At 42.4% G+C, this 288,358-nt stretch overlaps 2 protein-coding genes and 2 pseudogenes across 11 annotated transcripts in view; all 4 read left to right on the forward strand.

The window, feature by feature from the left end:
- The first annotated feature begins 13,903 nt into the window (after positions 1–13,903).
- LOC145530196 (small ribosomal subunit protein uS12 pseudogene) lies at positions 13,904–14,385 on the forward strand (annotated as a pseudogene). Its single transcript, XR_014071537.1, has one exon. The product of XR_014071537.1 is annotated as a small ribosomal subunit protein uS12 pseudogene (transcript).
- Positions 14,386–34,279: 19,894 nt separating this feature from the next.
- Positions 34,280–188,939, forward strand: LOC145530191 (ATP-binding cassette sub-family C member 4-like). 5 transcript variants are annotated; one of them, XM_081551109.1, is made up of 32 exons: positions 34,280–34,421; positions 40,470–40,580; positions 41,130–41,250; positions 57,121–57,345; positions 61,539–61,628; positions 62,675–62,838; positions 65,292–65,417; positions 66,958–67,207; positions 74,091–74,192; positions 76,454–76,543; positions 78,344–78,535; positions 88,651–88,745; positions 88,968–89,054; positions 99,654–99,750; positions 103,381–103,578; positions 104,575–104,661; positions 105,097–105,165; positions 105,728–105,765; positions 106,462–106,556; positions 112,222–112,368; positions 116,257–116,336; positions 125,975–126,125; positions 132,780–132,899; positions 133,985–134,095; positions 139,856–139,956; positions 141,015–141,206; positions 151,838–151,993; positions 160,364–160,453; positions 174,134–174,306; positions 174,803–174,908; positions 180,544–180,679; positions 188,575–188,939. In XM_081551109.1, the coding sequence occupies exons 1-31, from the start codon at positions 34,351–34,353 to the stop codon at positions 180,655–180,657; spliced, it is 3,849 nt and encodes a 1,282-aa protein (XP_081407235.1). In that variant the 5' UTR covers positions 34,280–34,350; the 3' UTR covers positions 180,658–180,679; positions 188,575–188,939. The 5 variants fall into 5 exon arrangements, with proteins under 5 accessions (XP_081407235.1, XP_081407236.1, XP_081407237.1 ...); XM_081551110.1 differs by lacking the exons at positions 104,575–104,661; positions 105,097–105,165; XM_081551111.1 differs by lacking the exons at positions 104,575–104,661; positions 105,097–105,165; positions 132,780–132,899; positions 133,985–134,095.
- Positions 188,940–195,486: 6,547 nt separating this feature from the next.
- On the forward strand, positions 195,487–195,971 carry LOC145530194 (small ribosomal subunit protein uS12 pseudogene; annotated as a pseudogene).
- A 7,948-nt stretch (positions 195,972–203,919) lies between these two features.
- The window catches only part of LOC145530190 (ATP-binding cassette sub-family C member 4-like), a 159,188-nt gene continuing 74,749 nt past the window's right edge, over positions 203,920–288,358 (forward strand). For 3 of the 5 annotated variants that reach the window (XM_081551105.1, XM_081551108.1, XM_081551104.1), the window contains exons 1-20: positions 203,920–204,143; positions 213,852–213,962; positions 214,509–214,629; positions 224,698–224,922; positions 229,846–229,935; positions 231,228–231,391; positions 236,130–236,255; positions 237,447–237,696; positions 239,716–239,817; positions 246,381–246,470; positions 247,607–247,798; positions 252,745–252,839; positions 253,064–253,150; positions 269,369–269,465; positions 272,748–272,945; positions 274,315–274,455; positions 275,248–275,285; positions 275,675–275,769; positions 281,445–281,591; positions 286,891–286,970. In XM_081551105.1, the coding sequence (XP_081407231.1) occupies positions 204,070–204,143; positions 213,852–213,962; positions 214,509–214,629; positions 224,698–224,922; positions 229,846–229,935; positions 231,228–231,391; positions 236,130–236,255; positions 237,447–237,696; positions 239,716–239,817; positions 246,381–246,470; positions 247,607–247,798; positions 252,745–252,839; positions 253,064–253,150; positions 269,369–269,465; positions 272,748–272,945; positions 274,315–274,455; positions 275,248–275,285; positions 275,675–275,769; positions 281,445–281,591; positions 286,891–286,970 (2,523 nt within the window). In that variant the 5' untranslated portion in view covers positions 203,920–204,069. Of the gene's footprint in view, positions 204,144–213,851; positions 213,963–214,508; positions 214,630–224,697; positions 224,923–229,845; positions 229,936–231,227; positions 231,392–236,129; positions 236,256–237,446; positions 237,697–239,715; positions 239,818–246,380; positions 246,471–247,606; positions 247,799–252,744; positions 252,840–253,063; positions 253,151–269,368; positions 269,466–272,747; positions 272,946–274,314; positions 274,460–275,247; positions 275,286–275,674; positions 275,770–281,444; positions 281,592–286,890; positions 286,971–288,358 lie in introns of all 5 variants that reach the window. The other 2 variants (XM_081551106.1, XM_081551107.1) reach the window with 2 other exon arrangements.

Genomic DNA, 288,358 nt, shown 5'->3' on the forward strand with positions numbered 1-288,358 from the left:
CAATTTCTTACTTGCTTCTTTAGTCTTATCCAAAGAGAAAACTGGATTTCTAGAGATTTCTTCTGTGCAGAGCAGTTTTGCAAAAGCTGCTTATGTACCAGCTCCTTTTGCCAGCCTTTCACTCTCAGAAGTATAAACTACAACCACATCCAGCTTAAAGAAGCATCTCAACCCCTTGGACAAGGATTCTGTTCCTCTTAGCAGCTGACATAATCCAGGACCCTTAAGAAATCCTGGAAGCATTTGCTTTTTTCCCCAAATACTGCTCAGATTCTCAAATCGACCATTAATTTGTTGTCAGGGCACTGCCCTCTGGTTTGTATGACATCAACCTACTTTTTAGGTAAATGGAGTTCGATTTTCTTGAATGAAGATGTTTGCCAACTGTGCGTATCTCTATAAATTGCCTCAGAGCTCAGAGTCTGAGAGCTAAAAGTGGTAACTAATAATAACAACCCCAAATGCCCTGAACATAAGATAAGACGCTATAGAGTACCAGCTGCTGCTGCTGCTAAGTCGCTTCAGTCGTGTCCGACGCTGCGCAACCCCATAGACGGCAGCCCAACAGGCTCCCCTGTCCCTGGGATTCTCCAGGCAAGAACACTGGAGTGGGTTGCCATTGCCTTCTCCAATGCATGAAAGTGAAAAGGGAAAGTGAAGTTGCTCAGTCGTCTCCGACTCCTAGCGACCCCATGGACTGCAGCCCACCAGGCTCCTCCATCCATGGGGTTTTCCAGGCAAGAGTACTGGAGTGGGGTGCCATTGCCTTCTTCGTAGAGTACCAGCAGTCGTAGTCTAAAGCTTATATTTTCTTTCCTATAACATTATAATATTAAAAGGTCAGGTTAGGCCTTTGTCTGCTTAGTAAAACAAATTAATTAAACTATTAAAACATCAGCCAGTCCTACCACCCAAATAGATTTTCTCTGTTTCCTTATCCTGCCACTTTTTGAAATATTGTCTGAGTTATAATGTTACTGGGAGACATTATGTATTAATGGGTTTCTTTTTGCTGTTTACAGGTTTTGGATTCAGGGAGACGGAAAGAAACTGGTCAGCCAAATGATTTGCTGCAGAATAGAAACAGTCTATTTTACAAAATGGTGCAACAACTGGGCAAGGAGGAAGTAGCTGTCCTCACTGAAAGGGCAAAATAGGACAGGGAGTTGTCATTAAATTTTGTCTCCAGGTTCACTCTTCACAAGATCTTACCAGGGGTCTGATAACAAGCACTCCATGCCCTTATAAACCTCCAGAGACTAAGCTTCATGAGTGGGTCTTAACAACACATGGCGGGTTAAGAGCAGGTCTGCTGAGAATCTGCAGCAGTGGTGGGAGTGGGGTCAGGATGTGTGCACCCTTCTGTGTGACCGCACCTGTGCCTGAGACAGAGATGTCAGATTGGACTTCCTTACTTCTGGGCTCGGGGTTCAGATTCTCATAGAGCACAGAACACTCTCATTTTGCAGAACCTTTACATTCATTCTGATTGGTGCTCAGCATATTTGTGATACAAGTCCTGTCAAGGAATATCCAAGAAATTTGAGAGTTTAGGGGATAATTTTTTGAAATATTTTGATTCTAGGAATATCTTCCAGGGAAAGGTGTAGATCTCTTCTGTTTTCTAATCTGTAAAGAAAACTTCTCCATGATACTGTCGGTTTGTCCCTAATTCTTTGTTGTTTAGACTTAGGTGTATTTGCCACTCACCACCCCCAGGCTTCCTTGACCTTCTAGAAAATGAAATTGTCATCAGGACAAATCAAGAACTCACACTACCTTCACACTGTAGACTGAATGGAGCTTGAAGGTTTACAGAGCATTTTCACAGAGATGAGGTGTGTGAAGCACTAAGCACTGTACGTGGTGTGAGGAAGGGGCTCGATGGGTGACATTCAGGTCACGTGACATCTTCCAAACAAAGGAGAGATAGTAACTGAGGTCTAGTTCAGGAGACTTAGCCATTGTCATACAGCCATCTGTAAGTCCTTCTGGAAGAAGGTGGGAGTGGGAATAGGGTTGATGGGACGATGGAGGGAAGGAAGGTCTGGTGTTCTTGACCCTTGACATGCAGGGTTTGGGGTGGGGTGAGGCTTCCAGCTGCCTGTGGTGAGACTTCCCCATAGAAAATTTATCTCTGAGTATTAATTTATGGGTATATTTTCTATTCTTCATACTTCTGTGCATTTCTCAAATTTTCACTTGTAAGCAGAATAAGATTACTAGTGTAATATTTTAAATGTCTTAAAGAAAACATGTCCCAGTATCTTAAGTACTTCTATATGAAACATTTATCTAAAATGTGGCCTTAGTTCATCACTGTCTCATCTCAACCCTCCTTAGAAATGAGGAAATGCAGAGCAGTACCTTCCACTGCTCATAGGGTAGGAGACTCCCTGGGTTGCAGAGCTGGCTGAAGAGGTGGCAGAGTTAGAGTTCATACTTAGCTTTAGGGACAAGGACGTCTGTGTTCTGAACTTTTCCAAAGTACTTCTATTGTATGCGACTATAGTGTGTGTGTTAGTCGTCAAGTCATGTTTGACTCTGCAACACCATTGTCTGTAGCTTGCCAGTCTCCTCTGTCCATGGAATTTTTCAGGCAAGAATACTGGAGTGGGTTGCCATTCTCTTCTTCAGGGGATCTTCCCAACTCAGGGATCGAACTCCAGTCTCCCACATTGAGGACAAATTCTTTACCATTTGAGCCATATATCACCCTGTATTTTTTTTAATGCCTGAAATTCACAGAGCACTTCCATTAATTTGAGAGTCTGCCAGTCATTGAAGACTTGATAAGCATTTGAAATTTTCTGTGTGACAAAATCACAAAACAGCTAGGAATCAAACTCTTTTGGTTTTTCCACCTTAGGCATTTCACATCAGAAAGAGGTGTACCCACCTGTGTTGAAGTCTTCATTTAAACACTATGTTATCATTATGTATTATCAAGACATTGAGTAATGAGAAGTAGATCACAGAACTTCTGATAGGTCCAGATAACATAAGATAATAGGTTTCAACAACCTCATTTTACAGATGATGAAACTAAGGCCCCTTAGAAGGAAGGTGGCCCTATATAATTGGTGTTAAGTTAGTTTGCAGAGATACACAATTAGAAATCTTTTCTTTCAGTAAATGTTTTAAATCAAGTGTAACATATAAAAACAGACATGGGTCATAGAATTAGAAATCCTGTGCTTCCTGGTCTAGTAATCCTGCACCTACTCTAACAATATTCAGGGTAAGTTAAATTTGTGTAGTTTTTCATAATTTATTGTACATTGTTCTCACATGTATGATTTCACGTAATCTCATGATGGTCCATTTTTATCTACATCATGGATGAGGAGAGTGGGTTTAGGGCTCACCTAAGGTCACAATGCTGGTCCAGGGAGCACAGAGGGCCAATTGCCGGGGGGAGGCTGAGGGCCACCCTAGGTACTGTGATCTGCGTCAAGTCTGAGAACACTGCTTCTTTCACATGGTAGCCAAGATGGGGCCATCATCCAAGTTTGCAGAGTGGCAGAACCTCACTTTTGAGTTGCAGTCCTGCCACTGGGTCAGGTCACCTCTACAGAAAAAAAGAAAAATGCGTTTCTTGATCCTCATCCCAGTTGAACATCTTCTTGACATTATTTCTGCATACTCTTCATCCTCTTAGGTAAGCTGTCAGATTATCATTTTTTTGGATGTGCAAGCATCAGATACCAATGCATTGTTCAAAGCTATAACACCAGGAACATTAGCCTAAGTCAACAAAATTTTCACTCTAATAGAACAGAATTCATTCATCTGAAAAGAAAACTCAAGCTGAGAAAAGGTACTTTCAAGTCACATTTTTTAAATACATAGTTCAGGTGAGCTGAATCACTGTCTGATTGACCCTTTTGGATGATCCATGAAATAGCAGAGAAATTACCTTTCAGATACACAAAGCTGAAGGGGCATTAGTTTGCTAGGACTGCCATACAAAGTGCCACAGAGTAGACAACTCAAAAAACAGAAATTTATTTCCTCACAGCCCTGGAGGATGGACGTCTGAGATCAAGGTGTCAGTAGGGTTGATTTCCTCTGAGGTCTCTCTCCTTGGCTTGGAGATGCCATTTTCCCTCTGTGTCTTCACATGGTCTTCCCTCTGTACCTGTGTCCTGATCTTCTCTTCTTGTAAAAACTCCAGTCTATTAGATTAGGACCCACCTGTTTGACTTCATTTTAACTTTTTTGCCTCTTTAAATTCTGTCTCCGAATGCAGTCACATTCTGAGGTACTGGCAGGTTTAGGACTTCAACATGTAAAATTGGAGGGGACACAATTCAACTCAAACAAAGAATAAATGCCTGTCATTCATTCTGTTCTGTGATGAAGCAGACCTGGTTGAAGTTTTTTGAAGTTTCTTTGCTCCCGGTGTGTAACAAAGGTATTGTTTTGTCTATTCATGAAATCACTTAATACAGCCCAGAAGTTACAAAATCCTAATATTCTAGTTCTAGGTGCCTGGACCAGTTTGAATCGATGGAGGAGGCATTTAGCATCCATGTGGCCTTGTGTCCCCCAAGGCCTCTGAGCCTCAGGTCCTCACCTGTGTGTAGAGCAGGGATTCCAGCCCTGGCAGCTTCTTCACATTATTACAGGGATCAGATGAGAGAGCAGATGCTTAAATGCTTTGAGACTATAGAGTGTTTTACGGTATAAAAGTGGGATCATTTTTCCAGCCTGCAGAATGGGAGAAAATAATAGCAAATGAAACAACTGACAAAGGATTAATTTCCAAAATATACAAGCTGCTCATGCAAGGCTTCCCTAGTGACTCAGACAGTGAAGAATCTGCCTGCAGTGAGGGAGAACCCTGCAATGTGCAAGACCCAGGTTCAATCCTTGTGTCAGGAAGATCTCCTGGAGTAGGAAATGGCAACTCACATCAGTATTCTTGCCTGGAGATTCCCATGGACAGAGGAGCCTGGTGGGATACAGTCCATAGGGTCGCAAAGAGTCGGACACGACTGAGAGACTAACACTCCCACACTTCCATGCAAGTCAGTTCCAGAAAAACAACCCAATCAAAAAGTGGGGAAAAGACATAAGCATAAATTTATCCAAAGAAGACATACAGATGGCTAACAAACACATGAAAAGATGCTCAACATCGCTCATTGTTAGAGAAATGCAAATCAAAACCACAGTGAGATATCACCTCACACCTATCAGAATGGCCATCATCAAAAAGCCTACAAACACTAAATGCTGGAGAGGGTGTTGGGAAAAGGGAACCCTCTTTCACTATTGGTGGGAATGTAAGTTGATGCAGCCACTATGGAAGACAATATGGAGATTCATTAAAAAAACTATGAATGAAACAACCATATGACCTAGCAATTCCACTGCTAGGTATGTATTCTGAGGAAACCAAAACTGAAAAAGACATGTGTACCCCAATGTTGTAGCAGCACTATTTACAATAGCTAGAACATGGAAGCAACATAAATGTCCATCAACAGATGAATGGATAAAGAAGCCTTGGTACATATACACAGTGGAATATTACTCAGCCATAAAAAGGAACACATTTGAGTCAGTTCTAATGAGGTGTATGAACCTAGAGCCTATTATACAGAGAAGTAAGTCAGAGAAAAACAAGTATCATATACCAACGTGTATATATGGAATCTAGAAAAATGGTACTGATGAAATTATTTGCAGGGCAGCAATGGAGACATAGACATAGATAACAGACTTATGGACCTGGTGGGACTGGGGGAGGAAGGAGAGGGTGGGATGTGTGGAGAGAGTAACATGGAAACGTACATTACTGAATGTAAGATAGACAGTGGGAATTTGCTGTATGACTCTGGGAACTCAAACCTGGGCTCTGTAACAATCTAGAGGGGTGTGATGAGAAGGGAGGTGGGAGGGAGGTTCAAGAAGGAGGGGACATATGTATACCTAAGGCTCATTCATGTTGATGTTTGGCAGAAAGCAACACTATTCAGTAAAGCAATTATTCATCAATTAAAAAAAAAATTAAAAGGGATCATTTTTTAAAGGCTGTAGTCAGAAGCCTTGCCTCCCAATAATAAATATACCCACAGTCCTTCTAAGTAGCCTCAGAGACTCTAACTCAGGGATCCCCAACCACTGGGCCCCAGTCGCTCCATGGGCTGTTAGGAACTGGGCCACACAACAGGAAGTGAGTGGTGGGCTGGTGAACAAAGCTTCATCTGCTGCTCCCCATCGCTCACATTACACCTGAACCTCCTCCCCTCCCACCCCTGTCCTGTCTGTGGACAACTTGTCTTCCATGAAACTGGGTCCCTGGTGCCAAAAAGGTTGGGGACTGCTGCTGTAAATAATTAAAAGGTATTTTTAATAATAAGTTTTGAAACAAATGATATATATACTGCTACAAAATTTAAAATCTTTTAAAAATACTTTTTAAGAATTTATGAACAGAAAGTAAATCACCCTCCACTCCTGTCATCACACAGCTCCTACCCAGGTGGAGCCCCAGCACCACTGTTGACTGTCCTGTTGACTGTTCTGTGCATCAGAAAGAACTTGTAAACATGTGGTCTTCCTGTTTTTAACCACAGAACTGAACTGAACTGAATTGATATCTGTTCTTTCCTTTTTTCAGCTAATATTATGTCTCAGATTATATCAATGCATATAGTTGTCTCATTCATTTTAATGGCTACAAAGTGTTACACTTTCTCCATTTCCTACTCCTTATTTTCAATACTTGTCAAGCAGAGTTTTTAAAACATAGGGATTACAACCTGATATTAGCATCCAAATTTGTTGTGCTCATATAATGTGTGAAAATGAGAAACCCTTGGGCAGACAGTATTAATAGATTTCCCAGCCTCCCTGTCACCCTGTGTTTATCTCCAGGCTTTGAATTAGTAAAATGATTTTACTTATCAATTTGCTCTAGTGATAAAACTTATTTGTTAATCAGAATGATCAGAACTCTAGTGGATCTACAGGTTGTTTGGCATTAAGTTCAGTCCCACTGAGGGTTCTAATGGGGCTACTTCCTCCGTAGACTAAACACACCCGTTTTTTTAAATTGTGTCTCCAGTAGTGGTATGATTTGCTTCAAATGAAGAAGTGGATCTAGAAATGTGTTGCCTTAGGAGAAGGACTTTAAAACTCTTAAACATTTTGTCTTTCCCCACCCCAGGTGCATTTTGAGGGAAATAGCCAGATATCACTCACAGTAACTGTGTGGTTTTATGAATGTTATGAATGTCCAGTGGACAGCCCTGAGCCTTAATTTTTGAGTCAACTCTGTGATTCTACCATGAGTTCATGTCTATTCCAAAGGCATTTTCCCAATAGGTTTTTGCATAAATTATATTGTACTTTTTTTGCATTAGCAAAAAATATTTACGTATCACAAGATGTTTATTTTTTCTAAAATTTTTTTCCTCCACCTTCACTCAGTGATTTCAAGCTCTTGCAAAAGGATTTATTATCTTTATTTATATGTTACAGTATTTTCTTTCTTACCCAAATCAGAGTGCAGGCCACCAATAAATCTGTCTCCCAGGTTTTGTGTCTTGAGCGACTCCAGAGCCAAACTCATTTTCTAAGATTTGAGACAAAGTTGTCACGGATGTTTTTTTACTGTTTCCAGAATTACTTACTTTCCAACTATGTCAGGGGTTCTGTTTACTTGAAGACAGTGTGAAGTTGCTGTTTTGAGTCACTACTTCCTTTAACACTACGATCCATTTTCCCACTCGAAGACCTCTTGTTAAAATACTAGAGATAACTAATAGGACAAACATACAATACATGTAGTTTAAGTGACATTATAGGAAAGAGAGGTGTTGCCCTCCAAAAAAATATGGTTAAAATATAGGACAATATTTTATATTCATCTCCTGTGTCCCCTGCATTGCAGGCAAATTCTTTACCGCTGAGCCATTGGGGAAGCCCTCTATAAGAGAAGAAAGAGAAAATATGCTTTCTCAAAGTAGGAACCCTTCCTGGGATTTGCTCATGAAGGACAAATGTGTGCTAGACTGTCTTCTAGATACAGGATTTAATTTTTTTTACATTAAAAAAATGTGGTAAAACATATATAACATAAAATTTGCCATATAACCATTTTTAATCATGCAATTCAGTGGCATTAATCACGTTTACAATGTTGTGCAACCATCACTGTCTAGGTAACTTGGTAAAGTTTGTTATTTCTGCAGAGTCATTCTGGTACGTTTCATTTTTCTAGAAGTGGATCTGTTTCCTGTGAGTTTTGAGCTTCATTGACATACATTTATTCACAGTATCTTATATGCTTAATCTCTGCAGCATTTCTCTGTTCTTTTGGCTTTTAATTTTCTTTAAGCTTTCTCTTTTTTATTAATAATCTTGCATAACTTTTTCATATTTTCAAAGAACCAACTTTTTATTTTATTGAGGTTCTCTTTTTTTTTCTAATTCTTCACATCATTTTTTCTTTCCTTCAACTTTTCCTTTGAGATTTTTTTCTCTAAATTCTTAAACTGGAAACATTAATAATGTCATTATTTTTCTAATATAAGTATATGAAGCTCACATTTTTTCTGAGATCCACTTTAGCTGCAACCTACAAGTTTTGATACTTACTACCAATCAATAGTCAATGTATTATGTATTTTCTAATTACTAATTTAATTCATTAACTATATCTTTTATCTATGGGTTATTCATAAGTATAATGTTATCTAAATTTCAAATGCTAATGGATTTTTTCTGTTAGATTGAACCATGTGGAACTGCTAACATTCAGTCTTTTTATAAGCTATAAAATGGTACTTTCATATGGTTAAACATAATAAGCTTTCTTTGATTATTAATATATAACTTCATTTCATTTTGGTCAGACAACATTAGATTGTGGATTTTAAACCAAAGGTAACCACATTCACACAAAAAGTCCTTGTTTCTACCATTTTGTATTTTATTTGGGTGTTTTATAGTGTTATAAATATGTATGTAACCAGTAATTTTCAAATAAATATCCTCCCTGAGTACAGGAATGTTTTCTGATATGTGTTGCAGGCTGGTTCTCTGGGATGCAGACTTGGATGGAGTTTAGTGTTGGGATGTGTATCAGGGGTACCCTTGGGGTCAACACTGTGGAATCGGGAGGAACGAAATGGGATAGGGCAGAGGAACACTGGCCAGATGACGTTACCTGACCACATGGGGGTCTGGAGTGTTGATGGCCGTTCAGGGTTGTCCTGACACGTCCACTGGCCAGGCTGTCATACCTTCCCCTGGATGGGTAGTTCATATAGGCTGCTTCCGGAGGGGCTGGTGGTTTAAACTTGCCCACTGGCAGCACTTCCAGCAGCTGGACAGCGAGTCCTTAAAGGGAGGTCAGGACAGCACGTCTCCATGTCCCCCCACAGCGTGTGTCACAGCTCCACAGGTAGGTGATGAGGGTGTACTGTGGGGGAAGCTCTTGATGACTGATATGTAAGTCAAAATGATGATTTAGTGATTCTCCTCAATACGCTCTGGTCTAAAAAATAGAGGAGAAAGCCCATGTAGGGGAGATATCCTCATTCTCCAGGGTCAGCCCAGTTGTGACCTTGAAAGGTTGTTGCTGGACCATGAAAAGACGGCCAGGATTCTTGGACTCTCGAGAAGAATTCAATCTAGGGCCAGAGACGAGGCTTGGTCACTCAGAGCTTTTGTGTGATGAAGTTTTATTAAAGTATAAAGGAGATAGAGAAAGCTTTTGGCATAGGCATCAGAAGGGGGCAGGAAGAGTGCCCCACTGCTAGTCTTCAGCTGGATGTTATATAGTCACTAGCAGTTTGTTAATGAAAGAAAGGAATGTCTTAAAACTCAGAATGGCACCAGGCCCCTCTTCCACAAGATGTATTTTGGGATAATCTTAGCACCAGAGGAGTCATCCTGGGTCATAAACCTTGACTCGAATCTTGTAGAAAGGCAGATTACCATACAAATAGTTTCGTTCACATAGATTAGGGGAACAACATCTGAGTATAACATACTGGTTTGTCAAGTCAGTTCTGAGCTATTAGGCAGAACCGACTTGAGGATCGAGTTTGGGGTAAAGGCATAGTGCATTAACATAGCTTAAGACAAACATTTCCATAAGAAGAATGCATTGGTTAACTCAAGGTTTGAGAATAGTTAACCTCAGGTGAAACCAGGTGTCTTTATGGCAACACAGTATTTTAAGAGAAACCTCATTTAAATTTGTATAGAGAAGGGAAACGATACCGCTAGTTTGTTTCCTCCTGCCGCTTAAGAGAGATAAAAATGTCTGACACTTTCAGCCTATTTCCTCCGTTTGGAGGCCCCTGGCCTTCCTGCCTGGTACCCTCTCAACCTCTTCTAAGAAGTCACCTTAATATCGGTCATCATCCTAGGTATCTCAGATTTCTGTAGGACCCTGAGCACTTCTCGTTTGTTAAACTGAACCATACTTGGTTAGTGTCCTGTTGTCACCGTGCTGAGATACTTCATTTGTAAACAAGGGCCCTGTTCTTTCCATTGTGCACTGGGTCCTGTAAAGGACAGAGCCTGCCCTGACTGTGAGTGTTCACACTTGGTCTGTTTTCTCATTAAATCAAGTGAGAAAAAAGCTTGGAATTATGCCCTACCCACTTTTTAATTACATCTTCCAGCACAGTGTCCATCATGTAGGGGGTGCTCAGTAAATGTTTGTTGAATGAATAAATGATGACTAAGAACAAACTTTCCTTTTCAACTTTATAATTCTGAAATTCTAAGAGGTAGCCTGGGATGACAGAAAGGTTTGGGGTCAGTCTCACTGGTCTGCCTGTCGGGTCTGTCTCTGCTCTCACCAGCGGTGTGGGTGCCCAAAGAATGTACTGTCTAGAGTGGGACACTTGAGAGTGAAAGGAAAGCAGTAACCAGCCAGAGTGCCAGGGAAATAAACTGGCACCATCCTTGACAGAATGGACTATGGACACCCTTCAACCATGTAGCCTTAGTCTAAAAACAATTCTGTGCATGTGTTTATATAGATTCTATTCTTGAATCAGCAGCATGGTCCTAGTGTTGAAGAAGTTACCTAGAAACACAACAGGTTTTTTTAAATCAAGGTTTCATGTATACATTATTAATTTTCATTTTAAAACAGAATATGGATTAACTGAGTTTTTGTTTTTTAAACCTAATGTTCTAAGGAAATTTTTTTTTTCAAAGACTAAACCAGCAGTGTGTGTTGAAAACTGGGAGAAATACATATTTATTTGAATTTAGACCTAAAAAATAACATTACTAGAAGGAATAACATGCCCCAGCCCTATGAGACCTTTGTCTATACACCAGAACCATGTGACCTGCCACAATCAAATTGAGATTGTGTGATATTATTAAGAACAAGGTTAAGACTTAGACATGCTAAGAATGTTCTACACGAAGTTTACATTGGAGGGTTCTGACTAACTTCACTCTTTCACTCAGCAACGATGCTCACAATTATCCACCTAATAGGTGGAGGCTTTGGGTATTCCAAACCAGTGTTTGATCCAATAGTTAATCACACTTAATTCTGGAGGACATTATGTGAAAAACATTTTTTAAATTACATTTTGCAGACTACCTAGACAAATGAGTCTCTGAGATGGAGTTTATATCACATTAGAACTTTTGTAAGTAAATAATAATAAACAGTAGATTGAGGATTTTTAAACCCTACATTTTGCAACAATACAAATTTTTAAAAATCCATGAGTTTATACTTATTCCAATAAGACATAAAATAGATAGGAAGGGAAAGATCTTTTTTACAGTAGAAAGGCAACTCACAAATGTAGACAGATTGACAGAAAAGTACCATATGGGAGCCATTGTCATAAATAATTCAGACAAAATTCATCATTGACTGAACATACGTTGAATGTTTGGGGGTTGAAAGAGACACAGCATTTTCATGGACTCAAAATGTCTTCTCAGATTAATTCTTTAGGGAAGAATTATATTTTTAAAGTGGAAAAGTCTGACAAACACCAGGCTAAGCAAGTAACTAGAGTAAATATTAATAGTGAACCTACTGACACCCTTTGGCTTTTTTTTCTTGTTTCTTTAAAAATGTATACAAGTATGGTTGACTTACACTGTTGTGTTAATTTCTGCTGTACAGCAGTGATTCAGTTATACATATACATACATTCTTTTTCATGTAGGTTTAATAAGCAGGGTGACAATATATAGCCTTGTCATACTCCTTTACCAATTTTGACCCAGGCAGTTGTTCCATGTCCAGTTCAAACTGTTGCTTCTTGACCTGCATACAGGTTTCTCAGGAGACAGGTAAGGTGGTCTGATACTCCCATCTTTTTAAGTTTTCCAGTTTGTTGTGATCTACACAGTCAAAGGCGTTAGCGTAGTCAACGAAGCAGAAGTAGATGTTTTCCTGAGCAGAAACCATAAGGCCCACAAATCCTGGAAATGGACTTCCTGGTCCTTGACAGGAAAGCTCTGCCCACCCTGCCCCAGGGCTCTGCTGTTGTGTGGCCTGTGGACCAGCAGCATTGGCTTGCCCTGTGAGGCTGTTAGAACACCAATCTTGTCTCTATCCCAGACCTACTGACTCAGACTCTCTAGAACCCAGGTGAGTCCTGCTCACAGTACAGTTAGAGAAGCATTGGTTTAGAGGCCCTGCTCAGGGCATCCTGTGGTTGCACCCTCCCCCAGGGGCAGGCAGAGAGGACCAGGGGGTGTGGCCACCTGGAGCCCCGCCTCCTCCAGGCCGTGCCCTGAGCACCTGGACCCCAGAACCCCTGCTCCCAGCGCCAGCGCAGGCCTCCCTCCTGGTGCCCATCTCCAAGCCCAACAGGTGGTCAAGATTCAGCTGTTTATGGGGCAGAAGAGGGTGGTCTGAGCTTGGACTTGAAGGCTGGGGGTGCTCTTGCTTGAGCAGCAGATTCCTCAGGTCACAGAGAGGGTCAGAGCCAGAGGTGGGAAGAGCAGGGGGAGGGCTGGGGGCTGGGGCGACCCCCACCTCTGCTGTCCTGCCTTCTGGTTCCAAACTCCAGGGCCCAGGAATCCCAGCCTGCCAGGTGGTTATGAGGGTGTACTTGACAGTGTGTTAGTTTGATTTATACCTTTTAAATATTTAAACATAAAGGATGGGCTTCATTATACTCTTGACCCAGGGCCCACAGATGTGAGTGGCAGGTCTGTTAAATGCTTCTCAGAATGTTTTCAGAGGACCCCCTGCCTCCCAATCCACTGGGATGTTGGATCAGATCTTTGGGGCTGGATCCTAGGACTCTGCATTCTGAGCCCTCCCCTGGGGACTCTGATCCGCAGCAGAGCTACAGGAACACTTGTAATGGAGCGGGGTGGGGTGTGGAGAAGAGCTGCCCTGAGTGGCAGGAAGTGGCAGGAGAAGAGGGGGAGGTCCCAGGTCAGAGGAAGGTGCTGACCACAAGCTCACACCCTTCCTGCTTCTCTCCTGATTCTTCTCACAACCTGGCCTGACCCCACCCCCGGGAGTTGGCTGCAGGGGGAAGCTGCTAGAACGGGGCAAGGGTGTCCTTCTGCGGACCGTGGGGCTCTCAGGGGCTGCCCTGCAGAAGGAAGGACCGGAGTCAGGGGCAATAGGAGCAAAGGGGCTGCAGGCGCCTGGAGGGACCACACGGACCCACCCAGGGAGTCAGGCTGAAGCCGCTGAGCAGATCTTTGGGCAGAGAGACCTCCTGGTCCCGCGGGACACAGGTGGAGCCGGGACAAGCTGGGTGGTTCAACTGGAGCTCAGAGGCTGCATCTGTCAGTTAGGAGTCTTATGACCTCTAGCAAGGTCCTTAAGCTCTGTAAGATGGGGGTCCTAACATCCTAATACCCTCTGAGCTTGTGTTAAAATTAAACATGATAGTCTTTTGTTCAGGCCCTCAATGCTGATAGGATGAGCAAGTGTTGTGGTTTTGCCAGAAAGTTCTGTAGCCACCGAGGAGTCCAGAAGCGGCATGATAAACAGTACAAGAAAGCCCATTTGGGCACAGCCCTCAAGGCCAACACTTTTGGATGCACTTCTCATGCCAAGAGAATTGTGCTCAAAAAAATAGGGGTTGAAGCCAAACAGCCAAATTCTGCCATCAGGAAATGTGTTAGGGTTCAGTTCACCAAGAATGGAAAAAAATCACAGCCTTTTGTACCCAGTGATGGTTGCTTGAATTTTATTGAGGAAAATGATGAAGTTCTGGTTGTTGGATTTGGTTGCAAAGGTCATGCTATTGGTGATATTCCTGGAGTCTGCTTTAAGGCTGTCAAAGTAGTCAGTGTCTCTTCTTTGGCCTTATACAAAGGCAAGAAGGAAAGACCAAGATCATAAATTTTGATGATGAAAGCATGATAGTAATAAATTTTCATATACCAAAAACATAAAAATTAAATGTGATATGATACTTAAGCAAAAGCACATCCTTGTCATACAGAACAGAATAAGGGGCAGCTGCTGTTTATTGGGACGCTCATTACATTACACCTCTGCACTTCTTGATGCTCGATATCAGAAGCACTTGTCACTGCCTGTGCTCAATAATGTCCAACTCTTTGTGACACTATGACTGTAGCCCACCAGGCTCCTCTGTTCATGAGATTTTCCATGCAAGAATACAATACTGGAGAGGGTTGTGGTTTCCTCCCCCAGGGCTTCTTCCCGACCCAGGGATCAAACTTGCAGCTCTTGCGTCTCCTGCATTGGCAGGCAGATTCTTTATCACTGAGCCTGGGAATTACCTGTCACTGACTTTAAGATCAGTTCCCTCAAGCCCCCAGGGGACGCAAGTGGTAAGGAATCCACCTGCCAGTGCAGGAGATCCAAGAGACACAGGTGCGATCCCTGGGTTGGGAAGATCCCCTTGAGGAGGAAATGGCAACCCACACCAGTATTCCTGCCTGGGAAATCCCATCCTCTGTCCATGGGGTCCCAAAGAGTCATCATGACTGAGAGCACACACACACACATCTCAGACCCCAGGCACAGGAAGGTTCTAGGCACAGCCGTGCGCCACACCCGTGCTTGGCCAGTCGCCTAGAGCTCCCTGAACTTCCCCGCACAGGAGTGACTCCTGAAGTTACTGCTGAGCTGCTCATCCTGTATAGTTTCCAGGATTTCTCTCCCAGCAAGCCACACCTTGGGAATCCTGCTCATAGTTTTGTGATGAACTAAGGCGGGGCTTGTATGAAATCTCCTGGAACAACTGTACCATACAGAAAATCACCACCAAGGCGCAGAAGAATCCAGGCATTCAGGTGAGAAGTGTGGAAAGGCCGTGCAATGAGGGGCCAGGAAGGCCTCAGAGTAGGCAAAAGGGGTCACAGGCCCCCACCTCAACTACACACTGTAGACAGAAACCACACTCCTGCTCTTGCAGAATCACTCTGTTTACTGTTTCCTCATCCAGGTACAATTCTTTATAGCCTCAGTATGGCAAAGGCCAGTGGTTTGTAAACTTGACTACAAATTTAATCACCAGGGGAGCTCTGTAAATCCAAGTGCTGAAGCCTCAGCTCAGTTAAATCAGAATCTTGGGGGAGGGGCCGCAGGAATCAATACTTGTTAAAACCCTACAGGTGATTCCACCCTGCAGCCAAGTGAGAACCACTATTGGAGGCAGAAGATCTCATTGCTTCCCAAATGGCAGCTGCTTTCTTTGCTAGAAAGTGTGAAAAATTGTAAGTCGCACAGTTGTGTCTGACTCTTTGGGACTCCACGAACTATATAGCCCACCAGAATTCCATGGAATTCTCCAGGCAAGAATACTGGAGTGGGGAGCCATTCTCTTCTCCAGAGAATCAACCCAACCCAGGGATCAAACCCGGGTCTCCTGCATTGCAGGCAAGATTCTTTACCCTCTGAGCTACCAGGAAAAACAAAGACGGTTTGATTGCTTTCTATTTTGTTACCGATTCTCCCAGGTGAGACCCTCCCCCGGACAGGAGGTGGGGGTCCTTCAGCTAGGGGTGTGTGAGTGTGTGTGTGTGTATGTGTGTGTGTGTGCGCGCGCGCTCAGTCACTCAGTCATGTCCGACTCTTTGTGGCCCCATGGACTGTAGCCTGCCAGGATCCTCTGTCACTGGGATTTCCCAGGCAGGAATACTGGAGTGAGTTGCCATGTCCTGTTCCAGGGGATCTTCCTGACCCAGGGATCAACGCGGGTCTCCTGCATTGGCAGGCGGGATATTACTGCTGAGCCACCTGGGAAGTCCCTCTGCCAGGTGTGGCTCCTGTCAGTAGAATGTGCTCTGGAGTACACTGTTTCCTCTGAAAACCCTCTACGGGGCTGCTGAATGTGATTCCTGTCAACTGGGGGCCGGGGCTGTTCTCATAGGACCGGCTCAGCTGTGCTGCCCGCGGCTGCAGATTGAAGTGCCGGGCTCAGCCTCTCTGCACTCGACCCCTCAACGCCATCTTGAATCGCAGTGCTTGGCGCCGTGACTCTGCTCTCGGCCCTCCGAGGTGAGCTGTCAACTCAGCCGTTTCACACCAGGGAGTCTTGTCTGATGGGCCGGGTGTGAGGCCTCTTCAGGAAGCACTCTGTGAGGAAGTGAAACTCCACTCAGCACAAAAGGAGTAACTAAAGGTTAGACTTTATTTTATTACCAAGGTTCTACTTTTACGCCCAGGGAATTGTTGATGGGCTTTGTTGGTAACTGTTTCATCACAGCCCAGCCTCATGCAATATTAAGGGCCCCGACTTACCTTTAATGACTGTTTGCTTTGTTACCTGTGGAGATAATCCTGATGAAGAAAAAGAGACCAATTTCTCTTCTATTCCTGAAGGTCCGAAAGGGAAGGTATTGATATAATCAGAGTTGTTTGTTGTTGTTATTTTTTTTACCCATAAGGTAACTCCCTCTTGGCTGGGGCTTGATGTTGCTCCTGAAATAAATGGAAGCCCCTGGAGCCCTTCATTTGAGGAAGACAACTGGGTATTATTTAAATAGGAAAGGAAAGGACCTAGGCATCAGGGTGCACAGAGACTCAAGTCTGGGCTCTCAAGTGACAGGCCAAGATGGCCTTGTCACTATGGAAACAGTGTGTCTATGCTTGTGAGAGAGGAAGGAAGTGGGTGGGACAGATATTGAGAAAAACAGGATCCCACAAAAACTGGTGTGAACCAGCTAAAATCAAGATGGTTTTGAGTCTGGTCTGGTCTCTGACTTCTAACTCATTACACCTTCATTGTAACACTAAAATTCACTCTCCCCTCCCCATGACAGGTGCTGTGATAGTTCCAAGGCTGACAACAGAAGGCCAAAAAGTGAAGGGGGGGGTTCCGTCTGCTCACTGTTCAAAAGCCAATAAAGAGGCCAGGTTGGTGGAAAGGAACATTTGGTTTATTTTGGATGCTGGTGTGTGTGTGTGTTGGGGGGAGGGTGGACGCCTGTCCAAAGGCTGACTCCCCCTCCCTTGACAATCAGTAGAGAAGAGCCTTTATAGATGGAGAAGGCTACGTGTAGAAACAGTACAGTCAGCGCTGACAGTCATCTTGAAATTGGTCGTTGGTGGTCTGACCAGTGTCACCTTGCTTGTTTTAGGTAGAATTAATCTTCATTTCCAGGGTTGGTTTGTTCTCATTTCTCGAGATCAGTTCTCAGAATTGTGGCAGCTGATGTCATGGCTACCATCTGGTCATCATGTAGTTCTTTTACCTGGTAGGGGTTTCAGTACCTATGTGATAGCTCACAGGATATGGCTCAGAATATCATCTATAGCCCTTGAGAAGGAATTAAAAGGTCCTTGACTATACTTAATGACTACGTTTTTATTATTTGTCTCCTTTGACTGTTTGTCTTTGTTTCTGCATGTTCTCACTTCTCTGATTAAACTTATTCTTTGGCTAAAGTTTTTCCTCAGACAAAAGGCAGGCAGAGGACATGAGGGGCAAGGACCATAGGGTCCTGCTCCATTTCAAAAGTGTACAGTGGTTCAGTTCTTGAAAATCCCTATCCCTTCCCTGGAATAACAATAATATTTCTCCCACTTGCTGTTGAATGAAATTACCCAGCCCATGACAACTAACAACTCCATGCCCTGGGTCCTCTCGCCTTCTGAGAAGGCCCACATTCTGACTGTGGAGTGTGTGTCTCCCTGAATAAGTCCATTTTCACTCTACTTCAGCTTGCTCCTCAGTTCTTCCCTGCAGGAAGCCAAGCACCTTCACTTGGAAGCTGCTCCCGGGTACTTCCACGTCTCCCAAAAAGAGATATCTCCTTCTCCCGCACACTTGCTACGTGCAGGATGAAGAATAGGGACTATAGATCTCACCTGATTATAAAGCAGATGATCTAGCTTTAGGAAGAGTTCTTATTTATCTTCCTACTGTTGTTTCTTAAACTTGAGCAAAGTCTGGTTTCCACTTTCCTGGGCAAATGTATTTTGTTTTTAAAATTAAGTCTACTGTGGGATTTTGAAGGAAAACATAACTGGTTCTTATCTGCTCCCCAGCTGACGCCACACGCTGCATCTCCCTCTGTGGCATTCTCTCATCCTGGCTCATAGACTCCTTAAACCTGCTGCCTCCCCCTTTCTGAATTTTCTAGACCCCAGGTGAGTCAGGGTTTTCTCTTTAACTCATAACACAAGCTGATGGCAAGGGATCTCCTCTGCAAAGCTGGTAACTCACCTGGCTTCTAACAGGAGGTAAGGCACCAGCCATACTTGGAGGGGTTCTATCATATCCTGTGTCCCCCTCGCTTTGTCCTTGCCCAAGCGGTTGAGGATGGTGACCACTGGGGATAGGGATTGCTAATTCTCTGCCTCTTGTTCCCAGACCTTTGCTCTCCTCTGACTTGCATTTTAATCTCTCTTCTGTGGAGGAAATCTTGGTTGGCTAAGTTTTCTTGCAAACTGTGCTCTTTATGCTGGCACCAGTTGCCTTTAAGCTATAACCTCAAGATTTTCGTTTTCACTCCTTTATCATAAAGATTCATACCATAGCAAGGGCAATTAGTTCAGTTCAGTCGCTCAGTCATGTCTGACTCTTTGCAAACCCATGAACTGCAGCACGCCAGGCCTCTCTGTCCATCACCAACTCCCGGAGTCTACCCAAACCCATGTCCATCGAGTTGGTGATGCCATCCAACCATCTCATCCTCTCTCGTCCCCTTCTCCTCCCGCCCCCAATCCTAGCCAGCATTAGGGTCTTTTCCAGCGAGTCAACTCTTCGCATGAGGTGGCAAAAGTATTGGAATTTCAGCTTCAACATCAGTCCTTCCAATGAACACCCAGGATTGATCTATTCTAGGATGGATTGATTGGATCTCCTTGCAGTCCAAGGGACTCTCAAGAGTCTTCTCCAACACCACAGTTCAAAAGCATCAATTCTGTGGCGCTCAGCTTTCTTCACCGTCCAACTCTCACATCCATACATGACCACTGGAAAAACCATAGCCTTTACTAGACGGACTTTTGTTGGCAAAGTAATGTCTCTGCTTTTAAATATGCTATCTAGGTTGGCCATAACCTTCCTTCCAAGGAGTAAGCGTCTTTTAAGTTCATGGCTGCAATCACCATCTGCAGTGATTCTGGAGTGCAAAAAAATAAAGTCTGACACTGTTTGCACTGTTTCCCCATCTATTTCCCATGAAGTGATGGGACCAGATGCCATGATCTTAGTTTTCCGAACGTTGAGCTTTAAGCCAACTTTTTCACTTAACATTCTGATAAAATATCTTGCCATAATAGCTTCCACTTATTGAACATTTTCTCTGTGCCAGAAATTGCAACAAGCACTTTCACATAAACAATAACTCCATGAAACAGATATTCCTTTTTTTCCTTTTTTTATTTTGGCTTTGCTGGGTCTTATTTGTGGCAGTTGGGATCTACGTTGTGTCAACGGAGTTCTCTCATTGGGGTCACAGCCTCACATTCTTCAAGATTTATCCATGCTACAGCACATGTCAGAATTTCCTGCAGTTTTAAGGCTGAGTGGTATTTCATTGTAGGTTTATATCATATTTCATTGTATGTTTATATCACACTTTGTTTCAGGAGGGCTTCCCTGATAGCACAGTTGGTAAAGAATCCACCTGCAATCTAGGAGACCTGGGTTCAATCCCTGGGTTGGGAAAGATCCCCTGGAGAAGTGAAAGGCTTCTTTCAGAAACAGTTTCAAAAACAACACCTTTGAATACATCTATTTTCTTTATTCAGGTGGTTTACATATATGGGAAAAATTCTAAAGTTACTTATTTTCCTCTTATGCTGATGTGCACTTATTAGTTCACTTAAATTTATTTACTTATTTGCGAGATAATGACACCAGAATTTTATTTCTTGCTCACGTACTTTTCTCTATGCATCAGTTGCTGGGTAACTGCCTTCATGCCCGAGAAGAATGTGCTTTGGTCTTTCCTCTTTCCCTCTCTTATCAAAACAGGATTCCTCCAGGACCAACTAGCAGTAGAACAGACACTGGGGAGTTTGGGGCTGTCATCTAAGTAGTCTGGCTGACTTTGTCCCTGTCATTTATGCTCACCTCCGCTGACCAGTATTGGCCACTAGCCCGGTGGATCTCAGGCAGTGGGGGGAACATAGTTCTCCCTTCGGTCCTGAGAGACAGAGAAACTTTTTGAGTCACAGGAAATGTTTTTAGAGGTTGCAGTGCCCTCCTCTTTCTTGTGGGGTGTGGGTATCCTCATCATTCACCAGGCATGTGTGTTCTAAGACTTCTTGTGGGCAGGGCATTGAGTGGGCCCTCAAGTCCAAGGGAGCGGACCTTCTCCACCTGCTTTAAGAAATCTATGGTCCAGGCATTGTGAACCAGTGCGGATCCAGCAATTATAACTCTTAGCTCATTTTTAATAAGCTAAAGCTAGAAATAACAGGCTTCCTTCTCCTTTATCTCTTCAAGATTAATCTGCATTTTACCTTGTAAATAAAGTAGTGAGTGACTGGCATCTAGTAGCTAGTCAAGCAAATACAGCTGAAAGATACAGAAAAGCTGTTCTTGTGTAAAGTGTGACCAAAGAACCTAATTCTGACCAAAAATTTATTCTACAGCAAGTAATTATGTAATCTGTGCCATTTTTAGTCCTTTAAGCTCAGATACACTTTAGGATTGTGCTTTCTTGGCCTCGTAGTTCAAAATAACCATCTCTCTGTGGTACAGTTTGATTTTTTTGACCATTGTGATGTACTGTCCCTGCCTCCGGAGTTTGACAGCACAGCATTCTAATTGTTCTATCCAATATGATTCTGGTGACTACATGCTTCAGCATGCTCTGAAGAAGCCATTTGCCCCAGCAGAGTGTCTTTATACACATCTATCCTCCTAGTTTTAAATTGTATCGAGCACGTCAGAAATGTGGATGCAGTGATCACTCTTTGACTTTCTGTTGGTGACTCTAAAATAATATCTGAAGGTACAGAGAGAGGCAGCCCAAAGTGGCAGAAAGTTCATGGACTTGGGGACCAATATCTGCGTTCAAATCTTCGCCCATTTTGGAGAATTCACTTCACTGTTGTCTGAACTATATTATATGTAAAAAGATAAGAATATTACATACCTTACAGTAGTATTGCAAGGATTTGTGAGATGATAAAAGGGTATTGTCACACACTGGATAAATGGTAACTATAACAATAGCCATTGGTGTGTTTTTCATATGAATATTGGTACTTCATTTGCTATGTGCTGCTGAGAAAGTTAGCAGCAGCCATATTTTCTTTAGTAATACTTTTTGTTCTTTTCGGGCTTCCCTGGTGGCTCAGATGGTAAAGCATCTGCCTGCAATGCAGGAGACCTGGGTTTGATCCCTGGAGAAGGAAATGGCAACCCACTGCAGTATTCTTGCCTGGGAAATCCCATGGACAGAGGAGCCTGGTGGGCTACAGTCCATGGGGTTGCAAAGAGTAGGACGCTGAGTGATTTCCCTTTATTTCTTTCCCTTTCTTTGTTCTTTTAAGACCGCCTTCTGAAATTCACAAAATCTCTATTAATCTGTATGTTGTAATTACAGTACTTTAGAAAAAAAAAACAACACTTTCTTTTCTTGAGGAAAAACATGTTTTTTTGTTTTTTTTTTCTAAATCACCCATAATCCCACAATAGAGAAATGATCATTGTTATCATTTTGTAACATTTTCTATTAAGCTACATGTTAGCTTGTTGTTAGCTTCTTGTTTCATCCATTCTTGTGCAAAATTTGTATAATGGTTTCATGTCATTACATGAATATTTTCTGTTGTCTTAGTTTGGGTTTGTGAAACTAAAGTCTAGGACAAGAATTTGAATGCAATAGGTTATTTGGGAGGGAGTCCAAGGAAACACTGGTAATGCAGTGGGGAAGTGAGACAAGAAAGGGAGAGAGGGCCACACAGGATGTGTTATCAAGTATGTTCCAGGCTGGGTTACTGGAACATATTCCTGCTGGGAAACTGTAGGAGAGAGTGTGGGGCACAAACCTCAAGGTTAACTTCCCTGAGTGAGTGAGTTGGGGTATTGATACACCAGCTCCTGTCTGTCTGTTGACTGAAGGCTGTTGGGGGAGGAGAGCAGAGGAAGACCTTAACTTCCCCAGCACTCCTGGCTGCCTTGTACTTGAGCAGAGCTGACTCTGGTGGCAGACAAAGCCCTCAGGCAGAGTTCCAGGAAGTCAGGCTAGGGTGACATGGAAGGCACCAGGGCAGATACCGACAACATGGACTCACCCATGTTACTCAGAGTCTATTTTTAGACTGGCTGTTGAACGGTTCAGTGTGGATGAGTGCCTCCTCAAGGGTTATGGCCCTGCAGTTACTTCTTTTTCTATTTTCTGTTCCTCCTCACAGCAAAATTTCTCACAGGAGTTGTGGTCAACCACTTTACTACACCTTCAGACACAGTTCTGTGCTCAACACATCTTTAAAAGATTTCAGTCTATTTCTCTTTAAAATAATGCTTTTCCTAAGTCACCAAAACCCCTGTTTTGCCAAATCCAGTTGATACTCTTCTGTCTTCAATTTACCAGCCTCTCAGAGGCATGGGCTGCAGCTTCTCCTGCATTTCGGTGACTGCACATTCTCTCCCTCCTCAGTCTCCTTGGGTGAGTCTCTACCTGTGAATGCTGGACGGTCTCAGGGCTCGGTTTTGGGATTCTCTCTCCCTCTTTCTCTTTGATTTGTTTCTATATATCTTATTCTTTAATGAAAATCCTTAAATAACTATAGAAAATTGTGAATACTTTGTATATAATCCATTTGGGAATTATTTACATTTAAAAAATAAAATTGGGGAATATTTTTAGCATTCTTAAACTATGTCATGTCCAAAGAAGAGAGGATATTTACTAATCATTTAGGAACACTTATAAAGCCATGGGCTTCCCTGGTGGCTCATCTGGTAAAGAATCTTCCTGCAATGCGGGAGACCTGGGTTCAATCCCTGGGTTCGGAAGATTTCCTGGAGAAGAGAAAGGCCACCCACTCCAGTATTCTGGCCTGGAGAATTCCATGAACTGTATAGTCCACGGGGTTGCAAGGAGTCAGACCCGACTGAGCGACTTTCACTTTCACCTTCACTTTCATAAAGCCATTAGTAAACCAAAGCACCTTCTAATAACATTCACTTTTCCAGCTATCATCCTTGGGTAATTTCAGTCTCCCAGAAGACAACTGACACCAAGAGGCATCTAAGTTGCCAAGATTAGATCTACAAACTCATAATTATTCCTAACAGAGATCCTCAGGTCCTTACTTTAAAGCCTATTAAATCTTACTTTACAAACTGGTTTAAAAGTAGTCAAAAGTAAAGTATTATTCGAAAAGATAAGAGAAGAGATAAAAATACAGAAAAAATAGATGTGAAATTTTTAAAAGTTAAGTTGTTGTTAGTAAGTGTACATAAATAAATCTGTAAACCCCTATACCTATATTTCATTAGCCCCTAAGAGTATTGCACTAAATGGCATATTACTGCTGGTAATGATATCAAATAGTTAATAATGTTTGCCATTATGTTCTGCAAACTCTGCGAGGGAGGGACATCAGCAATACATTTTAGAGAAAATGTCCATAAAAAAATCACTACTTTTGTTTTAATATTGACACATGAAGGACTTCATTTCTGTTGTCCACATATAATGAAAGCCTTCACGCACAGGTGTGACTTTACGAATGGGAATTGCACATACAGTACAAGTTGTATGCTTGATGAGAGTAGGAAATACATTTCATTCAGATGCAATTTGCTACTTTTATACCCACAGTTTCCCTGAGAGTGCAATTGAAAGTAGACTGTATGAAAGAAATTAAGGGAAGTCTGTTCTCAGAGAACAAAGAATTCTAAAGTTCTTTATGTTTAGAAAGAATACTTCAGCTTTTTAACCTCTGAATGTTATATAAGTATCCAAAATATAAAATTAAATATTAATAATCTGCAATACAAATTAATTTTATAGATGTATTTCTTACTTCAAATTCTATTTCTCTTAATTTAACTGAAGTTATATTTAATAAACAGAAAATTTAATAAAGCAAAATGGACTTGATTTGCAAGGAATGGGAAGGAGATTATAACTCTGGTAGTGGTATATAAGTTGTTTTAAAAAAATTGACAAGAGAAAAGGTAAATTGTTCTTATTTTCTTGATTAAATTGAAGAAAGTTATGATGTGATTTATAAGTCTAAGAAATAGTATAAGGGATCAATGGGACGTTTGATTAATATGAATCTCAATCTATAACTTTAAAAATCTCATTTCCTCTATTGTAACACTTCATTTTTAAACACTGTTATTTATTTGCTTATTTTAATGTTTGCCGTGCTGGGTCTTTGTTGCTATGCATGGGCTTCTCTACTTGCGGTGGGCAGGGGCTACTCTTCCTTGTGGTGTGTGGGCTTCTCATCGCAGTGGCTTCTCTTGATGTGGAGCACAGGCCTTAGGGCGCACAGACTTCAGGAGTCATGGTTTGTGAACTCGGTAGTTGCAGAGCACAGGCTCTAGAGTGTGGGTTACACAGCCTGTGGGATCTTCTGAGGGCGGGGATAGAACCCATGTCTCCTGCACTGGCAGGCAGATTCTCAACCACTGGACCATCAGGGAAGTTCCAGCACTTCATCTTTTGAATGTATAATCATCATCAGTGTCTCACAAGCATTTCATAGATTTTTCTTTCTGGGGGAGGTGGGGTGGGGCAGGCACAGAGATTTCCATCTCTCCCCTTCCCTCCCCCACACCCCATAGCCTCCCCACTATCAACATAGAGTGAAAGATTTGCTACATATGATGAATCTATCGGGACATAGCAGTCACCCCAAATCCATAGTTTACATCAGGGTTCACTCTTGGTGTCGTGCATTCCATGGGTTTAGACGAATGTATGATAACATTTCCATCGTTATGGTATATTACAGAGTATTTTCATTGCCCTAAAAATCCCCTGTGCTCCATCTACTCATCTCTCATCCCACCTCCACCCTCTGGCAACACTGATCCTTTACTGTCTCCATAGTTTTGCCTTTTTGTCATATCGTTAGAATCATATAGCATGTACCTTTTCAGACTGACTACTGTCACTTAGTAATGAGCATTTACGTTTCCTCCATGTTGGTTCATGGGTTGATAGCTCATTTGTTTTTAGTGCTGAATAATACTCCATTGCCTGGATGAACCAGTTTGCCCATTCACCTATCCTAATCAAGGATATCTTGATTGCTTCCAAATTTTGGCAGTTATGAATAAAGCTGCCCTAGATATTCCATGGATTTAAAAAATGGTTTCTCCTCCTTAAAAATTAAATACATAATGAACCAGCTTACTTCAAATATGCATCCAAAGCAGACTGAAGAGGCACCTCCTGTCTTTCATTTCATGCCCTCCATATTTAAATTAATTGCATTGTTAATATTAGCATATTGATTCTTTCCATCTTCTATTTTTTTAAACAGTGGAGGAAAATGTAATAAAAACCTAAATGGATCTACAAAGAAGGGCCATTACAATACAGAGATGATTGTTTTATGGAAACTGAACAAGTTGACTGATAGAGATGGATGGCAATGCTTGATAGTCAGTTTCTGGGTGAAATTCTAAATCTGAAATAAGAAACGTGGTTTGAGGTTAGCAGAGTAAAGGTTACGACCCAATAGGACATCCAGATGTGTGCCAGAAATAGCCTCCCTGGCTGTTTCGATTAATGAGTAGAAACTTAAGTCTCTTGGCTGTTGCAGAATGATAAATGACATTCACATAAAGGTATCAAAACTTTTATTCAGAATTAGGTCTCAGTTTAGACAGAGTGGCATCTCTCATGGGATACAAGCAAGCTATACTACATAATTTGATTCTGAACTTTGTGTGGCTACATGACGTGGAGTTAAATGTATCCTTACAGATCAGCTCATTTGAAGAGGTGGCACCTCAGGCTCTCTAACCGAAACTACCAGCTTTGAACGAAAGGCCAGTTGCTCTTTTCCGGTTGCTTCTTTTCTAAAGCTATCGACTTATCGTGAATCTTCTATCTGGTAGATTGTTGTCAATAGTAAAATATTGTCACCACACAGAATCCAGAGAAACCCACTGCAGGGAGTAAAACAAACAACCCACCCCCCCCAAAAAAAAAACAAACAAAAAACTATCAGTTTGATCTCGATTCCTCTGTGTGGTAGACTCTGGTCAAAAGTAGAATACCATCACCAGGCAGAATCCAGCAAAACCTACTACAAAGTAAGAATCCAGAAAGAACCTACGGTTGAGTCAGAAAAAGGTATTAGCTGTCAGTGCAGTCAAGATAAGCCAATATACAGTGGGCTGATTCTGAGTTGACAGGTGATACACAACACGTTCTGCCCTGAAAGAGAAATGAAGGCATGGGAATGGCAGGCAGGCCTAATAGCTTCTTTGCCAGAATACCTCACAACTTCTTTGTTGTTCATCAGTACACTCTCAGCATCCAGCTTTTTTAAGATCTTCTCCCATTTTGGTCATTGTTCAAAGCTTTCAATACCATTTTTGCTGTTGTTGTTCTAGGTCTTTGTTGCTGCCTGGGTTTTCTCTAGTTGTGGAGAGTGGGGGTTACTGTTTGTTGTGAAACATGGGCTATTCATACTGTTCATGGGGTTCCCAAGGCAAGAATACTGAAGTGGTTTGCCCTTCCCTTCTCCAGTGGACCATGTTTTTTCAGAACTCTCCAACATGACCCGTCCGTCTTGGGTGGCCCTACATGGCATGGCTCATAGTTTCATTGAGTTAGACAAGGCTGTGATCCATGTGATCAGTTTGGTTAGTTTTCTGTGATTGTGGTTTTCCATCGGTCTGGCCTCTGATGGATAAGGATAAGAGGCTTATGGAAGCTTCCTGATGAGAGAGATTCACTGTGAGGGAAACTGGGTCTTGTTGTGATGGGTGGGGCAATGCTCAGTAAATCTTTAATACAATTTTCTGTTGATGGGCGGGGCTGTGTTCTCTCTCTGTTGTTTGGCCTAAGGCCGAACTATGGTGGAGGTCATGAAGATAATGGTGACCTCCTTCAAAAGGACTTGTGCACACCCTGTTGCATTCAGTGTCCCTGACCCAGCAGCAGTTCAGTTCAGTTCAGTCGCTCAGTCGTGTCCGACTCTTTGCCACCCCATGAATCGCAGCACGCCAGGCCTCCCTGTCCATCACCAACTCCCAGAGTTTACCCAAACTCATGTCCATCGAGTCGGTGATGCCATCCAACCATCTCATCCTCTGTCATCCCCTTCTCCTTCTGTCCCCAATCCTTCCCAGCATCAGGGTCATTTCCAATGAGTCAACTCTTTGCATGAGGTGGCCAAAGTATTGGAGTTTCAGCTTCAACATCAGTTCTTCCAATGAACACCCAGGACTGATCTCCTATAGGATGGACTGGTTGGATCTCCTTGCAGTCCAAGGGACTCTCAAGAGTCTTCTCCAACACCACAGTTTAAAAGCATCAATTATTCAGCGCTCAGCTTTCTTCACCATTCAACTCTCACATCCATACATGACCACTGGAAAAACCATATCCTTGACTAGACAGACCTTTGTTGGCAAAGTAATGGCTCTGCTTTTAAATATGCTATCTAGGTTGGTCATAACCTTCCTTGCAAGGAGTAAGCGTCTGTTAATTTCCGGGCTGCAATCACCATCAGCAGTGATTTTGTACCCCCCCCAAATAAAGTCTGACACTGTTTCCACTGTTTCCCCATCTATTTGCCATGAAGTGATGGGACCAGATGCCATGATCTTAATTTTCTGAATGTTGAGCTTTAAGCCAACTTTTTCACTCTCCTCTTTGACTTTCATCAAGAGGCTCTTTAGTTCTTCTTCACTTTCTACCATAAGGGTGGTGTCATCTGCACATCTGAGGTTATTGATATTTCTCCCAGCAATCTTGATTCCAGCTTGTGTTTCTTCCAGCCAGTGTTTCTCATGATGTACTCTGCATATAAGCTAAAAAAGCAGGGTGACAATATACAGCCTTGACATACTCCTTTTCCTATCTGGAACCAGTCTGTTGTTCCATGTCCAGCTGTAACTGTTGCTTCCTGACCTGCATACAGGTTTCTCAAGAGATAGGTCAGGTGGTCTGGTATTCCCATCTCTTTCAGAATTTTCCACAGTTTATTGTGATCCACACAGTCAAAGACTTTGGCATAGTCAATAAAGCAGAAATAGATGTTTTTCTGGAACTGTCTTGCTTTTTCAATGATCCAGCGGATGTTGGCAATTTGATGTCTGGTTCCTCTGCCTTTTCTAAAAGCAGCTTGAATATCTGGAAGTTCACAGTTCACGTATTGCTGAAGCCTGGCTTGGAGAATTTTGAACATTCCTTTCTAGTGTGTGAGATGAGTGCAATTATGCAGTGGTTTGAGCATTGTTTGGCATTGCCTTTCTTTGGGACTGCAATGAAAACTCACCTTTTCCAGTCCTGTGGCCACTGCTGAGTTTTCCAGATTTCCTGGCATATTGAGTGCAGTACTTTCACAGCATCATCTTTCAGGATTTGATATAGCTCAACTGGCATTCCATCACCTCCACTAGCTTTGTTCATAGTGATGCTTTTTAAGGCCCACTTGACTTCACATTCCTGGAAGTCAAGTCTGGCTCTAGGTGAGTGATCACACCATCATGATTATCTGGGTCGTGAAGATCTTTTTTGTACAGTTCTTCTGTGTATTCTTGCCACCTCTTCTTAATGTCTTCTGCTTCTGTTAGGTCCATACTATTTCTGTCCTTGATCGAGCCCACCTTTGCATGAAAAGTTCCCTTGGTATCTCTAATTTTCTTGAAGAGACCTCTAGTCTTTCCCATTCTTTTGTTTTCCTCTATTTCTTTGCATTGATTGCTGAGGAAGGCTTTCTTATCTCTTCTTGCTATTCTTTGGAACTCTGCATTCAGATGGGAATATCTTTCCTTTTCTCCTTTGCTTTTCACTTCTCTTCTTTTCTCAGCTATTTGTAAGGCCTCCTCAGACAGCCATTTTGCTTTTTTGCATTTCTTTTCCATGGGGATGGTCTTGATTCCTGTCTCCCGTACAATGTCACAAACCTCTGTCCGTAGTTCATCAGGCACTCTGTCTGTCAGATCTAGTCCCTCAAATCTATTTCTCACGTCCACTGTATAATCATGAGGGATTTGATTTAGGTCATACCTGAATGGTCTATTGGTTTTCCCTACCTTCTTCAATTTAAGTCTGAATTTGGCAATTAGCAGTTCATGATCTGAGCCTCAGTCCGCTCCCGGTCTCGTTTTTGCTGACTGTATAGAGCTTCTCCATCTTTGGCTGCAAAGAATATAATCAACCTGATTTCAGTGTTGACCATCTGGTGATGTCCATGTGTAGAGTCTTCTCTTGTGTTGCTGGAAGAGGTTGTTTGCTATGACCAGTGTGTTCTCTTGGCAAAACTCTATTAGCCTTTGATGGCTATTAGGCCTCTTTATTTGGATGCAGAACATTTGAAGTGTGAAAGTGTGTGACACAATCAGCGCCAGCACCATCACGAAACATCCTTAATTTAACAGGGTAAGAATGAATGTGTTTGTGTTATTTTATTATTTTTTACTCTTTTGCTGAAATTTCCTTTTTACCTATTCTTTTTCTAGATTGTGAGCTTAATGAAAGTAGGAATTTAAATTTTTTAGCTATTTTCTTTTCTGAGGACATCTTTATCAACTCTTAACAGTTTCTGGACAACTCATCTCAGTCATGGACTAGTGTTCCAAATGAACTGAGAACCAAATAACTCAAGATTCCATTATTATTATAACGTCTTAAAGGAAGATCAAATAGAATATATTGACCCAAAATAGGGAATTTGGTTTAAGTTTTTATGCCAGGACTCTCTGTAAAAGTGTAATAATGCAAGTATGTCTGAGAGCCAGTGGGAAGTGACACAAGTAATTCATTACTAGTTACAAAGTTCTGAAATGTGAGGATGATTTCTTTTCATGAATTAGATCACATTCAAGGTTATTTGTATAATAACATGCACGTTATTAATTTGCTTTCTTGACTGGGAGAGATTTGTGGTGCCAGAGCCTGTCCATTGGTTGCAGCAGTCCTGTCCATAGCAATAAAAAGTGAACCCCATCTGTACTGTTAAATTTGTAGTAGCCATTTTAAAAGGAACAAGTAAAGATAATATCAGTAAGACATTTTTACACCAGTGTGTCCAAAATACTATATTAACATATAATCAATATAAAAATCATTAGTGAGACAAAAAATGTTTTTTGCTGTCTTTGAAATCTATTGTGTATCTTATCTTACAGTTATGGCACATCTCAAATTTGGACCAGATGCATTTCAAGTCTTCCAAATTATCATGTAGATAGTGCTACTGTATGGGGTAATCCAGGGTTTATAGTATTATCTAGGACTTTTATGGGTTCATGCATACTAAGTCGCTTCAGCTGTGTCCGACTTTTTTGGGACACCATGGACTGTAGCTCGCCAGCCTCCTCTGTCAATGGGGATTCTTCAGGCAAGAATCCTGGAGTGGGTTGCCATTTCCAGGGAGTGAATATATTTTTCAGTAATTAGAAGGATGTTTCTGGTAAGTGTCGTAGTTTAGATTCCCTGGTAGCAGACTATGAGAAGGATTTGAGTGGAAATAGTTTATTTTATATGTGATCCCAGGAAAACATTTTTAGGGAGTGAAGAAGTGAGACAGAGAAGGGAAGGAAGCCAATGAAAACTGTTAACAAGTCACTGCTTAGGCAGCTGGGCTCTTTCCTGCTGCTTAGAGAGCTGGGAGACAGAATCGTTCCAACTCACAGACAAGGGCACTGGGGCATTTATCTCCCAGCTCCCCATCCATCACTGGTTGAGGGTTGAATCCAGGGGTTTGGACTTGCTTGCCTATGGTCCCAATGTGTTCCCACAGCCGGAAAAAGGCCCTTTAGCAGAGAGTTGCAGATAAGCAGTGAACTCCTTAATCCTGGAGAAGAGTCAGAGGACATGAGCTGGAAAGCGACAGCTCCTGCTCCAGAAGGTCCCATAATCTAAGGAGGGAACCTACTAGCCTCAGGAATCCCAGTGATTTGATGCCACCTAGATTCTCCTTTATACCACCGTGCTGTTCACCTATGTGTCCCTAACTCCTAGAATAGTTCATGGCACACAGTAGGTGTTTAATAAATAGTTGTTGAGTGTATGACTTCCCTTTGGATTCCTGCTTTGCTCTTTCTGGCCTTTTCATGTGAATGGGTGGCATGGCTACCAGCAGTAATGGATCATATCCTTATACGTCCCTAATCAGAAAGGAAAGAGGTTTTCTCTTTCTAGCGCCAGCAAAAAGAAAATAAAACCAAAAAAACAACCCCACCATTTGTAAACCTGAAAACAGTTAGGTCAGAAAGGTTAGGTAAAAAGGAAAGTATCTAAATCTCTAGTCCCCTGGCTCCAGATTCAGTCTTCTCTGTACAAGTCAGCACTGGTTTTCAGTGTCTCTTATAAATACCATGTTAGTTTATGTCCAGAAGAGGATGCTAAGAAGTTTCAAAAGATCTTAGTTAAAAAGAAAAGAAAAAAAAAAAGACAGCAGAAGCTGAAGGGATTGAATGTATCTGGCTGTTTGGAGATGGCTGATTATTTATGGTCCTGAGATAGTTGTGGGGACCGGACAGAACAGTTTGGGGCAATCTGACAAGGAAGTCACTAGACCTCCAACTTTAGCAACCAATTCCTTCATTTTTGAAGTAGAACTAGTAGCTGAGTGGTTACAGCACTGGAAAATGTAGGGAATGTAAAAGAGAACTGTAAATCAGGAGAAGTCTGGTACCATACATTGTGGATTGCTTTATCTGAGACAGACCTAACACCAGAAAGGTAGGTTATTGAAAAATTACAATTTTCAGCTCTAATCACTTTTCTTTTTGCAACAGAAAATTTCAAACATGCATGAAAAGCAAGAAAATAGTATAATAAATTCTCATCATGCCCATCTATACAAAATTATCAACACCTTGCATTCTTATATGTTTGACTCATAAAAAATATTTGAATATATTAAGGGTTTCTTTAAAATCAATTTCTCCTCTGGCATTAAAGTATAATTGACAAATATATATTTAGATGTTCAACCTGATGAGTTGATTTACATATACATTGTGAAATATTCATCACAGCTGAGAGTCAATGCCTAGGCAGGCTGAAAAGAAGTCCAGGGTCCCTGAGGAGGAGAAAGGGGTCCGGAGCCCTCAAGAAGAAGAAAAGGGTCTAGGGCTCTCAAGGAGAATAAGACAAACTTTTTTTCTACATTGCTTTGTGGTAGTCAATATAACAATCTAGCTTGCTCCAGGACGTTTGTCCTTCTTGAGAACCTTCTGACTAATCCTGTCATCTTCAAATGTATGTTGTGGGAGTGGGTCTGGTAAAAGTATGTGAGGCCTTGATGAGACTGCCTAGTTGGGGCACTCTCCATCCCCCGCCCCCGCCCCCTTCTGAGGTCTATGTCAGAAGATTTCTCTGTCCCTTTTCATAGTTTAATAAAACTCTGCTACACAAAAGCTCTTGAGTGATCAAGCCTGGTCCCTAGTCCCAAAGCTAAATCTTCTACTTGGAGATCACAGAGTCAACAACATTCACCGTAAGCTATCACAACCAAGCCAATCAACATGTCCATCACTTCACACTTTTGCCATTTTCCTGTTTTTTTTTTTCTTTTTTATGTTGAGAACTACTACTCTTTAAGCAAATTAGAAGAACACAGAAATATTATCACATTGCTGTACACCAGTTTTCTAGAACTTACCTTTTCATCTTGCATAACTGAACTAAAAGCCGTCATTAATATCACCAATTTTAGCCAAGGTATATGGGAAATTATCAAAGAATAATATGGTGATCTTGTCGTAGGTACATAAATTTTGATCTTTTTTCATTTAGAGTAGAAGGGAAGAGAAACTGTTGAGCTGGTAATTAAACACTTATGAGGTGGAGCCCAAGATTTTGTTCATTCAGTCCTGCAGTCATTCATTCATTCATTGGCAAAGCATATTCTAGGCACTTTTCACACACACTGTCCATCTACCAGTGAGACAACCATGGTGAACCCCAAACTTGGGTCCAAGACCTTGGACAAGTACTGTTCTTGAGCCTCATCTTTCTCATCTGTACAACAGGGATAATACCTTCTTGAACAGGGCACTGTTAGAGTTGAAAGTGAGGGAAGGTCCCCAGAAATATGCATATGTATTTTGTGACATATGTCACTGTTCCTTATCTAGGTTCTGAACACATGAAAGAAATTAGGAGGCAGTTTCTCTCCCCCCAGAGTCCCCTTTTCCCATCTAAGGGGGCAGCAAGAAGCTCACGGAGGTTCCCTCACAATGCAACGTGTGAGATGCCACAAGACATCACACGTGGGCTGTTCATGCCTTCTGCCAGCTTTCTCCAGGCCGTCCCTGCAGCCCATGGGGAGCTTCAGAGCAGCAGAGGAGGGCAGAGCCTGAGCCTCCCCTCTTGGCCTTCTGAGTGAGCGCCTGGGCTCAGAACAGGAGTTTCAGTGGAGTTTGCAGCCAGGTGGCATCCTTGGAGCTGGTTGGTTCCTGCTGTCCGCTCCCCCTACCCTCCTCCATCAAAGAGCCGGTGGCCTTGCCTCCCACTCGCACGCAGCTCCTGGAAGGTTTGGCCTGACTGCCTCTTCGTCCTGCAGCCCCACACAGGGCCCTACTTCTCCCAGAGCCGTGACAGCAGCGCAGAGCCGGTGACCGGGGCGACCCGGGAGGTTGTGCAGTCCCAGGAGGCGGAGACCGGGCGGCGGTGGGTGTTCCACCTCCCGGAACCTGTGGTTCTCAGGGCCCGCCCCGCAGACCGCGTAGGCGGCCTGGTCGCCAGCATTACTGCGGAAGCCTCCGGGAGCCTCGCTGCAGCCAGAGCAGCGCAGCGCTGCTCCACGCCCGCCCTGCCTGCACCATGCCGCTGTACTGGAAGGTGACGCCCAACCCGCTGCAGAAAGCGAACCTCTGCTCGCGCCTGTTCTTCTGGTGAGCGCCCCCCATCCCGGGGCTGTGATAAGCGGCAAACACGGGGCCCTCCGCTGCCCGCGTTTTTCGGAAAGAAGTGTGGACCCTCCTAACGCTGTCCTCTTCCCCTCAGCACCCTGGGAAGGCGGGGTACGACTAGGCAAGGAAGTGGGGAGCAGGGGTGGCGAGGGGACCCGGTGACCTGGAGGCGGAGGTACAGGGTCTCTTTGCCTTGTTGCCAGCAGCCCCTCTAGAGCAGGAGAGCAGGAAGCTGGAAGGCTGCCCAGGGGGAATCACAGCCCAGAGGGAAAATGCACTGAACACCCCGCCTCTACTCTTTCCGGTTTCCCCTGTACTGCTCAGGAATTCCCAGTTCTGAACTGAAGCGTCATACCCCCTAACCTGTCCCCAGCCCCAAGCAAGGGGCTTACGAACAGCTTCCTTTATCTAATTAGTGTCTTGGATCCTTGATCAGTCCTTCTGTCGTCTCCAACTCTTTGCAACCCCGTGGATGACAGCACTGCCGGTCTCTGTCCCTCACTGTCTCTGGAGTTTGCCCAAGTTCATGTCCATTGCATCCGTGATGTTGTCCATGTAACTCATCCTCTGACACCCTCTTCTCTTGCCCTTAATCTTGCCTAGCATCAGACCCTTTTCCAGTGAGTCCTCTGTTTGCATCAGTTCAGTTCAGTTCAGACGCTCAGTCGTGTCCTACTCTTTGCGACCCCATGAACCACAGCATGCCAGGCCTCCCTGTCCATCACCAACTCTCAGAGTCTACCCAAACCCATGTCCATCGAGTCGGTGATGCCATCCGGCCATCCCATCCTCTGTCGTCCCCTTCTCCTCCTGCCCCCAATCCTAAATACTGGAGTTTCAGCTTCAGCATCAGTCCTTCCAAAGAATATTCAGGGTCGATTTCCTGTAAGATTGGTTTGATCTCCTTGCTGTCCAAGGGACTCTCAGAAATCTTCTCCAGCACCGCAGTTCGAAGGCATGGGTTCCTCAGGGCTCCACCCTCTTTGCCATCTTTCAGTAATGTCCCCGCCCTTTCCCATCTGCCCTATGTGACAGTGGGTGCCAGCTCCCCTGGATTCCCTCCGTCCCCATGTCTGTGACCATGTATTTCTTTCCCTCTCCCTTTCTCTCTGGGTGGCTCTCACTGTATGACCTGGTTCCTAGTTGTGGCAAATTTCACGTGGGTGAAAAATGAAATGGTTTTTATTTAATGATTGGGAACACTATTCTTGAACACGTTTTGCTTTTGCCTGGGACACACAGCCAGGATTGGAGGATGTATTTGACCAGTCCCTTTCCTTACTGTGAATATCTCCACTTCCACCTTTGAGGATCACTTTGGGGATCGAGTCCCTGAAGCCTGTGAGGTCTTTCGCAATCTCTAGCCTTCAGAGAAGCAGTGCATGGTCTTGATGCGGGTGGTCCTGCCCAGGAGTCATTTGGTCCTGAAACCACTGAAGGGTCCCTGAGCCCAGAGGAAACACACAGATGAAAAACAGCTCAGAGAGTTGAAGCTCTTAACTGAAGTGTTCCACGTGGTAGCTGGGACCACTAACTGTGTGGTCCTGAACCTTTGGGCTTTAATCACACTTGGATGATTACTAGTTGTTTTATTTCTGGACCCTAACCCACTTATCTTTCCCCCCAGTTCTAGTATTTCCCTCTTTTATGGGGTAGCCCCGGGGACCTCCAGGGTTGGGAGCTCCTATGCTTGTTTTGATGGTGGTGTATTCAGTGTGTGTAGCTTTATCTCTTGGCCATTTGGTGGCCCTTAAGGAAAGAGGGGCCCAGAAGAAGGAATATGGGTGTGGTTACTGTAAATAATAATAAAGTAGGAAAAATTCTCCTTAACCTCACACAGGGCAAGGAATTTTCCAAACACCTTCTGTTTGTGAATTTTCAAAATGTGTGTGCCTGGAAATGGGAAGGTGAGGACTTTTCATTGATTTGGGTAGGCACCCATTTCCAGTTTTCCTGCTGGAGGGAAAGGCACTATTACCGCTTATTTTATACTTGAAGGCACTGAAGCAGAGAGGTTGAGTAAGTTGCTTACCGCCACACAGCCAGTAAGTAATGAGGCAGGATCCCAAGTCAAGCAGTCTGGCTCTGAAGACTGTGTTTCTTGTATATGCAACTGATGTCACCAAATTGGTCTCCTCTTTTGCTGGGCTCCTAGCCCAGGCTAAGACCCCTTTTCTTGGCTGAAGAGGTTGTTTTTCCACTCAGATTCCCATAGCCAATAACTAAAGTGATGGTGAGACTGAAACAGCACAAGTTTTATTCAATGACCAAAGAATGGAGAAGCGAGAGCTTAGTTCACAAATCAACTTCTCAACTCAATTTGGGTCAAGGTAAAAGCAAGGAAATTGAATCAAGAGAGGGAGGAATATTCATGACTTATCTGAGAACAAGGATGTGGTTTGGACCTGAAACTGAGGCAGCATTCATGTTTAGTCCTTGTGTGGGATGTTGTCATTACCATTGTCAACTGCCACAGCATGGGTGAGTATGCCATTTTGCATACTAATATATTACAGCAAATACATAAATGAGACTCAGTGTCTAGGGGAGGTTAGGTTTTTCACCATTTTGGGCCTGAAAGTGAAAGTTAGTTGTACATTCGTGTCCAACTCTTTGTGATCCCATGGAATGTAGCCCACCAGGTCCTCTGTCTGTGGAAATCCCGAGGCAAGAGTATTGGAGTGGGTTGCCATTTCCTTCTCCAATTTTCGGCCTAGCTAGTTCTAACCAGTTTTTATTTTTCTCTGTAACCTTCTCCTTTGAGCCTGAGATTCAGACAAAAGCAGGAAGTGAAAGTGAAAGAATTAGTCACTCAGTCATGTCCAACTCTTTGTGACTCCCCGGACTGTAGCCTGCCAGGCTCTTCTCTCCATGGGATTCTCCAGGCAAGAATACTGGAGTGGATAGCTAAAATAAATATGATTGTCACCTGGCTGAAGTTCCAATTTCTCACACCAGGGTAAAGACCAGATAAAACTAATGAGGCAGTTGGGGGAACACAGACCAAAGAGCAGGAGAAGGAGAATAATTGTAAGGGGTCCTAAGAATGGCAGAAGCCCAGGAAGCTGAGATGGCCCTTTTCATACTGTCCCAAATTTGTTCAGTCAGGGCCCTTCTTGTTCTGAGTATTTGATCAAGTGACTTTCTCTTCGTTGAATTTTTATTGGAGCACAGTGATTTACAATGTTGTGTTAGTTTCTTCTGTACAGCAAAGTGAATCTGTTATACGTATACATATATACACTCTTTTTTAGGTTCTTTTCCTCTGTAGACCATTAAAAGTATAGAATAGAGTTCTCTGTGCTATATAGTAGGTCCTTCTTAGTTATCTATTTTATATATTATAGTGTGTATATATCAAACCCAGTGTCCCAATTTGCCCTCCTCTCACCGCCTGGTAGCCATAGTTTTTTTTTTTTCCTACATCTGTGACTCCAAGTCTATTTTGTAAAGAGTTCATTTATAGCCTTTACTTACATTCTGCATATAAAGGACATCATATGATATTCATCCTTTTCTGTCTGCAAGCAGCCTTCTTTAACAGTCAGGTTGCACTGTCTTCTATTTGACCCCTCGTGTTAACATAGAAACAACAGGAAACAGCTACAAGGGCACAAACTCCTCCTTGATCAGCCAGCAGGTAATCAGGAGCTATGCAGTGGTCAAGTGTCATGTGGCCCAGAGGCCCAGTGAAGATGTCATCTTTCTAAAGTTAGAGCCAGGTGCTTTAGTTGCCCAGGCCAATGTTCGAGTGCCTCCCCCCCTTTTTTTAATAGTTTTGGCTCTATAAATTGTTTCTCGTGCTATGCTCACCAAGGATGCTACAGGGGCGACAACTCCTTCCATTACCAGTCCAGTCCAGCTGCCTCGTGACTAGATGAATGGCTCCATTTAGATGGGAGGTGGGGTGAGTGTAATTAAAATCTGAGTGTGACCTGGATCAGGATGTGTGCCTTGTATAGCCCGGTATCCACTAGTAGAATTTTCTTGGAGACAGCTGATGGCCCAGCGTGGGTGGTCCTTGCCCCAGGGGCCTCGAGGACCCTCAGGGGCGCACTGTGTTTGGGTTTTCTTGAGTCATGTTAGACTAATGGTGGCACCCTTCCATCCAGGATACTGCCTCCATAGACCAGACCCCCCCAGGTTAGGTATGATCCTGTTCCCAGAGCCCGTGGGCATGGTCAGTATCTAGAGTCTGTCATGTCTGGAGGTGGAGGGCTCCTCAGAAAGATTGGTTGGGTCCCAAGAAAATAGGGATTTGACTAACACATATGCCTTTGCTGGGGTGGTGTGGCAATGGGGGTAATCTTGATGTCCCTGGGCAGAAGCCTGGGCATGAAGGGATTGAACTGTAGTTTGTTCTCAGCTGTTAGTGGAATTTCCTGAAAGTATAAGGGGCTATATTTATTCCCTGATTGAGGCTGAAGGTGCAGACCCCATAGTCAGTAAAATCTCAGCCCTTATGAAAGTCTTGTGTTACATTTGAAAAGAAATTAATTGGCCAGGAAGTGATAATGAAACGTGAAACCTGAGTTCTGTTCCCGAAGCCTAAGAATGAATTCCCGGGAACTCGCAAACACAGAGGCAGAGTTTATTTTAGATACAACGTCCTGAGCATAGACTCTGAGAGGGGGTGAAGAGCCCCCAAAAGGTGAGGATTATAGCAGTTTTATATCTTTTCTAGTATTGATCTGTATTTTTGGTTGATTCACGACTTTAATATACATCATTTTTGACCAATTAATGTAAACGTCACAATGTCCAGTTTGTCGATTGTATGGCTTTCTTGGATCCCCCAGTTTCTCAGTTTCTCTAGACATTGTAACACCGTCCCTCTACCCTTTCTCAAGAACCCAGACCATTATTTAGGGACCAAATGTATGTTTTAAGCGCTAATGGTCTTCTTGGAGGTTTCGCTTGATAAACTGGACAGCAGTTAATAATTGTCTTGTCCTGGGTCTGAATGTTTTATGACCTTCCAGACCAGGAAGGGATTCCTCTGAATGCCTGGAAATTGGAGAAAAGAGTGAGATGCTTACTTGAGAAGAGAAAAATTGAAATTAAAAAAGGAATTAAAAATTGAAATTAAAAAAAGTCTTACACTGTCTAGCAATTTCTGCTATAGGGAGGACTGTAAGAAAAATCAACATATGCATTTTAGTTGGAAAGATATTACTTATCTTTAGGACATCTTCAGATGGTTGGGGTCAGAAAGAGGCTCATGTGAGGGAAGTCTGACAGGGCTGTAAGAAGGTCAGGGTCCAGAGCCCGATGGACTCAGGGTGGTGTATTGTAATGTGATTCCCTGTAAAATGCCTTTGTGTTATTAGCTGAACTAAGGAGGTCTTGAGACCGCAAGGTTGCATCTTATGTGAATATGACTGGAGGAATTCTTGAGTCTGATGGGCTTCCCTGGTGGCTCAGTGGTAGAGAATCCATCTGCCAGTGCAGGAGACACGGGTTCAATCCCTGAGCCAAGAAGATCCCCTGGAGAAGGAAATGGCAGCCCACTCCAGTATCCTTGGCTGGGAAATCCCAAGGGCAGAGGAGCCTGGAGGGCTGCGGTTCATGGGGTCACAAAACCAGTCAGACACGACGTAGCCACTAAACAACAACAGCAAAATCCTTAAGTCTGATACAGTTGAGAAAATTTAAGTGCTTGGTAATACAGGAACGTACCTACAGCCTTATCCACAATAGCCACTCAGCTCTATTCTATGCTCCTGAACCAAGGTAACTTTGTTTTGATTTCTAAATGTATTTTTCGTAATAATTAAAGTAGATGTACAGTGTGTGTTCAGTAGACCACAAACAGGGTATTTTAGGTAAGTTATATTCTGTGTAAGCCAGAGTGACTTACCGACACCCTGATATATGTGTTTATGTGTTTGTAAGCATATGTCTAATTTTCTCCCTACATCTTTGTATAGTTAAAATGTAGACTTTTTGTAAACAATGTCCATTAATGTAGGATTCTAATTAAAGATTTGTAGTTTGAATATATGTCACTCTCCTTTTAATTTTTAACAGGTGGCTAAACCCCCTGTTTAAAATTGGTCATAAACGGAAATTAGAAGCAGATGACATGTACTCGGTGCTTCCACAAGATCGCTCCCAGCACCTTGGGGAAGAGCTGCAAGGGTGAGCACAGGCAGCGGGGAGAAGGGGAGGGAGAGGGTGAGTTTCCTCTGTGGGGCTAAAGGCTTGTGGGGAGGGGCCTTTGCCTTCCTCTGGGGTCTTCTGAGCCTCCTTCTCTGACTCTGAACCCTCACCACTTCATGCTGACCCTGGGCTTAGCCCACTTTGGAGGCTGGGGAGCCTGTGTTCCCTGTGTGTGTGGATGTGGAGGGAGCCCGCAGCCACGGCCCTAGAGCACTAGCTCTGTCCCCAGAGGTTGGGCCCCTAGAGGACAGTGTCTGCCCTTCTGAGCTGCTCATGCCCTGTGAGTTCAGCAAAGCTTAGCAGGAACTTGTTTCTAGAATCTGGGACTTTTCTCTGAAGACCTGGTCTGGTGCTTTTCCTGGTGCTTCAGAGTCTGCACCACTCAGCTTTCGGGAGCCCTGCGAGCAGTTAGCATCATCTGTGGGGCAGCCACAGAGCGCTCCGTAGCCAAGACTTACCTTCTGCTCCGTCCCTCCGTGTTCTCCTGTGGCCGGGCTATTCTTCACTGTGGTTTGTTTCTCTTCGCAGGTACTGGGATCAAGAAGTGTTGAGAGCCCAGGAAGATGCCCGGGAGCCTTCTTTAATGAAAGCAATCATAAAGTGTTACGGGAAATCCTACTTAGTTTTGGGAATGTTAGCATTTCTTGAGGTAAAAGCTTTTCCATACAGTGCTTTGCTTTTCAGTGTGCGTGGGTCAGTCCTGAGATGGATGGACTGAGGCGGGGAGAGGACAGTGGGTTAAGGTCTGAGGGTAAATCTCATCTAGGAATCATGATGTAGATCAGCGGTTGCATTTCTCTTTAGAACGGACTGGTGCTTAAAGGACTTGACCTCTGGGGATTACTGTTTTTCTTTTAATTGATTAAAGCGTAGTGTAATGGAAAGATAGCACCGGAAAAGAAAGATATTTTATACCATGTTAGGATGTTCTTGGTGCTCAGTATAAATCCTGAGTGATCTTTGACCAAAAGAATACCTTACAACCTCAGGGACTATGTGTCCTGTGGTTTGGAGAAAGTAAACTTCAGAGGACAGAGATCAGAAGATGGTAACAAATGTAACAGATTCCAAAACAAAGGCCAGAAGTGGAGTTTCAATAAAGCATTCGGACAGTAATTTGAAGTTAAGGATTTTTGTGGCAACAACAGGACTATGTTCAGCAACATGGAACTGAACATTATTTTTCATACAAAGTTAAACGCACATTATATTTCTTTTCTGACCACTTGCCTAGTCCCCATCTCTTTGAGAGAGACAAGCTTCATCATAATTATTTCATCTGATTGACGACTGTCATTTATAACTTTATTGCTGCTTCTGTCTCGGGTATTCCTTTGGAAAAGGTGTATGGATTCATTACATATTCTAATGTATTGCCTATAGATTGTAAGATAAAGTCAAACATGTATCTGCTGATACTTTTTTAAGTTGACCTGTCCTTATACTTAGAAATGCTCTTAGTAGTAGGCTTCCCTGGTGCTCAGAAGAATCTGCCCGCAGTGTAGGAGACCCATGTTCAATCCCTGGGTGAGGAAGATCCCCTGGAGAAGGAAATGGCAACCCACTCCAGTATTCTTTCCTGGAGAATTCCATGAACAGAGGAGCCTGGCAGGCTCCAGTCCAGGGGGTCGCAAAGAGCTGGACACGACTGAGCAACTCTTACTCAAACTTGGAGTCGAGTCCAGAATAATGTAAGACATTTTACAGCTACTCAGCAAGCAATTGTTGACTTTCTCAGGTCACATCTGATAAATGCTTTCTAAGAAAGGATCATCCCCTTCCTGTGGAACAGAACCTGGGGCCCTGCATCTGGGCGGGAGCTGCCAGAGCTCCCAAGAGCACACCCTTCCCTGGGCTGCCCCGTCCTCATGGGCAATGTCACCCAGGCCAGAGTCCACCGTGGGGAGGAGCTCCAGCTTCACCATGAATTCAGTGCACCCTCCATGCTGGTTTCTGTCCTGGCTGTGGGGATGGTTTGCTGGATGAAGGGAGATCCTGGTAGCCTGGCATTGGCAGAGGGTGGAGGAGGGGATGTGCAGGGCAAACCTAACGCAGAAAGCCGTGAGGTCAGTGACCTCCATGAACCTAAGATCCTGGGTCAAGACCCCCCAGTGAGACAGTCCACCTGGGGACACAGTGCCGTCAACCCCCTGTTCTGGCTGAGCCTGCTGGGGGTCTGCTGCAGAGACCCCCCTGGGTGGCTCGTGCTCTCCGTGGTCCCTTAGTGCTGCCTTAGGGACATGGGCAGGCTGTGAGTGTGTGAGAGCAGGAGGGATGGAAGATGCAGTTGTGAAAGGGGTGTTTTAGGTGGAGAAGGTGTGAGTTGTCCAGAGTCTATCGTGTTGCGGGTGAGGTGGGTGGGCCAGGTAGTTTACAGGTGGGAGGCATGACTCTTGTTTAAAGGCTGTGTTGTACTGAAGGGCACTGCGAGCAGTGGACAGCTGGGTAGGTGAAGTCCACCCCACACAACTGGAGAGACAGTGAATCTGTCAGCTCCCAGGTGACTGAGTGGTCCTGGGAGATGGAGTTCTCATTGATGACAAAGGCGTGTTGACCATTGTGCCAGAGGGTGGGATAGCTGTGTGGGGCAGAGTGCTACCTTTGAGAGGGCCCTGACCACCTAGCTACTGCAGTGCCTTGTGAAGGGCGGGGGTGGGAGAGGGAGCAGGGACCCTTCAGGCTGTCCCAGCCCTTCTTTGTCCTGTGTGTAGCTGTCCCAGACATTGTACTTCCACATAGTCACAGTAAGTCTCTGTTTGAAATACACAGGTGGCAAGCAGGTGTGGACTGTTGATGCAGGATTTCCTGACCTCACAAAGCAGACCTCTCATGAATTCTGCTTGTCTGGAAACCCTGGGGCCTCGGTGTGTGCCTGTGGCTCATGCCAGTTGCCTGGTTGGATGAGTGGCTTCAGGGTTTAATGTTGGATCATATCGGGAGCAGGTCTTTCTCTGCTGTCCCTGGTTCTCTAGTTTCTCTTTGGTACTGGATGCTAAAGAAGCTTAAAGTCAAGTGGGTCTCAAAGCAGAGCCCATGTGGCTGGGTTTGAACCGAGCTACTGGTTTTTCTTGCTGTCCTGGGCTATTGGCTCCTTGGGTGGGGTCGCTAAGCCTTGGATGGATCCCATCCTAATATGGGCTTTGGATCATGGCTGTGGCAGCTCATGGGAGAAGCAGACATAGACAGAGAGGCTGCAGGATCTGGGATTCTTCCTGAGATGGAATCTGCCCACTGTGGTGCTGGGAGTGTTGATTTCAAAATTGTCCAGCCCCTGGACTCCATCCTGCCAAAAGTGAAAGTGTTAGTCGCTCAGTTGTATCTGACTCTTTATTACCCCAAGGACTGTAGCCCACAAGGTTCCTCTGCCCATGGAATTCTCCAGGCAAGAATATTGGAGTGGATTGCTGTTTCCTTCTCCAGGGGATCTTCCTGACCCAGGGATCAAACCTAGGTCTCCTGCATTAGAGGCAGACTGTTTACCATCTGAACCACCTGAAAGGGTCCAGAAAGATCCCTGGGGGCAGCATAAGGTGCAACTGGGAGAGCTCCAACTTCTCTTTTAGGATCTTGGTTGTTGGGTGGTCGTGGTGGAGAAGTAGGGAGTAGAGGACCGTAAATGTAAGTGCTCATCTGTGTAGTAGTACTGCTAGTACTAGCTGCAGTACTACTTAGTTAAATAATTGATTTTATAAAACAGCTTTCCTTGTTGTGATCTATCTGTACTGCTTGTTGGTCTTTGTATGTTAGACAGTGGAAGATGTAAACTCAACCCAGAATTCTCTAAAACACAAAAGTGTTTCCTTGGTGACCTCCAGCCCTCTTTTAACTCTTTGGGTGCAGAGAATGTCCCATGGATCATCCATGATCCTGAGCAGTGTGCTCTTTCTACCCACAGCACAAGCAGGACCTCCCAGGTACTCCTGGCAGCACCAGTGAGAAAAAGCAGGGTGATGCCAGTCCAGGGTGAAGCTTTTAGGGTTTAGGATGTTGAGATATGAAAACCTCTGTCCTATGAGAACTGAGGAGTATCTCTATCTCTCAGAGAAACAAGCAGCAGGCTGTGGAGCCCTTGCCGGTCACCCCTAGTTAGAACAGAACAGCCGGAGAGTTCCCAGGGCCCTGGCCCCTGTGGGCACCTCCGCGGGGACTGTGGGTGGGAGGATAGGTCTCCGCCTGCCCTGGGCCCTCAGGGGGAGAGGAGGCGCCCGAAGCCTCTGCCTGGGCCTGAGTCACAGAGAGCACCTCCCAGGGCATCAGGGCTTGTCTCTGAGAGGTGAGATCTCTACCTGCTGGTGTGTAAGTGGGGTGACCTCAGAGAGCCAGAGTGGGTTCACCCAGTCCCTTCCCCTGAGAGGGGAGCAGTGGCTGCGAGTTATGTCCTCTTCCCAGGACCCTAAGAAGTGGCTTGGTCTTGTCTTGTCCAGTCACTTGGCCTTTGTCTGAAGCCACTTTTGCTGATGGTCTCTGGTCCAGGTAGAGGCTGTGGGAAGCACATGTTTGTATAAATCTTCACTTTGGAGCTCAGCTGATGGGCAGGAAGTAAACAGAATCCTCTGAGTCTCACAACGGGCTTTGTGCCTTGACGTACGGCTGGTTCCCTGAGAGCTGTAGCGGGCTTTTGCCTTTATTTCGCAACCCTTTCTTCCATGTGTCTCTCACTTCTTCTCAACCCAGGGGACTGAGAAGTGGCTGCTAGTGGCCAAGATACTGTGGGCTGAGAGCAACCACTGAGGACCACACAGTAAAGGACAGGAGGAGGGGGCCCTGAGCCGAGCAGAAGGGGACCTGCAGAGCAGACCTGCTGTGTGCGCCCTGCTGATTCCTGAGAGCATAGCGTTGGCCATCAGATGTTAGTAATACCCACAGAGATGACCTTGAGTTATAAATGAGGGTGATGCTTTACAATCCGTTTTCTTTTCTTTTTCTAAGTATATGTAAGTTTTTATTGCAAAATCGAAAGAATTTTTTAAATTATATGATTGGCTTATAATGTTTTATTAGTTTCTGGTATACATCATTAGTGATTTAATATTTGATACAGTACATAGTAATTTTAGTCACCAACTGTCACCATAAAAAGTGATTCTAGTATTATTGAGTATATTTCCTATGTTATATATTACAATCTTGTGATTTAGTTTTAAAGATTTTATTTATCTTTTCTCCTAATCCCCTTTTATTTATTTGATAAATTGGTGTTTGTGCCTCTTCAGTTCCCTCACCTGTTTCACTTGTTCACTTCACTCCCCTCAATCCATTATCTTTAAGTAGTCAGGGTGGTAGGTGACCCTTTTTTAAAAGACTACATTCATAATGGTTAAAAACTTTAGCAGTCTGCTTAGAAGTGAGACTTTAATTACAGGCTAGAGAATTTGGCTTTAACACATGATTTTTCTCAAGAGTTTCTGTTCTACTATGATCACCTGTAAGCAGCAATGAGTTTTCCAAGGCCTTTGTGAAACCAGCCTCTGCCATTATGAAAAGAATAAGTTTCTGCCCTGGACTTCTGTTAATAAAAATGGTGAAATGATTTCAGAGCACTTTGAGCTGTTATACCTCCTTTAGCTGTCCCAGGATTCTTCTGAGGGAAGCAAGGTGGGTATTTCCATAGATAAGGACCTGGAGATGCAGGAAGGCACAAGAGGGGCCTGGGGTCATGTGACTTGCAGGTGGCCAACCTGGTTTCTGAAGCACAGAGTTCTGATTCCTAGACCAGTGTTCTCTGCATCATGTCCTGAGTCTTCCTGTCCTCCCACAGCCTCCACTGAGGCTCAGAGTCAGAAGGAGGTGTTTTCCTAACAACAGCTCTCAGCTCCTCTGTCAACTGCCTCCTATAGAAAAAATTTTTTTTCCCGTGGATTTTTAAGAACATTTCAAAAATGCAAAAATAGAATAGAATGGAAGGGTAATACAATGTGTCACTGCAGAATAGGGCTCTCTGGCCGAAAGACTGTTGTGAGTTGATTCTTTTTTTGAGAAATAGACACAGGAGAAGCTCTGAGGACAGAGTGGAAGTTACTCTTCTGTGAGGGACATTTACACTGATAAAGGAAATCTCTATTTGTAAAGGTGTCTCCCTTTCTATTGGGAAGATCCTCTGGAGATGGGAAAGGCAACCCACTCCAGTATTCTGGCCTGGAGAATTCCATGGACCATATAGTCTACAGGGTCGCAAAGAATGGGACATGACTGAGTGACTTTCACTTCACTTTTCACTCCCTCTCTATACCAGCAATAGAAGGATGGCTCTAAATTACAGCAAAATCCTGCTGAAGGAGAGTCTTCAAGAAGAATGAAATCTGCATAACAAACCCAACCCTACTGTAGTTAAAGCTTCTTTTCCTATTAATCTCTCATTGGTGCTCCTTCACCTTTTCTTTTGTCTTTAGCTGGAGATGGTATTTAACGTGGTGGCTTAGGCCATCACAGGGAGTTACTCAGTTCTTGATATTTCACATGTGTTTCAGAAATATACATGTTAATAAACTTCTGCTTGATTTTCTCCTATTATTCTATCATTTATTATAGAGATCCTCAGCTAAGAACTCAGAAGGGTAAAGGGAAATAAGCCCCTATGTCACTCTAAGTCAGTTTCAATAATTGCCATAATGAGCAGTCTTGATTCATCTGAAACTCATTCTCACTTCCCAAGATTATTTTAAAGCAGTTCCAAGACATCATATCATTTTTATGCGTAAATATTTTAGCCTGTATCTTTAAAAGATGTGGAATCTCCCACCAGTAAACATATTTAGCATAAACATTATTATTATACATAAATATTAACTTTAATATCAAAATATCTAGCCAGCGCTCACAGTTGTCTTTTTCCTCTCTTCTGTTGGAAGCAGTATTGAATAAGGTACATTTGGCTGACACAGGTTATACAGATTGCTTTTCTGTCCCCTCCTCCCCCTGCCTCTAGGTTGTTTGTCCTGTAGAGAGTCCCACAGCCTGGATTTGGCTGATCGCTTCTCCTCCTGTGTCAATTAACATGTTCCTCTGGCACCTTAGGTTGGTGTGTAGGTATTGAAGTTTGACGTAACTCCTTTGGATTTTCTTCACCCTTTTTGTCTGTGTGGAAGGTAGGGTCATATATCTCCCTTATGAGGTACGTAACATCTGTTGTGTATGGGGGGACGGGGGTGGGTATGGGTGTGTGTGTAATGTTAGGAGCTATTCATGATCCTTCCGCAAAGTCCATTAATTCATTAAGGGTTGCAAAATGGGGATGTTCTAAGCTGTTTGATTAACCCTGAAATATAATATTTATAGGGAGATCAGGAGAAAATAATTTTTCACTTTTTAAAACCTGTTTTCCAAATGATAAGTTGGTTCTCCTCTGGGGCTAGTGAGTTTTCATTGTTTGTTTGGTTTGGTTTTGTGAATGTCAGTTTGAGTTCATGGATTTCAGCATTTCTGACCTGATTCGGCCCATTTCATTTGTTATGCTTGTGCCAACATTTGCTGCCGGAGTCCAACTCCAGCAGGTCCAGGGGTTCCCTCAGGATGGAGGGCATCGGCGATACGAATGAGAAGACACAGCGAGTCTCGGTGTTTCCAAGTGTCTTCCAACTTTATTATTTTTAAGACAGCTTTTATATTTTTTGTGGTACATAGAAACAAATGTAAAGTATAGAGTCATACCAATTCAGCTCAGTGGGCATACCAATTTAGCTTAATGGGCATATGAATTCAGCTTAATGGGCCTATCAATTCAGCTTAATAGGCCAGCAGTTTTGACCTTCATTGAAACCGTTTGCATGTTTTTAGTTACAAAAAGCCTCATTTTGTTTACATCATCTTCCGGCCTGGGGGCCTGCTAACATCTTGTGACTCTCCATTGATAAGGGTTGATCAGTCAGAACATTTTTGTATCAGGCACAGCAGGAAAGAATTCATCAATAGAAAGTTTCAAGGTAAAACCTGTTTTTGGTAATTTACTCTATACCTTGAGCTTAACAGAAAAGAATGTAAAGAACATAAAGTCAAAGAACAGCAAGCTGAAGGTCAGCTCCAAGTAAGAATCATCAGTTAAATCTACAATTGTCTTATTATTTGTATTAAAGCTAAACTTCTACTTATATAAATCTCTAACTATTATGCTTTTATTATATAGGCTAAATACGTTAAGAGTAAAAACATAGTGAGTAAATATAGATTAAGTAACAGTTTCATAAAGCAGTATTTCTTATATTTCCTAACAAGCCTTTTTTCCTGTGAAGGGTTTTGTGCCCATAGGGGCTTTCTGTGTGGAGGCTCTCAATGCTGTTTTATTATTAAGGAGCAGTCATGTATATTAGCTCTAAAGGCACAGGCTTATTTATTAAACAAACTATTATGTTAGCAAAAGGAATTTAGATCAGCATACTCTATATCCCAGATAATTTTATTTAGGGTGCTACCATTCAGGGGCCTTGTTGATTTGAGGTTTCAGAATGATCTATTTTAGAAGGGAATCAGGAAAGGCCTTTTGCCTAAATTATAGAAAATAAGAAGAGGTTTTTTATAGTAAACATCAGAAAGACAGATATCTTTAAGGTGAGCGCTGAGGCAGCCTTCTGAGAATCCCTGAGGCCTGAGAAGCCGTGCTCAATCATTCCTCTTTCCCATGACTGTGTCATGGGTGGGATCTCGTGGGCTGGCTCCCGGCAACTTGCCCATCTTTGGGCAGTGGGAGTCTATTCAGGTTGGGTCCTAAGTATTTTGCATGTACTCTAGAAGTCTTTGCTAGGTTTTTTTTTAATGTCTTTTTTTGTTTGTTTTGTGGTTTCTGGTGTGACAGTAAGTTTCTAGCTCATTTTGTACAGCATTTGCTCAGCCCTGGAATCATCCATTTCTCTAAGCAGCCCTGTCTTCTTTTAGTGTGAAATGGTCTTTATAGACTATAGTCTGGTTGCTAGAGGAGCTTACTGCTCTTGATTGTTGTGTCTTGGCTTTTTCATTAGATAAAGTTAGAATAAATTTTTTAAGGTAGACAAATATGTTTATATGGGTGTTTCCAATCCAATTCAGATGGAGGACACTGGTGTTTTTACTTCATCTTATTGTGCTTACATGTCTCTTTTCTCCCATCATTTATTCTTTTTGTCCGATGTCTAAGCCCACTTCTCAATGATATCAACATAATGATTCATTTGTTTTACCTTACAAAGTGACTTCTGAAAGCAATTTAATATTTTTATTTTCTTTTGGAGTTCATACTGTGTTCACGTGAGTGTATGATGCAGAGAATGTTTTTTCAAATTATTTTGTTTAAAATCACTTTTGATAGTTCTTTTTTGTATGGCTCTGCAAACCAACAGAATGGGTTTATATATTTAGGTACTCTTATGTAATTTTAGTGTAAAATTTTAGGAATTGCTTTTTAAAAATTTAGTTATATTTTAGAAGTATAATTCTGTATAATGTTTTCATGACTCCAAAATCAAGAAAAGGCTACTTTTAAAGAAGGCTGATGTCATTGTTAACTCTATTCTAATTCTCCTTCTCCTTTTAGAGATAACCTTCCAGGCTAATTTTGACTCATCTTTTTATTAATGTTTCTTAATATAGTTTTTTTCTGAACATTTTATTTTTCCTACTGTGTAGAATGAAAAATTTCAATTTCAATACTGTAATCTCTGGACTTTTCTGGAAGCATGAAATGTGCAATGGAACTCTGGTTAAAACTCTTTATGATCATTGTAATTCCTGCAGTTCAGGTCTGCAGCCATTCCAGGCTCAGATGCCATGACAGTGCAAGAGTGGAGGTTAGTAGATGCTTACATGGGGTTAGTTTCCACATCCAGAATCTACAGGGAGAGGAATCTTCTCCACCCTAATCAGTTGAACCTCAAGCAGTTTCTGGAGGCTGGGCCTCGGGTGTCAGAGTGCACTTATCCCCTCCCAGGTGATGCTAAGGTGCAGTCAGCACCCCATGGAATATAATCTGCCAGACTTGTCTGGCCATGAGGATTCTCTAGGCAAGAATACTGGAGTGGGTTGCCATTTCTTGTAACAAGTTCATTTTGTTGCACTGGTGAATATATTTTCACAAAGACAGAGGGTATGGTTTTGTTTTGTTGTTGTTCAATTGCTCGGTCATGTCCAACTCCTGGAGACCCCATGTACTGCAGCACACTAGGCTTCCCTGTCCTTCATCATCTCCTAGAATTTGCTCAAACTCATGTCCATTGAGTCAGTGATGCCATCCAACCATCTCGTCCTGTGTCATCCCCTGCTCCTCCATCCCTCAATCTTTCCCAGCATCAAAGTCGTTTCTAATGAGTTGGCTCTTCACATCAGGTGGCCAAAGTTTTGGAACTTCAGCTTCAGCATCAGTCCTTCCAATGAATATTCAGGGTTGATTTCCTTTAGAATTGACTGGTTTGACCTCCTTGGAGCCCAAGGGACTTTTAAGAGTCTTCTCTAACCCTGCATTTCCAAAGCATCAGTTCTTCAGCACTCAACTTTCCTTGTAGTGCAACTCTCACATCCATTCATGACTACTGGACAAACCATACCTTGGACTATACAGATCTGTGTCAGCAAGGTAATGTCCTTGCTTTTTAATACTCTAGGTTTGTCACAGCTTTTCTTCCAAAGAATAAGTGTTTTTTAATTTTAAGGCTGCAGTCAACCTCTGCAGTCATTTTGGAGCCCCCCAAAATAAAATCTGCCACTGTTTCCATTGTTCCCCATCTATTTGCCATGAAGTGATGGGACTGGATACCATGATCTTAGTTTTTGAATGTTGAGTTTTAAGCCAGCTATTTCACTCTCCTCTTTTGCCTTCATCAAGAGGCTCTTTAGTTCCTCATTGCTTTCTGCCATAAGGGTGGTGTTATCTGAATATCTGAAGTTTTTGGTATTTCTCCCAGCAATCTTGATTCCAGCTTGTGCTTCATCCAGCCTGGCATTTCACATGATGAACTTGGCATAGAAGTTAAATAAGCAAGGTGACAATATACAGCCTTGACATACACCTTTCCCAATTTTGAACCAGTCTGTTATTTCATATCCAGTTCTAACTATTGCTTCTTGTCCTGCATACAGATTTCTCAGGAGGCAGGTAAGTTGGTCTGGTATTTCCATCTGTTGAAGAATTTTCCAGTTTGTTGTGATCCATATGGTCAAAGGCTTTAGGATAGTCAGTGAAAGCAGAAAGGGATATTTTTCTGAAATTCTCTTGCTTTTTCTATGATCCAACGGAAGTTGGCAACTTGATCTCTGGTTCCTCTGCTTTTTCTAAATCCAGCTTGTAAATCGGGAAGTTCTTGGTTCACATCCTATTGAAGGCTAGCTTGAAGGATTTTGAGTATTACTTTGCTAGCCTGTGAAATGTGTGCATTGTGTGGTAGTTTGAACATTCTTTGTTCAGTTGAACCTAAACCAGTTTCTGGAGTCTGGGCCTTGGGTGTCAGAGTGCTCTTATCCTCTCCCAGGTGATGCTAAGGTGCAGTCAGGATGAAGACCACTGTGTGAGAGACAAGTCAAGGCTAGTATGCCTAGAATTCTGATGGTTATGATTTCCGCAGGTTCACTGCTTTTCCTCCTTATCTTTGGATTTTTCTCAAGTCTACATTTTGTCATCCTTCGCCCAGTTCTAAAGATTCTGTCTATTCATTTTTTCCTACAAGCTCACTCTTTTCTGCTTATATGTCTCACTCAAACGTTTCGTAAAACTTTGATAGCTTGTTTCTATTTTTGTGGGTTTTTTCTCCCCCATGAATGAGATATGGGGAAGTTGCGTGAGAAATGTTTCAAGTACATTAACATGGAGGAGGAATTCTACCCACTCAGCAGTTCTAGCATCTAAGCTAACCATGCAAGAAGTTACCCTAAGAAGCAAAAGGTGGGACCCAATGTCAGGTGCTTTCAATGAAGCTGAATACCAAGGACTCTATCAATAAATGTCTACCTCGAGCTTCCCTGGCAGTCTCCTGGTTAAGACTCCATGTCCCCAGTGCAGATGCCAGGTTTTTTTTTTTTTTAACTAATTTATTTATTTTAATTGGAGGCTAATTACTTAAAATATTGTGGTGGTTTTGCCAAACATCGACATGAATCAGCCATGGGTGTACATGTGTCCCCCATCCTGAACCCCCCCTCCTACCTTCCTCCCTACCCCATCACTCTGGCTTGTCCCAGAGCACCAACTTTGAGTGCCCTGCTTCATGCATCAAACTTGCACTGGTCGTCTGTTTTACATATGGTAATACACATGTTTCAATGCTATTCTCTCATACCGTCCCACCCTCACCTTCTCCCACATAGTCCAAAAGTCTCTTCTTTACATCTGTGTATCTTTTGCTGTCTTGCATGTAGGGTCGCCTTTACTGTCTTTCTATATTCCGTATATATGTGTTAATATACTGTACTGTTGTTTCTCTTTCTGACTTACTTCACTCTGTACAATAGGCTTCAGTTTCATCCACCTCATTAGAACTGACACAAACACATTCTTTTTTATAGCTGATTAATATTCTGTTGTGTATATGTACCACAACTTCCTTATCCATTCATCTGCCAGTGGACATCTCGGTTGCTCCCATGTCTAGCTATTGTAAACAGTGCTGTAATGAACGTTGGGGTACGTGCGTCTCTTTTAATTCTGGCTTCATCAGTGTATATGTGCAGCAGTGGGATTGCTGGTTGTATGGCACTTCTGTTTCCATTTTTTTTAAGGAATCTCCACACTGTTCTGCATAGTAGATGCCTAGGTTTTTGATCCCTGGTCAGGGAACTAAGATTCTGCATCCCACATTTTATGGCCAAAATAAAAAGTCTGCCTCAGAGACTCAGACACTCAGATAATCCTGAATAATGGATGTGGTGGTATTAAATTCGGCTCTTTTGAAGATCCTTTATGATTTCAGATTTGTGAAGAATTATTGTGAAAGAATAAGAAATATATGCTCAATTGGTTTGTGGAAAGAATATACATGTGGTCATAGGTTGATGTCAAAGAAGAAGGGTTTAAGGAGGCAGTGTTTGACCTTGTTCCTGCTTATCAACAAAGTTTTAATTTGGTTAGTTTCATGGTTGATAATGAATATTTTCCCAGTTGTTTTATGTCTTTTCAGTTGAAGGTGAGAGTCAGGGATGTACAGATGAGAGAATTCCCTGGTGGTGTGTGCTCACACCAGTGTACACGTGGTGGGGTTAGGTCCTGGGAATGCTGCTACCAGTGTCTATGTCCCCAGCCACAGCCACTCCTTGCGTCTCTGAGTGACTCTCCAAGACAGAGTCTTCTGAAATTGGACCTTTCCTTGGGATCCACACCACTGTTTGATTTGGAGTTAATACTTAGAACAGAGCATTGAGCAAATGTCGGAGCTAATCTTCTGGTGTCAGAAAATCTTTTTCCTGGTTTGCCTCAGCCAGTTTTACCAAATGCCAGAAATGGAAACACTCACAGGTTACAAACGCTGCTGCCAGCTGTCCTGTTAAATGACTCTCCATCTCTAACCTTTGCTTGTGTGTGGAGGGGATGGATTTACTCAGTCTACCTTTGAGGGCCTCAGTCACTTCTGCCCTATGTGTACTGGAAGCTTGCAAGAATCATATTTAATATGTGTCTTCTTATTCTCTATATGTACTTTGGGGTTTGTTTTCACAATTTTGTGCTATTCACTATTTTGCTTTCTATTTCATTGAGAGAAATTACTGGAAAATTATTCTTTGCTTGCTGTTATTTTTCATATGGAGTATATCAATTTTCAGTAGTTGCAACTTATGCCAGGATGGAAATTCCTTGTATGTTGTACTTTCCTTCCCTTCTCTGAATTGCCGTGATGGCCCCTTGCTGCAGGCAAAGCTGTGCACGTGTGCTCACTCAGTTGTGTCTGACTCTTTGCGACCCCAAGGACTGTAGCCCGCCAGGCTCCTCTGTCCATGGGGTTCTCCAGGCAAGAATACTGGGGTGGGTTGCCATTTCCTCCTCCAGAGGATCTTCCCAACTTAGGGATCAAACCTGCATCTCCTGTGTCTCTTGCATTGAGATGGATTCCTTACCATTGAGCCATTGGAGGAAGTCCCAAAATAGTGCTTAAGAATAACAAATGGCTTTCCTCCCAAATTGCATCCGATCAAAGTAACAGGTCATGACTGAAAACCTTTATTATCTTTTTGAAATTTTCTATTCCAAAGAAAGAAAAATCATTATCAAGCAAAAAAAAAAAAAAAAATAGAATTGACAGATGAGTGGAAGGTATGGGCCCTGAACTGGCATTATACCTTAATGAGCCTTTTTACTAAACTGTTTTTTTTTTTTTAATATTTATTTATTTGTCTGTCCCGGGTCTTAGTTGCCACATGTGGGATCTAGTTCCCTGACCAGGGATCTAACCCAGGTCCACTGCATTGGGAGTGTGGAATCTTAGCCACCAGACCACCAGGGAAGTCCCACAACTGGGTTATTAAATATTGTTTCTCAGTGAAAAAAAACAGGTATATTTAGGTGGTAGTGACCTGCCTTTATTTACTCTTTTTTGCTGGATTTGTTGTCCTTATCCAAATTCTCTTTGGTGAGTGATGTTACTCTTATTTCTCCTGTAATTACAAGGATTTTAGGCTTAAATGGAGAGCTGAGTAAAAGGTGACAGTGATTCCCAAAGAGAGTCACAAATTTCAGGAAAGTTTGGAAATGGCAGATATTACTACTGGGCTTCTGGTGGTTTGTGGCTGCAGCACTGGACTGCTCTTGGTAGCACCTGTGCTAGGACTACCTGTGTGTACAGTTTAAAATTCTTGCTTCTCTGTAGAGCCTCCACATTTCCATCTCAGTAAACTCTATAAACTGTGTTTGACAATCTGCTGTATGAGGGACTCGTCCAAGAGCTCTCTATGCCTCTTGGGATGGATGACAAGACATGGTGAAAATGTATCAGAACTGATCATTTTGCTGTGGTCTGATCATCTTACTTATACTTCTTCAGCTAAATAGTGTTCTCTTTATTCTCTATAGTAGATGAAAATTTCCATGACTTCATGGAAGGAGCGGAGAAGGCAATGGCACCCCACTCCAGTACTCTTGCCTGGAAAATCCCATGGATAGAGGAGCCTGGTGGGCTGCCGTCTATGGGGTCGCACAGAGTCGGACAGACTGAAGTGCCTTAGCAGCAGCAGCATGGAAGGAGAGGCAGTTGGTGCAGCCTGTGAACCTGTGTGTGTGTACATACATGTGTGCATGTGTGTAGAACAAGACAAGAATGCTGAGGTTTAATGAGACCCCCATATGAGGGATGGGGACATCTTTTGATAAATATCCCGATCAGGCACTAGTTGGCTAAGAAAATGCTTAGTTTTTTTAGTTGTTTGGTGTTATGGATTCTCCCTCCCTTCCCCTTGTGTGTGGGTTCCTCATCTTCAGACAGATAGAAGAGAGCTAGCAAAGCAAACCTGTCAGTTGCTTATCCTGTCTGTGTTAGTAAGGCAGAACTGCCAAAAGGAAAAGCCCTGTTCCTGAAAGACTTCCAAACTTTTGGCATTTTGTCTTTTATGAAGTCTGTGGAGGAAATGATGTTGAGGGTGGAGATGTTTACTGTAGGTAACTTGAATTCATTGAGTGGTTTTCCTTGATGGTGAAGGAAGGGAACCTGGGGAAAAGGGGACCTTCAAGGGGTGACGAGAGAGAGGAAGTAGGTTGTGGGATGGAGTGGCTGTTCGGCAGGGTGGGTAGGTATTGCTGTTTCTTTGCCTTTTTCTTTGGGAAAGAAACTTGCTTCCCCTAAGTCTTACTCAGGGTGGAAGCCTCAGTGTACCCTGAGTCAATTGGTTTAGACTTGGGGAGGAGATGATTTAGAACGTTTCTTCCAAACCACCAAGTGCGGTGGATGGTGGATGGAGAACCACGGAAGACATAATTTTTTAGATTGGCCTCCACTGTGTTTAGCTTTTTACTCCAAGGAACATTCCAACTTCTAGGGAGTAGAGGCCTATTGAGGTAGTGCTCTTGGGAGCTGAGAGCCTGCAGAGCTGCCAAGCCTGATTTCTTTGTGGTACTCCAACCGAAGCTGGTTCCATTCCCTTGATCTGCAGACATGCGGAGTTTGGGGTAGAAAAGAGTATTTATGTTTGTGCCAGTGTCTCAGTACATAAAGACTCAGGAAGAAGGTGATAGAGGCATGTCTCCCATATGTGAACCAGGTTGACTTTCTATTGGGCTGGGGCATTGAGAGTACAGGGGACAGGGGCAGGCTGCCAGCAGACTTGTTCCTGTGGAAGCAGATTTCTTACTCTTCTGCCACCTTTTTCCTTATTCATCTTAAGGCTCAGTTGGTATTGAGCCTGGTTGTGACATTTACTGAGCATCCACGGTGCACTAAGCATGATGCACTAAGGCTTTGCTATCTTTGAATGTAAAATTTTGTGGTAAGGTTAAAACTGTTGCCTGCTTGTCTTATAGGAGATAGTTGATCTACATATTTTTCTTTTAAGTAAGCCACAAATGTAGCATTTTCCAATGCTAAAAGTAAATCTTGTGTTAAGAAAAATTGAAATTTCTAATTAAGGTTTTTTTTTTCTTTTCTTTTAGGAAGGCACCAGAGTAGTTCAACCCATGTTTTTGGGGAAAATGGTTAATTATGTTGAAAACTACGATCCCAATGATTCTGCCGCTTTGCACGAAGCCTACGGCTACGCGGCGGGGCTGAGCGCCTGCGTGCTCGTGTGGGCCGTTCTGCACCACTGGTACTTCTATCACGTTCAGCGTGTGGGGATGAGGCTGAGAGTAGCCATGTGCCACGTGATCTACCGCAAGGTGAGTGTCGCTTGATACCAAGGTGTGTACTTCCCCTGAAGGATCAGACACATTTAGGGAAAGTTCCCTGTAAACTAAAAATTTCATAACTGGGATCGTTTACACCTTCTTAGAGAAGCTTGCTATTTGCATCATGCCAAGTTTGTTGTTGTTGAAGCAAACTTTACCAATAAATAATGAAAATTTTTCTTTTGAGATCAAGTGAGGGCTGCCCTTGATAACTTTTAGCCATAGGCTATTGCATAATACTCACTAAATTTGTAGTATTAAATTAATATTAAATTATAATTTACAGTGCAACAATTGAGAAACAGACATAGAGAATAGACTTATGGACATGGGGAGTGGGGAGGAGAGGGTGAGATGTATGGAAAGAGTAACGTGGAAACTTACATTACCATATGTAAAATAGATAGCCAATGGGAATTTTCTTATGGCTCAGGAAACTCAAACAGGGTTTCTGTTTCAACCTAGAGGGCTGGGATGGGGAGGGAGATGGGAGGGAGTTTCAAAAGGGAGGGGATACATGTCTCCTTATGGCTGATTCATGTTGAGGTTTGACAGAAAACAGCAAAATTCTGTAAAGCAATTATCCTTCAATAAAAAAATAAATTGAAAAATTAATATTAAATTACATTTAAAAAATATTAAAGTAATATTCAAAAATAAGTACCAAAGATATCAAGTTGATTTTCAGTGTCTTCATGCCTAAATCCCATAGTGCTACTTATAGAAAAATTTTGTTGTTCATTAAAACCTTAATTTACATCAAATATTTATTTAAAAGTGAACTTAAGAGATTGGATCTATAAAACTATATCTACTAGCAGAGAATGTATTTGAGAAAAGGAATGATTATAATTTTAAAAGACACATCTAATTATATTCAATATAATTATATTAATTAGAGAAAAATATAAAGAAAATTCATGCCAAATATAGACTCACTCACTATATTCTATAGATGTGATCGTTGTTAATGATACTAAAGAAAATAGTAGGGTATTTGAGATAAAACTTGAAATTTTACACTGTTTCATTCATTCTAGAGAGAATTTGTTGCTCTTCATTGAAGCTACTTTAATACAATATTTCCTTTTATCTTTAGTATGCAACATAGCACTTTTAATAAGAAATGATTTAATGTGTTCAGCGATTTTATATTGAGGAATGCCATGAAATTATTTCACAGTTTACCCTGGTCTAAACTAGTATAAAAGGAATAAAGATTTCAGGTATCTTTACAAAGGTATTGCCACAGATATATAAGTGTCAAGAGCTGAAGCGTCCCGTTTAAACTTGATCCTGCATACCTCTTTGCCTCAGACTGTTTGCTTTAAAAAACATCCTTATTTGACTGTATTGTAGCCTTGAAATTTTCCAAGAGAGTAGATCTTAAGTGTTCTCACCACACATGTAAAATAGGATAACTATATTAGGTAGTGGATAGTTTAAGTGGTTTTACTATAGTAATCATTTCCCAATGTGTATTTATATAAAAGCATCATGTGGTAACCTTAAACAGATAAAATTTTTATTAATAAATATAGTTTTCATTGAAAGATAAAACCAAACAGCTTAAATTGAAAATATTGCTTTTTTTACCTGGTTGCAACTTATCTAGAGCTTCCATTTCTTCGGAATACTTCTATCAGGAGAAAGTGAGATGTTATCTTCCTTGAGCAGAGTATTGTACATCTCGGGACTGTGTGAACCTGGAAACCTGGGATCTCACTGTCTTCTTTGGCAGCAGCATCTGAGTTGGTTTCCTTCTGGGTGATGTGGAAATCTCAGCGGTGCCTGCACACTCCAGTCAGGGTCTTCATTGTCATTTATCATCGTCTTTGTTATTCTGTTGCATCTTCAACTATTTAGGAGATGGATATTCAGATTTCCCCACCAATTGGCTAAATATTTGTCTTTTCAGATCATGCTTAACTCTCATGTGAGTGATAGTCACTCAGTTGTGTCCGACACTTTGTGACCCCACGGACCATAGCCTACCAGGCTCCTCTGTCCATGGGATTCTCCAGGCAAGATACTGGAGTGGGTTGCCATTTCCTTCTCCGTAACTCTCATAATAATTACAAAGTTTTACCAGAACTGCTTTGTGAAAACTTTAAGTGAGGTGTGAGGTGATAATTTACTCAAAGCTCACTCTTTGCTGCACAGGTGAGCCATTGTCCACCTGTTTTTCTTCTTCCTTCTAACACTTTGAAATCTAGCCTTTTGTTAAGATGATCTGACCTGGCACGTTGGCTTATGTGAATGTAAACATCTCCCAAGATGTTCATTTGCTGGCTTAATTATACCTGAAAGATGGTTCCTATATGAAGTCAGAAATTGTGGGGATTACACCATAGATGTAACCTGAAATTCCAGAAACATGGGAAAGACAAATTTCCTTGTGCACAGCCTTGCATCTAGACTCCTGCGGTTGCAGAAACAAGACACTTCTTTTCAGGTTACAGGTGGGCTGATTCCTTAAGGCCCAGAAACTGGTGCGACAGAGCAGCTCTGAAAGGCCCCTCTGAACATCTGTGGTTTGTCTTGGGCCCCACCTCCTGATCCCTGGTCCTGGGAAGGAATCAGGTCAAGTGTTAGAAATGGAGTGGCTGCTAAGCTCATAGCCGTAGTTCGTCTACACCGTGGATTCCAGGCTGGGGCAGGTCTCCAGGGGATCACTAAGGCTGCACATCTGCCATTCCTAACATGGCCCATTCAGCATTTTCATGCTCTTTTCAGAGGAATTTTGAATGATCCTGTGGAAGGTATATATAAAAATGACTTATCATTTATTAATTAATACATTGCCATAGATTTGGTAAAGTTACTTTTTGCTTTTAATTATTGATCTTTTCTTATTGTGGTGAAATATACACCACATAAAGTTTACCCTTTTCACTACTTTTCAGTGCAGCATTTAGTGACGTTAGGTACATTCTCATTGTTTGGCCATCACCATTATTCATCTTTGGAGCTTGTTGTTTTTCCCAAACTGAACCTCTGCTCCCACTAAACACTAACTCCCAGCCCCTCTCCCTGCACCCAGCACCGTTCTGCTTCTCTCTGTGAATTTGACGGCTTTAGTACCTCGTGTAAGTGGAATCATACAGCGTCTGTCATTTTGTGTGAGGCTTATGTTCTGTAGTACAATGTCTTCAAGGTTCATCCATGTTATGGCAGGTGTCAGAATTTAATTCCTTTTTAAGGCTGAATAATATTCCATTATAGGTCTATACAATTTTCTGTGTATTTACTCATCTGTCAATGGGCAGTTGTTTCCACCTTTTAGCTATTGTGAACATAGCTGCTGTGAATATGAGTGTACAAATTGTCTGTTCAAGTTTGTGTTTTTAGTTTTTTTTGAGTATATCCTTAGTAGTATAATTGGTGTATTGTACGACAATTTCATGTTTAATTTTTGAGAAACTTTCATATTCTCTTCCATTGTGGTTATATCGTTTTACATTCTCACTTGATCATTGGTTTTCTTCTTTAACTTGAGAAGTAAATGAAACATTTTTATAAAGTATGACATTGTGTTTGGGTCAGTGGCTCCAGTTGGTGGTCTGTTGAAGCAGCTCCTGGTGTCTCTTCAGTTTCCTCAGATTTCTAGGACCATTTTTCTTACTAAATAAAGGGATTGTGCAACATGGGTTGTGTTTTGTAAAGTTAGCAGACTGGCATTAAGACCACAGTTTCCTCACAGGAACAGTGTTTTGAACATTATACTCCCTCATTTCAGAATGAAAACACAAAGCCCAAAGTGTTTAAATATTGTCACCCAGAGAATTAATGATTGAGTCCAGATTTATAATCCAAGTCTCCAAATTTCCTTCCTTAAGGCAGCCTCTCTGTGCTCATCTAATTTGGCTCAGAATTACTTAGTTGTCTCATAAGTGTAAGCCTGTTTACCCTTTACCCTTTTGACAGGTCCAAGTTCAATGAAACAGGGGGTGGATTTTGCTTCTACCTCCTGCTCCTCTCTTTTCCTTCCTTGCAGGCGGGGCTGCCGCCACACTGAGGAGTTAAAGGCTGAATGAGTGTCCCTAGAGCCCTGCTGTCAGAGGTCATCCTGCTCATGCTGACACCACTCAAGACCCCAGAACACATGCTCCATTGTGTTATGTTCTACGATGACTTGGTATCACCTTAGGAATCTAGTTCTCTGTCTCCCTCTCTCATTTCAGGCCCTTCGCCTAAGTAGCTCAGCCATGGGAAAGACCACCACAGGCCAGATAGTCAACCTGCTGTCCAACGACGTGAACAGGTTTGACCAGGTAAGCTGCCCCCGAGGGATCCTCTTCCATTTCGCGTCCTTCTCACTGGGTTCAGCTTATTGGGATGCCAGGTGCCAGGGTTTGGTGTCGGCCAGGATTCCGTTGAGGATGTAAGACAAAGGTTCTATTTATCCAACTTTCATTTCTCTGTGTGCAGCTTAGATGTAATTATATGTATTGTTCCGTTAATGAGAGTTTTGTTTTTCTAATAACAGACAGGCAGCAGTGTTCTTGCCCGGCTTGGTTAGTGACCCGAGGGGTCCTCCTGTCATGGCCCTCCTTGGCACATGGTGTGGGTGTTGCTGGACTGTCTTCCTCCTCCTCTGGATGATGAAGGCCTGGTGGGAGGGATTGTTCTTTCCCCTGCACCGTGTTCAGTGCCTGCCGCATAGGGAGGCTGCAAGGAATATGCCAAGTGGGTGGTCCCCAGCCAGACACAACCTACCCTCTTCTGTCACCTCCACAGTCTTTCTTCCATTGACCTTATGCATAGATCACATGACCCAGGGCATTGTAGCTGTTGGTCAGATCTGTGTTGCACTAGACACTTCCCTTTTAAGTATTCATTCATCAAACATGAAGTAAGGCCCCTGTTCACTTTCAGGGATCAACAAAGCTTAGTTTCTTCCCTGTAGAAGCCACAGCCTATCAGGGAGGTAAATATACCAGTAATTACTGGAGAGAGTGGTAGGTACCATAATATAGGCTTTCCTGGGATGCCAGAGTTCCCCAGAGGAGTTGGGGGCTAAATTCTAGGACAGAGAGCTTTTGGGGAAGCCCTGAGCTCATCTGTGTTGTGGAGAAAATCCACATCTTCCTTGACTGCTGCTGGTCTGATTCTCCAGGGACATCCCTGAAGCCAGTCCTGTGCTGCCCCTGAAAGGCATCATCTGGGGTGGATGCTTGGATTTCTGCTTTAACAGGTTTAAACCCACTGAGATCATTTCTGTTTAGGTTCCTGTCATTCCTTCAGAGCATATTGTTTCCACACTATATCCTTATTGGTTTTTATACCATCGTAAGAAGGCTTTGTCTTTTTTCTTAAGGTAACGATGTTCTTGCACTATCTGTGGATGGGACCACTGCAGGCTATCACAGTGACCGCCCTGCTCTGGATGGAAATAGGAATATCGTGTCTTGCGGGGATGGCGGTTCTCATTCTTCTTCTGGTTTTGCAAAGCTGCTTTGGGACGTTGTTTTCATCACTCCGGTAAGAGAAACACTGATTTTAAAAATTGATAATATGTAGGTTTTATTCCTATTTTTTTAAGGAATCTCCATACCATCTTCCATGGTGGCTCTATCAATTTACATTCCCCCCAACAGTGCAAGAGCATTCCCTTTTCCCCACACCCTCTCCAGCATTTATTGTTGGTAGACGTTTTGATGATGGCCATTCTGACTGGTGTGAGGTGATATCTCATTGTAGTTTTGATTTGCATTTCTCTAATAATAAGCCCTGTTGAGCATCTTTTCATGTGTTTGTTAGCCATCTGTATGTCTTCTTTGGAGAAATGTCTGTTTAGGTCTTTTTCCCACTTTTTTACTGGGTGGTTTGTTTTTCTGGTATTGAGTTGTATGAACTGCTTGTATATTTTGGAAATTAATCCTTTGTCAGTTGTTTCATTTGCTATTACTTTCTCCCATTTTGAGGGTTGTCTTTTCTCCTTGCTTATAGTTTCCTTTGCTGTGCAAAAGCTTTTAAGTTTAATCAGGTCTCTCTTATTTACTTTTGTTTTTATTTCCATTACTCTAGAAGGTGGGTCAGAGAAGATCTTGCTTAGATTTATGTCATTGAGTGTTGAGCCTATGTTTTCCTCTCAGAGTTTTATAGTTTCTGATCTTACATTTAGGTGTTTAATACATTTTGAGTTTATCTTTGTGTATGGTGTTATGACTCAGCAATCCCACTCCTAAGCATATACCCCAAGGAAACCAAAATTGAAAAAGACACATGCATCCCATTGTTCATTGCAGCACTATTTACAATAGCTAGAACATGGAAGCGACCTAGATGTCCATCAACAGATGAATGGATAATGAAATAGTGGTACGTATACACAATGGAGTATTACTCAGCCATAAAAAGGAGTGCCTTTGAGTCAGTTCCAATAAGGTGGATGAACCTAGATACTATTATACAGAGTGAAGTAAGTCAGAAAGAGAAAGATAAATATCATATTCTAACACATATATACAGAATCTAGAAAAACAGTACTGAAAAAATTACCTACAGGGCTGCAGTGGAGAAACAGACATAGAGAATAGAGTTGTGGGCATGGGGAGAGGGGAGGAGAGGGTGAGATGTATGAAAAGAGTAACATGGAAACTTACTTTACCATATATAAAATAGATAGCTAACAGGAATTTGCTGTATGGCTAAGAAACTGAAACAGGGGCTCTGGATCATCCTAGAGGGGTGGGATGGAGAGGGAGATGGGAGGGATGTTCAAGAGGGAGGGGATATATGTATACCTGTGGCTGATGAGGTTTGACAGAAAACAACAAAATTCTGTAAAGCAATTATCATTCAATAAAAAGATTAAAAAAATTTGATAATATGTAATTGGTAACATCCACAGTTGCTTGATGCTTTTGTTCAAAAACAAGACTAATGCCTTCTCTAGTCTCTTCTCTGTGTGGGTTGTAGACCCTTCAGACTTAGGCAGTGGAGGCTCCAACCTTATGCTGAAGGCTGATCCTGAAACAGGAACAGGGAAGGCATTCACTGGCTCCTCTTGGCACCGTATCTGAATAAGTAGTGTCCTTCAGCAGAATTTGCCCATGTCCAAGTTGTTTAAATATTGTTAAATGGTGATAATCTTGTAGGCTCTTTTCTCCCTGCACATATATTTTTGTTTTGCTCGTGTTGGAGCCTTTTCAGGTATTATGTTCATGTTGCTATTAAGTTATAAGCAGCCCAAGGGCCAGGCTGATCTTCATTGTGTCTTTATGAAGCCCTGCATTCACAGCAGCACATGCAATAGATAAGTGGCTGGTGATGAAGAGCCTTCTGCTGCTGAGTTAGACCTGAAGCGGGTCCCAGAGTGTTGGAGGTGGGTGGTTGTCAGGTGATGGAGATGTTATGCTATTTGAAGCTCATTGAGTTCTTGTGTGTGTTGTGTGTGTGCAGGTCTGTGCTTGGCATCTTTCTTTATTTGAAATTTCCTTTCTTGTCTTTGCTGTGGAGAGATGTTCCTTAGCCTTCAAGGCCCTGTTCCAGTGCTACCAGGTCTCTGAAGCTCTTCTTATTCTCCTTTTGTGGTGGAATTAAGAGTCCCATCTTTTCTGCTCCCCAGAACTTCTCTCCTTTTTTATTACAACACAGACGTTGTCTTCCTGGGTGTCTTTCTGCCTTCTGTACCTGACTGTGACCTCCTTGAGCAGATTGTTTGTATCTGACTCATTTCAGATCTTCCCTAGCCAAAGCTGCACATTCTCCAAGTTACTTCTTAAAATGGGCTGAATGGTTGACTTCCTAATTGAAGCCTTCTTCTCCGTTTGTACTTTGAGTAGGATCTGCCTGTGTTCTAAGTGCAAAAAGGTTGTAGAGAACCATTTGCCTCCTGGCCACCACCCCCCACCCCCATGCCCACTACTGCTGCTGCTAAGGAAAGTTGAGCTCTGGTCACTAAGCCTCATCTCTCACGTCTGTCCCCTCAGGAGTAAGACCGCAGCTCTCACAGATGACAGAATCAGGACCATGAGCGAAGTCATAACTGGCATCAGAACAATAAAAGTGAATGCTTGGGAAAAGTCATTTATAAAACGTATTACCAGATTGAGAAGGTAAGTTTATATATATAGATTTCACTCCATATTTTCATGTTTTGTTTCCTATTCTACTGGATGCTTTAGATGTCTTACCAAAGAAGTATATAAGTTTATCAATACTTACTATTCACAGCATCACACATGTTGCAGGAAGGTTAAGGAGAATGGTGGAGACATCATTTAACCTGCTCTTTCATTTACCATATTCTCAAAGGAAAAAATATATATGCTTCTTAGTTGTATAGAAATGAAATTCTAAGTAGTTCTCAATACCTCAAATCTCAATAAGCAATGTCTTTAAGATAGTATTTGGGACAATGACATTCAAATTAAAATTGTAATTTATGTTGATGGCCCATAAATGGGGAGATTATAGAGACTGGTGTACCTATATCGAGGCAAACTATATGAATCACTATTCTTTTTTTTTAAATTTATTTATTTTTTATTGAAGGATAATTGCCTTATAGAATTTTGCTATTTTCTGTCAAACTTCAACATGAGTCAGCCATAGGCATACAAATATCCCCTCCCTTGTGAACCTCCCTCCCACCTCTCTTTATTCTTCGTTGTTGTGCTTAGTCACTCAGTCGTGTCTGACTCTTTGTGACCCCATGGACTGTAGCTCCCTAGGCTCTGCTGTACATGGGGTTTCCCAGGCAGGAATACTGCAGGGGTTGCCATTTCCTTCTCCAGAGGATCTTCCTGACCCAGGGATTGAACCCGTGTTCCTGCATTTCGGGTGGATTCTTTACCACTAACAAAGTTCATGAATCACTGTTATTCATTTCAAATGGAGCTATGAAAATACTGTTCCTTTTGTTTTGCTTCCTGTTTGTAGACTGTTTTTCCATCTTTTATTTAAATATCTTATGAGCATTTTTCTGATCCCACTTTGTCACCTCTGACTTTGCACCGTTCTGGGGACCGCTCCCCCGCCCCGCTGCTGGGAATAACTCCCATGTTCCTTCTTCTCTGGCCTCCTTCGAGCCTGACTGACTCCAGCTCATCTTCTCAGTGTTCATGTGTGTGTGACTTGCCCTGACTCCACTGCTCTGGGTTACATGTCTCTGCTCTGGGCTCCCATGGGAGCTGTGCTGACTGTCTCTGTCTGTGGTCTCCCAATTTTGTGGTTGCTAATTCTCTTCCCCCACATGTTCATGAGCCCCTGGAGGGGACAGGCTGTGTCTTTCTGTGAGGAGCCCAGCACACAACATGTGATTATGAATGTTTGTTGAATGAATGTTCCAACCCAGTCTGATTGACTCAGAATGTTTGAAAGCATGACTTTAAGCCTCCCCTTACTTGAAAGAGTGAAGTGATGTTGAAGCCTGTGGTCCTGGTGTTGGGGCAGACCCCTGGGTGTGCACTATGCTAATGTTTCCATGATGTGAGGTATGGTTTATCTTAATCTGTGTCTACTCCTTAGAAAGGGGCCACTCACACAGGGCACTGAATTCACGTCTTTAGAAAGGGGCCACTCACACAGGGCACTGAATTCACATCTTGTATGTTGATGTTTCTTTTAAATCCTATGTCCTACTTTCTTTTCTAGGAAGGAAATTTCCAAGATTCTGAGAAGTTCCTACCTTAGGGGCATGAATTTGGCATCGTTTTTCGCTGTCAGCAAAATCATGATTTTTGTCACCTTCGTCAGCAATGAGCTCCTTGACAACCTGATCACAGCCAGCCAAGTGTTCGTGGTGGTGACGCTGTTCGAGGCTCTGCGGTTCTCGAGCACCCTCTACTTCCCCATGGCCATCGAGAAGGTGTCAGAGGCCGTCGTCAGCATCCAAAGAATCGAGGTTTGGGAACAAATAACTTCTTAAAGTTATAGGTGGATTTTACCTAACATACCTCCTTAATGTCGTGTCACTGTGTGCCAGTTAGGTGAGATTTAACTCTTTTAGTGCCAAGCTGGCAGTCTTTCCAAAGTGTATGTATTCCCTCTTTTCTTAGGTAAACTGTGTTAAAAGTATCATAAGATGCATAAATGGGAAAGACTAGAGATCTCTTGAAGAAAACTAGAGATACCAAGGGAACATTTCATGCAAAGATGGGCTCAATAAAGGACAGAAATGGTATGGACCTAACAGAAGGAGAAAATGTTAAGAAGAGGTGGCGAGAATACACAGAAGAACTGTACAAAAAAGATCTTCACAACCCAGATAATCACGTTGGGGTGATCACTCACCTAGAGCCAGACATCCTGGAATGCAAAGTCAAGTGGGCCTTAGGAAGCATCAATACCAAGAAAGCTAGTGGAGAGGATGGAATTCCAGTTGAGCTATTTCAAATCCTAAAAGATGATACTGTGCAAGTGCTGCACGCAATATGCCAGCAAATTTGGAAAACTCAGCAGTGTCCACAGGACTGGAAAAGGTCAGGTTTCATTCCAGTCCCAAAGAGAGGCAATTACAAAGATTGCTCAAACTACCATACAATTGTACTCCTCTGACACGCTAGCAAAGTAAATGCTCAAAATTCTCCAAGCCAGACTTCAACAGTATAAGAACCATGAACGACCAGATGTTCATGCTGGTTTTAGAAAAGGCAAAGGAACCAGAAATTAAATTGCAAACATCCTGTGGATCATTGAAAAAGCAAGAAAGTTCCAGAAAAACATCTATTTCTGCTTTATTGACTATGCCAAAGCCTTTGACTGTGTGGATCACAATAAACTGTGGCAAATTCTTAAAGAGATGGGAATACCAGACCATCTGACCTGCCTCTTGAGAAATTTGTATGCTGATCAGGAAGCAACCGTTAGAACTGGACATGGAAGAACAGACTGGTTCCAAATAGGAAAAGGACTACGTCAAGGCTGTATATTGTCACCCTGCTTATTTTACTTGTATGCAAAGTACATCATGAGAAACGCTGGGCTGGAAGAAGCACAAGCTGGAATCAAGATTGCCGGAAGAAATATCAATAACCTCAGATATGCAGATGACACCACCCTTATGGCAGAAAGTGAAGAAGAACTAAAGAGCCTCTTGATGAAAGTGAAAGAGGAGAGTGAAAAAGTTGGCTTAACACTCAATATTCAGAAAACTAAGATCATGGCATCAGGTCCCATCACTTCATGATAAATAGATGGGAAAACAGTGGAAACAGTGTCAGACTTTATTTTGGGGGGGCTCTAAATTCACTGCAGGTGGTGACTGCAGCCATGAAATTAAAAGATACTTACTTCTTGAAAGGAAAGTTATGACCAACCTAGACAACATATTAAAAAGCAGAGACATTACTTTGCCAACAGAGATCCATCTAGTGAAGGCTATTGTTTTTCCAGTAGTCATGTATGGATGTGCGAGTTGGACTATAAAGAAAGTTGCTGCTGCTGCTGCTAAGTCGCGTCAGTCGTGTCCGACTCTGTGCGACCCCATAGACGGCAGCCCGCCAGTCTCTGCTGTCCCTGGGATTCTCCAGGCAAGAATACTGGAGTTGGTTGCCATTTCCTTCTCCAGTGCATGAAAGGGAAAAGTGAAAGCGAAGTCGCTCAGTCGTGTCTGACTCTTAGCAACCCCATGGACTGTAGCCTACCAGGCTCCTCTGTCCATGGGATTTTCCAGGCAAGAGTACTGGAGTGGGGTGCCATTGCCTTCTCCAAAGAAAGTTGAACACTGAATAATAGATGGTTTTGAACTGTGGTGTTGGAGAAGACTCTTGAGAGTCCCTTGGACAGCAAAGAGATCCAACCAGTCCATCCCAAAGGAGATAAGTTCTGAGTGTTCATTGGAAGGACTGATGTTGAAGCTGAAAATCCAATACTTTGGCCACCTGATGCGAAGAACTGACTCACTTGAAAAGACCCTGATGGTGGTAAAGATTGAAGGCGGAAGAAGAAGGGGATTAGAGAAGACGACATGGTTGGATGGCATCACCAACTCAATGGACATGAGTTTGGGTAAACTCCAGGGGTTGTTGATGGACAGGGAGGCCTGGTGTCGCAAAGAGTTGGACACGACTGATTGCCTGAACTGAACTGAAGATCTGTGCTCGTTTAGCAGCAGTAGTGTTAATAGCAGCAACACAAGCCCTTGCCGTGCAGTGATATCTGCTGGACGATTCAAGTGTCTAAAAGCAGGAGATGCAAACAAATAGCATCTCCTGTGCTGACTGGAATGTCTAGGCAGTGTCTGTGCACCGTCCTGGGGTGACTTGGATTCCTCTGTGGTCTGAGAGGGGAGGAACTTGCTGAAAAGTCCCTGTTCCCTGGGCAGGAAGCGTGGCCAAAAATTCACTTAGTTTCTGTGTTTAAAGCTGGATTCTTTCCACCAGAGATGTTTTATTGTTGATTTCTGATCTCAGTATTTTGTTCTTCTTTTACTTGGTGTCTAAGCCTCTCTCTAGCTGCCCTCATCCTTTCAAATGTATGATCCCCACCATGCCTGTTGTCTCCTTTTTTAAACTAACTGTCCCTAAATAGTCAGGGGCAAATAATTTTTATCATGAAGACGAGGGCCTGGCACACAGGAGGTGCTCAAGTATTTCTGTTTAACATGAAGATTAAATTGTCTCTGTGAAAATGAATGATTTGCTACGACCTCATCAGCCCAAGAAGTTTCTCTATTTTTCTCTAAGTGATGAAGGGGGACCCGTGGTCTTGGCACTGAATGACTCCCATAGGATTGTGAAAGATTTTAACTTCAGCGTGCTAAAACTTTTCAGTGAGTTTTACATCCAGTCAAATGTGTCTCTGAGGTAATATTATTCACAGACCAGCTTTAGGTTTTCCGTTACCACCACTGGGAAGTCAGTCTTTTTGGCTGCAGTTCTGATGTTGATAGTTTCCTGCATAACCTGTTCTGGGTCTGTACTTCATGGCTCTAATGGCCATTTAATTTCAGCTTTTTCATCAGAGTGAGTCCTGGAGAAAAATCCAGCCAGCACTTCAGGTGCTTTTTTGTTTGAAAGTGGGAATTTCTGTTCTAATGTACACACATTGAGTGTTGATGTCTTGGTTACACACTTATGCTGAAATTGTATTTGATTCTGTGTAGACCAGATATATAACATACACATTACTCTCCATGGCCTTTGGTCTTTTTAATCAGTAGAAATTGATATATGCCAGGTGAGAAATTCAAGCAAGGCTTTTTGAGGCTTATGCTGCATCACAAAGTATGAAAACAAAAAACTGATGCCCTGTTGACTCTTTGAGAAGGACGGGCTGGTTCCTTAAGTGGGGTGAGGGTAGAGGAGGTTTGGTGTTTTGAGCCAGAGGGGTGACTTATGTGGGCTGCCCACCATCTTGTAGGTGCCGTGTGCCAAGATCATACACAGTTCCCTGCTTTTGCTCCCAGCAGCTCAGAAATGGCAGTTAGCTTGTGGTGTTTTTGCATCTTACTGTTTGTAATTGACTTTCCATGTGTGCAGATATGTTTAGTCTCTTACGATTTCTTTGTATTTTGTTGCTCAAGGAGATGTTTGTCCAGGTGCGAGCATTCCCATAAAGGGCCCTGGGTCCCAGCCTGTCTCATAACGTTTTTCTTCTTGCTGTGTTAGCTTAGACTATGTAAGCCTGAAGTCATGCAGTCAATGGTTGGACTGATTTGAACAACCGTGTAGTCTGATTGTGTAAGACTCAGTCTTAGCTGGAGTTGGGACTGTGTAAGTGTCTCTCCTCTATGTGACTTAATATTCCTCTGGGGATTCAGAGGTAGGGAGGGCAGTGCCAGCTGGGGATGTGCTGAGATGGTTCCCAGTAAGGTTAGCATTTGAGATGGGCCAGAAGGAAGGATGGGGTCAGAACTCAGGGTGTCCGAGTAGAGGTCACCTGGGGAGTGTGGACTCAGGTGCTGGTCGATCACTGGGGGTTGTTAAGTATGGTGGACACTCTTGGAGGTGCTGTAGAGAGATCAGGAGGGAGTGGTATGTTTGGGGTCAGTTTGGTGGTGTTGGGGAGAGCTTGGAAAGGAATCAGAAAAAGAAAAGTATCAGTATTTGAAATGATTAATTAGTGAGTGAGATTCTGAAATTATGTTGTTTCAAGAGGCAAGCAGAATTGGGAAAGAGATGAGCTGTGGCAGAACAGATGAGAGCTGCTACGTGGCTGATGATGGCAGAGGTGGTGTGGAGAGAGGACTCAGGCTGCAGTGGTTGAGAGCCTGCAGAGAAGTCCTCAGACCACTGTCTGTTCATCTTGCCTCCTGCTGGACACGGGTTTGGTGAGGACAGAAGTAGCTTTGCCCAGCGTTAGGTTCTCCATGAGCCTGGATGAGAGGAGGAGGGAATGAGAGAATCAAATCTCCCGCCAGCTGGTCTTTGAGAGAATGCAAGGATCTTGTCTTTCTTTTCCTGCACAAGGGTTTTCACATTCAGTTTTTACCAGTTGTTCTTTTGAAGTCGAAGTTTTGCAATCACATTTATGGCTCTGAGGCATGATAGACGGGATGTCAAGGACTTGAAGAATGTTTATGATGTTTAAGGTAGTAGATTACTATTTATGTGTTGTTTTCTTTCTCAGACATCCTCACATGCTTGTTTCAGTTGACCCTTTGTTGGTAAGATTTCAGTTTGCCTGTGGGTGCCAGAGTTACCCATGTTAAAACTGATTACACAGGTCATTTGTTTTCTCTCATGCAAGAACCCTTGTAAAGTTCTGTATGAGTTTCCTTCCTGCTGCTACCATTACAAAGTACCACAAACCAGGTGGCTTGAAGCCACAGGAATGTATTGTTTAACAGTCCTGGAGGCTAGAAGTCTGAAATCAAGGTGTCAGGAGGGTAAGGATCCCTCTAAATCAGATAAGGGAGCATCCTTTCTTGCCTCTGTTAGCTTTGAGTGGTTACAGACAAACCTTCCATTCCTTCACTTGTAAATGCCATCACTCCAGCCTCTGCCTCCATCATCAGGTAGCAGTTTTGTGTGGGTGTGGGTGTGGGTGTGGGTGTGGGTGTATATCTGTCCCTGCATCTCTTTTAAGGGCACTGATCATATTAGATTCAGGGCCCACCCTACTCCACTGTGATCTTACCTTAATTGATTACATCTACAACAACTAAATTTCCAAATAAAGTCACATTTTCAGGTGGTTGGGATTAGGACTTCAGCATCTCTTTTTTGTGGGGATGCAGTTTACCCCATAACAAGTCCCAAGGCTAGTGTGATCCTCCGTGGTGTTAGGGACCCAGACCCTTTCTTTCTTGTTACTCCACTGCATGTGACCTTGATCCAGCTGGCGGCCTCCGAGGCCTGGGTTGTGGGGTAGAGGTAGGTCCTGGTTGTTGTTAGTTTCCACTGACCTGGCTTTAGTCATGTGAATGCATCTATCTGCTCCCGAGGCTGGAGACTGAGGGCCTCTTTCAGGCTGCCATGTGTCAGCTAAAATCCAGGGTTTGTTAACCATTGAAGAACGAGAGCAGATTTTGAGCACAGCCAGTAGTCTCTGCAACATGTTCACAGTTTGGGGGACCTTGGAGAGTGGGAGTGGTATAAATTGTTTGTTCAGCATCTCTATCACTCTAGCTTTTCTCATTGAATTATGCCCAGCATTTGCAAGGCAAGAGGGAGTTTTCTTGTGTGTGTTTGTCCTATGTGAGACTTCCCTTGTGGCTCAGACGTAAAGCATCTGCCTACAATGTGGGAGACCTGGGTTCAATTCCTAGGTCAGGAAGATCCCCTGGAGAAGGAAATGGCAACGCACTCCAGTATTCTTGCCTGGAAAATCCCATGGACAGAGGAGCCTGGTAGGCTACAGTCCATGGAGTCGCAAAGAGTTGGATAGGACTGAACAACTTCACTCACTTTCACTTGTCCTATGTAGCAGTTCATAGAACTTTGTTTTATTCAGCTACCTTGCATCAATTAGCTGCTAAGTAGTCTAGAAGATAAGACGTGGTAGGTGCGGCCATTCCTACTGTGGAGGAGAGAGGCCATTGACTAAGGAGAAGAGTCAGTGAGTGTGAAAAGATGCTGGTAAAATATTTTTTAAGGTGTAGAAACTTAAGAGCATTTTCTTTTTAGAATGATGGCTTAAGTGATAGTTAATGACAAGCAGTGATATGGATTTGACACACGTGAAGGGGAGAGCAGAGTGTACAGGGTTTGCACTCAGAGTCTCTGTCATTGGTCTTGTGTTCCCAGCCTGTCCTGTGCCACTGATTCCTGATGTCCTGGGAAGGGCCTTCCTCTCTGTGTTCCTAGCAGTGTCTCATGGAGCTTGGCACCTGGTGGGATTCAGTTAATATTTATGAAATAATTTCCTACCAGCTCACCTATTTATTGTTGGTAACACAGAAGTAAAACAATAGAAATGTCCAGGTTCTAAATGTATTGGCGTTGGAAGCCATATTTCCTTCTTAGAAAGAAACCAGCACACTTGTTAAGAAAGTAGCAAACATAGCCTCATGACCAGGAACTCTTTATTGTCTGTTTTATACATTCACATTCACACACACACACACACACATACACATATACTATATATATGTATGTATATGCTATATTATATATATGCTATACTGTATCATATACTTAGATGTACATAGGCTATAATAATAGTATATTACATACTATATACTATTTACTATTTCTCAAGTGAATCAAGACCTAATAAAATACAGCTATAAAATGCTAGGTAGGCTGTATAAAACTTTTTATAGCAAATTTCACAGAAGCAGTTGTTTTGTTTGTGCTTTGTTCTTGCAGTAGAAACAATCTATGTTTTTCCTTTTTCTGCAGAACTTTCTGTTACTTGATGAAATGTCACAGTGCTACCCTCAGCTGCCATCGGATGGTGAAATGATAGTGGATGTGCAGGCATTTACAGCTTCTTGGGAAAAGGTAAGAAACCTTCCATTCCCAAATTGTGACTGCTAAAAGACAACTGTGACATAGATTTATTGAAGAGTTTTGAGATTTTACACATACTGTAAAATGTGACTTGCTCATTTACTGAGAATATGTTATAAAAACTCTCGGAATCAGGAATAAGATTTACAATGAATGGAGATTAAGTGTAAAATCAGCCTGAGGCATTTGACATGTTACTCTTTTTCTCATTTTCAAGAGAGCTTTCAATGTATTAGCTTGTGTTGAGCTTAAAGTGTGTAAATTCTTCTTTTAATTTTTAGTTTATTTCTCATTATGTTTTATTACAGAGTATTAAATATAATTCCCTGTGCTATACAATAGGATCACCTTAAACAAAAGATATAGAACATAAATACATTTTTTCTTGAAAAAGTGAAAGTCGCTCAGTCGTGTCCGACTCTCTGCTACCCCATGGACTATACAGTTCATAAAAATCTCTAGGGCAGAGTACTGGCGTGGGTAGCCTTTCCCTTCTCCAGGGGATCTTCCCAACCCAGGGATCGAACCTAGGTCTCCCACATTGCAGGCAGATTCTTTACCAGCTGAGCCAGAAAACCCAGATCTCATATTCTGGGCTGAAGTGTGAAGTGTCAGTTTCTTCAGCTGTGTCCGAGTCTTTGTGACCCCATGGACTATAGTGGGGTCTATAGGCACCCACCAGGTGCCTCTGTCCATGGGAATGGACACCCACCCCAGTGTTTCTGTTGTTGTTGTTGTTCAGTAGCTCAGTCATGTCCAGGTCTTTGCAACTCCAAGGACTGCAGCATGCCAGACTCCCCTGTCCTTCACCATCTCCCGGAGCTTGTTCAAACTCATGTCCATCGAGTTGGTGATGCCATCCAACCATCTCGTTCTCCTCCTACTTTCAATCTTTCTCAGCATCAGGGTCTTTTCTGATGAGTCAGCTCTTTGCATCAGGTGGCCAGAGTATTGAAGCTTCAGCTTCAGCACCAGTCCTTCCAATGAATATTCAATATTGATTTCCTTTAGGATTGACTGGTTTGATCTCCTTGCTGTCCAAGGGACTCTCAAGAGTCTTCTCCAACACCACAGTTCAAAAGCATCAATTCTTCGGCATTCAGCCTTCTTTATGGTCCAACTCTCACATCCATACATGACTACTGGAAAAACCATAGCTTTGACTATACGGACCTTTGTTGGCAAAGTAATGTCTCTGCTTTTTAATACACAGTTTAAGTTTGTCATAGCGATTCTTCCAAGGAGCAAGCTTTTTTAATTTCATGGCTGCAGTTACTGTCTGAAGTGATTTTGTAGCCAAAGAAAGTAAAATCTGCTACTGTTTCCATTTCCTCCCTTTCTATTTGCCATGAAGCGATGAAACCAGATGCCATGATCTTTGATTTTGGGATGTTGAGTTTTAAGCCAGCTTTTTCATTCTCCTCTTTCACCTCCATCAAGAGGCTCTTTAGTTCCTCTTTACTTTATGACATTAGAGTGGTATCATCTGCATGTTTGAGACTGTTGATATTCTGTCAGAATTCTAGATTCCATTTTGTAATTCATCTAGCCTGGCATTTTACATCATGTAGTCTGCACAAAAGTTAAGTAAGCCAGGTGACAATATACAGCCCTGACATACTCCTTTCCCAATTTGAAACCAGTTGTTGTTCCATGTCTGCTCCTGTTTCCTCTTGACCCGCATACAGGTTTCTCAGGGGACAGGTAACATGATCTGGTATTCCCATCTCCTTAAAAAATGTCCACAGTTTGTTGTGATCCACACAGTCAAAGGCTTCAGTGTAGTTAATGAAGCAGAAGTAGATGTTTCTCTTGAATTCTCTTTCTTTTCCTGTGATCCAACAAATGTCAGCAATTTGATCTCTGGTTCCTCTGTCTTTTCTAAACCCAGCTTATACATCTAAAAGTTCTCTGTTCACATACTGATGCCGCCTAGCTTGAAGGATTTTGAGCATTAGTTTGCTAGCACGTGAAATGAGCACAATTGTATGGTAGTTGGAATGTTCCTCTGTCCGTATGGGAATCTAGTCAAAGAAGGAACATTCCTAAAGTCAGCTAAAGCTGCCTCAAATCCCCAAAGAGGTAAGTGATGAAGAGGCATCTAGGATACAGTATCTTAAAACAGGAAAAAGAAAAATGTGTATTATATTTTGCATATCAGTTATGTTGACTATTGTTATCTTTTCCCCTTTGTAAAACAATTTGTGTTACTTTATTAAAATGGGTACATTTTTATAAACTTTAATTTGTAGGCATCAGGAACCCCAACCCTACAAGGCCTTTCATTTACTGTCAGACCCGGTGAACTGTTAGCTGTGGTTGGACCTGTGGGCGCAGGAAAGGTAAGTTGTGATGCCTTTTGTCAGCTTGATGCCACAGCCCCTGTTCAGTCCTCAGAGTGGAGCCCAGAGCCGAGTGTGACTCAGTTTGAATTGAATGTGTCTAGAACAGTGTTTCTCTAGGTGTGTTCCTTGGAACACTCATTTTACAAGAAGGTTTTGTGGCAAATAAATCCGGATAAACTCACACTGTCTTTCCTTCTTGGTGCTCTGCATGGAACAGTTGGGAATTGCTTGTGGGGAATTTGGACGTCTCAGTGAAGGAAGTTATCTATGTGACAGCTGTTCAGGATGGACAGAGACAATGAAGGCTCCTTTTCATCTTGTGGCCCCTCCAGGAAGTCTGGAGGTCATCGAGCTCTTCCTGGAACTTTGAGCATTTCCTCCTGTGACTTGATGTGGTCCTGTCAGTGCACGTGCAGTGAGTGTGCAGCCACGTGCCGGAGATAAAGACACAGACATGAGCAAGAGCCCGCCTCTCTGCCTTTCAGAGGCAACCAGGTTCTGGGGCAAGACAGACATGCAGACTATTATTTCAGCCCAGTGTCGTGAGCACTCTGATGGTGTGGATACACACACACCACGTCTGTGTGATGTTGAAGATCTGGAGGAAATGTGCACATGCACAACAAACAACAAAACCACAACAAACGACAAACAAACAACAGAACACGGAAATCTAAACGTGGGACGGGGGCTTCCCTGGTGGCTCAGCGGTAAAAGAGTCCACCTGCCAATGCAGGAGGCACAGGTTCGGTCCCCGGTCTGGAAAGTTCCCACTTCCCAGTTGTGGAGCAACTAATCCCGTGCACCACAGCTGTTGGGCCTCTGCTCTAGAGCCTGGGAGCTGCAACTGCTGAGCCCACGGGCTGCAGCTGCTAAAGCCTGCCCCCTAGAGCCTGTGCTCCTTAACAAAAAAACCTGTGCACTGCCATGAAGGCCCAGTGCAAACAAAAATAAATAAAATTAGAATTGTGGTACAGCAGAAACCAACACAACATTGTAAAAAATAAATGAAAAATAAATAAATAAAAGAACTAAAGAACTAATTATTTTTAAAAAAGTGAGTGTGTGTACACAAAAGGGTGCTGATTTCCTCTATGATGGACTTTTGCTCTGCAGACACAGGTCACTTCAGAGTTCTTTCAGTTAATCATCTTTTGATATATTCTTCATACATAGCTTTTTAAGAACAAGTGTTTGTCAAGTAAAAGATACCCAGATGCAGGAGCAACTAAATTAAACATTGGATACAAAAAATACACATCCTGCTGGGCTGCTCTGCTAGGGAAGGATGTTAACATTCTTAATTACTCTTTCCTGAGTAGAACTTCATTTGAAGGATTCTTGGGCACAGTAGATTATTTATAGTGTTCTTATACTATATTCCTAGGTGGCTCAGATGGTAAAGTCTGCCTGCAGTGTGGGAGACCTGGGTTCCATCCCTGGGTCAGGAAGATCCCCTGGAGAAGGAAATGGCAGCCCACTCCAGTATTCTCGCCTGGTAAATGCCAGGGACAGAGTAGTCTGGTGGGCTACAGTCCATGGGGTTGCAAAGAGTTGGACATGACTAAGCGACTTCACTATACGATTAATATATTCCTTATCAGTCATTGTTTTCCTTGACCATTTGTGTTATTTGCATTTTTTTTTTTTTGGAATCAACTGCGAGGGCTGTACTTTATCCTGTTGAAGGAAAGGGTTCTATTGTGTATCAAGCACCAGGGTGGGGTCGGCTGTGCTGCGGGGCGTGTTCCGACGGGAGGCTCCCTGTTCACGTGTGTGTGTTCCCATCTGTTGCAGTCGTCACTGTTAAGCGCTGTGCTGGGGGAGCTGCCCCCGAGCCAGGGGAAGGTCAGCGTGCACGGGAGGATCGTGTATGTTTCTCAGCAGCCCTGGGTGTTTCCAGGGACTGTGAGGAGTAACATTTTATTTGGGAAGAAATATGAAAAAGAGCGATATAAAAAAGTAATAAAGGCTTGTGCTTTGGAAGAGGTGAGTAATGACTTTTGAGTTGCATTTACTTGAATTTCAAATAATGGTAGTGTTGATTTTAAACTATAAGGTTTGTCAAAAGTTCTTTTTAAGAAAATGGAAAGATTTTTGAATGTTGCTTAATTTTTAAAGTTGGTCTTCTGGGTTTTTATGCAGGCATATTTACATATGCTGTCCTTTTAATGCTATAGGATAATGACACTCACAGAATACCTTTTTGGAGGGGAGGTTGTTTCATTCTGTGAAGTTTCATTAGCTTTTAACTTTTTTAATGGAAAACTATAAAAATTTACAAAAACAGAGAACACAGTGTAATGAACCCTTCATGTACCCACCCCTAGTTTCAGCTAGGAGCAGCTAGTGGCCAGTCTCACTGCACCTCTACCCCTGCCCTCTGCCAGCCCCACCCCCACCCCAGAGTATTGTGGAGCAGAATCTAGACGTCAGATTAGTTCATCTGTAAACACATCATTAGTTTCTCTAAAAGATAGTAAAGCCTTTGGGGAAAATAAATCACTATATTTCACCTGAAAAATACCTCAAGTTCCTGAATATCATCACCTGCTAGTCTGTGTTTACTTGTCTTTGATCATCTCACTGAGAAATCTCCTTCACCACTGTTTGAACCCACATAAGATCTGCCCCCCGTACTTAGCTGATACTTCCTTGTTCCCTTTCAGTCTGTGAGTTTCTCTCTCTACTTCATTTTTGATTTGTAATTTATTATTTAAGGAAATTGGAATGCTTTAAAATTTCTTTTTAATACTGCGCCATTTCACTGAGGGAGATTATTTTCCGAAATGGCATTGTGTTTCACAGAAATGGTGAGATGAAAGGTTTAACTGTATGTTGGGGTTTAAATAAGATTAGTGAATAAATGATGAGAACTAAGTGTAACTGATAGGAGAATACAATTTGGCAAAACGAAAGGGAAAAAAGTAAATAACGTTAAATACTATGTTACCCTCTTGGGTTATAAAAATCAGTGAATAATAGTGTTAAAGGGCCCCCCCCCACCTCCACCCCTGGGTTCTGTTCAGTGCAGTCTGGACATCCCTCTATTTTCTTGTACTGTGAGGAAAAGACAGGGACAGATCTTGAAGGGTGTGGTGCTGAAGACTCCAAACCTGCTTTGTGAGGAAATGGTGATTCTCCTCAAACAATGACTTGAACATCATAGGTTATATCAGGTGAGTGTGTGCGTGCTAAGTCACTTCAGTTGTGTCCGACTCTGCGGCCCTATGGACTGTAGCTTGGCGGGCTTATCTATCCATGGGATTCTCCAGGCAAGAATACTGGATTGGATTGCCATGCCCTCCTGCAGCGGATCCTCCTGACCTAGGGGTCAAACCCTCGTCTCTTATGTCTCCTGCATTGCCAGGTGGATTCTTTACCACTAGTGCCAGCTAGGAAGCCCTGTATCAGGTGAGTAGCATTTTACAATGATGTGAACAAACAGAATTGCTTGTTTAATGGGCTTGTTTCTTTATTCTGGGTTCTTTCTCATGGTTGATTGTACATTTGCGGAAATGATGTCAAATTAGCAGGAATGAGCTAGATTTTTAGTAAACGGTGTAGATACCATGTAAGAAAAGGAGGGATAGCAGATGTAGAACAATGAGAACAGTAGCTCCCATTTATTCAGCCATGTGCAAAGCCTTTTTCGGTCTTTCACACGTGCACATGCACCCACATAATTTAGATTGATGAGTTTTTCATTCTTGACGAGAGTCTTCGACGTTCCCATCCTCAATTTATAGTTACTATAACTGAGGCCTGGAGCAATGAGACACCTCATCTCTACATTTGCAGCTCAAGTTCAGATCCCAGGAAGCTGATGCTTTGCCACAGCCTCGTGGGGTGACTGGACCAGTAACATGGGCAGTGTTCCGGGGCTTCACCCACCCTGGGGCATCCGTGCAGCACAGACTCTGGTGGGAAGGGGACCTGTAGGACTGGGCTGCACAGTGATTCTTCTGTATGTGATGTGACATTTCTATAAACCTGAGCTGCTCTCCTGTTCTTGTGCATAGTTGGGACATGGAGTTTGGGCCTCTCATGCCCATCCCCTCCTTGGCAGGAAGGGAGGCCCCGTGTGGAGAAGTAGCAGAGAGGAGAGCTCTGGCCCCAGCTTCATCACTTGCCTGCTGTCACTCTGGACATGTCCTGTTACCTGCCTGGATCTCTGACATTTCTGCAGCAAAATGAGAACATTGGGTCAGAGGGTTTCCAGGAGGTTTTGTTGCTACTCTGAAATGTCATGTTTGACTCCGATTAATAAGAGGTCAGCAAAGTCTTTATGACACCTGAGAACTAGTTAGTAAGTTAAGAGAGCCTCTGCTTGTCTCCTTTTGGATTCCAGGTATCAGAGGATGGTCATAAGGCAATCACAGGAAATAGTAGCATCCTGGAGTTAGTCTGGCCGTAGACACAGAGAAGGCATGTGTGGTAGAAAAGGCTTGGCCAGGCTTCCCTCATAGCTCAGTTGGTAAAGAATCCACCTGCAATGCCGGAGACCCCAGTTCGATTCCTGAGTCGGGAAGATCTGCTGGAGAAGGGATAGGCTACCCATTCCAGTATTCTTGGGCTTCCCTTGTGGCTCAGCTGGTAAAGAATCCACCTGCAATGTGGGAGACCCGGGTTCAATCCCTGGTTTGGGAAGATGCCCTGGAGAAGGGAAAGGCTACCCACTCCAGTATTCTGGCTTGGAGAATTCCGTGGACTATAGTCTATGCGGTCGAAAAGAGTCAGACAAGACTGAGTGACTTTCACTTTCACTTTGGAGAGAAACAGTCCTGGGTAGTAACTCCAGATATTTGTCTCAGTTTCCATTCTTATTAAATGGGGGAGGGTTGGGGTACTGTAAAGGCTAGAGAAAATGTCTGTGAAATGTAAACAAACCAGAGTTTCAGTTAATGGTGGCTATTGTTACTATTCTAACCTTTTCCTCTCCATCCATTTATCCATCCATATAAATATAATAAAGATTTCTCCTTATCCCTACATCCCCCAAATCCTGGAGAAAAAGCCATAAAAAAGCAACATTTATTTTTTTAATATTTATTTAAGTTGGAGGATAATTGCAATATTGTGACAATTTTTGCCATAGATCAACATGAATCTGCCATGGGTATACATGTGTCCCCCTATCCTGACCTCCCTCCCACCTCCCTACCCACCCTATCCCACTGGATTGCCCCAGATTACTGGCTTTGGATGCCCTGCTTCATGCATCAAACTTGCACTGGTCATCTATTTTACTTATGGTACTGTACATGTTTCAATGCTATTCTCTCAAATTATCTCACCTTTGCCTTCTCCCCTGAGTCCAAAAGTCTGTTTTTTACATCTGTGTCTCCTTTGCTGCCATGCATGTAGGATCTTCATTACTGTCTTTCTAAAAGCAGCATTTTTATATAACATATGTTAGTAGCAACTAGATGTATTATACTAGATCTTATTGAAGTAACTATTTAAGTTCATTGAGCTGAAAATTTTTCCGTAACAAAACAGGGAGACATGTAAGTAATCAGAGTGCAATGTTGATTCAGGCTGATGACATCAACTCCAAGGTCTAGGAGTCAGAAGGTTCAGGGATTGAGTCCCAGTCACTCTATTGACCAGATGTTTGGTTTTGGTTTTTTTGATCCTTACAAGCCTGTTTCTTCATCTGTAAAATGGAGATAGTAAAACAATCAGCCTCATGCGGTTTTTTTTAGGATGAAATGTGGTCGTGATTTTAAAGCACCTTATTGCTTTAAAATAAGCGACATAACAAGTACTCTGTAAATGAGTTTTAAAATAAATCAATTCTTAATTATAAGCTCAGCCAGATTCTGGAAAATTATATCCTTAAAATGTGACATGTAAGAAACAAGTATTTAACTTCTTATGGAAGAGTATTTAACTTCCATTATTCAAGTTGATATTTCTATAGGTGCTCTACACATGGTACATTATGTAAATCAACAATAACAATATTCTGTTACCCAATATAGTATGTAACATTTCTTACATGTTATCTTTAAGGCATATGAAAATGTTTAGTGAAGATGTATTTAAAGGTATCAAACTGATAAATTCTAGTTTAAAATTTTTCCACATAGACCACTTACTTGGACATTTCTTTTCATACTACTTTGACAGTCATCAGATAATAAGTTCATTGATACTTATATGTCTAGGTATAGAGTTGCCAAATTTAGACTTAAATTGAAGAAAGTAGGGAAAACTACTAGACCATGACCTAAATCATGGTATGACCTAAATCAAATCCCTTATGATTATACAGCAGTAGTGAGAAATAGATTTAAGGGACTAGATCTGATAGACAGAGTGCCTGATGAACTATGGAAGGAGGTTCGTGACATTGTACAGGAGATAGGAATCAAGACCATCCCCATGGAAAAGAAATGAAAAAGCAAAATGGCTGTCTGAGGAGGCCTTACAAATAGCTGTGAAAAGAAGAGAAGCAAAAAGCAAAGGAGAAAAGGAAAGATATTCCCATTTGAATGCAGAGTTCCAAAGAACAGCAAGGAGAGATAAGAAAGCTTTCCTCAGCGATCAATGCAAAGAAATAGAGGAAAACAACAGAATGGGAAAGACTAGAGATCTCTTCAAGAAAATTAGAGATATCAAGGGAACATTTCATGCAAAGATGGGCTTGATAAAGGACCGAAATGGTATGGACCTAACAAAAGCAGAAGATATTAAGAAGAGGTGGCAAGAATACACAGAAGAACTGCACAAAAGGGTTCTTCACAATCCAGATAATCAGGATGGTGTGATCACTCACCTAGAGCCAGACGTCCTGGAATGTGAAGTCAAGTGGGCCTTAGAAAGCATTACTACGAGCAAAGCTAGTGGAGGTGATGGAAGGATTGAGGACAGGAGGAGAAGGGGACGACAGAGGATGAGATGGTTGGATGGCATCACCGAGTCAATGGACGTGAGTTTGGGTCAACTCCGGGAGTTGGTGATAGACAGGGAGGCCTGGCGTGCTGCAGTTCATGGGGTTGCAAATAGTCAGACATGACTGAGTGACTGAGCTGAGCTGGGAGGCCTTTAAGTCTTGAGTTACTTTATTGAGTTGTCTTCATTTCAAATATTCCTTCAGTCACCATCTGGGTGGCATGATGTGAAAGAGCAGAAGGCTCTGAACTGACATGAACTGGTTCAGATTCCGGCACTTCTGTTTAACAGCTGACCAGTGATGTGGTCCTCACTCAGTCTCGGTTTCCTCATCTGTGAAATGGGGCCAGTTCTTACTGTGCATCTTGCTGTGAGGATTAGAGATAATGAGCATCAGGGTCCAGCACAGAGCTTGGTGCACAGATCTTCCCCCCCCAGGAGCTGAGAGAAGCCATGTGTGTGTGTACAAATGATGGAGCAGAATGAGACCGTCCTTCATGAGAGATGAGAGATGTAAACAGAGCCTTGGGAAACCACCAGGAAGAGAGATGAGTGCAGGATGGTTTCGTGGGAGAGTGTGTTTGGGGCGAGGCTAGAAAATGGGCAGGATATTGACAGGCTGGGAGAGAAAGAGCAATTCCAAATGGAAGAAAAGCTGTGAAGGAAAGCAGGGCCTCCTGCTGTTTGACTCTGGAACCCAGCCCTCCTCTGCCAGGGCCTCACATCTGGCCACGTTAACCGTTTCAACAGTCTGCTCCGTGGTGCTTCTACTGTAAGTCTCCACCATTGCTGAAGGGCCCTTGATGTGCTTCTGGATGGACGGCACCAAACCAGTAGCGCCATTTCCTAGTTTGCCTCTCCTGTGTGTGTCTGCTGTTCAGTGAGAATTGGTTACATTTTTGGGCTTCCCTGGTCGCTCAGACAGTAAAGAATCTGTCTGAAATGCAGGAAGACCTGGGTTCACTCCCTGGGTTGGAAAGATCCATTGGAGAAGAAAATGACACCCCACTCCATTATTCTTGCCTGGAGGATCCCATGGACAGAGGAGCCTGGTAGGGTATAGTCCATGGGATCACAGAATTGGGCATGATTGAGTGACTAACACTTACTTACTTAACTTTGAGGTAACAAATATGAATAAGAACACTTTCCTGTCAGTGGAAGGAACTGTAATATATGCTCAACTCAGGCTTTTCCCCTTTAATCAGAACACATTGGCTGAGAAATCAACTTGACTTGGTTTTACTTGAAATCCTCCAAAACGTTTTTCCCCTTGGTGACTTGTTCATATATAATGTGCTGAGTCAACAACACACTCAAAGTATTACTACCAGACTCAGAGATAATTTCTTAGGTCCTGGAAAGAGAGGCTGTGAGTGCTTTTTCTAGAATGTGGTTAAGATTGCTGTATTACAATGTGGTGCTTTTTAAGAAGAAAACCATTTGAACAACATAAAATCAAAGCATATAAATTAAGCGGAACTGTTTGCAAGGACTGTCAACAGTGAAAGAGAGGCCAAGTAATTCTGTGTGTGGGCATGAGGCTGAGAACATAACACAGCTCAGTTTTTCAGTGAAAACCAAAAGCAAGAGATGGTATTAATTTCTGAGCCCAAGAAAGAAAGACTGTGAGGTAATTATAAATTATCACAACAGAGCATTTGCTGCCTTTCATCAGATGCACCTGCATTAGGATTTGAGTGAGTGGAGGCCTGTGTGTGCCGGTGTCTCTGTGGTTGTCAGCGAGGGTTACGATGGAGTCTCTTTCTTCCATGGTGGTCATGTGCTTTGTGTGTTATGATTCACACTGTCAACAGGCTCCTACTGTTGGCTTCATGAGAAAATAGGGATCGGTCACCAACAGCAAGTTATAATCAACTCATGTCCTTTTTTCATTTGTGGAGGTGTTCACGCACTTCTTTAGATTCTCACAGCATCCTTGAGTTCAGTGACTCTGGTTTCTGCAGCACATTCTATAGAAAAGGAAAATGAGACTTAGGGAGATCGAAGGACTTGTTTGTCATGGTGGCACCAGTGAGCTACTTGCTTTCTCCCCAGATTTGCTGCAGTAGAGACAGAGAAGTGAGGACTTCATCTGCAGAAAGGTACTGCTGTGCATCCTAGGTTGATGCATGAGGGGTTTAGTGATAAAAACTCCAAACTCTGTCTATGACAGAATGTGCCAATTGATAATTATAGGCAACCTAAGATTCTAATATAATACCATGTAACTTAAGTCTAAGGCAGAGGAACCAGAGATCAAATTCCCAACATCTATTGGATCATAGAAAAAGCAAGAGAATTCCAGAAAAGCATCTACTTCTGCTTCATTGATATGATAAAGCCTTTCACTGTGTGGATCACAACAAAGGGTGGAAAATTCCTAAAAGAGATGGGAATACGAGACCACCTTACTGGCCACTTACGAAACCTGCATGGAGGTCAAGAAGCAACAGTTAGAACTGGACATGGAACAACGGACTGATTCCAAATTGAGAAAGAAGTACATCAAAGCTATATATTGTCATGCTGCTTGTTTAACGTACATACAGAGTACACCATGTGAAATGCCTGACTGGATGAAGCACAAGCTGGAATAAAGATTGCTGGGAGAAATATCAATAATCTCAGATATGCAGATGACACCACCCTTATAGCAGAAAGTGAAGGGAAACTAAAGAGCCTCTTGACGAATGTGAAAGAGGAGCATGAAAAATTTGGCTTAAAACTCTGCATTCAAAAAACTAAGATCATGGCATCCGGTTCTATCACTTCATGGCAGTAGATGGGGAAACAATGGAAACAGTGACAGACTTTATTTTCTTGGGCTCCAAAACCACTGCAGATGGTGACTGTAGTCATGAAATTAAAAAAGTTTGCTCCTTGGGAGAAAAGCTATGACAAACCTAGATAGCATATTAAAAGGCAGAGGCATTACTTTGCCAGCAAAGTTGCACATAGTCAGGGCTATTGTTTTTCCAGTAGTCATATATGGATGTGAGAGTTGGATCATAAAGAAAGCTGAGTGCCGAAGAATAGATGCTTTTGAACTGTGGTGTTGGAGAAGACTCTTGAGAGTTCCTTGGACTGCAAGGAGATCAAACATGTCAATTGTAAAGGAAATCAACCCTGAATATTGATTGGGAGTACTGATGCTGAAGCTGCAATACTTTGACCACCTGATTGGAAGAACCAACTCTTTAGAAAAGATCCTGATGCTGAAAAAGATTGAAGCCAGGAGGAGAAGGGGATGACAGAGGATGAGATGGTTGGATGGCATCCCTGACTCAGTGGATATGAGTTTGAACAAGTTCCATGAGATGGTAAAGGACAAGGAAGGCTGAAGTGTTGCATTCCATGGGTTCACAAAGAGTCAAACACAACTGAGTGACTGAACAACCTCTTAAGCCTGATTTCTATTGTGTCATTTTGGGAATGTACTTGTCATCTATCCTTTCTTCCCCCATGGTACTCTGGGGAAAATAGGCTGATTTGTCTATTTACTTCTTAAATAATATTCAAATATAACTTTTGATTGATTCCCAGATCCTCAAGTTACAACTTTATTTCCTCCTTAGTTTTGAATTTTTCCTGCTTTCACAGACAAGCATCTGCTTCCTCCAGCTGATCTGCTGGGTGTCCTTTGAGCAAACCATTTCTTTCCTTTTGGTTTTCCTGCCCAGCTTACTCTTTCTGCTCCCATTTCTTGTACAGACCTTGTCTGTCACTCACTTTAAGTATCACTATGAAGACTTGGGTCAGGTGTTATCCCTTCTCTGAAAGTGGGAAGCTGAGGCAGAGATCAGCAAAATGTCTTTTTAAGAGACACTCATTCCTTGATGAAAACAAGTCCTGTGCCTTCGCCAGCCTGGGCCACCAGCTCTCACACCTGTGTCTCTAGCACAGACCTTCACATCTGCCTGTCTAGCTGCACCGTGATATCACTGAGAGGTCATCTCAGCTTCTCCACAAGCAAAGTCTCCTAAGCCTGCATCCACCATCTCCCCCAACTCAGGAAATGGAGACCCTGTCCCTCCTCTTCCTCATGCCCCAAACACCACAGTCTCCTCTTCTCTTAACAGCCACACCCATCCCATCAGCAGGTCTTTCGGACGTCGCCTTCAACATATGCCTGGCGTGTGACCCCATCTCTCCATTCCTACTGCTCTCACTCTGGTCCTGACCACCGTCGTCTCTCACCTCGATTATTCTGGCAGCCTCCTCACTTGTATTCACCCTCACCCTTCCCCACTTACTGTCTGTTTTCCATAAAGCACAGGAGTGATTCCTTAAAACCTCAAACAGGTCTGTCCCCCTGCCCCTCTTACTGGAGTGACCCCAGGCTCCTCCTGCTCTGTCTCCGCCCTCACCCCCTCATTCTCACTCTGCTCTCCTCCTTCTTGTCCTGAACCCCTTGGGCATCTCCCCGTGGCCCCTGCACCCACCCCTCCCTCTGTGTGGAGCGTCCCCTCCAGGTCTGCCTGAGCCCTCCCCCCCAGATCTGCTCACACCCCCTCTGAGCAGAGCCCTCACACCCCAGTGTGGACTCACTTCCCTCCTTCACTCTCCACCCCCCTGAGCAGCTTCCTCTTCCTTCCTGTCCTCAGTCCTTGCACTCAGGTTAATTTTCCATATCATCCATCTTCCATCATGGAAAGAAACTCTAGGAGCTTTGTTTCTTCACAACTGAGTTCACTGTGCCCAGAGCAATGCCTGTCATACAGTAGGTCCTCAGTAAATGTATGTTAAAATGGTCAAATGCATACATGCTTTCCAAAACTACAGAATGAAAACAAATAAAAAACACTGAGAGGTTTTCTTTTCTTCTTTTTTTTAATGTTCAAGGTTACAGTTTAGTTACTCTTTCTTACACCCACTGCTGTACCTTCCCAGGTGGCTCGGTGGTAAAGAATCCACCTGCCAGTGCAGGAGACACAGGAGACACTGATTTGATTCCTGGGTCAGAAAGATCTCCTGGAGGAGAAAAGAGCAAACCACTCCAGTGCTGTTGCCTGGAGAATCCCATGGACAGGGGAGCCTGACAAGCCCTAGTCCATGGGGTTACAAAGAGCTGAATACGACTTAGCAGCGAGCATGTATGCACGTTAATCAAATACTTGTATGAGGAACTGATGATAAAAGTGTAAGATGGTAGTAGAACACAGTTCCTATCTTTTTCTTTTTCCCCTTTTCTATCTGCATAGGATTTGAAGAATTTGAAGGAAAGAGATCTAACTATGACAGGAGATGGAGGAACCCCACTGAGTGAAGGACAGAAAGCCCGGGTCAGCCTCGCCAGGTAAATGGGTTTCCATTGCCATCCTGCCCCTCCTCCTCCACGGCTCCCAGTGGACATGAGCACAGAAACCCTGCTCACCAGGTGGCCTTGTGTGAAGCAGGGTCTTGGCCCTTTCCCTGGGCTTGTAGAAGGAACATGAAGTTGTTGGACACCATCATGATTCAGGGATGAGACCCAGGGAGTGTGAAGTGTCCTCTCCTGACGTCTCTCTACATTTTCTAGAGCCGTGTATCAGGACGCAGACATCTACCTCCTGGACGATCCGCTCAGCGCAGTGGATGCTGGAGTCAGCAGGCACTTGTTCGAACAGTGAGTTTGCTCCTGTTTTCTATCGTGTCTTCTTTCCAAGAGCCCTGTAGAGACCAGGGAAGAGAGCTCAGGAAGGTCTCTGTGGTCCAGGAGACTCAGCTCCCTCTGCCCTGGTGTCCCTCCCTCCCCTCCCTTCCCTCCACAGAAGATCCATCGTAGAGAAATCTTGCCTCATGATGAGGTCAGGACAGGAACATACAGCAGGTGCTTCCAGTGTGTGGGGGCCAGTGGGGTCCATGCTTTAGGGAGTGACAAATAGATGGCAGGTTCCCTTCTGCTACTTGCAGTTGATAACCAGACACTCCGGGTGGATCCAGACCCCAGGAATAAGAAAGATGATGTAGGGTTTTTAAATCAGAGAGTGAGACTCTATAACCTGGTACTTGGCTGCCAGTTTTTTTTCTTCCATCATTTGCTTAAGGCACACTAGAGGCGAAGTTTTCGATACTGACCTAGGGCTTCCATGGAAAGACCCTGTTGGTTTACGCTTGTTATTCTATCACTTTGAAAATAAAGTCTTTATTAAGTCTAGACTTAATTAAGTCTAGAATTTGACAAGCATTTGTTCCACATCTGAGTATGATTTCAATCATTTCATATTATTTCATGGATGCTTACTAGAATTAATACTTAGACCTACAATGTAGAGTCACCCATAATCTGGCTTGAGTCTTGACTCTCATTTCTGTTTCTGGAATTTAGAACTTGTTAGTTGCTCCTGGTTGGCTACATAATGACTAAAGTAGAACAACTCTGATGCTTTTTTGTGTATAATGTGTCCTAACACACACTGAGGCCTCTTATGGAGTCTAGGATGGCCTTTTTGAAAGCCCTGCAAACTTGTTTTCTTCCTAAAATAGGCTCCACATCTCCCCCATCCTCAGTTCGCCTGCTGTTGTTCACCTTGTTAAAGCCAAGGAGCCTTCCAGCTGCACTTATAATTGCTCTGCTATGCGCACTGAGATCAATGCCTTTACAGATGTTACTGCGCAAAGCCTCTTAGTTTACAAGGAGGACGGTGAGCCAGGAGAGGGGAAGGACCCACACTGAGCAGAATAAGGGAGACTGGGACGCCCAGCTCTCATTCCTGCCTCTGAGGGACGTGTCTCTACATGGAGCTTGTTAAGACAGATGTCTGGGAAAAGCTCAGCCCAGTCAGCGTTTAGAGTGTTTTAATACAGGATAGTAAGAGCTGAATAGAAAGTGGAAGTGTCAGCTGGAGGAAGTGTCAACTTCAGTGAAGTTGGAAATGTCCCCATGCCCGGGGCTGGGTGGGAAGTGCCCTGGGGGACTGTAGGCTGGGCTGGTGTGTGAAGGCTGAAAAGAGGACCCAGTCCTTTGCTGAAACAAGAGTAGAAGCTCAGGTGTGGATGGAGGAGGAAGCAAGGCTGTGAGAACAGCAGGCATGTCCTCGCCTGGAGGAGGCGGGGTGTTCGGCAGAGAGAAGCTGTTTGGAAATTCTCTGTCAGGTCCTGTGTTAGTTTCTAGGACTGTGTCCATCCAGGCTGCTCTCACAGGACACCAGTGCTGAGTGGCTTAGAAATAACAGAAGTTTATTTCTCATGGTTTCGGAGGCTGGGAAAGTCCAAGTTAGGGTGCTGACAGATTCAGTCTGGTGAGGGTCTGATTCCTGTGTCCTCACGTGGTGGCAACGGTGAGGGAGCCGTGTGGGTCCCTTTTATAAGGACACTAATCCCATTCATGCAGTCTCCATCCTCAGGACCTGGTCCCTCCCGATGGCCCCACCTCCTAATACCAACACATTAGGGATTAGGTCTCAATGTATGACTTTTCAGGAGAAAAACATTCAGTCTATAGCAAGTTGTCACAGATGGAGGTGCTCAAAGAATAGAAATTAATTTTTTCACAGTTCTTGAGGCTACAGGTTCAAGGTGTGGGTGGTTTGATTTCTCCTGAGGCCTCTCTCCTTGGCTTCTGACCACATCCACCTTTCAGTATCCTCACAGGGTCTTCCCTCTGTTTACATGCAACCTCTGTCTCTGTCCTTTTTTTAAAAAAAGTTTTTATTGAAATATAGTTGATTTACTGTATTGTGTCAGTTTCTTTGTACAGCAAATTGACTCGGTTATACACAAATATACATTCTTTTCCATAATGGTTTATCTCAGAAAATTGAATATAGCTCCCTGTGCTATACCATAGGACCTTGTTGTTTATTATTCTACATGTAATAGTTTCCATCTGCTAACCTCAAATTCCCAGCCCATCCCTCCCCACCACCTCCTTCCACCCATGCAACCACGTCTGTTCACTATATCTGTGAGTCTGGTTCTGTTTTGTAAATAGGTTCGTTTTTGCCGTAGTTTAGATTCCACACATAAGTGATATGATATTTGGCTTTCTCTTTCTGAACTTACTTCACTTAGAATGATAAACTTCAGGTCCATCCATGTTTCTGCAAATGGCATTCTTTCTTTCTGTTTTATGGCTGAGGAGTATTGCCTTGTCTCGTGTACCACATCTTTATCCATTCTTTTGCCTCGGGACCTTTAGGTTGTTTCCATGTTTTGCTATTGTGAATGGTGCCTCTATGAACATAGGAATGCACGTCTTTTTGATTTATAGTTTCATCCAGATATGTGCCCAGGAGTAGGATTACTAGATTATAAAGTAATTCTACTTTTAGTTTTCTGAGGAACCTCTATACTGTTTGCCATAGTGCCTGCAACAACTGATATTCCCACCATCGGTGTAGGAGGGCTCCCTTTACTGCACTGCCTCTGAGCCATTGTTATTGTAATGATGGCCATTCTGACAGGTGTGAGGTGATAGCTCACTGTACTTTTCCTTTGCATTTCTCTAGTAATTCACAATGGTGAACTTCTTTTCATGTGCTTTTTGGCCTTCAGCATGTGTCCTTTGGAGAAATGTCTATTTAGTTCTCCTGCCCATTTTTTGGTTAGATTTTCTTGTTGTTGAGTTGTATGAGCTGTTTGTACATTTTGGAAAATAAGCTCTTGTTGGTCACATCAGTTGCAAATATTTTCGCCCATTCTGTAGGTTGTCTCTTCATTGTGTTTATAGTTTATTTTGTTGTGCAAAAGCTTGTAAGTTTGATTAGGTCCTATTTGTTTATTTATTTAATTAAAATTTATTATTTGTTTATGGCTGTGCTGGATTTGCGTTACTGTGAGGGTTTTTTTTTACTGGCCCCGACCAGTAACACCGGAGAAGCTGAAGTTGAACGGTTCTATGAAGACCTACAAGACCTTCTAGAACTAACACCCAAAAAAGATGTCCTTTTCATTATAGGGGACTGGAATGCAAAAGTAGGAAGTCAAGAAACACCTGGCGTAACAGGCAAGTTTGGCCTTGGAGTACAGAATGAAGCAGGGCAAAGGCTAATAGAGTTTTGCCACGAGAACGCACTGGTAATAGCAAACACCCTATTCCAACAACACAAGAGAAGACTCTACACGTGGACATCACCAGATGGTCAACACCGAAATCAGATTGATTATATTCTTTGCAGCCAAAGATGGAGAAGCTCTATACAGTCAGCAAAAACAAGACCAGGAGCAGACTGTGGCTCAGATCATGAACTGCTTATTGCCAAATTCAGACTTAAATTAAAGAAAGTAGGGAAAACCACTAGACCATTCAGGTATGACCTAGATCAAATCCCTTATGAGTATACAGTGGAAGTGACAAATAGATTTAAAGGACTAGATCTGATAGACAGAGTGCCTGATGAACTATGGACAGAGGTTCATGACACTGTACAGGAGACAGGGATCAAGAAAATCCCCATGGAAAAGAAATGCAAAAAAGCAAAATGGCTGTCTGAGGAGGCCTTACAGATAGCTGGGAATAGAAGAGAAGCAAAAAGCAAAGGAGAAAAGGAAAGATATTCCCATCTCAATGCAGAGTTCCAAAGAATAGCAAGGAGAGATAAGAAAGCCTTCCTCAGTGATCACTGCAAAGAAATAGAGGAAAACAACAGATTGGGAAAGACTAGAGATCTCTTCAAGAAAATTAGAGATACCAAAGGAACATTTCATGCAAAGATAGGCTCGATAAAGGACAGAAATGGTATGGAGCTAACAGAAGCAGAAGATATTAAGAAGAGTGGCAAGAATACACAGAAGAACTGTACATAAAAGATCTTCATGACCCAGATAATCACAATGGTGTGATCACTCACCTAGAGCCAGACATCCTGGAATGTGAAGTCAAGCGGGCCTTAGAAAGCATCACTATGAACAAAGCTAGTGGAGGTGATGGAATTCCAGTTGAGCTATTTCAAATCCTCAAAGGTGATGCTGTTAAAGTGCTGCACTCGATATGCCAGCAAATTTGGAAAATTCAGCAGTGGCCACAGGACTGGAAAAGGTCAGTTTTCGTCCCAATCCCAAACAAAGGCAATGCCAAAGAATGCTCAAACTACCGCACAGTTGCACTCATCTCACATGCTAGTAAAGTAATGCTCAAAATTCTCCAAGCCAGGCTTCAGCAACATGTGAACCGTGAACTTCCAGATGTTCAAGCTGGTTTTAGAAAAGGCAGAGGAACCAGACATCAAATTGCCAATATCTGCTGGATCATCGAAAAAGCAAGAGAGTTCCATAAAAACATCTATTTCTGCTTTATTGACTATGCCAAAGCCTTTGACTGTGTGGATCACAATAAACTGTGGAAAATTCTGAAGGAGATGGGAATACCAGACCATCTGACCTGTCTCTTGAGAAACCTGTATGCAGGTCAGAAAGCAACAGTTAGAGCTGGACATGGAACAACAGACTGGTTCCAAATAGGAAAAGGAGTACATCAAGGCTGTATATTGTCACCCTGCTTATTTAACTTATATGCAGAGTATATCATGAGAAATGCTGGGCTGGAAGAAACACAAGCTGGAATCAAGATTGCCAGGAGAAATATCAATAACCTCAGATATGCGGATGACACCACCCTTATGGCAGAGAGTGAAGAAGAACTAAAGAGCCTCTGATGAAGGTGAAGGAGGAGAGTGAAAAATTTGGCTTAAAGCTCAACATTCAGAAAACTAAGATCATGGCATCTGGTCCCATCACTCCATGGGAAATAGATGGGGAAACAGTGGAAACAGTGTCAGACTTTATTTTTTTGGGCTCCAAAATCACTGCTGATGGTGATTGCAGCCATGAACTTAAAAGACGCTTACTCCTTGGAAGGAAGGTTATGGCCAACCTAGATAGCATATTTAAAAGCAGAGACATTACTTTGCCAACAAAAGTCCGTCTAGTCAAGGCTGTGGTTTTTCCAGTGGTCATGTATGGATGTGAGAGTTGGACAGTGAGGAAAGCCGAGCACCGCAGAAGTGATGCTTTTGAACTGTGGTGTTGGAGAAGACTCTTGAGAGTCCCTTGGACTGCAAGGAGATCCAATCAATCCATCCTAAAAGAGATCAATCCTGGGTGTACATTGGAAGGTCTGATGTTTAAGCTGAAACTCCAATACTTTGGCCACCTCATGCGAAGAGTTGACTCACTGGAAAAGACCCTAATGCTGGGTAGGATTGGGGGCGGGAGGAGAAGGGGACGAGAGAGGATGAGATGGTTGGATGGCATCACCGACTCGATGAACATGGGTTTGGGTAGACTCCGGGAGTTGGTGATGGACAGAGAGGCGTGGCGTGCTGCAATTTATGGGGTCGCAAAGAGTCAGACATGACTGAGCGACTGAACTGACCTGAACTGAGGGGTTTTCTCTAGTTGCAGTGAGCAGGGGCTACTCTCTAGTTGTGTGTGGACTTCTCATGGCGATGGCTTCTCTCGTTGCAAAGCACGGGCTCTATGGTATGTGGGCTTAGTCGTTGCAGTTCCTGGGCTCCAGAGCACAGGCTCAGTAGTTGTGGTGAATGGGCTGAGTTGCATTTCACATGTGGGATCTTCCTGAGCCAGGGAGGAATTCCGTGTCTCCTGCACTGGAAGGTGGATTCTTTGCCATTGAGCCACCAGGAAAGTCCCCATGTGTATATTTTTGCTTATATGTCTATTGCCTTAGGAGACTGACCTAAGAAAACATTGGTATAATTTATGTCAGAGAATGTTTTGCCTATAACCTCTACTGAGAGTTTTATTGTGTCACATCTTATGATTAAGTGTTTAAGCCATTTTGATTTTATTTTTGTGCATGATGAGGGGATGTGTTCTAACTTCATTGATTAATATGCTTGTGTCTCTGTCCTTGTGTCTTAATCTCCTCTTCATCTAAGCAGACAGGTAAAATTAGATTAGGTCCAGTATAATTAAGGGTAATGATTACCTCTTTAAAGTCCATGACACCAAATTCTAAGGTACTGACTACTAAGGTTACCACACGTGAATCTGAGGGGACATGATTGATTTACAACAGGTCCAGAATAGCAAAGTAGAGACTTCAGCAGAGTCAGCAAATGTGAGAGGGAGGCCTGTGAGGAGCTCTGGGCTTTGGACACTAGGAGCTGACTAGGAGCTGGGATTCCACGTCCACTAACTGGGGGTTTTTAGACTTTGGTGGAATCTGCCCTTGTATAAGGAGAAGGCAGTGGCACCCCACTCCAGTACTCTTGCCTGGAAAATCCCATGGACGGAGGAGCCTGGTAGGCTACAGTCCATGGGGTCGCTGAGAGTCTGACACGACTGAGCGATTTCAGTGTTCTTGCCTGGAGAATCCCAGGGACCGGGGAGCCTGGTGGGCTGCCGTCTATGGGGTTGCACAGAGTCGGACACGACTGAAGCGACTTAGCAGCAGCAGCAGCCCTTGTATAAAATGTGCTTAGTGTTGGGGTGATAAAAGAGTTGTGAAGATGGATGGTCTTGATGGCTGCACAATAATGTGAATATACTTGATGCCACTATATGGCTACATAGTTAAAATGGTGAAGCTCATGTTAGGTATATTGTAACACAGATACACACAAACCTGCATAGTAGCACTGAGTCTTTGAGAACATGAGAGAACGGGGCGGATGACACATGGCATGGTCTCCAGCGCACTGATCTGACCCCCCTTTCCCAGCCTGTGCTATTCATGATGATGAATTTTCTCTTAGAGAAGTGCCTGTGTCTTGTCATGAGTTCAGTGACAGGAACTCCTGCTGTGACAGGGATTCCCCACCCCCACCCTCCTGGCATCCTGAGTATCTCAGCCTCCTTGTTCCTGGCACCCCACCCTGAGTTCACAAATGTGTGTTACCCTGTCTTGTGAGCATCTGCACAAGTTCTCCATCAGGGTAGGAATAGAATAGGGCTGTTCATTGCATCCATATCACAGGGAGGGGAGAGCAAGGCATTTTGGTGCCAAGTACAGTGTGCTGATCACAGACGTTCTCCTGAGTTCTTTTTCAAACACTGGAGATATTTATAAAATCCTCTCAAATATTTTGAGTATACCACTTTAGATATATACTTGATAGAAGCAAGCTTAAGACTGTTGTTTGTAATCAGAACCACATTCTCTAGGGAAACTTAAAGCAGAGGGCGTGAAGGCAATTTAGGAAACCACTCAGCAGCAACCAAAGAGTGCTTTCAAATTAAGAGAATTGGATGTAACAATATGCTGTGAGATACGGTGGTCCTGTGGAAGCTTAGTCATGGGGAGGGTTTTGTATTACAAATGAAAGACTCACACTTCTACTTGCCGTTAAGAGTTTCCTTCAGTCATGAATTTATATCCACGGTCATTGAGGTTCATGACTTTTACAGCTTTATGCTGTGATCATAGTGGATTCTATCACCTACGGAAGGTGAGGGCTTTACATGAACTGATGCAGTCTCACCTGTGTCCAGCCATGGATCCCATCCTGGTGCAGCCCCACATCACTAGATCCCTGCCTCCTGTGTCATCAGGTCTTGGGGTCTGTCCTGATCAGAGTCCCACGCTGCTGCCTACACAGCTCACCCTCCTGCTCCAGCCCTGCACGGACATCCCCCCCACCGCCCCGCAACCGCACCCTGCCACCCCATCACATTCAGGAAGCAGCTCCAGGTCCTCAAAGAAACGGGCTTCTTTGCTGTCTGCCCCCATCAGCCTTTCCAGCTCGTCCCCACACCCACTCGGTGTCCAGTTGTGTTGGCTCTGTGGGGGTCCTTTCTCACCCCCGTCTGTACATATTGGTCCCTCTGTCCAGAGCCAGGGAGCAGTGCAAGGACACAGAAGGAAGGTGGAGGATGGGCCCTGCCTTTCCCTCCTGCTCCTCCAGGGGGCGCCCGTGCCCTCTGTCTTCCCACAGCCCTCAGCGGGCACGCTTGACCGTTTATGAGTCCCCCTACCCATAAACTGGGAATACAGGAAGGTGCCTCAGCCCAGCATGTTCTGTCCCAGGACCCCTGCACCTGCTGTGCCTTCTTCCAGGATGTTTCCCCAGAGAGTCTCCGGGATCCCGTGTCTCCACATCTAAGACAGCAGCTGCCCTTGTTTTTCCTTCAGAGCACAGGGCACAGCCGAATAGTGCATTTTCTGTTCTTGATCACTGTGTCCGCTACACGGTGCAGAGTATTCTCTTCTGTCTTGACCCGTGGGTGGATCCTCAGCACTTAGGACAGTGCCTGGCTCCTGAACAAACCTCTGCTGATTGAATGAATGGAGGTGGGGACTCTGTCTGTCTTACTTGTATCGCCTCCACCATGGGATGTGTTCCCTCTTAATACAACCCTTATATATGATTATATATGGGATTATAGAATTAACATAGCCTTTATATAGGAATAACTGTTATACAACTGGTTGCTGACTCAATAATTTCTATGGCAAGACTTGAAATCTTTAAAAACTTGGAAAATAGTGTATTTTTCTAGTGGTTTGGATAAAAGCATCATTTAGGAAAAAACCAAAGCCATCTACTGATCACTTCATTGTAGTTATTTGTATTACCTCATCTGTGAAGGGATGTTAGGAAGAAAACATCTTAAAAATTTTGGGTTGGTTCATCTTGGATGTAGCACCCCATCAGATTTGATTAACATCTACCTTTAGGGACAGAGGATGAGATGGTTGGATGGCATCACCGACTCAATGGACATGGGCTTGGGTAGACTCCAGCAGTTGGTGATGGACAGGGAGGCCTGGCGTGCTGCAGTTCATTGGGTTGGAAAGAGTCGGACACGACTGAGCGACTGAACTGAACTGAACTTAGGGACTATTGGCAGGTAATTATGAATTAAGGAGAAAAAATTCTGTTTAAAAGCTTTAGTACTAAGTTTGAAAAGGTATTGATCAAGAAACTTAGTTATGAACGCTGAGCTAACACATGTCAGAAGGTAAAAATGAATCCTTTTAGACTTAGCAAGCGATGGTGTATGTGTTACATCCCAGGGTCTTGTTTCTAATCACGGACCCAGTGTCCAGAGTGTCCCGTTAAGAGTTTCTGTCCTGAGTTCAAAGCACGTGACCATTTGTGGCTAGGGAGGAGTGGAGAAAGGGGCCGACGTTTACTGAGCGTATTGCTGGTTTGATTTCTTAGAAGGTATGGATGAGCTGTCATTGACGTTGTTCTGCGATGAAGAAACTGAGGTTTAGTCTCTTGTCTGATGTCGTCAGGCTCCTGAGAGGGACTGAGCTTCAGTCTGCTGCCTCCAGGCTCTCCATCTGACTCACTTACAGACTGAGCTCTGGCCCAGGTTCCTGAGATTTTCTCTGTGAAGGGCTGGGCACCCAGAGTACCTGCCTGGAGCCCTGCCTGTGGTCACTGGGGCCCCAGACTCACCCACTTGCTTCCCTGGAGGGGTTGTGGACCGTGTGGGATGAGACTGGGCCTGAGTCCCTAGAGGTCTACGTTTGAAATGTAGGAGTAGTTTTTTTTACTGTGAAAAAAAGTTAAGGTTGAATACTGAGGGTGTCTTGACTAAGAGAACTGGTGGGTGCTCTGAGCCATTGGGTGATTGCCACAGTGATTTGGGCCATTTGGAGTCTGTTCTTTTACTTTCATGTTTGGAAGCTGTTCAGTCCTAATGAAAGAAGACTTGCTTCCTGGATGGAACTGGGGGTGTTGTAGAGACTGATGGAGGCCCCTCTGGCATTCATTTTCATCTAATATTCTTTGGGAACAAGTGTCTCTCAAATACACTCTGGCAAAGGTTCCCAAGAATCTATTAATTTTTTGTTGTGAATATTTACATCATTAATTATAAATTATAATTCATAGGTATTGCATAAATTATAAATTAATTATAAATAATCTCCTTAAAAGCTGTCTAAGAAGGTACACATTTTTAAATGACATGGATCCCTCTTCTCCCATTCCCAAACAGCGATAAAATAGTGTTTTAATTTAGTCAGGTTTTGAAATCTCAGTGTTACGCAGTTGTTTTCCTTTATGAAATATGTAAATAATTGTTAAGCTGAGTTTTAGAGGAAAAGACTTAGCTGTTAGTGCCTCCTTCACTGAACTGGTTTTAAAATTTTTTTGTAGCACTCAATTCAAATTTGCTTCTGATAAACTTAAGAACCTAGTTGGATTAATTGATTTATGTTTATCTAATTGTTATTACTGATTTGGCATTTAAACTAAAGATCTTTGACTGCTGTGTGGTCTTTGTCTCACTATTTTCAAAATATAAGTTTTCAGTTGGAGACACTCCATTAATGTGCTTTTGCTTTCCGTACCTTTTACATTTGCAGGTGTATTCGTCAGGCCTTGAAGGAAAAGATCACAATCTTGGTCACTCATCAGTTGCAGTACCTAAAAGATGCAAGTCAGATTCTGATATTGAAAGATGTAAGTAATTTCTGGAAGTCTGTGGAATTGCTGGCACTCAGATGTGTTGAAGGACAGACCTCCTTTCTGGTAACTTTCCTTAGGTTAGTGGTAAACACCTTCTTCTCCCTCAGTTTTTCACCCACTTCTTATCAGAGCTGGTGTTCACGCCTTGGAGGATGAATCTAAAGCCCTGTAGAAATGTCACTACTACACTCTAAGCCATATAAACCCTTAAGTGTATAAAAGTGAAACCACAGGGTTATTGAATCATCCCTGCTTTAGTAAAATTTCTTAAGGATAATGATGTAATTTTATTTAGAACTTTTTATTTTCCTCTTCCATGACTTAAGTCAAAGTGTATTACTTAGAAATTAGAGATTCTGTGATCTGTTGGTATCCAGGTGATTGTCATAGCTAGGTTGCCTAAAAAGCGTATTCCATTAACACCAGAAGTGAGGTTGGGTAGCCGAGCACCCGGGTCAGAGATGCCCACTCTGCTGGTGTCTCCAATTGCTGGTCTCACTGCCCAGGTCTCTTGTGTGTGCAGCAGGAGGACAAGGCTCTGCCTTCACGGGGCTCCTGTTCTTATGGGGACAGATGTGACAAAGAGGGAGTGAGGGTGACATCCTGGCTGCCTGCCTGAGGAGCTGGTGCCTCATGGGGTCTGAGTGACATGAAGGTGGGGGCCATGCAGTCACCTAGAGGAGGGGTCTGAGGCAGGGGGTCCTCAGGAAGGAGCTGACTTGGCAGGTTGGAGAAAGGGCAGGAAGACCAGTGTGTCTGAGGGGAGTGAGCAGGGGGACGGGAGGGAGCTGGTCCCCGAGCAGTGGGCAGGGGACCGGAGGTGGGGTGGAAGTTTTGGATGGTCCGGAGCAGAGCAGGGATGTGGTCTGATATCAAATTTGAGAGATTTCTCTGATGGTCACTTGAGGGGTGACAGCAGAAGCAATTCCAAGTCTTAGTAAAGCTGAGAAGGCAGAAGTGTGAGCTCAGGCTAGAGTATCAGCTTCTAGAGCTGCCATGATGAAGCACCGTGAACTGGGTGACTTCAACAGAAGTTTATCGTCTCCCTGTTCTGGAGGCTACAAGTCCCAAATCCAGGTGCGGGCAGGGCCGTGCTCTCCTTGAAGGCTCCAGGGGTCAATCCTTCCTTCCAGCCTCTGGTGCTCACCGCCCTTCCTTGTGTTCCTTGGCTTCTAACTGCAGCACTGTGGTCTCTGCCTCGGATGCCACATGGTCATTGTCCCCGTGTCTGAGTCCCTTCTCAAAAGGACATCAGTCATATTGGGTTTAGGGTCACCCTGCACCAGTGTGACCTCATCTTAACTTGATTGCATCTGCAAAGACCCTGTTTCCAAATAAGGTCATGTTCACAGGTGTCACGTTTGAACTTACTTTGAGGAGGGGGCACCATCCAGTCCACAGCTCCATGGTGGGGGTGGGGCGGAGAGTAGTGAGACGTTTTCAGACTTGGTGGTAGTTTGATGCTTCACTCCTTGGCTCATTTACCTCTGGGCCTCGGTGCCTTTGTCGTTAACCCCTGACTGCTCCACAGGCCCTTGGTCAGATCCCTGACTTATGAAATGAATCTCTGCTCCAAGATTATTAAAATACAGAACCTCTGTCTCTCTAGAAGCAGTTCCATGTGTGGATTCCTCTCCGCTCCTCTAGGAATGGGGGGAGGAGCTAAGGTTTTTCAAGCTTGAGAGCAGTTGATTTCATGCACAGAGGGGACGATTCTAGTGTGTAAAACCCAATGTTGACAGGGTTATGAGCAGAGGCTCAGTGGGCAGGAGAATAACCTATTTAGCCAGTCCCTAGATGTTTTAGGGTGACCTTATTGCTTCCTTTGAGGACACTACCCCCAGTTTTACTACTAATAAAACAACTGTCTGTCCACTGGTGAGTGCCCCTGGATGAATTGGGGTCCATCCTCACTGTCTGGTCCCTCTCTCACAGCAGAGGGGAGATGGCTGCCCCTTTGTCCCCTCAGAATTGTCAGCAATTGGCTGCTGAGTGAAATTGCTGTCTTTGTACTTCTAGTCATTTTATTGTTCATATTACAGATATGAAGTGGTGAGTGGAGATTTCCTTAAAGTGGTGTGTGAATTTTGCCTCCCAAGTGGAACAAGACACAATATATCCTGCATATTTTTTCTAGTTCTGCAGTATTAGATGGTGCCCACATGCTTCACTGGGTTTCTCCCAGTGGCTCACCTCAGGACACAGGGTGAGAGGGGTCCTAACTAGGGTCCTGGGCCATCTTCTTCCACCTGAGCTGCCTTAACCAGAGTTGCTTTTATTCGATGAGTTTTGCATCGTGAGATTTTTTTTCCCCTAATGTTTTGTTTGCCACTGAATGATCAGCTGCATCTTGTTTCAGGGACAGAAAATAGTGATACATCTGCACATTATTCTATATGACTTCATAAGGGAGGGAAACTGTGCAAGGATGTGTCAGTTCACTTTAGTTCAGTCGTTCAGTCATGTTCTACTCTTTGCGATCCCATGGATTGCAGCACTCCAGGCCTCCCTGTCCGTCACCAACTTCCCACACATGTTCAAAGAACATGATTAGACTGGCTATAGTTTAAGCAGCTGCCTGATTGGGGAAGTCTGGTTGGCTGCTTGTGGTTGGTTGGTGCTAAATATTTTCTTGAATCTGTGTACACTGATTGTGGCTTAGGTTTTGATTTGCGGGCACAGACTGCCAAGGCATTAGAGACACCCCGGCCTCATGGCCTCCTTGTTTAATTACTTTAATAGATGGAACATTGAATCTTCATTTGGGAACTTCCTTGATCCTTGTGACCCTATAATGCATTCTAATTCCTCCAGACAGTAGTAAAGACCATGAAGATGCAGGTTATGGGTTCTCTGTTCAGGGCTGGTTCCTACATGTCCTGTCCCAGCCGGGGCACATGATACTGTGACACTGACGGTGCTCAGTGGCATTTGATGAGCGACTCTTACCCATGCAGATGTGCCTGTGCCCACCTCTGTGTCAATAATTTTCTTTTCTGTAATACCCTCCCCAATGTTTTTTTAAAATTCTGCTTTTCACGTGAGGTTTCTTTCAGTTCTCATGTTATCTGTAGAGACTGTGCTTATCCTCCCAGCAACTTCTGTACTTCTTGCTTCCCTAAGTGCCCACGGTAGTTATGTGAACGACCTCCATTTTTAACCCACGAGCACACGTTTCTTTCAAATCCCCCAGCACCTAACACAGGGTTTGACAGAGAACAGAATGCTCAGTTCTGTGTTGAGTTGACTACATTTCTCAACAAGAATTCTAGACCCAGAGATCTTTTTTTCTTCAAACATTATAATTTAAAACCAAATAAGTTTTCGTGATTAGTATTTCAGTTGGTTTAATATTATCGAGGGCTTCCCTGGTGGCTCAGAGGGTAAAGAATCTGCCTGCAATGTGGGAAACCTGGGTTCAATCCCTGGGTCGGAAGGATCCCCGGAGAAGAAAATGGCAAATCACTCAAATATTATTGCCTGGAGAATCCCATGGACAGAGGAGCCAGGCAGGCTACAGTCCATGGGGTCAAAAATAGACACAACTGAGCAACTAACATAATATTATCAAATGTAAATTAATTCCTCTCAAAAGTTATTATTATTATTATTTTTTTATTTTAGGGCAAAATGGTGGAAAAGGGGACTTCCTCTGAGCTCCTGAAACCTGGGATAGATATTGTTTCCCTTTTTGAGAAGGGAAATAAGCAGTCTGAACCATCTCCAGTTCTAAGAACTCCCACTCTGATCTCTGAGTCTTTGCGTCCATCTCTACAGTCTCCCAGACCCTCATTGAAAGGTGCGGCTCCAGAGGACCAAGATGTGAGTTTCTCAGCCTGCAACACACCTGGGTCTATCTGCTCTTGGTGGCTTCATGGACCTTCAGTCTGCTCTGCTCATGACATCTTTATTTGTCCCAAAGTAGACCCTAAGGTTCCCAAAGTCTTATTCCATGGAATTGATAGAAGAGCATGAAAGGAACAAGCTTGCGTGGGATTCCCCTTTGGGTGTAGGATGGAGACTCTTATGGAGACCAGGAGTGGGTGCACTGCTGTGAATTTCTGGATGCATGTGGCTCACACTGATATGAGAACTCTTCAATTTACCGTAGTTACATCCTACTTGCTCTGGTGGCCCCCGGGTTCCTTTATTCATCCAGAGGCTTAATGTGAAGACATCCTTAGACTGAGTCCTGCTGTGATCACATTAAATCAGCTACTTTTCCTATATGTTGGAATATTCTGGCACTGCAGGTGACTGACAGTAGTATTTTGCCCCATGATCAGAGGTAACATGTGCAAAGGACCTGAGACACAGTAGACAATTTGGAGTTAGTTTCCATCTTCACCTTTTGAGCCCTGACTGCATTTTATGTCTCCATCATTGAGTGACACAAGTCATCTAGAGAGGTACATTGACAAGTCATCTAGAGAGATACATTAACTACACAATTTTATATATTATTTTAGAACAAGCTTCTGTCTTTATACTTGAATCAGGTGTATTATAGTTGTGCTGAGAGTCATGATTGACTTTAAGCAAAGTCGCCCAGCAGTGCATAACCTCGTGCAGACAGTGTTCCCTTATTTCTAATAGATTCCTAGAAGTGGGATGGCTGGGTCCAAGGCTAAATGCACACATGGTTTGGCCAGATATTCCCACACCCTTCTCCGGAGGAGAAGGACCATCTTGTACTCCTTCCAGTGTGTGAGATGTGTCCGTTTCCCACAGCTTTGCAGTGGAGGGCATGGTTGAACTCTTGAAACTTGGAGTTCATTATTTAAAATTTCATATCTCACTGCCTTTTTTCCCTTCCAGACTAAGAATGTACAGGTTGCACTACCTCTAGAGGACCATCTGGAAGGAAAAGTTGGTTTTAAGACCTATAAGAATTACTTTACACATGTCTCAATGCCATTCTCCCAGAACGTCCCACCCTCACCTTCTCCCTCAGAGTCCATAAAATTGTTCCATGCATCTGTGTCTCTTATTCTGTCTCGCATATAGGGTTGTGAGACATGTGTATTGTCATATGTGAAACAGAGCACCATTCCATGTTCGATGCATGTGACAAGGGCTCAGGGCCGGGGCAATGGGATGATCCAGAAGGATGAGAGGGGGAGGGAGGTGGGTGGGGGGTTCGGGAAGGGGAACACATGTAAACCCATGGCTGATTCTTGTCAATGTATGGCAAAAACTATTACAATATTGTAAAGTAATTAGTCCCCAACTAAAATAAATAAATTTATAAAAAAAAAAAAAAAAAAAGTTAAATAAACAGGGTGACAATATGTCCATATGCTAAAAAAAAAAAAAAAAAAAAAAAAAAAAAAAAAAAAGAATTACTTTACAGCCGGTGCTGGCTGGTCTGTCATCCTCTTCCTTATTCTCTTAAACATTGCAGCTCAGGTATGTAAGGGCATTTATTTTGGTTTATGCCCTCAGCTTGTTGTTTATGTACTATTTATACTATATTTACTTTATAATTATTCTTAGATATGTGTTTTAAGAGATTTATTTTTAAAAACTGGCTGACGTTGTGGGATCTTGCTGGGTGAATGTGAAATCAGGCAGGCAGGCCTGCAGGTTGGAATCTCAGGCAGGAGTTGACCCTGCTGTCTTGAGGCAGAATTTCTTCCTCCCCCAGGAAGCCTCAGGATTTGCTCTCAGGCCTTCATCTGACTGGACGAGGCCACCACAGTGCTATTACTGCAATTTAAGTCCACTTGGGTTTGCATTGACATATGCCATATGTGTTGAGCAGTCTTCTGGGAAGAAGGGGATATCTTTTAAAGATTTTAAAATGTATCGTGCCCTCCCCTGACTTGTGGTCATATGGGGTGAGGGACTTGGTGCAGACCTGAGCTGGAAGGAGCCTCTGTGTTCTGGAGCCTTTCTGTCTCCCATCCTAGTGAGCGGGTGTGAGGCTCAGTGATGTCAGTGTGTGAGTGACCGTTGTCTCCTGCTCCAGGTTGCCTACGTCCTGCAGGACTGGTGGCTTTTAGACTGGTGAGTGATTCCTGGTCTGACCAAAGTGCTGTGAAATCTACACGAAGCTTGACTTTCCCACAGAGTCGGGTGGAGGTGGGGCTTGTTTCGTCTCCTCTTATGACCTTACATAGTTTCCCTGAAGAAAAAGTAAACTTCTTGTGGGTGAGTATGATCACCCCATGGTCTCTCTCCATGTCCCTCTCTTTAGCAGCTTCTTTACAGACATTTTTTTTTTCTTTTTCTGAACTTTTTCTTTTGTATTGAAATATAGCTGGTTAACAATGTTGTGATAGTTTCAGGTGAACAGTGAAAGGAGTCAGCCAGACATATACATGTATGCGTCCAACCCCACGTCCCCTCCTATCCAGGCTGCCATACAGCAGTGAGCAGAGTTACTGTTCCGTGTGCTATACAATAAATCCTTGCCGGTTATCTATGTTAAATACAGTGCATGCATGACCATCACAATCTCCCTAACTATCCCTTCCCCTCCAGCAACCATAAGTCCATTTTCTAAGTCTGTCTTCACAGACAGTTTTGAGAACTGAAAGTCGTGATTCAGATTTTTAAAAGGGAGACACACAGAGGGTCTTGTGAGTTCGGAAACACTTTCCAGCATGAAACACGTTTCTCAAATTGAGGTATTTTTTTTTTTATATTTTTTTAAGTCCTATGTATATTTGTAGTGTAATATTTTTTCTTTCCTGTTCTTAGGGCGAATGTACAAAGTGTCCTGTATTTTGGGGGATTTGTAAAAGAAGATGAAGAAGCAGTGGTCATTCTGAACTGGTACTTAGGAGTTTATTCAGGTGAAGTTGAGTCATCTCCATTATACCAGGGTCTAAGGTGTTTACAATGAGTCTGTATGAGCAACTGGGGCTTCCGGAGTAATTCAGTAATGTCTTAACAGATTAAGTGTCTGAGTTGCATGTGAATTAACTAGAATAATTATTTTAAAGATCTACTAGAAGAAAAGAGGTTGAAAGAAGACTCTTACTTTGCCCTGTACTGGATTTTGGTAGTTAAACCAGAGTTGCCTATTCAGAAAATCAGCCACTGGAAATATGTGGCTATTGTCTATTCTATAGGTTGTTTTACCTAAATCTTATATCATTATCACTTCATGGTCCCATCACTTCATGGGAAATAGGTGGGGAACAGTAGAATCAGTGTCAGACTTTATGTTTTTCGGCTCCAAAATCACTGCAGATGGTGATTGCAGCAATGAAATTAAAAGACGCTTACTCCTTGGAAGGAAAGTTATGACCAACCTAGATAGTACATTAAAAAGGAGAGACATTACTTTGCCAACAAAGGTCCATCTAGTCAAGGCTATGGTTTTTCCAGTAGTCATGTGTGGATGTGAGAGTTAGACTGTGAAGAAAGCTGAGTGCCGAAGAATTGATGCTTTTGAACTGTGGTGTTGAAGAAGACTCTTGAGAGTCCCTTGGACTGCAACAAGATCCAACCAGTCCATCCTAAAGGAGATCAGTCCTGGGTGTTCATTGGAAGGACTGATGTTGAAGCTGAAACTCCAATACTTTGGCCACCTCATGCGAAGAGTTGACTCATTGGAAAATACCCTGATGCTGGGAAGGATTGGGTGCAGGAGGAGAAGGAGACGACAGAGGATGAGATGGTTGGATGGCATCACTGACTCGATGCACATGAGTTTGGGTAGACTCCAGGAGTTGGTGATGGACAGGGAGGCCTGGCGTGCTGCGATTCATGGGGTCACAAAGGGTCGGACACGACTGAGCGACTGATCTGAGCTGAGCTATATCATTATATGGGTGGGCAAGGAGATTGAAAATGGATCCCCACCCTGTGGTTCAAATTTTCCAATTCTGTCTGAATAAACCTTGACTTTTATTGATCTTGGATGAAATCCTCTGGCAGCATGGACCCCAAATAAAAGCATTATTTCCTCCCAGGTATGCGTACTCCCCTTTACCACACTGCTCATCTTGGGCTTCGCTAGTTATTTGAGAAGCTAAGCAGGGGAAATCTAAAGTCTGGGATTAGATTCCGTCTCTTTCTTCCTTTGAGATCACAGTGTTATCTCCTCCCCAGCTGTGTGATTAATTTAACATTTGGTTTACCAGACTAGTATTAACATGATTGTCTCTATTCACAAAAATGTTTAGAATATATATAGCATTACATACTATTTAAAGCATATCTTCACCTAAAATTTTAAATATATTCTTTATCCATTCATCTGCTTATAGACATTTAGGTTGCTTCATGTCCTGGCTATTGTAAATAGTACTGCTATGATCATTGGGGTTCCTGTGTCTTTTTGAATTATGGTTTTCTCAGGGTACCCCAGTAGTAGGATTGCTGGGTCATATGGTAGTTCTATGTTTAGTTTTTTAAGGAACCTCCTTACTGGAATAGCAGATCACCTGACCTGCCTCCTGAGAAACCTGTATGCACATCAAGAAGTAACAGAACTGAGCATGGAGCAATGGATTGATTCCAAGTAGGACAAGAAGTATGTCAAGGCTGTATATTGTCATCCTGTTTATGTAACTTCTATGAAGACTGCATCACGCGAAATGCTAGGCTGGATGACTACCAAGCTGGAATCAAGATTGCCGGGAAGAATGTCAGCATCTTCAGATATGCAGATGACAGAACCCTTATGGCAGAAAGCAAAAAGGAACTGAAGAGTCTCTTGATGAAGGTGAAAAAGGAGAGTGAAAAAGCTTGCTTGAGGGACTTCCCTGGTGGTCCAGTGGCTAAGACTCTCAGCTCCCAATGCAGAGGGGCCTGGGGTCATCCCTGGTCAGGAAACTAGATCCCACATGTTGCAACTAAGACCTGGCACAGTCAAATAAATAATTTTTTTTTTTAATGGCTTAAAGCTCAACATTCATAATACTAACATCATGGCATCTAGTCCCATCACTTCATGGCAAAAAGATGGGGAAACGATGGAAACAGTGGCTTTATTTTCTTGGGCTCCAAAATCACTGTGGACAATGACTACACCCATGAAATTAAAAGATGCTTGCTGCTTGGAAGAAAAGCTGAGACAAATCTAGCCAGTGTATTAAAAGGCAGAGATATCACTTTGCTGACAAAGGTCTATATAGTCAAAACTATGGTTTTTCCAGTAATCATGTACAGATGTGAGAGTTGGCCCATAAAGAATGCTGTACACCAAAGAATGGATTCTTTTGAAGTGCGGTGCTGAAGAAGACTCTTGAGAGTTCCTTGGATAGAAAGGAGATTAAAGCAGTCAGTCCTAAAGGAGATCAACCCTGAATATTCATTGAAGGACTGATGATGAAGCTGAAGCTCCAATAATTTGACGACCTAATGCAAAGAGTCGACTCACTGGAAGAGACCCTGATGCTAGGAAAGTTTGAGGGCAGGAAAGGAAGAGGGTGACAGAGGATGAGATGGTTGGATGGCATCACTGATTCAGTGGACATGATCCTGAGCAAGCTCCGGGAGATAGTGAAGGGCAGGGAAGCCTGGCATGCCGCTGTTCACGGGGTTGCAAAGAGTCGGCCACTACTGAGTGACTGACCAGCAACGACAGTACTCCCTAGTGGCTGTATCAGTTTCATTCCCACCAACAGTGCAAGAGAGTTCCCTCTTCTCCACGCCCTCTCTAGCATTTATTGTATTTATACTTTTTGATGAGGGCCATCCTGACTGGTGTGAGGTGATAGCTTATTGTAGTTTTGATCTCACTTCTCTAAAAGTGATGTTGAGCATCTTTTTATGTGCCTCTTGGCCATCTGTGTGTCTTCTTTGGAGAAATGTCTCTTTAGGTCTCCTGCCCACATTTTGATTGGGTTGATTGTTTATTTGATATTGAGCTCCATGAGCTGCTTGTGTATTATGGAGTTTAATCCCTGGTCAGTTGCTTCAGTTCAGTCGCTCAGTCGTGTCCGACTCTTTGTGACCCCATGGACCGCAGCACACCAGGCCTCCCTGTCCGTCACCAACTCCTGGAGTCCACCCAAACCCATGTCCATTGAGTTGGTGATGCCATCCAACCATCTCATCCTCTGTTGTCCCCTTCTCCTCCTGCCCCCAATCCTTCCCAGCATCAGGATCTTTTCCAATGAGTCAGTTCTTCGCATCAGTTGGCCAAAGAATTGGAATTTCAACTTCAACATCAGTCTTTCCAATGAATACCCAGGACTGATCTCCTTTAGGATTGACTGTTTAGATCTCCTTGCAGTCCAAGGGACTCTCAAGAGTCTTCTCCAACACCACAGTTCAAAAGCATCAATTCTTCAGCGCTCAACTTTCTTTATACTCCAACTGTCACATCCATACATGACCACTGGAAAAACCATAGCCTCATAGCCATAGTTGCTTAGTTTGCAGTTATTTTCTCCCATTCTCAGAGTTGTCTTTTCATCTCATTTATGATATATATATATACACATTGGAATATTACTCATCCATAGAATTGAATGAAATTGGGTCATTTGTAGAGATGTGGACGGACTTAGAGTCTGTCATACAGAGTAAAGTAAAAGTAAAGTAATTGATTTTTTTAATATAAGTAAAAAAATGCTTATGTTAATGCATATGTATGGAATCTAAAAAATGACACAGATGAACCTATTTGCAGGGCCAGGAATAGAGTCAAAGATGTAGAGAATGGACGTGTGGACACGGGATGTGGAGTGGGGAGGTGGGAAGGATGAATTGGGAGATTAGGATTGACATATGTACACTACCATGTGTGAAACAGCCAGCCAGTGGGGAGCTGCCGTACAGCACAGGGAGCTCAATTCAGTGCTCTGTGGTGACCAGAGGGGAGGTCCGAGAGGGAGAGGACATATGTATACATATAGCTGATTTACTTCATTGTGCAGCAGAAGCTAATACAACATTGTAAAGCAACTATACCCCAGTAAGTTTTTTTTAAAATAAAAAGTTAAATATCCTCACAGGAAATGCTTGTATAAGCTTTTTACAAAGAGTGATTTATGTAAAAATCTACTCATTGAAATTAGGTATTTATTTTGTTGATCTCTTGTGTAAGAAGCTTGAATCCATTAGCTATTTTCTTTCTCCGTTGGTGCACTACGGGGGCTGAAGGCAGAGGGAGGGATTCTGTTACACGTTCATATTGGATGGTGGGTTAAGCAAATAAATGCCTATTGATGGACTTCAGTAATGTGAGCAGCTTTCAGAATTTAAACAACACTGATGTGTCAGTTCAATGGAAAAAAAGTACTTGAGGGGATAATTATTATAGAAGTTATCCCCACTGTGTTGAGCATTGTGAGTTGAAGAGAAGTTCAGAGGGCTATTTTAATTTTTATATGCATGGTAATGCTCATTTATGTCATTGATAAAGCATATGTAAATGATTATATTTATTTACAAGTGTTTTTAAAGTGAAAGTGTTAGTTGCTCAGTCATGTCCTATCTTTGTAACCCCATGGGCCCCCTGTGAGGCTCCTTTGTCCTTGGTATTTTCCAGGCAAGAATACTAGACCAGCTAGCCATTCCCTTCTCCAGGGGATCTTCCAAACACAGGGACTGAACCTGGGTCTCCTATATTGCAGGCAGATTCTTCATTCTCATCTGAACCACCAAACACTTAGTGAGAGATTAATTGCTTGTTTAGGTTAATTATCTCATGTCAAAATATAATTTGTAGTTTCTTGCAATTCAATTATGTAAGAGATTGCCCACTTGCAACTTAACATGGTCTTTTTATACTCTTTAAAGCTACTTGGGCATAGAAGTAGCTCCTTTATCTTTAATATTTTAAATTTTTATAAATTTTTATTACAGTATAGTTGCTTTCCAATGTTGTGTTCGTTTCTGCTGTACAGCAAAGTGAACCAACTGTATGTATATACACACACATATATCTCCTGTCTCTTTTGGATTTCTTTCCCATTCAGGTCACCACAGAGCACTGAGTAGAGGTCCTTGTGCTATAGAGAAGGTTCTTAAGAAACTGCTTTACATGGAAGTAAATTTCCTTGTAAATTACAAGGAAATGGTAAATCATTTCTCCCATTACCTGTTAATTCACATGCTGGTGTCAAAGTATACTTCAGTTTTAGATTATGGGATATGTTGTAAATAGTGAGATTTGAAATGCAGAGAGATGAAGATCAGCTACTTTTTATAATTATCTTGCTTATGAGTTTTTATTAGAACTTGTAATTAAATTAGGAGAACATAGAATGAAATTGTAGTTTGCACTTGATTTTTTCCCCCTGTGTTGTTTCTATTTAATGAGAAGAAAACAGTAATTTTTATATTTTTCTTTACAAATGTATTTTAAGAAAGCATTAAGCTCTTACTCCACTTTATATACATATATGTTTTTTATTCTATATTTTATATATGTAAATCTCTATACAAACTTTATTTGTAGAATAAAATACACAGTATCTTTATAAACTGTCTGGCATACTTTAGCAGTGTTGAGAATAAGGCAGAGATCTTGTGCTGAGTGATGTTTCTTTATTTCAGGGTTAACTGTATCTACCATCCTTTTTGGTATCACAAGGTCTCTGTTGATGTTCTACGTCCTTGTTAATTCTTCACAAACTTTTCATAGCAAAATGTTGGAGACCATTTTAAAAGCTCCAGTATTGTTCTTCAATAGAAATCCAATAGGTAAGTCAGACATCAAGTTTCTCAGTTAATATATCTTGTTAACAGATTCAGTGCCTGATTACATTTCATACTTGAAAATGGAAGAGATGCTTAGAAGAAAATCACTGTGTGTATTTATTCATTTTCTACAAAAAGTTTCATTGATAATTTTTCCTACCAGAGAAAATCTGAATATAGGAGCATATAAGCTTTTATTCCAATTTATGTGTGTCTGTAAAAATAAATGAATGTTACTTTGCAGGATGATTTAGGAGTCCATTTGTTATGTGGCATATGAAACACTCAAAATATGATGCAAATGTGTTGAAATGTTTTTGACTAGGTTTTGAAATGTTAGCTGTGTTACATAGTGTTAGGCTAACTAGGAAGGACATTTGGCCAGGAACATCTCTACAGAAGACAGGCTCTGAGTTTCTTTCTTTCTTTGCCCATCCATTTCTGGGACCACAGAGCTCTGACATGTGCTCATATTTTGAATTTTACCTAAATATGGAAAATTAATTAAAATACAAAGTCACTGAAATGTAAACATCCTCTTGAATAAAAACAACTTTCTAGTTTTACAATAGACGTTTGGTTACATTTAAGAATCTTGTGGTAGGTGGCAGGTGGATCTTCAGTATTAAGGAAGAGTGTCTCTGAAGGTTTCCCAGTGGTTGCTTCCTCTACCCTGAGGCCTTTGACCTGTCTTGCTTCGGAAGGTAGCCTCCTGACCTGGGTTCCTATGAAGAGTTAGTTCATCAGTGTACATGCCCACTCTGTTCAGTTGGTTAGACTCGTGCTGAGGCCCAGGTTGGCTTTATTTTTTGCAGGTGATAATTGACACGACCTGTCAAGGCATGGATGAGGGCTGGAGGAGGATAGGAATAGCCTCAGCCTGGTCATCAACTAGCTGTGGGACCAAGGATAAAGCAGGTAGATACTACTGGGCAGGCAAATCTCAAAGCAGGATGTTGTCATGGTTAGAAGTATGAACTCTGGAGCCAACTACCTGGGTTCAGTCCTGGTGCTAGTTACTAAAGTAATAGCCAGTTACAGTTATGTTAATATTTACGTGCTAGTTACTTAATTTCTCTCTCTTGATTTTCTTACCTATAAAATAAGAACAGGATTCATGCACTTACCAATATCTTGATTTCCGTGGGTATTAGGCAGGTTAATACAGTCACAGCACTTAGCACACGGGCAGTGCCTAATGAACCTTAGTGAGGATGACGACACGGTGTCTGGGAACTTCTATGAAATAGGAATAACCACTGTCCTTCCTGTTTCATAAGACTGTTGTGAGGATTAAGTAAGACTGTTGAGGGCAGCATCTTGTGTAGATTTATTTGGCACATGTTGTTTGTTTCAGGCACTGTGTGGGGCACAGGATGGTAAACTGCAGAGACCCACACAGATCTCATTATGAAGCTGGAGTGAGGAAGTGATTGGAGGAGTCCATGCTATTATGGCTGTGAAGTTGCTCTACTTTGCCTGTAAATGTGAAAGCAACAGTTGTAAATTTGGGAGCATCAAGTGGGACTGAATTTCTGTTATCATGGCCACTGCGTGCTCGTGACCATGATTAACCAGGCTCTTGATGACCTGTAGGCTTCTCCAGATGCTGATGTATTTATTATTCAAGGATTTGGAACCAAGTTTAAATCTTTAAGGTCACTAATCCTAGAGTAGCAGGCATACCAGTGTGTATCTTGTCTCTCCCTACTGTGTCTATTATCAGAACTTCATTCCTTCAAGAAAATAGAAGCCCAAATAAGTACTGAAAAGATAGGCCCAAAGTTTAGGGCCATCAATTATTTACTCTTTTAGCAGTATATTAAATCAAACTCTTCCCTGTGTTTATTTTCAAAAGTAGAATTTATAATAGATTATTTATGGTGGACTTTGTTTCTGGTATGTGATGGCATGAAGAGAAAACCACGTCTAGCGATGTGATTTGTTACCAAGTTCAAGCTCGCTCTGCTTACCTCACAACGCCAATAAGTTGTACAGATGACATGTTGAGGCAAAGAATAACAACTTCATTGGGAAACTTGGCAGACTGAGAAGATGGCAGACTGATTTCTCAAAATAACCGTCTTATTGGGGTCTGGATGCCAAGTTCTTTTGTAGAACATAGAGTAGAGGAGGTGAAAAAGTAATATCAAAAGGACATTTATCTTGCAAAATAGGAGGGGATTTATTTATGTGGAAATTTTTCTTTTATGCAGCCATTCACAGGTGATGAGGGTCAGATTGTCTCCCTGGTAGCTGCAAAAAGGTACTTTAACATTCAAGCAGAAGGGTAGAGTTCCCTGACAAAAGCTATGAATAGCAACATTAACGTCAAAGGAACAGATCCAACAGGGAGTCAAAATTGGCTCTTCCCTGTTATAGTTCCTTTGATGGGCACCTCCACTATCAGGGGCCAGTATCCTGTGCTTTCTCATCCTGAGTCTTCTCAGGGAGCACCGCCCTTGAAGGCGAGGCTGCCAAGTCCTGATGCCTGCAGCATCCTTTGTTTCCAGATGTGGCAGGTGGCATTTTTAGTTCACACCAGATATTTACTAGAAATTATCATACTCTAATCCTGCAGTCTATAGGAAATACTCTTGTTGTGGATTCTGAGAGGGGACATAAAATCAATGATAACTGATTCTTAGTCACTTAGTAATGTTCCTGTTTTCCTGCCCACATCCTTCTGGTCTTCTTAGATGCTTATTCAGAAGTCTACGCTTATCACACCTTGTACACCTCTGAAAATAATGATTTATTACCCCAGTAGTAAACTCACAACTTGGAAACAGCCCGACTCCTCAATTTCCCAAAATGTGAGGTGCTGTGAACCATCTGGAGGGAAAAAAGCTACAGAGAGTTTATAAATATGTTTATTTAGAGAGTATCACTTGGCAAAATTAATCTTGATAGCTAAATCAAAATTGGTATAACAATTAGGATTAATTGCTGCATTAATTGTTGCGTTAACTGTTGCATACTTAGGTATTTGCAACTGTTTATTTACCAATTTAGCATTGGAATGAGTCTCAGATGGAATGGATCTAAAGTAGGGGTAGGGAACATTGTAAAATCCACCAACCCTTTTAGATACTGCCACAAGATTCCCGCATTCTTTTAAAAATCAGGGCTCAATTTCAACTCCCCTCCCACTGCCATTTGGTGGTATTTTTGTTTCTCTTTTCTCATGATCCTATTTTCTCTTTCTTTTTACCACTGACATTGGCTTATTTCATTTGAATTTCTAATACATTAAATTTATTGCTGTTTAATCACTGAATAGTGTCTGTCTGACTCTTTTGCAGTCCCATAGACTGTAGCCTGCAAAGCTCCTCTGTCCATGGGTTTCCCAGGCAAGAACACTGGAGTGAGTTGCCATTTCCTTCTCCAGGGGATCTTCCCAACCCAGGGATTGAATCCACGTCTCTTCTGTCTCCTGCCTTGGCAGGTGGATTCTTTACCACTGAGCAACTAGGGAAGTCCGAATATTTAATACATGTACTTTATTTTTTAAAAATATTTATTTTTTTATTTTTGGTTGCACTGGGTCTTTGTTGCTGTGCGTGACCTTTATCTAGTTACAGTAAGCAAGGGCTACTCTTTACTGCAGTGTGTGGGCTTCTCATTGAAGTGGCTTCTCTTGTTAGTGGAGCTCAGGCTCTAAACGTATGGGCTTCAGTAGTTGTGGCACACAGGCTTAGTAGCTCTGTGGCATGTAGCATCTTTCCAGACCAGGAATCGAACCCATGTCCCCTGCACTCGGGACACTGTACCAGCAGGAGAGTCCCTAATTACATGTACTTCAAAAAATATTGTTTTCATTTGTTCAGGAATTCTTTCTCTTAAAGCTCCCTGAGGAAGTGAGTAATTTCTCATATCCTGTTCTTGCAGGAAGAATTTTAAATCGTTTCTCCAAAGACATTGGGCATATGGATGACTTGCTGCCTGTGATATTTCAAGATTTCATCCAGGTAATGTACCAGTCCTGTCAGAGTTCTCACAGGGAGTAGCAGAGAGCCTGTTTCTCAAGGATTTTTCATAGGATTAGAGAGCGGGCTTTTCAGCCTGGCAGTGTGTCCTGTTATTGTCCATAAAGGCCGAGTTTGTGAGAAAAAGGTGCAGTTGTGATTCAGAGGCTGAGTCAATGTGAGGCGCACCTGGGGTAGGAGTGGCTACATAGTCACATCAAGGTTGGTCCGAAGCAGCGACTGCTGGGTAAGTGGTTCTCCCTCTGTCTTCCGGTGATCTCGATTCCTTTTGTTGTGAGCACATTTCATAATATAGAAATAATCACGTCTCATGGACAGATAGCTTAGGTTAACTAAATTATGCATTGTATCAGGCTTCCCAGGTGGCTCAGTGGTAAAGAATTCACCTGCCAATGCAGGAGACGTAAAAGATGTGGATTCGATTCCTGGGTTGGGAAGATGCCTTGGAGAAGGGATTGGCAACCTACTTGAGTTTTCATGCCTAGAAAATTCCATGGAAAGAGGAGCCTGGTGAGCTACAGTCCATGGGGCTGAAAAGAGTCAGACACAACTGAGCATGAGCTGATGCATTGTGTCCCCACAGAGGACAAATATTTACTGCCCCATTTTATCTGGATAAAGCCTGGTGTGGTTACTTATAAAGAAAAGATGGGTAAAAATAAGGTGAAAATAATATTTTAACAAGGACAACGTTGTTTGGTCAATAAATTGTGTCCAACTCTTTCATGACCCCATAGACTGCAGTCCACCAGGCTCCTCTACCCATGGGATTTCTCAGGCAAGAACACTGGAGTGGGTTGCCATTTCCTTCTCCAGGGGATCTTCCCAACCTGGGGATTGAATCCACATCTCTTGAGTCTCCTGCATTGGCAGGTGGATTCTTTACCACTGAGCAACTATGGAAGTCAGACAAGGACAATTCAGTTCAGTTCAATTTAGTCGCTCAGTCACGTACCACTGTCTGTGACCCCATGGACTGCAACACGCCAGGCTTCGCTGTTCATCACCAACTCCCAGAGCTTGCTCAAACTTATGTCCATTGAGTCAGTGATGCCATTCAACCATCTCATCCTCTGCTGTCCCCATCTCCTCCTGCCTTCAATCTTTCACAGCATCAGGGTCTTTTCCAGTGAGTCAGTTCTTCACATCAGGTGGCCAAAGTATTGGAGTTTCAGCTTCAGCATCAGTCCTTCCAATGAATATTTAGGACTGATTTCCTTTAGGAATCACTGGTTTCATATTCTTGCTGTTCAAGGGACTCTCAAGTCTTCTCCAACACCACAGTTCAAAAGCATCAATTCTTTGGCACTCAGCTTTCTTTATGGTCCAATTCTCACAACTATACATGACTGCTGGAAAAACCATAGCTTTGACTAGACAGACTTAGGTCAGCAAAGTAATGTCTCTGCTTTTTAATATGCTGTCTCGGTTGGTCATAGCTTTTCTTCCAAGGAGCAAGCATCTTTTAATTTTAGGGCTGCAATCACCATCTGCAGTGATTTTGGAGCCCTCCAAATTAAGTCTGTCACTGTTTTCATTGTTTCCCCATCTATTTGTCGTGAAGTGATGGGACCAGATGCCATGATCTTAGTTTTCTGAATGCTGAGTTTTAAGCTAACTTTTTCACTCTCCTCTTTCACTTTTGTCAAGAGGCTCTTTAGTTCTTCTTCACATTCTGCCATAATGATGATGTCGTCTGTGTATCTGAGGTTAGTGATGTTTCTTCCGGCAATCTTGATTCCAGGTCATGCTTCATCCAGCCCAGCATTTCCCATGATGTACTCTGCATATAAGTTAAATAATCAAGGTAACAATATACATCCTTGACATACTCTTTTCCCACTTTGGAACCAGTCTGTTGTTCTATGCCCAGTTCTAAGTACTGCTTCTTGACCTGGATCCAGATTTCTCAGGAGTCAGGTAAGGTGGTCTGGTTTTCCCATCACTCTAAGAATTTTCCACAGTTTGTCATGATCCACATAGTGTAAGGCTTTGGGTAGACAATAAAGCAGAAGTAGATGTTTTTCTGGAATTCTTTTGCTTTTTCAGTGAGCCAACGGATGTTGGCAATTTGATCTCTGGTTCCTCTGCCTTTTTGAAATCCAGCTTGTACATCTGATGGTTCATGTACTGTTGAAGCCTGGCTTGGAGAATTTTGAGCATTACTTTGCTGGTGTGTGAGATGAGTACAATTGTATTGTAGTTTGAATATTCTTTGGCATTGCCCTTCTTTGGGATTGGAATGAAACCTGAACTTTTCCAGTCCTGTGGCCACTGCTGAGTTTTCCAAATTTGCTGGCATATTGAGTGCAGGACTTTCACAGCATCATCTTTTAGGATTTGAAACAGCTCAGCTGGAATTCCATCACCTCCACTAGCTTTGCTCACAGTGATGCTTTCTGAGGCCCCCTTGACTTCACATTCCAGGATATCTGGCTCTACGTGAGTGATCACACCATTGCTGTTATCTGGGTCATGAATATCTTTTTTGTATAGTTCTTCTGTGTATTCTTGCCCCCTCTTCTTAACATCTTCTGCTTCTGATAGGTCCCTACCATTTCTGTCCTTTATTGAGCCCATCTTTGCATGAAATGTTCCCTTAGTATCTCTTTTTCTTGAAGAGATCTCTAGATCAAAGTCATCTCAGAAAATGTCTTTTGTTTTTGTAGGCAGATTTTGTTTTCACAAGTTGATTGCTCTGTCTTAAGTTGTCTTAAAGAAAGAGAGAGACCTATAGGAATACCTTTTGTTCAGCCTCTGTGAACTTGAGTTTCTAAGGAAAGATGTTGGGTCGTCTCAGCTCTGATCCCCGCATTCAATATTTTTGCTCACTTGGAGTGTTTTTTTCTGTTATTTAATTCTGTATACTTTTTAGTGATTAAGCTTTGGGGAATTTACTTTTTCTTTCCAAGTGTTAATTTTGGAAATGAAATGGATGTATCAAAAGCTGCACATAGAAATGCAGCAATGAACATTTGCCTGCAGACAACACAGCCTGTGGGCAAGGATTCCACTATTACCAGTGAGAACTAAGCTGAAACTCAGAGGCAGAGAACTTATTGCAAAGATGTTTATTTTTCTTTCTCTTCTGCAAACATATTTTATAAATGTGCCCTGATGGATTTAGCTACATAATTTATGCCCGGAGACAAATTTTCCCTAAAAACAGTGTCACGTTTTGACAGTGATTGTGAATTACTTTGAAATGGTCTTGTGAAAGGTTCTGTTTTGCTACAGCAAGCTAGGCCAAGGTTGTTTTTCTGCCGTGTGCTTAGCATATGGTTAGTTAGTCATCGTGATCAGAATTTGTCACGTAGTTTTGGATGGCCTATAGAGTAACAGGGATAGATGCTACCTGATTTCAGCAGGAAATATTCTCATTAAAGAGGAGAGAAAATTTTAGTCTAGCTGATTTCCAGTCCCTCCTCTACCACTTGAAATTCAATTATCTTGAAGTTTGGTGGAGGTGTCCTGTAGTTTATTGGAAGTAAGAGCCTGTTCTTTGAGAGAGAGACCTGGGATGAACATGGAGCCTGAGTATTTTTCACTGAGCGAGTAGCTAAATCTCTGAAGATGGGTAAGATTGCCCAGAGAGAGGGAAGTATTTTAGGAGCCAAGATCAGAAGCTTAGGGAAGCCCTGATATTCAGAGAGAAAGCAGAGAGAGAAGGGAAGTACAGAAGACACATAATGAACAGCAAGAAAGAGAGGAGGAGATATGTTGGAGACCTGAGGAAGGACAGGTGAGTCCACGGAAACTTGTTGGTTGATTTGGAATGATGAGGCATCTGGTGACCTGCGGAGCAGGTTTCAGATGGGAGGAGTTAGAGAGCAAAGGGCTGCAAATCCAGCAGGTGTGGAGGGAGTTGAGGTGAAGACAGACCAGAAGGAGTTTGAATGAATCAGGAGAGAGGCCCATCTGTAATGTAGGGTCTGAGGAGGTGTTGCTGGTTGTTTGAGATTTTAGTTTCTGGGAGGGGAGTATGTTGGTGGTTTTTCCCTCTCTTCCGTCCTTCCCTTCAGCAAGAGAGGATTGAAGCCGAGAGGGACAGGGGTGAGTCAGGCACGAAGCCCTCCCCTCATGGGCCTCCTCTAGTCCCCCAGGGAAGGAAGACATCGAGAGATTCACCCCTTGATGGCTTTGGAATCCTAATTGTGGGAGCTCTGTGGAGGAAGTTCTGGAAGGCAAACTGGATGTGGGGGCCGGAGGCAGTTAGGGAGCCTGCTCCAGGGGATGGGTGGAGCTTCTAGGAGGTGACCTTTGATCCCGGGTGAGAAGGAAAGGCTACTGTGGATGGTGGGGATGGAGGTGCTGCTGGTTCCTGTGTGGGAACCAGTCTTTCTATCACCAACTGAGAAGGGGGAAGGGAAGGGGCTGGAAGGGGGTTGTTCAGTTTTGTTTTAAAGGATACAGTTCATGCCAAGAATTTCCAAACTCATTTTTGATGATTCTGCTTATCCTTGGTGTATTTGACAAACCTTGGAAGATTCTTGATCATTTTTATTTTTATTACTTCTAAAGAGTCCATTTTGATAAGCCTCTCTGAGCATCAGTTTCCTGCTTTGTAAATGGAGAGCATAATCCCTCCTCTTATTGATGTAAGAATGAGATTACATAAAGCCTGTGAAATACTTGAGATTGGGACTCATGTCAAGTCTTATAAAATGTCTTTTGTAATTGATATTTGAGAGCATGGGGTAACCATCACTTCTTTGCTTGTTGGCTAGTTTTAGAGAATTGTGGAACTTCTGTGTTATGAGAAAACTTGTCATGGCCTCTAGCAATAAAGCAATGTCTTATTTTTCAGTTTTTTTGTTTGGACAGGCTTTTAAACAGACATTTAACATTTTCACAAGCATTATTTTCTTTGCTGCTTTTTTGTATATTTCATTTATAATTCATTTAGATGCCAGTGTGGTTTGTCATAAACAGCTGCTCACAGCACAGCATCCTTTCGGAGGGTGAAAGGTGCTCATGGGACTTCCTTCCATTGGTGGTGGTGACATGTCCTCTGCCTTAGTCATCCTGACGTCCTAACCAGGCTGCTTGCTTCCACCAAGAATGCCAACCTGGAGTGGACACAGTAGAATTTCCTGAGATTCACAAGTTTACAAAATCTAGATTTTGTCCTTCCATTGGTATCAATATACCAGTTCATGGTGCATGAAATAGAAAATGTCAAATTGTTCTCTTTGGACTATATTGAATAATCTGGTTTGGTTTTGTTGATTCAGAGGTCCATCATTTTTCCCTTAGTCTCCCATAAATACTTAGAAGTGGCAAAACAGTAAGTCTTCACTAAGACAAAGGATAACTTGAAAGATAAAGAAGATATGGAATAAAAAAAGAAACATCTCTTTAAAAAAATTTAAAAAAGGAAAGAAACATCTCAAAAAATGTTACTTACTGCCATGTCCCTAAGTTTATCAATCTTTGGAAGGCCTAGAGTGGGGAGGATAATACAGAGAGGACAAAAATTGTAGTAGGCATGAAGTTTATTGGTCATATTATTTTAAAAGTGCATCTTCAAGCAAAATAGACCTCTGATATGATTTTCACTGTGACCAAAGAAAAGCCACAGTCACTTTAGTACATGTTACATCATCACCACATCTAGGAAAAGTAGCACCTGCTCTGATATGTCTCTAGATAATACTAAGCTGTTCTAGTGGTTAGAATGAGTGGTCTGTTAGGGCTCAACTTCATGAGATTCTTAATGTTTTTTGGGCTCATAAATCTATGAACACCTCCTCCCCTGGCTGCTGGCAGGCAGAGCACACTGGAGGGTGGTGATGATGGAGTCAGAGGTTTTGTTTGTTATGCTTGAACTGGTTAGCACTTTAGGTACATTACATAAAGTGTAATGTACATCATTTAATTCCTACCACCATTCTTTTATGTTTTTGGTATATTCCAGTTTTTAGTAAGATTGAGAGTGGGTGTAGAGTCTTACTCTCCCTGTTAATAATATTCAGGAAGTTTAGCCCTAAACTCTGTCTCAACACAATACTGGGCTAGTGGAATTTCGCCTCCAGGTATAGACTGTCATTCTCTGCAAACTAAAGAATTTTTCTGAATTGTGAACAATCACCATTTTCTCTCAAGTGAAAGATTTTATCTAAGAATTTTTTTTAATATATTTTCAAGTGGATTCACAGACTTCGGTTAGAATTTCCCAAATGGTGTGCCCCAAATGAGAAATATATAAAATAATGATTCTCCTTATTTGGGGAGCATCAGAACTTGAGTCACTTGCTTCTGGGTCAATATGCTTCTTTCTATATACCCATCATTGTCTCTGTGCCTGTGAGACAGAGGTACAGAAGCACTGGCTATGGTGATGCAGTCCATCAGATGGGCCTGAAGTCCAACCAGATCAGGAAGTTATGTGTGTAGCTTGAACTGGGCTTTTTGGAATTCTTGTGAATGTAGGAGAAAGAAATGAGGTTGGCTTCAAGGAAGGAATGTGTATTGCACACCAGAATTGTTTGTTTCCTTCTTCAAATGACTTTTTGCTTAGATACTATTTTCATCTTCTGCCAGCTTCTACAAAGGGTTTGCAATAGCTGGCAATAAAAGATTCACATGTGTATACATATAACTGTAAACTCATATTCAAATATATGTATGTGTATATGTATATATATATATATATATATATAATATTCAGTCCACAATGTGGAGAAGGCAATGGCAACCCAATCCAGTACTCTTGCCTGGAAAATCCCATGGACGGAAGAGCCAGGTAGGCTGCAGTCCATGGGGTCACGAAGAGTCAGACATGAATGAGCGACTTCACTTTCACTTTTCACTTTCATGCATTGGAGAAGGAAATGGCAACCCACTCCAGTGTTCTTGCCTGGAGAATCCCAGGGACGGCGGAGCCTGGTGGGCTGCCATCTGTGGGATCGCACAGAGTCGGACACGACCGACGTGACTTAGCAGCAGCAGCAGCATAGTATTACCTATAAGTAGATGTTAGAGACATCCTCTTTGAATTGCTTCAGAATTTGGGGGCATGGACTCTGAAGGATGTAACCTAACCTTGGAGCTTCTGAGAGCATTAGTAATGGGTCTTCAATGCATACCTAAGGCAAATGCATTGGCTCAGCTTCTGTGGAGCCCTTCATTTTGGTTTTCCTCTGCTTCCAGGTTATCTGACAGGCTGGGTTAGTCTTAAAAGGCCCTCACCTGGGGAGAGCCAGATTATTGGAACTGATAAATGTTACCCATCAAATGGTGTGAGTCTGCTAAAAAAGCTGTAATTTGGATTTTTTATTGAAATTTTAGTAGATTTTTTTGACAACCAACAATGGCAAGCCAGGTGACTTAAGACCAGACACAGAAGGAGCTGGTAGGACCCTTCTCCATGAGCATGAAAGTTGTAGCAGGTGGAATGCATACTTAATGCAGTGGCTGTAAGCAGATGTTCATCTGTAGGTCTAATAGGAGAGCTGTCAGTCAGGCCTATTTTTCTCCACTTATGACTGTAATGTATTTCTTCAGAATCCCATCCTCTTCACTCTGAGTTTTATTTTGATACCATGGCAGATATGGGGGAAACAGGAAAAACACATGGGTCTCCATCCAGATAATACAGTTTGGTTCCCAAGGGCTCCTGGACACCGAGTCACAGTTCTGGATGTTTCCTCCTTCAAGACTCCTCCTGCCTGCGGCTGTGGCTCTGAGATTCCCTGAGTGCAAACTGCTTCTTTCTCCTTGACCTGCAGTCCTTCCTGGGAAAACGTAGGCCAGCCACTTGCTCTCCCATCTTTATGTCGTATCTATAAATGAAAATGAAGTTCTTACTTTTCTCATTCACAAGATGGTTGTGAATATCCTCTGAAAAAACTGATCAGGAAGAGCAGTGAAATGATAACCCGAGTCTCTGTGATACAGACATTACCCTCCTAACCCATCCCTCAGAGACACACCTGGGCCAGCAGCCTGGGTGACAAGGTGGGGAGACCCTGAGGTGGCAAGCATGGGCTGCAGGTTCTGGTGCTGAGAGGACCCAGAACAACCAGTGTTAATACAGACAGGCATCTTAACTTCTCCTCTCAGCTCCTTTTTGGTCAAAATTTCCATCAGAATTTCTAGTTACTGCCCTCAAGTTATTCTTGCCACTCTTTCTATTTGTTAAACCAGCCTGTAAACTTCAGACATGTTTCTTCTTAGAATTTTCTAAAAATGTTCCTGAATTCTTCCCTTTGTTTTCCTAGCACTCTGTGCCTTGTGCAGGTCACTATGGATTTGTATCCACCTGAGATTACAAACTTTGGAAGCCTTGGCCCAGACTGAATCTGCACATCCCACCACCCCACCCCACTGTCACAGCAAGCAGATAACTAAGTGTTGATTGCATTCTTAAAAAGTAAGGGTATCATAATTTTCCTGATAAAGATGGATGCTTAAATCAGCATCAACCAATGATTTTGTTTTCTATTCTACCTTCTGTCTTTTTTTGACCGAGATCATTCAAGATAAAATCATCTCATGGGACAATGTGATGATTAAGAGAATGTTCATGGAACTGAGCACAGTGTCTTACATACAGTAGACACCTGATAAATGGGATCTGCTGTTGTTATAATCATTAGCCTTTGGAACAGGCATTTTAAATACTTACTATAATGATAGAAAGATGGCTGTATACTGGGGGCATGCTTAAATATGTCATAAAGGCTTATGACATGGGCTTCCCAACTTCATGACTGAGGCTTTGCGGTCTCCATCAGGTTGATTTCGTCTCCCTGAGCCTCACTCTCTCCATCTGTAAAATGAGACAATGCTGTTACTAGATAGAGCTATTATGAAGATTAATGAGTTAATACACGTGAAAGTTTGAAGGTATAGCTCTCTACACAGTCAACATTTAGTACATGTTAACTATGGATAGAAAATTCTAGAAAGTGGAATTTCTACTTCCAAAGGTCAGCATTTAAATTTTGTCCTACTTTTCTGGGCACTGAATTTGTAATTAACCACTTCTTTATCCCTCCATGCATTGCTGAGGCTTCTGCATTCCTCACCTGTGATACCTGCTCACTCATCTCTCTGGTACCACCTGCTGACTCTTGACAGTTTGGGATTGAGATCCTACTCTCTGAGCCTCAAATATTCTCTCTGTTAAAACTAGTAATGCCTGCCTCATAGGGCTACTGAGTGTATCACAAGAGCTGATACCTAGAAAGTTCTTATCATCATGTTTGACTCATGCACTAAATATCGTGCCAGTGAGTGAAGTTGCTCAGTCGTGTCCAACTCTTTGCGATTCCATGGACTATAGACTACCAGGCTCCTCCATCCATGGAATTTTCCAGGTAAGAGTACTGGAGTGGGTTGCCATTTCCTTCTCCAGGGGATCTTCCCAACCCGGGGATCGAACCCAGGTCTCCCGCATTGCAGGCAGACGCTTTACCGTCTGAGCTACCAGGGAAGCCCTAAATATCATGAGGACCACCTATAATTTTATTTCTTTGGAAGGGAAAGCATTTCCTGCTGTCCCAAGAAGTCTTTTTGAGGAAAGGAGTTTAATCCCAACAGAACAAACCCATTACAGTTTATCTTTGAAAGTACCCTTCATAAGAAGGCCTCTGTATCTATTTTTGCTATTTCAGACATTTCTTCTTATGATTGGTGTGGTGGGTGTGATGGTGGCTGCGATTCCTTGGACTGCTATACCTGTGATTCCGCTTGGCATCATTTTCTTTGTTCTCCGGTGGTATTTCTTAAGGACGTCACGAGATGTGAAACGCCTGGAATGTACAAGTGAGTACCAGGGCTCTCAGGTTGGGATGGCAGTGCAGGCTGGCTTCCATTTATACCATAATTAACAAGACCCCTGAAATTCTACAGACTCTGTCTTCTGGAATTTCTCACAAGTCAACATTAGGTAATTGAATGTTATGGCCACTGTGAGTCAGTGTGGTTCTTAAGGCAAATAGAGCTGGTGGCAGGTCAGCTGCGGCTTTGCGTTTTAACACAATGGGGATGGATGTAAGCACCATGAGGACAGGGGCCATTTCTGTTTTGTTCATGACATACTTCCTAACACAGAGGATCCACTCTGTAAGTACTTTTCTTAAAAATATTTTATCATGTTGCAACTAGTGTAGAAGGAAAATAGACAATTTTTCTCCTCCTGAAGTTACCAGAAATGACAAGGAAAGGAAGAGATTAGGAAAGGAAATTCTTCAGAAGACCTTAGGAAATTTATGTCAGGAGTGATATATTTGAAAAATACTTTTTTTCACATGTTCAAGTAAGTTGCAGTTGTTAAGTGTATTGAAAAGACATATGTTAGTCACTTAGTTGTGTCTGACTCGTTGCGACCCCATGGACCAGGCTCCTCTGTCCATGGAATTCTCCAGGCAAGAATACTGGAGTGGGTAGCCATTCCCTTCTCCAGAGGATCTTTCCAACCCAGGGATTGAAGCTAGTTCTCTTCCATTGCAGGTGGATTCTTTACTCTGATCCACCAGGGAAGCTCTATTGAAAAGATAGTCCTTTTATTTGCAGGTTTGCTCTTTATCATTACTATTATTTGGGGTGATATCATACTGTTTGTGTTCCCCACCCCCCTTTCTTTACGTATTCATATAAATGATGCTGAAAAGAATCCCTTAGTAGGACACAAGAGTGCGACCTGTTTAGTATGTGTTTAGTTTATTACCCCATTCAACTTCCTAGATTTAGAATAATGGGGGACAGGGATTTCCCTGGGGATCCTGTGGTTAAGACTCTGTGCTTCTGCTGTGGGGAGCACAGCTTCAATCCCTGGTCAGGGAACTAAAAACCTGAAAGTTGCAGCCAAAAAAAAAAATAGAATAATGGGGATCACATTTTATGACTAATCATTCTATTGTGCAGGTAATCACAGAGGATGAAATAATTGAATTTATCTCATTATTAATGCATATATTTCATCAATATTAAAACTAATAAGGAAAGTAGAATTATTATATATTTTTAAAAGTTATAAAACTATAGCCAAAAAGTAAGAAGGGGATATGTTTGTATCAGAGACCTCAACCATAAATGTGTGTTTGTGTTAGTCACTCAGTCGTGTCCAACTCTCTGTGACCCCATGGACTGCAGCCCACCAGGCTCCTCCATCCATGGAATTCTCCAGGCAAGAACACTGGAGTGGGTTGCCATTTCCTTCTCCAATGCGAATTTCAGTAGTAGTAGTTTAGTTGCTAAGTTATCTCTGACTCTCACGACCTCACAGACTGCAGCCTGCCAGGCTCCTCCATCCATGGGATTCTCCAAGCAAGAATACTAGAGTGGGTTGCCATTTCCCTCTCCCAACCATAAATAATTATTGCAAATGAATAACAACTTAACTTTCTAGAAACCAAGCCAAGAAGAGAATAATATTGAACCCCAAGTTTCTTTGTATATACCAAGTGGAAAAAATCTCAGTTCATCCAGTCAAAGGAGTTTCTTTCACTGTGGCATTTGCATGTTTTGTTTTTATAATAACACTTAAGATGCTTCCTTGGTTACTCAGATGGTAAAGAATCTTCCTGTAATACAGGAGACCCTGGTTCAATCCCTGGGTCGGGAAGTTACCCTGGAGAAGGAAATGGCAACCCACTCTAGTATTCTTGCCTGGAGAATTCCATGGAGAGAGAATCCTGGTGGGCTGCAGTCATGAGGTCACAAAGAGTTGGACATGACTGAGTGACTAACACTTTCACTTTTTAAAGATATATTTATTCTAATTAATTGCAAAAAGGATAGTGATCATCCATCTCATAAAAGCTATAGAAAAAAATTTTCAGTCATCAAGGAACCAGCTAAACTTTTGTAAGTTCCAGTTTTGTGAGGTTTTTGGACGGATGGGGAGCAGTAGATTCCAGGTGTGTGGGACATTCTGCTTATGTGACTTGGTTGATGGTAGAACCTGGGGAGGCAGAAGAGGAAGTGATGAGCTTCATCCAATCTTCTGTGTAGGCAAAGCTTTAGACATTTTATGGTTTGAGGCTGCCCATGAAATGGGGTCATTCAAGAGTCTTGCTGAAAAGCATGTCTCTGGTATATTCAATGAAGGGGTGTTCCAGAAGGAACACTTGACAGAGATTTTTGCCTGAGGAAGGGCCAATTCCCATCCTCATGGAAGTGGAGAGAAGGGCTCCTCCTGAGTCTTTTTTCAAAAAGCAGTGCAGGATTTTCTCAGTATTTGAGCTGGAGAGTCTGAGAACTTTGACATCATCTCTGTGGAATATTTGGATTTTCCTGCATCCTAGTAGGCTGCAATAAGTTAGTACACCCCAAATTCAGTCCAGATATCCCCTCCTCCACACCCCTGATAACCACATGTGTCAGCCAGCTGATTAGAACTGTCTATGTTCTCTCTGGGTGGTGGGTCTGTGCCTTAAATGATGACACCACTGTTTTCTCTAAATAGTAACTGATAGTATGTTTTAGGGCTTCATAGGTGGTTCAGTGATAAAAGAATCTGCCTGCCAATGCAGGAGATGCAGTAGAAATAGGTTCAGTCCCTAGATTGGGAAGATTTCCTGTAAGAGGAAATGGCAACCCAGTCCAATATTCTTGCCTGGATAATCCCATGGACAGAGGACCCTGGCGGGCTACAGTCCATGGGGTCAGAAAGAGTCAGACACAGTTGAGCGACTGAGGGAGTAAGAGTACATCTTAAGGTCCCTGCTGGAGCCACCAGCAAAAAGAAGGACACCTGACTGCTGTGACAAGAAGGCTTAATCCTGCTTCAGCCTGTGCTCTAAGGGACCACTGAATCCTGAGGTTTAGTTTCAGATCCCACTGCCTAACTGCCTCTGGAAGCTTCAGTTCAGTTCAGTTCAGTCACACAGTCCTGTCTGACTCTTTGCAACCCCGTGGACTGCAGCATGCCAGGCTTCCTTGTCCATCACCAACTCCCAGAGTTTACTCAAATTCATGTCCATTGAGTCGGTGATGCCATCCAACCATCTCATCCTCTGTCATCCCCTTCTCCTCCTGCCTTCAATCTTTCCCAGCATCAGGGTCTTTTCAAATGAGTCAGTTCTTTGCATCAGGTGGCCAAAGTATTGGAGTTTCAGCTTCAACATCAGTCCTTCCAATGAATATTCAGGACTGATTTCCTTTAGGATGGACTGGTTGCATCTCCTTACAGTCCAAGGGACTTTCAAGAGTCCTCTCCAACACCTCAGTTCAAAAGCATCAATTCTTCTGGAAGCTTAGGTTGACATTTTCATCTTAATGGCATATTGGCAGCTAATTATAATAGGGTTTTGAGGGGCACATTTTTGCAAAAGTGAGCATAACAATGGTCAGTCATGGATGGACAAGTACATAAAACCAGTGTAGCATTTGATTGCATTTCTCTAACCAGCTTTTTGATTTGGCAGTGCCTGAATGATGAAGCCCTATCCAAATTCTGTCTGAAAAAGTGTTGGGATCAACTAGCAATGTTTGCCATGAGCATTGCTAGGGGAGGATTAGCACGTGTGTTTGAGACTTCCCTGGTGGCTCAGAGGTTAAAGCGTCTGCCTCCAATGCGGGAGACCTGGGTTCGATCCCTGGGTCGGGAAGATCCCCTGGAGAAGGAAATGGCAAACCACTCCAGTATTCTTGCCTGGAGAATCCCATGGACGGAGGAGCCTGGTAGGCTACAGTCCATGGGGTCGCAAAGAGTCGGACACGACTGAGCGACTTCCCTTCCAGATGTATTAGGACCATGGATCGTCATCAAGTCTGCTGTTTTAAGGAGTTCTTTTTTTTTTTTTTTTAAGGAGTTCTTATACTAGATTCCCAGGAACTTTGTTCAACCTCGGGTGCTTAATAAGATGTGCAGTAGTGGTGAAGGCTGTTGGATGTTAGCTTAGTAAGATTTGAGGGTTTTCTGAACATAAATAACAAAATCTGAAGAAAAATGCTCATTATCACACATGGGCATCCTTCACCCTGATTATTCTCCCTCTGAGACACTGCTGTTGTGATTAAAAGCACAGCCTTGGGAATCAGAAAGTTGGGTCTGACACCCAGGTCTATCACTTAGGTGGGTTAATATAGTTAATCTTGGCCACTGAGTGCTCTTAATCCCTCAGTCTCTGGGGTTCTCATGAGGATTTCTTGAATCGATGCTTGTAAAGTACTTGCTGGCCATGACCAAAGGCACTGGAACCTTGAACATGGGGGAATCAAGAACTTACTCACAACTAGCACACCTCACATAGCTTGAAATATAACCTGCAGCAGCGTTGTCAGCCCAAGGTCCCCCTGCCCAGGAAGATCTGCAGTCCTGGTGGGGTGTGTCCCCAAGGGTCCTCAGGGTTGAGAGAAACACAGGCATCAGTCCTGTGAACTGTAGGGTTACACGTGTCTATGACTGAGGACTGACGCCATGGCTGTGACATAGTCTGCTTCAGGATAGTGAGCTCAGTGCTTGTGGGAAAAGTGATACTTTGGGCAGCACACCACCAGAGCCTTGACATCCCCTCTCCCCCTGTATTAGCTAATTTCTTTGAAGACCCTTCAGTTCACTCATCCTGGCATCCTGCTCAGCCCTAAATGGGATTTGAGAGAAACAGGATGGCTTTTCACGGGTCCACATTCCCCCAGCTCTCTTGGGCGTGAGGTGAGGTAGGTGATGGGTGTTTGGTTCCCTGGTGTTGGAGGCTGAGATGACACTTTGTTTCTAAAGTTGACCCTCTCCTCCATCCCTGCTGGAGAGAATCAGCTGCACTTTGATCTCCTGAAGAGGGAAGCAGATGAGGGAGGCCACGCTGGAGAGTTCACTCCAGGACTCTCCCTGAGTGAAGAGTCACATCTGCTTCCTGCTCAGAAGCCTTGTCTGTAATGAATAGTGTTGCTGTCACCTCATTTGCTCAGGAAGTGAGAGCCTGGTTTTAGTGAGTTTTCTGTGCTCTCTGGAGCTGAGCTCTTGGCATCCTCCTGACAGGGTGATGGCCCCGGAATTCACCTGTATCATCCCTGTGAGCACCTGGTGTCCATACTGATGAATTCTGGGGGTGGTTGGGACACCTGCTGGGCTGAAGAAAAGGCCTCAACAGAGTCCCTCGCCTTTATTATTTGGAGCATGAACTCAATCTGAGTTTATGTTGCTCTTGTAAGTGCAAATTTATAGGAAGCTAAGAAGTTAGTCAGTAGAGTGAAGAGAGAACAGTGTGGATGCTGGAATGAGAACACAGGCACACAACTGGATGATCAAAAGCACCATGAATCACTGTTAGCTCTTTGCCTAAATAGCATACAAAGGGGAAGTGTTAGATGATGTCATGGTTCAGAGATCCAGCAGAGCAGTTATGAAAACATCCATCGGGTTCCCAGAGTGGAAGTCAAGACTGTTCAAAGACTCCTTGGCTGTATGGGTCCTGTGGGCACAAAGGCGGTGCAGAACCAGATGCTCCGTGACCTGCACAGAGACTCCTGGTGTAGGTGCAGGGAGAGGCCCCGGATGGGGGAGACAGCAGACTGTCCGCTCTCCTTTCTCATCTAGCCCTTGTCCTGTGTCTGGCTCTGGTCCGCTGTGGGGGATGTACTGACTCTATCCCAGCCCTTAGGTTACTCATCTAAGGTGGAAACAGCACGCGGATAGCTCATCAAAATTCAGGGTGATGAGGATGCTAATGAGAATTAAATTTTAGAATGCTACTGATTCAAAAATTAGTGAACAATAATTACCCATGGAAAAGAATGAAATATTGCCATTTGCAGCAACATGGATGGATTTAGAGAATATTATTCTTAGTAAAGTAAGTCAGAGAAAGACAAATATGATATCACTTATAAATGGAATCTAAAAGTAATACAAATCAATCTGTATACAAAATATAAATACATACATAGAAAACAAATTTACAGTTACCAGAGGGGATTGGGAGGGTGGGAGGAACAAATTAGAAGTATGGGGTTAACAGACACATCACTATTGATATGTCATATAAATAAGCAACAAGGATTTAGTGTAAAGCACGGGGAATTTTATTCAGTATCTTATAATAACCTGTAATGGAACATAATCAGAAAAAAATAACTAATAACTGAATGACTATACTATATACCTGAAACTAACACATTATTGTAAATCAACTATACTTCAATATATTTTTTTAAAAATTTATGAGCAGTTTCTGTCTGGAGAGATGCCAGAAGATTTTGGAGGGAGGTGTGTTTGAGAGGACCTTGATGAATGAGCTAGTTAAGATATTCTTTATCTAAATCTAGCTGTGATTTGAATTTGGTCAAAGATAGTTTCAAAGAGAATCTCTCATTCCCAGGTTGTTAAAGTGAAGGCTGGTGTGAGCAGGAGTTTGAGGGTCACGTGGAGGATTCCCTTTGACAGGATGTGTGACCACAGAGCCCAGGAGGCAGTGGGTTTCCCCGCATCCAGCCTCCCTGACTTTCTCTGTCGTGTGTCTGTCTCTGCTTCCCCAGCTCGGAGCCCGGTGTTTTCCCACTTAGCGTCTTCTCTCCGGGGACTCTGGACCATCCGGGCATACAAAGCTGAACAGAAGTTTCAGAAACTGTTTGACACATACCAGGATTTGCACACAGGTCTGTACATTTCTGGAAATGATTTCAAGGTTGGGTGTGCTGCCTTCTGAGGCCTGACCTCCATCTCAGGTAGTCTTGCTGGCCAGCATCCCCTCTGTGCTCCCCCCTTCCCCCCTCACAGCCCTGCTTTTCTCCCCTGACTGGCTTGCATGGTCCTTCCATCACAGTGCTGTGTGGACTTCTGTCTCTTTAGGTCAGGAGTCAGCAAACTTTTCTTTTTTGCAAAGATCCAGATGGGAAATATTGTAGGCTTTGTGTGCTGTCTTCGTTGCAACTACTCACCTTTGCTGTTGTAGCAGAAAGAGAGGCCAAAGATAATACATCAGCCAATGGCTGTGTTCCAATAAAACTTTTTTTTCAGAACCAGGTGGTCCCTGTTCTTGGCCCCCAGACTGTGGTTTGCCAGCTCTTTTCAGAGCATGGAGGGTAGCAGACATGATTGACAAAAATAATTTCCTAATTTGCAACCCACTTGATTATACTTTGTATTGGTGAAGTTGTTTTTCCTAGGTAGAAAATTCAGAATTTCCTCTAAGTCTATGAAATCCTGGTCAAACTTTCCAATCGTTATTTTATTTTGAAGATAAAATGGCATTTTGAAAATCACATGTAGATCCTGTTAGCTGATGGTCATGTAGACACTGGCCCTTAAGAATAAACACCGCAGTGCCCTGTAGTGAGGGCAGAAGGTGCTGGAATCAGAGTGTGAGCTGTGCTGTCTGCTGTCAGAGAGCTGGGAGCAGTCGACCCTGTGAGAGGATGATCTTCACGCTGAGGCCCAGCACTGCAGGGAACATACCGATGAGACGATTTACTGCCTTCTCTCTTATGATCGTATTTCTGTTCATAACTTGTGGGTTGAAGTTCTCAATCCTTGCTTCCTGGACTGACCCTCTGTGTCCCATATGTTGTCTTGTGTTGGAACCTAGTTTTCTGGAATTTCCAGGATTCTTGGGTGTGTAACTTTGCTGTTCTACCTTGTGTAAAATCTTCAGTAGCTCAACTAAGAAAATGCTCTCCCTCATGAGAAGCAGCTAACATGGTTTTTCTGTTTATGTATCATGCTTAATGATTCACAAATCCAGAGGCTTGGTTCCTGCTTTTGACGACGTCCCGATGGCTCGCTGTGTATCTAGATGTCACCTGTGCCATCTTTGTCACTGTTGTTGCCTTTGGGGCCCTGATTCTGGTAGAAAGTAAGTACAGATGTGGATATTTGTGGTTTGTTTACAGTTTACAGCTTTGTTTGTAGTTATTAAACTCTTGCCATCTTGTCTAATATGTACTCTTTGGTTCTAATGAATTGTATTAAAGTGTTTGCTGCATATTAAAATGCAAATTACTAAAAAAATGATACATGCACCCCAATGTTCATGGGTACAGAAAAAGAATCTTTAAAAAAGTGGGGGTACATATAATAGATTGGTCCATGTGAAGTCATTTGTGTCTTGATGAGAACTTTTATCTTTTTTCCCATTTATTTATTTATTTACAGTAGGTCCTTGTTGAGACCACTTTTTAAAAAAATTTTGATCAGAGTATGACTGATTTACAATGTGTTCACTTCAGGTGTATAGCCAAGTGAATCTATTATATGTACCTCCACTTTTTTAAAGATTCTTTTTCTATACCCATGAACATTGGGGTGCATGTATCATTTTTTTAGTAATTTGCATTTTAATAGATACTTCATATACATTGTCCTTTAGAAAAGGATGTCTGTCTTTGGCTTTCAGAATCTTTAGGAGCAAAGACCAGGTATGAATGTGCCTGCTCCAGCAGACCTGTGGTGCCTTGGCCTCCTGCTTTGGCTTGTTTGGTCCATTCTTTTATTTTTAAGTTTTATTGGGGTATGGTTGATTTACACTGTTGTCTTGGTTTCACATGTACAGCAAAGTGAATCTGCTGTACATAAAATATAGCCACTCTTTTTTATATTCTTTTCCCATATATGTCATTAAAGAGTTCCCTGTACTTTACAATAGTTTCTTATTAGTCATCCATTTTAATATTTTTCATATAGTAGTATGTATATGTCTATCCCAGTCTTCCAATTTATCCCACTCCTCCCTTATCCCCTGGTAACCATAAGTTTATTTTCTACATCTGTAACTCTATTTCTGTTTTGTAGATGTTTATTTGCAGCCTTTTGTTAGATTCCATATATAAGTGACATCATACTCTATCTTTCTCTGTCTGACTTACTTCACTCAGTACTAAAATCTCTAGGTCCAGGCATGTTGCTGCAAATGGCATTATTTTGCCCTTTTTATGGCTGGTTAATATTCCATTGTATGTATGGTACCACATCTTCCATACCATTGCTTGTTGATGGACATTGAGGTTTCTTCCATGTCCCGGCTATTGTGAATAGTGCTGCAGTGAACATTAGGGTGGATGTATCTTTTGGAGTTATGGTTTTCTCTGGATAAATGCCCAGGAGTGGGATTGCTGGATCATATGGTAGCTCTATTTTTAGATTTCTAAAGGAACCTCCATATTGTTCTCCATGGTGTCTGTACCAGTTTACATTCCCACCAACAGTGTTGGAGGGTGCCCTTTTCTCCTCATCCTATCCAGTATTCATTGTTTGTAGACTTTTTTTGATGATGGTCATACTGACTGGTGTGAGGTGAAACCTCACTGTAGTTTTGATATGCATTTCTCTAATAATTAGAGATTTGATCATCTTTCATGTGCTTTTTGGCCATCTGTATATTTTCTTTGGAGACTGTCTGTTTTAATCTTCTGCCCATTTTTTTGATTGGGTTGTTTATTTATTTTTGATATTGAACTGCATGAACTGTATTATTTTGGAGTTTAATCCCTTGTCAGTCACTTCGTTTGCAAATATTTCCCCCCATTCTGCAGGGTGTCTTTTTGGTATTTTTGTGGTTTTCCTTGCCATACAAAAGCTTTTAAGCTTTCAGTTCAGTTCAGTCGCTCAGTCGTGTCTGACTCTTTGCGACCCCATGAACCGCAGCACGCCAGGCCTCCCTGTCCATCACCAACTCCTGAAGTTTACCCAAACTCATGTCCATTGAGTCGGTGATGCCATCCAACCATCTCATCCTCTGTCATCCCCTTCTCCTCCTGCCTTCAATCTTTCCCACCATCAGGGTCTTTTTAAATGAGTCAGCTCTTCGCATCAGGTGGCCAAAATATTGGAGTTTCAGCTTCAACATCAGTCCTTCCAATGAACACCCAGGACTGATTTCCTTTAGGATGGACTGGTTGGATCTCCTTGCAGTCCAAGGGACTCTCAAGAGTCTTCTCCAACACCACAGTTCAAAAGCATTTAAGCTTTTGAAATTTTTATGTTTTATTTTATTTTCATTGCCCTAAGTGGTGGGTCAATAAGAGCTTACTGCAGTTTATGTCAGAGAGAGTTCTATCTATGTTTTCATATAAGAGTTTTGTAGTGTCTGTTCTTATATATATGTCTGTAATCTATTTTGAACTTATTTTTGTGTATGGTGTTAGGGAATGTGCTAATTTTATTCTTTTACAAGTAGCTGTCCAGTTTTCCCAGCAACACTTATTGAAGAGACTGTCTTTTCTCCACTGGATATTCTTGCTTCCTTTGCCATAGATGACCATAGGTCCATGGGTTTATCTCTGGACTTTCTATCTGGTTCCATTGATCTATATTTCTGGTTTTGGTGCCAGTAGCATACTATTTCAATTACTGTAGCTGTATAGTATAGTTAAAGACAGTGAGCCTGATTCCTCCCAGCTTCATTTTTCTTCTTTGAAGGAAATAGCCAACTGCATTGGCTATTCATAGTATTTTGTGTTTCCGTACAAAATGTAAAATATTTTGTTGTAATTCTGTGAAAAATGCCATTGATAATTTAATAGGGATTGCATTGAATCTGTAGATTGCTTTGAGTAGTTTATTTATTTGCAGTAGGTCTTTGTTGAGATCTTTTATCTTTTTATTTTTCTTGAATGTTTTGAAGGTCTATACAACTGTAGCAAACTGATCTTTTAAACAGTCCAGGTAGTGTCCCGTAGTTAGGAGGAGAGAATCAAGTTTACTATTAAGCGTTTTGTACATCTTAGGTTTTAGGTTTTAGCTTTAAGTCTACTTGGATCTCTTGGTTGTATCGGTCTGGTGTACTGGGGTGAGAAAGATTCTCTGTTGCAAAAACAGTATCCTAACTGCTGTGTGGATACCAGATGAGCAGCTGTTGGAATGTGGCATGAATTCACTGTCCTTAACTACTCCATAGTAATAACACTGAATCATAGTCATTAATAATGGAACAGTGAGAGTCATATTTTAGATTTAAAAGCACTACCTCTTAGAACCCATTGCCTTGCTTTTGTGGTTTCAATTGCAGCTACACTGGATGTAGAAAGTGAAACTACATAATGATAATTGAAGCCATAGGGACAAAAATCTGAATAATGACATGCTCTTCACCTATATAATACTGTCAAGTGTATCTCAATCCAGGTGGGATTAATATGATAAAGGACAGAAATGATAAGAAAAGCAGAAGAGATTAGGAAGAGGTGACAAGAATACACAGAACAACTGTACAGAAAAGATCTTAATGACCTGGATAACCAGGATGGTGTGGTCATTCACCTAGAGTCAGACATCCTGGAGTGTGAAGTCAAGTGGGTCTTAACTTCAAAGCATTACTATGAACAAAGCTAGTGAAGGTAATGGAATTGCAGTTGAGCTATTTAAAATCCTAAAAGGAGATGCTGTTGAAGTGCTGCACTCAATATGCCAGCAATTTGGAAAACTCAGCAGTGGCCATAGGACTGGAAAAGGTCAGTTTTCATTCTAGTCCCAAAGAAGGGCAATGTCAAGGAATGTTCAAACTCCCATACGATTGCACTCATTTTGCATGCTAATAAGGTTGTGCTCAAAATCCTTCAATAGTATGTGAACTGGGAACTTCCAGATGTACAAGCTGGGTTTAGAAAGGCAGAGGAAATGGAGATCAAATTGCCAACATTCATACGATCATAGAGAAAGCAAGGGAATTCCAGAAGAGCATCTGCTTCATTGACTATGTGAAAGGCTTTGACTGTGTGGATCACAAAAATCTGTGGAAAATTCTGTAAGAGGAATACCAGACCACCTTACCTGTCTCCTGAGAAACCTGTATGCAGGTCAAGAAGAAGCAGTTAGAACTGAACGTGGAACAGTAGACTGGTTCAGTATTGGGAAAGGAGTATGAAAAGGCTGTATATTGTTACCGTTTACTTAATTTATATGCAGAGTACATCATGCAAAATGCCAGGTTGGATAACTCACAAGCTAGAATCAAGATTGCCAGGAGAAATATCAACAACCTCAGATATGCAGATGATATCACTTCAATGGCAGAAAGTGAAGAGGAACTAAAGAATCTCTTGATGAGGATGAAAGAGGAGAGTGAAAATGCTGGCTTGAAATTCAACATTCAAAATACAATGATCATGGCATCCTGTTCCATCACTTCATGGCATATATATGGGAAAAAGTGGAAGCAGTGACAGATTTTATTTTCTTGGTTTCCAAAATCACTTTGAACAGTGACTGCAGCTACAAAATTAAAAGATGTTTGCTTCTTGGAAGGAAAGCTATGACAAACTGAGACAGAATATTAAAAAGCAGATACATCGTATTCCCAATGAAGTCAATATAGTCAAAACTATGTTTTTTCCAGTAGTCATGTAAGGACGTAAGAGTTGGGCCATTAAGAAGGCTGTGAAGTGAAAGTTGCTCAGTCATGTCTGACTCTTGGCAACCCCATGAACTATACAGTCCATGGAATTCTCCAAACCAGAATATTGGAGTGGGCAGCTGTTCTCTTCTTCAGGGGATCTTCCCAACCCAGGGATCAAACTCAGGTCTCCCGCATTGCAGGCAGATTCTTTATCAGCTGAGCCACAGTGGAAGCCCTTAAGAAGGCTGAGGGCTGAAGAATTGATGATTTTGAATTGTGATGCTAGAGGAGACTCTTCAGAGTCCTTTGGACGGTAAGGAGATCAAAGCAGTCAATCCTAAAGGAAATCAACCCTGAATATTCATTGGAAGGACTGATGCTGAAGCTGAAGCTCTGATATTTTGGCCATCTGATGCAAAATGCTGACGCATTGGAAAAGACCCGGATGCTGGGAAAGATTGAAGATAAAAGGAGAAGAGGGCAGCGGAGGATGAGATGGTTAGATAGCATCACCAACTCGATGGACATGAGTTTGAACTAACTCTGGAAGATAATGAAGGACAGAGAAGCCTGGTGTGCTGCAGTCCATAGTGTCGCAAAGAGTCAGACATGACTTAGTGAGTGAACAGCAGTAATAACTTTGTTAATTCTTTCTAAATTCATAATATTTTAAAAAATTATTTATTCGTTTGGCTACCCTCGGTCTTAGTTGGGGCACAGGGAATCTTCAGTCTCAGGTGAGACAGGCAGGACTTTAGTTGCAGTGTGAAGTCTTAGTTGTGGAATGTGGAATCTAGTTTCCTGACCAGGGATCGAACCAGGCCCCCTGCATTGGAAGTGTGGAGTCTCAGCTATTGGACCACCAGAGAAGTCCCTCATAGTGGGTTTTTCTTGTTTTTTTTTTTTTTAACTGTTTTATGGTCTCAATCAACAGAAGTAATATTATGAGTAATACTATCATCACATGTAAATGATTCAAATATTATAAAGGAGTCCTCTCACTACTATATAAAATAGATAACTAAAAAGGACCTACAGTATAGCACAGGGAACTCTAATTAATACTCTGTAATGATATATATGGGAAAATAACTTTAAAAAGAATAGATTATATGTATATATATGGCTAATTCACTTTACACCTGAAAGTAACACAATTTTGTAAATCAACTATACTGCAATAAAAATCATAAAAATAAAGGAGTCTTCTTCATAAAGTGACAGAAGGAGCTACATGAGCGGTTGAGAAGTAGACTGACCTTATTCCTCTTCTTCCTCATTTAGCTTTGACTCCCGGGCAGGTTGGCCTGTTCCTGTCTCTCACCCTCACACTGACGGGGATGTTCCAGTGGTGCGTCAGGCAAAGTGCCGAAGTTGAGAACATGGTGATGTTTATCTTTCTGTTCTTAGCCTTTTCAAGTCTCCTTGCTGTTAAATGGCATAAAAGCAATTCTTATGTAAAATACTAAAACTATTATTTTTGCATCATAGTTAACAACAAAGTTTTTTTTGTATTTTCCTCCATCTGCTTAAAGTTAATGTAAAATAAAATATATACATCGTTTCTCAGACTTATGTATACCATGTCATCAAGTTTTATATTCATCACAGACTGACTTCAAATACAGTAAATGTCTCATAGGAGAAAGGTCCTGAAATTCTGGAGAGAAAATAGGCTAATTGTTTATTAACTTAGCAGCTTGTTTACCTTTGTTTCTTAATGGGTAATTCCTCATTTTTGGTAAAAGAAAAGAATCCAGTATTTTGAGGTTTATTTAATTAATATGTTCCTCCACCCCTCCCCACATTTTATCGTTTATTCTTGTGTGTGTTGAACACCTGAATTTGCTGGCAGCCCTTCTTCTTGGTAGGATAGGCTCCTTCTCAGAGTGTGCTCTCTAAGGTGTGGAGTCATGGTTGTTTAGTAGGCCTTAATATGTAAATTATACATTTTGAATATTTGTATCTTCTAAAAGGGAGAGAAACAAAGTCTTTCCATGTCAGCCTTCTAACAGAGTAGACAGGGACTAATTATTTAAATGAGTCTTGATGACCGTCCAATTCTGCTCATCTGTAACATGTGACCCTTCTGTAGCCACACATACTGATTGGTGCCCATAACTATTCTTTTCTTTGAAAAAATTCTCTTGTTTATTCTTCAGATGTGAAAGGTGTATCAATAAAATTTTACCATTCATTTCTCTAATGCTCTTAGTTTTAATATAAAGTTGAAGGGAATAGTCGTAAGTAAAAGTGTTGAAGATGATGAACAAGTTTGCAAATCATCCAAGACCTCATCAGATTTATACTTCTGTCCTTTACAGATTCTGAGACCTGGGATGTTCTGAACCATAGAAAAGCAGAAAGTTTTACTTACAGTCTCTGATCATCCATAAATAAGACACACTTGACACTAACTCATTTGATGTCATATGTGTTTCAGATGATTTCAGTAGAGAGGGGGATTGAATATATAGGCCTTGAGAAAGAAGCACCCTGGGAATATGAGTATCGTCCACCTCCATCCTGGCCTCAGAGTGGACAGATTTACTTTACTGATATGAACTTCAGGTACAGCTTGGATGAGCCTCTGGTATTGAAGGACGTAGGAATGTCCATTTACCCAATACAAAAGGTAAGTTTAAGCTATTTGCCTCTTTAAAATCCATCTAAAGGTTTAGCACCACTTCTGTTCTTGGCTTCCTCGTCCGTGTACATGGGGACTCTTTGTTCCTAATGGATGGAGATCCCTGAGTCTTGGAAACTGACCATGGAATTGGGATAACAGCATTTTTTTCCCTGTGTCACCAGCTCCTTCCTGGTGGTTGATGGGTCCTGGGCTCCAGGGCTCGATCTTAACCTGACCTAGGACACTATATGTGACACCTAATTATTCATAATGAAGTCTGCGTAGTCTGCCCTGGCTCCCTGTTCCTAACTCTCCAATATTTCATTCCTTTCCATCTTTTATTTTTTTAACATATTTTTATTTATTTGTTTGGCTGTGCTGGTCTTAGTTGTGGCACACAAGATCTTTGATTTTCACTCTGGCATGCAAACTCTTAGCACTCTAACCACTCTGGCATGCAGCATGTGGGATCTATTAATAGTTCCCTGATCAGGAATGGAACCCAGTCCGCCTGCTTTGGGAGCACAGGTTCTTAGGCACTGGACCACCAGCAATGTCCCCCATCTTTTCTTCTTTGTGTTTCTGAAATCTTCTTTTCCTCCCACGGTGCCCTCTGGTTGCAGCCTGCCCCTCTGTCCCTGGGTTTTTGCCGTGGACTTGTCCTCTACTCACCCACACTGAGCTGCCATATCCCTGCCCTCCCACCCACAGCGTGCTTCTTTCTTTAGCACATAACTGATCCTTACTGGCCTGGGTGAGCTGCTGCTGGAATCAGACCACAGCCCTAAGCCCAGTCCAGCAGGGGCTGTTGGGTGAGCTTGTGGTCACTAGAGAAGAGCCTGAATCATGACCCAGTCAGGGGTGAGGAAACAGGGCCTCAGATGGAGGCAGGGCCTGGAGACTTGCTCAAAGTCAAAAGCACATTGAAGGGAGCAGGGAAGATCCACATGGGAGATGGCAGAGAGGCTTGTGACCTAGACCTGCCAGTGTCCACGTCTGCTGGTGTTATTCCTTTCACGTTCAGCTTGAGGCTCTCAGCTGGGCCCAGGACAGAGTCTTGAAGAAGAGACTAAACTAGAACAGACAAGGTGGTAGGAAGCTCTTCCCCACCTCCCTCTGAAGCCAGTATGTCTCCTGACTTACCTACACGCCTGCAATCAGGTCGTGTGTGGGTTCTCCCAAAGCACCACGCCCTCCAGTTTTCAGTGTGCACGCTGCCCCTCCACCTCAGAGACCTGTTCCCTCCATCATCCGGCTGGTGAACGTCTCCTCATTTTCTGAGCTGATCTAACGCATCTTTGAGACCCTCAATTCTTCCTTAGTGTCTTACATTTTCTTTTAAGATAGAAATTATGGTACACCTGTTTTCACAGTAGCCAGAAGTTGGAATTAAATCCTTACAATGAAATATTATTGTTTTAAAAAGGAAGAAAATTCTGACCTATGGATAAACCTTCATGATATCTTGCCAAATGATGTTAGCCTCACACAAAGGGAATGAATACTCTGATTCCACTTATGTGAGATCCCTAGGGTAGTCAAATTCAGGAAGACAGGAAGTAGGATGTCGGTCTCTAGGGACTGGGGGATGGGAAATGGGGAGTTGTTTGTTTAATGGGTAAGAATTTCAGTTTTAGCAGGTAAAACAATTTCTTGAGTTTGGCTGCATAACAGTGTGAATATACTCAACACCAAACTGTCCACTTAAAAATGGTTATGTAGTTAAATTTTATGTTATGTGAATTTTACTATAATTAAAATAAAAGCTAGCACCTATAGCATGCTTTATAATTTGGAGTCTGTATTTCATAGCAAGAACCTTGAGGTTTTTTAAAATCAGGGAGCATCTTGTTTACATGTTTGTTCCCCAGAAAGTGGCATTCTGCAGGGCACAGAGAGGGTGCTTAGGGACTGCTGGTTTCGAGGGTGAGTAGCACACAGGTGTGAGCAGCCAGTAACCAACACACACACAGAAGACAACTCTGAATAACCAAAAGAACTACTCTTTAAAACGCTCACCACCACAGACCCATCTAGTGGACTGTAGCTGTAATTTAATGAATGATATCCTTGTAACATGAAAATGAGAAAATAAATATTCAACTTAATCCCCAAATGCTACTCAAAGAGCAACTTTAGTTAGTCACAGGACAAAAGCTGATCCTAATTTCCAGTTCCGTTGTAGTTCAGGTAGAAGGTGAACTGCTGTGTCAAGAAAACATTAACCACAGTTCTTGATATAATCCTCTCCCCTAGAGCTCTGAAGGCAATGTTTGTTTACTCTCAGACAATGTGTCTGTCAGATTTTCCATTGTAAATGTAATTCTGTTAACTTGCATTTGTCTTAAATTTTCCCCAAAGGCATAAAATATGAATTATTTAAGAAACTCTGTAGTACAACTTAGGAACATAACAGATTCTTATTCTTCCTTCTTAAAACCTGCAAATCATAGGATTATTGAGATTCTAAAATGTTTGAGGGAAAATTGAATTTGAAGACTAAATTAATAACTGCATAACTTGACTTTGGTCTGTGCCTTGGTCCACTCTCAGTATCACTGTTAGCTTCATTTCTGTGTTTGGAAGTGATACACACGCAGTGTGTTCATGAATTGATTTCACTCCGCCTGTGTATATCAGAGGTTCCCTCTCCTGCTCACCTGTCCCAGTCCCAGTCACTCCAGGACACCCCTTTGGTGTTGGGTTTGATTGAGAGAAGCTGTTGTCTGGAGGTGGGGGGCGGGGCGGAGACAGGGGACTTGGGAGTGAGCCAGCCCAGCAGAAGTGGGGCTTTATTCTCTTTCCCTCATTTCTTCTTCTGTCCCGACTCCTGGAAGTTAGAGTCAATAGGAGAGTATAGTAGGCACTATGCAGGGTTTTATTTCACAGAAGAAATGGCAAGTGAAAATAAAGAACCAGGACTTCCCTGGTGGTGCAGTGGATGAGAATTCACCTGCCAATGCAGGCGACACTGGTTCAATCCCTGGTCTGGGAAGATTCCTCATGCCGCAGAGCAACTAAGCCCTGCACCACAACTACTGAGACCACGTGCCACAACTCCTGAAGTCTCTGCTCAGCAACAACAGAAGCCCCCTCCGTGAGAAGCCTGTGCACTGCAGGAGTAGCCCCCACTCGTCACAACTAGAGACAGCTCATTCAAAGCAATCGGGACCCAGCGCAGCCAAACAGGAAAAAAATCAGCATGCAGTAAATAGCACCCTAGACTTCCTGGTGAGAGTCTGAACATGGGCTGCACTTTTCATTTAGATGATTTTGTGGTTGATTTGATCATTTTAGAGAGTCCTGGGAAATAAACTATTTTCCAGCTCTCGAGGTAGATTGATTTAGCTTTGCTTTTGCTCACAGCTATTATTTGGATGATACATTTTTACAGATGCTTAGCAGACCATGCTATAATGTGCAAAAATATTAGTTTCCTTCATTTTTTCCCTTTTTAAATAATATTTTCTTAAAAACCGCTCCCCTCACTCCCAGATTGTCCCCCTTCTCCTGCTGGCTTTCTAATTCCCTGTGACTCAGACTGTGGTGCCAGAGCCAACAACACCTACCTCTCGTGGAGTTTCTTAGAAATGCAGAGTCTCAGGCCCACCCAGACCTCTTGACTCAGCTTTGCATCTGAACATGACCTCCTCCTTTCTCTCCCATGGGCAGATTTTGATGAATGATAACCTGTGATTCCCAAGAAATGTCCTTTGACAGTTTGAAATTGAACTCACAAGTTCCAAAATCTCTGCTGCTAACTGAGCAAGAGGCTCTAGAATGTTCTGTGCCACTAGATTTACTTGCTTTTATGCTTTTATGAGATGGTTGAATGGCATTACTGACTGGATGGACATGAGTTTGAGTAAGCTCCAGGAGTTGGTGATGGACAGGGAAGCCTGGTGTGCTGCAGTCCATGGGGTTGCAAAGAGCTGGACATGACTGAGCAACTGAACTGATGCTCTATAAATTGCACCTTTGCATTATAATCTAATTCTGTGTGATTCCACTGCATTTCTTTGCATCTTTCCAGTGGAGTCTGTCTTCATTCCAGACAGTTTTCATCCTGTTGTCTGTCCATCCCCACACCAGCCTCCTGCAGGGATTGGAGGGATTTCCCACAGGCTCAGCCCTGCCTGGGCCTGGAGTCAGAGACAGCTCCATGCAGCAGTGTATGTCTGGCTGTTTCACCACCTGATGGGATCAAAAATGAGTCTTGCTGCCCCAAGCAGGGCATGAGGTCTGTTTGGCCTCTTCCCCAGGCACCATGTGTCCCATTTAGCTGCAGGTTTCTCTCTCAGTCTGGCTGTGGGTGCTTGTTCTTCCTTCTGACAGCTGTTCCACCTGCCCTCAGGTACCCTCTTTGCTCTCACTCACTACATGTACGCCTGTGTCCACATCATGCTTTAACTCTCTGACCATAAGATCTCTATGGTAGGCCTGTTCCTTTAACTGCAGCTACACCTCTCCCCACCTTCTGTGTTCTAGCTGCACAGAGGGACATGATAATGTGTCAGGCCATCCAGGGGATAAGGAGGCCCATCAGCAGGTGGGAAAGAGACCAATAGATGTGGATTTGAGTCCCATCCTATTACTTATGGGCTCTGATATTCAGACAAACTAATTCATCTAAGCCTAAATCTTTCCTTACACAAAATGGAAGTGATAGACTGTAACCTGTAGAGTTTATGTACAACTTAAACAAAATGCGGCATGTAAAAGCACCCAGAGTAAATGCTTGGACAAAAATGGTCATTGTTTTCATAGGGCGTAAAATGGCCATAACCACTTACGCTGTGGAAGGTGGTATCTGTCCCATGAGAATGAGGTGTTGGCCATTTGAAGTTGTAATTATGGCTGTAGGATCCATCTGTTGTGTCTGTCTCTGTTTGATTTATCTTGTACTAAGGTAATAGATTTTCCATAAATTTCTCTGGCCTGAGTTAAAAATCTCAGCTCCCATGGAAGTTTCTTTGTCTCAGGACACCACAGGTAATACAAATAAGAAAAAGTCAAGTCCAATACAAATCCTGATGGTCAGCATATACAGTCTGGTTGAAGAAGCAAGAAAATGGCTATATTAGCTTTGTAAACTAGAAGGAGATCACAGTTTTTATAGACATTTATAAAAAATGACATAAATTCTGTTAGAGTTGGAACAAGCCCACATGAGGGGAGAGGGAGAGCATTTCCAAGGAATTAGACACGTGAGACAGACTTAGTGGTTAGGGTTTCAGCAGGTGGAAATGCATGTGAAAGGCATTCCAGGAGGTGAGACCAGCATAAGCAAAAGCATGATGCCCTGATCCGGTGAATGAAGACCTAGACACCTGCAAAGCATTCAGGAAAATGAACTACCAAGTGTGAAACACACATTTTTACATTCAACCCTCACAATTACCTAGTGCTGCCAAAGAAGCTGACTCATGTACATGAAGTATGGAGAGGTTAGAGAGGACAGTTCTGTAGAAGAGACATCCTGGTGTGGAGTGTTGGGTGCTGAGCTGGCACTCAGGAGTTTAATCTGAGAAGTGAGAGCACATGGACCAGAATTGGCAGGTGCAGGGGGCAGGGAGCCAGGAGCTGTTATGCCTCCAGCAAGACATCCTGGGAAAGTGATTCCACTTTTTGGGATCAAGTTGATGTTGATGTAAACAAAGCTATAACACCTGAATTTGTGAACATGCAGGGGAATGGGTGGGAGTAGAAAATGGTATCATACTTTCGGAGGGTGGGTTAGCAGCTTAACAGCTTCCTCTGAAAATGTTTATACTTTGCTGTTGTCGTTCAGTCACCTCGTCACATCCGACTCTTCACAACCCCCTGGACTGACACACACCAGGCTTCTCTGTCCCTCACTGTCTCCTGCAGTTTGCCCAAGTTCATGCTCATTGTATCAGTGATTCCACCCAACCATCTCATCCTCTGTCGTCCCCTTCTCCTCCTGCCCTCAATCTTTCTCAGCATCAGGGTCTTTTCCAATGAGTTGGCTCTTTGTGTCAGGTGGCCAAAGTATTGGAGCTTCAGCATCAGTTCTTCCAATAAATATTCAGGACTGATTTGCTTTAGGATTGACTGGTTTGATCTCCTTGCTTTCCAAGGGGTTCATACATGACTCGCAGCAATTCCACATCTGAGGTTTTTTGTGAAGGAAATGATTAAGGATGTTTTCAAAGATTTAGCTTCAGGGATGTTTAACACAGAGTTATTTATAACAGCTAACTATTTTACACTGCCTAAATATCCAGCAATAGAGGATTTGTTAAATAAATGATCACATGTACTATAATATTATATAACCATTAAAATAAATATTTTTAAGAAATACAAAATGAAAACACATACAACAGTATGTTAACATTAATCCTATTTTGTTTAAATATGTGAACTTGTATCTGTAAGAACACATACAAAAGAAAAATACAACAACAAAAAGAACACATACAGAAGCCTAGAAAGTAAAAACATTCAAAAAATTTTTTTCAGAGTGCTGGGCTATAGCTAGTATTTATTTACTTTTCAAATTCATTTGTACCAATTATGATTAAGGAAAGAGTTTATTTTGTTTTTTAAACACTAAGATCCTGGGAAAGATGTAATGAGAGTAAAGTGGGGAAGGTGGATGAAGGGGTTGCTTGTGTGGGGCATTGGGTGTTGATTATGCTGAGTTCAATGTGTGAAGAGAGATCCAGGAGCAAGTGTGTAACAAGTTGTGTCATCATCAGAGACCAACTTGGTTAGAAAAACAGAAAGGATCATTAACCTCAGATAAGCAGATGATACCACCCGAATGGCAGAAAGCAAAGAGGAAGTAAAGAGCCTTTTGATGAAGGTGAAAGAGGAGAGTGAAAAAGCTGGCTTAAAACTCAACATGCAAAAAACTAAGATCACGGCATCTGGTTCCATCCCTTCCTGTCAAATAGATGGGCAAACAGCGGAAACAGTGATAGACTTTATTTTCTTAGGCTCCGAAAGTCGTTGTGGATGTTGACTGCAGCCATGAAATTAGAAGACGCTTGCTCCTTGGAAGAAAAGCTATGACAAACCTAGACAGCATGTTAAAAAGCAGAGACATTGCTTTGCCAACAAATGTGCATATAGTCAAAGCTATGGTTTTTCCAGTAGTCATGTATGGATGTAACGGTTGGGTCATAAAGAAGGCTGGGCACTGAAGTATTGATACTTTTGAACTGTGGAGCTGGAGAAGACTCTTGAAAGTCCCTTGAACAGCAAGGAGATCAAACCAGTCAGTCTTAAAGGAAATCAGTCCTGAATCTTCATTGGAAGAACTGATGCTGAAGCTCCAATACTTTGGCCACCTGACACAAAGAGCCAACTCATTGGAAAATACCCTGATGCTGGGAAAGACTGAAGGCAGGAGGAGAAGGGGACGACAGAGGATGAGATGGTTGGGTGGCATCACTGATTCAATGGACATGAGTTTGAGCAAGAAGTTTGAGCAAACTCCAGGAGATAGTGAAGGACAGGGAAACCTGGCATGCTGCAGTCCGTGGGGTTGCAAAGAGCTGGACACTACTGAACAATAACAAAATGTCTTATAGTCATTGTATTATCTTTATAAGATAATAAAACTAGCTGAACCCAATTTTATTATGTTTAATCTCTATAAAGATAAATTCTTTTTTGAAATGCCATGATTGATTTGACAGACAAAGATATGAATCTTTAGAGGTTTTAGAATCAGAAAACGTGAAAAGTTCTAAACATTCTGATTGTATTGCTCAGAAAGATTTAGTTGTTCTTTTTTTAAAGCCATGAGTTTTAAAACTTTACTGATTTACAAATGATCAAAGCATATCTTACACTCTTATCAATTCCAGATTTTCAGTAGAGATGAAATCATCTCTTGGAAAGCTTCCTTCAGAGAATTTGCAGTTGGGCTTCCCTGGTGGCTCAGATAGTAGAGAATCTGCCTGCGAAGCAGGAGACCTGGGTTCCATCCCTGGGTCAGAAAGATCCCCTGGAGTAGGAAATGGCAACCCACTGTATCATTCTTGCCTGGAGAATTCCATGGACAGAGGAGCCTGGCAGTCTACAGTCCATGGGGTTACAAAGAGTTGGACACGACTGATCGTCTAATGCTTTCCTTCACTTAAAAATTCATTGGTAAAAAAGGCCAGTTTCTACATTTATATTTCAATGTGGTTTATTCCCCACCAGCATTTTATGTAGGAAAAGAAAATGGCAACCCACTCCAGTATTCTTGCCTGAAGAATCCCATAGACAGAGGAGTCTGGCAGGCTACAGTCCATGGGTTGCAAGAGTCAGACACAACTTAGCAACTAAACCACCAACCACCAGCATTTTACCTACATTGTATTCATTCTTAAATCTTACTGTTAGTGCATTTAATTTCTCTGTGCTTTAATTTTAATAAATAGACTGACACTTGACATGTGTTTTTCCAAGGTTCATTTTTAAGTATTAATGTATTAATAAAATGCCTTTTGACCTGCTCTGATGAAAGGTCCCATGTAAATAGCAAATATTGCTTGTGTTGTTAATCTCATTATGTACATTTTGTCTACCAGCCTCTGTCTTTCAAGACTGAGACCTGCAATTTATATTTGAAGATGTTTCCTTTCAAGATAAAATATAATTAAGATATTTAATATCAGGAAGTGATTTCATTTTTCTCCCGAAGAATAATACCTCTTAAATAAATAACATATCCCTGAGAAAGTGAGTACTTTTTTTGTGTATGATCCTTCTGACTTGACTTATGATATCTCTGTAAAATTACCCATGTAATTCTCAAGGTGAACTTCCAGATGTTCAAGCTGGTTTTAGAAAAGGCAGAGGAAGCAGAGATCAAATTGCCAACATCTGCTGGATCATTGAAAAAGCAAGAGAGTTCCAGAAAAACATCTATTTCTGCTTTATTGACTATGCCAAAGCCTTTGACTGTGTGGATCACAATAAACTGTGGAAAATTCTGAAAGAGATAGGAATACCAGACCATCTGACCTGCCTCTTGAGAAACCTGTATGCAGGTCAGGAAGCAACAGTTAGAACTGAACATGGAAAAACAGACTGGTTCCACATAGGAAAAGAAGTACGTCAAGACTGTATATTGTCACCCTGCTTATTTAACTTACATGCAGAGTACATCATGAGAAACGCTGGGCTGGAAGAAACACAAGCTGGAATCAAGATTGCCGGGAGAAATATCAATAACCTCACATATGCAGATGACACCACCCTTATGGCAGAAAGTGAAGAAGAACTAAAGAGCCTCTTGATGAAAGTGAAAGAGGAGAGTGAAAAAGTCGGCTTAAAGCTCAACGTTCAGAAAACTAATATCATGTCATCTGGTCCCATCACTTCATGGGAAATAGATGGGGAAACAGGGCAAACAGTGTCACACTTTATTTTTTTGGGCTCCAAAATCACTGCTGATGGTGATTGCACCCATGAAATTAAAAGACGCTTACTCTTTGGAAGGAAAGTTATGACCAACCTAGATAGCATATTTAAAAGCAGAGACATTACTTTGCCAACAAAAGTCCGTCTAGTCAAGGCTATGGTTTTTCTAGTAGTCATGTATGGATGTGAGAGTTGGACTATAAAGAAAGCTGAGCGCCGAAGAATTGATGCTTTTGAACTGTGGTGTTGGAGAAGACTCTTGAGAGTCCCTTGGACTGCAAGAAGATCCAACCAGTCCATCCTAAAGGAGATCAGTCCTGGGTGTTCATTGGAAGGACTGATGTTGAAGCTGAAACCCCAATACTTTGGCCATCTTATACGAAGAGTTGACTCATTGGAAAAGACCCTAATGCTGGGAAGCATTGGGGGTAGGAGGAGAAGGGGATGACAGAGGATGAGATGGCTGGATGGCATCACCAACTTGATGGACATGGGTTTGGGTAGACTCCGGGAGTTGGTGATGGATAGGGAGGCCTGGCGTGCTGTGATTCATGGGGTCGCAGAGTCGGACACGACTGAGCAACTGAACTGAACTGAATTCTCAAGGTCAAATTACACAGGGAGTAGGAATAAAACTAATTTAAAAGCTGACTTCTTATGGACCACTTAGGAGACTGCTGGGTTTTCACTGCAGTCAGGTTATTTTTCTTAAGTCATCTTCTTCCTTTATTTACAAATGTTAGTTACAAACATACACACACACACATACACCACATACACATACATGTCTCCCCCTTTAACATACCACATAATGGATACTTTGTGAGAAGTATAGAAAACAAACAATTTTCTGCATTTTAAGCATGTAATCAGGGATATCTGAATAAAATTTCCTGACATTTTTAGAAGGCATGAAGGTCACTATAGTTTCTATTGTGTATTCTTGGGATGATGGTAGTCTCAATGAGGGACATTTGTGAATTTCTGTCATTTTTGGTTGCCACAATTTTGGGGGTTGCATCTGGTTTCTAGTGGGTTCATGGCTACTGTTAATCATCCTACAATATACAGGACAGGCCCCCGACCCTCAGTAATGAATTATTGGTCCAAAATGTCCGCAGCGCCTTGCTTGAGAAACTTATAGACTATTCTTTACATATAATAGAACTTTTAAATTCATCCTCAACAGTCAGGGTTCTCCTGGGTTTTGTGCATCCTGTGAACCCTTCATCCCCTGGGTCTCTTTACAGTGTGGCATCGTGGGAAGAACAGGAGCTGGAAAAAGTTCCCTCATCGCTGCCCTTTTTAGATTGTCAGAACTTGAAGGTGACATTTACATTGATGACATCTGGACAACGCGTATTGGACTTCACGATTTAAGGAAGAAAATGTCAGTTGCACTTCAGGTATGCACAGCAGAGCGCTCTCACGTGTTCTTTTTATAAGGTGTCTAAAGTTTAAGTGCTTTTAATTTGGTTGGTCTTTTCAAGCTAAGTGAATGAGTTGATCCTTTTTTTCCCAATAGAGCATATACTTAGCAGCAGGTATTTTCAACAGACACTTTTATCGGATAACAGGTTTTGGTTTTTTTTGTTCATTTGTTAGTTTTGTGTGCATGTGATTTAAGAACTTACTGAGATAGATTTCTGGACTCAGACTTCCTCAGTTCCCACAGTGTTATCCACTGATAATCGCATAATTCTGAGAACAGAAGGATAAGTGGTTTGCTTAGCGCTGGAGAGGTTCCTATAGGGAAACATGAATTTTATTAATAAGTGTCTTACAGACGTAATTTTGCTGTGGGAATTGAGGACATCTTTTAAAAAGTGATTATGTCCTTGGAGAACTTTCTGTGAAATAGTGGGGCTTTGAGAATTATAGGATATATAGATGCTTTGGAGAGACTTTGACAATTTAGTCTTTAATGAATAATTTTCACCAGGGAGGCAACAAAGAATAGTGAGGAAGAGCAGGGGACTCAGAATTCTGTCTCTATGTACCGTGGTTTTCTCTGTCTTACAAGGCAGATAACGGTGTCACCCCCTCAATCTGTTGTGAGGACAAAATAGGTCAGTGATGTGAAGTGCTTCGTGTAGACCCATATGTGCCTGCTGTGACGGTGGAGTGTTGCGTTGGCCATCTCTTCCTGGGCTCTGATTCTGTTCTCTTTTCTTCTTCTTTGTAAAGTAATATAACTTTCAGGGAGAGTTTGGAGACTGGATTATATGCATGGTAGACACTCCTGAAATTCCTGTGGTTCATTCACTCACCATAATTCTGTGATATTTACTGAGAAGTTACTGTCCCCCAGGTATATAGCCAAGGGCAGCAAATGCCCTGTGTCCTCATCTATCATCCTACCCTCTGCTTTGGCAGACTTGCTGATTTAAAAAAAAATTTTTTTTTGAGTTTTTATTTATATACTTAGTAATCATCTGCCCATCAAAGGAAGCTCAGAAAAATACCCTCTTGAGATGAGAAAGAGAGAGGAGATGAGACAGAATGAGCCAGGCAAATGTGCTTCCTGGAATGTGGGTGTAATGTGTCCTGAAATACCTGTTTATCAGGAAGCTTGTGCAACATGGCACCCAAAAGACAGCGAATGTGGACTTGGGCACAGCTGTCGCTACCTATCTGTGACCTCGAAAATACCTGGAATTACTCTAAGGACTTTTAAAACCAAGATAGTCTTTTCAGACTCTAGTGAAATGCCACCTCACCCCCTTTAAGATGTCTGCTATCAAAGAAAAGAGAGAGAAAAAAAGAAAATGGTAAGTATTGGCAAGGATGTAGAGAAATTAGAATCCTTGTTCATTGCTGATAGGAATGTAAAATAGTGCAGCTACTATGGAAATCAGCTTGCTGGTTGCTCTGAAAAGTTAATGATGGAATTATCATATGATCTAGCAATTCTACTTTAGAGTATAAACCCCAAAGAATTGGAATAAAGGTCTTGAAGAGATACTGGAACATGCATGTTATAGCAGCATTATTCTCAACAGCAAAAAGGTGGAGGCACCCAAGGGTCCCTCGACAGATGAATCAACAAAATGTGGTGCGCATACATACAGTAGAATACTAATCAGCCTTAATAAAGAAGAAAATTCTGACACATGCTACAGCACAGATGAACCTTGAAAAAAATAAGCTAAGTGAAGTGAGTCATTTACAAAGGACAAATACTGTATGATTCTACTAATAGGAGTTACCTAGGATAGCAAATTCATGGATACAGGAGGTAGAATGGTGGGTTCCAGGACTGGCCAGGAGAGGAGAGTTGTTGTTTAATGGGTACGGAGTTTCAGTTCTTCAATATGAAAGGAGATCTGCGGCTGGATGGTGATGATGGCTGTACAACAACATGAATGTGTTTAACACCACTGAACTGTGCACTTAAAGTGGTTAATCTAACAAGTTTTATGTATATTTTATCACAATTGAAAAAAATTTTTTTCAAAGGTATTCCTTTCAGGAAAAGTGGGAGGAACTTTTTAGCACATTCAGTCCCCGTATTTAAAGATTTCCTCTGGCTATTAGATTTATGACTTATGGTTACAGTAGAAAATAAATGAACTTAGATTCCCAAGTTTTATGTTTTGATGGTACTCATCTCTGAAATGGCCATATGAGATTAGTAAGTAGAAATAAAGGGCATTTCTGTAAAGTCCTTTCACATCCTTGAAAGCAAAGCTTTAGAAACATGCTCTGCATTATTTTTAATGCTTTTTAAAAGGAAAAAGTTGTATGCTTAGGTACATAAAATAACTCTGTAAATAAATAACATTAGATGATTCTTGGCTCTGCCAATAATATTTGGAAGCACATCTGAGCAAAGACTAAACATGCCTTGACATCAGTATGTTTTGGTTCTGTTCTGTTGGTTTCCATCCTTCCTTTGAGCATGTTCTAGGTACACTCTCCAGAGAGCATGCTTACAAAATAGTGCTAAGCTTTGTATCCATGTAGATTCCACTTTATATGCCTTTGTCTCCAAGGTACAGTGTTGGTTGATTAAAGAGAAAGAACCTGGAGAGAACTTGTGTAAAGATTCCCAGGAAGCCATTCAGGAGGCAGACAGGGCTAGAATGTTTGAGAGTGTAGACCCAGTGTCAATGTGACCACAGTTTATTCCTGCTCTGCATCGTCAACTGTGGGACCTTGATGATGTCACTCAGCTGCCAAGCTTCAGCGTCCTCGTCCTTAAACCCAGTCTGGAAATCATTGCCCCACAGATTTGTGGTGAAGATGTAACTTAGTGTGATAATGTTTGTGCCCATGTCTCATTCTTAGGAATGCTCAGTCCTCAGGAACTGTTATTATTCTTAAGAAACAGGGCACTGGCCTTTTGGGTATTATTTCTACTTGTGTAAAAAGAGTAACACCTTCTGAAATGACTTTTCTCTTTAATTTCTGTTTATGTGTTCATGGTCTTTGGTGATTTTCTTTATATTTATTGTTTAATAATAAAACCTAAATTGTTACATAAATATGAATAGTAAAGCAAAGAAACAGAAAATAAAAACAAACCAAAAAAACACAATAGGAATTTTGGGGAAAAGCATAACAGAGAAACATATCTAACATTTTCCACCAAGAACAAGAAATCAGACTAAAATTTTTTTGTATTTTGATTTCTGGCTTTCCTCCCACCAACTTCTTTCCTAAACATCACCTTGTACACACTCTTACTTTCCAATCCCCCACCAAGACCTCCAGCCTTTTTCTCAGCCCTCCCCACACTCTTGACTATTTTCTTTCTCTCTTTGAGGACAGGGCCTGTATCTCTCATTTCTGTTCCTCTAGCGCTTGCTACAGTCCCTGACAAGTTACACGACTATTATTAATAATTCCTAACGTTTATGGAATCATTAACACATTTTAGTTTCTTATGCCACCATTTCCTGCTTAATCATCACAATTTGTTGTTCTCCTTATCTGAGAGATTTAAAAACTGAGTCACTGGGAGCTTATCCTACTTTTAAAGTAAGGGGCAGAGCCAGGATTCAAATTTTATGTGTGTCTATTTTTTTTAAAATTGAAGTATAGTTGATTCACAGTGTTTCAGTTGCATAGTGAAGAGTTTCAGTTTTATCTCCAAAGACTCCCATCGCAGCAGAGTGAAATCCAAACCACTCCTCATATGACAGAGACATACACTCTCCAGTCTCCACTTTGTCCACTTCTCAGCCGTGTCTGACTCTGTGACCCCATGGGCTGCGGCCAGGATTCCCTGTCCATCACCAACTCCCGGAGCTTGCTCAAACCCATGTCCATCGAGTTGGTGATGCCATCCAACCATCCCCTTCTCCTCCTGCCTTCATCTTACCCAGCATCAGGGTCTTTTCCAATGAGTCAGCTCTTCACATCAGATGGCCAAAGTATTGAAGCTTCAGCTTCAGTATCAGTCCTTCCAGTGAATATTCAGGGTTGATTTCCTTTAGGATTGACTGGTTTTATCTCCTTGCAGTCCAAGGGATTCTTGAGAAATTTCTCCAACACCGCAGTTTAAAAGCATCAATTCTTCAGCTGTGTTGTACTCATCTGATATTTTCCCCTTTTTTCCTACTATCCCTCTTGAAAGGACTCCCCAAACCATAGCAAGAGTGAATAAGTATAGAGCAAAGCCAGAAGATACTACTCCTATTGCTCTGCCCCTCATTTGGAAATATCAGTTTAGAAATGGGTTTATGCACTTGTATGTCATGGGCTCATATGTGTCAGGAGAAGATACTCAAAATGTTATTCCTCCCCAACCAAGAACCCTTTGTCTTTACAGTGTCTTGCTAGCTGCAGAGGTGGAGAAAGTCTGTTAGTTTGGTTGCTTGAATTTACTTGTCTAAGTGCAAAAACTTACATTCCTCTTCCTCCCAACTGAGTAGGAAGCAGTTATGCTTGTGTCTCAACACCTCATTATTGAAAAAGCAAGAGAGTTCCAGAAAAACATCTATTTCTGCTTTATTGACTATGCCAAAGCCTTTGACTGTGTGGATCACAATAAACTGTGGAAAATTCTGAAAGAGATGGGAATACCAGACCATCTGACCTGTCTCTTGAGAAACCTGTATGCAGGTCAGGAAGCAACAGTTAGAAGTGGACATGGAACAACAGACTGGTTCCAAATAGGAAAAGGAGTATGTCAAGGCTGTATATTGTCACCCTGCTTATTTAACTTATATGCAGAGTACATCATGAGAAACGCTGGGCTGGAAGAAACACAAGCTGGAATCAAGACTGCCGGGAGAAATATCAATAACCTCAGATATGTGGATGACACCACCCTTATGGCAGAGAGTGAAGAAGAACTAAAGAGCCTCTTGATGAAGGTGAAGGAGGAGAGTGAAAAAGTTGGCTTAAAGCTCAACGTTCAGAAAACTAAGATCATGGCATCTGGTCCCATCACTTCATGGGAAATAGATGGGGAAACAGTGGAAACAGTGTCAGACTTTACTTTTTTGGGCTCCAGAATCACTGCTGATGGTGACTACAGCCATGAAATTAAAAGACGCTTACTCCTTGGAAGGAAGGTTATGGCCAACCTAGATAGCATGTTTAAAAGCAGAGACATTACTTTGCCAACAAAAGTCCGTCTAGTCAAGGCTATGGTTTTTCCAGTGGTCATGTATGGATGTGAGAGTTGGACGGTGAAGAAAGCTGAGCGCCGAAGAATTGATGCTTTTGAACTGTGGTGTTGGAGAAGACTCTTGAGAGTCCCTTGGACTGCAAGGAGATCCAATCAATCCATCCTAAAAGAGATCAATCCTGGGTGTTCATTGGAAGGTCTGATGTTGAAGCTGAAACTCCAATACTTTGGCCACCTCATGCGAAGGGTTGATTCATTGGAAAAGACCCTAATGCTGGGTAGGATTGGGGGCGGGAGGAGAAGGGGACGATAGAGGATGAGATGGTTGGATGGCATCACTGACTCGATGAACATGGGTTTGGGTAGACTCCGGGAGTTGGTGATGGACAGAGAGGCCTGGCGTGCTGCCATTCATGGGGTCCCAGAGAGTCGGACACGACTGAGCGACTGAACTGAACTGAACTGAACAACACCTCATTGTAGGGAACTTAGGAAGCTGAGAGCACACTCTGCAAGGGGGAGCCCAGTGCTGTTTCTCTGAGTTGCCTCTCTCAGCTGAGCCAGGCCCACACCATCTTCCCTGGATCCCTGGTCCCTGTGATCCTGGAAGCAACAGGGAGCTTCCATGGTTGTCTCTCTTCCCCCCAGGCTCATCCCCCTCACTGCTGACCCTGCATGAACAGGTCAGAACTGGTGGAGATGTGATGGTAACAAGGACCTGGGTAGGAGCAGAGACAGGGGAGTGGGGACATAGACCATCAGTGCTGGGGGCAACTTTCAAAGATGAATACTGTGTTCTTAAGAAGGTACTCCTCAACTTCTGTTCAAAATTTTAGGAATAATCTAAAATGAAAGTTCTTCTTAAAAAATTTCCTTAAACACAACAGGTAGCTGAAGTATGTGTATTCTTTGTGCTCAGGATCTGAAGTAGTTAAATATGTCCCCCAGAAAGAACACCAGTTGAGATTATATGCAGGGGGCAGCCTGCTTACTTGAAGAAACCTGGAAAATGGAGGGGAGATGGAGAAGGGAAGGAGGAAGAATACTGGGGACCAGCCTCCCCTCGCCTGGCCCTGGCGCTGTGTAAACCTCATGGAGACAGCGGAAGGATGAGAAATCGCCTGCACATGGGAATCTTAGGGTTGATAATTACAAAGAGTAATAAGGTTTTATAAAAATCTGAAGTAGAATGATGGTTAGTCCCCTGACTAGGAACGCTTACCATTGTTTAGATGGTTGTTTAGTCTTTGATCCTAAATTCAAGTTTTAAGGGAAACCTTAAATTTGGGTCTCGAGATTTTTTAGTTCAGTTCAGTCGCTCAGCCGAGTCCTACTCTTTGCGACCCCATGAATCGCAGCACGCCAGGCCTCCCTGTCCATCACCAACTCCCAGAGTTTACCCAAACCCATGTCCATCGAGTCACTGATACCATCCAACCATCTCATCCTCGGTCGTCCCCTTTTCCTCCTGCCCCCAATCCGTCCCAGCATCAGGGTCTTTTCCAATGAGTCAACTCTTTGCATGAAGTGGCCAAAGTATTGGAGTTTCAGCTTCATCATCAGTCCTTCCAATGAACACCCAGGACTGATCTCCTTTAGAATGGACTGGTTGGATCTCCTTGCAGCCCAAGGGACTCTCAAGAGTCTTCTCCAACACCACAGTTCAAAAGCATCAATTCTTCGGCACTCAGCTTTCTTTATAGTCCAACTCTCACATCCATACATGACCACTGGAAAAACCATAGCCTTGACTAGATGGACCTTTGTTGGCAAAGTAATGTCTCTGTTCAGTTCGGTACTCATTCTGAAATATTGTATGACTAGTGATTTTCAGTGCTTTGGAAGCATATTGGCCACTTCACCAACTTTGTGCAAATAAATCTCCCTCGATAATGTATTTTTAATTGTGGATTTGCTCAGGGATATCTCTGTTTTGGTGGCACACCCTGAGTTTTCTGTATTCTTTCCTCTCTCACCAGACTTAAAACTGAGACAATATTGAAGGAAGGTTTGGAAGGCTTCCTGAGTTTCATTCTTCCTCATGATTAGGGGAAAGAAATGTCTGTCTATCTTCATCTTTCCTCTCAGGCTTTTGTGAAGTGAGGAGGAAAGTCCAGCCCCAAGGCCAGGCGGGATTTGAACGTGGTGATTCCGAGCAGTTCCGGGCACCTGTGGAGGAGTCAGGTCTCCTCTTGTTCCCACACGTGTGCCTCCCCTTGTCCTGCCCCCTTCACTGAAAGGAGCTTATTGGGCTCTTCTCTTCTGCCCATATTCTTATGACCTGGCTTACTGAGCCTTCCAGAAGAAAATGTAAATTGCCAAATGAGCTTATGTACACGATTCTCTCCTGAGGCCAAGAGGGGGCATATATTTCCAGAGTAATTTACTTGTGGCTCCTCCTGAAGCAGATGAATAGGAAGAGCTATTTAAATTAAAGTATCATGACACAGGTCTCGGTGGGTTTCAGGTCCTCCTGGCCTTGCAGTTAGTAACAAGGTTCTGTGAGGCAGGTCATCCTGACACACAGGTGAGAGAATGTGGGACCAGCTGATGCAGAATCAGAGGAGATCTCTCCATGGACAGAGGTGCTGCAGACCCCAGGAGCTGACATTCCCCTTCCACATGTGGGGATGTTCATTTCACACATGTGGAGAGATTCCAGATCCTAGAAGACAGTCTGACCAATGGAGAAAATAGCCTACTTTATTCTTCAGTGCTAATGCGTAAATATATAATGGTTTGCTTTGAGGCACAAACCTCTACTAATCATGCTGTTGGTATTTCCTAGTCACACCAGGATTGACAGTAAATTTATGTAGATCTTGATGTTAAGTTTCTCATGTAATTATTTCCTCAGTCTGTGTGTGTGTGAGTGTTTAAGCAGATATTTATTACCAGGGTGGTATTTTTTTTAAAAAAATCAAATCTTCCTTTGTCTTCAGTTTTTTCCTTAAGATGATAAAACTTCTTCAACACTTTCTTCAGTTAGTGTTCAGTAGTCCAGAAGATATTTTGTAGCACACTTTGTACAATGGAAAATTATTTTAGAGATACTTTGTAAACATACATTTGCAACTCTATTATTAATAATTAATGAATTTAGATGTTTTTGTATTTTAATTTTGATATTCTGTACACATTGGAATAAAATGAAAAGAGGTTAAGGTAATAACATTCACTATTTTGGGTTATTTAGGAACCTGTTTTATTCACTGGAACAATGAGGAAAAATCTGGATCCCTTTAATGAGCATACGGATAATGAACTGTGGAATGCCTTAGAAGAGGTAATTTATTAATAGTAACTGTAATTAATTTGTTAGCATCAGTATCTGTGTGTTTACATTTAGAGCATTGCAGATAATTAAGAAGAGCGTATCAGTTTCACTGACTTCATTTACCTCCTAGGAAAACACCGATGACATGGGTGCAACTTAAAAATGTGTGTATTGATGATGATGAAAATCAACAATATAATGTGACATGTTTTCATTTTAGCTATTTCCCTAGAACCCTGAAAAAATAGACACATTATCTTGTCCTTAGCAGAGTACTCAATTAGATGTTAAAACTGTGGGATCAAATTCTACTAGGACCTAGTGGATTAATTACTCCATTACACTCTAATATTCATTTTATTCCTCTGGTCTTAGGAAACATCTACTGAGTGGAGACAATAGTAGTTTTTCCTTATTAAGTAAAAGATATAAACAAGATCATACTAATAAAATGTAGAAGTTTCATAGGAAAGTGGTTATAAAGGTAAATTATATAGTCGGAATTAATATGATTTTTTATTGGCAATTATGTCATTTTAATGCTGTAGCATTAATGCAGATACAGAACCCTGGAACATCTGCTCAGCTTTTATATGGGTACGTTCATTTCTAAAGAATTTTCTGTTATTTGTGTCATGTTTTCCCTTGCCCCACTTCTTTGAATTTCCTCACCCTTGCATGAAAAAAAAATTTTTTTGACTCTTAAGTTGCTGTCAGTTTGTATTTTAATACAAACTATTTTGTGTATTTGCACTCCTTTCACACATCAGTTCTACTGATGGCGGAAACCCCATACTTCTTTTTTTAATTTATTTATTCAATTGGAAGCTAATTACTTTACAGTATTGTAGTGGTTTTGCCATACATAGTCTTTTGCTTTTAAAAAGTAAGAATGAGCATTCCTATACATTAACGATGAAAGATCAAGAAGAGAAATTGAGAAAACTATCTCATTTACCATTGCAACAAAAAGAATAAAATACCTAGAAATAAACCTACCTAAGGAGACAAAAGACCTGTACAAGATACTGACAAAAGAAATCAAAGATGGCACAAAACAGATGGAGGGATTCACCATGTTCTTGGATTGGAAGCAACAATATTGTGAAAATGACTATACTACCCAAAGAATCTTCAGATTCAATACAATCTCTGTCAGATTACCAATGGCATTTGTCATAGAATTAGAGCCAAAAATTTTACAGTTTTAATGGAAACACAAAAGACCCCACGTAGGCAAAGCAGTCTTAAGAAACAAAAATGAAGCTGGTGAAATTAGGTTCCCTGACTTCAGAATATATTATTGAGTTGGCCAAAAGTTTGTTACATAAGATTTTATGGAAAAACTTAAATGAACTTTTTGGCCAGTTCAATATAGAGCTAGAGTAATCAAGATGGTATGGCACTGGCACAAAAACAGAAATATGGATCAATTGGAGCAGGCTAGAAAGCCCAGAGATGAACTCACAATCCTGTGGTCACCTAACCTATGACAAAGGGGGCAAGAATATACAATGGAGAAAGGCGGTCTCTTCAGTAAGTGGTGTGGGAAAACTGGACAGCTATGTGTAAAAGAGTAAAATTAGAACACTCCCTAATACTATATACAAAAATAAACTCAAAGTGGATTGAAAACCTAAATGTAAGACCAGATACTATAAGACTCTTAGGGGAAAACACTCTCCCTAAATAACTACTAAATGTTTGATTGATCTTTTCATTTCAGAGATGTTGGTGTATTTCTTTAATCTTTTTGTTTGTTTGTTTGTTTTGTTACACAATTCTGAGAGACTGATTGTTCATGTTGTTTTGAATTGGTGTGTTTGTCATTTATTGTTTCCCTTTCAGGGAATCTCTGAAATCTGTTATATACAGATGAACCTTGACTATGAGCAGGCAGATTTGGAAGTATGACCGTTTCCAGCCAGTAATTCTGGTTTCTGAAGGATGTCACCCCTGGGTCTTTATACACCCACCCTGCTTTCAGCAGCATGTGGATTTTGTTTACTTAAATTGGGTTGATTGCTTCACCTTCTCCTGCCTGAAAAGCAATGCACCTCTGATTTAAGTTTGTGAGTCTTTTACAGTACAGTTCTACAAGAGAAGAGGTGTGTAGATCTGTTAACCATTAAATGTAAAGAACAATAGTATGATCCAATACTCTTGAATTCATAGGACAAATTTAATGGTGAAATTGGGACACATCTTTAAAAAAAATAACTGAAGGTACTGGTTAATTATTTTTCTGTTTGTTTCCCAGATTGAGATATTTTTTTCACAGATTCTCAGGTAGCATTACTCTAAAAGTTTAGAACATATTTTTTCATGGGCAGAGAGCGGATGCTAATCTAAATTATAAAAATGCTGAAGTGGTAGATAATACTAAGATCTACTTCTATTTAAACTACATTTGGGACTGTGTATAAAAAAGAAACATGAGCTTATTTCATGAAGTGAAGTGTGTGGTTTCCATGTGTTGCTTCTGGAATTAACCCTGTTAACTTTGGTGATATCACTTAAAGAAATCATCCCATCACTGTTTCTCTAGGAATTGATTCCTGGTGACCGTTTTAAAGAAAACTTACCAAATCTTTCATTGAAAAGTATATCAATGTGATAAAGAAATAATTCCTAGAGAATCTGAATAAAGGGGTGATTTATCACTCTAAGTTACTGTTGTTCAGTTGCTAAGTCACGTCCGACTGTGACCCCATGGACTACAGCACGCCAGGCTTTCCTGCCCCTCACCATCTCCTGGAGTTTGCCCCAGTTCACGTCCATTGAATCGATGATGCGATCCAACATCTCTCATCCTCTGTCTCCCTCTTCTCCTTCTGCCTTTAATCTTTCACAGCATTAGGGCCTTTTCCAATGAGTTAACTGTTTGCAACAGGTGGCCAAAGTATTGAAGCTTCAGCTTCAGCATCAGTCCTTCCGGAGACTATTCAGGGTTGATTTCCTTTAAGATTGACCAGTTTGATCCCCTTGTTTTCCAAGGGACTCTCATAGTGCTCTCCAGTACCACAGTTCAAAAGCATCGATTCTTCAGCGCTCTTTTATTGTCCAGCTCTCATCTGTATGTGCCTACTGGAGAGAACATAGGTTTGATTATACAGACCTTTGTCAGCAAAGTGATATCTTTGCTTTTTGACACGCTGTCTAGTTTTGTCATAGCTTTCCTGCGAAGAGCAATCATCTTCTAATTTCAAGGCTACAGTCACCATCTGCATTGACTCTAGAGTCCAAGAAGAGGAAACCTGTCACTGCTTTTGCCTTTTCCTTTTCTATTTTCCATGAAATGATGGGATTGGATGCCATGATCTTAGTTTTCTTAATGTTGACTTTTAAGCCAGGTTTTTCACTTTCCTCTTTCACCCTCATCAAGAGGGATCACTAAATCAATGAAGTCAGTTTTTAAGTGAACCAAAAACCCTAGTTATTAATTTGTAAATGATGCCTAACTGGATATGTGAACCCAAACTCACAGTTAACCTGAGAATGAGTAGGAGGGAACCACTATGTTTTCCTCTTTATGAACTTCAATTGAAAGGAAAAGATGGCTTAAAAATTTTTTTTCAAGTTCTAGTTAAAACTCAACTCTAGTTCTGTTTCCTCCTTCTTCCTTGGCAGAGATGGACATTCAGAAGGAAGACAGTCCTATGGATGCTGCCTGTCTCATTTTGGTTAGTTTTTGAAATATGCTGAAAATACATTTTTCAGATACTGGAAATTTGCCAGGTTACTGTAAACTGATAAAAGTTCATCAGAAACTAGTGCTGTTGGGGTGCTAAAAAGCAAAGGCAGCTCCAAAAATATAGCATGAGTAGTGCCTGAAGATGAATCACTTTATCACTCAGAGGTTAAAAGGTCATAGCAGATAAAACTCTGGAAATGAATCCTTGATGTGTTTCTTCTGTTAAAAAGCAAAAAAAAACAAACAAACAAACACCACCTTAGATACTGTGATTTGGAATTAAGGGTAGAGTATGGGGGCTTCCCCAGCTGCTCAGTGATAAACAGTCTGCGTGCAATGGGGGAGAAGTGGGACTGATCCCTGAGTTGGGAAGATTCCCTAGAGGAGGAAATGGTAACCCACTCCAATATTCTTGCATTGGAAATTCCATGGACAGAAGAACCTGGTGGGCTATAGTCCATAAGGTCCACGACTTAGCAACTAAACAATAACAAAAATTTCCTGTCAAAACTGGGAAGAAATCATGCGATTAAATGTCCGACACTGATAGCGTCTTTGTTAGGACACAAGTGTGTCTCATCACACAGGAAACCCAAGATGCAGAAACCTGGGCGTCAGCAGCCTCTGCATCAGGAACCACGTGGTTCAGTCCTTGCGGTGGAGACAGGTCACATGTCCATTTCCCTGGGCCTTGTATTGGGTGAACTTCCTTTATTGCTGGCCCTGCTTTAATAAAAGCTCTTCCCCATCTGTTGATTGCATTTCAGTGTCTCCTTCTGGCCCACACCAGATTTTCTTTTTGAAAAGTAAGAAAGTTCCACAAAATTTGGAAGCCACCTGACATCTGTCTTCAACTACTGTGAGGGGCGTCAGCACCTACTACACATAGTACATGCAGTGATGGTAGAAACAGGGTGCCTTATAAGTTCAGTTTATTATTTTTCAGTTTTGCTATATTTTATTATTTTCCCAGGCTCAAAAACAACCTGAAGCATTCTATACTGAGATGTATAGTTTTGAATAGTTAATATTTGTTCTATTTTCTTTAAATTATAACTTTTTCAGTGTCATATCACAAAGTGTGATATGATATCTTAGAATCAGTTAATTGTTATAAGAATATATCCTTTTTACAATTACACTTAATAAGAAAACACTGTTAGATATAAATTATTTATCCATATGAATTTAGTTTCTAATTCATAGGAACAGGTATGTCACGCAATTAAAGTCACTTATGCTTCATTCATGTTGTTGCTGTTGTCGTGTCTGACTCTTCTGCAACCCTATAAACTGTAACCCACCATGCTACTCTGTCCATGGGATTTCTCAGTCAAGAATATTGGAGTGGGCCACGCCAAACACAGCAATCTAAACAAGATGAAAAGGCAGAGAAATACTCCTCAAGTAAAGGAAAATGAGAAATGCCCACCAAACCAAACAAAAGAGGAGATAGGGAATCTATCTGAAAAAGAATTTAGAATAATGATAATAAAAATGATCCAAAATCTTGAAAGCAAAATGGAGTTACAGATAAATAGCCTGGAGACAAGGATTGAGAAGATGCAAGAAATGTTTATCAAGGACTTAGAAGAAATAAAAAGGAGTCAATATATAATGAATAATGAAATAAAGGAGATAAAAGACACTCTGGAGGGAACCAACAGTAGAATAACGGAGGCAGAAGATAGGATAAGTGAGGTAGAAGATAGAAGGGTGGAAATAAACGAAGCAGAGAGGAAAAAAGAAAAAAGAATCAAAAAGAAATGAGGAAAACCTCAGGGACCTCTGGGACAATATGAAACGCCCCAACATTCGAATCATAGGAGTCCCAGAAGAAGAAGATAAAAGGAAAGGCCATGAAAAAATACTTGAGGAGATAATAGTTGAAAATTTCCCTAAAATGAGGAAGGAAATAGTCACAGAAATCCAAGAAACCCAGAGAGTCCCAAACAGGATAAACCCAAGGCGAAACACCCCAAGACACATATTAATCAAATTAACAAAGATCAAACACAAAGAACAAATATTAAAAGCAGCAAGGGAAAAACAAGAAATAACACACAAGGGGATCCCCATAAGGATAACAGCTGATCTTTCAATAGAAACTCTTCAGGCTAGAAGGGAATGGCAGGACATACTTAAAGTAATGAAAGAGAATAATCTACAACCCAGATTACTGTACCCAGCAAGGATCTCATTCAGATATGAAGGAGAATTCAAAAGCTTTACAGACAAGCAAGAGCTGAGGGAATTCAGCACCACCAAACCAGCTCTCCAACAAATGCTAAAGGATCTTCTCTAAACAGGAAACACAGAAAGGATGTTTAAACACGAACTCAAAACAACAAAGTAAATGGCAATGGGATCATACTTATCAATAATTACCTTAAATGTAAATGGGTCGAATGCCCCAACCAAAAGACAAAGGCTGGCTGAATGGATACAAAAACAAGACCCCTATATATGCTGTCTACAAGAGACCCACCTCAAAACTAGGGACTCATACAGACTGAAAGTGAAGGGATGGAAAAACATATTTCATGCAAACGGAGACCAAAAGAAAGCAGGAGTCGCAATACTCATTTCAGATAAAATAGACTTTCAAATAAAGGCTGCAAAAAGGGACAAAGAAGGACACTACATAATGATCAAAGGGTCAATCCAAGAAGAAGATGTAACAATTATAAATATATATATGCACCCAACATAGGAGCACCACAATATATAAGGCAAATACTAACAAGTATGAAAGGGGAAATTAACAATAACACAGTAATAGTGGGAGACTTTAATACTCCACTCACATATATGGATAGATCAACTAAACAGAAAATTAACAAGGAAACACAAACTTTAAATGATACAATAGACAAATTAGATTTAATTGATATTTACAGGACTTTCCACCCCAAAACAACCAATTTCAACTTTTTCTCAAGTGCACACGGAACTTTCTCCAGGATAGATCACATCCTGGGCCATAAATCTAGCCTTGGCAAATTCCGAAAAATTGAAATCATCCCAGCCATCTTCTCTGACCACAATGCAGTAAGATTAGACCTCAATTACAGGAGAAAAACTATTAAAAATTCCAACATATGGAGGCTAAACAACACGCTTCTGAATAACCAACAAATCACAGAAGAAATCAAAAAAGAAATCAAATTATGCATAGAAACGAATGAAAATGAAAACACAACAACCCAAAACCTATGGGACACTGTAAAAGCAATGCTAAGGGGAAGGTTCATAGCAATACAGGCGTACCTCAAGAAACAAGAAAAAAATCAAATAAATCAACTAACTCTACACCTAAAGCAATTAGAGCAGGAAGAAATGAAAAACCCCAGGGTCAGTAGAAGGAAAGAAATCTTAAAAATTAGGGCAGAAATAAATGCAAAAGAAACAAAAGAGACCATAGCAAAAATCAACAAAACTAAAAGCTGGTTTTTTGAGAAGATAAACAAAATTGACAAGCCATTAGCCAGACTCATCAAGAAACAAAGGGAGAAGAATCAGATCAACAAAATTAGAAATGAAAATGGAGAGATCACAACAGACTCCACAGAAATACAAAGGGTCATAAGAGACTACTACCAACAGCTATATGCCAATAAAATGGACAACTTGGAAGAAATGGACAAATTCTTAGAAAAGTATAACTTTCCAAAACTGAACCAGGAAGAAATAGAAGATCTTAACAGAGCCATCACAAGCACGGAAATCGAAACTGTAATCAGAAATCTTCCAGCAAACAAAAGCCCAGGACCAGACGGCTTCACAGCAGAATTCTACCAAAAATTTAGAGAAGAGCTAACACCTATCCTACTCAAACTCTTCCAGAAAATTGCAGAAGAAAGTAAACTTCCAAACTCATTCTATGAGGCCACCATCACCCTAATTCCAAAACCAGACAAAGATGCCACAAAAAAAGAAAACTACAGGCCAGTATCACTGATGAACATAGATGCAAAAATCCTTAACAAAATTCTAGCAAACAGAATCCAACATCATATTAAAAAGATCATACATCATGACCAAGTGGGCTTTATCCCAGGAATGCAAGGTTTCTTTAACATCCTCAAATCAATCAATGTAATACACCACATTAACAAATTGAAAGATAAAAACCATATGATTATCTCAATAGATGCAGAAAAAGCCTTTGACAAAATTCAACATCCATTTATGATAAAAACCCTCCAGAAAGCAGGAATAGAAGGAACATACCTCAACATAATAAAAGCTATATATGACAAACCCACAGCAAACATTATCCTCAATGGTGAAAAATTAAAAGCATTTCCCCTAAAGTCAGGAACAAGGCAAGGATGCCCACTTTCACCACTACTGTTCAACATAGTTTTGGAAGTTTTGGCCACAGCAATCAGAGCGGAAAAAGAAATAAAAGGAATACAGATAGGAAAAGAAGAAGTAAAACTCTCACTGTTTGCAGATGACATGATCCTCTACATAGAAAACCCTAAAGATTCTACCAAAAAATTACTAGTGCTAATCAATGAATATAGTAAATTTGCAGGATATGAAGTTAACACACAGAAATCCCGTACATTCCTATACTCCAATAATGAGAAAACAGAAAGAGAAATTAAGGAAACAATACCATTCACCATTGCAACAAAAAGAATAAAATACTTAGGAATATACCTACCTAAAGAAACAAAAGACTTGTATATAGAAAACTATAAAACACTGATGAAATAAATCAAAGAGGACACAAACAGATGGAGAAATACACCGTGTTCATGGATTGGCAGAATTAATATAGTGAAAATGAGTATACTACCCAAAGCAATCTATAGATTCATTGCAATCCCTATCAAGCTACCAATGGTATTTTTCACAGAACTAGAACAAATCATTTCACAATTTGTATGGAAATATAAGAAACCTCGAATAGCCAAAGCAGTCTTGAGAAAGAAGAATGGAACTGGAGGAATCAACCTGCCTGACTTCAGGCTCTACTACAAAGCCACAGTCATCAAGACAGTATGGTACTGGCACAAAGATAGAAATGTAGATCAATGGAACAAAATAGAAAGGCCGGAGATAAACCCATGCACCTATGGACACCTTATCTTTGACAAAGGAGGCAAGAATATACAATGGAGAAAAGACAATCTGTTTAACAAGTGGTGCTGGGAAAACTGGTCAACCACTTGTCAACGAATGAAACTAGAACACTTCCTAACACCATAGACAAAAATAAACTCAAAATGGATTAACGATCTAAATGTAAGATCAGAAACTATGAAACTCCTAGAGGAAAACATAGGCAAAACACTCTCTGACATAAATCACAGCAGGATCCTCCATGACCCACCTCCCAGAATATCAGAAATAAAAGCAAAAATAAGCAAATGGGACCTAATTAAAATTAAAAGCTTTTGCACAACAAAGGAAACTATAAGCAAGGTGAAAAGACAGCCTTCAGAATGGGAGAAAATAATAGCAAACGAAGCAACAGACAAACAATTAATCTCAAAAATATACAAGCAACTCCTGCAGCTCAATTCCAGAAAAATAAATGACCCAATCAAAAAATGGGCCAAAGAACTAAACGGACATTTCTCCAAAGAAGACATACAGATGGCTAACAAACACATGAAAAGATGCTCAACATCACTCATTATCAGAGAAATGCAAATCAAAACCACAATGAGGTACCATTTCACACCAGTCAGAATGGCTGCTATCCCAAAGTCTACAAGCAATACATGGTGGAGAGGGTGTGGAGAAAAGGGAACCCTCTTACCCTGTTAGTGGGAATGCAAACTAGTACAGCCACTATGGAGAACAGTGTGGAGATTCCTTAAAAAACTGGGAATAGAACTGCCATATGACCCAGAATCCCACTGCTGGGCATACACACCGAGGAAACCAGAATTGAAAGAGACGCTTGTACCCCAATGTTCATCGCAGCACTGTTTACAATAGCCAGGACATGGAAGCAACCTAGATGTCCATCATCAGACGAATGGGTAAGGAAGCTGTGGTATATATACACAATGGAATATTACTCAGCCATTAAAAAAATACATTTGAATCAGTTCTATTGAGATGGATGAAACTGGCGCCCATAATACAGAGTGAAGTAAACCAGAAAGAAAAACACCAATACAGTATACTAATGCATATATATGGAATTTGAAAAATGGTAACGATAACCCTATATGCGAGACAGAATAAGAGACACAGATGCATAGAACAGTCTTATGGACTCTGAGGGAGAAGGTGAGGGTGGGACGTTCTGGGACAATAGCATTGAAACATGTATATTATCATATGTGAAACAGAACACCATTCCATGTTCAATGCATGAGGCAAATGCTCAGGGCTGGGCAATGGGATGACCCAGAGGGATGGGATGGGGAGGGAGGTGCGAGGGGGGTCCAGGTAGGGGAACTCATGTAAACCCATGGCTGATTCATGTCAATGTATGGCAAAAACCACTACAATATTGTAAAGTAATTAGCCCCCAACTAAAATAAATAAATTTATTTAAAAAAAAAAAAAAAGAATATTGGAGTGGGTTGTGATTTCCTGAGCCAGGGGATCTCACCCAGGATCGAACCCAAGTCTCCTGCTTGGCAGGCGGATTCTTTACCACTGACCCACCAGGGAAGCCCACCTTCATCCAGCCAACAGATATCTACTGAGAGCTTGTCAGGCAATGTAGCAGATTCTGGGGCTCTCACAGTCGTCAAGAGATAACATGTCTGTCCTGGAGCTTAAATTTTCCTGCAGAAGTTGAAAAGCAAGCCAATGCATATGTAACAAAATCTCAGTGCTGATACATGCAAAGGAGAAAAGTGAAGCAGAACTTGAGGAGGGGCTAGCTGATAGCATTATTAATAATGGGCAATATCTATTGATCTGTTACAAATTCTGCGTGTACTGACTCACTTAATATACTTAGCAATGTTAGGAGGTACACACCTTTATAAATATGATATTATAGTCTTACTTAGAGTTTAGGAAGCTAAGATAGAGTAGGTTCAGGAACTTTCCCAGTGGGAACAGCCAGGCAAGACTTATGCCCAGGCTGCCTGGCTTCAAGTCTCTAGTTTATCTTTGTTTGGCCACAAAAAAAAAAAAAAGTCAACAAAAGAGTCCAAAATGTAATACTTGGGTGCAGTGTCAAAAATGACAGAATTATCTCAGTTCATTTCCAAGGGAAACCATTCAGGATCACAGTAATCCAGGTCTATGCTCCAACGAATGGCACCCAACTCCAGTACTCTTGCCTGGAAAGATGGAGGAGCCTGGTAGGCTACCGTCCGTGGGTTCACTAAGAGTCGGACAGGACTGAGTGACTTCACTTTCACTTTTCACTTTCATGCATCGGAGAAGGAAATGGCAACCCACTCCAGTGTTCTTGCCTGGAGAATCCCAGGGACAGGGGAGACTGTTGGGCTGCCGTCTATGGGGTCGCACAGAGTCGGACACGACTGAAGCGACTTAGCAGCGTGCTCCAACGAAAAGGAAAAATATACCCATCTCAATGCAGTGTTCCAAAGAATAGAAAGGAGAGATAAGAAAGCCTTCCTAAGTGATCAATGCAAGGAAATAGAGGAAAACAATAGAATGAGAAAGACTAAAGATCTCTTCAAGAAAATTGGAGATACCTAGGAAACATTTCCTGCAAAGATGGGCACAATAAAAGACAGAAACGGTATGGATCTAACAGAAGCAGAAGATATTAAGAAGAAGTGGCAAGAATACACAGAAGAACTATAAAAAATGGTCTTAATGACCGAAATAGCCACAAAGGTGTGATCACTCACTTGGAGACAGACACCTGGAGTGTGAAGTCAAGTGGGCCTTAGGAAGCATCATGATGAACAAAGCTAGTGGAGGTGATGGAATTCCAGCTGAGCTACTTCAAATCCTAAAAGATGATGCTGTTAAAGTGCTTCCCTCAATATAGCAGCAAATTTGGAAGACTCAGAAGTGGCCACAGGACTGGAAAATGTCAGTCTTCATTCCAATACCAAAGAAAGTCAGTGCCAAAGAATGTTCAAATTACCACACAATTGCACTCATTTCACATGCTATCAAAGTAATGCTCAAAATCCTTCACACTAGGCTTCAACAGTACATGAACCAAGAACTTCCAAATGTACAAACTGGATTTGGAAAAGCCAGAGGAACCAGAGATCAAATTACCAACATACATTGGATCTTCGAAAAAGGAAGAGAATTCCAGGAAAACATCTGCTTCATTGACTACAATAAAGCCTTTGGCTGTGTGGATCACAACAAACTGTGGAAAATTCTGAAAGAGATAGGGATACTAGACCACGTTACCTGCCTCCTGCGAAACCTGTGTGCAGGTCAAGAAGCAACAGTTAGAACTGGACTTGGAATAGCTGGTTCCCAAGCAACAATTTTGACTGGTTCCATATTGGGAAAGGAGTACGTCAAGGCTGTATATTGTCACCTTGCTTATTTGACTTAAATGCAGAGTACATCATGTGAAATGCTGGGCTGGATGAAGCTTAAGCTGGCATCAAGGTTGCTGGGAGAAATATCAATAATGTCAGATATGCATCTGACACCACCCTAATGGTAAAAAGTGAAGGGGAACTAAAGAGCCTCTTGATAAAAGTGAAGGAGGAGAGTGAAAAAACTGGCTTAAAACTCACATTCAAGAAACTAAGATCATGACATCCTGTCTCATCACTTTATTGCAGTAGATGGGGAAACATTGGAAACAATGACAGACTTTATTTCCAAAATCACTGCAGATGGTGACTGCAGCGGTGAAATGAAAAGATGCTTGCTCTTGGGAAGAGAAGCTATAACAAACCTAGACAGAATATTAAAAAGCAGAGATGTCTCTTTGCCGACAAAGTCCATGTATTCATAGGTTTTCCCAGTAGTCATGTACCAGTGTGAGAGTTGGACTCTAAAGAAGGCTGAGCACAGAAGAAGTGATGCTTTTGAACTGTGGTTCTGGAGAAGATTGTTGAGAGTCCCTTGGACAGCAAGGAGATCAAACCAGTCAATCCTAAAGGAAATCAACCCTGAATTTTCCTTGGAAGGACTGATGATGAAGCTGAAGCTTCAATATTTGGCCACCCTATGTGAAGAGACGACTCATTGGAAAAGACCCTGATGCTGAGAAAGCTGGAAGGCAGGTGGAGAAGGGTATGAGAGAGGACAAGATGGTTGGATGGACATCACTGACTTAACGAACACGAGTTTGAGCAAACTCCAAGCAATAGTGAAGGACTAGGAACACTGGTGTGCTGCTCTCCATGGGGTTGCCAAGTGTTGGACATGACTAGCGACTGAACATCAACAACCTATATGCATATGCTGGGGGAAATAATGTTGTGTTTTATTTTTCGTGTGTTTTCATTCAGTACAATGCATTTATGACACTGAAGAAAATGCACCTGATTGGTCCACTATTTATAGGATTAAACTTGGGAAAGAACCATCATCAGAATGGGCTCCAGGATTACTAATGTATAAGGGGTAGTTTGCCATTGTTTGAACTTGCGTATATTAAACTTTATAAAATAGTAAAGGGCCAATAAGATTATATCTTCAGAGAACTAGATTTTCTATAAAAATTTTTGAAAGTTTTTCTCTAATGTACCAACTCCTGTGCAAAATGTACTTTGGGAAACTTGACTCAACCATAAAGATCCTTTTAACTTTTCAGTTTAAATCACATTGGGAGAAATAGCTTCCCTTTTTGAGAGACTTCCTTAACTAGCCCCTAGTGGGGTTTCTGGTGGGTGTCCTGTGGTGGGATGGGGGACCCTGAGACCCTTCTGTCCTGAGTTGACTCCACCATCTTTCTCAGTGAACACTCACTGGGAGGAGCTCTCCCCACCACCTGGCTGTAATGTAAGACACGTAAGAAGTCCTGAGGATGTCAGAGCTTAATGTCCAAGAGGCTTGTCTACTTCAGTAGCAGTTTGCTTAGAAAAAGGTCCTTCTTTCTGTATCCACAGGTACAACTCAAAGAATCCATCGAAGATCTTCCTGATAAAATGAATACTGAATTAGCAGAATCTGGGTTGAACTTGAGTGCTGGTCAGAAACAACTGGTGTGCCTTGCCAGGGCTATTCTCAGGAAAAATCAGATATTGATTATTGACAAAGCCACATCATACGTGGATCCAAGGTATGGATGAGTCCCGGGAAATCTTGAATCTGTATTGTAAATGTGGTAAATGGGAAACATTTAGTGATGCTTAGAAATGGTTCTAAGTGCTCACTTGGCCTCACGGATATCTGTTGATAATACTAATTCAAAGGAAATTTGAATTTTTTAATTTAAATGTTTTAATGTTTTAAAAAATATTTAAAAATATTACAACAAAGGAAAAACCAAGACATGTTACATGGTGTTAGTATTGTTACAAGGCATCCTAAGAGAGCTGGATTCCTAAATTTAGCTCCTGATAGTTTCAAGCAATTTTGAGGGAAGACTAATTTTCCATCATTTTATGAAAAATAGTAAATTTCTAAGTAGACTTTTTATACTTAGTTTTTTAGGAACAAGACTATATGTTTAAGTATTGATTTTTAAAAACATTGTAAAAATATCATAGGATATTTTTAAGTCTTAAGTCTGTTTTTCCTGTCTTTACTGAACTAAATCAACTTCTTGTTTCTAGAACTGATGAGTTAATACAAAAAAAAATTCGTGAGAGATTTGCCCAGTGCACTGTGCTGACCATTACACACAGGTTGAGCACCATTATTGACTGTGAATGGATAATGGTAAGACCCTCACCATTTCAGTTGTTTCCATTTATGTTCAATTTTCAGTGTATCCTTCCATGGAAAATTTGATAGGAACGTCCATTAATTTTTCTCTTATTTTCCTCTCTCATTTCTGAAAATTACTCAAATACTTAACTATACTTTTAGAATGCACTGTTAAATAATATATCCAATAATCTTATATTTTCATATTAAAAGTTTATTTGAATTGTCATTTTTTTATGATGGCCAACCATTAAAATATTCCAAACCCAAGTTATAGCTCCATATTTTAGTGGGGTAGAACACAGTAATTTTCACTGTGTCATAGTTGTTTCAGCATTTTTGGGTTCCCTTATAAAAAAATTAGCCTCTAATTTAGAGTGCCAGGAGGTTGATGGCTAAAGTTGTAGAATTTCTGAGGAGTCCATAAGAAGAAAAGTCCTAGTAAGAAAAACAGTACTTTAACTGAAAGGATTTAATATAAGGAATTTATTACATAGGGATTAGAGGGCTAGAAAAATGAAACACTGCGGTAATGATTTTAGAAAGCAGCCACCATAGTCTAGGACAGATCTCCAGACCTGAGAACTCAGAAGAGAGGCCCTAAAGAATTGATGCTCAGACCTCCAAGGAGAGCTCACTGCCCAGTTGCTGGTCATATTTGTGAGGGAGCAGGATGGGGCTGGTTCTCCAGGTGCTAGTAGCTGGGAGCTGGAGTCAGGTCCCAGTGCTGAGGTGATGCTAGTAGCAGAATCAGGTAGAACATTAGCTGTGTTTCCCACCTTTGGTCTCCCTCTAGTTCCCCCTACTGGCAGAACCTAACAAAGGCCACCTGGCAAAAGAGTCTCTGAACTCGTGCAGTGACTTGCAGAGACCCAGCTTCTGCATCACAGATGAGAGTTTGGAAAGAAAGGCAAATCAGGGATGAGAGACTAAATAAACAACCAGCAAGTCTCTTACACAGTAGCTCTGTTCTGCACACAAGGCAGGCTCCAGGCTTTGCTCTCTGGATATCTGTCTAGTGTCTTCCTTCCAGGTTTGGTTGGCTCTTTCTTCCTTAGTAATTTCTTTAACATTTCCTTCCTTAGCTCTATTTCCTTCCTCCATCTAGTCCTTTTCTCTCTCTATTTAGTTTTATCTCTTTCCTTGTCCTTTCCCTCTGTTGCTTGCTGAGTTTCAATAAATGTTAGGATGTGGCTTTATAAAACAAGAAAAGCATTCCTCAAAGGAAAAACTTTGACAGCAAATAATCTCAAGGAATGCAAGATACTTTAAGGCATTTTGATGGTCCATAGAAAACTAGGTAATTATCACTAATGAGTGGTCAGTAATACCCACAGTTCCTTATGTCTAAGGATAATAGTACCGTCTCTTTTGACTTCTTGGGCAGCTTCTGGAATATCACCTCCTGTCCTACTTCACATGCATTGTCAAGTGGGATCATCAGTGGGGCACTGAGTAGATACCAGGCTGTCAGCACTGAGGCAGTGCCTGTAGCCTCACTGCCCAAGCTGGACGTGCACAAGAGCGAGCTCTGGGGAGGCAGACGACAGGAGTGGGGCCTCCCCACCCAAAGGGATGCTCTAGGCTCCAAGCAGTGTGTCTGGTTACCTGGACTAGAGATCGCAGTAGGAAGCAGGCTCTACCTGCAGACTTTCATGAGGGATGGGGTGACATTTGAGATTGCCCAAAACTGACTCTTAATTTCTAGAAATGTTTTATGGCAGGCATCCTTAGTCACTCATTTTGTGGTCTTGATGCTAATTGGAAAATTAACCTTTTATTTCTAGATTTTACCTGGCGCTTTGTTCTTACCTCTCAACATTGCATTTCAAAGATTGTCCCCTAAAGCACCATTCTTCCATTATAAATAAATGATGCTGTGAAATTTACCTATTTCAAGCCCTTTGTCAGGCTTTAGATGTAGCAGCAGGAGGATGGCTTGATCACCAGCTCAATTAATGGTCTGTTCAATTAAATTATTTGCTCCTAAATGTACCCTGAAGATTTATTTTTGGTTTTTGGTATTAGAGCATTAATGGCATTAATGATAGCAGATTCTTTTTATCATCTAATTCTTAGAAATACTGTCACCTTGGAATGTGTGGTTGGTTAGGGAAACTGAGGAAGGACAGAATTTGGACATGTCACCTGGTCTCTAGTCTTTCCCATTTTATTGTTTTCCTTTATTTCTTGGCATTGATCACTGAGGAGGGCTTTCTTATCTCTCCTTGCTATTCTTTGGAACTCTGCATTCAGATGAGTATATCTTTACTTTTCTCCTTTAGCTTCTCTTCACTTATTAGCCATTTAAAGAACCACAGATATGCAGATGACACCACCCTTATGGCAGAAAGTGAAGAGGAACTGAAGAACTTCTTGATGAAAGTGAAGGAGAAGAGTGAAAAAGCTGACTTAAAACTCAGCATTCAAAAAACTAAGATCATGGCATCCGGTCCCATCACTTCATGGCAAATAGATGGGGATACAGTGTAAAGAGTGATAGACTTTATTTTCTTGGGCTCCAAAATCATTGCAGATAGTGACTGCAGCCATGCAATTAAAAGACACTTGCTCCTTGAAAGAAAAACTATGACAAGCCTAGACAGCACATTAAAAAGCAGAGACATTACTCTACAGACAAAGGTCTGTCTAGTTAAAAGCTATGGCTTTTCCTGTAGTCATGTATGGATGTGAAAGTTGGACCATAAAGACAGTTGAGTGTTGAAGAATTGATGCTTTTGAATTGTGGTGTTGGAGAAGACTCTTGAGAGTCCCTTGGACTGCAAGGAGACGGAACCAGTCAATCCTAAAGGAGGTCAGTCCTGAATATTCATTGGAAGGACTGATGCTGAAGCTGATACTCCAAGACTGTGGCCACCTGAGGAGAATAGCTGACTCATTGGAAAAGACCCTGATGCTGGGAAAGATTGAAGGCAGGAGGAGAAGGGGATGACAGAGGATGAGATGATTGGATGGCATCACCAATTCTATGGACATGAGTTTGAGAGAGCTCTGGGAGTTTGTGATGGACAGGGCGGCCTGGCGTGCTGAAGTCCATGGGGTTGCAAAGAGTCAGACACAACTGAGTGACTGAACAAGCTGAACTGACACCTTGTCAGTCCTAAAGTGTTATCATCAGCACCTGATCTGCAGATGTGAACATCTGTATCCTCTCAACACAGCAGCTTTGTTGCTATTATCAAAATATGTTCATTTGTTTAATGCTTTACTTACTGATTTGTTGTTTAGTCACTCAGGAAGCTCAGGCTTCCATGTCCTTCAATGTCTCCTAGACCTTGCTCAAACTCATGTCCATTGAGCCAGTGATGCCATCCAACCAGCTCATCCTCTGTTGTCCCCTTATCCTCCTCCTTTCAATTTTTCCAAGCATCAGGGTCTTTTCCAGTGAGTCAGCTCTTCACGTCAGGTGGCCAAAGTATGGGGCTTCAGCATCAGTCTATCCAGTGAATATTCAGGACTGATTTCCTTTAGGATTGACTTGTTTGGTCTTCTTGCAGTATGGGGACTCTCAAGAGTCTTCTCCAGCACCACAGTTCAAAAGCATCAATTCTTCAGTGCTCAGCCTTCTTTATGGTTCAACTCTCATATCCATACATGACTTCTGGAAAAATCATAGACGGATCTTTGTCAGCAAAGCAATGTTTCTGCTTTTTAATACATTGTCTAAGTTTGTCATAGCTTTTCTTCCAAAGAGCTAGTGTCTTTTACTTACCAATATCTCCGGGTAAATTTCTATAACCTCAAATTTTTCTCTCTTGGTCAATGTCTATGAACAAATCTTTAAAGTACTTTTATGAAGCAATGTCCGGCCAGTCCGGCCCCAACTTTCTAGTTGTGTCCCACTCTGCTCTCCCTCCTTCCTTTATAGCTAAAATCACACTGCTGGTCTTTCAGTTCTCCAAATACAGTATTCACTATTTTACAATGTGCCCTCTCTAGACTGTTGGCTTAGTCTAAGGTGCCTGCAGTGGAAATGGTGAGATAGTGTGACTTGGGATAGATCAGGAAGTGAAGCCAAGTGGACTGCATGATGGATTGAACATGGGATCTTGAGGGCAGAGAAAGAAGCTGATGTTAGTTTCTGGGTACAGAGACTGAGCATCTAGGTGAGTGGGGAAGACGGAGGCAGAAGAGAGATGCAAGGGTTCTCTTTGGAGCCTGTCACCTTTGTGATGAATGACCAAGTTTCTAAGAAAGGATCTTGCCCTTCACTGTGGAGCTGCCTTTCCCACTCCTGTGTCGGGAGACCTTCAGTTTATGGCTCCCTGGTTGAGGTCATCAGGGATGTCACAGGGAGGTCCCACCAGGAGATGTAAACTCAGCTACTTGTTTACATCTTGGTCTGAACTGGTTGTGGTTGCTGACTCCTCTGGTAGGAACGGCAGGATTAGACATCAGGGCACCGAGAGACAGGCATCCCCCAGTGACAGAGTTGGGATTGTCCCCTGTGTTCCATTCACCCTAGGTGTAAAGCTTGTATGCTTTTCTAGAGCTTCTGACTACCAGTTGGCTTTCAATTCAGCAAAAACATCACCAGTAATGTTCTTCCTCAAACCTTGAATTTTTGAGGCAATCTTATTTTTATTGCTTGCTTTAGAACTATAGACATACCTTGTTTTATTGTGCTTCCCAGATACTGCATTTTTACAAATTGAGAGCTTGTCATAAACCTGGATTAAGCAAGTCTATGGGTGCCATTTTTCCAGCAGCATTTACTCATATTGTGTCTCTGTGTCACCTTTTCATAATTCTTACAATATATCAAACATTTTCACTATCATTGCAGTTGCTCTGGTGATCTGTAACATCAATGATCTTTGATATTACTACTATGACTTACTGAAGTCTCTGATGATAGTTAATATTTTTTAGCAATATCTTATTTTTAAGTTAAGGTCTATACATTGTTTTTTTCAGACATAATGCTATTGCACACATGCTCGGGTACTGTATAATTTAAACATAACTTCCACGTGTCCTGGGAAACCAGAAAATTTGTGTGACTCACTTTACTGTGATGTTCATTATATTTTGGTATTCTGAAACGGAACCAGCAATAGCTCTGAGGGATGCCTGTACCTATTTTCTTTCTGGAAAGCAAGTGACTGTCTGTTCTGAAACCTTTAAGAACATAAAGACAAGTCAATCTGCTGCAAAGTCTAATGCTCCAGAGGGTGGGCCGCCAGCCTGGAGGAGGGGCTGCAGAAGTGAGAAATGTTTGATTTTCTTGAATCAAGACATTTCCCAACTCTGTGTATCTTATAAACAGCCCTCAAAGCTCAGAATCTGAGAGCGAAAAGCACTAACTAGTGATAACAATCCCAAAGGCCCTGGGCAGAATATAAAACGCTACAGACTGTTCAGTTGCAGTAATCATAGTCATGATTAAAACTTTCATTTTCTGAAAATGAAAGAGAACTTTCGTTTTCTTCCTTTCCTATAACCATATAATAATGAAAGGCTGGGTTAGGCCTTTGTGTGCCTAGTAAAACAGAGTAATCGAACCATTTAAATACCACCAATCCTACCACCCAAATTCTCCCTGTCCTGCCCCTTTTTGAAATATTGTCTGAGTTCTGTGTTACTGGGCTATGTGTGCTAATGGGTTTCTTTCTGCTGTTAACAGGTTTTTGATTCAGGGAAATTGAAAGAATATAATGGGCCAAATAATTTGCTGCAAAATAGAAACAGCCTATTTTACAAGATGGTGCAACAACTGGGCGAGGCGGAGGCTTGCTGACCTGGCTAAAAGGGCAAAATAGGTGAGGCTGTTGCGGGAAGCTGTAATTAAACTTTGCCTCCAGGGTTCACTCTTCACAGGGTCTGGGAACAAGCACTCTGTGCTCTTTTCAATAGAAGCCTCCAGAGAGAAAGCTTCATGACTGGGTGTTAACAACACAGGGCAGGTGGAAGGCAGGTCTGCTGAGAATCCGCAGCAGTGATGGGGTGGAATCAGGATGTGTGCACTGGTGTGACCGCACCGGTGCCTGAGGGAGATTTTGGATCCGACTTTCCACATGTTTGGACTCTGGGTTCAGATTCTCATGGAACATAGAACATTCTCATTTTGCAGACCCTTTACATTCATTCTCATTGGTGCTCAGTACATGTGTGATACAAGTTCTGTCAAATAATATCCAGGAAATTTGAGAGTTTCAGGGGAAAAAACTTGGAAGTTTTTGATTCTAGGAAGATCTTCCAGAGAAAGGTGTCTCTTCTGTTTCCTAGTCTGTAAAGAAAACTCTTACCTGAAATTATCACTTTCTCCCTAATTCTTTGTTGTTTAGAATTAGGCCCATTTGCCCCCCATGTTTCCTGTACCTTCTAGAAGATGAAATTGTCATCAGGACAAATCAAGACCTCACAATACCTTCACACTGTAGTCTGAATGGTGCTGAAGGTTCACAGAGCTCTTTCTCAGAGATGGGGTGTGTGAGGCACTAAGTTCTTTACGTGGTGTGAGGAAGGGGCTCAGTGAGGAACATTCAGGTCACGTGGTGTCTTCCTAACAGAGGTGAAGTGGTCACCGAGGTCTGGTTTAGGCGACTTAGCCACTGTCATGCAGCCATCTGTCAGTCTTTCTGGGACCAGATGGGAGTGGGGTTGGGATTGATGGGAAGACAGAGGGAGGGAAGGAAGGTCTGGTGTTCTTGCCCCTTAACATGCGTGGCCCAGATGGGATGTGGCTTCCCCATCAAAAATTTATCTCTGGATGTTAAATTATGATTGTATGTTCCCTTCTTCACACTTTTCTACCTTTCCCAGATTTTTACTTGTAAATAGAATAAGATTATTTGTTATTTGTGTAATATTTAAAATGTCTTAAAGAAAACATGTCCCAGTATCTTAAGTACTTGTATATGAAAGATTTATCTAAAATGTGGCATGAGTTCATCACTGTCTTCTCTCAATCCTCCATAGAAATGAGGAAATGCAGAGCAGGACTTTCTGCTACTCATCGGGTAGACTTCCTGGGTCCCAGAGCTGGCTGAAGAGTTGGCAGAGTTAGAGTTCATGCTTAGGTTTAGGGAAAAGGAAGTCTGTGTTCTAAACTTCTCATAAGTACTTACATTGTGTGGAAATGTTGAGAAGCTGAGCAAGGAACTCTGTATTTTTTTAAGCCTGAAATTCACAGAGTGCTTTTATCCACTAGAGTGTGTCCGAGTCAGACCATCCCTGCTGAGACTTCGAGAGCCAGGAATCTCCCAAACCCTTTTGCTCTTTTGGCCTGAGGCATTTCACATTGAAAAGAGGTGTTCCCACCTGTATGTCTAAGTCTTCATTTTAAAATTATATTATCATGACACTGAGTAATGAGAAATAGAACACAGAATTTTAGATTGGTCCAGATAATAAGATAATAGGATTCAACCCTCTCTTTATACAGGTGAGGAAACTAAGGTGCTTTAGAAGGAAGGTGGCCCTATGTATATTACTGATGTTAAGCTAGTTTGCAGCAGACAGAGAATTAGAAATTTGTCCTTTCAGTAAACATTTTAAGTCAAGTGTAACATACATACTGAAGCAGGCATAGGTCATAGCATTAGAAATCTTGTGATTCCTGGTCTAGTAATCCTGCACCTACTCTAACAATATTAATGGTAAGTTACATTTGTGTAGTTCTTCATAATTTATTTTATACAGTTCTCAAATGTATGATTTCACTTAATCTCCTGACGGTCCATTTTTATCCCATGTCATGGATGAGGAGAGTGTGTCCAGAGTTCACCCAAGGCCACTGAGCTGGTCCAGCACAGAGGGGGAATTGCTGAGGGAGGCTGGATGCTGTCCTAGGTACTGTGTTCTGCATCGAGTCTGAAAGCACTGCTCCTGTCACGTGGTAGCCAAGATAGGGCCAGTCACTGAAGTTCACAGGGTGGCAGAACATCACTCTTGGATTTCAGTCCTGCCACTGGCTCAGGTCACCTCTACAGAAAGAAATGCATTTCTGAATTCTCATGCCATCTTGACATTACTTCTGCATACTCTGCATCCTCTTAGGAGGATAAACTGTCAGATTATCAGTTTTCTGAATGTGCAAGCATCAGATATCAATGCATTGTTCAGAGCTGTAACAATGGGATTATTAGCCTAAGCCACAAGGTTTTCATTCTAATAGAACAGAATTCATTCATCTGAAAAGAAAACCCAACATCTGGGAGAAGGTGCTTCCACATCACATTTTGTTGAACTCCTAGCTCAGGTGAGCTGATCACTGTCTGATTGACCCTTTTTGGATGATCCATGAAATAGTAGAGAAAGTCCCTTTTAGATACATAAAGCTAAAGGGGGCAGTAGTTTGCTAGGGTTGCCATACAAAGACCAAAGAGTAGGTGACTTAAACAGCAGAAACTTATATCCTCACAGCCCTGGAGGTTAGAAGTCTGAGGTCAAGGTGTCAGCAGCGTTGGTTTCCTCTGAGGTCTCTCTCCTTGTCTTGTAGACACCATCTTCTATCTGTGTTCTCACATGCTCTTCCCTCTGTGTGAGCCTGTGCCCTGGTCTCTTCTTATGAAATTTCCAGTCTGTTTAGATTAGGACCCACCTGTATGATTTCATTTTAACTTTATTGCCTCTTTAAAGATGCTGTCTCCAAATACAGTCACATTCTGTGGTACTAGGGGGTTTAGGACTCCAACATGTAAAATTGGACAAAGGAAGACCAGGGGTTTCCAAATGGAGGGAGTAGGCTGCAAGTGTCAGACATTTTTTTTTATCTCTTTCTTAAGCTGCAGGAGGAATCAAAGTATTAGTGTTATATCTTTCCCCCTTCTCTATACAAATTTATATCTGCCAAAAAAGAAATGCAAAAAGATAAAATGGTTGTCTGAGGAGGCCTTACAAATAGCTGAGAAAAGAAGAGAAGCTAAAGGCAAAGGAGAAAAGGAAAGATATACCAATTTGAATGTAGAGTTCCAAAGAAGAGCAAGGAGAGATAAGAAAGCCTTCCAAGTGATCAGTGCAAAGAAATAGAGGAAAACAATAGAATGGGAAAGACTAGCGATCTCTTCCAGAAAATTATAAATACCAAGGGAACATTTCATGCAAAGATGGGCTCAATAAAGGACAGAAATGGTATGGATCTAACAGAAGCAGAAGATACTAAGAAAAAGTGGAAAGAATACACAGAAGAACTATACAAAAAAGATCTTCATGACCCAGATAATCATGATGGGTATGATCACTCATTTAGAGCCAGATATCCTGCAATGCAAAGTCAAGTGGGCCTTAGGGAGCATCACTATGAACAAAGCTAGTGGAGGTGATGGAATTCCAGTAGAGCTATTTGAAATCCTAAAGGATGATCCTGTGAAAGTGCTGCACTCAATATGCCAGCAAAATTGGAAAACTCAACAGTGGCCACAGGACTCAAAAAGGTCAGTTTTCTTTCCAATCCCAAAGAAAGGCAATAGCAAAGAATGCTGAATTAACTGCACAATTGCACTCATCTCACACACTAGCAAAGTAATACTCAAAATTCTCCAAGCCAGGCTTCAATGGGATGTGAACCGTGAACTCCCAGATGTTTAAGCAGCTGGATTTAGAAAAGGCAGAGGAACCAGAAATCAAATTGCGAACATCCATTATAGACTATGCCAAAGCCTTTGACTCTGTGGATCACAACAAACTATGGAAAATCCTTCAAGTGATGGAAATACCAGACCACCTGACCTGCCTCCTGAGAAATCTGTATGCAGGTCAGGAAGCAACAGTAAAAAGTGGACATGGAACAACAGGCAGGTTCCAAATCAGGAAAGAGTACATCAAGGCTGTATATTGTCACCCTGCTTATTTAACTTATATGCAGAGTTCATCATGAGAAATGCTGGACTGGATGAAGTACAAGCTGGAATCAAGATTGCTGGGAGAAATATCAATAACTTTAGATATGCAGATGATACCACCCTTATGGCAGAAAGTGAAGAAGAACTAAAGAGTGTCTTGATGAGGAGAGAGGAGAACTAAAAAGTTGGCTTAAAGCTCAACATTCAGAAAACTAAGATCATGGCATCTGGTCTCATCACTTCATGGCAAATAGATGGGGAAACAATGGAAGGAATGACAGGCTTTATTTTGAGGGGCTCCAAAATCACTGCAGATGATGACTGCAGCCATGAAATTAAGAGACACTTGCTCCTTGGAAAAAAAGTTATGACCAACCTAGACAGCATATTAAAAAGCAGAGACATTGCTTTAACAACAAAGGTCCATCTAGTCAAAGCTATGGTTTTTCCAGTAGTCATGTATGGATGTGAGAGATGGACAATAAAGAAAGCTGAGCACCTAAGAATTGATGCTTTTGAACTGTGGTGTTGGAGAAGACTCTTGAGAGTCCCTTGGACTGCAAGATCTAACCAGTGCATCCTAAAGGAAATCAGTCCTGAATATTCATTGGAAAGACTGATACTGAAAGTGAAACTCCAATATTTTGGCCTCCTGATGTGAAGAACTGACTCATTTGAAAAGGCCCCGATGCTGGGAGTGACTGAAGGCAGGAGAAGGGGATGGCAGAGGATGAGATGGTTGGATGGCATCAGCAACTCAATGGACATGAGTTTGAGTAAGCTCCTGGAGTTGGTGATGGACAGGGAAGCCTGGCATGCTGCAGTCCATGGGGCCAGCAAGAGTAGGACAGAACTGAGCGACTGAAGTGAAGTGATACAAATTTAAAAAGAGGTTTCTTTTAAAATTCTGTGTTGCCATGAGGATACCTGGTTCCACCTGAACTTAACTTTCCTCAAACCTTGATCTAACCAATGTGTTTTTCTTATGGAAATGTTTGTCTTAAGCTATGTAAATTAACTATGTATTTATCCTAGATTCTGTCTTCAAGTCGGTTCCCCCTAAGACTCAGAGTTGACTTGAGAAACCAGTATGTTTTACTCATGCAAATGTTCTCTCAAGCTATATCAATGAGACTGTATTTGCTTAGAGACCTGCCTTTCTTCAAGATTCATGTCAATCATTTTATGGCCATTTTATGACCATCTTGTGCCAATGTTGTCTGAAAATGCAAATTGTATGTGAGGGGTCTGGTGCCATTCTCTGAGTTTTGAGACATTTCCTTTCTCTAATAAGCAGACTGCTAGTAGCTATATGGATCTTCCCTGTAGCTCAGACGGTAAAGAATCTGCCTGCAATGTAGGAGACCTGGGTTAGATCCCTGGGTTGGAAAGATCCTCTGGAGAAGGGAATGACCATCCACTCCAGTACTCTTGCCTGGTGAATCCCATGGACAGAGGAGCCTGGTGGGCCACAGTCCATGTGGTCGCAAAGTGTCGGACACGACTGAGCGACTAACACTACTACTGAGAGAAGCTATGTAACATCCGCCTAAAGACCAGCAGGGGGCGCTCTTTCTGCCCTCTTCAGATGTCTATGTCAGAAGCTTTCTCTGTCTCTTTTATACTTTAATAAAACTTTATTACACAATAGCTCTGAGTGATTAGGCCTCATCACTGGCCCAAAATTGAATTCTTCTCCTCTGGAGGCCAAGAAGCATGGCATCTTTTGTGGTTCAGCAACAGCCTTTCAGAGGGGACATGGTTCAGCTCCAAGAGTAAATGCCTGCCATCCATTCTGTTCTGTGATGAGGCAGATCAGGTTGAGGTTTTTTGAAGTTTCTTGGTTCCCAGTGTGTAACAGAGGTGTCATTTTGTCTATTCATGAAATCACCTAGTACAGCCCAGCAGTTATAAAATCCTCATATCCTAGCTCTAGGACCCTGGACCAGTTGGACAGATGGAGGAGGCACTTAGCATGCAGGTGGCCTTGTGTCCCCCAAGGTCCCTGAGCCTCAGGTCCTCACCTGTGTGTAGAGCAGGATTACAGCCCTGCCGGCTTCTTCACACTTATCACAGGGATCAGATGAGAGAGCCCATGCTTCAGTGCTTTGAGAATATAGAGCATTTTACGGTGTAAAAGTGGGATCATTTTGTAAAAGGCTGTAGGTAGAAACCTTGCCTCCCAATAATAAAACAAATATACCCATAGTTCTTCTAGGTCGCTTTAGAGACTCTAAATCAGGGGTCCCCAACTTTGAAGATCCTTTGCAGTATTCAATTCAGGTATTTCAGACCATGAAGCAAAGTCCTTTTCAGTTAAAAGTTGCTAAAAATAATATTTTCTTTATAAAAAAGTTGTATTGAGAAGGGTTATGGAGAAAGGAACCAGATGATTTTGGAAAGAATATTAAGCAGTAGAAAATGAAATGAATTTTCCTTTGTTCCTTTAACTGTTTTTAGTTTCACCAAAAGAGTACATAAATCTATAATCACAAAATATGTCTAGCTTAGTAAAATGGAGGTGGGTGATAAGCAATTAAAGAGTGCCCCCCCAACTCCCATCAAAGGCTTTATTTTTAAATGCTTCCATTACAATGGAAATAGCCTCAGATTTCACCCAGTGGGCCCAAGCATTATTGGAGGGTTTATTTTTCTCCTTAAGTGACATTTAAATATATAGCATTTCATATGCAGAGCTGCTTTGGGGGTAGCAGGTTATCTTAGCAACAAGAGAATAGGAAAGTGCACTGACTATGAAGGTGGGTGTCCTAGTGCCTTTCTGTTTCGTGTGTGAAGTTCATTCTCTCTCATGATAACTTTGTTTACAGCACCCACAATGCACTTGCGGTCAGATTGTATAAATGAGATCTGGAATCATATGTCTAAGCAATCCAGTTTGTGACATGAGTCAGCCTCTGATAGATGATACATTTTCTGTTTTAAAGACTCAAAAGAAACTTTTCACATTTTTCTTTGAGGATAAAGAGTTATACTTGAAGTCATTTTTTTTGCCCAAACATGTTCAGAAATAAGGCTTCACAAGCCCTGACATTATTTTATTTTGTTATGTGCATCTGTAAGGAACCAAGATACAGCTACTAAATATCAGCCACTAAAAACTGATGATTGTGAAACTTTACAGCATTTCATTTCCTTTGTGTTCTGATTATACACTGAGAAAACCTGTATCTATTCTGGTTCAGCTAGAATTTGGTAGAATTCAAGAGCTCAAAGGTCTGGTGGAGATCTGTCCTATTATTGGGTATCATCTTACATTTTAGAGAAGTCTCTTGGTTGAGTCATTGTTAAAGCGTTTGATTCTCTTTTCATTCTTGGGACCCACTATCCACAGATCACATTTCTGTAGGCTCTATAACTGCTTTGCCACACGAATTAAACACCAGGCTATTTCATACATATATGCCAGTGTTTCAGTGCTTGTCGATCAGAGTTTATAAAGGTAACAACCTGATACTAACATCCAGATCTGTTGTGCTCCTTTTATGTATGAAAATGACAAACCCTGTTCAGATGCTATATTTCCTATCCTCTTTGTAACCCTGTTTTTAATTTATTTCAGGGAATAAAATGATTTTGCTTATCAGTTTACTGTAGTGATAAAGCATATCTGTGAATCAGAATGATCAGAAATCTAGTAGATTTACAGGTTATTTGGCATTACGTCCAGCCCCACTGAGGGTGTTACTGGGGCTAGTTCCTCCACAGAATAAATACAACCCTGGTTTTTTAAAACTCTGCCTCCGATAGTGATACGATTGCTTCACACGAAGAAGGAAACCTAGAAATGTGTTGCCTTAGGAGGAGGACTTTAAAACTTTTAAACATGTTGTTTTTGTCTTTTTCTCCCTCAGGTGCACTTCAAAAGGAGATAGCCAGATATTACTCACAGTGACCTTGCGGTTATGAATGTTTCCACTGGACAGCCCTCAGCCTTCACAATTTTTGAGCCAACACTGTGATTTTACCATGAGTTCATGTCTATTCCAAAGTCTTTCTTTCCAATAGGTTTTGCACTGCATAAACTATATTCTACTTTTTTTACAACAGCAGCAAATATTTACACATTACAAGATGTTAGTTCTCCAACTTCACTCAGTGATTTCAAGCTCTTGAAAAAGGATTTATTATGTTTACTTAAAAGTTATATTACTTTCTCTCTTATCCAAATCAGAGGTGCAGGCCACCAATAAAAGCTGTCTCCCAGGTTTTATATGTTGAGAGACTCCAGAGTCAAACTCATTTTGTCAAGTTTTGAGACAGAGTTGTCAGAGATGTTTTTTACTGTTTCCAGAATTACGTATGACTTTCTGATTATATCAGGGGTTCTGTTGACTTGAAGACAGTGTGAAGTTGCTGTTTTGTGTCACCACTTCCTTTAACATGATTAGGATCCATTTTTCCACCAAAAGACCTCTGGTTAAAATACTATAGAGAAAACTGATAGGAAAAATGTACAATACACTATAGTTTAAGTAACCAAAAAAAAAATGGATATATGGTTAAATACAGAAGGACAACATTATATGTTCTCAAAGAGAAGGAAGAGAAAATATGCTTTCTCAAAATAGGAGCCCTTCTGGGGGATTTGCTAATGAAAGACAGACATGTGCTAGACTGTCTTCTAGATAGAGGATTTTATTATTTTTTTTTACATTATGAATTGTGGTAAAGCATATATAACATAAATTTTGCCATATAACCATTTTTAGTCACATAATCCAGTGGCATTAATCAGTTCCACAGTATCATGTGGCCACATTGTCTGGGTAACTTTTGGTAATTATGTTTTTCCTATTCAGTGTATTATTTCTGCAGAGTCATTTTGATAAGTTTCATTTTTCTAGGAGGAATCTATTTCCTGTGAGTTTTGAGCTGGATTGGCATAAATTTATTCACAGTATCTTATATGTTTAATCTCTGCAGCACCTCTAACTGTGATATTTTGACTTTTTAATTTTGTTTTAGGCTTCTTTTTTATGATAATCTTGCATAGCTTTTTCCTGTTTTCAAAGAATCAACTTTTTGCTGATTGATGCTCTCTTTTTTCCCTAGTTCATCATATCATTCTTTCCTTCAACTTTTCCTTAACTTTGAAGTTTTTCCTGTAAATTCTTAAATTGAAAAGAGATTATTAACATCATTATTTTTCTAATATAAATATATAAAGCTGACTTTCCCCCTAAGATCCACTTTAGCTGCAACCTGCAAGTTTTGGTACTCAACACCGTCGATAGCCATAGTATTATGTATTTTCTAATTCCTAATTTAATTCATTAACTATATCTTTTACCCATGAGTTATTCATAAGTATAATGTTCTCTAAGTTTCAAATGCTAATGGATTTTTTTATTAGATTCAGCCATGTGAAACTGCTAACATTCAGTCTCTTTATAAGCTATGAAGTGACAGTTTCATATGGTTCAACATATAGTTTTCTTTTGTTATTAAGTTATAACTTAATTTCATTTGGTCAGACAACATTAGATTGTAAATTTTAAACCCAAGGTAACCACATTCACACAAAGTTTCTACCATTTTGTATTTTATTGGGTTTTTTTTAAATGTTATAAATACATGTGTAACCAGTAATTTTCAATAAAAATCCTCCCCAAGTACTGGAATGTTTTCTGATACATGTTGCAGCTGGCTCTCTGGGATGCAGACTCAGAGTTTAGTGCTGGGATGTGTATCAGGGTTGCCCTTGGGGTCAACACTGTGGAATCAGGAGGGAAGAAACAGGGTAAGGCAGAGGGAAAGATCCAGCTGGATCACTGGCCAGACAACCTGATCTGACCCCATGGGAGTCTGGAGTGACGATGGTCCTTCAGGGTTGTCCTACATCCAATGACCAGGCCTTTATACCTCCTCCTGGATGGATCATTGCACATACGCTGCCCCTAGAGGGGCTGGTGGTTTAAGGTTGCCCACTGGCAGCACTTACAGCTGCTGGACAACAAGTCCTTGAAGGGAGGTCAGGACAGCACGTCTCCATGTCCCCCCGGGCATGTATCACAGCTCCAGAGGTAGGTGATGAGGGTGTACTGTGGGGGAGACTCTTGATGACTGATGTTTAAGTCAAAATGATGACTCAGTGATTCTGCTGAATACCCTCTGTTCTAAAAAATAGAGGAGAAGGTCCATGTAGGGGAGAAATCCTCATTCTCCAGGGTCAGCCCAGTTGTCACCTCTTCTAGGAAGTCACCCTAAGACCAGTCGTCCTCCTAGGTAACTGGGATCTGGGTGTTGCCCTGAGCACCGCTCGTGTTACACTGAGCCATGCTTGGTTAGTGTCCTGTTGTCACCATCCTGAGACACTTTATTTGTAAACAGGGGCCTGTTCTTTCTGTTGTGCATGAAGCCTGCCCTGACTGTGAGTGTTCACACGTGGTCTTTTTCTCACTAAACTAAGTGAGAAAAAGACTTGAAATTGTGCCCTGTTCACATTTTAATTATGTCTTCCAGCAGAGTATCTGTGCACAGAGGGTGCTCAGTAAATGTTTGTGGAATGAATACATGATGACTGAGAGCAAGCCTTCCTTCTCAACTTTATAACTTTGAGACTTTAAGAGGCAGCCTGGGATAACAGAGAGCCCTGGTTTTGGAGTCAGTCACACTGATCTGTCCTTTCTCTCCTACTTACTAGCAGTGTGGGTGTGGGCAAGCAGTAACCAGCCAAGGTGCCAGGACATGAGAATGGCACCATCCTTGACAAAATAGGCTCTGGACATCCCACAGCTACGTAGTCTTAGTCACATGCTCGGGTAAGCATCTCAACCTCTGAATCTCAGCTTCTATGTCTGGAAAATGAATACAGTTCCTGCTCTCGAATCATTGCTTTGGTTGGGATGATGGATGGCCTACGAGCATCCAAAGACACAGGGTGGAATCACTGACCTTGGTGATTCTTATCATCTGGAGAGGAGAACAGGATGTGTGTGGATGAAGGAGGTTTGTGGACTGTGGAAGGTGTACTTGAGGAGGTCCTCATCTGATGGCCTAAACCAAACTGTTCTTCCTCCACGTGTAGTTAAAATGACACAGGCCCACGGGAAGGAGCACAAGCTCTGGAGTCAGGGACCAATATCGGCTCCTCTGGGCACTGACTGGGTTTGGATTCAAGTTCTGCTACCTGGTAAGTGTGGGCTCTTAAGGTTGGGAAGCCCACTGTGCTTCAGTGTCTTTGTCTGAAAGTTGAGGTGGGGATAGTATGATTCTGCGAGGTCTGTTGCAAAGATTAATCATGACAGTGACACAGTGTGGTCTGTGCACTAGTGTCGGTCCATGAGCTGCTTGTAACCCGGTTAGAAATAAGTACAGGAAATTCAAGAAAGGTAGAAACTCACAACATCTGTATTGCTGTGACATCCACCCTCAGGATGGGTGGGATCCTGAACACTCGGGACCAGTGTGAGTGTTGCACTTGTGGGGGAGGGTCACATGGCTGAGCTGCACATGAGCCGTGCACAGTGGATCATTGATTAGGTTGCAATGGGCTGAAAATGTAAAATTAAATCTGATATTTAATCCCAGACAGGTAAGAAACAATGCTGGATATGTTCACTGCTTTTGAACAATTCTGGATATGTGATTAGCTGTCAATCAGTACTACCCTCTCCAGCACCATTCTCTTTATTAATTGTTAACAGCATATTTATCTTAAAATTAGAGCACACAGGCTTTCAAAAGGCCCTACTATACATGATTAATATTTTTAATAGCATTAAAAAGTTTGAAATAATTAAATTCCTCTTCAAGTTTAAAGGGTTTTTATTCAAGTCTAAAAACAATACTGTGCATATATTTTAAAAATTCTATTCTTGAATCAGCAGTATGGTCCTAAAGTTGAAGAAGTTTCTGGAAGCACAAGAGGCCACTTCAAAACTTTCAGAATTTTTTTAAATACAAGGTTTTAAGTGTAAGCTGTTAATTTTCCTTTAAAAACAGAAAGAATGTGGGTTAACTGAGCTTTTGTTTTTTAAACCTAATGTTCTAAGGAAAGTGTTTCTTTTTTCCAAAACTAAAGCAGCAGGTTGAAAACTGGGAGAAATATATATTTATTTGAATTTAGACCTAAATAATAACATTACTAGAAGGAATTGCATGCCCCAGCCCTGTGAGACCTCCATCTATATTCCAGACCCATCTGACTTGCCTTAGGAGTCAAACTGGGATTGTGTAATTTTTTAAAGAAGAACCAAGGTTAAGACTTAGATACACTAGGAATGTTCTCCAAGAAGTTTACATTGGATAGTCCTGACTAAATTCACTCTTTCACTTGGCAAACATGCTCACAAGTATCCATCCCAATAGGTGGCAGCTTTGGGTATTCCAAACCAGTGTTTGATCCAAGAGCTTATCATATTTAATTCTGGAGGACATTACATGAAAGACATTTTTAAAATTAAAATTTTAAGATTACCTAGACAAAAAATGAGTCTCTGAGATGGAGTTTTTAACACATTAGAAATGTCGTAAGTAAATAACGATAGAGGACTGAGGGCTTTTAAACCCTACGTTTTACAACACTGAAAATCTTTTAAAAATCCATGACTTTATACTGATTCCTATAAGACATAAAATAGGAAAGGAAAGCCCTTTCTTGCAGTAGAAGGTCAACTCACAAATGTAGACAGATTGAATGAAAATTACCATATGGCAGCCATCCTTGTCATAAATAATTCAGACAAAATTCATCATTGTTTGAATATACGGCGAATGTTCATGGGTTGGGGAAGACATAGCATTTTCATGGACTCAAAGTATCTTCTCAGATTAATTCTTTAGGGAAGAATTGTATTTTCAAAGTGGAAAAATCTGGCAAACACCTGGCTAAGCAAGTAACCAGAGTAAGTATTATTAATAGTGAACCTACTGACACCCTTGGCTTTTTTTGTTGTTGTTTCTTTAAAAATTTAAATATAATTGATTCACAATGTTGTTGTGAATGTACACTGTTCTGTACAGCAATGATTCAGTTATACATATACATACATACATACATTCTTTTTCATATAAGTTAAATAAGCAGGGTGACAATATACAGGTAATACTCCTTTCCCAATTTTGACTCAGGCAGTTGTTCCATGTCTGGTTCTAACTGTTGCTTCTTGACCTGCATACAGGTTTCTCAGGAAACAGATAAGGTGTTCTGGAATTCCCATCTCTTTAAGTTTTCCAGTTTGTTGTGATCTACAGAGTCAAAGGCGTTAGCGTAGTCAATAAAGCAGAAGTAGAAGTTTTCCTGAGCAGAAACCATAAGGCCTGCAAAGCATGGAAATGTACTTCCTGATCCTTTACAGGAAAACTCTGTCTGCTCTGCCCCTCAGTTCTGCTGTTCTAAGTGAGGCCTGTGGACCAGCAGTGTCAGCCTGCTCTGGGAGGCAATTAGAACATGGAATCTTGTATCTATCCCAGACCCACTGACTCAGAATCTCTGGATCCCAGGTGAGTCCTGCTCACAGTACAGTTAGAGAAGCTCTGGTTTAGAGGACCTGCTCAGGGCATCCTGTGGTTGCACCTTCCCCAGGGGCAGGCAGAGAGGAGCAGGGGGTGTGGCCACCTGGAGCCCCGCCCCCTCCAGGCCCTGCTCTGAGCACCTGGACCCCAGAACCCCTACTCCCAGGGCCAGTGCCAGCCTCCCTCCTGGGGCCTATCTCCCAGCCTGACAGGTGGTCAAGATACAGCTGTTTATGGGCACGAAGAGTGTGGCCTGAGCTTGGACCTGAAGGCTGGGGTGCTCTTGCTTGAGCAGCAGATTGCTCAGGACACAGAGAGGGTCAGAGCCAGAGGTGGGAAGAGCAGGCGGAGGGCTGGGGGCTGGTGTGGCCCCCACCTCTGCTGTCCTGCCTTCTGGCTTGGAGCTCAGTGTCCAAAACTCCAGGCTGCCAGGTATTAATAGTTAGGAAGGTGTACTTGACGGTTTTGTATGGCTGATTTATAACTTGAATATTTAAACATATAGGATGGACTTCATTAGTACTCTTGACCTGGGGCCACCTGGGGATGTAGGTGACAGGTCTGTTAAATGCTTCTCAAAGTGTGTTCAGAGGACCCCCTGCATAAAAAAATTTCAAATTCCCAGGTCCCACTTGTGTAATCCCCTGGATCAGATCTTTGGGGCTGGAGCCTAGGAACCTGCATTCTGACCCCACCCCTGGTGACTCTGATCCACAGCAGAGCTACAGGAGCACTTGTAATGGTGCAGGGTGTGTGTGGAGAGGAGCTGCCCCGAGGGGCAGGAAGCTCAGGGAGAAGAGAGGGAGGTCCCAGGTCAGAGGAAGGTGCTGACCACAAGCTCACTCCCTTCCTGCTTCTCTCCTGATTCTCCTCACAACCTGGCCTGACCCCACCCCTGGGAGCTGGCTGCAGGGAAAAGCTGCCAGAACGGGGCAAGGGTGTCCTCTTGCCAACCGTGGGGCTCTCGGGGGCTGCCCTGCGGAAGGAAGGACCTGAGTCAGGGGCAGTAGGAGCAAAGGGGCTGTGGGCATCTGGAGGGATCTCACGGACCCACCTGGGGAGTCAGGCTGAAGCTGCTGAGCAGGTCTTTGGGCAGGGAGACCTCCAGGTCCTGTAGGGACACGGAAGGAGCGGGGAAAACTATGTGGTCCCACCTGCCTGGGCTCAGAGGCTGCATCTGCCAGTTAGGAGTCCTATGACATTGATCAAGGGCCTAAAGTGCTGTAAGATGGGGCTTCTAATACCCTCCGAGCTTGTGTTAAAATTAAACATGAAGGTCTTTTGTTCAGGCCCGTGACACTGGCAGAATGGGCAAGTGTCACGGTCTTCATACTGCCAGGAATTTCTGTAGCCACTGACGAGCCCAGAAGCGGCATGATAAATAGTACAAGGAAGCCCATTTGGGCACAGACCTGAAGGCCAGCCCTTTTGGAGGCACTTCTCATGCCAAGAGAATTGTGCTTGAATAAGTAGGGGTTGAAGACAAGCAAATTCTGCCATCAGGAAATGTGTCAGGGTTCAGCTCATCAAGAATGGCAAACAATCACAGCTTTTGTACCCAGTGATGGTTGCTTGAATTCTGTTGAGGAAAATGATGACATTCTGGTTGCTGGATTTGGTTGCAAAGGTCATGCCATTTGCTTGACCAGGAATATCACTGGAGTCCGCTTTAAGGTTGTCAAAGTAGCCAGTGTCTCTCTTTTGGCCTTATACAAAGGCAAGAAGGAAAGACCAAGATCATAAATTTTGATGATGAAAGCATGATAGTAATAAATTTTTATATACCAAAAAATAATTAAACGTGATAGTTAAGTAAAAACACATCCTGCCAGACAGAATAGAATAAGGGTCGGCTGCTGTTTATTGGGACACTCATCACCTTACACCTCTGCACTTCTTGATGCTCGATATCATAGGCACTTGTTACTGGCTGTGCTCAGTCACGTCTGACTCTTTGCAACCCTATGACTGTACCCTTCCAGGCTCCTCTGTTCATGGGATTCCCTAGGCAAGAATACTGGAGTGGGTTGCCATTTCCTCCTCCAGGCCGTCTTCCCAACCCAGACAAGGAACTTGCCTCTCCTGTGTCTCCTGCAGTGGCAGGCAGATTCTTTACCACTGAGGCTGGGAAGCACCTGTCACTGGCTGATAAGATCAACTTCCTCACCCCCCCCCAGGGGGCGCTTGTGGTAAGGAATCTGCCTGCAACTGTAGGAGACCAAGAGATGCAGGTTTCATTCCTGGGTCAGGAAGATCCCCTTGAAGATGAAATGGCAACCCACTCCAGTATTTCTGCCTGGAAAATCCCATCCTCTGTCCATGGGGTCCCAAAGAGTAGTTATGACTGAACACACACCCCCCTCAGACTCAGACCCCAGGCACAGGGAGACTCCAATCACAGCCTTGTTATAGACCCGTGTTTGGCCAGTGGCCCGGAGCTCCTTGAGCTTCCCTGCGCAGGAGCGACTCCTGAATTTACTGCTGAGCTGCTCATCCTGTACGGTTCCCAGTATTTCCCTCCCAGCAAGCCACACTTTGGGACTCAGACTCAGGTTTGTGGTGAACTAAGGCTGCGGTGGTTTAGTCTTTAAGTCATGTCCGACTCTCGTGAATCCATGGACTGTAGCCTGCTAGGCTCCTTTGTCCATATGGTATTCTCCAGGCAAGAATACTGGAATGGGTTGCCATTTCCTTCTCTAGGGGATCTTCCTGAAGGAGGGATTGAACCTGTGTCTGTTGCAGCTCCTGTATTGGCATGGAGATTCTTTACCACCAGAGCCACCAGGGAAGCCCAACTAGGGGGGCTTGTATGAAACCTCCAGGGACAACTGTGCTATACTGAAAATCACAACCAGGGGGCAGACGAATCCATGGGTATCAGTTCAGTTCAGTTCAGTCGCTCAGTCGTGTCCGACTCTTTGCGACCCCATGAACTGCAGCACTCCAGGCCTCCCTGTCCATCACCAACTCCTGGAGTTTACCCAAACACATGTCCATCAAGTCGATGATGCCATCCAACCATTTCATCCTCTGTCGTCCCCTTCTCCTCCTACCCCCAATCCTTCCCAGCATCAGGGTCTTTTCCAGGGAGTCAACTCTTCCCATGAGGTGGCCAAAGTATTGGAGTTTCAGCTTCAACATCAGTCCTTCCAATGAATACCCAGGACTGATTTCCTTTAGGATGGACTGGTTGGTTCTTCTTGCAGTCCAAGGGACTCTCAGGAGTCTTCTCCAACACCACAGTTCAAAAGCATCAATTCTTCAGCGCTCAGCTTTCTTCACTGTCCAACTCTCACATCCATACATTACCACTGGAAAAACCATAGCCTTGACTAGATGGACCTTTGTTGGCAAAGTAATGTCTTTGCTTTTAAATATGCTATCTAGGTTGGTCATAACCTTCCTTCCAAGGAGTAAGCGTCTTTTAATTTCATGGCTGCAATCACCACCAGCAGTGATTTTGGAGCCCCCAAAAATAAAGTCTGACACTGTTTCCACTGTTTCCCAATCTATTTGCCATGAAGTGATGGGACCAGATGCCATGATCTTAGTTTTCTGAATGTTGAGCTTTAAGCCAACATTTTCACTCTCCTCTTTCACTTTCATCAAGAAGCTCTTCAGTTCTTCTTCACTTTCTGCCATAAGGGTGGTGTCACCTGCATATCTGAGGTTATTGATATTTCTCCTGGCAATCTTGATTCCAGATTGTTCTTCCTCCAGCCCAGCATTTCTCATGATGTACTCTGCATATAAGCTAAATAAGCAGGGTGACACTATACAGCCTTGAAGTACTCTTTTTCCTATTTGGAACCAGTCTGTTGCTCCATGTCCAGTTCTAACTGTTGCTTCCTGACCTGCATACAGGTTTCTCAAGAGACGGGTCAGATGGTCTGGTATTCCCATCTCTTTCAGAATTTTCCACAGTTTATTGTGATCCACACAGTCAAGGCTTCGGCATAGTCAATAAAGCAGAAATAGATGTTTTTCTGGAACTCTCTTGCTTTTTCGATGATCCATTGGATGTTGGCAATTTGATCTCTGGTTCCTCTGCCTTCTCGAAAACTAGCTTGAACATCTGGAAGTTCACGGTTCACCTATTGCTGAAGCCTGGCTTGGAGAATTTTGAGCATTACTTTGCTAGCGTGTGAGATGAGTGCAATTGTGCGGTAGTTTGAGCATTCTTTGACATTGCCTTTCTTTGGGACTGGAATGAAAACTGACTTTTTGCAGTCCTGTGGTCGCTGCTGAGTTTTCCAGATTTGCTGGCATATTGAGTGCAGCACTTTCACAGCATCATCTTTCAGGATTTGAAATAGCTCAACTGGAATTCCATCACCTCCACTAGCTTTATTTGTAGTGGTGCTTTCTAAGGCCCACTTGATTTCACATTCCAGGATGTCTGGCTCTAGGTGAGTGAGCACACCATCGTGATTATCTGGGTCATGAAGATCTTTTTTGTACAGTTCTTCTGTGTATTCTTGCCACCTCTTCTTAACATCTTCTGCTTCTGTTAGGTCCATACCATTTGTGTCCTTTATCGAGCCCATCTTTGCATGAAATGTTCCCTTGGTATCTCTAATTTTCTTGAAGAGATCTCTAGTCATTCCCATTCTGTTGTTTTCCTCTATTTCTTTGCATTGATTGCTGAGGAAGGCTTTCTTATCTCTCCTTGCTATTCTTTGGAACTCTACATTGAGATGGGAATATCTTTCCTTTTCTCCTTTGCTTTTTGCTTCTCTTCTCAGCTATTTGTCAGGCCTCCTCAGACAGCCATTTTGCTTTTTTGCATTTCTTTTCCATGGGGATGGTCTTGATCCCTGTCTCCTGTACAATGTCACGAACCGCTGTCCATAGTTCATCAGGCACTCTGATAGGCCACCAGAATTCCATGGAATTCTCCATGTAAGAATACCAGAGTGGGTTTGCCTATTCCCTACTCCAGGGGATCTTCCCAACCCAGGGATCAAACCCGGGTCTCCTCCATCGCAGGCATATTCTTTACCGTCTGAGTCGCCAGGAAAACCAAAGATGGTTTGATTTCTTCCTGTTAGTGACCCTCCCCAGTCAGACCCAAATGGGGATCGGGGAGTCCTTTAACCAGGTTTGTGTGTGTGCTTACTCACTCAGTCATGTCTGACTCTTTGCCACCCCATGGACTACAGCCATCCAGGCCCCCTTGTCAGTGGGATTTCCCAGGCAAGAATACTGGAGTGGGTTGCCATTTTCAGCTCCAGGGGATCTTCCTGACCCAGGGATCAACATGAGCCTCCTGCACTGGCAGGCAGGGTCCTTACTGCTGAGCCACCTGGGGAGCCTCTCTGCCAGGTGTGGCTTGTCCCAATAGAATGTGCTCTAGTGTCAGGATACATTTAACAGGAGGCTTCCTGTGTGCTGTTTTCAGTCTTGCATGAATTCTATGTTCCTTAACAGCACCTGAATACAGGTGCCAGAGAGCTAGCAAGCTGGCTTTCGGGGATAATAGAAATTCATGTATCTCATTCGTATGGAAATTTCATATGGTGAACAGCAGCCATTTACAAGTCTCCTCCTTTCTGATATGTAAAGTAACTGTTACAACCCCCTCTCTTGAGAATAATTCTAACCTCCGGCTTTCTAGATGACTTGTTAGACTTTTGATCCCTATCTCTGCTAAAAAGGGCTATCTGGTAAGAGAGTATATATATGCCCACAATATGTTGAATAAATGCCTCTGTTCCACCAGAGCACTGGTCACCGTGTCTTTCCTCATTTTCTCTCTCGCTCTCACTCTCTCCCTCTCTCCCTTTCAGGCTGCTTCCATGGAGCACAGGTGCCCACCGTGTCTACTTATTTGCCCGGGCTTTCAAGACCTCTTCGAGAGGGCGCCCTGAGCCTACGTAGACGGTGCTAACTCTTTGTCCTAGAGGTATATTGGCATACTGTGTAAACCAGGAAATATCAGCCTCTTTTCTTAGCGGTCGACTCTGTACCCCCAAGTTCCGGTCCATTAAAGGACCACAACACTCTAGAGGACATGCTTTCCCCTAAAAGCACCCCTGGGACTGCTGTGTGTGATTCCTGTCAGCTGCGGGGTGGGGGGTTCTCACAGGACAGGCTCAGCTGTGCTGCTCGTGGCTCCAGGTCGTAGTGCTGGGTCAGCATCTCTGCACACGGCCCCCTTGCCGCCATCTTGAATCATAGAGTTGGGCTCAGCATCTCTGCACTCGGCCCGGGGGCCGCCATCTTGAATCACAGTGCCGGGCGCAGAGACTCTGCACAGGGCCCTCAGAGCTGAGGTGTGAGCACAGCCGTTTCACACCAGGGAGTCTCATCTGAAGGGTCAGGTGTGAGGCTTCTGCACAAGGTGCCCTGTGAGCAAGTGAAACAAGACTCAGCACAAAGGGAGAGAAAAAAGGTGACACTTTAATTCATTATCCAGATTCTACTTTTACTCCTAGGAAATTGTTGATGGGCTTTGTCGATAAGTGTTCCATCACAGCCCAGCCTCCCTGAATATTAAGGGCCCCTCCTTACCTTTATGACTGTTTCCTTTGTTACCTGAGGAGATAATCTTAATGAAGAGAAAGAGACCAGTTTCTCCCCTATGCCTGAAGGTCCAAAAGGAAAAGTATTGATATAATCAGTTTTGTTTGTTTTGCTTTCTTTAATGCATAAGGTAATTCCCTCTTGGCTGGGGCTTGATGTTGCTCCTGAAATAAGTGCGAGTCCATGGTGCCCTTCATTTGAGGAAGACAACTTGGTATTGCTTAAATGGGAAAGGGAAGGACATAGGCATCGGGGTCCACAGAGAACCAGGTCTGGACTCCAAGATGACAGGCTAAGATGGCCTCGTCACTATGGAAACAGTGTGTCCATGCTTTTGAGACAGGAAGGAAGAGGGGCACAGATATTGAGTGAAACAGGATCCCAGAAAAACTAGCTTGAACCAGCTAATCAAGATGGTGTTGAGCCTCGTCTGGTCTCTGATCCTGCATTATAACACTGAAATTCACTCCCCTCTCACCATGACTGGTGCCGTGATAGTTCAAAGGCTGACTGTAGAAGGCCAAAAAGTGATACCGAAGACAGGGTCTGGCTGCTCACTGCTCAAAAGCCAATAAAGAGGCCAGGTTGGTGGAAAGGAACTTTATTTTGGAAAGGAACTTTATTTTAGATGTCAGTGTGTGTGTGTGTGTGTGTGTGTGGTGGGAGGGTGGGCACCTGTCCAAAGGCTGACTGTCCCCACCGTTGACAATTAGTGGACAAGAGCTTTTATAGACGGAGGGAGAGGGCTCCGTGTATAAACAGCAGAGTCAGTGCTGACAGTCTTTTAAAATTAGTCACTGGTGGTCTGACCAGCGTCGTCTTGATTGTTTTAAGTACAGCTAATCTTCAGTTTTCTGTGATTGTGGTTTTCAGTCTGTCAAGATTGCCGGGAGAAATATCAATAACTTCAGATATGCAGATGACACCACCCTTATGGCAGAAAATGAAGAAGAACCAAAGAGCCTGTTGAAAGTGAAAAGAGAGTGAAAAAGTTGGCTTAAAGCTCAACATTCAAAAAACTAAGGTCATGGCATCCGGTCCCATCACTTCGTGGCAAATAGATGGGGAAACAGTGGAAACAGTGACAGACTATTATTTTTAAGGGCTCCAAAATCACTGCAGATGGTGATTGCAGCCATTAAATTAAAAGACACTTGCTCCTTGGAAGAAAAGTTATGACCAACCTAGACAGCTTATTATGAAGAGGAGACATTAATTTGCCAACAAAGGTCCATCTAGTCAAAGCTATGGTTTCTCCAGTAGTCATGTATGGATGTGAGAGTTGGATTATAAATAAAGCTGAGTGCTGAAGAATTTAAGCTTTTGAACTGTGGTATTGGGGAGGACTCTTCAGAGTCCCTTGGACAGCAAGTAGATCCACCAATCCATCCTAAAGGAAATCGGTCCTGAATATTCATTGGAAGGACTGATGTTGAAGCTGAAACTCCAATACTTTGGCCACCTGATGCAAAGAACTGACTTATTTGAAAAGACCCTGATGCTGGGAAAGACTGAAGGCGGGAGGAGAAGGGAACTGACAGAGGATGAGATGGTTGGATGGCATCACCAACTCAATAGACATGAGTTTGAGTATGCTCCGGGAATTGGTGATGGACAGGAAGGCCTGGTGTGTTGAAGCCCATGGGGTCGCAAAGAGTTGGATACAACTGGTTCTCAGACTATACAGACACAACTGTGTCCCACAGTTAAGTCAATCCTGACACTCTCTTCCTGGAGTTTTTGTTAGACCTTATTATAGGTCAAGGACCCAGTCCCACAACACTACCCCTTCTTCTCAACTTCAGAAGCCAGTGGTGAGTCTAGGTGGTTACCTGTTTTTCTTATGGACTGATCATAAATCAGGGTTCCCATAACCCCCTCCTTGGGTTTGGTAATTTTCTAGAGTGGCTTACAGCTCAGGAAAACAGTTTATTCAACTAGATCACTAGTTTATTATAAAAGGATTCAACTCCGGAACAGCCAGATGGAAGAGATACAGAAAGCAAGGTAGGGGGAGGGGCAGGGGCTTCTAGGCCCTCTCCAGGTGAGTCACCCTCCCAGCACCTGCACAGGTTCACTAGCCAGGAAGCTCTGTGAACCCCATCCTGTTGGTTTTTTATTGAGGCTCCGCAGAAGCATACTTTAGGCAAGACTGACTAACGCATTGGCCATTGGTGGTTGAACTGTTTCCAGTCCCTCTCCTCCCTGGATGGGGGGGCGGGGCTGAAAAAAATGCCAACCCTTTAATCAGGTGTTTTGTTTTTCTGACAAACAGAAGAATTCACTGAAACTCAGGTGTAGTTGAAAGGGGCCTGTTATAATGATCAAAAGATACTTTTTCACTCTTACCTTAGAGCACCTAAGGGTTTAGGAGTTCTGTGCCAGCAACATCATGAAGACTAAATACGTATTCTAATTATAAGTCACAACATCACAGTCTTCAAGGTTCACCTACGGTGCAGCACTTGTCAGAATTTCCTTCCTTTTTAAGGAATGTTTTTAAGTAATGTTTCATTGTATGTTTATACCACACTTTGTTTATTCATTCCAGAAATATTTCTTTGAATGCATTTATTTTCTTTACATATATTCATATGGGTTTCATATATGGGAAAAAAGATTGAAGTTATTTATTTCTGTTTTGTACTGATACCTGCTTATTAGCTCATTTAAAATTTATTTGAGGGATAAACAAAGTAAACCTTGACTTCTTGCTTATGTACTTTTCTCTGTGCATCAGTTCACTGCTGAGTAACTGCCCTTCATGCCAGGAGAAGAATGTGCTGTGGTCTTTCCTTTTCCCTTCTCTTATCAAAACAGGATTCTTCCATGGCCAGCCTAGCAGTAGAACAGACACTTGGGAGTCTGGGGCTGTCATCTAAGTAGCCTGGCTGGCTTTGTGCCTGTCATCTGTGCTCACCTCCACTGACCAGTACTGGTCACTAGCTCAGCGTATCTTGTGGTGTGGTGGGGTCTATCCCAGGAAGGCCCCCCAGGGTCCTGCTTCATTCCAGTTGGAGACCTTCCCACAGAGCCCTTGTTTGGTCCTGATGAGGGCAGCGTGCCCGGAGGGCGGGCTGCTATCTCCTTCTGCCAGCTTTCTCCGGGTCTTCACCACAGCTGAGGGGTGTTTCTGCTGCAGCCTGCCCCTCCCTCTCCACCTTCTGGGTGGGGGCCCGGGCTCAGAGCGCGCCCTCTGGTAGAGTTTGCAGCCCAGTGTGGGAACGAGGGCGCCTGGGATCCTGCGCCCCGTGGTTCCCCCACTGCTTCCATCAGTGGCGCCTGTGGCCTCGCCTCACAATTGCGTGTGGCCCCTGGCTGCCCCCACCCCACGCCCCTGGCCCGCGTAGGTCCAGGCCGGCAAGATGCAGCCAGTGTTCCCGGAGGAGAAGCCCAACCCGCTGCAGGACGCGAACCTCTGCTCCAGGCTGTTCTCCTGGTGAGCCCCCACCTGGGCTGTGACACCCCCTCCGCCTTAGGGCCAGTGCCTGACGCTGCTGCACCTTTCAGGGCCTGCGGGTCGAGGGTCAGGGCGAGGGAGCGCTTTCTGATGGATTCTTGTAGCAGGTGTGGTCTCCCCATGCCGGCCATGGGGGTCCCTGTCTGCGCCCTCTGGGGTGAAACGGCAGCAAGGGGTAGCAGGACCCAGGAGAGGGACCTGGTGGCAGGATGCAGGGTCTTCATGCCTTGCAGCTCATCTCCCCATCACCCTCCTATGGCCCAGGAGCAGGAGGGGCAGCGGGAGCAGTAGGCAGGGAGGCTGAGAACCCAGGCTGCCCAGGGGGAGTCACTGCCAGCGGGAGAAGGACCAGATCCTCGCACACCATCCTTAGCCGGCTTCCCCAGGACAGCTCCGGATTCATAGTTCTGAACTAATTCGCACTTTCTCCACTAAAAAAACAGCCCTGAACAGCTTCCTTTATCTAATTAGCTCTGCTCCTGTTGCCATCTGCCAATAATGTCCCCACCTTTCCCCACATTCCTTAGGTGACAGCTGAGTCCAGCTGCACTGGCTCCATTGTCCCTGTGTCTGTGACCATGTCTCCCTCCTTCTCTCTTTCTCTCCGTGTGCATCTCTCACTGTACATCCTGGTATCTAGTTGTGACAAATTTCATGTGTGTAAGAACACTATTGGTTTTATTTAATGAATGGGGACATGATTCTTGAACCCATTTTGCTTTTATCCTGGATACACTGAGAGGACTGGAGGATGTATTTGACCAGCTCCTTTCCTGACTGTGAATGTCTCTGCTTCCACCTTTGAGAGTCACCCTGGGGATGGGGTCCCTGAAGCCTGTGGGCACTTATCTGCATCTCGAGCCTTTCTAGAAGCAGTGCATGGTCTTGATACAGGTGGTCCTGACAGGAGTCCTCTGGTCCTGAAACCAGTGAAGGGTCCCTGAGCTGGGAGGAAACACATAGATGAAAAGCAGCTCAGAGAGATGAAGCTCTTAACTAAAGTTTTCCATCTGGTAGCTGGGACCACTAACTAGATGGGGTGGAACCTTAGGGTTTAATCACACTTGAGTGATTATTATATCTTTTGTTCCTGGACCCTAAACCATTCATCTTTCCCACAAATTCTGATATTTCCTTTGTTTTTATGTGGGGGGGCCTTGGGGATCCCCAGGAAACAGAAACATCTGTGCATGTTTTGATGGTCATGTATTCAGTCTGTGTGGCTACATCTCTTGGCTGTTTGATGGCCCTTAAGAAAGAGGGTCAAGAGGGAAAAATATGGGTATGGGCTTCCCTGCTGGCTCAGTGGTAAAGAATTTGCCTGCCATAGCAGAGACCAGGAGACATGGGTTTGATTTCTGGGTGGGGAAGATCCCCTGGAGGAGGAGATGGCAATCCACTTCAGTATTTCTGCCTGGGAAATGCCATGGACAGAGGAGACTGGCAGGCTACAGGCCATGGGGTTGCAGAAGAGTTGGACATGACTGAGTGACTAAATAGCAACAACTGTAAACGATAGCAAAGTAGAGACACCTCTGTTTAACTTCAGGCAGGGCAAGGAACTCTCCAGGAATGTTTTATTTGTGGATTTTCAAAATGTGTGTGCATGGAAATGGGAAGATGAGGACTTCTCATTGATTTGGGTAGACCCCATTTCCAATGTTCCTGCTGAATTGGAAGGAGCGATTACCTCTTATTTTACATGTGAAGTCACTTAAGCAGAGAGTTTTAGTAATTATTTTTTAACCTTTATTTTATATTGGAGTATAGCCAATCTACAATGTTGTAATAGTCTCATGTGGACAGGAGAGGGACTCAGTCATACCTGTACATGTGTCCATTCCCCCCAAACTGCAAGAGTTTGAGTAACTTGCCTACATCACACAGCTTAAAAGTTGGATCCCAAATCAGGAGTCTGGCTCCTGAGTCTGTGTTGCCCTGTATGTAACTGCTATTCTGAGCTGCTTCTCTTTGGATACTTGTTTTAAATGCAGGAAGAAGGCAAATGCAAACACACCTTTGATCTTGTTGGCAGGAGTTTCTCAAGGTTCTTAAAGTTCTTCCTGTTAGAGATGATGCTCGTGAAACATCTCTATAATCAAGCTTTAGACCGGCTGTTCTCAGAGTATGGTTCTCAGACCTGCAGCATCTTCATCACCTGGAAGCTTGTTAGAAATGCAAATCCCCCCCTCCAGTCCTTGTAGAACAATTCTGTAAATTTCGAAATGGTGGTGGTGGGGTTAAACAAGCTCCAGGTGATTCTGATGGAAGGTGGAGGCTGGCTTCTGCTTTAAGCCGCTCCTCGCACTGGCATTGTTCCTTCAGCACTAACTTCTAAAAGGGGTCCAGACTTTGTGAAGCTGGTTGGTGACCAGAACTGCCATCCTGTATGTAAAGTCTGAGTTACCCTTGTGATTTCTTCGTGTCCCCCACTCACTGTCCTGGGAAAGTTGAAATGAGCCCAGGCAGGAAGTACTGCCCAGAGACAAGGCCCACCTTGTAGAGAAACTGAGTTTTCACCTTCTCGTTGGGTGTTTGCTTTTCTTCTCACATTTCACCTGCTTTCTCACCTTGTAAATGATGCCAGTACCTAGCTTACTGACTTTATACCAGTGACTGCACTGGGGAGTTAGTGTTTTCACAGCACAGGTAGGACTGTGAGTCTAAGAGAAAGCATACATTCTGACTACTGGTAATTGTGAATTTTAGAAAAGAATATATATTTTTCTATTTCTATAAAAATCTTAAAACTATAGAAAAAGAAGGGCTTCCCAGATAGGTGGCACAGAGGTAAAGAATCCACCTGCCAGTGTAGGAGACACAAGAGATGTAGGTTTGATTCTTGGGTTAGAAAGATCCCCAGATGTAAGAAATGGCAACACACACCATTATTGTTGCCTGGAGAATCCCATAGACAGAGGAGCCTGGTGGACTGCAGTCCATAGGGTTGCAAAGAGTTGGACATGACTGAGCACGTACAAGAAGAAAGGAATAAGGATTTGTTTTTATTAGCCAGGCCTACTTTCTGATATTTTGGTTATTTCTTAGTCTTCCCTAGAAAGCTTTGCATATCTGCACATGCACAGTTTTTTAAATCAAAATTATAGCTCCTGTTTTTTTAGAATTAATTTTCTTGGTGTATAGTTGCTCAACCCTGTTGTGTTAGTTAATGCACCACAATGAGACACCAGCTCACACATTGGAAAAAAAGGAAGAAACAATAGTGTTGGCAAGGATGTGGGGGAACTGGAACCCTGCACACTGACGGTGGGGCTGTAAAATGCTGTATCACACGGGACAAATGTTTTATGATCTGATTTACGTGACGTCCTCAGAGCAGTCAAATTCAAAGAGAAACAAAGTGGCCTCGTCGTTGCCAGGGGCTGGAGGCAAGGGAAGTGGGGAGTTAGTGTTTGATAGCACACCAGTACAGGATGAAAAGAGTTCCGGAAATTGGCTGCACAGTAATGTGAAGATAGTTAACAATAATGAACTGTGTGCCTGGAAAATCATCAAGATGGTAAATTTTATATTGTGTGCATTTTTCACAGTTTTAAAAAATTTAATGCGAAACAAAAATGGCACCTGACGTGCCTCATTTGTAAGTGTTCCTGTGTTAGTGTCTAGACTTCGCCCCTTCCTGATTACATGACCGTGAACCAGCCACAAAACCTCTCAGTATTGGCCTCTGGAAAGTGGGGAGAAGACCTGGAGAGAACACTCCCTGGGATGTTGAGAGGGTCAGTGATGCTCTGAACAGGACAAGTCCTTCCAAACAAAGAGCAGCCACCACCTCCACAGAGTGCCCGAGTAATCCCATGTGGTCCCCAGTGGAAAGCCTCTGATAACTTTGATAGGTGAGGTTACAACAATAGCAGCCCCCAACAGGAAGAAGAAAGACTCCTCTCCTTTCCCGGCAAGGACTCAGCCAGTGAAAAGCCATGGACTCTGTGAGAGCCCTCCGAACCTCCTCTTCCCCTCTATAAAGTGCTCTCCAGCCCTGGCACTTCGGGGCCTTACACTTGGCTCTCCACAGATGCAGACCTCAAACTGCCATTCTCTGCTGATTCTGAATATGCTCATCTTTGCTGAAGAAACATCTGACAGTCTGTTTCAGGTCAACAGAGGGTAGGGAGTCAACACACTGGGGGACCCATGGAAGACTCTGGACGGCAAATTATCCACTTGACACCTCTGAGAGGACTCTAGTCTCAGGCTGGTCAGATGCAGAACTATAATGACAAAAAAAATCAAGAGTAAACTACAGGAGATAAATTTGTTAGGCAGTTTGTTTTGCTGTAAGGACATACCAGTAAATTTGACTATACCATTGGGATGTTCTGTTTCTTGTTTGAGGCTGTGGTTATTGTATAAAATTACTAAAACTCATCAAACTGAACAGTTATTGAGAACAGGTCAAGGTCAGAGAAAGAGCCCTGGAGAGCTCACCCAGCCTCCATCTACAGCTTGTGGATTTCTGACTGTTAATGAAGAATAAGAAGTCGTATTCTGAAAATGGTGCAAAGAATCAACTTTGAAATTAAACATTTCTATCCATTCACCATCGATAGTTACTGAGGGCCGAGCAGGACCAAACTCCCTAAACCATTTCAACACTCGGCCAGTTCACATCCCCCCTCATGTCATCAGCTTCTCTGAAAAGTGTCTCCAGAGAGTCTGTCTTAATACCATACAGCTTCCACATCCACACTCCCTTTGCAAGGGGATAGTTCACTGATTGATACCTGGCCAGTGTCAGGGGAGCAAGGATTTAACAGTTCCCTGATGGGCCAAGTACATCTGGTCCAAGACCCTGCCCCACCCTCATCTCTGGGAACAGGTCCTATGCTCACCCCCAATCTGCTGGCCTCTGGGATGAGAGTGGAGAGAAATGCAGAGCTCACCTCAGAGGCTGCAGTGAGGACAGAGTCTCAAAGGACTGGGCAATCCAGTCCCCAGCTGGACACACCTCATTAACTGTGCTTCTTATTTCCAATAGTGAGGAATAAGAAAAACTCAGTAAACCATAATGGGAGAATGGATGGTTTTAGGGAAAAATGGGGCCTAGCTGCCTTTATTGTTAGAAATAAAATAAGAAAAAAGCTAAAATAAAACACAGAGATTTAGATGATGTTAGGATTTTTAAAAGACATACTACAAAAGCAGCAGGAGAAATGAAAAAGCAAAGCTTGATTTTATTTAATGATATATAATTTAAAACCTCTAAAGAACAAATGAAAATCTGAAAAAGTATTATATGCACTATTACAAATTATTTCAAAAATATAAATGCTCTATAGAAAAAATATATTAATAGACATTTGAAGAAAGACAAATAAATGATCAAGAGACATAAAATTGTTCCATCTCTACAAATCAAATGGCAACCCACTCTTGTATTCTTTCCTGGAAAATCCCATGGACAGAGGAGCCTGACAGGCTACAGTCCATGGGGTTGCAAAGAGTTGAACAGGACTGAATGACTGAGCACGCATAAGTCAAATAAATTCAAATTAAAATGGTTTGAATCATTTTTCACATTAGGTCCAGAAAAACTGGAATTCAGGCACTCAAAGGTGACAGTGCAGTAAGCTCACAAACAGCTGCTAGGAGGGCAAATTGGTCTGAAACTAATGGAAAACAATTCAGCCCTTCACTGTTCTACTTCTGGGAATTTGGAAAAAGGAAAGATGCACCAAAATATATGGTCATAGATGTGCATCACATCCTAATTAGCGATGAACTGTATTAAAAGTGGAAGACTGCATGCATTTCAATTAAATAGCACATTTTGACAGAAACAAACTCTCAGACTTTAGAGAACGAACTTATGGTTGCCAGGGAGAGTGATGGGGAAAGGGATAGTTAGAGAGTTTGGTAGGGACATGTACACACTGCTGTATTTAGAATGGATAACCAATAAGGACCTACTGTATCACACAGTGAACTGCTCAATGTTATGTGCCAGCCTGGATGGGAGGGGGGTTTGAGGGAGAAGGGATACATGTGAATGTATGACATGTATGACTCAGTCCCTTTGCTGTCCTCCTGAAACTATCAGGTTGTCCACTGGATATACTCCTTTACAAAATAATAAGTGTAATTAAAAAGTAAATACCACATTTTGAACACTATTTAATGCTATAAATAAATGTTCAACTTTCCCATCGAAAGTTAGGAAGGAATCTGGATCCAAAGATATTTTGATGTTGAGCATCTTTTCCTCTTCAAGCAGAATTTTATAGAGGGTCTTTTGTGGGCTTCCCTTGCAGTTTAGATGGTAAAAAATCTGTCTATAAGGCGGAAGAACATGGTTCAATCCCTGGATCAGAAAGATCCCCTGGAGAAGGGAATGGCTACCCACTCCTGTATTCTTGCCTGGAGAATTCTGAGGACAGATCATTGGGTCACAGGAGTCGGACACAACTGAGTGACTAACGCTTTCACTTTGGGGGCAGGGTGTCATCATCTGGGTAAGTCCCAGTGCTGATTCCCTGAGCATTTTCTGTAGAGGACAAGTGTGGAATAAATCACCCAACATGTTTGAAACCTACTTAGTAGTAAAGCTCCTAGATGTACACTGTTGTTTTGGAAGAAAACTGAGACCTAGAGATGTTAAAGGTGGTGGAGCTGCTGAACTGGAGTGGAGACCTGGAGCAGAGGACAGCTGAGGCCCTGGGTGCTCAGCACCACTGCTGGGACTAGCGGCCAGTCTTCTGACTGCTGGACCGCGGTTCTTTATGGGTGCCAAGGTACCCGGATTAGCAAAATCTGAAGTTCAGTCTTATTGCTTCTTTAATGAGTCATGGATAGTCATACATTCAACAAATATTTCTTGAGCATCTGTATCCATGTTGTCCTAGGAATAAGAGGATAGAAGAAATGTGATCTCTGTCGTTGGTGTTATTTAGTCGTTCAGCCGTGTCCGACTCTTCGACCCCATGGACCAGCACACCAGGCTTCCTTGTCCTTTACTCTCTCCTGTAGTTTGCTCAAGTTCATGTCCATTGAGTCGGTGATGTTATCTAACCATCTCATCTTCTGCTCTCCTCTTCTCCTTTTGCCTTCAACCTTTCCCAGCATCGGGTCTTTTCCAATCAGTCAGCTCTTCCCATTAGGTTGGCCAAAGAATTGGAACTTCAGCATCAGGCCTTCCAATGAAAATTCAGGGTTGATTTCCTTTAGGACTGACTGATTTGATCTCTATCCATGGGTTATTATTGTCTGGCCTTGGCAATTTCCTTACCCTGGCACATCAGTAAAATGGTGTTTACCAATGGACTGTCTCTGCATGCTAACTATTATCATTTAATTAATTCATAATCAATCTGAATAGTTTTTTTGGTGGGATCATCTGTACAGTTACTATTTTTTTCCCTTTATAATAAATAATTGCAGAGAGATAAGTTGAGATTATGTAAATATCATCTTCTGCTTCAGACTTTCTACCACTATTTTTAATTTCCATTGATGATTTTCTGACTTGATTGTTCCTTTTTTTTCTGAATTGTTAAACATTTTTATTGTGCATACTTATAACTTTACAGGACATGCAGGATAAAAAAATGTAAAATATTAGTAAGCATATAAAATTTCAGCAGTTTTTTAGACCAGCACTTCATTTGCACAAGGGACTAAGCATCTATATAGAACAGACATGTCTTGGGGCACATAGTTTACACATTGAATCACACAAAAATTTCCCAAGGGCTTTTCCTCATATAAAGATAAAAAATATCTTACACTTGAAAATTATTCAGTATAGTACATTTTTAGCAATGGCACCCCACACCAGTACTCTTGCCTGGAAAATCCCATGGATGGAGGAACCTGGTGGGCTACAGTCCACGGGGTCGCTAAGAGTCGGACACGACTGAGCGACTTCACTTTCACTTTTAACTTTCATGCGTTGGAGAAGGAAATGGCAACCCATTCCAGTGTTCTTGCCTGGAGAATCCCAGGGATGGCGGAGCCTGGTGGGCTGCTGTCTATGGGGTCGCACAGAGTCGGACACGACTGAAGCGACTTAGCAGCAGCAGCAGCAGCACACAGCTTAAAAGTAACTGATTACTCCTTTTATGTTTGTGTTTGTTTGCAAGAGCTTTCCTTTCTCTCCTGTTTACGTAGCACTATGGATTCATGGATTCTTTCATTATTTACTGGGTTAAGGTTCATTGCCATTTGTTTGTTTTGATGCTCAAAGTATCCCAGATTTGTCTAGCAAGAGCCATCCAAGCTTCTCTGTCCTTCTAACATCCTCATGATTCCTTGAGCGCTTCCTTATTTTATGGCACAAGATGTCCCAGACCCATCTTGGACTTTCTCTGCCTGTTGGTCTCAGCCTGTAGACAGTGAGGCTTTTGCTGGGATTGCCTGGGGCTCTGCTCACCAGGGCTCAAACTGCTTATGAGCAGCCCTCACAGAAATTCTCCTTTTGCAGTCAGTGTTGTGGGTGGACCGACCCTTGTGGTTCTTAGGATTGTGAGACACGTCTCAGAAACAACCATCAGGGAACTTTGAAATGCCAAGGTGTATCACTCACATGTCCTGGAAGGTACAAGGCACCCCTGGATGACACAGCGAGGTCCTGGGTGGAGAGAGAGAGCGCTCACGAGCAAGCTTGGACCTGGGGTTCAGCATTTTTGAGGTTGAGGGTGGGGTGTCTAGGATTTTAGAGTTTCACTCTTTATTGGTGAATTTAAAAAATAAGAGCGGGAATTAAAGTGCAGGAAGGGAGAAGCAAACAGTCAGTGAAATGGTCTGTTATCAGGTCAACCAGAGCTTTCTGAAAGAGGGATCCTCACGGGTGGGGTGGCCTGGCTCTTTATCTCGTTGTGTAGCTGTCATGTGTTCACCGGAGATGGATGTCTTCAAAGCTTCAAGTCAGGCACTTATATTACAGTAAAAAAAAAAAAAAAAAAAGAATTATCAGTGCTGACACACACTGCCCCAACCTTGGAACCAGCCATTTCTTTAGTTGATTCCTTTTAAGGAAGAAGGATATTACAAAGCCAAGACCTGTGTGAAGGGGGCCAAAGGACATAAACTTCCATTATAAAATAAGTTATACAGTAGGATCAACTATAGTCACCAGACTGCACATTACATCCCCGTGAAAGTGAAAGTCCCTCTCTCAAGTTTGACTCTTTGCGACCCCATGGACTATACAGTTCGTGGAACTGCTGCCTGTAATGCGAGAGACCTGGGTCTGATCCCTGGGTTGGGAAGATCCCCTGGAGAAGGGGAAAGCTACCCACTCCAATATTCTGGCCTGGAGAATTCCATGAACTCTATAGTCCATGGAGTCACAAAGAGTTGGACACGACTGAGCAACTTTCACTTTCATGAAGGTATAATGTCCAGTCTGGTGACTGTAGTTAATCCTACTGTACTGAATACTTGAAGGTGATAAGAGAGTAGACCTTAAAAGTCTTTCCCAAAACCCCAAGAACCAGGGGCTAGAATGTTCTTTGCTACCAGTGTGTCATTGCTTCCGGGGCCTCTCAGCCTACAGAGTTAGGGAGTGTGTATGTGTCTGTGTGTGAGTGTGTAAACACATGTCTAATTATTCCATATCTCTATATATTTAAAATACAGTTTTGTTTTTTAACAAAGCCCATCACTATAGGATTCAAATTAGAGCTGTGTAATTTAGATGTATGTCACTGTCCTTTTAATTTTTAACAGCTGGCTAAACCCCTTGTTTAAAATTGGTCATGAACGGAAATTAAAACAAGGCGACTTGTACTCAGTGCTTCCAGAAGATCGCTCCCAGCATCTTGGAGAAGAGCTGCAATGGTGAGCACAGACATCAGGGAGAAGGGGAGGGAGAGTGAGAATTTCCACATGGGGCTAAAGGTGTGCGTGGGGCGGGGGGTGCGCTTTGCCTTCCTCTGGGTTCTTCTGAGCCTCCTGCCCTGACACTGCACACTCACCCCCTCAGGCTGAACCCAGGCTTAGCCCACTTTGGAGACTGGGGGAGCCCGTGTTCCCTGTGCATCTGTGGACATGGAGGGAACCCGCAGCCATGGCCCTGGAGGCCGAGCTCTGTCCCTGGAGGTGGGGTCCTTGGAGGAGGGAGTCTGCCCTCCTGTGCTGCTCATGACCTGTGAGTCCAGCAAAGCTTGGCAGGAACTTGTTTTCTGAGACCAAGACTTCTCCCTCAAGGCCTGCCAGGTGCTTTGGTCTACACTGCTCATCCTTCAGGAGCCCTGTGAGCAATTAGCCAGCATTCTGGGGGCAGCCACAGAGCACCTTGTAGTAAAGGCTCATCTTCTACTCCGCCCTCTCCCCCGATTTACCTGTAGCAGGCTGTTCTTTACTGTGCTTTGCTTCTCATCACAGGTACTGGGATCGAGAAGTTTTGAGAGCCAAGAAAGGCGCACGGGAGCCTTCATTAATGAGAGCAATAGTCAAGTGTTACTGGAAATTCTATTTCGCTTTGGGACTACTTATGTTTCTTGAGGTAAAAGCTTTTACATACTGTGCATTGCTTCTCAGTGTATGCAGTTCAGTACTGAGTTGGATGAGATGGTGGGGAGAGAGGACAGTGGTTTAAGGTCTGAAGATAAAACTTGTCTGTGAATCATGATGTAGTTCAGCGGTTGTATTTACTTTTAGAATGGACAGGTGCTTAAAGACAAATGCTCCAGGGGATTACTATTGGGTTGGCAAAAAAATTCTTTCAGGTTTCCCATAACAGCTTATGGCAAAACTTGGATGAACTTTTTGCCAAGCCAATATTTTTCTTTTAACCAATTAAAACATAGTATTGTGGAAGGATGGCACTGACAAGAAAACACCTTTTATACCATATTAGGACATTGTTAGTGCTCAGGAGGAAAAAAAAAAAAAATTTAGAAAAGACCCTAATGCTGGGTAGGATTTGGGGCGGGAGGAGAAGGGGACGACAGAGGATGAGATGGTTGGATGGCATCACTGACTCCATGGACATGGGTTTGGGTAGACTCCGGGAGTTGGTGATGGACAGAGACCCCTGGCGTGCTGCAATTCATGGGGTTCCAAAGAGTCAGACACGACTGAGCGACTGAACTGAACTGAACTGAATGCTCAGTAAATGATATAAATGCTAAAGGTAATCCTTGAGATAAAGAAGATCCTAAAACCTCAGGGAATATGTGCCTCCTGGTTTAGAGGAAGTAACCTTAGACCTGAGCCCAAAACCTAAGACATTTTATAGTCACTCAGCAAGCAATTGTTAACTTGCCCAGGACACATCTGATAAATGCTTTCCTAAGAAGGGATCATCACCTCTCCCGTTCCAGTGGAGCAAGACCCAGGGCCCTGCATCTGGGCAGGAGCTGCCAGAGCTCCAAGAGCACACCCTTCCCTGGGCTGCTCCCTCCCCGTGGGCCAGGTCATCCAGGTCAGAGACCCCCGTGGGGAGGAGCTCCAGCTTCCTCATGAATCGTGGAGAATCCATGCACCCTCTGTGCTGGTTTCAGTCCTGACTGTGGAGGTGGTTTGCTGGTTGAAGGGAAAGTCTTGGTATCCTGGCATTGGCAGAGTGGAGGAGCAGATGCACAGGAGAAAACCAAAGATAGAAAGCTGTGAGGTCAGTGACCTCCGTGATCTGAGGATCCTGGGTCAAGATCCCCCAGAGGACAGTCCACCTGGGGATACAGTGCTGTTCTGGCTGAGCCTGCTGGGGGTCTGCTGCAGGCCCTCCTGTGTGGCTCGTGCTCTCCGTGGTCCCTTAGTGCTGCCTTAGGGACACGGGCGGGCTGTGAGTGTGTGAGAGCAGGAGGGATGGAAGATGCAGTTGCTGAGAGAGGGGTGTTTCAGGTGGAGAAGTGTCAGGATACATTTAACAGGAGGCTTCCTGTGTGCTGTTTTCAGTCTTGCATGAATTCTATGTTCCTTAACAGCACCTGAATACAGGTGCCAGAGAGCTGCAAGCCGGCTTTTGGGGTTAATAGAAATTCATGTATCTCATTTGTATGGAAATTTCATATGGTAAACAGCAGCCATTTACAAGTCTCCTCCTTTCTGATATGTAAAGTTACTTTTACAACCCCCTCTCTAGAGAATAATTCTAGCCTCTGGCTTTCTAGATGACTTGTTAGATTTATGATCCCTATCTCTGCTAAAAAGGGCTATCTGGTAAGAGAGTATATATATGCCCACAATATGTTGAATAAATGCCTTTGTTCCACCAGAGCACTGGTCCCCATGTCTTTCCTGATTCTCTCTCTCTCTCGCTCTCGCTCTCACTCTCGCTCTCGCTCTCGCTCTCGCTCTCTCCCCCTCTCCCTTTCAGGCTGCTTCCACGGAGCACAGGTGTCCACCGTGTCTACTTATTTGCCTGGGCTTTCAAGACCTCTTCGAGAGGGCGCCCTGAGCCTATGTAGACGGTGCTAGCTCTTTGTCCTAGAGTTACATTGGCATACTGTGTAAACCAGGGAATATCAGCCTCTTTTCTTCCTTCTTTTACTTTCTTATCAGTCGACTCTGTACCCCCAAGTTCCGGTCCATTAAAGACCACAACAGAGAAGGTGTGAGCTGTCATCAGTCTGTTTTGTTGGGGGTGAGGTGGGTGGGCCAGGTGGTTTACAGGTGGGCGGTGTGGCTCTTGTTTAAAGGCTGTGCTGTACTGAAGGGCACTACGGGCAGTGGACAGGTGGGCAGGTGAAGTCTGCCCCAGACAACTGGAGAGACGGAGAATCTGTCAGCCCCCAGGTGACTGGGTGGTCCTGGGAGATGGAGTTCTCGTTGGTGACAAAGGTGTGTTGACCATTGTGCCGGAGGGTGGGGACAGGTGTGTGGGGCAGAGTGCCACCTTAGAGAGGGCTCTGACCACTGAGATGCTGCAATGCCTTGTGAAGGGCGGGTAGGGTGTTGATTTCAAAGTTGTCCAGCCCCAGGAACACTTCCTGCTGGGGATCCAGGAAGGCCAGGCCAGGGGCTGTGTCAGGTGTCAGTTGGTAGAGCCCCGGCTCCTCCTTCAGGAGGCTGGTTGTGGGGTGGTCATGGCAGAGAAGTGGGGAGTAGAGGACCTTAAAAACAAGGGAGCTCATCCTCTGTAGTACTAGAAGTTGTAGTAGCAGTGAGAGGGGCTCATACTCAGTAGTCGTGGTGGAAGCAACAGTACTATTAGTAGTGCAGTAGTAACAATAGTAAGTACTCAAAATTAGTTATGTATCAGGAACTGCTATGAGCACTTAAATGTAATATCACTCTTATTCCTTGGACTAACTCAATGAAGTTGTAGGTTTCATATTACCCCCATTTTAGAAGAGAGGACACAGTCCAAGTAGTTTCATAGGATGCCCGTGGTCACACGGAGCATAAAGAACAACCTGAGGTTCCACTTCGGGCACTCTGACTTACGAGCCTCTTCATCTCAATGCCTGAGAGTTCATCCAGGGTCAGAAAGGCTTGTCTTTAGAGCTTTGTATTCATGGTGTCAGACACATGCATCCTGAGCATTGTCTAAAGGTAATAAATAGGATGCTAAGAACTTCCTGGAGCAGGAAGTCAGACTTGGGACAGTAAATGAGGGTAGAGTTCAGGTGTCCATGTCCCCTAGGTGCCAGATTTGACTAGGATGTTGACACCAGCAGCAACATCATGCTGTGTTCAGGTGGACCAGGAATCCTTTAACCTTCCCTTCATTACCATCCCTAAGTGGTGATTGTGGAAGATCTAAACTCAGCTCAGGATTCTCTAAAACATGAACATATGTACTTTGTGACCTCCTGCCCTCTTTTAATTCCTCTGGTGCACAGGACGACTCATGGGTTACCCATGGTTCCCAGGCAGTGCTCTGACCAACCACAGCGCAGGCACTCCGGGCACACAGTGGGAAGAGGCAGGAGATGCCAGTCCAGGGCGAGGATTCTGGGGTTAGGATTTCAAAGTGTGAAACCTCTGTCCTGTGAGAATTGAGGAGTGATCATAATGCATGAGGAAGCAAGTACCAGGCTAATGTTCAACCTGGAGCACGAGCAGGTCACCACTAATTAGAAAAGAACAACCAGCGAGTTCCCAGCACCCTGGCCCCTGTGTGCAACCCCATGGGGACCTTGGTTGGGAAGAACAGGTCTCTGCCTGCCTGGGGCCCTCAGAGTGGAGAGGAGGAGCCTGAAGACTCTTCCTGGACCATAGACACAGAGACCACCTCCCCAGGTCATCAGGGCTTCTCTCTGAGAGGTGAGGTTTTCACTTGCTGGTGTGTAAACGGGGTGACCTTGAAGAGCCTCAGTGGGTTCACTCACTCCCTACCCTGAGTGGGGAGGAGTGGCCAGGGTTTATGTCCTCTTCCTGGGAACCTTAGAAATGGCCGGCCTTATCTAATCACTGACCTTTGTCCAAGGCCACTTTTGCTGGTTGTCTCTGTTTTAGGTAGAGGCTATAGGAAGGCACATATTTGTGTAAATCTTCACTTTGTAGCTCAACTAATGGGCAGAAAGTAAACAGAATCCTCTGTGTCCCAAAGTGGGCTTTGTGCCTGGACTCAGGGCTGGTTCCCCAAGAGCTGAGCGGTCTTTGCATTTATTTCCCAATCATTTCTTCCGTGTGTCCCTCACTTCTCAACCCAGGAGGCTGAGAAGTGGCTGCTAGTGGCAGAGATACTGTGGGCTCAGAGCATCCACTGAGGACCACACAGCAAGGGAGAGGAGGGAGCATTGAGCCAAGCAGCCAGGGACCTGCAGAGCAGACCTGCCCTGCCGATTCTTGAGAGCATAGCATTAGCCATCAGATGTTAGTAATATCCACAGTGATGACCTTCAGACATATATGAGGATGATGCTTTTCAATTCATTAAAAAAAAAAAAACAAACCGTATTTTTACTGCCTCAATGAAAACTTATTTTAAAAAAATTGAAGGATGATTGACTTACAATATTGTATTAGTTTCAAGTGTACAGTGTAGTCATTCAATATTTTTGTACATTATAAAATGATCACCCTGATCAGTCTAGTCACCCTCTGTCACTGTACGAAGTTATTCCAATGTTATTGACTGTATTTCCTATGTTGTACATTACATTCCCATAACTGGAAGTTTGTGCCTCTTAATCTCCCTTGCCTATTTCACTCATCCTCCAATCCCCCTCAATCCATTTTTTTTTAGTAAATCAAGGAAATAGATGACTCCTTTTTAAAAAGATTGCTTTCATAACGGGAAAAAATTCAAAATTCTGCTTAGAAGTGAAACTTTTAATTACTGTCTGGAAAGTTGACTTTTAGAAATGACTTTTCTCAAGAGTTCTCATTCTTCCATCATGGCCTGTAAACAGCAGTGAGTTTTCTAAGCCCTTTGTGAAACCGGCCTCTGCCATTAAGGATAGAACAGGTCTCTTCCCAGGACTCCTGTCTTGTGTGTAAACTGTTGAAATCTTTGCTAATTTTTTTCCTTTCTGGTGTGACAAGAAGGTTCTGGTTTATTGTTACACAAAAAAAGCTGCGCATCCTTAAGTACAAATTTGTCCCAGCCCTGGAATCTCCATTTCTCCAAGCAGCCTTCACTCCTTCTAGTGGGAAATGGTATTTAGAGACTATGGTCTGGGCACTAGGGGTACTCATTGCTGTTGGGTTGGCTATTGTTTCTCAGCTTTTTCATTGGACAAAGCTAGAATACATTTTTTATAGTAAACAGACCTTGAGTTTATATGGGTATCTCCAATCTAAATCAGATTCAGGACAGTAGTGCTTTTACTTTATCTTTTTACTCTTAGATTGGTATCTCTCTTCCTCTCATCGTCTATTCTCTTTTCTGCCATGCCTGATGGTGGCGCAGATGGTAGAGTCTGCCTGCAGCGTGGGAGATCTCAGTTCAATCCTTGGGTTGAGAAGGTCCTGTGGAGGAGGGCATGGCAACCCACTCCAGTATTCTTGCCTGGAAAGTTCCATGGCCAGAGGAGCCTGGCAGGCTGTAGTCCATGGGGTCACAGAGAGTCGGACACGACTGAGCGCCTTCACTTAATCCCAGTTCTCAGTGACGCCAACATAATTATTCATTTAAAAATTTTATAGTGTCAACACTGTTAACCATAATGTGACTTTTGGAAGCATTTTTTTGTTATTGTTGTTCATATTGTTCTTTAGATAGGCATATCAGTCAGGGAATGTGTTTTCAATTTTTTTTAAAACCACTTTTAATAATTCTTTTTTGTGTAACTCTTCCAACCTACTGGATGGATATAGCTTTTGTTTTATTTTACTCTGAAATTTTAGGATTTGATTTTGAAAACTTGATTGTTTTATAATCACAATTCTGTATGTTTTCACAATTCCAAAGTCAAATCAATAAAAGAGGCTATTTTTTAAGAAGACTGGTATCCTTGTTCCATTCTAATTCTCCTTCTTTCGATGTAACATTACAAATTTTGAATCATATTTTTATTTTGTAAATACTGTAGTTTATAAACATTTTTTTTTTCCTGTGGTGTCGAATGAAAGGTCTGAATTTCATCATTGGAGTCTCAAGAGTTTGGATTCATAAGGAATTTTCTTAGAAGCATGATATGTAGCATGGAACTCAGGTTAATACCGTCTATGGTACTTGTAAGTCTTTCAAAGCAAGTTCACGGCCTCTCCAGGCCCAGATACCCTGATGCAGAAGAATAGCAGATGCTTCTATGGGATTAGTTTCTACATCCAGAATCTTCCAGGGAGAGGGAACTTCAAGGTTCATCCTTAATCGGTTGAACCTAAAGCAGTTTCTGGAGGCTGGGCTTCAGGCCTCAGAGTGCTCTTAACCCCTCCCAGGTGATGCTAAGGTGCAGTCAGGATGAAGACCACTGTGTCAGGGGGAGTGAAGTTATATTTAGAATCCTAATGGTTATTATTTTCCGAGATTCACCGCTTTTCCTCCTTAGCTCTGGATCTTTCTCAACTCTACTGTTTGTTACCTGTTCTCCCATTTCTGAGGGTAAATTGCCCCTTCATTTTTCCCACAAGCTCATTTTTTTCTGCTTATATATTTCACTCAAGCATTCTTTTCTTTGTCTGATATAGCTTGTTTCTGTTTTCCGTGTTTTCTTAATTCTTCTCATGAAGCAGAGATGGTGGAGTTGGGTAAGAAACCTTTTAAGTATGTGTGGAAATGTAATGGAGAAACTATACTGACTAGGGAAATTTTAGCACTTAACCCTGTGAGAAGTTCCCCTAAGAAGCAGGAAATGGGGCCCAGAAGTCAAGTGCTTTCTGGAGGTTGAACACCAAAGACTCCACCAAGAAATGTCTGCCCCAGGGACTCTGAGAATCTTGTAGAACCTTGATCAAATGTTGTCGTATTATATTAGACTCTTTTTACAAATCATGGTTTCATAGTTGTGAAGAATTCCTATGAAGATGTAAGAACTATATTCTCAATTGGTTTGTGGAAAGAATATTCACAGATCAAACTTAGACTAATGTCAAAGATGCAGGGTTTTGAGGCACAATTTTTGATCTTGTGCCTGCTTATCCAGAAAGTTTTAATTTGGTTAGTTTCAAGTTTGATAGCGAATATTTTTTCAGTTGTTTTATTCCTCACTAGTTGAGGATAGGATCAAGAATAGACAGAAGAGTAGAAGCTATAGGCCATGGACTGGCATTACTCCTTAGTGAGTCTGTTTGCTCAACTGGGTTATTAAAGACTGTCTCTCAGCAGATAAACCCAGACACTTAGGTGGTTATGACCTGCCTTTATTTTGCACTCTTTTTTTTGCTAGATTTGTTCAATTATCAATATTCTTTTAGGTGGGTGACATTACTCTTACTCCTCCTGTAATTGCAAGGATGTTAGGACCAAAGAGATGAGTAATAGACAGCTGAGTAATAGCCAACAAAGGTCCGTCTAGTCAAGGCTATGGTTTTTCCAGTGGTCATGTATGGATGTGAGAGCTGGACTATAAGAAAGCTGAGCACCGAAGAATTGATGCTTTTGAACTGTGGTGTTGGAGAAGACTCTTGAGAGTCCCTTGGACTGCAACAAGATCCGACCAGTCCATCCTAAAGGAAATCAGTCCTGGGTGTTCATTTGAAGGACTGATGTTGAAGCTGAAACTCCAATACTTTGACCACATGATGCGAAGAACTGACTCCTTGGAAAAGACCCTGATGCTGGGAAAGATTGAAGGCGGGAGAAGGGGACGACAGAAGATGAGATGGTTGGATGGCATCACTCACTTGATGTACATGAGTTTAAGCAAGCTCTGGAAGTTGGTGATGGACAGGGTGGCCTGGCATGCTGCAGTCTATGGGGTCAGTCCATTACTGAGTGACTGAACTGAACTGAACAGACAGCAGTGATTCCCAAAGAGATTCACAGTTTTAGGACACTTTAGGATGGCAGGTGTTACTGCTGGGCTTCTGGTGAAGAGCCCCAGGTTTGTAGCCTGCAGCACTGGGCTGCCCATGATCATATCTGGGCTGGGACTGCCATGTGTAGTTTGACTTTCTTGCTTCTCTGTGTAAGTCTCCAGACTTCTATCTCAGTGAACTCTGTAAACAGTGTGTTTTACAATCTATGATGTGAGGGGTTGTTCTTATGCTCTTAGTGTCTCTAGGCGGAGAAGGCAATGGCACCCCACTCCAGTACTCTTGCCTGGAAAATCCCATGGACGGAAGAGGCTGGTAGGTGGCAGTCCATGGGGTCGCTAAGAGTCAGACATGACTGAGTGACTTCACTTTCACTTTTCACTTTCATGCATTGGAGAAGGAAATGGCAACCCACTCCAGTGTTCTTGCTTGGAGAATCCCAGGGACGGGGGAGCCTGGTGGGCTGCCATCTATGGGGTCGCACAGAGTCGGACATGACTGAAGTGACTTAGCAGCAGTGCCTCTAGGGGTGAATTATGGGACTTGCTGGAAATGTAACAGTGAGCCACTCTGATATGGTCATCTTACTCATAATTCTTCCACTAAACAGTCTTCTCTTCTCTGGAGTAGATGAAAACGTTTGTGGCCTTGTGGAAGGTAAGGCAGGTGTTACAGCCTGTGAACATGTGTGTGTAGAACAAGTATAGGGCTTCACATCCATTTGAGAGATGGGGCCAGCCTTCTGTAAATAATCTGATCAGGTACTAGTTGGTTGAGCAGAAAATGAATTTTACTTATGCTTCATGTTTTGAGTTTTGGATTCCCCTTCCCCTCCTCTTGTGAGTGAGTTTCTCAACTTTGTACAGACAGTAGAGAGCTATCAGAAGCAAACCCGTCAGGGGACTTCACTGGCGGTCCAGTGGTTAAGAGTCTGCCTTCCAGTGTGGGGTCACAAGTTTGATCCTTGGTTGGGGAACTAAGATATCACGTGCCTCAGGGCAGCTAAGCTGGTGCTTCCCAACTAGAGAGGCCTGCTCTCTGCAATGAAGACCCAACACAACAAACAAAAAAATTGTGTGCTGGAGATTTCTGGTGGATGATGTTCTGCTGTTGAATAGACCAATTGATAGTAGAAGTTGGTAAAGATCAAATCTGGACATTAATTGAGAACAATGAATGTTATATCATGTGGAAGATAGCCAACATACTCAAAATATCCAAAAAAACATTGAAAGTCATTTCATCATCTTGGTTATAGTAATCACTTTGATGTTTGGTTTCCATGCAAGTTAAGTGGGGGAAAAAAACCTTCTTGACCATAGTTTCACATATGTCACTACTGAAATGTAATTAGTAACAAAATGCTCCTTTTAAAAAACAAATTGTGATGGGTGATGAAAAGGGGATACTGTATACCAATGTGGAATGGAAGAGATCATGGGGTAAGTGAAATGAACCGCCACCAACTACACCAAAGTCCAGTTTTCATCCAAAGAAGGTGATGTTGTGTATATGGTAGGATTTGAAGGGAGTCCTCTATTATGAGCTCCTTGCAGAAAGCCAAACTGCTTATTGCAATGAATACTTCTTCCAACTAGATCAACTTAAAGCAGCACTTGATGAAAAGTGTCCAGAATTAGTCAACAGAAAATGCATTATCTTCCATTAGAATAACATAAGGCCCTATGTTTCTTTGATGACCAGGCAAAAACTGTTACAGCTTGGCCTGGAAGTTCTGACTCATCTGCCATATTCACCACACAGTGTACCTTCAGAATTCCATTTATTTTGTTTTTTACAAAATTCTCTTAATGGAAAAAATGTTAATTCCCTGGGAGACTGTAAAAGGTACCTTAAATAGTTCTTTGCTCGAAAAGATATAAATTTTGGGAAGATGGAATTATGAAGTTGCCTGAAAAATGGCAGAAGATAGTGGAACAGAACATTGAATTCTTTGTTCAACAAAGTTCTTGGTGAAAATGAAAAATGTGTCTTTTATTTTTAGTTAAAAACTGAAAGAACTTTTTAGCCAACCCAATACTAAGGCTTTATGGTCTTTGAATGTAAGATTTTGGCTTACAGTTAAGACTAAAACTTTGTCTGCTTGTCTTACTGGAAATAGTGGATCTGTGTATTTTTCTTTTAGGTTAGCCATGAATGTAGCATTTTGTCAAGATGACTTTTTAACACGCTAATAATAAAAGTAAAGCTTGTTAAGAAAACTGGCATGACTTGTATTTCTAATAAATCTTTTTTCTTTCAGGAAGGCACCAAAGTAGTTCTGCCCACATTTTTGGGGGAAATGATTAGTTTTGTTGAAAACTATGATCCTGCCAATTCTGCCGCTTTGCACGAAGCCTACGGCTACGCGGCGGGGCTGAGCGCCTGCGTGCTCGTGTGGGCCGTTCTGCATCACTTGTGCTTCTACCACACGCAGCGTGTGGGGATGAGGCTGAGAGTCGCCGTGTGCCACGTGATCTACCGCAAGGTGAGTGTCGCTCGGTACCACGGTGTGTACCTCCCCTGAAACGTCAGGATCATTTGGGGAAAGATCTCTGTAAACTAAAAATTTTGTAACTGGAATCATTTATACTTTGCTAGAGAAGTTTGCTATTTGCATCAGGTCAATATTTTTGTTGTCATTTAAGCTAACTTTACCAGTAAATAAAGAAAAGATTTGTATTGAGATTGAATCAGGGCTGCCTTTGATAACTTTTATCCGCAGGTTGTTGCATACTGTTCATTCAGCTTGTAATGGAATCTAATTTAAAAATAAGTATAAAAAGTATCTTATTGGTTTTCAATGTTTTCATACCTTAATCTTGAAGCTGTATTTGTAGCAATTTTCTTGTTCATTAAGACCATTTTTTACATCAAAGTTGTATTTAAAAGTAAACTTCAGTGATTGGATTTATAAAATTAAATCTAGGAACATGGAATGTATTTGAGGAAGAGAATGATTTTATGCTCGAATGACCCATCTAATCATATTGAATGTAATTGTGTGAATTAAAGAAAAATATAAATGAAATTCATGCCAAACATAGATTCACTCATTATATTCTATAGTTAGGATTGTTTATAATAGTATTAAAGAATAGAGCTGAATGTTGGGATGAAACTTGAAATCGTATGCTGTTTTTAGTAATTTTGGTGAGAATTTGTTGCTATTCATTCAAGTTATTGTCTTAATTCAGTACTTCCTTTGTCTTTAGTATGCATTTTAGCACTTTTAATAAGACCTGATTTGATGTGTTCAGTGATTTTTTTAGAAATGCCACAGAATTATTCCATAGTTTACCCTGGTCTTAACTAGTTTAAAAGATTTAAGGACTTCAGGTGTTTTTACAAAAGAATTTCCACAGATACACCAGTGTTAAGAGCTGAAGTGCTCTTTATAAACTTGATCCTGGATGTCTCTTTGCCCTGGGCTGTTTACTTTTTTCTAGAAAAAAATTTTATTTAGCTGTATTTTGTAGTTGAAATTTGATGAGAGATTAGATCATAAGTGTTCTCACCACACACACAAAAGGATATCTGTGTGCAATGATGGGTATGTTCATTTGTTTTCCTACAATAACCATTTCCCAACTTCTATTTATATCAAAACATCACATTACACATATTAAACATATTTAATTTTTATCACAAAATCCTCAATGAAAGCTAAAATCAAGCAATTTAAATGAAAATTATTGCTTCTTTTACTATTTGTTACTTATCTAGAGCTCCTGTTTTTTGGGAATACTTTTCTGGGCAAAATGTAGAATGTCTTCTCCCATCTTTCCTTGAGTAGACTCTTGTTAAATCTCGGGACTGTGTGAACTCAGGGTCTTAGCTTCTCACTGTCTGTGTTTGGTTATAGCGTATAAGCCTAGTTTCATCTTGGGTGACATACCCTCTAGTTAAGGGTCTTCATTGTCAGTCATCATCCTTTTTATTATTCTCTTGTACCTTCTACCGTTTAGTAGACAAATACTCAGATTTCCCCACAAATTATCTAGATGTTTATCTTTCCAGATCATGCTTAATTCCCATAAGTATGCAGGAAATTTCACCAGAACCACACTGTGAAAACCTTAAGTTAGATTTGAGATGATGGTTTAGTCAAACAAAGCTTATCCTTTGCTGCTTTATAGGTGAGCCACTGTCCACCTGGTTTTCTTCCTCTTCCTGTTAATACTGTGGAATGTCTCCTTTGGGAAATCTGATCTGACCTTGTGTGATGCTTATGTGAATGTAAACATCTCCCAAAGTGTTCATGTACTGGCTTAATTAGCCTGAAATAATTGTTTCTTTACAAAGTCAGAAACTGTGTACATAACCTGAAATTCCAGAAACATGGGAATTTCCTCATGCACAGCCTTGCATCTGGATTCCTACTGAGATGCAGAAATAAGACGCTTCTTGCAGGTTTCAGGTGGGCCTATTCCTTAGGGCAAAGCTGGTGCTGCTGAGTGGCTCTGAAATGCCCCTGTGAACATCTATGGTTCATGGTCAGGCCTCACCTCCTGACCCCTGTTCCTGAGGAGAAAGCAGGTCGGGTGTTAGAAATGGAATGGCCGCTAAGCTCATAGTCATAGTTTGTAATTTGGAATATGTATCATGTATAATGGAGAAGGAAATGGCAACCCACTCCCGTATTCTTGCCTGGGGAATTCCATAGACAGAGGAGCCTGGAGAGCTACAGTCCATGGTGTCACAAAGAATCGAATGTGACTGAGTGACTAATACACACATCATATGGAAGATGATTTGTCATTTATTTACCTTTCTGCAGCTATGGTAAAATTACTTTTGGCTTTGGTTCATGCATTAAAAAAATGTGGTAACATATACACAACTTAAAAATTACCATTTTAACTGTTTTTAAGAGCACCATTTAGTGACATTAAGTACATTCACATTCTTCTGCATCCATCACCACTGTGCATCTCCAGAATTTTTTCTTCTTCCCAAACTGAACCTCTGCTCCCATTAAACACTGACTCCCCAGCCCCCTCCTCATAGTCATCACCCTTCTACTTCTTCTTTCTATGAATTTGACTCCTCTCAGTTCAGTTCAGTTCAGTTGCTCAGTCGTGTCTGACTCTTTGCGACCCCATAAACTGCAGCACACCAGGCCTCCCTGTCCATCACCAACTCTCGGAGTTAACCCAAACCCATGTCTATAGAGTCGGTGATGCCACCAACCATCTCATCCTCTGTCGTCCCCTTCTCCTCATGCCCTCAATCTTTCCCAGCATCAGGGTCTTTTCCAATGAGTCAGCTCTTCTCATGAGGTGGCCAAAGTATTGGAGTTTCAGCTTCAACATCAGTCCTTCCAAAGAACACCTAGGACCGATCTCCTTTAGGATGGACTGGTTGGATCTCCTTGCAGTCCAAAGGACTCTCAAGAGTCTTCTCCAACACCACAGTTCAAACGCATCAATTCTTCGGCGCTCAGCTTTCTTTATAGTCCAGCTCTCACATCCATACATGACCACTGGAAAAAGCCTTGACTAGACGGACCTTTGTTGGCAAAGTAATGGCTCTGCTTTTTAATATGCTGTCTAGGTTTGTCATAACTTTCCTTCCAAGGAGTAAGCGTCTTTTAATTTCATGGCTGCAGTCACCATCTGCAGTAATTTTAGGGCCCAGAAAAATAAAGTCAGCCACTGTTTCCCCATCTATCTGCCATGAAGTGATGGGACCGGGTGCCATGATCTTAGTTTTCTGAATGTTGAGCTTTAAGCCAACTTTTTCACTCTCCTCTTTCACTTTCATCAAGAGGCTCTTTAGTTCTTCTTCACTTTCTGCCATAAGGGTGGTGTCATCTGCATATCTGAGGTGAAATCACACAATGTTTGTCATTTGTTTATGCCATGTAAGTACAGTGTCTTCAAGATTCATCTGTGTTGATGCAGATGTTAGAATTTAACTCCTTTTTAAGATTGAATCATTTTCCCTTGCATGTATATACAACATTGTGTGCATTTGGACATTTGAGTTGTTTCTACCTTTTGACTATTGTACATAATGCTGCTATGAACATGGTGCACAAATAATCAGTTCAAGTTTGTGCTTTAATTTGAGTACATTCCTGGAAGTGAAATTGCTATACTATGTTTTAATTTCACGTTTGTTCTTTTGAGGAACTGCCATACTCTCTTCCATTGTGACTGCATTATTTTATAGTCTCACTTGATCATTGATTTTTCTGTTTAACTTGACTAAATGAAACATTTTTATGAACCATGACATTTTTGTTTGGATCCGTGGCTCCAGCTGGTGGTCTGTTGAAACAGCTCAAGGTTCCTCAGGTTCAGGTTCCTCAGATCTCTAGGGAATTTTTCAGAGTCTTTTATCAAATGGAGGAATCATACAGCATAGGCTGTGCTTTTTGTCAAGTCAGCAGACTGGCATTAAGAACACAGATTCCTCACAGCATTAGTGTTTTGAATATTATACTGGTTAGTTTTAGAATGAGGAAACTAAGACCAAAGTGTTTAAATGGTGTCACCCCTGGAATTAATGACTCACCAGATTTACAGTCCAAGCCCCCTAGTCTGTTTCCTTGAGGCGGCCTCTCCACTCTCATCTTGTTGTTGTTCAATCACTCAGTCCTGTCCAGCTCTTGCTGACCCCATGGACCGCAGCACACCTGCCCTCCCTGCCCTTCAGTATCTCCTGGAGTTTGCTCAAACTCATGTCCATCGAGTCGGGGATGCCATCCAACCATCTCATCCTCTGTTGGCTCCTCTTCTTCCTGCTGTAATCTTTCCCAGCATCAGGGTCTTTTCCAGTTTGTCAACTCTTGGCATCAGGTGGCCAAAGTATTGGAGCTGCAGCTTCAGCATCAGTCCTTCCAATGAATATTCAGGGTTGATATCCTTTAGCATAGACTGGCTTGATCTCCTTGCAGTCCAAGGGACTCTCAAGAGTCTTCTCCAGCACCACAGTTCAAAAGCATAAATTCTTCAGTGCTAAGACTTCTTTATGGTCCTTCACTCACATCTATACATGACTACAGGAAAGACCATATCTCTGACTCTATGGACCTTTGTTGGCATAGTGATGTCTGCTTTTTAATATACTGTCTAGTTTTTGGCTCAAAATTATGTTAGTTGTCCCCTAAGTCTAAAGCTACATCCCTTATCCTTCAGGCAGGTCCACGTTCACTGAGAAACAGGGTGGAAGGTTTTGCTTCTGCCTCCTGTTTCTCCCTTTGCTGTCCTTGCAGGCAGGGCTGCCAGCACATTGAATCATCTAAGGATGATCATGGGTCCCTAAAGCCCTGCTGTCAGGCATCATCCTGCTCGTCCTGACACCACACAAGACCCCATGAAAATACACTCCATTTTGCTATGTTCTCAGACTGACTTAGTATCACTGTAGGAATCCAATTCTGTGTATCTTTCTCTCATTTCAGTCACTTCGCCTGAGTAGCTCAGCCATGGGGAAGACCACCACAGGCCACATAGTCAACCTGCTGTCCAACGATGTGAACAGGTTTGACCAGGTGAGCTGCCCCTGGGGGATCCTCTTCCATTTCCCATCCTTCTCACTGGGTTTAGCTTATTGGGATTCCAGATGCGAAGGTTTGGTGTCAGCCAGGTTTCCGTTGAGGACATAAGGCAAGCATTCTCTTTATCCGATGCTCATTTCCTCTGTATGCAGCTTGGATGTGATAATATGTGTTGTCCTGTAGGTGAAGGTTTAGTTTTTCTGATGTCTGTAACATACTTCAGTAATAGACAGGCAGCAGTGTGTTCTTGCCTGGCTTGGTTAGTGTTCCAGGGGTCCTCCTGGAGTGGCCCTTCTTGGCACGTGGTCAGTATTGCGGAACCGTCCTCCTCCTCCTCTGGATGATAAAGGCCTGGTGGGCAGGGATTGTTCTTTCTCCTGCGCCCTATTCAGTGCTGTTGCATAAGGAGCCTGCGAGGAATATGCCAAGTGGGTGGTCCCCAGCCAGACACAATCTCGTTTCTGCTGTCCTATCATACCCATTTCACACTTACCTTATGAATAAAACACGTTACCCAGAGTGTTGTAGCTGTTGCCCAGATATGTATAGACCACTTCTCTTTCCTGAATGATCTCGGCCTTTAAGTTTGGGGGCTTCCCTTGTGGTTCAGATGGTAAAGAATCCCCCTGCAGTGCAGGAGGCCTGGTTTCTATCTCTGGTTCAGAAAGATTCCCTGGAGAAGGAAATGGCACCCCACTCCAGTATCCTTGGCTGGGGAATTCCATGGACAGGGAAGCCTGGTGGGCTACAATCCATGACGTTGCAAAGAGTGAGACATGACTAAGCAACTAACACCTTCACTTCTCTTTCAATTATTCATTCATCAAACATAATGTAAGGCTTCTACTTAATTTGAAGGTGAATAAGTCTTAATTTCTGCCCTGGAAAGGCCACAGTCTGTCTGGAAGGTAAATGCACATGTAACTATAGGAGAGTGTGGTAGGTACCACCATACAGGCTCTTCTGGGGAGATGGGCCTGAATTTTGGGACAGAGAGAGTTTGGGGAAGCCCTGAGCTCATCTGTGTTGTGGACAAAATCAACATCTTCCTTCAGTGCAGCTGGTCGGGTTCTCCTGGACCTACCTAAAGCCAGCCCTGTGCTGCCCCCAGAACACCGTCATCTGTGGTGGACACTTGGATTTTTGATTCATCAGGTTTAAAATTCACTGAGATCATTTCTGTTTTATATTCTTGTCTGTTCCTTCAGAGCAGATTGTTTCTACACTGTCTCCTTGCTGGTTTTGATTTTATACAGTCCTATTAAGGCTTGTCTTTCTCTTTTAAGGTAACAGTATTCCTGCACTATCTGTGGGTGGGGCCACTGCAGGCTCTTGCAGTGACCGCCCTGCTCTGGATGGAAATTGGAATATCATGTCTTGCTGGGATGGCGGTTCTCATTATTCTTCTGCTTTTGCAAAGCTGCTTTGGGATGTTGTTTTCATCACTCCGGTAAGAGAAACACTGGTTTAAAAAATAGGTGATATGTGCTTGTAGCATTCACCATTTGCTTAATGCTTCTGTTCAAAAACAAAACCAATGCCTTTTCTAGTTTCTTCTTTGCATGCATTGTAGACCATTCAGGCTTAGCCAGTGGAGGCTCCAGCCCTAAGCTGCAGGCTGATCTTGAAGAGACAAGGGTGAAGGCACTCACTGGCTCCTCCCAGCACCATACCTACATAAGTGGAGTGTCCTTGAGCAGAAGTTATCTATACTGAAATTATGAAGGGATGGAGCCAAAGTAAAAACAACACCCAGTTGTGAATTGGACTGGTGATAGAAGCAAAATTCGATGCTGTAAAGAGCAATATTGCATAGGAACCTGGAATGTTAGGTCCATGAATCAAGGCAAATTGGAAGTGATCAAACAGGAGATGACAAGAGTGAACATTGACATTCTAGGAATTGCTGAACCAAGATGGACTGGAATGGATGAATTGTTAACTCAGATGACCATTGTATCTACTACTGTGGGCAGAAATCCCTTAGAAGAAATGGAGTAGCCATCATAGTCAACAAAAGAGTCCAAAATGCAGTACTTGGATGCAATCTCAAAAACGACAGAATGATCTCAGTTCGTATCCAAGGCAAACCATTCAATATCACGGTAATCCAAGTCTATGCCCCGACCAGTAACACCGAAGAAGCTGCAGTTGAACAGTTCTATGAAGACCCACAAGACCTTCTAGAACTAACACCCAATAAAGATGTCCTTTTCATTATAGGGTGCTGCTGCTGCTGCTGCTAAGTCGCTTCAGTCGTGTCCGACTCTGTGCGACCCCATAGACGGCAGCCCACCAGGCTCTGCCGTCCCTGGGATTCTCCAGGCAAGAACACTGGAGTGGGTTGCCATTTCCTTCTCCAGTTCATGAAAGGGAAAAGTGAAAGTGAAGTGGCTCAGTCGTGTCCGACTCTTAGCGACCCCATGGACTGTAGCCTACCAGGCTCCTCCATCCATGGGATTTTCCAGGCAAGAGGACTGGAGTGGGGTGCCATTGCCTTCTCCGTCATTATAGGGTACTGGAATGCAAAAGTAGGAAGTCAAGAAACACCTGGAGTAACAGGGAAATTTGGCCTTGGAGTACGGAATGAAGCAGGGCAAAGGCTAATAGAGTTCTGCCAAGAGAACACACTGGTCATAGCAAACACCCTCTTCCAACAACACAAGAGAGGACTCTACACATGGACATCACCAGATGGTCGACACCGAAATCAGATTGATTATATTCTTTGCAGCCAAAGATAGAGAAGTTCTATACAGTCAGCAAAAACAAGACCGGCAGCAGACTGTGGCTCAGATCATGAACTCCTTATTGCCAAATTCAGACTGAAATTTAAGAAAGTGGAGAAAACCACTAGACCATTCAGGTATGACCGAAATCAAATCCCTTATGACTATACAGTTGAAGTGAGAAATAAATTTAAGGGACTAGATCTGATAGACAGAATGCCTGATGAACTATGGATGTAGGTTCGTGACATTGTACAGGAGACAAGGATCAAGACCATCCCCATGGAAAAGAAATGCAAAAAAGCTAAATGGCTATCTGAGGAGGCCTTACAAATAGCTGTGAAAAGATAGGAAGCAAAAAGCAAAGGAGAAAAGGAAAGATATACCCATTTGAATGCACAGTTCCAAAGAATAGCAAGGAGAGATAAGAAAGCCTTCCTCAGCGATCAATACAAAGAAATAGAGGAAAACAATAGAATAGGAAAGACCAGAGATCTCTTCAAGAAAATTAGAGATACCAAGGGAACATTTCATGCAAAGATGGGCTCAATAAAGGACAGAAATGGTATGGACCTAACAGAAGCAGAAGATATTAAGAAGAGGTGGCAAGAATACACAGAAGAACTGTACAAAAAAGATCTTGACGACACAGATAATCCTGATGGTGTGATCACTCACCTAGAGCCAGACATCCTGGAATGTGAAGTCAAGTGGGCCTTAGAAAGCATCACTACGAACAAAGCTAGTGGCGGTGATGGAATTCCAGTTGAGCTATTTCAAATCCTGAAAGATGATGCTGTGAAAGTGCTTCACTCAGTTCAGTTCAGTTCAGTTCAGTCACTCAGTCGTGTCCAACTCTTTGCGACCCCATGAATTGCAGCACGCCAGGCCTCTCTGTCCATCACCAACTCCTGGAGTCTACCCAAACCCATGTTCATTGAGTCGGTGATGCCATCCAACCATCTCATCCTCTGTCGTTCCCTTCTCCTCCCGCCCCCAATCCTACCTACCATTAGGGTCTTTTCCAATGAGTCAACACTTCGCATGAGGTGGCCAAAGTATTGGAGTTTCAGCTTCAACATCAGACCTTCCAATGAACACCCAGGATTGATCTCTTTTAGGATGGATTGATTGTATCTCCTTGCAGTCCAAGGGACTCTCACGATGCTTCACTCAATATGCCAGCAAATCTGGAAAACTCAGCAGTGGCCACAGGACTGGGAAAGTTCAGTTTTCATTCCAATCCCAAAGAAAGGCAATGCCAAAGAATGCTCAAACTACCACACAGTAGCACTCATCTCACATGCTAGTAAAGTAATGCTTAAAATTCTCCAAGCCAGGCTCCAGCAATAGGTGAACTGTGAACTTCCAGATGTTCAAGCTGGTTTTAGAAAAGGGAGAGGAACCAGAGATCAAATTGCCAACATCCTATGGATCATTGAAAAAGCAAGAGAGTTCCAGAAAAACATCTATTTTTACTTTATTGACTATGCCAAAGCCTTTGACTGTGTGGATCATGATAAACTGTGGAAAATTCTGAAAGAGATGAGCATACCAGACCACCTGACCTGCCTCTTGAGAAACCTGTATGCAGGTCAGGAAGCAACAGTTAGAACTGGACATGCAACAACAGACTGGTTCCAAATAGGAAAAGGAGTACGTCAAGGCTGTATATTGTCACCCTGCTTATTTAACTTATATGCAGAGTACAGCATGAGAAACGCTGGGCTGGAGGAAGCACAAGCTGGAATCAAGTTTGCTGGGAGAAATATCAATAACCTCAGACATGTGGATGGCACCACCCTTATGGCACAAAGTGAAGAAGACCTAAAGAGCCTCCTGATGGAAGTGAAAGAGGAGAGTCAAAAAGTTGGCTTAAAGCTCAACATTCAGAAAACTAAGATCATGGCATCTTGTCCCATCACTTCACAGCAGATAGATAGGCAAACAGTAGAAACAGTGGCTGACTTTATTTTGGGGGCTCCAAAATCACTGCAGATGGTGATTGCAGTCATGAAATAAGACACTTCCTCCTTGGAAGGAAAGTTATGACCAACATATTTAGAAGCATATTGACCAGCATATTTAGACAGCATATTTAAAAGCAGAAACATTACTTTGCCAACAAAGGACCGTCTAGTCAAGGCTGTGGTTTTTCCACTGGTCATGTGTGGATGTGAGAGTTGGACTATAAAGAAAGCTGAGCACCAAAGAATTGATGCTTTTGAACTGTGGTGTTGGAGAAGACTCTTGAGAGTCCCTTGGACTGCAAGGAGATCCAGCCAGTCCATCCTAAAGGAGATCAGTCCTGGGTGTTCATTGGATGGACTGATGTTGAAGCTGAAACTCCAATACTTTGGCCACCTCATGAGAAGAGCTGACTCATTGGAAAAGACTCGATGCTGGGAAAGATTGAGGACAGGAAGAGAAGGGATGACAGAGGATGAGATGGTTGGATGGCATCATCGACTCCATAGACATAGGTTTGGGTGGACTCCCCGATTTGGTGATGGACAGGAAGGCCTGGCGTGCTGCGGTTCATGGGGTTGCAAAGAGTCAGACAGGACTAAGCGATTGAACTGAACTGAAAACAGTAATAATCCTATAGGGTCAATTTACCTGCATGTATTTTTGTTATGATTGTGCTAAAGCAATGTTCAGGTATCTATGTTCATGTATTGTTTTTAATTCAGTGTTTCCATTAACTTACATGTGCCTCAAGCACAAGGTCTATCTTAATTAGCTATGTCTTTATACAGCCCCACAGTGCCAGCAGTGTATGTGGTGCTGGTGATGAAGGGCCTAATGGTGATGATATAGGCCTGAATCAGGTCCCAGAGGGTTGGAGGTGGGTCATTGTCCAGGTTGTCAGGTGATAGAAGTTTGAAGTTTTTGTATTTGAGTTTTCTTCTTCTTTTTTTTGTGTGTGATTTTACATGTGATATTTTTGTCTATTTGAAATTCCCTTTCCTCTCTTGCTGTGGTGAGATGTTCCTTATCCTTCGAGGCCCTATTGCAGTGCTGCCAGGTCTCTGAAGCTCTTCTTGTTCGCCTTTCCCAGTGGAGTTAACTGTCCCATCTTTTCTGCTCGCTGGCACTTCACTCCTATTTTATCACAGCATAGACACTGTCTATGTTTCAGTGTTTATTAGTTTCAGTGTCTTTTTGCCTTCCCTGCCTAGCTGCCACCTCCTTGGGCGGAGAGTTTGTACCTGACTCACTTCAGGTCTTCTTCAGCCAGTGCTGTGAGTTCTCCAAGTTACTCCTTGAATTGGACTGAATGGTTGACTTAGAAGTCTTTTTCTCCATTTTCATTTTGAGAAGAGCCTTCCTGTGATGTCAGCACAGAAGAGCTGTAGGGAAACATCGATCCCTGGTCCCTCCTTGTTCCCCCTGCTGCTGCTGCTATGGAAAGTTGGGCTGTGGTCACTGAGGCTCATCTCCCTTCTCTTCCCTCAGGAGTAAGACCGCAGCTCTCACGGATGACAGGATCAGGACCATGAGCGAAGTCATAACTGGCATCAGAACAGTAAAAATGAATGCTTGGGAAAAGTCACTTACAGACCTTATTACCAGACTGAGAAGGTAAGTTTTTGTACATATCATACCATATTTTTGTACTTTCCCCCCTATTTTTATTGACTGAAATTAGAAGTCTTACCAAGTTTTTACATGAAGATCAGCTTAAATACTATGAACTCCACACCTCATATGTGGCAGGAGGGTTTAGTGGAAGAGGGGAGATGTTATTTTAACCTGCTATTCCGTTTACCATCTTCTTAAAGGAAAGATTATAATATGCTTCTGAAGACAAACAGATAGCCAATAAACACATGAAAAAATGCTCAACATCACTCATTATGAGAGAAATGCAAATCAAAACTACAATGAGGCATCACCTCACACTGGTAGGAATGGCCATCAACAAAAAATCTACAAACCATACCCTTGTGCACTGTTGGTGGGAGTATAAATTGATACAGACATTATGGAAAACATTTTAAGGATGGGGATTCCTTAGAAAAATGTAGGGATAAATCTACCATATCACCCAGCAGTCCCAGTCCTGGGCATATGCCCTGAGAAAATCAGAATTCAAAAAGACACATGGACCTCAATGCTCACTGCAGCACTATTTACAATAGCCAGGACACGTGCTTCCACAGGGGCCATAGTGCCTGCCTCTGTGTAATGTCTTGGTGGCTCACAATTTTGGGGTGTCTTATTCTCTTCCCCCACAAGTTCATGAGCTCCTGGAGGGGACAGGTTGTGTCTCTCTGTCATCAGTGGGGAGCCTGGCCCAGGACTTGTGTTTACAAATGCTTGTTGAAAGAATGTTCAAACCCAGTCCAGATGTTTTGCTTTTTGATGTCTGAGCCTGCCTTTCAGATCTGCCTTTTCATCCCTGACCCCTTTTCATTTACTGCTTAATCCGCTCTTTCTAGCTTCCCTCTTCACATTTGTAATTCCCACCATTATGTGAACCAAGAACTTACATATATACAAGCTGGATTTAGAAAAGGCTGAGGAACCAGAGATCAAATTGCCAACATCCATTGGATCATAGAAAAAGCAAGAGAATTCCAGAAAAACATGCTTGAAAGGGTGACAGGAAGCCTCTGTTTAGTTGAAGAGTGAAGTGGTGATGAAGTGTGTGTCCTGGTGTCGGGACGGAGTCCCGGGCGTGCACTGTGTACTGTCTCCATGTGAGGACTTGAATTCATGCCTTGGATGTCGATGCTTCTTTTAAAACCTCTTTCCTACTCTCCTTTTCAGGGAGGAAATTTCAAAGATTCTGAAAAGTTCCTACCTTAGGGGCATGAATTTGGCATCATTTTTTGTTGTCAGCAAAATCATGATTTTTGTCACCTTCGTCACCAATGAGCTCCTTGACAACCTGATCACAGCCAGTCAAGTGTTTGTGGTGGTGACGCTGTTCGAGGCTCTGCGGTTCTCGAGCACCCTCTACTTCCCCACGGCCGTTGAGAAGGTGTCAGAGGCCGTCGTCAGCATCCGAAGAATCAAGGTTTGGGGACAAATAATTGTTTTCAGTTATTGGTGGATTTTTTGTAAAATGCCTTTTTTTTTGGTGTCACTGTGTTCCAGTTAGGAGATATTTAACTCTCTCAGTGCCAAAGCCGGCAGTCTTCCCAGAATGTTGTAGGTGTCCACTTCTCTTCTTAGGTAGAGTGCGTTACAGATATCGTAAGACTGGTTCACGTGTAGGGGCAGTAGTATGTATAGATAACAGTAGCACAGGTCTCTAGCATAGTGATGCCTGCAGAGTGATTAAAATGTCTAAAAGCAAGAACAAACAGATTGCATCTTCTGTGCTAACTCCAATGACTAGATAGTGACTGTGCACAGTCCTGGGGTACAGGATTCCTCTCTGGGCTGAGAGGGGAGGAACTTGCTGAGAACTCTCTGCTCCTTGGACAGGAAGAGTGGCCTCAGTTTCACTTAATTATCTGTGTTCAAAATGAGCTCTTTCCTCCACAGTTGTTTTGCTTTTTGATGTCTGAGCCTGCCTTTCAGATCTGCCTTTTCATCCCTGACCCCTTTTCATTTACTGCTTAATCCTCTCTTTCTAGCTTCCCTCTTCACATTTGTAATTCCCACCATTATGTGAACCAAGAACTTACATATATACAAGCTGGATTTAGAAAAGGCTGAGGAACCAGAGATCAAATTGCCAACAACCATTGGATCATAGAAAAAGCAAGAGAATTCCAGAAAAACATCTACTTCTGCTTCATTGACTATGTTAAAGCCTTTGACTGTGTGGATCACAACAAACTGGAAAATTGTTCCAGAGATGTCAATACCAGACCACCTGACCTGTCTCTTGAAAAACCTGTATGCAGGTAAAGAAGCAATAGTTATACCTGGACATGGAAGAACAGACTGGTTCCAAATTGGGAAAGGAGAATGTCAATGCTATATATTGTCACTTTGCTTATTTAACTTACATGCAGAGCACATCATGTGAAATGCTGGGCTGGATGAAGCTCAAGCTGGAATCAAGATTGCTGGGAGAAATATCAATAACCTCAGATGTGCAGATAACACCACCCTTATGGCAGAGAAGAACTAAATAGCCTCTTGATGAAGGTTAAAGACGAGAGTGAAAAAACTGGCTTAAAACTCAACATTCAAAAAACAAAGATCGTGTCATCTGGTCCCATCCCTTCATGGCAGATAGATGGGGAAACACTGGAAATAGTGAGAGATTTTATTTTCTTGGGGTCCAAAATCATTGCAGATGATGATTGCAGCCATGAAATTAAAAGACGCTTGCTCCTTGGAAGAAAAGCTATGACCACCCTACACAACATATTAAAAAGCAGAGACACTACTTTGCTGGGAACGTTCCAAGTAGTCAAAGCTATGGTTTTTCCAGTAGTAATATATGGATGTGAGAGTTGGACCATAAAGAAGGCTGAGCACTGAAGAATTTATGCGTTTGAATTGTGGTGTTGGAGAAGACTCTTGAGAGTGCCTTGGACAGCAAGGAGATCAAGCCAGTCAATCCTAAAGGAAATCAACCCTGAATTTCATTGGAAGAACTGATGCTGAAGCTCCAACACTTTGGCCACTCAATGCCAAGAGCCGACTTATTGGAAAAAACCTGATTCTGGGAAAGATTGAAGGTGGGAAGAGAAGGGGACAACAGAGGATGACATGGTTAGATGGCATCACTGCCTCAACATGAATTATAGCAAACTCTTGGAAATAATGAAGGACAGAGGAGCCTAGAACGCTGCATTCCATGGGATTGCAAAGAGTCAGACATGATTTAGAGACTGAACAACAATGCATACAGTATATTATATGATTATATTGATATATACCATGAGGCATAATAATAGTATATATTATTCCATATATTATTTAATATGTTCTGAGGTGAACTAATACTTTAAATACAGTTAACACACAGTATTTAGACTGTTCAAAGTTTGCAAATCCCAGGAAAGCAGTTGTTTTTGTTTGTACTTTCTTCCTGCAGTTTAACAATCTGTTTCTTTTTTCCTCTTTTCTGTAGAATTTTTTATTACTTGATGAAATACCACAGCTCATCCCTCAGCTGGCATCAGATGGTGAAAGGATAGTGGACATGAAAGATTTCACTGCTTCTTGGGATGAGGTAGCAAGTCTTCCATTACAAGATCCTGACTGCTAACAGATAACTGTGACATAGATTTATTGGAGAATTTTTAGATTTTACCCACGTTGTAAATGTGTCTTACTCATTTACTGAAACTATGTTATAATAATTCTCAAAATTGGGGTTAAGGTTTGTATCTAATGAAGATTAAGTATAAAATCAACCTAAGATGTTTGACATGTTGCTGTCTCATTTTCAAGAGATTTTTCAAAGTATTAGTATAGTTTGAACTCAAAGTACATACATTTGTAATGTTAGCATTTACAGAATTAGACAAAATATTGCAGTGTGATATGAGTTATCTAACAAATAAACAACCAGTTGTTAAATAGGCTTTGGGGAATCAGCATACATTATTTTTTGCCTTGATTATCAGACCACTGTATTATACATACAGTGAGGCCATGATCTGGATCTTGGCTATGGGGTAGGGTGGGGGCTACCCCATCCTGAGCTTCTGGATGGTTCTGGCTACTTTAGTGGCAGCCAGGGGTAGGAGGAGACAGTAGGTGGGCATGTGAGCACCAGTGACTCCCAGTTAAAGGATTACACTGTGTGGAAGCTGACAGGGAGAACTGTGATTTCCAACACTTGGTTTATTTGTTGCTGCTGTTGCTGCTGCTGCTAAGGCGCTTCAGTCGTGTCCGACTCTGTGCGACCCCATAGACAGCAGCCCACCAGGCTCCCCTGTCCCTGGGATTCTCCAGGCAAGAATACTGGAGTGGGTTGCCATTTCCTTCTCCAATGCACAAAAGTGAAAAGTGAAAGTGAAGTCGCTCAGTCATGTCCGACTCTTCGCGACCCCATGGACTGCAGCCTACCAGGCTCCTCTGTCCATGGGATTTTCCAGGCAAGAGTACTGTAGTGGGGTGCCATTGCCTTCTCCAGGTTTATTTGTTAGGTTCAGGCAAACAGAAAGAACAACAGGTTCTGCTCTCAAGAAATTGTCAGTATCACACACCCAGTGCAGCCCCTTTACCAACTGAAATGCTCCCCCCACCATCCCCCCTGGTTCCTTGATCTTCTGTGCACACCCTCCTGTATCAGTGTGGATTAGTCAGGAAAACTGAACCCCACCATGGGAGAGGGAGTTCCATGCAGGGAATTACTTACGTAGATGATAAAAGAGGGAGGAAAAGGCAGAAAGGGAAAAACAGTGGTGGTGCGTGAGACAACCCCACTGGCAGGAAGTTATCAAAGGCAGGAAGCTGCTCCCACCCCCGGGGCTGGAGGGATTCAGGGAGGCGGTGCCTCCACCAGAGGGTCCACCCTCCAGAGCAGAGCCCAGGAGCCCGGGCTGTCAGAGTGGGGACCGCAGAGCACGTGTCCTGACTATAGACTCACCCTGTCTTTCGTGCCTGTGACTCTGTTCTGCCACCTATGTCATGTTCACCCTCTGACTCAGCTCCTGCTGTCCCCACCGACAACCACTGGTATGCTCCCAGATACATGAAACCACATCCCTGCACCTTCCGTCCATGGAAACTCACACAAGGTGTCTGATCTAACCTGAGAGCTTCTCCTACCTTAATACAGTGGATTTACCTCCTGCTTGGTGTTTCTCGTCATAATGCTCTTGAAGCATTTGTAGAAAGCACTTGATAAAATTCCATTATAAAAGCCACTCTATGTGATTGCTAACACATTGTATGATTCGTTAGCAGATTTCTTTTCTCCCCAGTAAACATGTAGATTTACTTTAAATCAATTTGGTATATGATACAGATTGGTTCTGCAGTTTTTAATGAACTGAAATAAAAATACCTGTGTACAGCAGTGTCTGCCTGTGCAACAAGTATATGTAAGGTAAAATAAGAAATTTTAGTTGTGCTAAAGTCTGTGTGAATAAATCAGATGAAAAATCTGAATCTACTTTTTCTAGAATAAAAAAACAACCCAAATTATTAAAAACTCAAGATAACTGCTAAAGGAAGAGGAAAAAAGGTTGTGAGTTCTGCTGTAAGGCTTTTCTGGTAAAATCTAATTCCATATTATGATTCTGTTAGAGCAGAATTCAAAATTACAGAGATGAGAGGCTTCATCAGCTACATTGTCACAGAAATAGCTACAATGTTAACATTGTGTGGCAAGGTTTCTTTGGAGAAGGAAATGGCAGCCCACTCTGGGATTCTTGCCTGGAGAATTCCATGGACAGAAGAGCCTGGCGGGCTACAGCCCATAGGGTTGCAGAGTCGGACACAACTGAAGTGACTTCTAGGTAAATGATAATTATGCTATTGCAGCTAATTTTTACCACTTTGGGAGAATGGAAAGTCTAAATATTTTCAACTGAATGTTATCTCTTATAGCACTAACTAAAAACTAACAGCCGTGGCACCATGATAAAAATTTTTGTGAGGTACCTAGACTGTTACTACTGAGGGAAACACAAAAATGTGAGGTAAGCGTACCTTTTCCCAGAAACTTTTGATGCCAGAGACATTAAACAATTAAGGCACTTGAAAACGTTCGGGATATGTATAAACTTGCGAGTAAAAGAAACCATAGCTGTACCAGAAAGCAGTGAAGAAATAGTAAATCTTCATTTAATGAATCTTTAATTATTTAAATGTAAGGAATTTTGGCTTAAGAAATGGTCAGAAGCAGCTTGTCATTTCTTACTATAAAATATTGAAAACCAAGTGCTGAATTCAGCCATTGTAGGCTAAAGAAACTGAAACAAAAAAGCCTTAATGACCTGGAGACTTAGTGAGCAAAAGCTCCCTTAAGCCCCTGAACTAATCCTGTGTGTCAAAGGCAGGGAAGAAGGATCTCTCTAAACCTGAAAAAACTAGTACTTCATAAGGAAACTAAAGAAATGAAATTATGCATGCTTATCATACCACAGGGATTGAAACTGAGAAAGAAAACATGCTCTGCTTACCCAGGGCAATCATCATTAAAACCTACAGTAATCTGATCAACTAAAGTTTTTTTCTGAAATTGCACTGCTCTCATTTACTGTGTCAAAACTTAAAATGATTGTCTCATTAAAGAGTTAGTAAATGATTCTAAAATAACTTTTTTCTTGCCTCGTAGAAGTTATTTTTTAAGATAGCTTGGTAGAAATCTTTTTAAGGTAGAACAGTGTTAGGATACTTTTTTGAAGTACAAAGGAAAATATAATTAAATCAACTTTATACTTTTTAACAATCCTAAGAAAAATTCAGCGTGGTTCGATAGATGAAGGCTTTTGACTTTGTATAAATCCTTTAAGTTACTCACACTTGAAATAAAGTAGGTAAGTTTTCAGTTAAATACTAACAGTATGGTATCTTAAAGCAGATTATTTTTACTGCCCACATCAACAGTTACGTCCTCAGACCAGCTTTTCCTTTCTTTAATGTGAGATAGCAAATCACCAACATTTTATGTTAAGCCTCGTCTTTAAGGCATTGTTCTTTTATTTCTAAATGATACAAAGTGCTTTACAAGTATGAACAATAATCTGTTGTACTTTGCTATTTTTGTATCCTTTCCATTCATTTCTTTAAATCTGGAACATGGCATCTTTTTTCCATGTAGAAAAAATAACTGTTATAAACCACAACATTTTACTCTAAGGATACTAAATTTTTAAATTTATTCCACTTTTGAAATGATAGCCAAAAATCCACCTGATTGATGCTCATTTAGCACCTTCTTCTCAATTCTGGTCACTGAAGTACGTTCTGAGTTTGCAAAAAAATAATGCAGCTTTCAGGCTTTAAAATTACTACATTTAAATTGGACTTCCCTGGTTGGCTCATTCGTAAAGAATCTGCCTGCAATGCAGGAGACCCAGGTTCTATCCTTGGGTCAGGAAAATCCCCTGGAGAAGGGAATGGCAACCCACTCTAGTATTCTTGCCTGCGGACTGCTGAGCGACTTTCACTGCACCTGCAAAAGGATCATGAGGTTGTCTGTACAGGACAGTGTTTCCCATCACTTATAGAGTTCCATTTGGCATGTCAGGGAGAGAGAATCTAATTCCACAGCAGCAGACATTTAAGGTAAAAGAAAACAGCCCAGAAGGATTCATGCAGAATATTTTAAATAGTCCCTTTGAGCAAAATGATTTAACTGATTTTTTTTCAAGGTGATGCTCCTATATGCATCCTTTAAAAAATTAAAGATCCTGGAATAGCATCTTCCATATGGGACATATTGAAAAATAATATTTTGGTTTCAGTGAGTTACACTTCAGTTCTTGCTAATTTCGCAGGTCTGTTTTCAGAGGATGAGGTTAGTGTTAGTCACTTAGTCATGTCAGAGTCTGTGGAACCCCATGCACTGTAGCCCGCCAGGTTCCTCTGTCCATGGAATTCTCCAGGCAAGAATACTGGAGTGGGTATCCATTCCCTTCTCCAGAGGATCTTCCACACCCAGGGATCAAATCTGGGTCTTGCATATTGCAGGCAGATTCTTTACCATATGAGCCACCAGGGAAGCCCACAGAGTGTGGGAGTTTTGTGTTTTAGATTTGCAGAATTTATAGAGAAAGAAAATTACAGCCTACACACCCAAGAAAGGACAATTCCTCCAAAGAAACTGGCTGCATCAGAGGCTGACTTTGGCACAGGTTCTGAGGTCAGAGTTAGAGGGGTAGATTTTACGTTCCATTCAGCACAAAAGCAGGTGGTATTAGCAGCCTTAGCATCAGAACAGGAGACACAGCTGTTGTGTTTTCCCAGATCTGGGGCTGGAGAGGTGCCAGGAGGAGTGGCGGTACCGGGGCTCTCGTGGTGCTCAGTAAAGCCAGGCTGTAGTCCCATCAGGGCCGGGGTGGTGACCTCAGCCGGTCATCACACAGAGCGCGGCCAGGCGGCTCATGGCCCAGAGCAGCGGGTGGGAAGGCCGACAGCGCGTCCTCCGTGCAAGTGTTCAAGGGGCACCTCTCGCTGCGTCTGTCCTTCTGTCCCCTATGCCCTCCCCCAGTGTGCGCAGGGGTCCATTGAATTGCTTTTGTACCAAACTATGCAGCATTTTAGAATGAACTATCTTGTTCTTTCAAGAGCTTAATAACATGGTCACAGACTTCTGTGCAAATTGCACTGTAGTCCAGGACACCATGTTCTGTTCTCCAGGTCTGGAAAATCCCATGGATGGAGGAGCCTGGTCGGTTGCAGTCCATGGGGTCGCTAAGAGTTGAACATGACTGAGTGACTTCACTTTCACTTTTCACTTTCCTGCACTGGAGAAGGAAATGGCAACCCACTCCAGTGTTCTTGCCTGGAGAATCCCAGGGACAGCGGAGCCTGGTGGGCTGCCGTCTATGGGGTCGCACAGAGTCGGACACAACTGAAGCGACTTAGCAGCAGCAGCAGCAGCAGGCCTTGTCTTTGGAAGAACTGTGCCCCTTGCTGGGGTCATTAGTAATTAGGGCTGTCTGATTAGGTCATGGGTGAGAGAGCCTCAGAGGGAGAGGTAAAATGAGGACTGCAGCCCGGGAGGCAGCATCTCAGATAGCTCTGAGAGACTGCTCCAAAGTGGCAGTGGTGGTAGGTCAATATGAAGTTTTGGTGAAGGAGGAGTTCAATACCATGAAGCACTCATTTTGCAGAAGGATTTTTCCTTAGTCATGAGGATCTGATGTCACTATGAAGGGATTTAGTGCTTCTCTAGATAGGAGGAGATGCAAGGACTGAGATCATAAAATCTATTCCTGAAAACATCCAACTATCTAAAGGCCTGTCCCATCAGATTCCCTGGAGCACAGAGCGCCTCACTCCACCCTGAACTCCCTCAGGGGTTGTTGAAGGTCAGTAGCTATAGCAGCATGGGGTTCAATCTCCATAGAGACAGATGGCAAATGCCTTTGTTGTTCACTCATTGGCAATGCCCTTGGTAAGTGCCGCTTTGTAGTTAACACTACCCACTCCAGTATTCTTGGGCTTCCCTTGTGGCTCAGCTGGTCAAGAATCTGCCTGTAATGCGGGAGATCTGGGTTCGATCCCTGGGTTGGGAAGATCCCCTGGAGAAGGGAAAGGCTACCCACTCCAATATTCTGGCCTGGAGAATTCCGAAGACTGTATAGTCCATGGGGTCGCAAAGAGTCAGACAGGACTGAGCGACTTTCAATTTCAGTTTATTTAATAAAGGGCCAAGCATGCTAGGTGCTTATGCTGTCATCTTGTGGTGATTAATGAGACAGTTAAAACCAAGGGTCCTGATGAAAACTTATAAATGATTAAAAACTTCCCATACTGAATATTCTATTAAGTAAATTATTTTGATAAACTAGTATGCATCATTCAGTTTGCATTTCAGGCAGTTGTCTTGTTATCTGTCCTACTTAAATTCTATGGGTGTCTAGAGCTGTGTCTGTATGTAAATCTGATAAAAGAAGGAGGCTTCCTAAAGGCAACTAAAACTACTTCAAACCCCCTAAGAGATAGGATTGGATGAAAAGGCCTTCAGGACACAGTATCTTAGAATAGGAAGGAGAAAAATATGAGTTAATATTAGCATATCAATGACTATTAGGTTATTTTCTCCACTTTCTAAAGTAATGTGTGTTACTTTATTGAAATGGGTACATTTTTATAAATTTTAATTTGCAGACATCAGAGACTCCAACCCTACAAGGCCTTTCCTTTACTGTCAGACCCGGTGAACTGTTAGCTGTGGTTGGACCTGTGGGAGCAGGAAAGGTAAGTTGTGATGCCTTTTGTCAGCTTGATACAGCACCACAGCCCCTGTTAAATCCTCAGAGTGGAGCTCAGAGCTGAGTGTACCTAGAACAGTGTTTCTCTAGGTGTGTTCCATGGAACATTCGTTTTGCAAGATTTAGTGGCAAATGGCAACCCACTCCAGTACTCTTGCCTGGAAAATCCCATGGATGGAGGAGCCTGGTAGGTTACAGTCCACGGGGTCTCGAAGAGTCGGACATGACTGAGCACCTTCACTTTCACTTTTCCCTTTCATGCACTGGAGAAGGAAATGGCAACCCACTCCAGTGTTCTTGCCTGGAGAATCCCAGGGACAGCATGTAGGATCTTAGTTCCCTGACCAGGGGACCAGGGATCTAACCAGAGCCTCTGGCATTGGAAGGCGGATTCTTTTTTATTTTCAGTGTTTATTATCTGGATATAATTATTATTTTTTAACTTTTTATTTTGTATTGGAATATAGCCAGTTAACAATGTTGTGATAGTTTCAGATGAACAGTGAAGGGTATATGTCAGCCATACATACACATGTATCCATTCTCCCCCAAACTCCCTCTCTCCCAGGCTGCCACATAACAGTGAATGGAGTTCCATGTGCTATACAGTAGGTCCTTGTTGGTGATCAGTTTTAAATACAGCAGTGTGTACCTGTCCATCCTGAAGTCCCTAAGTATCCCTTCCCCTCATCCTGGAAGATGGATTCTTAACCACTGACCCAACAGGGAAGTTCCCACATAGCTTTTTAAGAACAAGTATTTGTCAAGTAAAAGATACCCAGGTGCAGAACAACTGCATTAAACATCAGATATAGAAAATATACATCCTGCTGGTCTGCTCTACTAGTGAAGGATGTTAGACATTCTTAGTCTTTGCTGAGTAGAGCATTTAATCTGGGGGAACTCAGCCTGAGTAGATTGTTATCATGTTACTATTCCTTATCAATGTTTAGTTTATGTTGATCAATAATGCTCTTTTCCATTTTTTCCCTACAACTTCCAGAGCTGTACTTTATCCTGTTCTGATATAGTGTATCAAGCGCCAGGGTGGGGTCGGCTGTGTGCGGGGCGTGTTCCGTCCTGAGTGCTCCCTGTTCACGTGTGTGTTCCCGTCTGTTGCAGTCGTCACTGTTACGTGCTCTGCTGGGGGAGCTGCCCCCCAGCCAGGGGAAGGTCAGCGTGGAAGGGAGGATCGCATATGTTTCCCAGCAGCCCTGGATGTTTCCAGGAACTGTGAGGAGTAACATTTTATTTGGGAAGAAATATGAAGAAGAAAGATATGAAGAAGTGATAAAAGCTTGTGCTTTGGAACAGGTGAGTAATGGCTCTTGAGTTGCATGTACTCGTATTTCAAATAATGATAATATTGGTTTAAATCTAAGTTTTGTTGAAAGTTCTTTTTTTTAATTTGAAAGATCTTTTATTTGTTGCTTTAAGCTGGACTTCTGGGAAAGTATGTAGTCATATACATTGCTGTTTTACTTCTGATGTGATAATGATGGTCACAGAATGCCTTTGTTTCATTTGGTGAAGTTTTATTTACTTTTGGATTCTTTTTTCAATGGACAATTAACAAAAATTTGTAAGAATAGAGAGTGCCATGTAATGAACTCTCATGTTCCCACCCCCAGGATCAGCCAGGGTCAGCTGGTGGCCAGTCTTGCTGGATCTTTACCCCTGCCCTGTGCCACCCTTCCACCCAACCCCACCACCCTATCCCCCGGGATTCTAAAGCAGATCCTAGACCTCAGATATTAGTTCACCTGTAAACATTTCATTGTTGTTGTTCAGACACTAAGTCCTATCCGACTCTTTTCATCTCCATGGACTGCAGCATGCCAGGCTTCCCTGTCCTTCACTATCTCTCAGAGTTGACTCAAACCCATATCCATTGAGTCGGTGATGCCATCCAACCATCTCATCCTCTGTCGTCCTCTTCTCCTCTTGCCCTCAGTCTTTCCCAGTGTCAGGGTCTTTTCCAATGGGTTGGCACTTTGTATCAGGTGGCCAAAGTATTGGAATTTTAGCTTCAGCCGCAGTCCTTCCAATGAATATTTAGGATTGATTTCCTTTAGGATTGACTGGTTTGATCTGCTTGAAGTCCAAGGGACTCTCAGGAGTCTTCTCTAGCACCACAGTTCAAAAGTATCATTTCTTTGGCACTCCGCCTTCTTTATGGTCAAACTCTCACATCCGTACATGACTACTGGAAAAACCATAGATTTGACTATAAGGACCTTTGTTAAAGTGATGTCTCTGCTTTTTAATATGCTGTCTAGGCTTGTCATAGCTTTTCTTCCAAGGAGCAAGGGGCTTTTAATTTTATGGCTGCAGTCACCGTCTGCAGTGATTTTTGAGCATAAGAAATTAAAATCTGTCACCGTTTCCACCTTTTCCCCATCTCTTTCCACCTTTTCCCCATCTATTTGCCTTGAAGTGATGGGACCAGATGCCACATAAATCCAAAATAAACATATTCTGTTACCATAAGCAATATAGTATATAACATTTGTCTGTATATTATCTTTAACCACTTTAAAAAACTTTTTTAACAAGTTTTATAAAAAAGCTTTTAAGGATTTTAAAAACTTTTAGGCATTACATAGTTAAATGTATCATGTTGATAAATTCTAGTTTGATATTTTCCCACATAAATTATTTGACCTTACAAACCCCTCTTGGATGCCTATAAGTATGTAATTTCATGTTTCAAAGTTTGTAATGTGTGAAAAAACACATTCCTGCCAACTTGGACATTTTCTTTTCAGATTGCCTTGACAATCATAGGATGATAAGTGTGTTGTCCTTCTGTGTCTAGGTATAGAGGCCTTCAAGACTTGAATTAGTTTAGTGTTGCATTCATTTCAAATATGCTCTTCAGTCACCACCTGGGCAGCCTGATGTGAAAGAGCAGAAGACTCTGAACTGACATGAGCTGGTTCAGATTCCAGCTCTTCTGTTTAACAGCTGACCGTCCTCAGACCAGTGATGTGACCTCACTCAGTCTCAGTTTCCTCATCTGTGAAATGGGGCCAGTGCTTCTTGTGAGCTTATTGTGAGGATTAGAGATAATCAGCATCAGGGTCCAGCACAGAGCTTGGTGCACAGATCTTACCCCCCCCCGCCCCGGAGCTGAGAGAAGCTGTGTGCACGTGTACAAACGATGGAGCAGAATAAGATGGGTCTTTCATGAGAGATGAGAGTTGTAAACAGAGCCTTAGGAGCCCAGCAGGAAGAGAGATGACTTCAGGATGGTTTCATGGGAGAGTGTGTGTGGGCTGAGCCTGGAAAGATGGGCGGGATATTGACAGGCTGTGAGAGGAGGGGCGATTCCAAGTGGAAGAAAAGCTGTGAAGGAAGGTGTGTTTTTCCCACGGCTTGACTTGAGTCCAGCCCTCCTATGTCAGGGTCTCACATCATGCCTGCATCAACCACTTCAGCAGTCTGCTCTGTGGTGCCTCTACTGTAAGTCTCCACCGTCGCTGAAGGGCCCTTAATGTGCTTCTGGACGGATGACATCAAACCTGCATCGCCATTTCCTAGTTTGCCTCTAGTGTATGTGTGTCTGCTGTTAGTGAAAACTGGTGAAATTTAACTTAAAGGAAAATAACGTGAATAAAAACACCTTCCTGTCAGTGGGAGGAATTGTAATATATGCTCAAGTCAGGCTTTTCCCTTTAACCTAATCAGAAAATGGTGGCTGGGAAATTAGCCTGACTTGGATTTTACATCAAATCCTCTGAAACATTTTTCCTATTTGGGGCTGGTCCATAAATAATTGTCAGAGTCAGCAACACACTCGCAGTCCTTCTACCAGATTTGGAAAGAGCCCGTTTCTTGTGACCTAACTGTGCTGAGTGAATGAGTGGATTTAAGTGCCTTTTCTAGAACATGGTTAAGATTTCTGTGCCATGACATATTACTGTTTTGAGAAACAAAATGATATAATGTAGAATTGAGGCATAAAAGCTAAGTAGAACAGTTTGCAAGGACTTCAACAGTGAAACAGAGGCCAATAACTCTGTGCGTGTGTGTGTGTGTGTGTGTGTGTGTGTGTGTGTGTGTGTAGAGCTGGGAACCTATCTTAAAATGGCTCATTGTTCATGAAAACCAAAGCAAGGGATGGTAATAACTTCTGAACTTTTCAAAGAAAGAAAGTGAAATAATGATGAATTTTCATGACAGTGCAATTGCTGCCTTTCATCTTTATGTACCCCAGTTCAGCTCTGAGTGAGCAGGGAACCTGTGTGTGTCTGTGTGTCTTTGTGGCTATCCGTGTGGGTTACGATGGACACACTTTCTTTCTTCTCTTTATGGTCATTTGCTTTGCATGTTATGACCCACAGGGTCCCACTGTTGATTTGATGAGAAAATAGGCATCAGCCACCAGTAGCAAGTTACAATCAATTCCTGTCCTTTTTCCATTTATGGAGGGTGTTCATACGTAGATTCTCACATCATCCTTGAGTTTAGTGACTCTTATTTCTGCAGCACATTCTGTAGAAGAGGAAAGTGAGACTTAGGGAGATTAAAGGACGTGTTTATCATGGAGACACCAGTGTGCCACCTGCTTTCTCCCCAGATTTGCTCAAGTAGAGACAGAGAGTGAGGGCGTCATCTGCAGAAAATAGTGCTGTGTATCTTAGATTGATGCCTGAGGGGTTTAGTAGATAATTCAAAGATTCCTAATATAATAATTGTGTAACTTTAACCTGATTGTTATCTTTTCATTTTAGGGATATTCTTGTCATCTTTTTTTTTTTTTTTAATTTCCTCCGATACTCAGGGGAAAAGAGAATGATTTGTCTATTTACTTCTTAAACAATATTCAAATATAACTTATGGTAGATTCCCAGATCCTGAAGTCAAAATATCATATCCTGCTTAACTTTGAGTTTTTTCTGGTTCTACAGACAAGCATCTGCTTAGTCCAGCTGATGTGCTGGTGCCCGTTGAGCACACTGTTTCTTTCCTTTTGGTTTTCCTGCCCAGCCTGCTCGTTCTGTTCCTATTTCTTGTACAGACCTTGTCTGTCACTGTGTCACTTGCCTTACATATCACTGTGAAGACATTGGTCAGGTGTTATCCCTTCTCTGAAGGTGGGAAGCAGAGACCAAGATCAGCAAAACTGGTAACTTGAGATGAAACACATCCTGTGCCTTCACCTCCTGGGCCTCCAGCTCTCACACCTGTGTGAGAAAGTCTGTGTCTCTAGCACAGACTTTCACACCTGCGTGTCCAGCTGCACCGTGACATCACTGAGAGGTCATCTCAGCTTGTCCACAAGAGAAGTCTCTTAAACGTGCCTCCACCATCTTCCCCAACATCTAGACCCTGTCCTTCCCCTTCCTCACCCCAAACACCACAGTCCTCTTCTCTTACAGCACACCCGTCCCGTCAGCAGGTCTTACAGACTCCGCCTTCCAAGTGTGTCTGGAGTGTGACCCCGTCTCTCCATTTCCACTGCTCCCTAGGTTATTCTAGTAGCCTCCTCACTTGTATCTGCCCTCACCCTTCCCCCACCCCCTTACTTCCTGTTTTCCATAAATCATAGAAGTGATTCTTTAAAAAAACCTCAGACCATGTCAGTCCTCCCTTCTTCCCTTCCCCCTGTTACTGGGAGTGACCCCAGGCTCCTCCTGCTCCATCTCTGCCCTCACTCCCCTCATTCCTACTCTGCTCCCACTTTCATGACCTCCTTGCTTGTCCTGAACCCCTCCCTCCCGCCCCTCCCTCTGTGAGCACCGGCCTCTCCAGGTCTGCCTGAGCCCCCTTCCCCAGATCTGCTCACACCTGCTCTGAGCAGAGCCCTCCCCCGCCGCAGTGTGGACTCACTTCCACCCTTTAGTCTCCATCCCCCTGAGCAGCTTCCTTTTCCTTCTCCTCCTCAGTACTTGCACTGAGGTTAATTTTCCATATTGTCCATCTCCCTCCATGGAGAGAGACTCTAGGGGCTTTGTTTCCTTGTGGCTCAATTCATTGTGCCCAGAACAACGCCTGGAGTATAATCAGTCCTCAGTAAATATTTGTTAAAATGGTCAAATGCATAAATGCTTTGAAAAAATACAGAATAAAAACAAACGAAACGCCCTGAGAGGTGTTTTTTTTTTTTTTAATTTTCCAGGTTATGGTCACTGTGAAATAAGCCCATTGCTGTTGATTAAACACTTGTATGAAAAACTGATATTAAAAGGTTAAGATGACAGGAGGAGAACACATTTTAAATGTTTTTCTTTTTTCCCTTTTCTATCTTCATACAGGATTTGCACAATTTGAAGGAAAGAGATCTAACTGTGACAGGAGATGGAGGAACCCCACTGAGTGCAGGACAGAAAGCCCGGGTCAGCCTCGCCAGGTAAATGGGGTTTCAGTTGCCATCCGGCCCCTCCTCCTCCACGGCTTCTAGTGGACGTGAGCACGCAGACCCCGCTCACCGGGTGGGCCTGTGTGAAGCAGGGTCTTGCTCCTTTCCCTGGGGTCCTGGAAATGAACATGGAGTTTGTGGACGCCATTATGATTCAGGGCTGAGACGCAGGCAGTGTGAAGTGTCCTCTCCTGATGTCTCTCTACATTTTCTAGAGCCATGTATCAGGATGCAGACATCTACCTCCTGGACGATCCACTCAGTGCAGTAGATGCAGGAGTCAGCAGGCACTTGTTCGAACAGTGAGTTTGCTTCTATTTTCTATGATCTCTGCCTTCCAGGTACCTATAGAGAGAGATCAGGGAAGAGAGCTCAGGAAAGCCTTTGTGCTTCAGAAGACTCAGCTTACTCAGCCCTGGTGTCCCTCCTTCCCCCTCTTCCCTCCACAGAAGATCCATCCTAGAGAAATTTGCCTCATGATGAGGTCAGGACAGGAACATACAGATAGTGCTTCCGTGTGTGGAGGACAGTGGGGTCTGTGCTTTAGGCAGTGAGGGATAGATGGAAGATTTCCCCCTGCAACTTGCAGTTGATGGATCCACACCCCAGGGAAAAGAAAGCGGATATAACATTTTTAAATCAGAGAGTAGGACTTAGTAACCTGGTAATTGACTGCCAGTTTTTTTCCTCCGTTATGTGTTGAAGGCATATTAGAAGTGAAGTTTATCTCTCTCGTTTCTAGAGGCTGGGAAAGTCTAAGATCAGGGTGCCAAAAGATTTGGTGTCTGGTAAGGGCCCAATTCCTGTGTCCTCATGTTGTGGCAGGGATGAGGGAGCCGTGTGGGTCCCTTTTATAAGGACACTTGCCAGAGTCCAGCTCTGGCAGCCAGGGAAACGCCCTGAAGGGATGAACGGGATCGGGGAATGATGCAGCCTCTCACTCATTTGGACTGCATCAACGGGGTGGGCGGAGAAAATGATGCAGTCTCTCGCTCAAAGCAGTGGGCTGCATGTTTATTTTAAGCATCAGGTTTTCTTTTATACTTTTACAAAAGCATTATGTCAGACATATGACATCTTCAGTTTCCCCTTATCCATATTTGCTACTGCTAAGTCGCTTCAGTCGTGTCCGACTCTGTGCGACCCCATAGATGGCAGCCCACCAGGCTCCGCCATCCCTGGGATTCTCCAGGCAAGAATACTGGAGTGGGTTGCCATTTCCTTCTCCAGTGCAGGAAAGGGAAAAGTGAAAGTGAAGTCGCTCAGTCGTGTCTGACTCTTAGCGACCCCATGGACTGTAGCCTACCAGGCTCCTCCGTTCATGGGATTTTCCAGGCAAGAGTACTGGAGTGGGGTGCCATTGCCTTCTCCATATCCATATTTACTGTCTCCATAAATCATTGTTGTCCTTCAGAGTTCCCTCTTAAGTGTCCTTGTGATAACATTGTAACTCAAGTTTGTCTCTGGGCTGTATATCACATTCCTCAATTTATCACTTTAAATCCTGTTATCCCCTAGTAACTTAAGCTCATCATCTCCTAAAAAGGCTTTTAGCTATTAGTACCTCTAAAATACCTAGTTTCCATAAGCTATAGTAAAATATGCCAACACTACAACATACCTTAAACTTTTAGCTTCTAACTATTCTTAATTATTCCTAACCCCTAAACTCAGGGAACTTGTTTTGCCATAAACATTCCCCTTACAGGCAGGTTTCAGATAATAATGTTTCCCATGGCCTCAAGCTGCAGCCTATGTGCTCATCCTGGAACATTCTTTGTAAAGATCCTTGAACAAATGTCAGTAGTTAACTTTATGGATTATAACATTCTTTCCAGCCAACTCAACCGGAGGAAGGAAAGGACAAGTCAGAATCACAAGACCTAACTCCTTCATCCCGGGACCGTGCCTGCGGGATGAGAGGGGATTGGGGCCGTGCCTCCATTTTGTCAGTAATGCCTATCTCAGCTCCCAACAGACACTAATCCCTTTAATGCAGGCTCCATCCTCATGACCTGGTCATCTCCCAACAGCTGTAGTCTAGTACCTTGACAGCGGGGATTAGGTTTCAACGTGTGTATTTTGAGGGCAAAAACATTCAATCTGTACAAGTTGTCACAGTTGGGGGTGCTTAAAGAATAGAAATTAATTTTCTCACAGTTCTCAAGGCTGGAAGTTCAAGGTGTGGGCAGGTTTGGTTTCTGCTGAGACCTCTCTCCTTGGCTACTGGCGGCATCCACCGCACAATGTCCTCACATGGGCTTCCCTCTGTCCACGTGCACTCCTGTGTCTCTGTCCTTTTTTTTTTCTTGTAAAGGAGTTTTTATTGAAATATAATTGATTTACAATATTGTCTTAATTTTTTTTGTGTGGCAGAGTTACTCAGTTATATACATACATGTTTGTGTGTGCTCATTTGCTTCAGCTGTGTCCGACTCTTTGCGACCCTATGGACTGTAGCCCGCCAGGCTCCTCTGTCCATAGGATTCTCCAGGCAAGAATACTGGAGAAGTGCCATGCTCTTCTCCAGGGGATCTTCCTGACACAGGGATCAAACTTGCATCTCCTGCATTGCAGGCGGCTTCTTTACCCACTGAGCCACCTGGGAAGCCCATATACATACATACATTCCTTTTAATATTCTTTTCCATAGTGGTTTCTCTCAGAATATTGAATATAGTTCGTTGTGTTATACTGTAGGACCTTGTTGTTTATTCATTCTATACATAATAATTTGTATCTGCTAACCCTAAATTCTCAGTCCATCCCTCTCCCGGACCCTCTCCACCCATGCAACCCCAAGTCTGTTCACTATGTCTGTGAGTCTGTTTCTGTTTTATAGATAGGTGCATTTTTGCCATATTTTGGATTCCACATATAAATGATAATGTGATATTTGTCTTTCAGAGTTACTTTATTTAGTATGATATTCTTCAGGTCTATCCATATTTTTGCAAATAGCATTATTTTTTCTTTTTTTTTTTTTTGGCTGAGTACTATTGCATTGTCTATATATACCATATATGTTTGTTTATGAATGTGTATTTAGGTTGTTTCTGTGTTTTGGCTATTGTGAATTGTGTTGCTATGAATATAGGGGTACCTGTGATTTATAGTTTCATCCAGATATATGCCAAGGAGTGGGATTACTGGATTATAAGGTAATTCTATTTTCAGTTTTCTGAGGAAAATCCATAGTTTTCCATAGTGCCTGCAGCAATTTATATTCCCACCAGCAGTGTAGGAGGGTTTTCTTTACTCCACACTCTCTCATTCATTGTTATTTTATTTTATTTTATTTATTTATTTATTTATTTATTTTTAATTTATTTTTATTTTTTTTAATAAATTTATTTATTTTAGTTGGGGGCTAATTACTTTACAATATTGTAATAGTTTTTGCTATACATTGACATGAATCAGCCATGGGTTTACATGTGTTCCCCTTCCTGAACCCCCCACACACCTCCCTCCCCATCCCATCCCTCTGGGTCATCCCATTGCCCCGGCCCCGAGCCCTTGTCTCATGCATCGAACATGGAATGGTGTTCTGTCTCACATACGATAATATACATGTTTCAATGCTATTCTCCCAGAACGTCCCACCCTCACCTTCTCCCTCAGAGTCCATAAAATTGTTCCATGCATCTGTGTCTCTTATTCTGACTCGCATATAGGGTTATCGTTACCATTTTTCAAATTCCATATATATGCATTAGTATACTGTATTGTTGTTTTTCTTTCTGGCTTACTTCACTCTGTATAATGGGCTCCAGTTTCATCCATCTCAGTAGAACCGATTCAAATGTATTTTTTTTTTAATGGCTGAGTAATATTCCATTGTGTATATGTACCACAGCTTCCTTATCCATTCGTCTGCCGATGGACATCTAGGTTGCTTCCATGTCCTGGCTATTGTAAACAGTGCTGCGATGAACATTGGGGTACACGCGTCTCTTTCAATTCTGGTTTCCTCGGTGTATATGCCCAGCAGTGGGATTGCTGGGTCATATGGCAGTTCTATTCCCAGTTTTTTAAGGAATCTCCACACTGTTCTCCATAGTGGCTGTACTAGTTTGCATTCCCACCAACAGTGTAAGAGGGTTCCCTTTTCTCCACACCCTCTCCAGCATTTATTGCTTGTAGACATTTGGATAGCAGCCATTCTGACTGGTGTGAAATGATACCTCATTGAGGTTTTGATTTGCATTTCTCTAATAATGAGTGATGTTGAGCATCTTTTCATGTGTTTGTTAGCCATCTGTATGTCTTCTTTGGAGAAATGTCTGGTTAGTTCTTTGGCCCATTTTTTGATTGGGTCGTTTATTTTTCTGGAATTCAGCTGCAGAAGTTGCTTGTATATTTTTGAGATTAATTGTTTGTCTGTTGCTTCATTTGCTATTATTTTCTCCCATTCTGAAGGCTGTCTTTTCACCTTGCTTATAGTTTCCTTTGTTGTGCAAAAGCTTTTAATTTTAATTAGGTCCCATTTGTTTATTTTTGCTTTTATTTCCAATATTCTGGGAGGTGGGTCATGGAGGATCCTGCTGTGATTTATGTCAGAGAGTGTTTTGCCTATGTTTTCCTCTAGGAGTTTTATAGTTTCTGGTCTTACGTTTAGATCTTTAATCCATTTAGAGTTTATTTTTGTGTACGGTGTTAGGAAGTGTTCTAGTTTCATTCTTTTACAAGTGGTTGACCAGTTTTCCCAGCACCACTTGTTAAAGAGATTGTCTTTTCTCCATTGTATATTCTTGCCTCCTTTGTCGAAGATAAGGTGTCCATATGTGCGTGGGTTTATCTCTGGGCTTTCTATTTTGTTCCATTGATCTATATTTCTATTTTTGTGCCAGTACCATACTGTCTTGATGACTGTGGCTTTGTAGTAGAGCCTGAAGTCAGGCAGGTTGATTCCTCCAGTTCCATTCTTCTTCCTCAAGATTGCTTTGGCTATTCGAGGTTTCTTATATTTCCATACAAATTGTGAGATGATTTGTTCTAGTTCTGTGAAAAATACCATTGGTAGCTTGATAGGGATTGCATTGAATCTATAGATTGCTTTGGGTAGTATACTCATTTTCACTATATTAATTCTTCCAATCCATGAACACGGTATATTTCTCCATCTGTTTGTGTCCTCTTTGATTTCTTTCATCAGTGTTTTATAGTTTTCTATATATAAGTCTTTTGTTTCTTTAGGTAGATATATTCCTAAGTATTTTATTCTTTTTGTTGCAATGGTGAATGGTATTGTTTCCTTAATTTCTCTTTCTGTTTTCTCATTATTGGAGTATAGGAATGCAAGGGATTTCTGTGTGTTAATTTTATATCCTGCAACTTTACTATATTCATTGATCAACTCTAGTAATTTTCTAGTAGAGTCTTTAAGGTTTTCTATGTAGAGGATCATGTCATCTGCAAACAGTGAGAGTTTTACTTCTTCTTTTCCTATCTGTATTCCTTTTATTTCTTTTTCAGCTCTGATTGCTGTGGCCAAAACTTCCAAAACTATGTTGAATAGTAGTGGTGAGAGTGGGCATCCTTGCCTTGTTTCTGACTTTAGGGGAAATGCTTTCAATTTTTCACCATTGAGGATAATGTTTGCTGTGGGTTTGTCATATATAGCTTTTATTATGTTGAGATATGTTCCTTCTATTCCTGCTTTCTGGAGGGTTTTTATCATAAATGGATGCTGAATTTTGTCAAAGGCTTTTTCTGCATCTATTGAGATAACCATATGGTTTTTTTCTTTCAATTTGTTAATGTGGTGTATTACATTGATTGATTTGCGGATGTTAAAAAAACCTTGCATTCCTGGGATAAAGCCCACTTGGTCATGATGTATGATCTTTTTAATATGATGTTGGATTCTGTTTGCTAGAATTTTATTAAGGATTTTTGCATCTATGTTCATCAGTGATATTGGCCTGTAGTTTTCCTTTTTTGTGACATCTTTGTCTGGTTTTGGAATTAGGGTGATGGTGGCCTCATAGAATGAGTTTGGAAGTTTACCATCTTCTGCAATTTTCTGGAAGAGTTTGAGTAGGATAGGTGTTAGCTCTTCTCTAAATTTTTGGTAGAATTCCGCTGTGAAGCCGTCTGGTCCTGGGCTTTTGTTTGCTGGAAGATTTCTGATTACAGTTTCGATTTCCGTGCTTGTGATGGGTCTGTTAAGATCTTCTATTTCTTCCTGGTTCAGTTTTGGAAAGTTATACTTTTCTAATAATTTGTCCATTTCTTCCAAGTTGTCCATTTTATTGGCATATAGCTGTTGGTAGTAGTCTCTTATGATCCTTTGCATTTCTGTGGAGTCTGTTGTGATCTCTCCATTTTCATTTCTAATTTTGTTGATCTGATTCTTCTCCCGTTGTTTCTTGATGAGTCTGGCTAATGGCTTGTCAATTTTGTTTATCTTCTTGAAAAACCAGCTTTTAGTTTTGTTGATTTTTGCTATGGTCTCTTTTGTTTCTTTTGCATTTATTTCTGCCCTAATTTTTAAGATTTCTTTCCTTCTACTGACCCTGGGGTTTTTCATTTCTTCCTTCTCTAGTTGCTTTAGGTGTAGAGTTAGTTGATTTATTTGATTTTTTTCTTGTTTCTTGAGGTGCGCCTGTATTGCTATGAACCTTCCCCTTAGTATTGCTTTTACAGTGTCCCATAGGTTTTGGATTGTTGTGTTTTCATTTTCATTCATTTCTATGCATAATTTGATTTCTTTTTTGATTTCTTCTGTGATTTGTTGGTTATTCAGAGGCGTGTTGTTTAGCCTCCATATGTTGGAATTTTTAATAGTTTTTTTCCTGTAATTGAGGTCTAGTCTGACTGCATTGTGGTCAGAGAAGATGGCTGGGATGATTTCAATTTTTTTGAATTTACCAAGGCTAGATTTATGGCCCAGGATGTGATCTATCCTGGAGAAAGTTCCATGTGCACTTGAGAAAAAGGTAAAATTGATTGTTTTGGGGTGGAAAGTCCTGTAAATATCAATGAAATCTAATTTGTCTATTGTATCATTTAAAGTTTGTGTTTCCTTGTTAATTTTCTGTTTAGTTGATCTATCCATATGCGTGAGTGGAGTATTAAAGTCTCCCACTATTATTGTGTTATTGTTAATTTCCCCTTTCATACTTGTTAGTATTTGCCTTATATATTGTGGTGCTCCTATGTTGGGTGCATATATATTTATGATTGTTACGTCTTCTTCTTGGATTGAACCTTTGATCTTTATGTAGTGTCCTTCTTTGTCCCTTTTCACATCCTTTATTTTAAAGTCTATTTTATCTGAAATGAGTATTGCGACTCCTGCTTTCTTTTGGTCTCCATTTGCATGAAATATGTTTTTCCATCCCTTCACTTTCAGCCTGTGTGTGTCCCTAGTTTTGAGGTGGGTCTCTTGTAGACAGCATATATAGGGGTCTTGTTTTTGTATCCATTCAGCAAGCCTTTGTCTTTTGGTTGGGACATTCAACCCATTTACATTTAAGGTAATTATTGATAAGTATGATCCCGTTGCCATTTACTTTGTTGTTTTGAGTTCGTGTTGAAACATCCTTTCTGTGTTTCCTGTTTAGAGAAGATCCTTTAGCATTTGTTGGAGAGCTGGTTTGGTGGTGCTGAATTCCCTCAGCTCTTGCTTGTCTGTAAAGCTTTTGAATTCTCCTTCATATCTGAATGAGATCCTTGCTGGGTACAGTAATCTGGGTTGTAGATTATTCTCTTTCATTACTTTAAGTATGTCCTGCCATTCCCTTCTAGCCTGAAGGGTTTCTATTGAAAGTTCAGCTGTTATCCTTATGGGGATCCCCTTGTGTGTTATTTGTTGCTTTTCCCTTGCTGCTTTCAATATTTGTTCTTTGTGTTTGATCTTTGTTAATTTGATTAATATGTGTCTTGGGGTGTTTCGCCTTGGGTTTATCCTGTTTGGAACTCTCTGGGTTTCTTGGACTTCTGTGACTATTTCTTTCCTCATTTTAGGGAAATTTTCAACTATTATCTCCTCGAGTATTTTTTCATGGCCTTTCCTTTTATCTTCTTCTTCTGGGACTCCTATGATTCGAATGTTGGGGCGTTTCATATTGTCCCAGAGGTCCCGGAGGTTTTCCTCATTTCTTTTGATTCTTTTTTCTTTTTTCCTCTCTGCTTTGTTTATTTCCATCATTCTATCTTCTACCTCACTTATCCTATCTTCTGCTTCCGTTATTCTACTGTTGGTTCCCTCCAGAGTGTCTTTTATCTCCTTTATTTCATTATTCATTCTATATTGACTCCTTTTTATTTCTTCTAAGTCCTTGATAAACATTTCTTGCATCTTCTCAATCTTTGTCTCCAGGCTATTTATCTGTAACTCCATTTTGCTTTCAAGATTTTGGATCATTTTTATTATCATTATTCTAAATTCTTTCTCAGATAGATTCCCTATCTCCTCCTCTTTTGTTTGGCTTTGTGGGCATTTCTCATTTTCCTTTACTTGCTGAGTATATCTCTGCCTTTTCATCTTGTTTAGATTGCTGTGTTAGGCGTGGCCCTTCTGTATTCTGATAGTATGAAGTTCCTCTTTATTGTGGAGGTTTCTCACTGCGGTTGGGGTTGGACAGGTGGCTTGTCAAGGCTTCCTGGTTGGGGGAGCTTGTGTCGGTGTTCTGGTGGGTGGAGCTGGATTTCTGCTCTTTAGAGTGCAATGGAGTGACCAGTATTAATTTTTGAGATGTCTATGGATTTGGTGTGCCTCTGGGCAGCCTGTATATTGATGCTCAGGTCTATGTTCCTGCGTTGCTGGAGAATTTGCGTGGTATGTCTTGCTCTGGAACTTATTGGCTCTTGGGTGGAGCTTGGTTTCAGTGTATATATGGAGGCTATTGGATGGTCTCTTATTAATTACTGTTTCCCCTGGCTTTCAGTCTTATTCTTGCAGTAGCCTCTAGACTTCTCCTTCCATATAGCCTCAATAATAAAACTTTTAGGTTAATGGTGAAAAGATTCTCCACAGTGAGGGATACCCAGAAAGGTTCACTGAGTTACATGGAGAGATGAGGTGGGGGGGGGGTTGGGGTGACCAGGAGGGGAAGAGGGGAATTCAAATGTGGAGAGAGCAATCTAGCCAGTAAGCACTTCCCTCTGTGCTTTCCACAGTTTGGAACCCTCAGAGTGGTTCACAGAGATACATAGAGAGGGGGGAGGAAGGTAATAGAGGTGAGCATGAGTAGAAAGGGAGGAATCAAGAGGGGAGAGAGAGATCTGGGCAGTATCCTGTTCCTGAAGTGTTCTCCGGTACCCAGAACACCCTCAGAGATTCACAGAATTGGGTTGAGAAGAGAAGGAGGAGGGTGGGAGATAGAGGTTCCCTGGGGGAGAAGAAAGAGCATCAATAGGGGGAGAGAGTGATCAGGCCAGTGATCACACTCCTGAGTAAAAATGGGTCCTAAAGATTGGGTTCTTAAATGTACAAAATTGATATCAAATATGTAAAACAAAGATTAAAAATCTAGAGTAGAGGTTAGACTCTTATAAAACTTACAATATAAAAAAAAAAGAAAAAAGGAAACAGTGTAAAAAGAAAGAAAAAACAGTAAAACAGTAAAAAAAAAGAAACAGTAAAAAAAAGTAAAACAGGAAAAAAAAACATTAAAAAAAGAAAACACAAAAGGTATAAGATATATGTATGTAGTTTGCTTCAAAAATAGGTTGTTTTTTTTTTTGCAAGTTAATAGTGGGTTATGAAAATGAAATTTAAAGGTGTAATAGAGGACTTGAAGAAAAAGGAAAGAAGAGAAAAAAAATTTTTTTTTAATTAAAAAAAAATAATAATAGTAATAAAAAAATAATAATAGTAAAAAAATATATATATCCCGGACTTTCTCTGGAGCTGTTGTGAGCAGTGTGGGATCTGCTCAGTTTCAGATAGATCCTTATTCCTGCTTATACTTTTCAAGATCTATAGGTCCTTTTCGATGCAGTCGGTATTAACTACAGGGATTTTAATCTGTTTGCCTGTCCCTTCCAAAGCGCTTCCCTCTGTTTATTTGGCTTCTGTTTGGAGATCTCTTCAGTATCTAATTTCCGCCCTGCAACAAAGCGGTGGAGGTGATCTCTTTAGGTTCGCTTGTTCAATCGTGCTGTGGGGAGGAAGGAACACTGCAAATCTGGCGTGTGTGTGGTAAGCTCGCAGTGTCTCGGCCGCACTGGGTTCGCCTCCGCTCACGGCGTGTGTTCTTTCCCCGTCTACCCTGCTCAGGCTTCAGGTTACTCGGCCAGGGAGCGGGCCCTGAGCTGCGTGCACTTCCCAGGTCTAAGCCGCTCAGGTTCAGGCTCCCGGTTACTCCACAAAGGCGCAGACTCGGTTTCGCCCGCGGCTTGTGCCGTTCCCGGTCGGAGCTGCCCCGGCGGCCAGGAGATTGGCGAGCGCACTCTCCCCTGTTGGGGCGGTGCGGCTTATCACCTCCCTGGTCCCCGCCTCGGTTTACGGGCGCGCCCGGCTCCGGTGTGCTTTGTGTCGGTTCTGGGGAGCTGGTCTCTGGCTGCGACCCTCCCGGCGGCTGTCGACCCTCCGGGATCTCAGGCAGTCTTTGCTTAGAAACTGGGAGCCTGTTTGCAGTTTGGTAGGGGGTGCCCTCTCTGGAGCCGAGTTTGCCCCTTTCCGGCTCTGGCGGGCCCCGCCTGCCCGCTGTGTCCGGCGGGGGATGGGGCGGTCCGCAGCCGGCTAGCTCTCCTCTGGTATCGCTCAGTCCTTTGTTCTGTGAGCGGGCCGGCAGTGCCTTAGAGTTGGGCTTTTCGCGGGATAGTTCTCTCTCTCTCGCCGTCCCACAGTTTAGGTTACTATCTCAAGTTAGCTCCCTCAGATTGCCCTCGGGGCACTCGGGCCCCGTCCTTACCCTAGGCAGTGCCGCCCGCTCCTCTCCGTTCAGCCCCCACTTGCTGGTGGCGGATGATGCAAGCGTCTGGGGTTCTTTGCTGGGAGTTGCTTAAGGCACGTAATCTGTGGATTTTATTTATTTTTTCCTCCCAGTTACGTTGCCCTCCGAGATAAGAAATCTTCCCCTACACCCGCCGGTGGGAGGGTTTCCTGGTGCTTGGAAATTCCTCCTCTTTTACAACTCCCTCCCCAGGACGGGTCTCCGTCCCTAGCTCTTTTGTCTCTCTTTTTATCTTTTATAATTTCTCCTACCTGCTTTTGAAGATAATGCGCTGTCTTTGTGGAAGCCTGACGTCCTCTGCCAGCCTTCAGAAGTAGTTTTCTGAAGTTTGGTCAGCGTTCAGATGTTCTTTCGATAAATTTGTGGAGGAGAGAGTGGTCTTCCCGTCCTATTCCTCTGCCATCTTAGCCTCATTGTTATTTTAATGATGGCCATTCCAGCTGGTGTGAGGTGATACCTCATTGTAGTTTTGATTTGCATTTCTCTAATAATTCACAGTGGTGAGCTGCTTTTCATGTGTCTGTTGGCCATCTGTTCGTGTCCTTTGGAGAAATGTCTATTTAGTTCTTCTGCCCATTTTTTGATTGAATTTGTTGTTGTTATTGTTGTTGAGTTGTATGAGCTGTTTGTATATTTGGGAAATTAAGCTCTTGTTGGTCACATCATTGGCAAATATTTTCTTCCAATCTGTATGTTGTCTCTTCATTTTGTTTATGGTTTCCTTTGCTGTGCAAAAGCTTGTAAGTTTGATTAGGTCCCATTTGTTCATTTTTTATTTTTTAATTATTTATTTATGACTGTCCCGGGTCTTTGTTGCTGTGGGTGTTTTTCGCTAGTTGGGACAAACAGGGGCTACTCTCTAGCTGTGACGCATGGGCTTCTCATGGTGATGGCTTCTCTTATTGCAGAGCTTGGGCTCTAGGATATGTGGGCTCAGTAGTTGCAGCTCCTGGGCTCCAGAGTACAAGCTCAGTAGTTGTGGTACATGGGCTGAGGTGCTTTGCGCCTATGGGATCTTCCTGGACCAGGGAGGGATCCTGTGTCTCCCGCATTGGCAGGTGGATTCTTTGCCACTGAGCCACCAGGGAAGCCCCCATTTGTATATTTTTGTTTATATTTCTATTGCCTTAGGAGACTGACCTAAGAAAACATGGTATAATTTATGTCAGAGAATGTTTTGCCTTTAATCTCTACTAGGAGTTTTATGGTGTCATGTCTTATGATTAAGATTTTAGTCATTTTTAGTTTATTTTGTGCATGGTGGGAGAGTGTGTTCTAACTTCGTTGATTTACATGCTTGTGTTTCTGTCCTTATGTCTTAGTCTCCTGTTCATCTAAGCACACCAGTCAGATTAGATTAGGTCCAGTATAACTAAGGGTAATCATTACTTCTTTAAGGTCCCTGTCACCAAATTCTAAGGTACTGATGGTTAAAGCGTCAAGTGAATCTGAGGGGACATGACTGATTTACAGCAGGTCCAGAATAGCAAAGTAGAGACTTCAGCAGAGTCCAGTGTGTGAGAGGGAGATATGTGAGGAGCTCTGATCTCTGGACACAAGGAGCTGGGATTCCACGTCCACTAAGCAGGGATTGTTAGACTTTGGTGGAACCTGTCTGAATGAATGTAAGACATCCTTAGTGTTGGGGTGATGAAAGAGTCGTAGAGATGGATGGTGGTGATGGCTGCACAACAATGTGAATGTACTTAATACCACTGAGTTGTGTGCTTAAAATGGCAGAAATGGTAAATTTCACATTAGGTACATTTTACCACAATTAAAAGAAAACTGCATAGTAGCACTGAATCTTTCGGAACATGAGTGAGCAGGGCAGCTGACACATGGAATGGCCCCCAGCTCTCTGATCTGACTCCCCTTTCCCACCCTCTCCTGATCATGACTTGATGAGTTTTTCCTTAGAGAAGTGCCTTGTGTCTTGCTGTGACTTGAGTGACAGGTGCTAGTGCTGTGACAGGGATTCCCCACCTCCGTCCACCTGGCATCCTGAGAATCTCAGCCTCCCTGTTCCCAGCACCCTACCCAGGACTTACAAATGTCTGTCACCCTGTCTTGTGAGCATTTGCACAAGTTCCCCATGAGGGCAGGAACAGGATCTGCTAATCATTGCATCCATGTCACAGGGAGGGGAGAGCAGGCATTTTAGTGCCAAGTATAGTGTGCTGATCACAGAAGTTCTCCTGAGTTATTTTTTGAACACAGGAGACATTTATAAAATCCTCTCCAATGTTTTGGGTGTACTACTTTGGATACTTGAGAGAAGCAAGCTTAAGATTGTTGTTTGCTGATCAGAACCACATCCTCTAGAGTGACTTAAAGCAGAGAGCATGAAAGCAAATTAGGAAATCACTCAGCAGCAACTGGAGAGTGTTCTCAAGTTAGAGAATTGGATGGAACAGTATGTTGTGAGAAATGGTAGTCATGTAGAAGCGTAGTCATGGGGAGGGTTTTGTATTAAAAGTGGATGAATCACACTGCTGCTTGCCATTAACAGTTTCCTACAGTCATGAATCTATATCCAGGTCATTGAGCTTTGTGAGTTTTACAACTTTATTCTGTGAGTACTAAGTGGGTTCTGTCACCTACAGAAGGTGAGAGGCTTTAGATGAACTGATGCAGTCTCATCATGCTGTGGATCTTGTACTGGTTCAGCCCCACATTCCAGACCCCCACCTCCTACGTCATCAGCTCTTCAGGTCTGTCCTGATCAGACTCCCACGCTGCTGTCTACACAGCCCACCCTCCTGCTCCAGCCCTTCTCAGACCCTTCTCCCCCTATCACTTTAAGGAAGCAGCCCCAGGTCCTCAAACAGAGAACAGGCTTCTTTGCCGTCTACCCCCATCAGCCTTTCCGGCTCCGCCCCTACTCGGTATCCAGCAGTGCTGGCTCTGTTGGGGGTCCTTTCTCACCCGTCTGTCTGTACATACTGGTCCCTCTGTCCCAGAGCCAGCGAGCAGTGCGCCAGGACACAGAGGAAGATGGAAAACGCGCCCTGCCGTTCCCGCCTGCTCCTCCAGGGGGCGCCCGTGCCCTCTGTCTTCCCACAGCCCTCAGTGGGTGCCCTTGACTATTTATGAGTCTCCCCACCTCTCCTTCAATCTTTCCCAGCATCAGGGTCTTTTCCAATGAGGGAAAGATTAAAGGCGGGAGGAGAAGGGGACGACAGAGGATGAGATGGTTGGATGGCATCACTGACTCAATGAATATGAGTTTGAGTAAGCTCCAGGAGTTGGTGAGGAAAGGGAAGCCTGGCCTACTGCAGTCCATGGGATGGCAAAGAGTCGGACACAACCGAGTGACTGAACTGAACTGCACTACCCCTCCTAAGCTGCAAATGCAGGAAGGCGCCTTAGCCCAGCTTGTTCTGTCCCAGGACCCCTGCACCTGCTGTGTCTTCTTCCAGGATGTTTCCCCAGAGAGTCTCAGGGCTCCTGTGTCTGCCCATCTAAGACTCCCTGCTTCTCCTTCAGAGCACAGGTCACAGTGCAATAGTGCATTTTCTGCACTCACTCAGTGGGTCCCCCTGTACACAGTGCAGAGTACTGAGTTCCATCTTGACGTCTGGGTGTATCCGCTGCACTTAGGACAGTGCCTGGCCCCTCAATAAACCTCTGCTGATTGAATGAATGGAGGTGGGGACTCTGTCTGTATTATTTGTATCCCCTTCACCATGGGATGTGTCCCCTCTTAACACAGCCCTTATATAGGATTATATGTAGGATTATAGGATTAACACATCCTTTATATAGGAGTAACAGTTAAACGACTAGTTGCAGACTCAATCATTTGTATGACATGACTTGGAAATCTTTCCTTTAAAAACTTAGAAAATAGTGTATTTTTCTAGTGATTGGATAAAAGCATTATTTAGGAAAAATTCAAAGCCATCAACTGATCACTTCATTGTAATTATTTATACTACCTCATCTGTGATGGAAAGTGAGGAAGAAAATATTTTAAAACTTTTGGGTTGGTTCATCTTGGACATAACAGCACATCACGTTTGGTTAACATGTGCCTTCAGGGACTATTGGCGGGTATTTATGGATTAAGGAGAAGAATGCCATTTAAATGCTTTAGTACTAAGTCTGAAAAGGTGACAGTCAAAAAACTTAGGTATGAACACTGAGCTAACACAGGTCAAAAGGTAAAAATGAATCCTTTTGGACTTAATGAAATGATGGTGTGTGCGTCTACATCCTGGAGTCTTGCTTCTGATCACAGACCCAGTGTCCAGGGTGTCCCCTTAGCACTTTTCTGCCCTGAGTCCAAAGCATAGGACCACTTGTGGTTAAGGAGGAACAGAGAAGGGGACTGACGCTTACTGAACGTATTGGTGGTTTGACTTCTCAGAACGTGTGGATGAAGTTGTCATTGACGCTGTTTGAGTTGAAGAAACTGAGGTTTAGTCTCTTGTCCAACGTCATCAGGCTTTTGAGAGGGACTGAGCTGCAGTCTGCTGCCTCCAGACTCTCCATCTGACCCACTCACAGGCTGAGCTCTGGCCCAGGTTCCTGAGATTTGCTCAGCGAGGGCCTCGGGCTCCCAGAGTACCTGCCTGGAACCTTGCCTAGGGTCACTGGGGCCCCGGACCCATCTACTTGCTTCCCTGGAGGGGTTGGGGACCCTGTGACTGAGCCTGGGGCTAAGTCCCTAGATGTCTGCATTTAAAATGTAGGAGCAGTTTTTTGTGGTTTTTTTCAACTGTGAATAAAATTTAAGGTTGAATAGTGAGGGGTGTCTTGTCTGTTGAGAACTGGCGCATGCTCTGAGCCACTGGGTGATTTGCAGTTTTTTGTTTTTTTTTTCAACTGTGAATAAAATTTAAGGTTGAATAGTGAGGGGTGTCTTGTCTGTTGAGAACTGGCGCATGCTCTGAGCCACTGGGTGATTTCCACTGTGATTTGGGCCATTTGGATTCCGTTTTTTATTCCTACATTTGGAAGGTGTTCAGTCCTAATGAAAGAAGACTTTCTTCCTGGTTGGAACTGGGAATGTTGTAGAGACTGATGGAGGCCAAACTGGCCTTCATTTTCTGTCTAATATTCTTTGGGAACAAGTGTCTAGCAAATGCACTCTGGCAAAGGTTACCAAGAATCTATTAATTTTTTGTTTCTAATATGTGCGTCATTCTTTATAAATAATCACCTAGAAAGCTGTTTAAGAATGTACACATTTTTATATGACATAGATCCCTCTCCTCCCATTCCTGCATAGTGATAAAATAGTATTTTAGTTCAGTCAAGTTTTAGAATCTCAGTATTACTCAGTTATTTTTCTTTATGAAGCATGCAAATAATTGTTAACCTGAGTTTTAGGGAAAAAAAAGCTTAGCTGTTGATGCCTTCTTCACTGGACTGCTTTTTAGAATGTTTTAGCAGTGCTAGATTCAAATTTCTTGCTGATAAATGTAAGAACCTAGTCGGATGAATTCATTTATGTTTGTTTAATTTCTATTATTGATTTGGTATTTAAACTACAGATCTTTGACTGCTGTGTGGTCTTTGTCTCATTGTTTTCAACATATAATTTTTCAGTTTGAAACACTCCCATTAATGTGCTTTTGCATTTTGTACCTTTTACATTTGTAGGTGTATTCGTCAGGCCTTGCAGGAGAAAATCACGATCTTAGTGACTCATCAGTTGCAGTACCTAAAAGATGCAAGTCAGATTCTGATACTGAAAGATGTAAGTAGTTTCTAGAAGTCTTTGGAATTGTTAGCACTCAGGTGTGTTGAAAGCCAGACCTCCCAGCAGGTCACTCTCCTTGGGTTCGTGGTAAACACCCTCTTCTCCCTCAGTTTTTCACCCCCTTCTTCTCAGAGCTGGTGTTCACGCCTTGGAGGATGAATCCAAAGCCCTGTAGAAATGTCACTGTTATACTCTAAGCCATAAAAACCCTAAAGTGTATGAAATTACAACCACAGGGTGGGTTATTAAATCGTTACTATTCTAATGAAATTTTTTAAGGATAATCATGCTATTTTATTTAGTCAAAGTGTACTTTTTAGAAATTAGACTTAAGTCAAAGTGTATTATTTAGAAATTAGAGATACTAAGACCTGATTGTATCCAGGTAATTGTATGCATAGTTTGCCTAAAGAGGATCTTCCATTAACACCAGAAGTGAGGTTGGGTATCCAAGCACCGGGGTCAGAGACGCCCACTCTGCTGGTGTCCCCAGTTGCTGGTCTCCCTGCCCAGGTCTCTATGTGCCCGATACGTGTGGGAGCCTGTGCGGCAGGAGGACAAGACCCTGCCCTCATGGGGCTCCTCTTCTTATGGGGAGGATGTGACAGAGAGAGGTGGGCTGACATCCTGGCCTCCCTGAGGAGCTGGTGCCTCACGGGGTCTGGGTGACATGAAGGTGGGCCAACACAGTCACCTGGGCGAGGGGGTCTGAGACAGGGGGTCCTCAGGAAGGAGCTGACCTGGCAGGTTGGAGGAACAGCAGGAAGACCAGCGTGTCTGTGGAGAGTGAGCAGGGGCATGGGAGGGAGCTGGTCCCTGAGCAGTGGGCAGGGGACCGGAAGTGGGATGGAAGCCTTGGACGGTCCAGAGCAGAGGAGGGATGTGGTCTGATGTGGGAGTTAAGAGATTCCTCTGATGGTCACTGGAGGGGGGACAGCAGAAGCAGTTAGGAGTCTTAGTAAAGCTGAGGAGACAGAAGTGTGGGCTCAGGAGAGGGTATCAGTTTCTAGAGCTGCCGTAACCAAGTACTGCGAACTGAGTAACTTAAAACAACAAAAGTTTATGGTCTCCCTGTTCTGAGGCTTCAAGTCCCAAATCCAGGTGCTGGCAGGGCCGTGCTTTCCCAAAGGCTCCAGGGGAGGATCCTTCCCTTCAGCCTCTGGTGTTCATGGGCCTTTCTTATGTTCCTTGGCTTCCAGCTGCAGTACTGTGGTCTCTGCCTCTGATGTCACATGACCGTAGTCCCTGTGTCTGTCTGGGTTTCTTCTCTTCTTGTAGGGACATCAGTCATATTGGATTTAGAGTCACCGTCCTCCACTGTGACCTCATCTTAACTTGATTACATCTACAAAGACCCTGCTTCCAAATAAAGTCACATTCACAGGTGTCATGTTTGAATATACCTTTTTGAGGTTTGGCCACCATCCAACCCACAACTCCTAGCATGGTTGGGGGTGGGGTGGAGAGTAGTGAGAAGTGTTCAGACTTAGTGATTGCTTGCTTCACTCCTTTGCTTGTTTGCCTCTGGGCCTCAGGACCTCTGTCATTAACACCTGACTATTCCAGTGGTCCTTGATCAAATCCCTGACTTAAGAAATGAATGTCTGCTCTAAGAAAGATTACTAAAACTCCTGCCTCTCTACATTATTATTAACCCCTGCCTCTCTGGAAGCAGTTCCATGTGTGGACTCCTCTCCACTCCTCTAGGAATGGGGGGAGGGGCTAAGGGTTTTCAAGCTTGAGAGCAGTTGGTTTCATGTGCAGAGGGGACGATTCTAGTGTGTAAACCCCCGTGTTGACAGGGTTATGAGCACAGGATCAGTGGGCAGGAGAATAATCTATCTTGCCAGTTCCTAGATGTTTTAGGGTCCTCTTATTGCTTCCTTTGAAGACACTGTTTCCAATTTTAGTACTAACAAAATAACCATTTGTCCACTGGTGAGCACCCCTGGATGGGTTGGAGTCCATCCTCACTGTCTGGTCCTTCTCTCACAGCAGAGGGGGGGTGGCTGTGCCCTTGTCCCCTCAGAACTGTCAGTGCTTGGCTGCTGAGTGAAATTGCTATCTTTGTACTGTCATTTCATTGTGCATATTACAGATATGAAGTGGTGAGTGGTGATTTCATTAAAGAGGTGTGTGAATTTTGCATCCCAAGTGGAACAAGACACAGTATATCCTGCATAATTTTCTAGCTCTGCAGTATCACTTGGTACCCAAAGGCTTCACTGGTTTCCTCCCAGTTGCTCACTTCAGGGGCTACAGTGAGAGGGATCATCTCCCTCCACCTGACCTGCTGTAACCAGAGCTGCTCTCATTTGGTTAGTTTTGCTCCTGAGATTTTTTTTCCTAATGTTTTATTTGTCGCGGAGTGAATCAGCTGCATCTAGTTTCAATCTGCACGTTATTTTATATGACTCTGTAAGGAAGGGAAACTGTACAAGGATGTGTCACACATGTTCAAAGAGCATGATTAGATTGGCTGAGGCTTAAGCAGCTGCCTGATTGGGGAATCCTGGTTGGCTGCTTGTGGCTGGTAATTCCTAAGATTTTTCTGGGATCTGAGTGCACTGGCTTAGGTGTTGGTTTGTGGGCACCGACTGCCAAGGCTTTAGAGCCAGTCTGGCCTCATGGCCTCCTTGCTTAATTACTTTTACAGGTGGAATATTGAATTCCATTGGGAACTTCCTGAGTTTACGGGGCAGTTGTAGAGACCAGGGAGATGCATCTCTCTGTCCAGGGCTGATTCCTATATGTCTTGTCCCACCTGGGACACATGATACTATGACAGGGGTCAGCAGATATTTGATGAGTGCCTCTTACCTATATGCAGATGTGCTTGCGCCCACCTCTCTGTCAAGTTTAGCTTTCTTTCCCAGAATATTCTCCCTAATTGACTGCTTTTTCACAATCCTACTTCTCACATGAGGCTTCTCTCAGTTTGCACATTGTCTAAAAGACTGTGCTGATCCTCCCACCAACTTCTGTATGTCTTGCTTCCCTGAGTGCCCAGAGCAGTTATGTCAGTGTCCTCCATTTTTAACACGTGAGCCCACATTTCTTTCACATCCTCCAGCACCTAACACAGGGTTTGGCAGGGAACAGAATGCTCAGTTCTGTGTTGAGCTGACTGTACTAGATTTCTCAAGAAGAATTCTAGACCCAGGGATCATTTTCCTCCAGAAATCATAATTTAAGACCAGATAACTTTTCCTGATTAATATTAGGTTGGTTTAATATTATTGAATGTAAATTAATTCCTCTCAAACTTTTTTATTTTAGGGAAAAATGGTGAAAAGGGGGACTTACACTGAGTTCCTGAAATCCGGGGTACATATTTTTTCCCTTTTTGAGAAGGGGAATGAGCAGTCTGAACTATCTCCAGTTCTAGAAACTCCCACTCTGATCTCCGAGTCTTCGGTTCCATCTCAACCATCTCCCAGACCTTTGTTGAAACGTGCGGCTCCAGAAGACCAAGATGTGAGTTTCTCATCCTGCAGTGTGCCCGGGTCTGTTGGCTCTTGGTGGTCTCATGGACCTTCAGTCTGCTCTGCTCATGACATCTTCATTTGTCCCAAAGTAGACCCTAAGGTTCCCAAAGTCTTGTTCCGTGGAGTTGGTAGCGTTAGAAGAGCATGAAGGGAGCAAGCCTGCTTGGGGTTCCCCTTTGGTGTCAGATGGAGACTCTCATGGAGACCAGGAGTGGGTGCACCGCTGTGAATTTCTGAGTGAATGTGGCTCACACAGATTGAGGATTCTTCAGTTTACCATAGTTACATCCTAGTCATGCTAGTGGTCCCCGGCTTCCCTTATGCATCTAGAGGCTTAATGTGAAGACCCTCTTAGACTGAGTCCTGCTGTGACCACATTAAATCAGCTACTTTTCTTATATGTTGGAATATTCTGGCACTGCAGCTGACTGACGGTATTATTTTGCCTTAGTGTCAGATGGTTTGTGATTTGGCCAGAGGTAGTGTGTGTAAAGGACCTGACTCACAGCAGACACTTTGTAATTAGTTCCCATCTTCCTTTCTTACCCTTCAACACTGAGACCTACATTTTATCCACCTTGAATCCCAGTGGCCAGCATAGAGACCTGGACATCCTTGGTCCATGTGACTGTATGATCCATCCTGTCCTCCAGACAGAAGTACAGAAATGCACTAGATCTCCCTTAAAAACATCCACAGGTATTCCTTGATGTCCAAAGCTTCACTATCCAGACCCAGGAGCCTGGATGATTCTGATAACTGTTTAGATTAGTCCCTCATATTCCACACTCGGGAATCACTCTGTGAGGCTTAGGAACCAAATAGATTTGGATCATATGCTTGTCCCTTGCTATCCAAACTCATATTAATCCAACTCACTCTGCGAACTCAGTTTACTGTGTTTGGTTAGTACTTTGAGCCCTAAGAATGTTGTATGTTCCTGTCATTGAGTGACACCGTCATCTGGAGGGATACACTAGCTCCATATCATTCTGTGTGTTATTTTGGAAGAAGCTTCTGCATTTATACTTGAATCAGATGGGCTGTGCTTGTGCTCAGAGTCTTGATTTACTTTAAGCAGAGCTACCCAAATGTGAATGACCTCATGCAAATGATGTTTCCTTGTTTGTAATAGATTCCTAGGAGTAGAATGGCTGGGTCCAAAGGTAGATGCACACATGGTTTCACTAGATATTCCCACATCCTTCTCCACTGGAGATGCACCATCCTGCACTCCTACCAGTGTATGAGATGTGTCAGTTTCTCCACAGCTTTGCAGCGGTGGACATTGTTGAACTTTTGAAATTTGGGGGTTCTTTATTTAAAATTTCATCTCTCACTGCCATTTTTCCTCCCAGACTGAGAATATACAGGTTACACTACCTCTAGAGGATCATTTGGAAGGAAAAGTTAGTTTTAAGACCTATGAGAATTACTTCACAGCCGGTGCTGACTGGCCTGTCCTCATCTTCCTTATTCTAGTAAACATCGCAGCTCAGGTACGTAAGAGTATATATTTTGGTTTATACACTCAGCTTGATGTTTATGTACTATTTATACTGTATTTTATAAATATTTTAAAATACGTGTATTAAGAGATTTGTCTCAAAGAACTGGCCCCTGAAGTTGTGAGATCTAGCCGGGTGAATGTGAAATCAGAAAGGCAGGCCTGCAGGCTGGAACCTCAGGGGGGAGTTGACCCTGCTGTCTTGAGGCAGAATTTCTTCCTCCTCCAGGAAGCCTCAGGTTTTGCTCTAAGATCCTTTGATCGACTGAACGAGGCCACAACAGTGTTGAGGGTGATCTCCTCTCCTGAAGTTCTCATGATGGATGTGAACCACATCCACAAAATAGCTTCACAGCAACATCTAGACGAGTGTTTGGTGAATCACTGGAGACTGTCCCAGCCAAGCTGACACAGAAGACTGACCATCACAGCACCTGTCAAGCTTTTTCCTTTGAAAAACCTCAACATCTATATTGTTATCATTGCATTTTGTAGTCCACTTGGATTTGCTGTGGGCTACATTATCTGTGGGGACCAAAATAAGTGAGGCTTACTGATGTGTGTATATGACAGGTTGTATGGGAAAAGGGGATATATTTTAGAGATATTAAAATGTAGCATGCCCTTCCCTGACCTGTGATCATCTGGGGTGTGGGGCTTGGTGCAGACCTGAGCTGGAAGGACCGCCTCCGTGTTCTGGAGCCTTTCCATCCCCCAGCCTGGTGAGCGGGGTGAGAGGGCTCAGTAATGTTGGTGTCTGAGTGACTGTTGTTTCCTGATCCAGGTAGTCTACGTCCTGCAGGATTGGTGGCTTGAAGACTGGTGAGTGATTCCTGGTCTGACCCAAAGTGCTGTGAAGTGTATATGAAGCCTCACTTTCCCACAGACAGGGGGGAGGTGGTGCTTGCTCAGCCTCCTCTTCTGACCCTCATGTAGTTTCCTGAAGAAAAAGTAAACTTGATGGTGGAACGTGACTCTCCCATGGTGTTTCCTCATGTCTGACTCTTTAGCAGCTTCTTCACAGACACTTTTGAGAACTGAAAGTCATGATTCAAATCTTTAAAAGGGAGACAGACACAGAGCCTTATGACCTGGGGAACACTTTTCAACATAAAAACATGTGTTTGGAATCAAAGTATTTTTTTTCTTTAATTTTTGTGTAAATTCTTTTTATATGTATAATGTCATATTTTTTCTCCCTTGTTCCATAGGGCGAATATACAAGGAGACCTGTATTTTAGGGTATATGGAAAAGAAGATTTAACTTTTATTCTCAATCTGAACTGGTACTTTACAGTTTTTTCAGGTAAAGTTGAATCATCTAGTCCGTTATATGAGAGTCTGAGGTGTTTACAATGAGGCTGTGTAAGCAACTAGGGCCTCTAGGGGTAATTCAGTAATGTCTTATGAGATTAAGAATCTGAGTTGAAAAGTTGCATTTATGCTGTGAGTTAACTAAAATAATTATTTTTAAAATCTAGACATCTAGAAGAAAGAGGTTGAAGTAAGACTCATAATTTACTGTGCACTGGATTTTGGAAGTTAAACCAGGATTGCACATTATGAAAATCAGCCACTGGAAATATGTGGCTATTGTCTATTCTAATAGGTCGCTTTAGCTAAATCTTGTATCCTCGTATGAATGGGCAAGGAGATTAGAAAGGGATCTCCATCCTGTGGTTCAGAGTGTTCTAATTTCGTCTGAATAAATCCTGGCTTTTATTTATCTTACATGAAATTCTCTGGCAGCAAGGGTCCTGAAATAAAAGTGTTATTGCCTTGTAGGTATGCAGACTTCCACCCTGCTCCTCTCTTGGGCTTCACTAATTACTTGAGAAGCTAAGCAGGAAGTAATCCAGTGTGTGGGATTAGAATTCCTTCTCTTTCTTACCTTGAGATCACAGTGTTATCTCATCCCCAACTGTGTGGTTGATTTAACATTTGGCTTGCCAGACTAATAACATGACCCTCTCTAGTCACAGGAGTGTTTAGAATATATATAGCATTCATCTTCACCTAAAATTTTAAATATCTTCTTCCATTCATCTGTTGATGGACATCTAGATTGCTTCCATGTCCTAGCGTTTGTAAATAGTGCTGCTGTGAACCTTGAGGGCCATGTGTCTTTTGGATTATGATGTCCTCAGGATATTGCCCAGTTGTGGGATTGCTGGGTCACATGGTAGTTTTATTCGTAGTTTTTTAAGGAATTGTCATACTGTTCTCCATAGGGGCTGTATCAATGTACATTCCCACCAACAGTGTAAAAAGGTTTCCTTTTCTCCACACTCTCTCTGGCATTTATTGAGTGTAGATTTTTTGATGATGGCCATTGTGACTCTGGAAAGTCCTACCTTATTGTAGTTTTGATCTACATATGGATATGAGAGTTGGACTATCAAGATAGCTGAACACCAAAGAATTGATGCTTTTGAACTGTGGTATTGGAGAAGACTCTTGGGAATCTCTTGGACTGCAAGGAGAACCAACCAGTCCATCCTAAAGGAAATCAGTCCTGAATATTCATTGAAAGGACTGATGCTGAAGCTGAAGCCCCAACACTTTGGCCACCTGAAGCAAAGAACTGACTCCTTGGAAAAGGCCCTGATGTTGGGAAAGACTGAAAGCAGGAGGAGAAGGGGACGACAGAGGATGAGATTGTTGGATGGCATTACCCACTTGAGAGACTTGAGTTTGAGCAAGCTCCAGGAGTTGGTTATGGACAGGGAAGCCTGGCGGCCTGCAGTCCATGGGGTTGCAAAAAGACAGATACGACTGAGTGACTGAACTGAATTAACCTGAAAAATTAGTGATGTTGAACATTTTTTCATGTGCCTTTTGGCCATCTGTCTGTCTTCTTTGGAAAGTGTCTATTTAAGTCTTCTGCCCATTTTATTTATTTATTTATCTATTTTGAGTTACATGAGCTGTTTGTATATTTTGGAAATTAATCCCTTGAAAATTGCTTAGTGTGCAGATATTTTTTCCCATTATCAAGGTTGTCTTTTCATTTCATTTATGGTACATATATACACTAGCATATTGTTGATGTTCAGTTGCTAAATCATGTCTGACTCATTTTTGACCCCATGGACTGTAGCCTATCAGGCTCCTCTTCCATGTGGTCTCCTAGGCAAAAATACTGGAGTGGTTGCCATTTTCTTCTCCAGGGGATCTACCTGACCCAGGGATTGAACCTGCATCCTCCATTGGCAGGCAGGTTCTTATCACTGAGCCACCAGGGAAGCCCACACTGGAATATTACTCAACAATAAAAAGGAAAAAAATTGGGTCATTTGTAGACATGGATGGACCTAGACTCTGTCATACAGAGTGAAGTAAGTCAGAAAGAGAAAAACAAAAAATGCATAATTAACACATATATGTGGAATCTAGAAAAATGGTACAATATAGATGGACCTATTTGTACAGTAGGAATAGAGACCAGTGAGTTATTTCTGGTCTGACCCAAAGTGCTATGAAATCTACACGAAGCCTCACTTTCCTGCAGGCAGAGGAGAGGTGGGGCTTGTTTAACCTCCTCTTATGACCCTCATGTAGTTTCCCTGAAGAAAAAGTAAACTTGGTGAATGTGACCCTCCCACGGTGTTTCCCCACGTCTGACCCTTTAGCAGCTTCTTCACAGACGATGTTGAGAACTGAAAGTCATGATTCAAATCTTTAAGAGGGAGACAAACACAGGGCCTTGTGAGCTGGGAAACACTTTTCAGCATAAAATACGTTTCTCGAATCAAAGTATTTTTTAAAAATATTTGTGTAAATTCTCTTTATACATATAAAATATAATGATTTTTAGATGTAAAAATGTAGAGGTAAAGAATAGATGGATGACTCTGGTTAAGGGGGTAAGTTAGAAAATTGGGATTGACATATCTACACTACCATGTATAAAACAAATAGCTAGTGGGAAGTTGTTTTTGTGTAGCACAGGGAGCTCAGCTTGGTACTCTGTGGTGACCTAGAGGGGTGGAAATGGTGGTGGAGAGGGAGGTCCAGGAGAGAAGGGATATTTGTATACATGTAGCTGATTCACTTCCTTGTACAGCAGAAACTAACACAACATTGTAAGACAACTATACCCCAATTAAAATTTTTTTTAATTTAAATATTCCCACAGGAAATGTTTGGACAAGCTTTCTACAAAAAATGATATATTTGAAAATCCACTCGTTTAAATTTGGCATTTGTTTTATTGATCACTTGCTAAGAAACTTAAACCCATTAGCTGTTTACCTTCTGAACTGGTGGACTATGCGGACTTAAAGAAGGAGGAAGGGATTCTGTTACACGTTCATATAGGATGGTGGGCTAATAAGGCAAATGCCTGTTGATGGAATTCAGGAATTTGAGCAGCTTTCAGAATTTAAATAACACTGATGTGTCATCTGGAGGGAAAAAAAGTACTTGATAGAATATTTATTACAGAAGCTATCCCCACTCAATTTACCATTGTGAGCTGAAGAGATGTTTGGAGGGCTGTTTTGAGTCATAGCTGTTTGATACATAGTAGTGATCATTTATGCCATTGAAAAGACATACATTTAAACTATGATATTTATTTACAAATGCTTTATGTTTCTATAAATCACTTAGTGAAGGATTAGTTGCTAATTTAGATTAATTACCTCATGTCAAAATCTAATTTGTAGTTTCTTCCAATTCAGTTGTTTAAGAGATGGTCCTCTTACAACTTAACATGATCTTTTCATACTCTTTAAAGCTACTTGGGCATAGAAGTAGCTACTTTATTATTTATTTTTAAAATTTTTACTAATTTTTATTACAGTATAGTTGTAGCATAACCATGCTGTGTTACTTTCTGGTGTACAGGAAAGTGAACCAGTTATACATATACATGGATCCTCTCATTTTTGGATTTCTTTCCCATTTAGATCACCACAGAGCACTGAATAGAGTTCTCTGTGCCATACAGTAGGTTCTCAAGTAGCAACGTTACATGAAAGTAAATAGATATTTACTTGTAATTAGATGTTTACAAGGAAATGCTGAGTCTTTTCTCTTGTTCCCTGTTAATTCATATGTTGGCTCCAAAGCATACCGGAGTTTTAGATTATGGGACATATTGAAAGTAGTGATATTTGAAATGAGGGGAAAGGAAGATCAACTACTTTTTATCAGTTTAGTTCAGTCACTCAGTCGTGTCTGACTCTTTGCGACCCCATGGACTGCAGCACGCCAGGCCTTCCCGTCTATCACCAACTCCTGGAGTTTACTCAAACTCATGGCCATTGAGTCGGTGATTAAATCCAACCATCTCATCCTCTGTCGTCCCCTTCTCCTCCCACCTTCAATCTTTCCCAACATCAGAGTCTTTTCAAATGAGTCAGCTCTTCGCATCAGGTGGCCAAAGCATTGGAGTTTCAGCTTCAGCATCAGTCCTTCCAATGAATATTCAGGACTGATTTCCTTTAGGATGGACTAGTTGGATCTCCTTGCAGTCCAAGGGACTCCCAAGAGTCTTCTCCAACACCACAGTTCAAAAGCATCAAGTCTTCGGCGCTAGCTTTCCTATGGTCCAACTCTCACATCCATACATGACCACTGGAAAAACCATAGCCTTAACTAGATGGACCTTTGTTGGCAAAGTAATGTCTCTGCTTTTTAATATGCTGTCTAGGTTGGTCATTACTTTTCTTCCAAGGAGTAAGTGTCTTTTTATTTCATGGCTGCAGTCACCATCTGCAGTGATTTTGGAGCCCAAAAAAATAAAGTCTGCCACTGTTTCCACTGTTTCCCCATCTATTTCCCATGAAGTGATGGGACCAGATGCCATAATCTTAGTTTTCTGAATGTTGAGCTTTAAGCCAACTTTTTCACTCTCCTCTTTCACTTTCATCAAGAGGCTCTTTAGTTCTTCATTTTCTTCCATAAAGGTGGTGTCATCTGCATATCTGAGGTTATTGACAGTTCTCCTGGCAATCTTGATTCCAGCTTATGCTTCATCCAGCCCAGCCTTTCTCATGATGTACTCTGCATATAAGTTAAATAAGCAGAGTTACAATATATAGCCTTGACGTACTCCTTTCCCAATTTGGAACCAGTCTGTTGTTCCATGTCCAGTTCTAACTGTTGCTTCCTGACCTGCATACAGATTTATCACGAGGCAGGTCAGGTGGTCTGGTATTCCCATCTCTTTCAGAATTTTCCAGAGTTTATTGTGATCCACACAGTCAAAGGCCTTGGCATAGTCAATAAAGCATAAGTAGATGTTTTTCTGGAACTCTCTTGCTTTTTCGATGATCCAGTGGATGTTGGCAATTTGATCTGTGGTTTGTCTGCCTTTTCCAAAACCAGCTTGAACATCTGGAAGTTCACAGTTCATGTATTGTTGAAGCCTGGCTTGGAGAATTTTGAGCATTACTTTACTAGTGTGTGAGATGAGTGTAATTGTGTGGTAGTTTGAGCATTCTTTGGCATTGCCTTTCTTAGGGATTGGAATATAAACTGACCTTCTCCAGTCCTGTGGCCACTGCTGAGTTTTCCAAATTTACTGGCATATTGAGTGCAGCACTTTCACAGTATCATCTTTTAGAATTTGAAACATCTCACCTGGAATTAATTATCTTTTTTCTCCTGAGTTTTTATTAGGACTTTTAATTGAATTAGGGAAACCTAGAATGAACCTGTAGTTTATACATGATTTCCACCTTCCTCCGTGTTGTTTCTATTTCATGAGAGGAAAATGGAAAATAGTGATTTTTATATTCTTCTTTATAAATGTATTTTGTGAAAGCATTGAGCTCTTACACAATCTGTTGTATATGTGTATTTACATGTATATATAAATTTATTGATTCTATATTCTATATATGTAAATTTTCTGTATAAATTTTACTTATGGAATAAAACACACAGTATCTTTATAAACTGCCTACCATGCTTTAACATCATTGAGGATAAGGCAGAGATCTTGTGCTGAGTGATGTTTCTTTATTTCAGGGTTAATTGTATCTACCATACTTCTTGGCATCACAAGATCTCTGTTGATATTCTACGTCCTTGTTAATTCTTCACAAACTTTGCACAACAAAATGTTGGAGTCCATTTTGAGAGCTCCGGTATTATTCTTCAATAGAAATCCAATAGGTAAGTCAGACACCGGGTTTCTCTATGTCTTGTTAACACTTTTAATGCCTAATTATGTTTGATATTTGAAAATGGAAGAGATGCTAGGACAAAAATCACTGTGCATGTTGATTAGTTTTATATAAAAATTTTCAAAGCTATTTTTTTCTACCAGAGTAAATCTGAATATAGGAGTGTATGAGTTTCTGTTGCAATTTTTGTGTGTCTGTAAAGATAAATGAATGTTTACTTTGCAGGATGGTTTAGGAGTCCATTTGTTGTGTGGCATATGAAACATCCAACAGATAATGAAAAGGTGTTGAGATGTTTTTGGCAAGTTGTTGGAACGCTGGCTGTGTTATAGTGTTACACTAACTAGGAAGGACCTTCTCCCAGGAACATCTCTGTAGGAGACAGGCTGTGTGTGTCTTTGTTTCACTGCCATTCATTTCTGGGACCACAGAGCTCTGACATGCGTTCATAGTTTGAGGTTTACCTAAATGGTAATGGAAAGTTAGTTAAAACAGGAGATCGGTTAAATGTATACATCCTCCTCAATAAAATCAGCTCTCTAGTTTTGCAATGGACTTTTGGTTACATTTAAGTGGTCTTGTGGTATGTGGCAGGTGGATCTTCAGTATTAAGGAAGAGCGTCCCTGAAAGTTTCCTAGTGGTTGCTTCCTCTACCTTGAGGCCTTTGACCTGTCTTGCTTCAGAAAGTAGCCTCCTGACCTGGGTTCCTATGAAGGGTTAGTTCATCAGCTCACATGCCCACTCTGTCCCAGTAGTTAGACTTGTGCTGAGGCCCAGAGTGGCTTTGTTTTTGCAGGTGATAATTGACAGGACCTGTTGAGTTAGGGGTGAGGGAGGGAGGACAGCAGTAGCCTCAGCCTGGTCATCACCTAGCTGTGTGGATAGCTAGTGTGGATAAAGCAGGTAGATACTACTGGGCAGGCAAATCTCCAGGCAGGATGTTGTCATGGTGATAATTATGGATTCTAGAACCAGCTGGCTAGGTTCAGTCCTGTTGCTAGTTACTAATAGCAATAGCCATTATAGTTATGTTAATCTTTATGTATGTGCTGGTTATTTCATTTCTCTGTGTCTCGATTTTCTAACCAGTAAAATATGAGGATACTATTAACACACTGGCAAAGACTAGAGGTTGCTTCAAGAAAATTAGAGATACCAAGGGAACATTTCAAGCAAAGATGGGCACAATACAGGACAGAAATGGTATGGACCTAACAGAAGCAGTAGATAGTAAGAAAAGGTGGCAAGAATACACAGAAGAACTATACAAAAAAGACCTTCATGACCCAGATAACCGCGATGGTGTGATCACTCACCTAGAGCCAGACTTCCTGGAGTCTGAAGTCAGATGGGTGTTAGAAGCATCACTACCAAAAAGCTAGTGGAGGTGATGGAATTCCAGCTGAATTATTTCAAGTTCTAAAAGATGCTCCTGTTAAAGTGCTGCACTCAGTATGCCAACAAATTTGGAAAACTCAGCAGTGGCCATAGGACTGGAAAAAGTCAGTTTTCATTCCAATCCCAGAGAAAGGCAATGCCAAAGAATGTTCAAACTACTGCACAATTGCACTCATCTCTCACGCTAGCAAAGTAATGCTCAAAATTCTCCAAGTGAGGCTTCAACAGTTCCTGAATCGAGAACTTCCAGATATTCAAACTGGTTTTAGAAAAGGCAGAGGAACCAGAGATCAAGCTGCCAACATCTGTTGGATCATCAAAAAGGCAAGAGAGTTCCAGAAAAACATCTACTTCTGCTTTATTGACTGTGCCAAGGCCTTTGACTGCATGGATCACAATAAACTCCAGAAAATTCTGAAAGAGATGGGAATACCAGACCACCTGACCTGCCTCCTAAGAAATCTGTTTGCAGGTCAGGAATCAACAGTTAGAACTGGACACGAAACAGTGAACTGGTTCCACGTGCGGAAAGGAGTATGTCAAGGCTGTATATAGTCACCCAGCTTATTTAACTTATATGCAGAGTACATCATGTGAAATCCTGAGCTGGATGAAGGTCAAGCCAGAATCAAGATTGCCAGGAGAAATATCAATAACCTCAGATAAGCAGATGACACCACCCTTATGGCAGAAAGCAAAGAGGAACTGAGGAGCCTCTTGATGAAAGTGAAAGAGGAGAGTGAAACAGCTGGCTTAAAACTCAACATTCAAAGAACTAAGATCATGACATCTGGTCGCATCACTTCATGGCAGATAGGTGGGGAAACAGTGGAAATAGTGAGACTTTGTTTTCTTGGGCTCCAAAATCACTGCTGATGGTGATTTCAGCCATGAAATTAAAAGACGCTTGCTCCTTGGAAGAAGAGCTATGACCAATCTAGACAGCATATTAAAAAGCAGAGACATTTCTTTGCTGACTAAAGTCCATCTGGTCAAAGCTATAGTTTTTCCAGTAGTCATGAATGGATGTGAGATTTGGACCATAGGAAAGCTAGCACCGAAGACTTGATCTTTTTGAACTGTGGTTTTGGGGAAGACTCTTGGGAGTCCCTTGGACTGCAAGGAGATCCAACCAGTCCATCCTAAAGAAAATCAGTCCTGAATATTTATTGGAAGGACTAATGTTGAAGCTGAAACTCCAATGCTTTGGCCATCTGATGCGAAGAGCTGACTCATTTGAAAAGACCCTGATGTGGGGAAAGATTGAAGGCGGGAGGAGAAGGGGATGACAGAGGATGAGATGGTTGGATGTTATCACCAGCTTGATGGACATGAGTTTGAGCAAGCTCTGGGAGTTGGTGATGGACTGGGAGGCCTGGCGTGCTGCAGTCCATAGAGCTGCAAAGAGTCAGATACGACTGAGCGACTTAACTGAACTGACTGATTCACACACTTATGAATATCTCAGTAATGTGGGCATTAAGCAGATTAATACATTCACAACACTTAGCACATGGGCAGTGCCTGAAGAACCTTAGTGAGGATGATGACATGGTGTCTGGGAGCTTCGTCTCCTGTGAAATGAAAATAACTGCTGCTCTTTCCTGTTCCACAAGACTCTTATGATGATTAAATAATACTGTTGAGGTCAGCATCATGTGTAGATTTACTCAGCACATGTTGTTTGGTCCAGGCAGGAGCAGAGCATAGGATAGTAAACTGCGGAGGCCCACACAGATCTCCTCTTATTATGAAGCTGTAATGAGGGAATGATTAGAGGAGTCTGTGCTTTTATGGTTGTGAAGTTGCTTCACTTTTGTCAGTTAATTTGAAAACTACAGTCATAAAGTTGAGAGTATCAGGTGGGACTGGATTTCTGTTCTCAAAGCCTTTGAGTGCTCATGACCACAGTTAACCAGACTCTTTTGTATTCAAGACCTGTGGGTATCTCCAGATGCTGACTTATTTATTATTCAAGGATTTGGGATGAAGTTTAAGTCTTCAAGGTTACTAATCCTAGAGCAGCCAGCACACTAGGGTATATCTTGTCTCCCCTCCTGTGTTTATTAATATGACTTCATTCCTTCAACAAAATAGAAGCCCAAATGAGTACTGCAAAGATAGACCTAGTTTGTGCAAAAGGTTTAGGGGTCATAAATTATTTACTATTTTAGTGGTATATTAAATTGAACTCTTACCTGTGATTATTTTCAGAAGTGGAATTTGCAATAGATTTTTTATGGTGGACTTTGTTTCTGGTATATTTTGTCATGAAGAGAAAACCACATATAGTAGTTTTACTTGTTACCGAGTTCAAGCTTGCTCTGCTTGCCTCATGACAGGCCAGTAAGTCTTACAGACGAGGTGCTGAGGCAAGGAATAACAACTTTATTTGGAGAGCTGGCAGACTGAGAAGATGGCAAACAAATGTCTCAAAATAACAATCTTGTTGGGGTCTGAATGCTAGGTTCTTTTATAGAACAAAGAGGAGAGCAGGCAAGGAAGTCAAGTCAAAAGGCCATTTATCTTGCAAAATTGGAGAGGATGTGTTCATTTCTTCTTTTCTGCAGCCGTTCACAAGTGGCCAAGGTCAGACTGTCTCTCTGTGAGCAGAGAAAATCCACTTTAGTTTAACATTCAGGCAGAGAAGTAGGATTCCCCAACAAAAGCAATGAGTAGCAAAAGCTAAAGTCAAAGAGATCCAACATGTAGTCAAAACTGTTATAGTTCCTTTGATTTGCATCTCTGCTATCTGGGGCCAGTGTCCTGTGATATCTCATCCTGAGTCTCCTCAGGGTGCACCACCCTTGCAGGGGTGTCTGCAGAGTCCTGATGGCTGCAGCATCCTTTGTTTACTGATGTGACAGGTTGCATTTTTAGTTCACACCAAATATTTACTAGAAATTAGTTATTATCTTCTAATCTTACAGCCTTTAAGATATACTGTTGTTGTGGATTCTGAAAAGGGAAATAAAATCAACTATTATAAGTGATCCTTAGTCATTTAGTAATATTTCTGTTTTCCTGCCTACATCCCTCTGGTCTTCTTAGATGCTTATTCATAAACCTGTGTTTGTTACACCTGGTACACCTCTGAAAATAATGACTTATTACCCCAGTATTAAACTCACACTTGGAAATGACTGGAATCCACAATTTCCCAAAATGTGAGGGGATGTGAACCATCTGGAGGGAAAAAAATTACAGAGAAATTATGTTTATTTAAAAAGTATCACGGAAAAAGTAATCTTGATAACTAAAGCAAAATTAGTGTAACAATTAGGATTGACTTAAATATTTTGCAGTTGTTTATTACTGACTTAGCACTTGGAGTGAGTCTTAGATAAGAGATCTAAAAGGAGGGAACATTTTCAAATCCACCAACACTTCCCAGTACTGCCACAAGATTTCCCCCATTCTTTTGAAAATCAGGGCTCAATTTCAACTTCCTACTCACTGACATTTGGTGATATTTTTGTTTCTCTTTAGGTGTCATCCTATTTTCTCTTTCTTTTTATCACTTATATTGCCTTATTTCATTTTATATGAATTTGTAATATGTTAAATTTGCTGGTGTTGTTTAGTCGCTAAGTAATGTCTGACCCTTTTGTGTCCCCATGGACTGTAGCTCACTAGGCTCCTCTGTCCATGGGATTTCGCAGGCAAGAATACTGGAGTGGGTAGTCATTTTATTCTCCAGATGATCTTCCCAACCTAGGGATTAAACCCATGTCCCCAGCATTGGCAGGCAGATTCTTATCCACTGTACCACCAGGGAAGCCCCTAAATACATATGCTTTAAAAATATTATTTTGATTATTTCATGAATTGTTTCTCTTAAAGCTCCTACCTGAAGAAATGAGTGATTTTTTATATCTTGTTCTTGCAGGAAGAATTTTAAATCGTTTTTCGAAAGACATAGGTCAAATGGATGACTTACTGCCCTTGACATTTCTTGATTTCATCCAGGTAACATAGCAGTCTTATCAGAGCTCTCACAGGGAAAAGCAGGTGCCTGTTACTCAAGGCCTTTTCACAGGGGCTGAGGGTGGGCCTTTCAAACTGGTGATGTGTCCTATTATCTTCAGTAAGAGGCTGTGTTTGTAAGAGAGAGGTGTGGCTGTGACTGGGAGGCTGAGTTAACAAGAGAAATACCTGGGGCAGGAGTGGCTACACAGTCATGTCAAGGTTGGTCTGAAGCAGCCACATGCAGGGTAAGTGGTTCTCCCTCTGCCTTCCAGGTGTCTGGCGTGGATTCCCTTTACTGTGAGCATATTTCATAAGAGAGAGACAATGGTCTCTTACAGAAAGATAGCCTTGATAAACTAAATTATGCATTGTATCGGCCTTCCCAGGTGGCTCAGTGGTAAAGAAGTTTCCTGGGAATACAGGAAACACAAGAGACAAGAGTTCAGTCCTTGGGCGAAGAAGATCCCCTGGAGAAGGGGATGGTAACCCACTCCAGTATTCTTGCCTGGAAAATTCCATGGACAGAGGAGCCTGGCAGGCTATAGTCCATAGTGTTGCAGGGACTCAGACATGACTGAGCACAAGCACGATGCATTGTATTACCACCGAGGGCACATATTTACTGCATGGTTTTGTTTGGATAAAGCCATATGTGGTTACTTACAAAGAAAAGATTGGTAAAAATAAGTTGAAAATAATACTTTAGCAAGGACAATGCTGTTGTTTAGTCACTAAGTTGTGTCCAACTCTTTTGTGATCCCATGGACTACAGCCCTGCAGGCTCCTCTGTCCATGGGATTTCTAAGGCAAGGGTACTCGAGTGGGTTGCCATTGCCTAGGGGATCTTCCTGATCCAGGGATCAAACCTGTGTTTCCTGCATTGGCAGGCGAATTCTTTACCACTGAGCCATCTGGGAGGTCCAACAAGGATGACAGAGAGCATTTATTGAGGATACAAAGCCTTTAAGCCAGTAATTTGATTCCGGGATCAAAGTCACCTCAGAAAATGTCCTTTGTTTTCTAGGCTTTCTTTCTTTTCATGGGTTGATTGCTCTGTCTTGAGATGTCTTAAAGAAAGGAGAGAGAGAGAGAGACCTATGGAACAACTTCTATCCAGCTTCTGTTTTGTCTGTGAACTTGAGGTTCTAAAGAATGATGTTGTGTCATCTCAGCTCTCATCTCATTCAGTGTCTTTGCTCACATGGGGTGTTTTTTTTCTGTTATTTAATTCTGTCTACTTTTCAGTGATTAAGTTTGCAGGGAATTTTCCTTTTCTTCCCAAGTGTTAATTTTGGAAATAAAATGGATTATGAAAGACTGCACACACAAATGCAGCAGTGAACTTCTCACTGCAGACAGCATAGCCTGTGGGCAAGGCTTCCACTGTT

Source organism: Giraffa tippelskirchi, chromosome 12 (assembly GCF_054371585.1).
Source record: "Giraffa tippelskirchi isolate mGirTip1 chromosome 12, T2T-mGirTip1v1.2.pri, whole genome shotgun sequence".
NCBI classification, from domain to species: Eukaryota; Metazoa; Chordata; class Mammalia; order Artiodactyla; family Giraffidae; genus Giraffa; species Giraffa tippelskirchi.

Coding starts and splice junctions, on each gene's coding strand:
- LOC145530191 (XM_081551109.1), top strand. CDS start 34,351: ATGCCGCTGTACTGGAAGGTGACGCCCAACCCGCTGCAGAAAGCGAAC. Junction 78,536..88,650: donor AGGCTTGTGCTTTGGAAGAG/GTGAGTAATGAC, acceptor CTATCTGCATAG/GATTTGAAGAATTTGAAGGA. Junction 132,900..133,984: donor ATACCAGGATTTGCACACAG/GTCTGTACATTT, acceptor TCACAAATCCAG/AGGCTTGGTTCCTGCTTTTG.